The sequence below is a fragment of the Rhinichthys klamathensis genome, unplaced genomic scaffold (genome assembly GCF_029890125.1).
Source record: "Rhinichthys klamathensis goyatoka isolate OS25496 unplaced genomic scaffold, OSU_Roscu_1.1 h1tg000069l_1, whole genome shotgun sequence".
Classification (NCBI taxonomy): Eukaryota; Metazoa; Chordata; class Actinopteri; order Cypriniformes; family Leuciscidae; genus Rhinichthys; species Rhinichthys klamathensis.
Window position 1 is genome coordinate 357,693 of NW_026606612.1, and position 288,358 is coordinate 646,050.

The window sequence follows — 288,358 nt, forward strand, 5'->3', positions numbered from 1 at the left end:
TGACTCGAAAAGGTTAAATGGTCCTGAAAAAAATAGTCACAGACACTTTGAATTGTTCGTGGTCAAAAATGACCGCATTGGAAATTAATGGGAGATGAATTTCATCTATTGGAGAAGTTTGTTATTGCGCACAAACAAATTCTTATTGAAAGCTCTTCTTTTTTTTTTTTTGGACATATATATTTATGGCTTTGATTTTCTCAGTTTTTGAGTAAAACGTGCTTTAGAAAATATCTTAATATAAACATTTCATATAAAAAAAATTTTTATATGAAAAGAATACAAAAAAGTGGTATTTTTGTGCATTTTTCATAAAACATTTTAGGCCTATAACTTTTTTCAAGTTCACTTTTTTTTTTAAACTTTAGCAATAATATGCCAAGTGTCATCTTTAAAAAGAGACCAAACTGGATTCAAGACTTATGACAGTTTAAGAAATTTCATTTTTAGGGTCCATGCTCAAAAAGTGACTAAATGGATTATAACTAGTGCATTAATTTAATACCATTAGATAAAAACCATTATCAAACTAAAATATAGTACAACCATTTCATTGTACCAGAGGGTTAATACACACAATACAAAACATTCTATGTGCTGTAATGAAGTGACTAAAAATAATATTATTTACATATATATATAAATATAAAAGTATAAATTAAGAAGCCTACAACAAACACTATCATGATGTATACTTTAATTTTTATTTCACCTTTTCCACATTACAGCTGGTTATTGACATTTTGGGGAAAAAATTATGTCACAAATCTTTGTTGTCCTCAGAAAAAGGGCTCTTTTACCTTTAAGCAAAATATAATCTAATATATCCATTTAATTGTATGACATTTTGTAAGCTTCACCTGTGCATTCATCATCACCAAAAGCAAAACAAAAGGACAACAATGTCTATAAATAGGCCATCTCTTTATTGTTGTTGATTTTCACATATCAATCTCTGAAATGACATATTCAAACTGATTAAGGGAAGAGCCTTTCATCCAAGTTCACACACCCAAGAGAGGGAGAGGAGGAGAGAGTCAATCTCTGGCTGGAGGGGAATCGTTTTAAAAAGGTCTATTTAAGAACTGTACTCCAAAAAGGAATGGAAAAAGCAGGGCAAAATGAAAATACTGATAAGGTGACTGTTTTATATATATATATATATCTAAAATCCTGGTGTAATCTCCAGCAGTCATTCACGAAAGCCACACGGTCTTCAACTTATACCTTTCGATTTAAACCTCGGCCTAAATCTAAGGTCAGACCTCAGGCCCAAATCAGCGGCTCAAGTTTAATCCAGCCATACAGTGAACTTTGAGATGGTGAAAACCATGAAGTGGAAAAAAAATTGATGCTCAGAGAGAACAGGCACATTTGGAATAATTGTAAAGGTTGCCTAACATTTTCTAACATTTGTCACTGTTTAAAACAGTGGTAATAGTTTCAGTTTCTCACAGAAAAACATTTTTTTCCTTGCTTTATTTTTTCCTTTTTTTTTGGTCTCCAACACTCCCCACCACGCAAAAACAGCTGGAGGAAAAGGGTAGTGATGTGAGTTTTCTCCCATGCACACACGAGGAACAAGTCCTCGATACGGGACTGTGCAAGGCTGAGTGTCTAAGTACGAATGTCCTTAAATGTATGAGCAACACTGATGACTCCATAATCACGTGACCTTTAGGAGTGTACAACGTATAGTGTTTGTATGTGTGCACGGGGGCCGTTTTGAGATCTAGAATCAGTCGGTCACTTGTGTGTTCAGATGATTTCAAAGGTTTTCTTCAGTTCCATGATTAACTGCCAGTCTGATTTCTGCATCTCGTCTCTGAACCAGTTCTTCAGAGTGTCGATTGACTGACGGGTGATCTACAAGAGATACAGGAACAAATGTGCATTAGATAATCAATACCAATCACGTTTAAGGGGACGGCAGATTGAATACAGACACTATTTTAGTAATATTTGTATACTATTATAGTATTTATTCATATTTTGAATTAACTTTTATATATTCCGGTTTCATTTTCCTAATATACCATTTTAAAGGCTCCTTATTTTGTCTTGGAACAAATATACTGGAGGCCATGAAATTGTGAAAATGATCAAAAACACTGGCGGTGGCTGGCAACTTGTTTTTTTTTTTTTAATGCTGGCGGGAAAAGGGTCAACAAAAACAACACTATGTCTTGGCATCACATGAGCCCCAGTGGCTTTATTTCGGGATGTAGGAGAGAGCTTACCTTGCTAACAATGAGGTCTACAGCCTCAAAGTGTCGGCCGAACATCTTGGGTGATTCTCCAGGAATTGGTTCTATTTTCACACAGATCTCCTGTCCTTTCTTAGCGATGTCTACAGATTTGTGATTTATTTCAATACCGGTCACAATACCAATGTCTACAAACTGAGAAGGAGAGAAAAAATAATGCAAACAATATCACTACAAATTCGATTTTTACCGTAAAATAAACTGCTAAAACGGAAGAGAAAATGACAGTAGAGGAAAGCGGTTTCTCTGCTTCTTTATTTATTGAGCATATAATGTGTAAACGGTCTAAACGTCTCACCCCTTTGGTGGGCACACACACCGGAGTGCCTGTTCTCAGAACTCCAGCGTCCACAATGACGCCCATGACAATGGGATCTCTGGAGTTGAAGATGAACTGGGGCAATATACGCAGCTTACAGGGAAACACGGCTAGTTGTCTGAAAAAGAGAGAAACTTTCAAATATTCAGACTGCAAACATTCAGGAAAAATTATCTGTTTTTCAAAGTAACACCATTTGACCTTTGACACAGTCTTTAAGAATCTAGGCTTGTTTGTGAGTGGTTAAATGTAAAAACATACACTACTATAGGCTCAGTTAGATTTGTCATATTTCTGAAAAAGTCTATTTTGCTCACCAAGGCTGTGAAAACTTTAATAATTACTAACATTTTTAATAATGTATTTTAAAATGTAATTTCTGTGAATTTTCAGCATCATTTTTCCAGTCTTCAGTGTCGCATGATCCTTCAGAAATCATTCTAATATGCTGATTTGTTGCTTAAGAAACATTTTTTGTTAAAATCAATGTTACTGCATTATATTTTTGTGGAAACTGTCTATTTCTATTCAACAAGGAATTGTGAAAAAACAGCATTTATTTGAAACAGAAATCTTTTGTAACATTATAAATGCCACTATTTGCTGCCACGATTTATCAATTTAATGCACTATTGCTGAATACAAGTTTTAATTTTTAGTATGAACTAAAAAAGTATTAACTTTTGAACTGTAGTGTATATCGCTGTTAAAATTAGGTAAAACTGTGAGGATGAGGGCAGTAGATAACGCACTTGAACTCATCCTGTTTCTGTTTCTTGTAGTCTTCTCTGTATTTGGTGAAGGCGTCAAACAGATGGTAGATGATCTCAGCGCTGAAAATGCGCACGCCGAGACTGTCAGCCATCTCCTGAGAATCTCGCTCTATTTTCACATCGAACGCCAGGATCACTGCATACCTACAGAAAGAAAGAGAGAATGATTAGCATGATTTAATCTCATAATAGGAGATAAATGATATATTACTCAGAATACATACTGTTGATCATGCTCCAACATAGTAGAAGCTTTCATGACGTCTTTCTTGTGGACGGGACCAATGTTGATGCCAGCATACTGAAGGACAGAAAGAGAATCTAAGTGGAGATGCAAACAACTGAAACACTACAGCTCAATTACACTGCAACAAGCTCAATGGAGAAAACAAAAACAATTATTATTTTGGTAATCAAGTAATCGGTTGATATTTTGACGATTAATCGAGTAACCTGATCATTTTTTTTGTGGTAATACAAATAGACCTAAGCGAACAATAACGTGTAAAATGACTTAAAATACATATATAAAAACAATAAGGCAATAATTATTGGTTTAAACACTGTTAAAATACATAATGTAATATACATAATATAAACAATCAACTTATGAATATTCCACATTATATCAAATTTCTGTAGAGGGCGCCAACTGATTGTGATTGTTGTCATATTTAGAAATATTTTGATGTATTCTCCTGTAGGTTTACGTTACAAATCTGGTGAAACGGCGCACGGTGTGTTCCCAGATGAACGTTATAAGCAACCCGAGCTGCAAAGACGCGCTTCACGCATGCAAATGATAACAGTGCAACCCTTCGCTATGAAACCCAAATCGCGTCAGACTTTATATGCCTTCCCAAACGCACGTTATTGGAAACCCAAACAAACAGCACATGCAGAGACTGAGTTCGTGTGGAGCAGCATTTACTGTGAACGGAGCCGCTCTGAGATGCGTAACCTGCACATATGTAAATAATTAAAGCATCGCGCTTCACCAAAACCCGCAGTGCATATACTTATTTAAATTAATCGCAGACTTTGTGATTTCACAGTAGCACTATGCTATATTATGATTTTTAAATGGTTTAATTATATCGTACAGCCCAGGGGAGTAGGAGCAATTTTGAAACTGGGGGGGACAGTAAATGCTGGGGGGGGGGGATGTCCTGAATTTTTGTATATATTTTTTAAATATATAAGGCACTTAAATGCTAATTTCTAAAGACTTATGGTAACAGACTGTATCACTTAGTTTGTTTCTAAGCAGTGATTAAATTGGTATTTATTATGTGGGTTCTCCCTAGGGGGGTCCGGGGGTATGCTCCCCCGGGAATTTTTTTTTGAAAAATAAACCATTAAATGGCACTTTCTGGAGAGTTTTGTGCAAAGAAATTGAGAAAATGAGTCTTACATGATATGTGAAAAACTGCAAGGTTAAGAGCATATACTTTGCATTGTTGTAGTATCAACATGTATTAGGACATTTAGCATTTACATTACTGTTAATCAGTCATGTACTGATTAACTAAAAATTAAAAATTCAAATAAATGGTTGATTTAATTTCCATTAACCACCTAGCTTACCCCCCAAGGATAGATTGAAAAATAAAATCAATCTATCCTTGTGGAAAGGTTCCTTGGTAGCTAAAAGTAGGTCTAGCAAGTCTTATATTTCTGTAATTCACACAGATCAAACAAATATGCTGCCTGATTAGATTGCTAGTTTATTTTGAGTAGCCAGCTAGCAGTTCTCTTGGCAGTTTGCTGATAATCTGGTGTCTGAAGTAAAATGCTCAAAACATCTCCTGAGAAAAATCACATGGCCAACCTAGTCTTGGTTATTTAATTTAGATTTAGTCTTATTTTCCTTACCTTGGCATTCAAGGCCAGGGCACTTTATGTACATTTCTGGAACTTTTGCACGCTTCCACATCCCGCGCAACTAGGATCTCCCAGGAACACTCATTATATATTGCTGCGTACATTTATCCGTGTCACCTAGATGCGCGTGCGCGAGCGGTGCGCGATCATGGTCGACTGACAACGAGATTAGCAGCTGAAGAGTTCGGCCGTTTTTAAAAAATTAAATTATGTATTTAAAAGTTGCCGAATGGATTCATTTGGAGACTCCGAAATCGGCAGAGATAGGCAGGCAATGCAAAACAAAATCTTACATTGGGAAATAGTGGGGGGGACAAAACTTCGATTTTGAAATGTGGGGGGGACATGGACACAGCGACCCCATAGATTTCAACGGAGAAAAGTGAAGCCAATTAGAAGCACACACTTCCTGATGGCTGAGCGTACTGCGCAGGCTCAAACTGAGCTTGACGACGTAGATGTGACGTGAGCAACCTGTCTGACAGTTGTAAGTCTTCTAGTAGCGGTGCCAAGAGGAATCTGAATCATTCCCTTCAAATCTTGCAGAGCCGGAGATCGTGAGTATTAGCTGTCCATGAGCAGCAGCAGGAGCAACTTTATGACTCTCTATGGGCTTCTCCCTTGACTTTATGCCTCCACGTCCTCCCGATTGCGCGCAAGCTTCTCCTCCTGTCTATACGGTAATTTCTCTACTGTGCGACAGAGTCGCGTGTTTATGACGCAATCGTTAGCCTATTTTTACAAAAACTGCTTCTACGGAGCCATAACGTATAAGATACAAAGTAATGGAGCCTTTTATACATTGTCGTGTTTCTTTAGAAATAAATAATGGACAAATGGAGTCTTTGGACGCCTCAGATGTAAAGTTATTCGCTGTCAAAGTGATGCCAAAATGAATGGGAGTCAATGGAATGCTAACAGCAGGTGATGGTCTGCTACAATGCCGGCCCCCAAGGGAAGCTTCAATTTCCGGCTGATGGATTACGCCCTTGCTTATAACGCCGTTCATGGATTCTTGTCCTTGGAATCAGGTCCACTTAAATCAACACGTAATTATATTAAAGATGACTGTGAATACATGTAGGGTAAGTGCAAATGCGTGTATAATCTAAGCTATCAGGCTAATCGGGTATCTGTATGCTATGCTAGTACATAGGCTAATACAGACATTAATGGTCTTTATAACAGTTCAAACAGCATTTATCATAACATGATTTTGTAGGAATTGTAATCAGGCGCTAAAGAGAGTACCTATTAAAAGTAATTTGAGCCAATGAGATCGCTTGGAGTCCTAACAGAGACCCGATTTCAAGGGAGGACCTGATTTGTCACCACACAGGTTAATCGAAATGGATAAATGGCAATCGACATTTTTTTTTAAATAGAGTACTTGAATTTCATCATGTTGCTAGCCCTAAAAACAATACTTTAAGATGGCAGCCAAGATGAGAGAAATGCTGATTATAAATATATTTGCATTTAATACTTTGTACTGTTATATATGAAGCAATATTTGTGATATATATATGACCAATATTTGTGCACTATGTATTAGGGGTGGAACGGTACACAGAAGTCACGGTTCGGTTCATACATCACGGTTCGGTACGATTTCGGTACAATGGAGGTAAAAGCAAAACAAAAATGCAGAATGCATTGTATTTTTTAAATAAGTTTTATTAATAAAGGCATAGAACCAGTTTATTTGTAGTGCACTGACAATAGTTTTATATAGTTTATGAATTAAATTAATAAAAAGACCTTGCGATATGTTTGGTAATTGTACCTGAATTAATTTAAAATTATTTTGCTATATTTCAGATCAATATATTTGTTTTCCTTAATTTTAATTAACATTATTAATTAATGTAACATTACTCTCATCTGAATTATAAATAATTGATTTCTGTATAAAATAATACTACCATTTAAAAATACATTTGATTTTCTTTTTTAATCAATGTAGAATGTGTAAGATTAGTGCCCAGAGGACGAGAAATGAAAACCAATGCAATATGATGAATGTCCAAAAGATGGGACCCACAGACTGTTTTAAAATGGAGTTGGATAAATATGTTTTGCTTTTAAAACAGTGTGTGTGTGTGTGTGTGTGTGTGTGTGTGTGTGTGTGTGTGTGTGTGTGTGTGTGTGTGTGTGTGTGATTTTGGTTGGGTGACAGTTGTAGGTTACAGTTTGACAAGAGTTTACAGTGTGACAAAAGCACAATGTTGTGTTTTATTGCGAGTGTACACAAATATAAGTAAACACTTGGCAGGTTTAATGATCTGTATGAACAAAATGACGGAGTATGTTTTTTATGTTTCCACTGTTCGATCGCGCGCCTCTCTCTCTCTATATATATATATCTCTCTCTCTCTCACACACACAGAGTTCGATCGCGCCCACGCCTCTCTCTCTCTCTCGCGCGCACACACACACACTCACTCCAGCATTGCAATCTTGACATCGCAGCCTGTTCATTGTGCGGTCACACCAAACTCGAATAGAGCGTCAAATTCGCGTCTAGTTCGACGCTAGTCCAAAGCGAATAGGACGCGCGTATAAAGCCAACATTTGAAGTGAACGCGCGTTCAGAGCTATGGTACAGATTATGTGTCCCTAAAGAACCCCGTATCTAACAGTAGTTCCGCATTACATTAATTAATTTGCACGCGAGTTTTATTTATTTTTATACCTTGTATTCTCCGTGTAAATTCGTGCAACGAACCGTGACGCCCGTACCGTTTCGGTTCAATACAAATACATGTACCGTTCCACCCCTACTATGTATTGCTCATTAGAGTAAGATGTTACCATCAAACTGGATTAGAATCAATAGCAAATCTGGAATCTGGAATGTGCTTCACGTGAGAAGAGAGATTTGTGCGCTAATTTAGGGAGCACTAACTCACTCCCTCTGCCACAACAGACAGGATGTGGCCTTAGAAGGCAACTGCTTATGTAGGCAGCTTGCTTGGTTTTAAAAGAGCTTAGATACAACATGCATTGCAAAACCATAATAAATCCAAGCAAGTTCTTCAATAACCCATTTATAAAAAGGGTTTTACGAGAGTGTGTGAGGTGTTTGAAGACTTACAGGCACTTTGGATGTACGCAAGTACTCCAGAAGAGCCTCCAGAGAGCCGAGCGTGGAGGCCTGCACATACACACCCTTCTCCTCCAGCTTTATGGCATTCAGAGTCTGTTTCAGCTCTCGTATCAACTCGTCCTACAAAGAGCAAACATCAGGATGCAGGAAAGCTCGCCAATGTAGCAATTAGATTACCAGTTATTATTGACTTAATTATTGTATGTGCGAGAAAAGAGAGGAAAGAAAGAAAAGTACAGCGTGTTCGGGACACAACTGATTGGTTTGTAAAAGAACATGGTTACCCTCAGGACTGGAATTTCATCCTCTTTATGAGCGACGAGGAGAGGCAGACCTGCCAGCGTCTTCTCCAGATCTTTCCCCAGGATCTTCACTCCCTGAGCTGTGGACACTTCTTTATGCTTCTCATACGTATTCTGTACACAGAGAGAAGAAACATATAGCATGTGATCAAGTGAGACAAGCTCAGAGCTCTATCGCAACATAACGGATATGGTGAATTAAATATATAATTGGGCATGAGACCTTCACTCGGAGCTCTTTCAGGGGTGGAGGGAGGAGCAACCCTCTGATCTGAGTGACGATTGGTCCATCCACACCAGGGACGATAATGGTCTCGCCCTCCCGCAGACAACCATTAATCAGGATCACGTCTATCGTCGTACCCATGCCAGGCAGAGCTTTTACCTGAGAAATAGGAAATGGACCGCAGAGGTTATATTACAGCTTGGATCCATGAGTGAAGAAAAATAAATAAATAAATAAATTCCCAGACACAGAAATGACCTTTTCCAATAAGTGTCAAATATTTGCTTTTTTTCCTTTATAAGGGCAATGTTTAGTTTACTGGTTAAATTTACATATTTGACACAAGACAACACAATTACTTAACCCTTGTGTTCTGTTCGATTTCTGTGTACTCCCCTTTTGGACCGGGTCAAATTGACCCTAATTGGATTCAATACAATTCCTCAAAAATCACACTATGAAAAACAACAAAGATTTAGATACAAACTGTAAACTTTTAATATCAACATTTGTCAAACATTACAAAAACATTATATCTAAAAAAATATGATTTATGAAAATGTTTTTAAAACATTTTTTAAAACAGTTTTGTTTTGACAAAATTGGAAAAAAAACAGTATACGGATTTTTTTTTTTTTTTTTTTTTTTTTACATTTTATGCTTTGAACATCGTAACTGAACAAAAAAAAAATAGCAGTATAATGAAATTTTTTCATTTTCCTAAGTTAACTTTCCCTAGTTTCCTAAGACCTATTTTCCTAGTTTCATTATTCACTCACTGGGAAGTGAGAAACCAAACATAACAAAAACATACATCAAATAAATGTTTTTTATTTATTTTTGGCTCTGTGAAGCTGCCTTTGAAAATCCTACATAAAAGTTTTGGTTAAAAGCTAGGTATTTTAGATATTTTGAATATTGAAATTTTACTATCTGTGTCTGACAAAGATTTTCATCTGTAATTTGCAAATAATTCTGAACACTGTAATTTGAGCTTTCTCAAATGTGTTTGGTTAGGGTTAGAGCACTTTTAGATACACTTGCACGTTAGAACTGGAGTTGAAGTGCCCTGACATACAGAAAATAAATGTTTTTATTTTGTGTCTGTACAGTTGCTTTTGAATGGCTGTCTATGAGGGTCAAATTGACCTGTGAACATCACAAACGTAACCGTAATTTTGTTTGTATATGTCAAAACACATCAGCATGTTGAAACTTTGCATGCATGTTCATCATGATAAATGAGAAAAAGTCACAAAATATCAAGAAAAAAAACAAAGGTTAACCAGTATTTCCAACAACTTGAAAATCGAAACGGGTCAAATTGACCCGCAACATACCGTATTTTCCGCACTATACGGCGCACCGGATTATAAGGCGCACCTTCAATGAATGACCTATTTTAGAACATTTTTCATATATAGGGCGCACCGGATTATAAGGCGCATAAGATACTGCAGTCAAACGTTTGACTGGGTTTGCGTTATGCATCCACTAGATGTCAACAAATGTCAACAAAACAGTCAGATAAAGTCAAACTTTATTAAGCGTTCTGACAACTCCGTTCACTCCCATGGTAACGTTGTTCAAACGTTAAAGGAAAACTCCGGTCAATTTTAACATTGAGCTCATTTTTTTGTACATTTGGAGTGCTGTCAGTACAGATAACAACGACAAAAACCGGTGTTGCCTACACCGTGTTATCCTCTTTTTAAAATTTGCACCCTGTTGACTTAAACGGGACAAGTTTTAAACCTGCTTTTAGCCTCTTAACAACCTTAATGTGTCATTACAAGTGCACAGCCATGTGAGCGAACACGGTGAATCTGACTGCAGTAAATGACAATGTGAAAGATATGAATAAAAATGATGTTTATTCAGCCAGCTCACATACCCGTATTTTCTTCCTGTTTTCGGTCGAAGTCCACAGTAGGCGATTGTCGAGTGCGCGCGCGATCATTGGTAACTAAGCAACAGTGGAGACTCAGACTGTCAGCTGATGACGGTGCTGTGTGGTGTTCTGAGAATATCAGCTCAAATGGATAGTTCATCCGACTCAGATGTTGAACACACGGAGGAGGTTTGATCGCGCGCGCGCGAACTTGACAATCAACTGCTGTGGACTTCGGCCGAAAACAGGAAGTAAATACGGGTATGTGAGCCGGCTGAATAAAGAGATTATTCCTGCTTTCGTGAAAGCTCGGATCACAGTTGAGACTGATATATCAGCCCAGGCATCCACGATCCATTGGCAGATAGTGGCGTAAGTCGCCCGGCGCTGTCTCCCCGTCTTGGTGAACGTGTGTTCACCATCCATATATAAGGCGCTCCGGATTATAAGGCGCACTGTCGGTTTTTGAGAAAATTAAAGGCTTTTAAGTGCGCCTTATAGTGCGGAAAATACGGTAACACAAGGGTTAAATCAATCAGAATACTATAGTATAGACAGTTACCAATAAAAATGATCAACATCAACAAAAAACATCTTTACACTGCAAAGGTGGAACAGAAGCTGCATCTGACACGGCATTTAAGGCCCAGATATAATACAAGCGAAATCAAAGAACGAACTGTTGTGACATCATTTTAAACAAAATCAGGACACTGGACAGCGATTACAATATTATGACAAAAATCACTGTTGTCGATTACTCTTGATATTGTAATAAAGAAATGAATGTCGATTAATAAAATATATTTTAAAAAGTTTTGTGTTTGGGGAAAGGCTCATCATATTCTGGCTACACAGACAAAACAAGCTAAGAAATGTTTACACATAAGAAAATAAAGACTTCACATTGGTTATTTTAGTAGCATGAAAAACAAAATGTCTAGTCAAACCTGGAATAAATTATATTTAGAAAGCAAGCAAAGAACATTATCACTGAAGCGGTCCATGATTTCAGTTGCACACTCAAATATAACCGCTATAATAATGTAAACTGTCTACACCGCAGAATGAATGTAATTGCATCGTATCTGCTTAGTTGTTTATTCACAATTTAGGATGCAGTTATTAAGGGCGCGCACCGAACAAAGCTCTGGCATTTTCAGCATTGACAAATCTAAATGCCTCTGATTGGCCATTGCATTCATATACTCAACAGAAATGTGTGTGATTGGTTATAATGCTCAATGCTGCAAAAAAATTGTAAAAGGAAAGCCGTTAATGTAATGTCATAATCAACTCATTAAAGCTTTTCCTTTGACCACTTACCTCCATGACCTGTGCCCGAAGTTCGTCACAGTGAGCCAGTCGGCGGGCCAGCATGGTTTGAGTGAGCTCAACCAGCAGGGCGATGAGGTTCCCCATCCCATCACCCGAGTGGGCCGAGGTGGGAACCAGGGACACAAACGTACGAGGATCTTTGTTCTCGTAGAACAGGGCGGCATTAAGACCCTGAAAATTGAAAGACACACAAGACAACATTTAAGTTAAGCTCACTTCTCATACATGTTAAAGTCAACAAGAAACAGCATTTGCAAACAACATTAAGAAGAAAGGTAAATAGGGCTATACAAAAAGATAGAGACAACAGACCTGCTGCGCGAACTCTACGATGACAGCTTTAGCCCTCTCATCAAACTCATCCTTGGTGTTCTTCTTCTGTTTCTTCAGTGTGGCCACCACGTCTGTTTCTGGACTCTTTTTCCAGTCATACAGACGGTCGATCTGACAAAGAAACATTAGTATTCAAATAGTTGTGATGTAATGATCAGTATCAGCATTCAGTAGTCACTATGTGGTACCTTGTTAAGTGCTACTATGAAGGGGCATTTCTTCTCCTTCAGCAGGTTGATGGACTCGAGTGTCTGTGGCTCTAAACCGTGCATGATGTCCACCACCAGGATGGCGATGTCACACAGAGAACTACCCCTGTTCCTCAGATTACTGAAGGGTGGAGCAGAGTGCCATTAAACATACAAATACTATAGAGTTAATATTTACTTATAATTTTAATTAATAAAAAATGTATTTTTTAAATATACACACACCACCATTCAAAAGTTTGGGATTGGTAAAAATTTTGAGGTTTCAAAAATTCAAAGGTTGAATTTATTAATCGGAACAAAAATACTGTAAAAGTTTTTTGACTTGCCCTCCTTGTATTTTACGTATCAGGGATATTTATCTGACATTTCTTACATTATTTTGTTTCCACTTATTTCTGTACATTTAAATGTATACCATACTGTTGTTTCACTTTTTGGACCTCACGTTGGTTGAAGTTTATGCCTTATCAGAAAACGAAAAAATTTATACATAAAAAAATCCAGTGAAACAATTTATTACAATGTAAAATAACTGTTTTCAATTTGAATATATTTTAAAATGTCATTTTATTCCTGTGATGGCAAATTTTCAGCATCATTACTCTAGTCTTCAGTGTCACATGATCCTTTAGAAATCATTAAAATATGCTGATTTGCTGCTCAAGAAACATTTACAATTATGCTGCTTAATATTTTTGTGGACACCATTATTATTTTTAGTATTCTTTGAAGTACAGAACATTCAAAAGAAACAGTATTTATTTGAAATAGAAACATTTAAAATCTCTTTACTGTCAATTTTATACATTTAAGGGATCCTTGAGGAATAAAAGTATTCATTTCTTTCTTAAAAATTTGAAAACCTTTGAATGGTAGTGTATATATTCTGTCTTTCACTTTTACATGACACACACACACAAAAGTATAGTGTGTACCTGAAAGACTCGTGTCCAGGTGTGTCAATAATGAGCATGCCAGGAATCTTCACACTCTCCATCTCAAACTGAGAAAAACATACAAACACCAGGGTTTATACACATCTTTACCAATACATTTCCATGACTTTTGAGGCAACATTCATGACCTAATGTTCCATGAAAGTCTACGTACACGTCAAATAAGAATACAAATCAATGTTCAAATTTATCATAGTATATATGAAGTAAAATGAACGACTATTAATGCTATTTGTTTGCTTTCTATTTGTTTTAATAATAAGAACTTCAAATTTATCACAGTATATATGAAGTAAAATGAATGACTATTAATGCTATTTGTTTGCTTTCTATTTGTTTTAATAAGAACAAACTGCATGCAACTTTCCCAGATGTTACTCCACGCAGATAACATAACATCACGTGACTGAATGCCCGAATGCTAAGTATTGTAATTCCCATTTAATTCCCCCCCTTATTTAGGCTGCTGTCCCGCAGCCAGGGTTCCCCAAACTCGGTCCTGGAGGGCCACTGTCCCTGCAGAGTTTAGCTCCAACCCTGATCAAACACACCTGAGCAAGCTAATCAAGGTCTTTAGGATCAGTAGAAATTCACAGGTAGGTGTGTTTGATCAGGGTTGGAGCTAAACTCTGCAGGGACAGTGGCCCTCCAGGACCGAGTTTGGGAACCCTGCTTTAGGACCAAGCAAGCATCCAATATACTGTTACACATGCATATATTTCTCAACTTTTTACATTCACTTAAGACATAACTCATTTTGTTTAGGCCATGCATGTTTTTTTAAGACATGCTTTTTAACCTCTTAACCGTCTCCAGAGCGTCGGCGCACTGAAGCGTTTTTTTTTTTATTTAGTTCAAATATACTATCAGATTTAATGTTATACCTTGACAAACTATACATCATTAAAAAGATATAAGACTCAAGATTCAGTATTTGACCACTATTGTATTCTGAGAAACTTATAGTGACAGTTATGTCTTAATTTGTGTCAGGAGTTATGAAATACAAAAATGAGTCGTTACCTTTAATATGAATTATGAGCGTCAGCTGCTCTCATTCAGAAAAAAACTCCCGTGCGATCGTCATGACAGCGCTTGACAAAACAACGTCCCTCAGGGCTTTGAGCTCAAACATGTGCAGATTTGGAGAAATATTGATAGATTCTCATAGCTTTACATCAGACTTCTATAGACAGGAATAATATTTATTGAATTTATACCCAAATGCGTCGATGTAATCATTTTGAGCGCTGTATACTCTGTACTGTGTTATCAATTCATCCTGAAAGTGAGGGCGCTGTTTGCACAGAAGTCCATATATTGATCACATGAAGAAGAGCCATAATCATGTGACATTCAGGAAGTCCTGCCACAACAAAGCTATCCGAGATCGCTGTAAAGTGCATATAAAGATGTTTTGAAGACAATAAACATGATTGCAATGATATTTGATTTACCTGTGTTCTTCGAGTCATGTCAGGTATTTTCATAATAATTGATTATATGTATAATGTAATGCTAATCGAGATAGACTTTCAAATTGTGCAGAATACAATAAAATAATATATTTTCTATCTGATTTTTTTATCTGAAGCCAAATCAGATTACAGAAAGTTATTTAAAACACTCGACTTGCGCTATAAAGTAAGTTTGGAGAACAAACATAGTTTTATTCTCATAAATTGTCGTGTATTGATGGTGTGCTAAGCTAACATGCTAGCTAGTACTGAGCACCTGCTACCTAACTTCGGTGTAATTTTTATGATTTTTTTCTAAATAAGAATGCTTACTGAAATGTTTCGTTTCTCAAAAAGGGCATTTGATACAGTTTCACTGTGAAGTGCGAACTTTTATAAAATAAATGAGGGATTGAAACAGTGTGAATTGCTAGTCGTTAGTGATTATAATGCAGACAAAAGAAAAGCATATTTAGAGCAATAAACTGGCTGGAGAGGTGTGAATATGTGCAGGGGAGACTGAGACTGAATGGGGCTCGTTTTTGCATCACAAAACAATAGAGGCAATAGACTGAATAGATGCTTATAAGAAAACAATAAACACCAGTCTAATCAAAATAAAGTCATATGACATGATCTTGAAAAACATTGAACTAAATACAGAGTTTTAGACTTATCATCTTCAGATTTTAAATATAACATGGTTAGACATGTGGCTTTAGCTGCAGTGCATTTCTAGATTGCTACAATGCCAACTTCAATTTTATTTTCATGAAGATGTTTCATAAAAATAAATGTATAATAACTTTACAAAACTTTGAAGCTATTTATAACTATTTTTTTTCATTATGATAATAATTAATTCTACATTTACAATAAACTTCCAGGTGTCAGCTTTCAAATGAGATCTTACTTGTGCTTTTAGTACAAAGGGTTCATGAACTGTATCTGTTTCAGTTTGGGAATGCCATATCTGGGGATTTTTCAAAAATGGGCTTGAAGCTTAACAGGTTAAAAAACAAAAAATTGTGTATTAGGACGTTTAAGCACAATATGCCACAAAAAGAACTCAATTTGACACTGAGCTTTTTGTGAGGTGGCTTTTAGAGAGCAAACACGGTACAGTTGAATCACCCACACTGTTTTCAAATTACTGATTTGATCTGATATTCTGTGTGGATTCATTTACCCATCTAACCTACATGCTATGACTGTACAGACCCTGAAACACATCTTGATAAGCTTTAAAAAAATAAAAAAAAAATAAAAGGGGGGCGCATGGGAAAACAGAATGAGAGAATGAGCGTTACAGAAAGATACTCACATTTTTCACCATCTTGGTTTGTTCTATTATGGTTTCCAGGGGCACATTTGTGGCTCCGATCTGCTGTGTGATACCACCAGCCTCACCATCCTGAACATGTGTGTGTCTCAGCTGATGGACAGAGAAGAAAACAATAATAAACACAAAATCCACACAAGTCCACATCAGTCACTTTAAAAACGCACCTTATCCAGGATTTTGGTCTTCCCTGTGTCCACATGACCCAGTACACAAACCACAGGAGATCGGAGCTTGTCCAAATTAATGTTCTTCAGGTTTTCCTGCCTTCGTTTCTGCACACAAAGGAAAACATGATTGATCTCATCTCCACTGACTAAAATGTATCTGTACAAAACACTGAGTATCTGTACCTCTATGCGCCTCTTGGCCTTGTCGTAAAGTCTCTCCTCTTTGCTTCGGTCATCATCCGAATCGCTCTCGCTGCTCGACTCTGAGCTCGGCTCTTTTCTTGCTTTGTTTGTGGTCGTCTTGTTGCTGCTGTCTTTGTTGTCCTCCTCATCCTCACTCTCCTCCTCTCCTTCACCGTCCTCCTCTTCTTCTTCCTCATCATCCTCCTCCTCTTCATCATCCTCTTCTTCCTCACTGCCATCCTCCTTGTCTTCAGCAGGTTTTTGTGTAGCTGTAGTGGGTTCCTTCACCTCGATGTGAACCTTCTTCATCTCTGAGTGCACAAACGTCAAATGAATCAGGGTCCGTGGAAAACTACCACCAAATGACTTTGATTTGAAAAGATTTGCATCTGTGGGACAGGTTGCTTTAACCCCACCTTTCTCCTCATCGCTGGCCATGGCCTCCCAGTCGTCCAGATCAGCAGCCTCTGCCTTTGGCTCCTTAACTGTAACAATGAAAATTACATTTTTAAGAAGCCATAATACTTCCTTTACAGGCATAAATTTATGAACAGACAATTTTACTGTATAGCATGCAATGTGACGGAATTTGGCAACTTTTGGATTAATAACTCAAAAGTAGGGCTGTAAAATGAATCATATTCAAATCGCGATATGGAATAGTGTCAGTAGTTATAGAAACCACAAAAATTACTATCTGCATGTCAAAAACTCAGAAACTTAAAAGGTCTTCATGACAGAATGAAAAAATCAAAGTATGGTTAACATGAAATTGCGATAGAAATATATCACTCTTACTAAAATGTACTTCTCAAAATAGTAGAAGTAGTAGTAATAATAACAATATTGATTTTAGATGATTACTATTTTAAAAAAATGAGGAATAACAAAAACGAGATTTTTACATCCAAGTTTTAATTTATAGTTTCGTTTTGTTGTGCAGACCTGACAGAAATAAAAATGCTATGTATGATTTATTGTAAAGTATTTTTTATATTTTGATTACATTTAAGACGGATTCAAATGTTACATTTTCCAATTTCAATTGATCAAACATGACTAAAACACTAATGACTAAAACACAGTTAAACCATTAAAATAAAAAAATTAAAACAGAATTAAGGGGAAAAAATAAACAGATTTTATAGGGCCCTACATTTGAGAAAGCAAAGTCAAGCTTAATACTTTTCATTTTAAACCGGAGTAAATCTAGCAGAGCTGGCTGTGATTGGTCGTTACCTGGCTCCGTAACAGGCTTGTCTACTTCCATCTCTGTTGTGATTGGCTGAGGTGCCTCTGATGTAGGTGCTGTCACTTCTGACGTTTCTAATATAAGCCAACAAAAAAAATCTTAGGACATTTTAACCATCTTTGATTACAGCAGGGAGCAAGTCAGGATCTAACCTTCAGGAGTTTGTGCTGTTGGCTTCTTTTTTCTCTTGTCAGAGTAAACGGGCTTCTTCTTTGGCATTGCATCTTTGGATGGCACTTCAATACCTGAAAGGAAGCCAACGACACCACCAGGTCAAAAAATGACCATCATAACTTCATCATAAGCACTATCAGTCATGTTCTCACCCTGAGCCTGCAGTGCTCGCAGTGTGGCTTCTGCTCTGGCTCGAGCCTCTTTCTGGGCCTTGGTGAGGAGTTTTCCCTCCTTCTTTAGTCTCTCTTTTCTCTCCTTTTCCTTTTGCTTCTTCTTCTCCTTCCTCTCGGCCTCTAGACGCTCCTATGGATGACGGTTTCAGAGTTGAAGGAACCATAATCATAATTTGACACCATGATCTTGAGTGACTGTCTTTCCACTGACCTGCTCCAGTCTCTGAGCCTCCATCTCCTCCAGCAGCTTCTGTTTCTCCTCCTCTTCTCTTTTGATTCGTTCCTCCTCTTCCTTCATTTTGGCCAAGGCCTCCTGCATGGCTTTCACCGTCGCTTTGCTGGGACCCTTTTTCTTGTCTTTCTCCTCCTTTTCACCCTTCTTCTTCTTCTTGTCCTTTTTCTTTTTATCACCCTCAGCCTCCTCTGTAGAAAAGCAGGGGGAAATTAGTTGGAGAATAAAAAAACAGTGATCATGTAGGCTTGAAATAACCCAGACGAGCATCTTGGATATCAACCAGTGTGGCTTAGATGTTATCAACTAATTTATGGTCTTAAAAAGCTTATTGAATATTCACAAATAATCATGATGCCTTTCATCATCTTTTTATAAGTTTCCTATAGAGCATGTTTGACAATTTAGCACTCCTCATCTAATGACTTTAATAGTGATTGATTTAAACTTCAGTAGCAAAATTGCTACTTCCTACAGTTCAATATTTTGGATTCAGTACGATTTTTATTTTAAAGAAATTACATTTATTTCAAATAAATGTTGGTCTTTTGTTCTTTTCTATTTATAAAAGAATCCTGAAAAAATGCACAAAAATAAAATAAGCAGCAATAACGGTTTTCAACACTGATAATGATAAGAAATAGGGCTGTAACGATACACCAAACCCACGATTGGGTTCATATCACAATCTAGCACGGGGGCTTGGGGGGTGAAAAAAATAGAGATTTTGAGAGAAAAAAATATATCTTTATTAAATAACATTTGAAAAACCTGTATAAACTGAACACAAAAGAAAAAAAATAACTATGCAAATTATCAAACTAAACTAGGCAGTGTGGGCTGCTGCTTTTGGGTTGTTTTCTGCGCTCCAACTAAATTGATTTCGGGATGGTGCCGTAAGATATGCATCTGCATGTTGGACGTGTTGACCGGTCATTTGAGAAAGCTTCTTAAAACACTTCAGGCAAATTGTGTGGATCTAGTCGACTAGACCAGGGGTTCTCAAACATTTTGGAGCCAGGGACCCCTTACAGGGGAAAAACATTTCCAAGGACCCCCTCATATTTATAACAGTGACTGAGCCTAAAGTTAATGTGGGAGCGGTTAATGAAATATTTTGACACAAATAGTCTCGACCCAGGGTCATATGCAGGGTTTTCTAAATAGCATACTGAGGTCCCAAAATTGATCTTGCTAGGGGGGTTCGGGGGCATGCCCCCCGAGGAATTTTAGATTTTCTTGATCTACACGTGCATTTTAAGGTGTTTTTAAGGCCAAAATTTTTTACTTTTTTCTTGATATACCCAGAAAGAATGGAAGTGCAATGTGACAACATGTCCCATAGGTGGGGCACATTGTAACATGACCATATGACAGATTAAAATGTTATCTGATCTAATCAAACAAATATACAAGACAAACAAAAAAGCTATACAACATAGTTCAAAACATATTCATTGTAACGCAGTGTGACAACATGACCCACTTGCACAACTGGGATTTACGTTGTGCCCCGCTATCCCCAATATTTCCTTTCCCGGTTGATACTTTGCAAACTGATTGTTTCTGTCGTTCGTTTAAAACTTCTATAACAGCTGTTTAGTTTAGCGATTTACATATTATCTCGCACTTTATGACCGAATAACTGAAGCGTCATGCGGAAATTCGCGCTCGGCTTGCAGCTTCTGTGAACATAAACCCGCCTACTTTGATTTAATCTCCGACTCAAACATTTTGACATTGACGAGCGCTGTTAGTCTGCTGAAACCGCTCAGATGAGAAGGTCAGTTATCATCATCGCGATGTTTAATATCCTTGCAGCACCAAATTAGAGTTAATATTAGGCAATTATTTCACAACTTTCATTATACACATAGAAAAATTACAGAGGCCCGGACCTCAGGGACCTCAATTGTGGGTATACGACCCTGTCCCTATGCACAAATTTATAATTTACTATATTTTTTCAGAAAATAAGTTGCACCTGAGTGTGTAATACTTTGTTGCGTTCTTGAGGCGTAGGCCTACTTCCCCTCACTCCACAGCAAATCCTTAAATTAATGGTATTCAGAACAAAACGAGAATGAAAAATAATACTATTAATAGATAATAATACAAATAATAATAATAATAGTATACAGACAACATTTATTTAAAACATCAAGTCTAAACGAATTAAGTTGAATCGAAACTGAAACTGCAGACGTTGGGCTCGTGCATCTCTCATTCGGTCCAAAGTTTCCATATTTGCGATGTAGCCTAACATTTGGATGCTTAACTATTTATGTAAAGAAAGCTTCATGCTTCAGTCCCAATATAGGCCTCCACGTATCAGCATCTTCACATTTGGAGAAATGAGATTGGAACAACAGCAAGTCGACAGTATATGATTGACCGTCTCTGCCTTCATAGTGTACAACAGACAAATTAAATTAAGCAGAACTTTTTATAAGTTCGGTGAGTATTTTATTTTGATAATGAACAGGTTTTGATGTCAAATTAGCAGTGCTAGAACTGACATATTGTGCGCGCACACGAGACGCCGGCGCGAACACTTGGATTTTTCCTCAGCAGTGGAAACAAAGGAATACTCTTATTTATGGTCATAAAGATAAGAGTACATCATTCAAAACGGCAAAGTGTCTATTTTTTATTTGTGTATACATTAAAAATGACTACAAAATGTCATGCCTTTTAAAAATAAAGAACACAACAGGATGCGCGTTCTGCCGTCTCCGTCTCCTTAGCTGGCGCACGTGCCCAAAAATCGACCAAAATACAGCGAATACTTGACGCACAGACATAAGAAATATAGATAGATTATCTATCTATAGAAACCTTTAAGAGCCTACTTTTTTATTATTTGACATTAAATGCATTATATAAGTCACTTTGGAATAAATAGCAAGTTTTCAGATGCTAAAGAAAACATGACTTACAGTCGGGAAAAACGGTAGGCTGTTATAAATTATTTCGCGGACCCCTTGGCTATAGTTCACGGACCACCAGGGGTCCGCGGACCCCACTTTGAGAACCACTGCACTAGACGATTTAATTATAGAATATCAAATAGGTTGTGCGATTATCGACTAAAAAAATCTCCATGTTTTTGGTGCTGACGAGTTCATGTATTGTAGCATGTAGGGTGCTGCTAATAAAGCACATAAAACCTGTCACAAAGAACCGGCAAAAGTAATTAAGTCTGTTTTCTTTCGTTTTGAATTGTTCTGTTTAAAAGTAGACATTTCAATATAGATATATTTTTCAGTTCTGTGAGGCAAGTAGGCAACCTTATATGCTGAGTTTCGGTTCATTTATGAGACGAGCTCCAGCTCACGAGCCGGCGCCTCCGTTTCGTGATTATCTATCGTCCGCTGTATTTACTTCTTATTTATTAAATCCAGGTAATTGGTTGATGAAACATTGATTAAAATTAAGATACAATTAATATAAAATGAAATTCACTTTAAAGAAAGTCTTTGTGCTTTCTGTTTGAGGTCTCTGTGAAAGTTTTAGTGCCGCTTCCAGAGAACTATCACGTCCGTAACATAGAAAACAGTTATTTTAAATTGTGATAACAATTCACAATATTACTGTATATTTGTAATAAAATAATTAATAAAATTTTTACAATATTACAACCTTGGTGTGCAAAGAGACTTTTCAAAAACATAAACAATATATACTACTATATTTAATACTGACCCCAAACTATTGAACAGTAGTGTGTGTAATATATATATATATATATATTACTGTAATTTTAAATCCTGCATTGCACATTTAATCAGTGTTATCACTGAGAAAATAAGTAATACAAACAAATAATAAAAAATACACCTTTAAAATCATTCAAATCAATCTGAAAATACCTGAACACAAATATCTCATAAATATATATATATATATACAGTATGTATTATAATACACATGGAAACACTCCTGAGTGGACAATGTACTATGGAAAATCTGACCTTCTCCTTGGACATCAGCTTCATCCTGCTCCACTGAAGCCGCTGTCTCTAATGTCTTGCTCTCTGTTGAAGGTGTGGTAACCGGTTTCCCTTCATCCTTTTTTGAGGCCTCTTCCTCTTTTTCTCTCTTAGCCCTCAGCTTGGCCCTCTCCTCATCTTTCTTCTTCTTATCCCTCTCTTTTTTCTCTGCTTTCTTCTGCGCAGCTGTCTTCATCTTGAAGGACGGGTCTTCTCTTTCGTCTTCCTCACTCTCTGCTTTGGCTTTGCCTTTACCCTTCTTCTTCTTGCTTGAGGTTTGAGAATCATCATCCGATTCGTCATTGTCGCCCGCTCCTCCACCCTTCTTCGCACCACCATCTTCATCATCCTCCTCCGAGTCAGACGCGCCCTTTCGCCCGCCTTTCTTTTTAGCCTTGGGTTTCTGTCGTGACTGCGAGCCCTCGTCCTCAGAGTCTGAAGCAGGACCAGCAGGAGCGGGAGCCGCCACCGTCTTTGTATCTTTCGTCCTGTGCTCGTTTTCCATGTTGTTCTGACCCTGATCTTCATCACCTTCCTCATCCTCCAGATTCGCCTTCTTATTCTTCTTGGCCTTCTTCTTGTCTGCTTTCGTCAAGGTGGGCTCAGGTTCAGGCTCTTCACATGAATCGGATTTCTAAGAGGGAAACACATGCAGGAATTGCTTTCAATGGAAAATGACTCTACTTATAGTATCTGCAATATTAGAAGAGGGAGGAAAAAAGAAAACGTGTGTTGAACGTGTTTATCGGTTTGTGTTACTAAAGAATACCTTTGCGGTTTCTTTTTCTGGTTTTCCTGCTTTCTCTTCTACTGACAGCCTCTCTAGTTCTTTCTGGATTTCATCCTCACTGCAATAAAAAGAAGTAATCAATCATTTCCAAACATTTACACTAATGATATTTTCATGTAAATTAATACTTTTATTCAGCATTTTTTTCACATATTAAATTGATTAGTGACAGTAAAGACAATTATAATGTTCCAAAAGATTTCCATTTCAAATAAATGCTGTTCTTTTCTATTCATCATTAATACTGAAAATAAATGCAGCACAACCGTTTAAAGGGTCATGAAACCCTAAACCCAATTTTCAGATTTTAACAGAGGTATGTGTGTTGAACACCATTGAAGACAATGTTAGCATCTGTTAGATCTAATAATAGGGAAAATGGTTAAATTTTAGTTTTTTTCCGCTATTTCTGTCTTCCGGGTTTAAAATCTTCATTGTGTCCACGTCGTATCCTCGTATCCTATGAGAAGACACTGTCTCTTAATTATTCATGACACCACGTGGATCTTTCCAGTGACAGACATGTCAAACTGTGATATCGCGCAGTAGATGAGCAAAAGTTCCAGTGCGTTGCATATCTTTCCCCGCGATGCTGCCAGGGCTAGACTCTGGCCATCAACCACGGACACATCTAAACTGTGTGTGTGTAGCATGCATTTTTGTAGCGAGAGAGAGCTTCGAGAACTGGAGAATGGTGGACTTCGGCCTTGTTCACCAATCCAAGTTGCGTCTTGCGAGTGATCCGGTACCAAGTCCCGAGGACTTTTCTATCCCTTCAGAGGTAGGTGTGTGTGTGTGTGTGTGTGTGTGTGTGTGTGTGTGTGTGTGTGTGTGTGTGTGTGTGTCTAAAATGTAACCCTGACCGTTTTACTTGCCTTAGTTTTGTTAAACCTCTGAGGTTGACAAACGTGCCGGCGCGTTTTGCTGGATTTTTTTTACATAGCAGAAAAATAGACTTAAAGGAGAACTCCGGCGCAAAATGAACCTTTGGTCTAATAAAACATTGGTACCTAGTCAACCGTTCTCTGAGATTTGTTTTCATGATAATCAAATGTAAAGAGTTTTATCTCTAAAAACTGTTTAGCGTATAACGCTAGTAATTGGGGCATCTATTAAGTAAAAATAAATCGCTAGTTTATACCACTTACAAGACTCAAAATAGCCCCACACGAACACAGTAACATAATGAGGGTCCCTACATGCAAAACGAAGCATTGAGAACTTTGTAAGTGTACATTTTGCGCCGGAGTTCTCCTTTAAAATACTCCGTCATTTATGGTCATACAGACATAAGAAATATGAAAAAATAAACTGTTAAATGTCTACTTTTTTATGTGTCCACTTACAATCGAAACAAAACATTGTGCTTTTATAAAATAAAGAAAATAAAGAAAATAAACAGGGTGCGCTTTCTGCCTCTCCGTCTCCGTGAACTTATTTTCTGGAGCACGACTCTAAACTTAAACAAAACTCAGCGAATACTATTCACCCAGGCAAGAGCAGTATATCTTTATAATCATTTAAAATGAATTATTTTCAAATATGCATTTATACTATATATATTAGGGGTGTAACGGTTCACAAAATTCACAGTTCGGTTCGATACGATACACTTGTGTCACAGTTCGGTTCGGTACGTTTCCGATACAGCAAAAAGAAAGAAATGCCAGAGAAATTTCCTTGATTTAATTTTTTTAATTATATTTTTATTAAAACTAACATCAAAGTATGATATTTTTTAACTGAGCAATGATGGAGCTATACTTGACTTTTCTTAGGAGCTTATAAAACAAAACAGCTCCTTGGACAAAATGAAATGTAATATTCTAGTAGTTATAAAGGTTTATTTTAGTTCAGATTAACACTTGAGGGCAGCAATTGTATTCATAATGTCAAAATAAAACCGACGTAATGTTACTTGAAAGCATTGTAGCCTACTATTCCTGCCAAACTTCCATGGTTACAGTTAGTAGTGTTACTACAGTAAATCCATGGTGAATGTTGCTGATCTGTGGACACTGAATAGTTCATTCATGGCACAATGTTTCTTCCTGGTTTCCACGTCAGTGCTGTTTGATCCGTTAATAACGGAGAAATGCGAATGTTTCTCACTAGATCTCGCAGCGATGTTATTACTTCAGTGGCGATTTCAAATGCTTTCTTTACTGGATTTCGCTGTGTAGTAACAGTGCTTATGATTAAGATCGGCTCGCGCTGCATTGGTCCAAACTGATAAACGGCCCGTCAACCACACAATAACGAGTGGTTTCGTTCCGCTTACATGACATTTGATGTTGGGCAATGTTGTGGTCAAGCCAGCATCTCTTATGAGCGCGCTTGCCACGCGTGACGCGCCTACATTTGAAATAACGAAATTTTGGTCAGGAAAAATGGTCCAACGAACCGTTCGGTTCAAAAATGCGTACCGAAAACCGAACCGAAAGCCTCGTACCGAACGGTTCAATACGAATACTTGTATCGTTACACCCCTAATATATATATATATATATATATATATATATATATATAAGCAAATATATATTTAATAATGACATTATATTGTACATGTACATTAATATGTTTTAAATAGAATTACGATTACTGTAGGCAGAACGAAACCTCGTTTGAGCTGTGCAGCGCGGACAGTTTATCAGCTGAGATCAAGTGAGAAAGTGTTTGAATTCGCTGCAGTATCGCTGCGAGATGTAGTGAGAAGCATTCAAATTCTGCGCAGAATTCTTTGTTAAATATCAGATCAAACAGTGCTGACGTGGAAAGTTACAGAAGTCTTTACAGTCTATAAATCACCAACGTTCACCATGTATTTAATGTAGTACTGCTAACTGTAACCATGGTATTGTGGCAGAAATAGTCGAATGTTTTTACATTATTCATTTCAGGGTTCGTACAGTTGTGGTCAGAATTATTGGCACCCCTGGTAAATATGATCAAAGATGGCTGTAAAAATAAAGCTGCACTGTTACTTCTTTTGATTTTTCATTCAAAGAATACGCAAAAATCTAACATTTTATTGAAGTAAAAGAATTGAAAGTAGGGGGTAAATCACATTATGAAATAAATGGTTTTCTCCAAAACACACTGGCCACAATTATTGGCACCCTTTTATTAAATACTTTTTGCAATATCCTTTTGCCAAGATAACAGCTCCAAGTTTTCTCCTATAATGCCTGATGAGTTTGGAGAACACCTGACAGGAAATCAGAGACCAGTCCTCCATACAGAATCTCTCCAGATACTCAGCTCCACATTGGTGCTTCTTAAGTTCACCCTACTCATTTTCTATAGGGATCAGGTCAGGGGACTGGGACGGTCATGGCAGAAGCTTTCAACAATATTAAATAAATCTTGACCCTTAACTATTTGAGCAGTAGGTTAACTGTAAAGCAAGGGGAAATCTCTTTAGGCTTATCAACTGTGTCAGTGTTGGAGGAAAAAGACAAAGACTTACTCATAGTCTTCTTTCTTTACTTTCTTTTTCTTGCTCTTTGATTTGTTCTGCTCCTTGCCTGCTCCCGCTCCTTCAATCTCTGCCGCAAGTGCGTCGATGTCAACCCCGTCGTCTTTGGCACTATGAAATTCAGAAAAAGATGAAGAATACATTCAATTTGACTGAGGACGTTTTTCCATGCATTTTAACTTTAAGGTCTTCTTCATGGTGGTGTATTTCTTAAAGGTGACTAAAAAAATATCATCAGGCACAAACACACTTAACATTTACAGTTTACCTCTTCAAGGACATTTGACTATAACTTTCACGAATCACATGATTCCCCCTAATAGTAATCTTCCTGTTTGAACAGGAAATACATCTCTACAAAAATAGATTTTACATCAATAGATTTCACAGGGTATTTAAATGGTGTACATTTTAAATAAAATATTTTGCATTTAAATAAATACAGAAATGTTATGAAAGCGAATAGAAATGTACATAAAACTAAAAATATTTGATGAAATCAGGTTCACACACATATACGGTGCAATAAAACAATTAACCTCTGAGTAAATGCAGACCACCAGAAATGATTAACTAGCAAATGGCCAGGAAAACTGTGACTTCACATCATACTTTCACTAAAAAGACTATCATTATTGACCAGTGGTGTAAGTCAATATATTTCTGACAAACTCGTCAATCAACCAGCATTACAACAGCAGCACAGATGCATATTACACCCCAAAAACCACTCTAGATAACCAATGAAAGCGCATAGCAATATTTACAACAAGATTTACACAAACTGAGCATATTAAAACACGTGCACCTTACCCGTCAAGTCAAACACAGCAATAAGGAGGAAGTGAACTTGTGCTGCTGCTTATATAGTGGAGTCTAAAGCCCTCCTTGCATGCTTGTTGCATCAGAAAGGGAAATGCACTGTTTACTAGCCTCACATCACAGGGTAGATGTAGATCCCTGTCACGTATAAACTGCTGACCTCAACAAACACAGAGCAGATGATGAAAGGCCAGCTAATAGACAGTTGGACAAATTACTTGAATGAATGAAGGAGAGATGGGGGGACGTTTAATAAATTCAAAAACGTGTTTTAGCAGACCAGTTCTCTGATGCAATGCAAAGCCTTTTCAAAAGTCAGTAATAGTTACAGGTAATCTTGTTTTGATGCAACTGAAAGTGCAATAATTCATGGCTGGATCTCATGAGATCTTCTGAGACTGAACAGGGAATGACATAGCAACCGGCACTGAATTGGTTAGCATAGGTTAACACACTCATTAGGGCACTAATCTACTTAACCACCTCCAGCAAGGCCAGAAGAGCAAGAATCTGCTCAGCATCAGACCCGGCTAAATTTAGACAATTCAAGCGACTATACAACGCAAGGAGAAAACAGGTCAAACCAGGTGAAACTACTGTCCCACATTGCCCAGTAATACAGCACTAAATACAAATACTAATACAAAACTAAATAATGATTTCAAGTAACAAACTAAAAACAATCCACAGCAAACCAAACAGAAGAACATAAAAGATTAGAGTCTGACATAAAAAATACAATCATTTCTAAGCTTCAGATTTTGATCAATTAATTTCCAATAATATATAAGGATTTTAAGTATATATATATATATACATACACACACAATGTATTTGAATTATTTTATATTGATTATAGTATATTAATTTATGAATATATTTATAGTCATTTAATGCACTCTGAACCGGTTTAAAAACATTTTACTCTAACGAGACATATTTATTATTGAAGATTGCATGATATTTTAAATTATATATTAAATAAATTATACACAATTAAAATTATATAAATGTGAAAATTGATAGAACTGTCATGTTTATTTATGTATGTTTGCATGATTGTGAGAAACATTTAGTATATCACTCGTAACCAATTACTCAAACATCAATGAAGTGTTAATAATTTTTCTCATTCCAGAACTGTGGTGAAAATATAATTTAATATAATTACCGGTAATCACTAAAATGTTTACAAAGCATATGATCTTATAGGTATAGACAAGTAAAGATCAGATGTTGCAGCAACCCTGACAAAATGCACACACACCCACACACACAAAAGTTGATCTTAAAATTTTAAATACAGCCTGAATCACTTTTATTATTTATCATAAGCTTGTCACAATCACACCCCTTGATCTCAGTGGGAAAGCCAAAGCCCAATCCAGCTGGTGAAAGACTGTCACAGTCTTGCGAGCATTTTAACATTTCCACAGCTCAAGATTTCTAACTGTTACAGTCGTTGTGCCAAATTCGGACCCCCTCCTTCAGATTTTGACCCCCCTGAGTCCCAGGTAGGTTTAGGATTAGGTGTGTGGGTGGGGTTAGGATTAGGCAACCAGGTAGCGGCCTCAACGAGGGGGTAACAATTTAGCACGGAGTTCAAATAAGGCACAACACCGTTTCTACATGAACAAAGATCGATGGCATCCCATAGAAGAGCGTTTTACCGAAGACAATGCGAAACCGCCAGGCAGCACAATGGAAACGGATGATGTTGCACTGTCGGACGAGAAATCAGATACTGCGTGTAATACACAGAGGCCACTGCCCTTAAATACGAGTGTCTTCTCTGCTCGGACAGTGTCTGATATGATATGACAGCAGATGTGAAGTGCATCTAATCTAAGACTCACAGCTGGAGGACCTCGACTCAGGGGGGTTGCCTAAACCTACTCGTGTCTCATTTTAAAGCCACAAACGCGACAAATAAGAAATGCTTACAATAAATTACGCAATCAGCCTCGTGTGTAGACCTGTATTAGTGAATGTCAGTGATCTACTGACGATATTCCTCTTTGGTAAGAGCGTCAGTATGGTAATGATCAAGACAGGCCTAGTTACAGCGGCACATGAACTCATGCCCATCAGAAGCTAGCCAGGTGGCTAACAGTGTGTCTCCTTAAACATTACCCGTGTCAAGATTACAAACAGCACAGTAATTCGCTGTAGTCCGTGTTACGCATTCGCCCGTGTTCTGACTTACCCGTCATCTCCCTTATTTTTCTGTTTCTTTCCCATTATGTGTGAATAACTGTAACAACCTCGTTGCGATGCAGTGTAGTCGGTGTAGCCACGCAAGTTGGTCGTGCTCGCATTGCGCATGCGCACTTGACATTGAGTAATCGCGCACGGCGGCCTCAGCGCAGACCTTTAGCGCTTCTGGATAGTCCATTCATTCGGCTACATATTAAAAGGATGTATGCGATTTTAATGAGATTTAGGGGTCTTTGACTCCAAAATAATGCCGTTCTTTTACTTTTTCTCAAACAACCCGCACACAAGACAAAAAAGAAGACTATATTTAAAGAATAAAATTAAAGGCCATCTACATGACATACTAATCTGCGTGAAACTGCGCGTCAGGAACAGTTTGCCTGTTCGAGACAAGGGCGCCGTGCATGGAAAGTATGTTACCAACAGCCAAACCTTTCGACAAAAACATACTAATTTAGATATATGTAAAAAAAATCTTCATATATATATACGTGTGTGTTTTTTAAACGGGGGTGGGGTAATTAAAATATTATTAATGATACAAATAAATATATATTTATATATAAATATTCATAATTGTTAAAAAATATTTCAAAGTCTATTTATCTATCTAATATAAAATATTTATAAATGTACAAATATTCATTTTTATTAATATTATTATTTTGGGGGGATTTTAGTTTTTATTAATATTATTACTTCTAACAATACTATTTAACAATAGTATATTTATATTAATATTTCTTACTAAATATAATCTAATATTATTTCCCTATTAATATGTGCAAACACTAAATGGTTTAAATAATTAAAATATGCTAATTATATTCTACAGTACTAGAATCTCTGCCCAATTCTTTAAATTTATTTAAGTGGTTTCATCATAGATTTGTGTTTTTCCATATAAAATCTCTGCATTTGTGGATAAAGTGTAACTGTGCAGGAGACAACTTTAAAATTAATGTCCATGGTTTTTGAAACAGGCGACACAATGTTTATATCTGACTTTTTTTATTCACATTACTGAAAGCACACCTTCACACAATCTATGAATCTTCCCAGCAACATCAGCGCTCATTGAACGGGTTCTCATGAACGCCGCCACCAGCACTGCAGCTTCATTTGGACAGTATTTGCTGCCAGTGAGAGTTGATGTAAACTCATTCACCGTCTCTGGAGGAAGCCAGTTTTCAGGGATTTCCACAGCACATTGTTCTACAGTACCACTTTTGATGTCCATGTCAAGCTTAATATTCACATCATCTACCACTAAAGATGTGCAAACGCTGAATTTTGGAGTTTTGCCATAAATCCACTCCCACATTTGAATATCCTTTGTCATCTTATAAATGCCAGGCATAAGAGCTTCATGAGTGGGGTCAACTGTGATGACTGGGCTGTCAAAGCCAAATTCATTATTGTACTGGGAAGCAATAGCCTCCATGATAGTATTGGAGTCAAGAGTGGGATCCACATCCGAAAGGTTCTTGACAGGGGTAGGAACGCTTGGGGTGGCATTGCTCCTGATGACTTCAGAAGTGTTACTCTTCAGAACTGAGGACAATATTGAACGATCAACAGAACACAGCAATGTACAGTGGTGATAAGCAGAGGTTCTGCCTAATTTCGCAGCAGTGCCTGAAATCTTGTAATGCCCATTCAACAAAATGTCAAATCTGTCTGTTGCAGTGACATCTAGATCGGGTCGGAGTGCTTTCAATGCACTGGTAACGACTTTAAGATTTCTGTGACGGTCGTATTTCTTCTTGGAGGTGAAGAAAGTCATGTTGATGTTCCCAAAATCATGGAAAACCGTCCCACCTCCACTGCGACGTCTCGCTAGCGGGATCCCCAAGCGCCTCAACAGGGGAAGGTTACACTCCTGCCAGGGGTTTTGATGTCTGCCTATGACCACCACTGGGGAATTTCTCCATAATAACAATATGCTTCTGTTTTGCAGATCAACGTGATCGTGAATCCAGTCTTCTAAGGCTAGGTTCTCAAATATGCCAGCTGACGCAGATTTTAGGATGATACCAGCTTTTCCCATCTCATCGAAGTAGGTGGACAAAGTGCTTTTGAGGCGAGCTGGCCCAGAGAGGACACATGCCCTGTTTGACAGTTTTAAAATCATCGCTAATCGCTCGAAATGTTGATAAGGCTATAATACATCACAGCTTATTTGATCCTGAGGTGTATAGCGAATACTTTCGAGACAATGTCGCACATCAAAAACAAATCTGTACAGTTTTTGTACCGCTTATTCCCATGCCTGCAGTTAACATTTACAACCGGGTCAACAGGATCACATATCCTGGCAAGTCATAATAAAAGTCAAATTTGACAAAAGACAAAATTGAATTATACAAAATTAGAATATTAAATGTATGTAATTTTAAGTAAATAATAACAATATTTCACTAATAATATAAACGATTCCTCGGGTAATTGTATTGTTCAAGAGAAAACAAATATTAATAATTGAATCACAAAAAAAAAATGAATTCGTGACGGACTTTTATTTTGACATGTTGTTCTGGAGGCAGGCGTTTGATTTCGTGTTTCACAAAGTTGGCCAAATGTTTTAGGAGGTTGTATTTTTTTCGAGGTCTGTTTATAATTATTTCAATTTTAACAAACAAAGGATATACAATACAATAACTCACAAACAATCTTTCAGACAACAATTTATGTCTCAATATTCAACAAGTGAAAATATATAAAGAAGCCTATTGAAAAATATTTCTCAAGAAATGTAAAAAAGAAAAAAAGAAGAAAAGATAAAGAAAAAGGGGGACAAAAATTAATAAAAGCATATTCCGAAAGAATATTAAACATGACACAAATTCTAGATGTTTTTATAGCTTTCTTATTAACAGAGATTGAGATTGTATAAAATAGAAATTTAAAACTTGTTTGAAGATGTTAAAGCGTATATTTACATGCATGGATATAAACTTTCCAATTAATAATAGAAGGTTTATGCAAAAACTTGCTTTGATTCGATTAATCTCATTAATATAAACCCCCCAAAAATGTGTATATAAGATATGGAAAAATCACAAAAGTTGCTCTGTATTATATTTCCACCAAACTTTTTGCTACAAAATGAAACCACTGCCTCACTTTACCTAAAAAAAAAAATAATCTATAGTAGAATTGGAACTAACTAGCCTACTTTTTTTTTTTTACCATGAAAAGCTTTTTAACCATTACAATCTTATTAGCCGAATTGAAATTAATTAATTATCATCCTTTTTTTCTGTCTAAATGAATCTGTGTGCGTGCCTTTGTTCACAGTTGGTGTTTGTCGCACTGTGGAGAGTCTGTATATTTAAAGATCACCACTAGGTGGTATTAGATAATTCCGAATGCATAATTCAGTTTGACAGCTGTACAAGCAATTCGATCAGTACAAGATCTATGTTACTCTTCTCAAAGTAGTTGAGATTAAGATTCAGAATGAGATGAGTACATTACTAAATTCAATCAGAAAGAAAGCATTTTGATAAATGGTGTGCATTTTGATGCAGTTGATCAAGCTCACCAGTGTCCTAGTTAATATCTGACTTATTCAGAGAATTAGATGTTCCTTTGAAACAAACTGCACTTATCTAAATTCGGTTCCTGTCATAGATCAGAGATAGTGATTTGTACCTGAAATTTAGATTTAGCTTTAGATTTAGCTTTGGTATAAGTAATTGGTATAGCTATTTTGACCGGATCATTTCACTTCACAATAAGGTATATTCAAACATTACAACATTTAGTTATAATTGAATTTTAGTCAATCTATATATATATATATATATATATATATATATAAATTCAAAAGATGACGCGATAAGTCATGGGGAATGTTTTAATGTAGTTAATAATCAGTTAACCATTTTTTATATTTTCTTTTTAGGTGTTTCTGTTAAGGTTAAATCGTCAAAAGTATCAAGTAAATTTTATGTGAGAGTAAGCCGAAGACTAAAAACGTTTTGTAAAGAACAATGGGGGAGTGAATCGGTGAAAGTCAATTCTCTGAAATCTGATTGGTCAGCTTCTCATCTCTGATTGGCTGTTGCACTGACTGAGTGGAATCTACGCAGAGCTCTGAGCGGATGCTTCCGGTATGACCGTTGTTTGACAGATCGGGACGGACAGTCGCTTTCAGGTAGGGTTATCAACGACACACCATGTACAGTTTTACTGGTCATCCGGATTATGTGACAGCACGTTTTATATCTAGTGTAAGTTTATTGTGTGTGTAAGGTGAGAGTTTCCCGGTTGAGGTCGCAGACGGTGCTGTGTGTTGATCTGCTGAGGTCACCGCGCAGCATCACCGCAAACTGCAGCCCGCCGGACGGATCACTTTACAACACTGAATACAGAGAAAAAACATCAAGACACTACGGCTGAGTCATGGGTTCAAATCTGGAATCACTTTCTTAAATTTCATGCGTTTAGCTTCAGTGCACTGCCATCCAGGGCTTGTTTGCTGACATGTTTTAACCCGTTATCAGCTGATGAGACCATCCGTGTGATGATGCTGTTTCATTATCACAACAACTGATGACATGTTCTGCTTTCCATATGACATGGGAATGAGCATAAATGATGTATCGTGGACCCTGACTTCTCAGTTATAATGTGCTATAGTAGCATGTGGCCTATATGGCATGTGATAGACTTTGGGCAGTGGAAGACACAGACCTCTATGCTGGACCAGCCCGCTTCATCTGTGGCTGACACTTTTAATATGGTACACTTGAGTGTCCCATTACTTGAGCAAAGTTGCTACTTCCATTAGCTATCAGGTGTTTACTGTTAGGTAAGTTAAACAAACTATTAATACATTTAATGTAGTATGAAAAGTAGCTTGTTTTAAACATGTCAAATTGTGATTTGTGGTCCATCCTTCCTTAGAGGTCTTGACTGTCTGTACTGTATCTGATAATTAAAACCATACAAAACCAATATCATAATTTTAATATAATAATATGCCGAATTGATGTTTAATGAATGTAGTAAAACATTTCGAATGACAAAACATAATCTTTAGCAAAACACAACCTCTTTATGTCATGTTTGCCAAGTAGATCAATGTATATGTATATATATTATATATATATACAGTAGTCAAAAGTTAGGAAACATTACTATTTTTAATGTTTTTGAAAGAAATCTCTTATGCTCATCAAGCCTGCATTTATTTGATCAAAAATACAGACAGTAATATTGTCAAATATTATTACAATTTAAAATAATGATTTCCATTTTAATACACTTTAAAATACAATTTATTTCTGTGATGCAGATCTGAATTTTCATCAGCCACAGAAGTGTCCTTCAGAAATCATTCTAAAATGCAGATTTATTATCAATGTTGGAAACAGTTGTGCTGCTTAATACTTTTTAATAACCTATGATACCTTTTCCAGGATTCTTAGAAGTATAACAAGTTTTAAAAGAACAGCATTTATTTAATATCAAAATATTTTGTAACAATACCGTTCAAAAGTTTGGGGTCAGTAAATTTTTTCTTTCTATTTTTAAAAATTGCTGATGTATCAGTTATTTATGTATTTTATACATTTTATCTAGGCTATTATGTGTGTTTATTTAATGTAAACTGCTAGAAAAACACCATTGTAAACTGTATTCAGTTTAGTTTAGTTTTTTTGGTCAAGGTGAAGTGCATCCACAGGGCTGACATGTTTAGCTGTTGTAACTTGTCGTAGTGTGGACATAATATATGCAGACACGGTCAAAACGGTCTGTGAAGCGCAAAAAATTTCATTGTTTCGGTCGGTGAAATTTCTATTTTTGACAAAGTTAATGAAAATACTTTAAAAAAAAAGGGTATTAGTACTAAACAGTTAACCACTTCAAATCCACTTGATGGCAACATTGTCTGAAGGTTAAGCGCCTCCTTTCATTGACCATTTGTTGATTTTTTTTTTTTTTTTTTTTTTAAAGCGTTTCAGGCCCTATTTTGTACTGTATTCATGAAAAGTGCCAGCAGTTGTTTCCATCAAAGTCCTGCTTGAGTTTATGCATGAGTCGTCTTTGTCGCAGCAGCATCTGTATGCATAACATTTGAAATCAATGTTCACAAAAATGTTCACTGTGTGTTGTTTATGCTGTTGGTCACACTTGACCGTTGACCATAAGTGCAGCTTAGTTCATTTCTTATTGAATCGTTGAGTGTTGTATATGTCAGTTGGGGGCTTTGAAACAAAACTGTGTCTGTAAGTGTGTGTGTGTGTGTGTGTGTGTGCGCGCCATCTTTTGTTGTTCTCTCATGCTTAAGGGTGCATACTAAGGGCATTGTTAACTGAGGACAATGGCCATTAGGTACCCATTAGTGAGTAACGAATACAGGCATTTCAGCTTTTCTTTCTCTTCCCCCCTGTCATTATTGCCCTGTGGTTTCCATTTACTATTTTGTTATTCTATAGTGTGTTATTGAATGTCAGTTTTTCAAACCGATCCCTGTCTATAATCAATCTGAATATGATACAATCACCTCTTTTATCTGTATAAGCAGTAAATCTCTGATAGATGCACCGTAAAAAAAAATAAAAAAAATTGTTAAACACATTTGAACGACCTGTAAATTTTACAATTTAATTTAAATTGTAATTTACACAAAAAAACCCTGGTAAATCTAACAGCCCTTTTCTGCTGAATTAGCAACACCATGCTGCTATTAAAATCTGTTTTTGGCCTTTACCATAAACTGACTCATGGGATGTGATTTATCTGTATTTAGATCCTATTTTTACAGATTTTCATATTTTCTGACCTGAAAAATATGAGCCGATGTGAATTGCGTAAATCAGGGGGTAGAAAATGGTTGTGGGGGGAGGGGGTTTCTGATTACTGTATGATGAAATCGTGAAATGGCCAAATAAACTGCAAAGTGTTACTTTTTCTGATACGTTTATTTCATGCACGGATTGCTTCTGCCAGAGCTGCATGTTAACCAGTGTTCAAAGGGCCAAATGCAAGTAAAAATCTACGTTGAAATGGTGTTACCCGTCAGTTGTCTGGTAACGTTTTATGAATTTTGACAATGCACGGTTGTGAGAATGTCATATGGCTTAGTGCGATCATCAAATTGCTATAGTCTGACACGCTGCGTGTTTCATTGTAAAGCACAGCACTGTCGCACGTGTTAAGGCCCTTTCACACCAAGACCGATAACTACAAATATAACTTTATTGATAACTATATTAGCGTCCACACCATGGACGACATCTGTCTATTTATTACATGCTGCAGTTTTGACGTCTGCCGCTTTAAATGCTCGAGCTCTTTAAAAGCAGGATGGATTCTCATATACTGTCATTGTTTTTATCGTTCATCGGCTGGAAAAAATCCTGCTTTTTAGTCTCTTACAGTTAAAATGACAAACATTTTTACAGTCATCTCCTGTCATTAGTGCGTTTTATACACGCTCACAGTCAGATATGGATATGTGGATGAATCCCTTTATGTCTGCTGTGATCTCAGTAATGTAATCCTCTGTCCACCCCCATTGCTTTCAGTTGTTTGCCTCCAGACACTGTGATGACATCACTGAATGGCTTTAGATGGACTCATGCTCAGTATTTTGATGGGAGATGCAAGTAAACATGAAGGTTTGGTCGTTGCCTCAGTCTCACGCTATAAACGTGCTTGTGCGTGTAATGAGTGTGAAGGGCTTTTATTGTATGCTGCAAAGGTCAGCAAAATCAGCGAGCGTGTGGTTCAGTGTACATGCAGTCTGCTTGTGCAACCCTGGATGTGAAGGGAACTGGTGAAGATGGGGTTATGGTGGGTATAGAGGAAGATCATGCTGTAGTAAGGCCAGATGGATGTGTGTGTGTGTGTGTGTTTGGGTGTCTGTTAAGGATGATGACATCAGTTTGGGGAGTTTCCTCTGCTGATTGTGATCATTGGCAGACCTGTTTTTCAGCCCTGTTTACATTAACATTACTATTATTAAAATGATATTTAAATTTTTTTAAATACTGGTTTTATTTGTTTTTGTGGGATTGAATGTTATAATAATCATTATATTTATTATAATTAATTGTTATTTTCGTATTATTTGTATGCTATTATAGTTTTTATTAATATTTTGAATTTGATATTTTCAGTTTTTATTTAAAATGTTTTTTTTTTCTATTTAGCTTTCATTTATTTTTATTCCAGTTTTAGTTTTAGTATATATATTTTTTCTGTAACTTAAACATATTTTATTTCTGTTACAAATATTCAAATGATCTCAGAAGTACTGGGATAAAAGTTTATAGTTCGGATAGAAACACTACGGTAGCGATCAAAAGCAAATCCTCTTTTGAAAGTGACTTGATGCTTCACATAACCATTGTATCGATTGCATCATTACACCAGTAGGTGAAGACAAGTGCCTGTTAAAAATGTATTTGTCATTGAATCATTCATTCAAGAGTTTCGTTCAAAAACGCTGATTCATCCAGAAATTAAACAAGTGAAGTCTTTGAGTGAGTCATTGAATCTTTTTTTAAAATAATTCATTCAAATGAATTAAACATTTTTAAATAGTCTGCAAATAACATTTGATCAGAGCCTCTAGTAAATTACATGTCATTTTGTTTAGTTGTCTGTTCAGATTCAGAATCATGGGAAAATTGGGATTTGAAACAACAACAAAAAATCGTGATTCTCAATTTATTCAGAATTGTGCAGCTCTAGTTATTAGCCAAGGCAATAACTAGAACTAATTTTAGAGCTAATTAATTTTATTTAAGTTTAAGTTGTATCTAATACTTATGTTTAGTTTTGTTTCAGCTTTGTCAATTTGTAAAACCCTTTTTTATTTAGTTTTTTTACAATAACAACACTGTAAAATCAAATGGTTAATACATAATTAAAAATATTAATTGAACAACTTTTTAGAAAAAGATTTTCTATTAAGCAAATTGTGTGCCATGGCTGTTATAATATTGTGTATTTTAGCATGGCTGAGAAGCTGTATTGACCAATCATCATCCATGATCTGTTTTTTAAATCTGGTGCCATTTTCTTTATTTTAGTAATCCATCCAGATGAATATATGCATGGACTTGAGCTGAATATGTGCGTAGCCTGTAGTGGTCCTGTTTGAATGTGTGATGGTGATCTTTGCATGTTGCATTAAGCCTGTTGTCTTGCTGTGTGTTGCAGTGGCTGTTGTTGATGGCCCAGCTGAGCGTTGAGGTAGAATGGGACAGAGCACATCGAGCCCCGAGTCTGCAGAACCTCCAGAGGTGAGCACAACCACCATAATGCTTTTCCTTATCCACAAATACACAAAACTTGACCTTCTCAGTCTGAGCTTAGCAGAAGTTTCAATGTGAGTGCAATGGAGTACCTAAATTCTGAGTTTGATGGCAGTTATCTATCAACATCTAACCCAATCTGCTTCCTGTATAAAGGGTGACTATTGGGCGTTTCACATTTAAAATTGTTCATTGCCGTTTTTAGCCCTGTTCATACTTTACTCTGGTTAAGTAATTAATAGTGGACTTTTTTAAATTTCACACTTTTTGTAAACCATTGGTTAATGTTCTCATTTGCATATTCAAAAGGTTAATACTAGCATTGATTGGACATGTATAGCACACAACAAGCAAGCTGTCTGTTTTTATAACAGTTTGTTGGCCTATGGAAAAGTCAATATGTGTAATAAGTGCAGGAATATTTTAGGGGTATTTTATGAAAGGTTGTCTGTTGTTAAACAGCTTGCCGTTACGTTTTAGTTACACTGTACACTTTATATTTAGTGATGCACCGATCATGATTTTTCATGGCCGATTCCGATACTGGTTGCCGATTTTTTCGAACACAAAGATCGCAGGGTTCTCAAGTTTTATCAAAAGCTTGGAGTGAGATCACATGCGGTTAGGGGAGGGGCCTAAATGGAGCCCCGCCCCCGCCTAGCCCCGCCCCCAATTTTACCCATTGTTCATAATTAACCAGCAAAAATTGAAATTATAACAATTGGTAAATCTGATAAATGACAGAGCAATTCATCACATCAAATATAGGCCTACTCTTTAATGTTATATTTCAAAATTAGGCTACAAATATATAACAAATTGCTCCAAAATGTTTGGAAAAACAATTATTTTTGCATTTTTCCCTGACATCTTTGAAAAATACAAATGCAATGGCAATGATTAGGCTAATGTATGTTTTGACAGGATATACACTATTACCAAGAGCACTCTGCTTTAGCCTTAATGTAACTAGAAATACTATTAATACAGTATAATATAGAATTTAAAATAAACTGAAGAAATACATCTTCATTCCTTCCCATACCCAATAACATTTCCTTAGCCAAACTGAGCCAAAGCTTCTGGCCTGGTTGCAAAGCAGTTGTAGAGTTTTTGACTGCATCAATAATGTATACGATGGGCTATATATTAAATGTTCTAGTCTAAAAATGTTAGGCGAGCTTTCTTCCAACTTACTTTCTCCATCACGACGTGTGTTCGCGCGATGTCGCGGTAGCCGAACTTCCGTGTGTGTTCGCGGACTTCGCGCGTCTATAAGTTGCCTAGTAACGAACGCAATCTGGCCGAGATGCGGACGCGCTGGCGGCAGGAAACTTATCTTTGTGTGCATGCGCCTCGTATACAACGTTATATATAAAGCTTGCAGGACAACTTGGTTGGCATTGCCTTTTCAGCGTGAGATATACACGGTGTGGCGTGTGAGCGTGTGAACTGGTTGAATTGCGTGTGTCTCACAGCCAATGCCTGAGCCTTGAGAACCCTGAAGATCGGCTAAAATAAAACTAAAAAACAATTTATGGACGGTCGACCAGTGCATCTCTAATACCTTTGAATCCACAACTGCTCTGGTGCGAAATTACTAGTGTAAAGCGTTTCTCGGTCCTGAGTTAAAAAAGCAATTTACCATAGTTAAGCATAATGTGAATATCCCTCACGTTTTGGACTCTTTTTCTTTGCAGAATGTCTTCATTCACACATACTACAGATAAGCAGCTGCACTGCTTTCCCATCATGCACCTTGCACCTCATTCACGTTCCTTCACAAACCCAACCCCGCTTTCACCGATCTGTTCACGTGTCAATATCAGCAGCGGTTCACTTTTGTTTTACCACCTTCTTTTCCTTCTCTCACAAATCTTCTTTGTGCAGATCCTTGGCAGCTGTGTTTTGTAGCTGGACAGATTGTCTGCAGCTAATCTGATCATGTGCTTTTTTAGCTCTGTCATGATGGGCAAAGTGAGAGTTTAGAAGATGCAACTAGATTCCTGGTGTAGGAATACAGAATTGCACAAATCCATATCTCGGTCCAAAGATTACAAATCGCAAGGGTGTATTTGCTTACGAAACATCACTGAATGTGGCCTATCAAAGCATTTCATTTTCAAAGCAAGTATATAAACAGTTTATATTACGGTATATTACAGGTGCACTAAGTAATAATAATTTCAATTCTTAAGTTATAGTAATTTTGGAAAATATGATTAAAATGATGTGCATCCACTTAGGGTTAGTTCACCCAAAATGAAAATTATGTCATCAATTACTCACTCTCATGTTGTTCCAAACCTGTCAAACTTTCATTCATCTTCGAAACACAAATTTCAGGAATATTTCTGTCACTCCATTAAATTTCCCCTGCAGTCAATAATTTTATCCCCATCTTTGATCACCAAAATGACATATTTACCGGTAAACGTTTTTTCCTTGAAAAACAATTTCTTCATCCCTTAAAATAGAACTTTATTTTTTATTTTTATTTTAACTTTTGCTTCATTTAGTATACTCGGTTCTATGAATATGCAAATTAGCCCCGCCTCCACTCACTCACACCAGCTCAGAGATCCACTCGTTGACGATCACACGTTGACGTGATTGGTTACAAGGTAGTTTGTGACGTCAGAAACACCAGCGATTTCAAACCGTCTTTGGTTCACTGTAGTTTTAAGGACAAAAATACTCAGCAATGGTGTTGACTTATTCATTTGTACATGGTTTGTCTTAACAAATGAACAGCATAAAAAGCTTTATTTTCACCACAGGCGAACTTTAAAAGACTATTCAAACAAAAATCTGACGTTCCTAAAGAAATCGTAAAATAAATCCTTCCGAAGTCATGTTTTACATGATTTCATTTAGGCCTTTTTTTCACATATAAACATTGATCAGCGAACATACATAGAGCACTCAAATATGGTAAACGGACGCTTAACTGTACTTGCTTGACTTGCGAGTCTTATGGGTTTTGAACGACACGAGGGTGAGTAATTGATGACAGAATTTTCATTTTTGGGTGAACTATCCCTTTAAGATGAGAAGTGCATTAATATCTGTGGCCTAGAAAAGGCTATTTTTATTTTACATGGGGCATTGTACTGATGAGATCACACTACTCACTCACTATATTTCAATAACCCACAAAAAATTAAGTGCACCTTTAAGACAATGGGCAGATAGTCCTGTAACACAATTGGGAGTGACATTTGTGAGAGATTCTAAATTCTGCACACTCTGATGTCACAAATAAGTATGTCTTGATAAAGTCAGAGGATGTGTTAACATCCACATGGTTATGTGGTTCCCTGATCAAATCTACCACTTCTGTTTTAAAGTACTTCAACATTTTAGAAGTTAATTTTCATCATTCTCACTGCAAAAAACACTCTTCTTCTTTCCCATCCACAAATATGTAAACATCCTTAAACTAAACGTAGCACAACTGCATAAGATATTAGGAATAGTTTATTTTTCTTAGCCCATTGGAAAATAGTCCCCCCCCCCCTGTCAAACAAAAATCAGCAAAAATGCTTTACAAGAAAAATCTGCCTAATTAAAGATGAATTAGCTTCATAGTCTTTTTATCATAGACAAATTGTCTTCTCAACTGATCTTGTTTTTATGATGTTGAGAAATATAAAGAAATTGATATTGAGAAAAATACTTAAGAAAATGATTTTCGCAGTGTGCAAGATTCATTATTATTCAGAAGCTAGACACAGTTCTGCTGTTCACTTCAGATTCACTGTGGGCCTTAACAATGCTTTATTGAAAATAAATGAGCCGAGAAAGAGAGAGGGAAGGAATGAGTGTAGAAGTGTGGGAATGCTTGAAGAAAAGACGGCAGGAAGGAGAGAGAAGAAAGGTTTACATAATCAAGGGACAGGAAAATATGGGATTATCTTGTGCATATTTCTCTTCCTGTCCTTCACTCGTTCATTATCTCTCTGTTCATCATGAGCCAGATCTATAGCTAGTCTTTTTTTGTTTTTTTTTTTCATGTTCTCACTTTTAACCCCAGGGTGTTGTGTTCTCATCCAGATCTGGTTATATTAACATCATGTGTGTTTTACAGCAGGACGGATTTGGAAACATCAAGAGTTTAGTGGAGGATCAGCTGCAGACCAGCATGGTCAGTAAACACGCATTCAGCATGATTACACTGAATCATATTCTTATGCAGGAATATGAATTCATCTTTCACTATGAATTACCAATAAACATGTTATCATACACATGACATATGATGTATTTCCTGAAACCTTATATTATTTTTTGGTCAGGTTTTTTCTTTTTTAAATAAAGAATTCTCCATTATTTGATTAAAAATATCATAAAACAGTAATATTGTGAAATAAATATTATTACTATTTAAACTAATGGTTTTCTATTTTAATATATTTTAACATGCATTTATTCCCTTGATGGCAAAGCAGAATTTTGCTCAAGAAACATTTCTTCTTATCAATTTTGAAGATGAAAACAGTTGCTGCGTAATATTTTTTTTGGAAACCGTCATACATTTTTCAAGAGTCTTTGATGAGCACAAAGTTCAAAACAACAGCATTTATTTGATTTAGAAACCTTATGTAACATTATAAATGTCTTTACTGTCATTTCTGATCAATTTAATGCATCTGGCTGATTAAAAGTAGTAATTTTTTGTTTAAAAAATCTTACTGACCCCAAACTTTTGAACAGTATTGTGTATATATATATTAAACTAACTTTGATTTTTCAGATACAAATTTGAATTCATTATCAATTTTGAAAATGTAGCCATAATTAAAATTGGTTTTGAATTGTGCCTTTGAACTTTGATTTCATGACACATACAGTATCTCATACTGTTCCTCATACACATATCTCTCATACTAAACATCACTCTCTTTCTTTCCGTTTCCGTACAGGTGGTGGGAATCATAATCGGCGCTGGAGTCGCCATCCTTCTCATCGCTGTCCTCATATTTTTTGTCCTGCGCAGGATGCGGCTCCGAAGTTAGTTCTGAAAAGCTAATTAGTGAAATTGATATTTATTTTATAACTTTTTTCTAAGCTCTTTAAAAATGATCTATCTTATTTATCTTGTTTGTTTGTTTGGTGCGTTCTCTCAGAACTCGAGGCTCAGGAAGCCCCGAAGTATCGTTTTCGTAAAAGAGACAAAGTCTTGTTTTATGGGAGGAAGATTATGAGGAAAGTGTCTCAGTCCACCTCCTCGCTGGTTGGCTCCACCTCCTCCAGGCCCCGCCTCAAAAAGAAACAGAAGATGCTGAACATTGCCAAAAAGTGAGTTTCTGTAGTGTCTTTATGATGACCAAACCCAGATGACTAATTCGCCAGTGGTTCCCTCAAGATTTTCCTATGGGGTTTTTCAATTTATGAGTAAAATGAGGCAAATACACATAACTTGCCATACTTGTTTCGCTCTACAACGTAAATTACACACAAACATATTGAAAACGCAATTTTTTATGCTGTTAGGTTGTTGTTTTTATACCTATGTTTCTAATAAGTAACTAGATAAGAACGTTTAGTGTTTGAGTGTGTGCAGTTTCCGTTGTATTACAAAATGTGCAAGTATCGTCAACTTATATTTACCACAGACCTTATTTTACTCTTAAATTGAAAAACCCCATAGGAAAATCTCAAGCGGACCAGTGGCGAATTCGACATTTTTGTTTTTTACGTCATCCCTGCACTGCACTATTTGGTTATTTTTATTGTCTCAGAAGATTCCCAAGCATCATATCATGTCATCCCTCTATCCTTCAGATTCCTGCGCTTTAAGAAGGAAGTGCCCACTCTGCAGATGAAGGAACCTCCTCCGTCAGTGCTGGAGGCAGATCTCACAGAGTTTGACGTGGCCAACTCTCACCTGCCGTCTGAGGTGCTCTACATGCTCAAGAACGTGCGGTACGCTTCCATTGCTGTCGTTGTGTTACATATAAGTTTTCTCCACATCGAGAGTGAAATTAGACACTGGATTATAATGTGAAATATGACATATAATTTATGTATTTGGTCTTGTGTCTCTGTTTCTCTCTCCCACAGCGTGTTGGGTCACTTTGAGAAGCCGTTGTTTCTGGAGCTGTGTAAACACATGGTGTTTCTGCAGTTCCAGCAGGGTGAATATGTCTTCAGACCCGGTCAGCCTGATAGCAGCATATATGTAGTACAGGATGGCAAGCTGGAATTGTGTCTTACTGGACAGGTGTGTGTGTGTGTGTGTGTGAGTGAGTCAACACTGTTGTGGCAAAATTAATATAAGGCACTGCAATATGTATATGTGATTGTTTGCAGGTTTCGTACAAGGTGCTTAAAGTGCTTGAAGTAATTAGTTTTGATTTTTTGTGTGAAAAAAAAAACACAAATACAATCTTTTAATGCAAAATGAACACTGCAGCCCGTTTGAAATGGAAAACCAAAAACAGTAGTGCTTGAAAAGTCCTTGAATTTCATTTGACAGTATCTGTACGAAACCTGTTATTTTAGTATAATTTATATACTATTATATATTTTATTTATATTTTGAATTAGTTTTTATATTTATATTTTCTGTATTCGTTTACATTAATTTTTTTTTATTTAATTTTAGTAAATTGTTGTGTTTTTGTCATATTTATTATTTTTGTTGATATGTCTGTAGTATTAGTTTTAGTGCAAGTTTTAGTTATTTTAATACTTCAAGTTAAGCAAAACAAAATTTTCAGTTAACTTTTATTTTATTAAAAGTAAAAAAAATGTTGGTCCCACTTTATATAGGTGTCTTTAACTACTACGTACTAACCTTTAAATTAATCATTTGATACATTGCACTTATCCTACATGTTCTTACATTGTACTTGCATGTAGTTACATGTGTAATTACAGCTATAATTACAGTGTTGACTCTTCCCTTCCCTTTTAACCCACCCTTAAACCTACCTAAACCTGTCCTAACCTTACCCACATCCCACCTCAATAGCAGCACAAGTGTTTTGCAATACAACATGAACACAATAAGTACACTGTACTTATTTTTTGGATGTAAGTACATAGATGTTAAAGACACCTTTTATAGCGTGACCAACATTTTTTTATGATTTTAGTTTTAGTTAACAATAATAACTCTGGACTGACCCTCTCTCTCTCTCTCTCTCTCTCTCTCTCTCTCTCTCTCTCTCTCTCTCTCTCTCTCTCTCTCTCTCTCTCTCTCTCTCTCTCTCTCTCTCTCTCTCTCTCTCTCTCTCTCTCTCTCTCTCATTAGGATGGGAAAGATGGAGTGGTCAAAGAGGTTTACCCTGGAGACAGTGTTCACAGTCTACTTAGCATCCTTGATGTCATCACAGTGAGTCACACCCACAGTTCCTTTCTCTGTGTAACATGATTATTTTATAAAATGCATCAAATGACCATTCTCTCTCTTTTTCCGTATCCTTTCCTGTTCCTGTTTTTTCTTTCCTTTTAAATATTCCCTTAAGAAGGTCAAATAGCCATTTTTGTTGGGGGAAAAAAACACTTTACATGGGAAAATGCTCACATGAGATTACATATTCTGGATATTATGCATAATTCAAGGATGAAAGTGGTTTGAACGTTTGTGTGCATGTGTGTTTTAGGGTCACCAGAGACCGTATAAAACCGTCTCTGCGAGAGCGGCAGAAGTGTCCACTGTCCTCAGACTGCCTGTTGATGCCTTTCTGTCCATCTTTGAGAAATACCCAGAGAGTCTTGTGCGAGTGGTTCAGGTCTGGCTTTATGAGACAGCTCAGAAGATTCTGTTGTTATCTGTAAGGACACCGGATGTAATTGAGAATATGCTTCCTGTTGTGTCATCCCTGCAGATCATCATGGTCCGTCTTCAGAGAGTGACGGTTCTGGCCCTGCACAACTACCTGGGGCTCACCAACGAACTCTTCAGCCATGTGAGTCAACACACATATACACTCGATCAGTGATGGGAATAACGGCGTTATAAATAAACGGCGTTACTAACGGCGTTATCTTTTTCAGTAACGAGTAATCAAACGAATTACTGTTTCCCCCGTTACAACGCAGTTACCGTTACTGACAAAAAAAATGTGGCGTTACTATAATTGAACTCACTGAAGCGGTTTTCATCCGAGTAGGCTCTCTCTCCGCCATAGGACCTGCAAAGTTTTTTTCTCTGGTGTGTGTGTGTTTATGAGGCGCCGGAGTGGACAAAAGCGAAGCGAACGGCGCGAGCGCGCTCAATGCGCGAGAGAGACCGAGTGCGTCCGTGAGCGCGCTCAACAGTTGCGCAAGAGAGACCGAGGGTGTCCGAGCATTATATAGTTTGTTTTTTAAATAAATGACATATTTCAGCATTAGACAGCATTATCTATAGCCTATTGGAATCATCTGCAACGTTAATTAATTTACATGGTTATACAAATAAAATCTATAACACAGAAAACATCTTTGTTTGATCGGTTGTAAACACGTGCGGCAAACATGTCTAGAATTTGGCTTAAATAACCTCTGATGATGACGTTCGCTATAGGTTATAAAAATAAACCCCCAAAATATTATATTTTAGTATTATATATATTTTTTTTGGTAAATTGTTCAGTATTATATTGAGAGAGCACTTGTTAAACTGTTTACTTTTGTTAGGAAGAAAATACTTAGGCTACAGTATGTCTACTAGTTGTGAAGTTGTGTAACAGTTTTATCATTTTAAAATGCACAAAGAGTGTGTATATTTTTTATTATTATTTATTCATTTTTGGTACATTTCTTAAGAAGCATAATGTATATTTAAACTTTAAAAATACTGTGCGATATAAAGTATAAACCATGATGTTTTATTGTTCTACTATAGTAATGCTAATATTTAGAATAGTATTGAATTTAATAGGCGTCTCTCACATTGTCCCACAGCAACATTAAAATAGAATAAATTATTATTATAAAACATTAAACACTAATCTACACTAAGTGTCCATTTCATTAATTTAACATATTTAATACTGGGGGCATCCAAATTATTTGACATAGGCCTATTTGATTTTTTTTTTTTTTTAAGTAATGCAATAGTTACTTTCTCTGGTAATTAGTTACTTTTATAATGATGAAACTCAGTTACTAACTCAGTTACTATTTGTGAGAAGTAACTAGTAACTATAACTAATTACTTTTTTTAAGTAACATGCTCAACACTGCACTCGATGCACACACACTTTCTTTCTCATGAATGGCTGTATTGTAAGTGTTTTTCAGGTATTTTTTATTTTACTTTCCTTTCTGTCTGTCTTCCTTTAGGAAATGCAGCCTCGTCCCTCTCCTCTCTCTCCTCATCCGACACGCTCCAGTCCCGTGCGACACAGCAAACGCTTCGGCAGTCTCACCGTTCCTGATAAACACCGTGAGGCCGCTGTCCAGAATGCTACTGGTGAGGCATAATATCATAATTCTCACTTATTTACATGTAAACTTTGTTTTCTTTTACTTTAATGCAAGTAAATATTTATATATTACTTATATTCTCTACTGTGTATCAATTAATGAGAATCTAATGAATAATATCACAATGCAAAACATTTTACTAGTCTTAAAAATAGATTGATTAAAAAAGTATAATATTTTTAATAAAATTATAAATATAAATTTTTATTTTATTTTACTTTTTTTTACGGTACTGTAAACTATTATAATATAAAAAAATAATACGCTCTCAAAAACTTAAATGTTTGTATATATGTTTGTTGCACTTTATTAAGGATGCCTCACACTAATAGTTCTGTAGATTTCGCACTTCTGAAAATCAGACCATGTGATAGCGAATTTTGCATGTCATCAATCTTGATAAGCATTGGTTTGTTCATTTGTTTAAGAATCCTTCCCTAATTATGTAAAACACTTTGCAGTGTGAGTCAGGCATGATGTCGCTTATCTAGGTATTTGTGTTGAGTGATATGAAGCCTTTACGTCTGTTCTGTCTATTGCAGGTGGGGATCATGGGAAGGATGGCAGCACTATACCAACCCTCAGTAGGACCATATCCATGCCAGTCGACATCGCGGGTAAGTGCTTGTGTTTTACAAAAAAATTCTAGTTCAAATAAATTAACTTTCTGTTCATCAAAGAATCCTGAAAAACTAAAATATTAAGCAGCACAACTGTTTTCAACATTGATGATATGTTTTTTTTTTGAGCAGCAAATCATCATATTAGAATGAATGATTTCTGAAGGATCATGTGACTCTAAAGACTGGAGTAATGATGCTGAAAATTCGGCTTTGAAATCACAAGAATAAATTACATTTTAAAAAATATTAAATTGATATAATATAGAAACATGTATAGAAATTTAAAGTGTATTGGTGTCATACTTGCTGACCATTTCATAACCTCTTATGTGTGTGTGTGGTACAGGAATGCAGAAGAGTCTGCGTTCAGATTTCGACATGGCATATGAGCGAGGCCGTATCTCTGTATCTGCAGAAGATGGAGCTCCCACTCCGCCTGCTTTCACACGAGTGAGTTTTTTTACACATATTTTAACCTATTAACAACATATTTTTTGTATTACAGTATCAGGAGTCGAATGATAATCATCATTGAGAATAAGAAGTAGAAAAAAATTGCATCTTTTGATTTTAGGTTGAAACGTGCCAGACAAAAAGATTTGAAACATTAAAATGTAAAGACATCATGCTTGTTTTCGGTGTCTCAGGAGCAGCGTGAGAGGAAGGTGACGGTGGACGAGGTTCCTTCGGGTGTGTATTTGTATCCTGAGGAGGAGGCAGGGATGGAGAACATTTTTTGCCCGTTTCAAGGACGACCCAACGCTACAGTGTTCGAGGAGGCCCAGAAAGAGATTCTCAAACTCATGAGGATTGAGGTACATTATATCTGTGTTTGTTTGGTACAGGTCATTGTCCAGCAAAACGAAGCAGTCTCACGTGTACTTTAGTTTTCTTCTGATTTCTGACGGTCACACCTGTGTCTCTTTCCTCATATGCTCTCTTTCATCATCAGGACCCTACGCTGCTCAATGGGAGGGTGACGTTTCATCATGCTAAAGCTGGATCTGTGTTAGCCAGACAGGGAGACCAGGTGCTCATCCTCTCTAATCTCCTTTCCTTTCTTCCTCTGTTGCCTAATTTTGTTGGCGAACCTTATATCTCTTGTATTAAAGAAATGCTTGTATTTCCTTCTAGCCTAGGACTATGTTCACACTGTCAGTCCCAGTCCGATTATATTGATATATCGGATATGAATCTGATCTAAATTATTGACTGTCCACACTGTGTATCGCCGCTGTTCAGATCCGATTTGTGTGTTGTCCCGTGGCACTCTTTCGTTTTCCAGGATTTCTGCGTTCGTTTCTATGACAAATACTTCTTTCAAGGGTTTTATTTCTTTGTTTCCTCAACCTGCACAAGTGCACATCAAGAACAACACAACTTTGTTTCTGCAAAGACATCTGATATGTTTTATGTGACGTGAGAAAGAAACATAAGCAAAAAAAAACAAAAAAACAATGCAAAATCCAATCAGAGCGGTCAGACTGAAATGGATTTCCAGAAATTAGGTTTGATATAAATTTAGCTTGAACCGGATTTTTTTTGCCATTAACACTTGCTAAATATGATCTGATATACACAAAAATTGGATTTGAACTGACGGTATGAACAGTTGATTGGTCATCTTTATTTAGTTCCACATTATCACTCCATGTATACTCAAATTTCTTCTTTGTGATCCTGTTTTCTTTAGGATGTGAGTCTGCATTTTGTCCTCTCTGGCTGTCTTCACGTCTTTCAGAAGATGATCGACAAGCAGGAAGCAGTGTGTCTGTTCGTGACCAAGCCGGGTGAGATGGTAGGTCAGCTGGCTGTACTCACAGGAGAGCCGCTCATCTTCACCATCAAGGCTGAGCGGGACTGCACCTTCCTCAAGATCTCCAAATCCGACTTCTATGAGTGAGTGTTTCCATACAGTCCTGCAGCTGATTTGACTCTTTCAGTTTATCGAATGGCACTCTAGCCATTGCAAATCTGGTAGAACTTTATTTTACAGTCCTGTTCTGCATGCACATTTTATGTACTTATTGTAGTAATGACACTAACTGGGTAATAACTAGGTACTATATACTTAACCTTACCGTGATCCTGTGTAGCTACATTAAATTGCTCAGTACTTTTGTGCACTGCATTTGTAAAATAAAGTGCAACCATGAATCTTATAAGAACATATAAGAAATCTACATCCAGTGAGCAGTTTTGGTAATATCGTCTGTGTTTGTGCTGCCCCCTGTAGGATCATGCGTGAGCAGCCTAGTGTTGTTCTCAGTGCAGCTCACACCGTGGCTATCCGCATGTCCCCGTTTGTACGACAGATGGATTTTGCCATCGACTGGATGGCTGTTGAAGCTGGACGGGCCCTGTATCGGTACCATCATGCTCTCCTGTTTTTTTTTTTTTTTTACTGAACTGAACTTAACTGTTATTAATTAATTGCTAATTGTTATTAATTAATGGCTGACAACAATCACAGGTAATAGTGCAAATGTACAGTGTAATTTGTTTTAATAATAAGTTGTTGATTTGATAATTCAACATTTTAATCTTTAGAATATTTATTTTTTAATGCTATTTTAATCTGTACGGAAGCCCTGAACCGCAACGTAAAAAAAACAACAACTAGCATTTCGAGATTAAAGTCGAAATATTTCGAGATTAAAGTCGAAACCGCAACGTAAAAAAAAAAAAAAAAACAGAAAAAAAAAATTAGCATTTCGAGATTAAAGTCGAAACATTTGAGATTAAAGTCGAAACATTTCGAGATTAAAGTCGAAACATTTCGAGATTAAAGTCGAAACATTTCGAGATTAAAGTCGAAACATTTCGAGATTAAAGTCGAAACATTTCGAGATTAAAGTCGAAACATTTCGAGATTAAAGTCGAAACATTACGATAATACAGTCTTCCATAGAAGTGTGTGCATTCATAACAGTGCGCGTCCACTGGCTCAGAGCGCGCGTGTGTGTGTGTTATCTGGGCTTTCAACAAAATTCTACACAGGTGCTAATCTACCAACAAGAATTACCATGGCGTTGCCTATAGACGAGCGCACAGACTCCGCCGGAGTAGGTATCACAATGGTCCAAACTTTATGTGGCAGTGTTTTTTAAATGTTTTCGTGCTCGTCTAGGCAACACTATCTGGGTCGAGAACACAACAGTAACCGTTCTGTCTCCCTCTTCACCGTTCTGGATACATTTTATCATTCTGTATCCAATCATTTGGCCGGATCCCATTATTTCCTCAGATTTAATAACCACTAATGGCGGTTGAGGAGAGATTCTCTGATATGATTGTAAAGCGCTTTGAGTGTAGACATATGAAAGCGCTATATAAATGCCTCATTCATTCATTCATTCATTCATTCAATCATTCATTCATTCATTCATTCATTCATTCATTCATTCATTCATAAAGCTGGATATCTCCATCCAGTCTGAAAAGTGTTTTCCGGGTTGGTTTTCCTATAGGCTAGAGTCTATTCCGGCGCAGTATATTTTATAACGTCCTATAATGGTAGCCTAATGCTGGTAGATTGGCACCTGTTGAATTTCCTTTTGTTGAAACAAAACACACACACACACAGTGTGAAACACTCGCTATGCACCATTATGAATGCCTGTGTGTGCGGCAATGTGAAACAATGGCAAGCAAAACACGCAACTTCCACGGAAGACTGTATTCTCGTACTCTCGAAATGTTTCGACTTTAATCTCGAAATGTTTCGACTTTAATCTCGAAATGCTAGTTTTTTTTTTTTATATATATATTTATTTTTTAACAGATTTTTTTTTTTTTTTTTTTTTACGTTGCGGTTCAGGGCTTCCGTAAATCTGCAATCAGATTTTTTTATGCAAATGTGCAACAATTTGATTTTTTTTTTTCTATTTGAATATATTTTTGCAAAGCTGAATTTTCAGCATCATTACTCCAGTCTTCAGTGTCACATGATCCTTCAGAAATCATTATAATATGCTGATATGGTGCTCAAGAAACATTTCTTATTTCTTGTTGTGCTGCTTAATATTTTTGTGGAAACTGTGATGCATTTTGTAGGATTCTTTGATTAATAGAAAGTTCAAAAGAACAGCGTTTATTTGAAATAGAAATATTTTAAAACATTATAAATGTCTTTACTGTCACTTTTAATCGATTTAATGCATCCCTACTATTGAAAAAAAACCCAACAAATTGCTCATTACATTTGTTGTGTTCTGTAGGCAGGACGATCAGTCAGACTGCACCTATATTGTGCTGAATGGACGACTGCGTTCTGTCATTCGAAAAGCCAATGGGAAGAAAGAGCTAGTCGGAGAGTACGGACGAGGAGATCTCATCGGAGTTGTGAGTACCTAGAGCTCTGACATGAACCCTAGTTTTATGGTCTAAGGATTGCTAAACTATGGCTAACCCTAAGTTTTGTATATTTCCTCTCAGGTGGAAGCTTTGACAAGGCAGCCTCGTGCCACCACGGTCCATGCCGTCAGAGATACTGAGCTGGTGAAGCTTCCAGAAGGAACGCTCAACAATATTAAGAGAAGATACCCACAGGTGGTGACGCGCTTGATCCATCTGCTGGGGCAGAAGATTTTGGGAAACCTCCAACAGCCCCGTGGACCTTTCTCTAGTACGTTTAGCCCAAAAACCAAACGTTAGTCAGTCAACTCGCTTCAAAAGCGTCAGTAAAGTTGACCATAGAGAAGAAACATATTCTTGGGAGAGAAAAGGAGAGGAGTTATGGTCAGGTCATAGTTTTAGATAAAACTAGTAAGCCAATGAACATGAAGCAGAGCTTTTTTGTGTGTTTAAACAAACTTTGACAATGTCTTTCCTTTCTTCTAGGCACTGCGCTGGGTCTGCCAAGCATGGCGTCCAGTCCGGACGTCACTAACCCAGCCAGTAATCTCTCCACTGTGGCCGTGCTTCCTGTTTGTGATGATGTGCCAATCAATGCCTTCAATTTGGAGCTTAGCCACGCTCTCAGCGCCATAGGTACACTAAAGCACTTATTGACATTTAAAGCCCATGATCTAGACACATAATCTAAAGGCACTTATATACTGGACTCACGGCGAAGTTATTCGTTTTTCACTTAGAGATAAACTTCACTTCACGCCAGTGCATTCTTCGATTTCACTTGAAGTATATCTGGGCCTTAACAAATTCTCATTCTTCAATCAGGACCAACCCTGCTGCTAACCAGTGAAATCATCAGAGAGAGACTTGGCGCTTCTGCTTTGGACAGGTATATAAATATGAGATCAGAACGTCTCATTCTCACATCTCATTCGTTCTCATATCTCATTGTAATCTGAAATGCGTCTCTTCCTCTAGCATCCATGAGTACAGGTTGTCAGGTTGGTTGGCTCAGCAGGAGGACATTAATCGTATAGTGCTGTATCAGACGGACAGCGGTATGACCCCATGGACTCAACGCTGCATCCGACAAGCTGACTGCATCCTCATTGTGGGGCTTGGAGACCAAGAACCTGCACTTGGAGAGGTATTTGTCGAATCTTGTGTTGTTTCTGTCTACATTCATGTGAATGTGTGAGGTGGTGTAGTGGTTGAAGATCAGAGCTGGTAACGCAATGTCGTTGGTTCAAACCTCACAAGGAAAGATTCATTTTACATGTCACCTCGAGCAACCAACTTCAGGTTGTGCAACTTGTCACATTTGATATACCACCAACATGTAATTTTTGTCTCATCTATCTATAAAGCAGATTTTGTTTGAATGTACTGCTTTATATGCCACTTGGCAACGTTTTTACTCAGAAAGTTTACTAATGGATGTTTTCAGAAACATTTCACCAGGAATAATCTTACTTTTTTTTTATATAATTCTTATATAATGTTTGTTATGATGATGAGGTGGGTCAATTGTTGTTTTTAAATATTACTGTATGTTACTACTATTTGTTTCTTTTAAAATGCATTGATCTTGCCATGAAAATAGCTATATATGCTGGTATGGCAATAAAAACAAACAAACAGCATGGCTCTTTAATATAGAAGGTGTGGTCACTAGGTGTGTAACGGGGTGTAAAAACTAGGAATTGTGAATTTAATCGATTTGCTGTCTACCCAAAGATTCACACCCTTAGCGGTCTCAGATTTGTGTTCGAATAGCTTCAAACATGGATTATCCAATCAGAATTTAGATTCAAACTTAATGGTAAAAGGTTCTGTTTTGATTCTCCCGTGTTCTTACCTTCTCAGTTGGAGCAGATGTTGGAGAACACAGCGGTACGGGCACTGAAGCAGTTGGTTCTGTTGCATCGCGAGGATGGGCCGGGTCCTTCGAGAACCGTTGAATGGCTAAACATGCGAAGCTGGTGCTCTGGACACCTTCACCTGAAGTGCCCCCGTAGAGTCTTCTCACGAAGAAGCCCCTCTAAACTGGTAAAAAAAAAAAACATGTTTAGCTTTCTGTTGATTTACAGAACAAAGAATTTTAGTAACCCTTGTGTTTGTTATGGATGTGGTTGTTGTGTTAAACAGCGAGAGGTATACGAAAAGGTTTTTGAGAAGACTGCAGACAGACACAGTGATTTCTCCCGGTTGGCCAGAGTACTCACAGGAAACAGCATCGCCCTCGTGTTGGGCGGAGGAGGAGCCCGGTGAGCCACATCAAGCAATCGTTATGCTGTAATTTAAATGCAAACCTGAAAAATGGACTTAAGAGTTTTTTTTATTCACTTATTTTCAAATTTGTCCGTGTTACTTTAGTCATACTTGTAGTCTATTATAGTTTTTTTATACTTGGAATTCGCTTTTATCTTTATATTTTCATAAATTTGTTTTTATTTTAAATTTAGTTTTATGTTCTTTTGTCATCTGCATTTTTTATTATTATTACTATTTAGACTCAAATGTTTTATTTCAGTTTTTATTTCCATTTGATAATTTTAGTGCTTCAACTTAAACAACATTTCAACATTTTTCATTTCAGTTATATTTCAATTAACAAAAAGGTTTTTAGTTTTAGTTAATGATGATAACCCTGGTTTTTGGGTAACACTTTAGAATAAAATAAATACTGTAACAAATGTATTCCTCATTGTTAGTTCGAGTTAGTTAATACATGAACTAATGTTAACAAATGAGACCTTATTGTAAAGTGTCACCGTTTTAAAATGGTCAATGTTACGTTCAATCTTGCAGGGGCTGCTCTCATGTTGGTGTAATCAAAGCCATGGAGGACACGGGAATTCCCATTGACATAGTGGGAGGAACCTCCATTGGCTCTTTCATCGGTGCTCTGTATGCAGAGGAGAGAAATGCGGTTCGGGTCAAGCAGAGGGCAAGAGAGTGGTCCAAGGTAACGTCGGCTCTATCCGTCCCCTCACACCTTGCTTTGAGAAATTAGAGAAGATATAAGATCTTGAGTTATTAATCACTGAAATCTGATTTTAGTCTCTTTAACCTATTTCTCTTGCCCTCAGGCCATGAACTCTGTGTTTAAAACGGTTCTGGATCTTACTTATCCAATCACTTCCATGTTCTCTGGCTCTGCCTTCAACACCAGCATCTCCAAAGTCTTTGAGGACAAACAAATCGAGGTAAGAGGTCACCACAGCTCTTTTAGAGTGCATCGGTTTCAGAAATCTAACCCAATGTTTCTGAAACACATATTTTGCTTAACTTAATTGCTCTGTATTATTACTTAATTTTTCAATTTTCAAAATAGCTTAATTAATAAGGGTGATTCTCATATGCATATCTCATTGTGTTTTTTGTGCTTGTATTTGAAGGACTTGTGGCTGCCTTACTTCAACGTGACCACAGACATCACAGCTTCTGCTATGCGTGTTCATAAAGATGGTGAGTGACGACTGAACTGTGTCCTCTTTACTTTCAGCTTTAATGTGGGGTTCCACAGGGTTCCATGTTAGGGGCATTTGACTTCTTGAATATAAAAAATATTTTAAGAATTGTTAATCATATAATGATTTAATAATATATGAATTTAATTATCAAATAATCTTGGCTAATGACAATGTCAAATATTGATGTAAAAAGTTTTTTTTTTTTTTTAAACAACAACTTTACAGCAGTGATAAATTGAACACTATTAAAACTTAACTCTGGTAAAAGGCTTTTCAAATGTTTACTGTTAGTGTTAACATAACCTTGACAGAAATATGGGATGTTCTGGCTGTCTGGTTATGAATTTGTAATGATCGCATGCATTAAGAAAGAGGAGTTGTTGCATGAGGGTTGTGCAATTTGCTGAAAGGTCTGAAGTAACGGATTGTTTGAAACATCTAGAAAATGTCCATTTAATTTTGCCTGTTAAAGGGGTTGTTCAGAATTTTGGACATCGGGCCTCATTTCCAAGTTAGCCTTAGTGTTATTTATCACTTTTATTTCAAAAATTTTCATCCAGTCGTTCCAGTTGCATAGTTGGCCGGTGCTAGGCTAGTGCGTCGCGTCAACGGTAACTGCTAGCCTGCCATAAAAGCAGTTTTACCCACTCCACAGTACACCAAAAGCAAATAAATTATAACGCCAGACTATCGATGTAAATGTCTGTTAAGAGAATAATGTGAAAAATCAAACTACTCCTGCATCTCAATGATCGCAATACATTTACAGGAACTAGTTTCTCAGCAGCGGCGGAATTTTACTTTACTCCGGTTAGTAGTACTGCGCCGAAAAGTAAACACAGAACCGAAGCGCACTACAGTCGGGACTACCTCTCTCTCACTACCTCTCTCGGTTGCCCAGGTAACTTAATATCACTCCGCCGCTGCTGTAGACTGCCCTAATAAATACAAGGAACAATGTATAACTATTGCAATGCGATGAAAGGGTAGTTTGATTTTGAACATTATTCTCTCAACAGGCATTTACATCGATAGTCTGGCGTTATAATTTATTTGCTTTTGGTGTACTGTGGAGTGGGTAAAACTGTTTTTAATGGCAGGCTAGCAGTTACCATTGACTCGCGCTAGCCTAGCACCGGCGAACTATGCAACTGTAACGACTGGATGAAAATTTTTGAAAACTGTCTCCACAGATAAATAACACTAAAGCTAACTTGGAAATGAGGCCCGATGTCCAAAATTCTGAACCACCCCTTTAACTCACATTTACACAAGTGAGATGTTAATGCAGTGATTAATTTCTCTCACTGTTTGTCGAATACATAATCCCTAATATGCATTTTGGGATTGACCAATGGCATCCATTATCTCTGACTGAATTTGTGGACCAAACCCAGAATTTAAACATGTATTAATCAGGGTAAACCAGTATTAAACAGATATACTGTAATATAAGTTCATTCACTCTGGATAAATCAGTTAATGTTCATGTTAACAACACTGACTACAGTTTAGAGCTGTAAAATGCTGGATTTGGGGGCTTGATAATGGTCATGTGGTCACCCCTGTTTGCCCAAATGGATTATGGGATAGAATTTGCATGTTTTACTAACTGCAAGGACAAAGCTTGTCTCTGTTTTCTTTCCCACTCAATCCCTTCTGTCTTCCCTTCCGTCTTAACCTGCTTTTGTCATAGAAACGGCTAATCTCACATTCATTCCCGTCCTTTTCACACATCTTGATCTCACTGTTTTCTTTCTATTATATTCTAAATGCCCATCATGTCAAAGTAAACACCTTTAGCTGCTGTAGAAGGTTAAACCCCTGTTAGTGCTGTCTGTAGGATCCAGAACGCATTCCCATTTGCTTCCCCCCCTGCTCCGTTAATGTTGTTTCCTCTTCATTCTGCTGTTGTAGCATTGCTTAGGCTCTTCTAATTCTCACACTGCACAAAAAAGTCCAAACACTTTTCTGCATCAGTATGCCTTCACTCGGCTGTGGATGTTGGCCAGGGTGTTAAACAATAGAATGTCCTACAGTATATTCAAGCAGTTTCTGAATGTTAGAGTAAATAATTGAATTTTAGTCTTTCACCTTTGTGTCAGTGGTTATAAATCAAGTGACCCTCAAGAAACACAAATCACACTGTTGTAGTTTTGTAAGAGGTTCACAGAGAACAAGACAAGCTGCAGTCAACATGATCATATATTTAGTTTCATGTCCTGACTCCTGTGTGCCATAATACTTATAACAGCCTGCATATCTCTCACTCTCACCCCATTTCTCTTCCAACTCTTCTGCCTCCTTCTCTAATCAGTTTTATTTGTCCATGTTGGCATGGCTTAGATTGTCATCTCTAATAAATGCAATTTTAGCTTTCAGCTTTCTTTCCCTCTTTTGTTAGGAAACCACAGTTATGTTACAATTTACTTTTAAGTTTTTTTTTTCTTGTTTATAATGATTAGAATAAGATGTCCGATTGGCATAGCCAGATCTCAACATGATGTCCATGAAACTACGGAGAGTTATCTGAGAGTTTTGGGTCCCCCTCTCATTCTCACTCATCTGTTTCCTGTTGTTTACTGTCCCTCCCTCCTCTGTCTCTCTCCACGTCTTGTCCAGTTTTGATTTACTCTCCATCTTCATTTTTGCCAGGCTGTGTTTGGCGCTATGTTAGAGCCAGTGCCTCCTATACCCCTTATCTGCCTCCTCTCTGCGACCCCAAGGACGGCCACCTCCTCGTGGATGGTTGCTATGTTAACAATGTCCCAGGTCAGGATTCTGCCCCCTTTCCCCCCTCCACCAACTTCCAGAAGCCTAAAGGAGGATATAAAAAAAACCAATATCCCTGCGACAACCAACCACTCAGTTACCCTTTGCTTTTTATCGTCTCTTGTACTGTTTAAAAAAAAATTATTAACCCCCTGCTTACATTGGGAACCCATGGCTTGGAAGGAATATGGGATAGTATTCAATGAGAGAAAGAATAGAGGAGAGAGACTGTGCTTTCATAGACATTACATTTGGCTGAATCTTATGAAAAACATGTTCAGGTCTCATTGTGGCCCAATCAAAAGAAAAAAGAAAAGATACTTTATTTTGCATAAATAAAATAAGCCTATTTTAGGTTTTGTTTTTTTGCATTGTGGGATATTTTCTTTTTTTATGGCAATTAAGCTCAATTATCCCACATATTCTCATGACCATAGTGTTTCTGGATATTTTATGTAATTGTTATTAGATTTTCATTACTGCAATACAGCATTTTTTTCTGCATTAAAAAGTACTTTAATAAAACCACTATATACTGTTATATATATTTTTTTTTTTTCTTGTGCTTTATTGTCATGACAAAATGGGCTTAATGGTAGTGGAATAGGCTTCATTTTCTTATTAAATTTTCTTTTAGCAAAATATAATTTCTTTTCTTTTTTTAGGATGAAATATGACCCTCATAATTTCAGTGTCATAAGATTCAGCCATTCACTCTCAGGAACACTAGGTGCAAAATTTACATTTTTCTTTTCTGACCCTCCCTGGGGTTTCAAACTCTTCCCTGTTTAGCTCTTTTGTAAAGGACACTTTTTTGTTTTTATACACATAGACTCCTATCCTTGGATTTCAAGTGCACACTTTCATCTGATGCTCTGATTTCCTTTTTTTCCTTGATTTCCCTTTGCTTTTTCAGCCGATGTACGGTTACAAATGTGCATAATTGGTTATTTTTACAGCAGCATTTATTTTTTTATTTTTTGTAATTTGATGTTTCAATTTGCATTAATAGGTTAACAGTAAGCTTCTGGAGAATATGGCACTGTTGAATTTAGAATGATTTTTGCTGGGGTTGTCATTCACTGAGATATTAATAAGGTACTATATTAATAAGGTCTCTGTGTCAGGATAGTTGGTGAATATTGTTTAACAGTCTCTAGTGTCAGTTGCTCTAGCTAAACCACTGCATGATTATATTGATTTGCATTAAGCTACAACCAACATTAATGATGCGATGTGACTTTTGATGTTGACAAGGTTAATGATGGCTTTTTCTTTTTCCTTTTTGGTTTTTGTCTGCCTCCTGTAGATACTTGCGTCATAGTTTTCCTGTTCAGGCTGATGTATCTTCCCATGCACTTCTATCATGCACAAATCACATGCACTCGTCCCATCTACCTTGAGCTTGGCTGTCATCAGCACACCAAACACACTTTGTGCATGTTGTTGCATGTGTATCTATTGCAGGCCGCTATTCTACATGTATAAAGTATTTATGAGGTCAAGGGTCACTGGGAGGTCTTGTTCTGGATCCTACAGCACTGCTAGCTACATAGGCTAACCTATTAGGAATTATTAGGAGACCCCTTAACATCGCCCCCCACCCCACCGAATTTCAACCGAGGGGGCCCAGAAACGACCGGCTCTGGGAGTACCGGCACTTTTCCCCCCACTTCGCTGGGAATGTCACAATTTTAAAACGACAGATCTTTTTATGTTGTTTCACCTTTATCAATGGGCACTCTTTTTGCTTAAAAGTAGTTCACCCCAAAATTAAAAATCTGTCATTATGTACTTTATAAAACATGAAGGCGAGTAAATGGAGTACTGAAGTGATGACAAATTTTTTGTAGGCCAGCCAAGAAGTTAACCCTGGTTTTTCCTTTGGCTTTTGGATTATTGCAGAAAATATGTTTTGTAACTCAACAAAAGTTCATGATTATTACATTTGTTCATCTTGATTATCTTTACAAATGAACACAACTTTTATGAATTTTAAACGTAGGCTTCAATGTCACCACCATTAAGCTTCTTGCAATTCTTTCAGTCTTTATTAAAAAAAATAAAAAAAAATTCTCTGAAAGTTTTCCCTCAAAAGCATGATTATAAACACAATAAGGCTGTGAAAGCTAGTGAGAAGATGAGTTTTCCTGTTCGGCTTGATGCTGTTTAATGTGCCTGTCAACCTCTGTAGTCCCATTTAGACCCTTGTTAGCCTAAGTAAAAGATCACAAGGAGGTATTTGTGTCGAAGAATAAAACGTGAAAATATCTTGAGCATTTGTGTTAAAAATACCTGATTTCAGGCATTTAACCAAAAACACATAAAAACATTGGCTTCAGGAGGATGGAATTGAACTTACTAAAATGCAAACTCATTTCTGGGTTTTCGCCTACAAAAATGCATTGCTCTATAGTGACAGAATTGTCAATTTTGGGTGAACTATCCCACGTTGAATGCACTTGCCTCTCTCGATTTATCTCTCTCCTTCCAACCCATGTCACTGTCACGCCTCTCCTAACACCTGCTGGTCGAGTCTGGTACTGCAGGCGGGAACAGGCTGGCATTGCCCAATATGTTCACTGACTGTCTTTTAACTCTGTCTCCTCAAGGCTCTCTGCCCTAAAAATACATCATTATTGTCATGGAATCATTAAAGATGAAAATAAGTGAATTAATTGTTAGAATATTGGCATAGGTTTTGCGAAATTAGAAAAAGAATCCATGACACATTGAACATTTTTGTTCGAAACAAAGGCAGAGTTGAAAGATAAGTCAGCCTTACCTCATGAGTGTTTACTCTACGTCTGTCAAGGTCGGGTTCACTGTATGAGGTAGGCCAAACTAAACCACCGCACACCGTCCTTGGGGTGACCATCACTGTATCTCCCTGCTGGTCTGTGCGCTACTAACCAAAAATGTGACTTCAGGGTCACCTCCAAACGCTGCTGGGGCATTACGTATACGTTCTTTAGACGTTATTAAGAGGTTATTGTCCCCTCCCGGTGTGGTAGGCTCCCTGTGGCGCTATGTCAGGGCGAGCATGACCCTTTCCGGGTACCTGCCACCCCTCTGCGACCCTAAAGATGGGAACCTGCTCATGGATGGAGGATACATCAACAACCTGCCAGGCAAGTACGCCCCAGAGAGAGGGCCACTGGGGCCAGAAACACAATCTAGGTTGGACAATTACTTAATTTTTGGCTTTAAAGAGCTATGTGGCTCTAAGTAAGTATAATGTGATTTTCTTTGCAATTTTGAGGGTAGAACGAGTGGTTTTGCTTTATCCATTTGAACTGAGAATATCTATTTTAATCTGCTAATTGGTCAATTTGGCATCTGGGAGATTTCCAGTACATTTTAAATTGTTGTATTTTGGACGAACAGTTTATGAATTGTTCAGAGACAAATGGATAAAGTTTTGCAGGGATTGGATGGTGTGGACAAAGATGGTCAGTTGTTTGACCTCTAGTCTTCACCACCTATTAAAAACTTTCAATTTGATCAGATTGTAAATGTCAGTCGTTGTAAGTTGATGATGTTGTCTGGTGTATGATTGGTCTTTAAATGGGATTATAAATATTTGATGTCTCTTCTTTACAATATAAGTAAGTGCAATTTAATAAATTTAAATGAAAAAAGAAAAGAATAGAATAGAAAAATGGCCCTAAACATCACCAGACAGCAACAGTGTAAAGTCCTTGAGTTTGCAGTGCAACATAATAGGAAGAAAGACAAAGTTCACATAGTTCAGATGTTGCATTTCAACTTGGGGCATCTAAGGGGAAAAAGACAATATTTTGCATGTGACATTCCATGTTATAATTTGATCTGATATATTTCGCAGCAATCAAGCAGTTTGCACTGCCAAAGGCAACATGATTCCTTGCATGAAGATCACCTGTGTTTTATCCCTCTGAACATATAAAGCTAATTGGAAAGATCAATATTTTGTAATGCACAACTTACTTTTTAATTGGGTCATCATTGATTGTCTTTTTCCATCCTTTGTTTATCTTGAACACCTGCCAGGCTGTTTCACCACAACTCTCATGCAGCGAAAGCTTTTAGATATCATTTCGTTCTAAAATGTCTTACTTTTGAACATGTTTATTCGGTCATATTCCTGATGAAAATAGCAGCTTTCCAATTTTGGGTTTGGTGAAACAGTGTTGATTGGTGATCAGTTATTACTTGAAGGATTTTGTCTGAAATATTAACAGTACTTTGATTCTTCCCGCTACCTTGTGGATGTCTGTCTTTGTGTGTGTGCGTGTGCATTTGTTTGCATTCAACTGGCATTGTAACGCCCTGCAGCGGACATAGCTCGTAATATGGGCACAAAAACAGTCATCGCCATTGATGTGGGCAGCCAGGATGAGACTGATCTCTGTAACTACGGTGACAGTCTTTCTGGCTGGTGGCTGCTATGGAAACGAATTAACCCGTGGGCAGAGAAAGTGAAGGTGAGTCAATATTGTTGGATGTTAAATGTAAAAAATTTATCCGATACCAATAGACGATTACTCAGAATGATATCTACCGATTCTGATTTTGTTTTGGGGAAAAAAAATCTCTCCAAATGAATGCTGTAAACTATATACAGGAAAGCCTCTCATTTGGTACATCACTGTAATAATAGAGGTTCCTCTGTCTTTCAGGTGCCTGACATGGCTGAAATCCAGTCCCGTTTGGCCTACGTATCCTGTGTACGACAGCTGGAACTTGTCAAGAAGAGTGCATACTGCGAGTACATTCGCCCACCCATCGACCGCTTTAAGACTATGGACTTTGGGAAATTTGATGAAATCTATGTAAGAACACAAAAGCCCATATCTACAATAAACATGGGGGGGGGGGGAGAGGAGAGCGGCAGAGAGAGAGGAAGTGAGTGTGGCAGAGAGAGAGGAAGTGAGAGCAGCAGAGAGAGGAAGTGAGAGCGGCAGAGAGAGAGGAAGTGAGAGCGGCAGAGAGAAGAAGTTAGAGCGGCAGAGAGAGGAAGTGAGAGCGGCAGAGAGAGAGGAAGTGAGAGCGGCAGAGAGAGGAAGTGAGCGGCTGAGAGAGGAAGTGAGAGCGGCTGAGAGAGAGGAAGTGAGAGCGGCAGAGAGAAGAAGTGAGAGCGGCAGAGAGAGGAAGTGAGAGCGGCAGAGAGAGAGAAGAAGTTAGAGCGGCAGAGAGAGAAGAAGTGAGAGCGGCAGAGAGAGGAAGTGAGAGCGGCAGAGAGAGAGAGGAAGTGAGAGCGGCTGAGAGAGAGGAAGTGAGAGCGGCAGAGAGAAGAAGTGAGAGCGGCAGAGAGAGAAGAAGTGAGAGCGGCAGAGAGAGGAAGTGAGAGCGGCAGAGAGAGAGAGGAAGTGAGAGCGGCAGAGAGAGAGAGGAAGTGAGAGCGGCAGAGAGAGAAGAAGTGAGTGTGGCAGAGAGAGAGGAAGTGAGAGCAGCAGAGAGAGGAAGTGAGAGCGGCAGAGAGAGAGGAAGTGAGAGCGGCAGAGAGAAGAAGTGAGAGCGGCAGAGAGAGGAAGTGAGAGCGGCAGAGAGAGAGGAAGTGAGAGCGGCAGAGAGAGGAAGTGAGCGGCTGAGAGAGGAAGTGAGAGCGGCTGAGAGAGGAAGTGAGAGCGGCAGAGAGAGAGAGGAAGTGAGAGCGGCAGAGAGAGAGAGGAAGTGAGAGCGGCAGAGAGAGAAGAAGTGAGAGCGGCAGAGAGAGGAAGTGAGAGCGGCAGAGAGAGAGAGGAAGTGAGAGCGGCAGAGAGAGAGGAAGTGAGAGCGGCAGAGAGAGAGAGGAAGTGAGAGCGGCAGAGAGAGAGGAAGTGAGACCGGCTGAGAGAGAGGAAGTGAGAGCGGCAGAGAGAAGAAGTGAGAGCGGTAGAGAGAGGAAGTGAGAGCGGCAGAGAGAGAGGAAGTGAGAGCGGCAGAGAGAGAGGAAGTGAGAGCAGCAGAGAGAGGAAGTGAGAGCGGCAGAGAGAGGAAGTGAGAGCAGCAGAGAGAGGAAGTGAGAGCAGCAGAGAGAGGAAGTGAGAGCGGCAGAGAGAGAGGAAGTGAGAGCGGCAGAGAGAAGAAGTGAGAGCGGCAGAGAGAGGAAGTGAGAGCGGCAGAGAGAGAGAAGAAGTGAGAGCGGCAGAGAGAGAAGAAGTGAGTGTGGAAGTGAGAGCGGCAGAGAGAGAAGAAGTGAGAGCGGCAGAGAGAGAGGAAGTGAGAGCGGCAGAGAGAGAGGAAGTGAGAGCGACCGCTTTAAGACTATGGACTTTGGGAAATTTGATGAAATCTATGTAAGAACACAAAAGCCCATATCTACAATAAACATGGGGGGGGGGGGTAGTTATTCTTTGTCGTCTTGATAGTATATAGTTAATAATAGCAGTAGTGAGGAGATGAGAAGTGAGAGCGGCAGAGAGAGAAGAAGTGAGAGCGGCAGAGAGAGAGGAAGTGAGTGTGGCAGAGAGAGAGGAAGTGAGAGCAGCAGAGAGAGGAAGTGAGAGCGGCAGAGAGAGAGGAAGTGAGAGCGGCAGAGAGAGGAAGTGAGAGCGGCAGAGAGAGAGAGGAAGTGAGAGCGGCAGAGAGAGAGGAAGTGAGAGCGGCAGAGAGAGAGGAAGTGAGAGCGGCAGAGAGAGGAAGTGAGAGCGGCAGAGAGAGAGTAAGTGAGCGGCTGAGAGAGGAAGTGAGAGCGGCTGAGAGAGAGGAAGTGAGAGCGGCAGAGAGAAGAAGTGAGAGCGGCTGAGAGAGAGGAAGTGAGAGCGGCAGAGAGAAGAAGTGAGAGCGGCAGAGAGAGGAAGTGAGAGCGGCAGAGAGAGAGAAGAAGTGAGAGCGGCAGAGAGAGAAGAAGGGAGTGTGGAAGTGAGAGCGGCAGAGAGAGAGGAAGGGAGCGGCTGAGAGAGGAAGTGAGAGCGGCAGAGAGAGAGGAAGTGAGCGGCAGAGAGAAGAAGTGAGAGCGGCAGAGAGAGAGGAAGTGAGAGCGGCAGAGAGAAGAAGTGAGAGCGGCAGAGAGAGAGGAAGTGAGAGCGGCAGAGAGAGGAAGTGAGAAAGGCAGAGAGAGAGAGGAAGTGAGAGCGGCAGAGAGAGAGAGGAAGTGAGAACGGCAGAGAGAGAGGAAGTGAGAGCGGCTGAGAGAGGAAGTGAGAGCGGCAGAGAGAGAAGAAGTGAGAGCGGCAGAGAGAGAGGAAGTGAGAGCGGCAGAGAGAAGAAGTGAGAGCGGCAGAGAGAGAGGAAGTGAGAGCGGCTGAGAGAGAGGAAGTGAGAGCGGCAGAGAGAGGAAGTGAGAAAGGCAGAGAGAGAGAGAAAGTGAGAGCGGCAGAGAGAGAGAGGAAGTGAGAACGGCAGAGAGAGAGGAAGTGAGAGCGGCTGAGAGAGGAAGTGAGAGCGGCAGAGAGAGAGGAAGTGAGAGCGGCTGAGAGAGAGGAAGTGAGAGCGGCAGAGAGAGAGGAAGTGAGAGCGGCAGAGAGAGGAAGTGAGAGCGGCAGAGAGAGGAAGTGAGAGCGGCAGAGAGAGAGGAAGTGAGAGCGGCAGAGAGAGAGGAAGTGAGAGCGGCGCAGAGAGAGGAAGTGAGAGCGGCGCAGAGAGAGGAAGTGAGAGCGGCAGAGAGAGAGGAAGTGAGAGCGGCGCAGAGAGAGGAAGTGAGAGCGGCAGAGAGAGGAAGTGAGAGCGGCAGAGAGAGAGGAAGTGAGAGCGGCAGAGAGAGAGGAAGTGAGAGCGGCAGAGAGAGGAAGTGAGTTATTCTATGTCGTCTTGATACTATATAGTTAATAATAGCAGTAGAGTATTTACTATAGTGTGCATATAGCTGTTATTCCGAGTAGTAAATGACCTCCCACAACGGCATAATTAAAGTTTTCTGTCGTCTTTCAGGATGTGGGTTACCAGCATGGTAAACTGGTGTTTACTGAGTGGGCTCGTGGGGACATCATTGATAACATGCTGAAAGACCATCGCTCAGCGGACTATAATGACAGCAAGAAGACCGATGTGAGTTTTCTTAGTACTCATTTAAACAAGCCATCATTCAATCACCCTTTTTTGACTATTAACATCATTCTCTTGTGATTGGCTGTTTGTTTCAGTCGTGCCCGTGTCCTAGTGCAGACTTCACTGATCTAGCTGAAATTGTGTCCAGGATTGAGCCAGTACAAAGCTACTTAGGAGCTGATGGTCAGTTACCCAAAGAACATTTCTTCTGCAACTCTTGACAGAGTTAGTATTATATAATGTACTTGCTGTACATTGTACTTCTTGTTAACTGATGTTTCTTTGTCTAGCAGAGGAGTCTGACTATGCGACAGAGTACGAGGAGGATGGGATGGACACAGTGAGAGAGGAGGAGGGTGAGGGTGAGGGTGAGGAAGAAGAAGAAGAGGAGGCTGAAGACCCTGAGGACCAGTCTCCTGGAGAATGGGGACCAAATGGGATCTTCACAGCAGTGAGTATATATATACACACAACCTTTTATATGTGGTGTTAAAAGTTAACCCACAGTTAACACAGTAACTAACCTCATAACCAGTAAAATAAAAAATATTTTGCGTAGGATGAAGAGAAGACGGTGCGTCAGAGGAAGTACATCACAAGGGACCTCAACATGGACTTCTCTGGAGTGTCAGATTCCTGAAAAGGGAGTAATACAGGGTCCAGAGGTCAAAGGGCACTGGAAAGAGAAGCAGAGACTCGCCAGTGGCTGAGGAGTGTAAAGATAGATACAGAAGAAAAGACTTCTGAATTAATAAGATTGTGGGGAATTCACCAAAGATACTGTGACTTAGACCCATTAACACTACAATACCCACAACTTGTCACCAAAACTGTGACTCCTCTATTATCGTTATCGGTTTGCCTTTGATTTTTTTTTTTTCGGCTCAAGACTCTGCAACAACAGGGTCCAGGAACTGTGAGGGCCCACCTAGGCAGAGGAATCACTCCTTGAGAAACTGTGCCACTGAAATGAGGGGCTCTATATCTTTTGAGATGTTTTGGTATTTTACATCTTAAATGTCTAAAAGGGGGTTTCATGAGAGTGATGTCTACAGTGGCAGCCAGTGTACCACTATACTTCTGGTCTGTTTCCAGACTATGCCAGTTCATTTGAGTGTGTATTGTGCCTGGTTAGTGATTTTTATTTAATTTTATTTAATTGAATTTTTTTTTTTGTGAATGTGTGTGTGTGTGTGTGTTAGAGGTCTGCTACCCGACCCGAGCCCGACGGGTCCCGAAAAATGTGCGGGTTTCGGGTCGGGTTCGGGTTTAACTAAGAAAAACTAAATAGGCTAAATATAGTTTGCGTGCCGTGTGCTTTGCCTGCTTGCTGTGTTGTGGTGACGGGCACGCGAGAGAGAGAAAGTATACGTGCGCAGATGTGCAATATGTGCATACACACAGTCAGACACACAGGCTCTCTCTCTCAAATATAATGATATATATATATATATATATATATATATATATATATATATATATAATTTTTTTAATTATTTGTTTTATTTTATCATATCATTTATACTGTTTTGCGCATGTGCTACCGCTCTCGCGCGCTATTTCAGTCACAATACAGACAGACAGCCGACGACAACAAGCAAACCATGAGTCTGATAAAGCAAAAAATTACTTGGTAAGTTTTTTCTCTTACTGCTGTGCTGCCTGCTGATAGGGCCGCTGCGCCTACATGTATTTGTTTAATATGTCAAGCAATCATTAAATACAACATAGCATATTGCAAAAATGGTATTGCTGTGAGAAACAGAATGGACCTCGGGTTCGGGCTTAATATGTAAATGTAATTGTCGGGTCGGGTTAAATGATCGCGGGTACGGGCCGGGTTCGGGCTTCAGTTTAAAGCCTGTGCAGACCTCTAGTGTGTGTGTGTACGATCATAACCTGAACATTCATTGGCAACTTCTCCCATAAAATGCCTTCTAGACTGAAAACGGTTTTCCCAGGATGCATTGTTAAAGGTCTGAAGCTGAGAAAAGATGGCATATGTTCAGAAAGACTTCAGTGGGAGTGTGATACTGCTTCCTGGAGTCTTGTCTTATTTCCATTACAACGATCAGATTGTAATGATAGATTAGTTTTGATGGTATTTGATGCAAGGTTGCCATGCTCACATGTTAGTAGGAAGTGAGAGCGGCAGAGAGAGAAGAAGTGAGTGTGGCAGAGAGAGGAAGTGAGTGTGGAAGAGAGAGGAAGTGAGTGTGGAAGTGAGAGCGGCAGAGAGAGAGGAAGTGAGTGTGGCAGAGAGAGGAAGTGAGAGCGGCAGAGAGAGAGGAAGTGAGTGGAAGTGAGAGCGGCAGAGTGAGGAAGTGAGAGCGGCAGAGTGAGGAAGTGAGAGCGGCAGAGTGAGGAAGTGAGAGCGGCAGAGTGAGGAAGTGAGAGCGGCAGAGAGTGAGGAAGTGAGTGTGGAAGTGAGAGCGGCAGAGTGAGGAAGTGAGAGCGGCAGAGAGTGAGGAAGTGAGTGTGGCAGAGAGAGGAAGTGAGAGCGGCAGAGTGAGGAAGTGAGAGCGGCAGAGAGTGAGGAAGTGAGTGTGGCAGAGTGAGGAAGTGAGAGCGGCAGAGTGAGGAAGTGAGAGCGGCAGAGAGTGAGGAAGTGAGTGTGGAAGTGAGAGCGGCAGAGTGAGGAAGTGAGAGCGGCAGAGAGTGAGGAAGTGAGTGTGGCAGAGAGAGGAAGTGAGAGCGGCAGAGTGAGGAAGTGAGTGTGGCAGAGAGAGGAAGTGAGAGCGGCAGAGAGTGAGGAAGTGAGTGTGGCAGAGAGAGGAAGTGAGAGCGGCAGAGAGTGAGGAAGTGAGTGTGGCAGAGTGAGGAAGTGAGAGCGGCAGAGTGAGGAAGTGAGTGTGGAAGTGAGAGCGGCAGAGTGAGGAAGTGAGAGCGGCAGAGAGTGAGGAAGTGAGTGTGGCAGTGAGAGGAAGTGAGAGCGGCAGAGAGTGAGGAAGTGAGTGTGGCAGAGAGTGAGGAAGTGAGTGTGGCAGAGAGAGGAAGTGAGAGCGGCAGAGAGTGAGGAAGTGAGAGCGGCAGAGTGTGGAAGAGAGAGAGGAAGTGAGAGCGGCAGAGAGAGGAAGCGAGTGTGGAAGTGAGAGCGGCAGAGTGTGGAAGAGAGAGAGGAAGTGAGAGCGGCAGAGTGAGGAAGTGAGAGCGGCAGAGTGTGGAAGAGAGAGAGGAAGTGAGAGCGGCAGAGTGAGGAAGTGAGAGCGGCAGAGTGTGGAAGAGAGAGCGGCAGAGAGAGGAAGCGAGTGTGGAAGTGAGAGCGGCAGAGTGTGGAAGAGAGAGAGGAAGTGAGAGCGGCTGAGAGAGGAAGTGAGAGTGGCAGAGAGAGAGGAAGTGAGAGCGGCAGAGAGTGAGGAAGTAAGAGAGATGAGTGACAGTGAGGAAGCGTGTGAGAAAGTGAACGCAGAAGGCAGGGAGGTTTTATGAGGAGTTTCATATGCTGCGTTCACGCCCTGTCACAATTACTGTAGGCTCAAGATGACATGTGACGTTCTATTCGGAGCTGTTCACGTCCTCGGACTGGGAATTATACGTTTCTATGGTGACACTATCAAGACCTAAATTACTCTGCAGGGGTCAGGTGGTACAAGTTGGAGGTCAGAGAAAAGTCCAATCTTACAAGCTGTAATTACAAGCTCTACAAGGACGTGAACACTTTTTACAAGTTGAAACCTTGAAATTACGATAATTTCAACATGGTGTGAATGCACCTATAATGCCAAAAATATCTCATATGGATTTGAATGGGTGTTTGTCTTTTTACAGTGTTTTTTCAGCCTTTCAGAAATGCAGAGCTACTTGTGCTTCAGGTAGACGAGGTGGTTGCCTTATTTTGTTATTGCACATTCACAAAGCAAAAAAAAAAAAAAGAGAGAAAATGAACAAAATGGATACCTGTAATATTATACCAGACATGAAGATGTAAGGAGTTTAAATTGTCATATTGCTGAATGAGTGCTAGGAATGCAGTATCTAGTACTGGACCAGATTTTCCTTGCACTCCAAAGCCAAATGTCATCCTTACCATATTCACCAACCCAAATGTTGTCCATAATCAATGTATATTTCCCTGAAACCTCACTAAGATGTACAAATTCCTTAATCCTTGATGCTTTTGCTTTGTTTCAGTCTTTTATGCTGAGACATCTTTGTTTTATGTTTATGAGAACTGAAAGGATTGCCAACTACTATTTAATTTATTTGTTTTACCACTAGCTTTTTTAAAACAGCTTTTTAAAACACTTTAGAGTTTGTAGAGAATAACAGTAAACATTTTATTTAGCTTGATTAGCATTTTTGCACTGATGAAAATGAAGAAAAAATTATGAATGTTTAATATGAGAGGCTGTTGAGGGTCAGACAGGTCACATGTGCGACCGCTTCAAGCCTCAGAAATAAAGACTGAATAACGAAATAATGATTAATAAAATCTTATTTAATGCCATGCTGACTAATCCCTTTTTGAAATAAGATGTAATGTTCCTGAGTGATTATTCGTCTTTTTGAATTGTAAAGCAACTTTATGCGTGGAAAAGTCTATTTATATAAAACCTTTTCTATTACATTCTTGTCAAAGTAGAGATTTAGCTTCTTTCTTTCTTTTTTTAGCAGCACTGTTGATTGTCATCATAGAGGTTTATTCACACCAACAAGCCTGAGGAAAGGAATAAAAATCTTCTTCGACTCGTTTCATCTTTTTTATCAGAGAACATTCATATTACCTAAAGGCAGGTGTGTGTTTGTGGTCCTGGTAAACCACGATTAAAACAGCTTATAAATCATAGAATTATGTTTTTTGAAAATGCATAAAGTTTTTGTGAGAGTTGTTTAGGGGTAGGGATAGAGGATAAAATACACTACGGGGCAATTGAATGCTTGAATCTGATTGGTTGTCGAACGTTCTGAGATGTGCAATTATTTTCAGGGAAATGCACGGCTAAAGTAGTTCCTGGCAGGTCTTGACCGCATTACAGTTCCATATCACTTCGCCAAATGATTTCAGTTATTTCAGAGGTCCTTGCAGCTTACAACAGCAAAAGAACCAAAACCCACGACACTGACCAAGCAAATAAATATAGTCATTTTTAAAACGCACACACACACACAGACCGTGACCGTGAGACACACTCATTTGATTGGTCTCACACGCCACACCCACGATTTCTCACGCTGAAGTGTCAACCTGGACGTTCAAATGCCTGAAAGATGATTTTATCTATATATCTACCTATTGAGCCACTCGTGATCGACTAGTTATGCCGCAAATTAGTTATAATCTCGGAATCTAGAGCGAGCGCGCGCGAGACAGAGACATGTGCTCCAACCGCGTAGCGCGCGCACGGCAGAGGGAAAGCGAGCGAGAGATCTTGCGTGTGCAGAGAGCATCCTAATCTAAAAACAGTCCTTTAGTCCTACACACAAGAGCGTTTTAAGGACAAAAACCTGACACATTTTAAGTAAGCATTATATGATAGTATATTACATAGGACCTATCCAGAAAACTCAATTTAGTAAAATATTCTATTTTGATATTGCCAGGAGCTCAGGTTTGTGTGTAGACTATCAAACATCTACTGAGTTGACCTAACGTTACGCCACATAGCCAGAGAACTTGACTCATATGAACGTTCAACATTTCTTTGAGCATTTTCAATAATGATACTAGCAACGGATTATGGCAGGGTGAATGACATCTTGCAAATGGTGACCGCTCACATGAATTATTCTGCAAACAATTTCAGTGAAATTCATTGTGGATTGGTGGTTACATTCTGTTTTAAGGTATGGCCCAACAAAGACTGTACTGTACAAGGACACAAGCATGAAGATTTTGCCGCCTCCCGTTTCAGTGGCAGAAGAGAAAGCTCGGTCTGATTACAGTCCATAAAATAAACCACACAAACACTTTTTTTGTGTTTTATTTGTTTTAGGTTTTTGAAAGTTTTGTCATTTTTCCCAAAAGAAAAAAAATCCTGAGGTATTCACAATATAATGGCATTTCTTTCATTTGAAATGAAAAACAAAACAAAAAAAAGTGGGGAAGGGGGCATCAGAATGATGATAAAACTGTAAAAGCTGTATCTCAATACAACAGTTTGGGATATTTCCGCTCCATTCGAATATTAAAATGGTACCCAAAAAAAAGGAAACAATAAATAGTAAAAAAAATAGATATATTCACAAAAGACAAGCTGTTGTAGTTGAGTCTAATTTTTAAAATACCACATCAAATATCTTAGTTTAAATCAAACTAATCCCAAAAAGTAAAAATGTTGCATCATAATATCTATATTCTATAACTTTCATATATCCATAGATATACCAGAAAACATGAAAGGTTGTCTAAGTTTGTTGTTGGCACAAAACATTTCTAATTCTTACAATATATTTTCCAAGCTGTATCAAGATGCCAACAACAATAGAGTACATTATGGAAATCTGTTCTTTTTGACTTGAACAGCATGTCAACGGCCGCATCAAACAGAATTAGCAGGTTTAAACACTTCCAAACTCCATCTATGAGACTCAAACAGAATTTGGTGAACTACATGGTTCTAAACTCCATCATGACAATTTTTTATAATAATAATAATAATAACAACAATAATTTAAAAAAACCTCCAGTGCAACAGCAGCTAAAAATTGTGAGATTTCCACATAAAGACACATTGTAACCATACAGCAAAACAGAGCTGTGATAACAGCTCTAGAAAAAAAAAAAAGAGCAACACAAAAAAAAAAAGAGCAATAAATGATTGCTTAGCTTCAACAGAAAAAGACACACCTTTGACGCAACATTCCCAGGAACCATTGGTGAAACAAGAACTTGCAATCTGTTCCACTTTTCTCATCTTAATTTGGTGTGATCTTAACCCTGAAGATAATAGTATAACAACAATAAGAAGAACAAACAAAATGGCATGAAAATAAATGGCTACAAAGGACCAAAACAGATACAAAATAATAGACTTTTGGTTTTCTAACAGCTGAAGACAAAAAGTCTTGCTAAAACCTCTCTTAGCACGCACTCACTCACAGATCAACACAAACACAACATGGAAGAAAAACAAACGGAAGGTCAAGAATCAATACAAACGACAAAATATCATCACAGCTTGAAATCAGCCAACAATGATGAAAGTAAAAATGCATATTAAGATCAAAAAAGTCAGGAGACATAAAAAGGCAAAAGTGTGTCTTTTTCTAAAAACACAATGTATTGGGGAAAAAAAAAAATACAGAATATATATATATGTAAAAAATCATAAATAAAAGAAAATACTTGTCTCCCCTCCCCCAACCCACAACAAAATGTCAAATCAATGGCAGTTACTTAACATGCAATTGATATACTTACAGCACTTGACAAACTATTTCTCCGAACTACCAACCCCAAACACACCCCGTCCCAGTACAATCCTTAAATATGTCAGCTCATTGAAGAAAAACAAAGGAAAACACTCTCTCTATTGATCGCTCTAGCTGAGGAAGTCATATTCACTCGCTCGTCACAGAGATAAAGAGACTCCAGTAGTTGTGTATATACAGGAAGGGGGGGGAGGGATGCAAACGGACTTGATTTGAGTGACTGCATAGTGAGTATTTGGTTTAATTACAGATGGGGCATTTAAAAAAATAACAACAATTCTAAAAAAGTAACAAAGACTCATTCAACATGATGACGGCAAAGTACACGCCTGAGCACACACACCAAAAATAACAGTGATGCTGCCACACACACACACGCGCGCACACACATACAGATAAACAATAATGCAAATGAAACAGCAGCACACACTGGTTTAGTTAACATAATTTGGTGTTCAGGGATGTGTACTACTACCGCCCGCAGAAATGGGTTCGGTATGTCTGTCCTATTCACAGAAACGCCGATTTAAAAAAATAAAACACAAATAACTGATGCTTCGATTTCAGAATCAATTAAAAGCAAATAAAAAATAATAATGATAATTACAATGAAAAACAAATTCAAATAGTGCCAGAAAACAGTGAATGGAAGTACACTTTAAACCAAGCATAAACCATAAAGATTAGCATCTCAGAGATAATCTTTCCTTAGAGGTGTGTACGGAAGCTTGTTTCTGCCCCCAAAAAAAGAGGTAATTGCAACTTTTTATCTCGCAATTCTGACTTTTTTCACAAAATTGCGAGTTAATAACAGAAGTCACAATTGCAAGTTTATATATCACAATTTTCAAATTGACATTTGAACTCTCGATATTTCGTGAGATGTGTTTATTTCTTGCAATTGCAAAGTAATCTTACAATTTTTTTTTTTTTTATTAAATAAAGTCAGAATTGCAAATATAAGTTTTTCTCGCAATTGCGAGTTTATAGCAGAATTCTTACATTTCTCTTGCAATTGCAATTGTAAGAAAGTCATATCTCGCAATAAATATCTCGAAATTCGTTTTTTGCTTCTCAGATTTTCTCAGAATTTGGAATTGTGACAAAATAACATCAGAATTGCAAAATATAAACCTGAAATTTTTACTTTTTTCTTGCAATTGCGAGTTAAATCTAACAATTTCTTATTTTTTCCCACAGAATTTCGAGAGGTAAACCCGCAATTGTGAAAAAGTCAGAATTGCGAGTTTATTTCTCGAAATTCTGAGGAAAAAGGTCTGAATTGAGAGATATAAATTCTCAATTGCAATTTTAATGAAACAAGCTTCCATAGGTGTGTGTGCCAGCAAAATAAAAGCCCAACAGAGAAGGGCGACGGACTGAAAAATAACATATCACTAAGATGCCATTTCCAGTACCTCACCCGCCACAGTCTCGCAGGAAATTACATACATGAAGCTGTGTATCCCTCAGAACAATCCAGTATCATCTAGAATAACAATAATCATCCTAATGACAACAACGCCACTGGTTTGAATTTGTTTTATTGATGACACCTTTGGTGTGTAATGCTGCGGTTATAGGTCTAAGGTCTAATGAGAGAATGACGGACAGACAGACAGGCAGGTACCACAGTATCTGTGATGAATATCAACAACAACCAGGAAACCAGTGTTATGTTGACAGCAAGAGTCCTGTTAGAGATTCTATTTGGCATGTGAAAAGAGCCAAGAAACTATTGGGAGATAAATAGTTACAGCTCATTGTTAAGTATACTGTAAGAAATTAAACCCTGCGTTTTACACATTTCCTGTGTTTTATTGGCTCTTTTGATTAATTTGTCAATCCAATTCGAAGGAAAACTTCCAAATGGACTCATGATCAGATCCAAAGTGATGAATTTGGGACAAAATCTACAGAATTCTTTTACTAATTATGTGTTATTGCATAGACAAACAAATTAGCATAAATCAAAGCAGCCAAAATATTTAATGAGGTGAATAATAACTGACTTTTTGATGAATTCATCCACCGCAGGACGGACACAGGAGGACAATTACAAACATATCTGTCTGTGTGACTCGCAGCTAATGGTGTAAAAAGGGAAATCTAGCTCAAATATATATAGATATTACCAGCTGGTGTCTGTTATTTTGTACAAATAAATGGAAGTCGATCTTATTAGTAGCTCAGAGTGAGCCGTGACGTTTGTGAGTTGGCATAGTTTCAAAAACAAACTATTGAGATATAAATATAGATATAGGTAAATAGAGATTCTCAATTTACTTCCTTGCTTGCTTTCTCTTTGTCTCTTAATGAATCACATCATGCGTCTCACATGTAATCATTCTCGTATTTGGTAAATGTGTAGAAGACATTGCAGTGTTTTATGCATTTGGTTTAAAAAAAAAAAGAAAGAAAAAAAGAATCGTCCTTTGGGGAATATAATCAATGAGAGCAGCATCTAAAGTAAACAGTAGCAGCAGTAAGATAATAAATAAATATAATAATAATAATAATAGCAGACAATAAGAACAAAGTTTCAAGGATAATGAACAAAACCGTAAGATGCAAAACACAAACTAAAAATAAAAATTGGTACATTGGTTCCAAAACGATTGAAAGCTTTTATGCAACGTCCAGCTAGCTCAAAACACAGCGATCTATAACACCACCAACACCTGTTACCGTCAGCCCTGAAATCTCATCAAACCTCTCAAAAACGAGCCAATACTTTCTATAAGACTTTCTTTCATACTTTCAAATGCCTTTCTCCTGATTTTCTCTCCCGTCCCACTACATTAATTACTCTTTCTTCAGGCCCTTATATAACACCATACTTCCTCTCAACGTACCATCACCCTCTAAATCTTTCTTTGCTGATTTTAGTCATATTTCCCCCTCCTCACGCTCAGTCTAGCAGTGATTTGGTGAATCTCGAACTCTACAGCTTTGGTTGTGAAAGTCGCTGAACATCTTCAGCGTGACCCTTGAGCAGATGCTGAAATCCTCTGAGAACAACAGCTTGGCAGGAAAAAAAGCAGTGCCGTGTCAAAAAAAAATGCTTTGGTTTGCGGGAACTCAAATACTCATGGGAAAGAGAGAACGGTGAAGAGACTGAAATAATGAACGGCTGAGTCGGGTGATAAAAGCAGAAATGTTCCTACTCACAAAATGAGACGTTTTATATTCTTGTGGAGGGAACAACCTGCAAAAAGTCCCCCGCTTGTCTCTGAGTGACTGACAACATCTCTCATGTTTGCTTTTGGCGACTTTGATTGTGGTTTCACCCTCAGACACAGCTAAATCCTGTTAAAAATCCCCATTTCTAACACTCGTCTTCCTGAGGTGTGCATTGTTATGACTTTACAAACTCTGGGCTAATTTTTTTGTGTGTTATCTAGTGATAGACCGATACATAGTGCAAAATTTGGCAATTTTGAGATCATCGCCATTGGCTGATGAGATATCAGCATCGCCAGGAGAAGTGAAGTGTGTAATTTGTGCATGACTACCATTAACGGAATTGCACAAATAATGATGTTATTTATAAACGGTATAATAATGTTTTTCTGAACAATCCCCCCCATCTGCCATTTGCTGGGTAAGGCTGCTCAAACAAACACAAATTCCTCATTTATAGATGATTTGGCCTTTTAAATTGGGATAAGAAGTACTGTATCGTCGAGAAAATGATACACTGCACCTTTAAAAACACCCTTATCGGTCAACCACTAGTTTTTTTCTTAATATACAATCTTCTTTTTTAGCCAATATATCTATTTCCATACATGAAAGTCCAGGCCAAACTAGTTATAAAAATCTAAACATCAAGGATTAGAAGTTCTACCACTAAGTATCACTAACGCTTTAAGTACGTGTTACAATCACTGAAACGTCTGCCGATTTCTGCTAGCATAGAAAAGAACACTTCTATAAAACATAATTTATGATATATCACGCGGCTATTATCTCGCTAGTTTCTATTTCCTTGGATTCAATTAATGGCTGTGAACAGAAGGTGTACTTGAACCGTACACTAGGACTGATAAACGGATAACACACTCACACACACACACACACCATTGCACAGTGTTGTTCGACTACTCTGTTCAGTCCCTGAGTAAGGGGCTACGGAGGACCTCATGATCTGCGGATTAGGAAGTTAACTAAATAGACTGTACGCTTACTCTTGTGTGGCTAATCTTTATATGACGGTCAATGCGCGGAGGTTTAGTGAAACAGTGTTACTGCAAATGTGCGTGCGCGCGTGTGTCACAGTGAGCGTGTTAAGACTGCAACCTGTAATGGTCCATCCTGTTCAATGGGTGGATGAGAAGGACAAAAATATTTCAGATTTACATCAAACCTGCCCAGGATTGTCTGTCGATCAGTCAAACTCCAAAATGAACATTCTAGCTTTCGTTTCTGCCATATTCTCCCCTCTCAATCGGTCCATTTCCACTCCATCGTGTCTTTTTCGTTAACGTAATTTACATTTCAAACCTGTCCATCCGTGTCTCTAAATCAACTCCTCAACATCGCATCATTCTCTCTCTGCCGTTCTCCGCCTGGCTACCTGCTGAAGAGAGAGTGGAGCTGGTGATGGTTGAAGCACTGGCTGCTGCGAGGAGACTCTGTGCGCTCCATCACCGTCTGGAACCAGCCCGCCACGTCTACCTCGGACACCTCGTAACGACGGATAAAACTGTGTTCCTAAAGAAAAACAAGACCAAATGATCAGAACAGATCATGATACTGAACTGAGCACTACAACTAATGCTCGAGTTACAGGGGTGGTTGAGACTTACAAGCAGCTTGTGGTATTTTGGCCTTTTTCTGTGATCCTTTGTGAGACTGCAGAGATAAAGAAAATTAAGATCTGTGCAGAACTCACACACAAACACTATTGACCCATACGGGTGCTAAAACTTTGCCATGTTTATGTAGCTGTATGTGGGTGTACCAGTCTTTGACGAAGGACTGAAAGTCAGGGGAAAAGCCCATGCCGAGAGGAAGGACTGGTGGGTCCTCTTGCAGAACTTTGGTGAGAACCTCAAAGTCTGTTTTGCAGTTCTTGTAAGGAAACTGCCCCGTGGCTAGCTCCACCTACAGGCGGGGAGGAATATAAATAATCACTTTTAGTTATTCAAATAGATTGTGTTTTGAAATACAGCTCTTTAATTACATTTACAAAACCATCTAAAACTTTGGGGGTTGGTAAGATTTGTAAGGTTTTTTACAAGAAGTCTCAACAATGCTGCGTTTATTTGGTCAAAGTTACAGTAAAACATTAATTTTGTGAAATATTATTGTATTTTAAAATAACTGTTTTGCATGTTAATATATTTTAAAACGTAATTTATTCCTGAGATGACAAAGTTGAATTTTCAGCATCATTACTCCAGTCTTCAGTGTCACATTCTCTTATGAGAAATCATTCTATTATGCTGATTTAATGCACTATTATTATTGGTGCTCTATTATAAAAAGATTTTATTATTATCAATGTTGAAAACACTGTGTTTGCTGCTTAATCTTTTTTGTGTAAACTAATACATTCTTTGATGAATAGAACCTTCACAAAAACACGCATTTATTTGAAATACAAATCTTTTGCAACATTATAAAATGTCTTTACTATCATTCCTTCCTGACGAGGTAAACGAGGGTCGGCTCAACAAAATGTAGGCAGAAGAACTCACCAGAGAAATGCCAAGACTCCAGACGTCAGCTCTGATGTCATAGTCTGGCTTACTAGGGTCCGGAGGGTCTATTCTCTCAGGCTAAAAAAAAAAAAAAAAAACACAAGAGATGAAACATGCATGATGCATAATATGGACAAGGCTGCCACTGAGTAAAACATTAATTCCTCCATTTTGTCCAACTTATGCTTTAATAAATTAGCATTTTTTATTAGCGACCTACAAATACTGCAGAACTTTATATATACACATTTCAAATTTTACCCCATAATGTTACTTTGTTATATATTTTTCAAAATCCTTTAAGACTTTGAAATCCCAGTGTATGCTCACCGCCATGTATGCAGCACATCCGGCGCTGCGAGTCTTGGCCTTAGAATCCACAAGTCGGCCACTAATGCCAAAATCACACAGTTTGATCTGCCCTTTGTCATCCAACAGGATATTAGATGGCTTCACGTCTCGGTGAATGACACCGTGTTTCTCTTTCAGATAAAGCAGAGCCTTTACAATCTACATACAAAAAGAAAAAGTGTGAGATGAAATGGGATCTGAGAGTTTCAACTTGCAAACAGACCAATATCTAACCAATAATAGATGGTATTCTGTTAAAACGAAGTCTTACGGCCACGGTCATGTTTCCCAGAATGGCCTCTGGTATGGGCCCCTGGATCCTCTTCTTCAGCTTCTCTGCACACGTACCCATTAGTTCCATGGCGATGAACACATCCGTCTACCGAGAAAGAGACACCTTTAAATAATTCAATATATTTAAAGTGGCCCCATTATGCTATTTTAATGGTTCCTAATTTGGTAATTAGGTTGTAATAAAGGTTGTCTGATACTGGTTCGTTTGAAGATTCAGTCTCTCTAAACCCCTCCTTTCTACGAGCCTACCCTGCTCTGATTAGTCACACGGACCAGTCTGTTGTGATTGGTCGACCGCTTACAGTGTGTGTCATCATAACCAAAATGCCTATTACCATATCTGAATTTCTCCTCTGGAGGCTTCCTCAACGCTTGATACACAGTTATAGGAACGATGGTCATGGTTTGCTCCTTATCAATGCCACCACATCCTCATCGTTCTTTTTTAAGAGCATGGAAAGATGATTCACAGCGCAGACCAAACTCTTCCAGGCCTCAGCTACAAATACAGTGTTTGAAGGTGGTTCAAAGTAGACGTCGCTTGTGGCCAGCCAATGAAGACCATAGACAGGCATTATGCAAATTTGTGAAATCGTTACAAAGGTATGTAACAGGAAGTGAGACTGGAATTACTGACGACTTGTTTCAGCAGTTCAGAATCGATTCTTTCTTTTAGGAGACACTAACTATATTTGTCGTACACTTTGATGATTAAAACTTTGAAGCCTTTTACATTCACAAACAACTATATTACACACTGCATGAAATGTAATCTTTGAAAAAGAATTAGCATCCAAACTCTGGAACAGTCTTCCTAGCCTTGTTCGGGAAGCAGACTAAAAACACATCTCTTTAACCTGGCATACACATGACAACATTATCATATTTCTATCGTTCAAATCCATTTAAGGATTATTAGGCAGCATAAATTAGGTCAACCGGGAACACGTCCTATAACACCAGATGTTCTTGTTACATCGTAAGAAGAATGGCATCTACGCTAACATTAGCCTGTCTGTCTCATCCCGAGGTTACCGTAGTCAGCCGGATCCGGGTCGTATCCAGATCAGATGGTGGACCTGCACCTAGACACGACCTCATGGCAGCCCTGAATGTCAGCAGAGACCGTGTCTACTAGAACACTCCCCTGTGAAGACCTTGTCGACACGACAGCCATCGGCACAGATCCTCAGCAAAGACCTCAAGAACCAGACCCCAATGGGCAGCTTCGTCTCCATACCAGCGTGATGAATCCCATCTTCAAGCAGAAGGAACTGAATGAAATATTTTGAATGCTACCGATCCACAATCTGACTTCTGACGCAGCCTGAATCATAATCACACCGTGTTCGTTCGTTGGCCAGAGGAGAACTGACCCCTGGGTTCTCCCAAGGTTTTTTTCTTCATTTCTGTCACCTGATGGAGTTTGGGTTCCTTGCCACGGTCACCTCTGGCTTGCTTAGTTGGGGACACTTAATATTCAGCAATATTACTGATTTGACTGCACAGACACTATTGGATGAAAACTCAACTTAGCTGGATGATGACATCACTGTTTTCTGCAGAGCTGCTTTATAGCTCAATTGAACTTATTTCATAAATGATGGACTTGACTTTACACAGTTACTGAACCGAAATGAATCAGCACTGAACTGACTTCAATTGAATAATGACTGTTTACGGTTGTCTTATTAGAGCAGCGGAATTTAATTCTGTTTGCAGAATTTTCCTGTTTATCACTGTAAAGCTGCTTTGAAACAATTTGTATAGTATAAAGCAATATATAAATATAGGTGACTTGACACTCACATTGGTGACTATTGCTCCATAGCACTGAATGATGTACGGACAGTCATGACTCTTCAACACAACGTCCAGATCCATGAGGATTCTCTTATTCTCGTCTTTATTACCCGTCCTCCTCATTTGCTGCACAGAAAAATAGGGGAACACAATCAAACACTACTAGAACAACACCAGTGATGTAATTAGTAAACAGTAATTACTCCTGCCTTAACTGCTGTTTTAATGACTCAGTAATTACAAGGAAAGTTCAAGAAGACAAACACATGGATATACAAACTCCATCATTCAAAGATTTGAATAATAATATTTTCTGGAATTTCTTTTGACTTTAGCACAAAGACAACATAAATGGCAATTATTTGAATTTGTTATATCACACCTACTATTTTTATTTGTTTTATAATTAATAATGAGGTCCCCCGCAAAGGCATCATCATATTTAGGGGGTCCTTGCTCAAAAACTTTGAAAACTCCTGGTTTAATCCCATCCAGAAAAAGACTAACTTTGCATTATCAGTAGTGATGTGAGAAACAAAGCGCTTCGAAACTTTGAACCAATTGATTCACAAAATGATTCACTGTTTCGAAGCGTTCGAAACGCCACATGCTGGTGTTGCCTGTTGGTCAGAAAAGTGTAAATGCAGCGAAAACTCAGCTCAAACATGCATAAAAACACCTTTCAAAAAAGAAAGTCATTAGCGACCGTTTAATTTAAGGTGTAATCCATTAAATGTAATTACCAAATCATCTAATACCACTAAATATGAAGTGTCTCCATAATATGTGTTATTTTATTAAATCGTAATAAAGCTTATTTAGTTTGTTTTCCGGAGAGCTTGGTTAATCAGACCAGTAAGAGACTTTTATCTACAACTCTTACTTTTTGTTATACAAATGTGTCATTAAATGTATAAAATTGTATAAAACTGATCCGAGATCAGGTACAAATCACTGGTTCACAGAGATCATCGCCCCCTCTAGCGGTGAACCATTGAAATTTTGCAACGTTTCGAAATAGTTATGACGTAACGAACCCTCGTTTACCGAAGTCCCATGACTATGGCAGTTTTATACACGCTTCATATCAATGGTTCGAAGCAAATGATCCGCAAAGGTTTCGAAGCTTTTGCAAAGTGCCCATCACTAATCATCAGCCCCAATAGATTGAGCAGAGAATCCGAGCGCTGAACTGACCTTGACAGCGATGACATGGCCAGTCTTCTTAAAGCGAACTTTAAACACCTGTCCACAGGTTCCACTGCCGATCTCCCCCTCACTGATCAGATCCGTCACCTCTGCAGGGTAACGCTGGAGAACACACACACACACACACACAAGAGGTCGGGCACTTTTCCCACTTTCAATACCGTCAGGATCTATAAAGACAGACTCTGACTGGTGACTCACCTGTCCGTCAATCTTCAGATATCCGGTTTGTTTCATGATTTCCTGAAGCTTTTGATCGATTTCAGCACTGAAGATAAAACCATAAGGAACAGATTAACACACTAAGACCTTTACTTTCTTAAAATGAGAACTGAGCACACTACACTATGCTGTGCGTGTGACATACTTCTCTAGGCTCTTCTGTAGGCAGTAGGGCGGGGTGGGAAGCGTGAGCATTTGTCGGGGTCTGCTAGGGTACGAGGGGTGTTGAGGAGAGCTTTCTGAAGAGGATGAGCGACTTCCTCCATCGTTGGCCAATGGTAACTGTAAAGCTGTAAAGACAGAACAGAAGGTTGGAACGAGCGGGAGAATGGGCAGAAGACAGCAAGTCAGTGACCGTCAATTGATGGCCATTACAGGGGCAAATGTTCACGAAGTTCACCCTAAATTAAGAGCCTCAGGTCTGAGGGTCCAGAATCTGACAGCTGATCCAGATTCACTCTGAGGTCTATTACACCCCTCATCAGTGTTGGGGGTAACGAGTTACAAAGTAACGGATTACAGTAACGATATTACTTTTTTGGGTAACGAAGTAAAGTAACGCATTACACTAAAAATATCGGTAACTACACTACTTTACTATACTATAGGAACGCGCTTTCCTGCGTTGCCCAAGCCGTGTTTGCTTGTGTGTAAAGTTCTGTCTAGTGGTGCGTGCGCACCGTTGCCATAGAGATCAATTTGAGTGACATAGCTGCCGGTGCGAAGGAGAGAGGGAAATGGAGACGGAGACGGAGACAGGGGGTCTCTGCAGCGCGAGTCTCCGCTGACTGCACGCGCACCTCCCCAAACGGACGAGGCGTTTATACTCGACGCGCTCGCCATTGTACTATTCTGTGAAACGACGGGGCGACTCGAGTAATTGTCCTCTTAACCATCAGGAATCAACGGTGAGAAGAAGAAAGGTCCACACGTGACGATGTTTATTTTAGTAGGCTACATCACCACCAATAACACTACAAAAAGAATCGTGTACGTAAAATCCAGTAAACCCTGAGATTATTACTTGTGACATTAGAACAAAATGTGGATATAAAAACATGTATGTAGACTATAGAACTAAATCAACGATCTCTTAAATAGTTTCTAATTTCACTAAACATTTCATTAAGTTTCGTGGACATTTTATAAAACATGGATATTTCTATTAAAAATGCTTATTATGCTATTGTAGGCTCATTTTGTAAACATAAGCAACTGATTTAGACACGCAAACTGTGTGCCGGTGCGGTCACGGTGAGACGTAGGCTACATGCTCGGGCAGATTCGGCTTCTTGAAGTCGTTCATCCTCGGATTCGGCGCCGCGCGCGCTGTTACAAAAACTCTTCTCAAGTCTTGGAGCACAGCAGGTAACACAAAACAAAATGAACAGGCTTGTTGCAGGGTTCATTGTAGAGGAATGCTTCCCCTGCCGACTATTGAATCGCCAAGAAAAATGCATTTTAAATTAAGATTAAAAATGTAAAAGTGACCTTTATTTTATTATTTTTCATTGACCACTTCATTTTTTTTTTTTATTGCCATGAGTCGAATAAAAAGCTTGTTTTGTTCTCAGGAGAAGAGTTTATTCTCATGTTTCCCAAAGCCTGTGTTTTAAAACTTGTGTGTTGACCCCATTTTAAAATGACCGCACCATAGCCTCCTTTATCCTGTTGTTTGTGGATTTTACAGTGAGATATATTTCCTTGTGCAGACAGGGATATTGTTCTTTCATATGGTTTTACATGCCATTTTGTATATATTTATACAATAAACACTATGTAGACAGGCTAAGTGATGATAGGGCTATGATATTTGTCCATAAATTAAGAAACGGGAAAGTAAAGTAATAAGTAGTGAAGTTACTTTTCAAACGCAGTAACTAGTAAAGTAATCTCATTACAATTTACAGAAGTAACTAGTAACTAGTAACTAATTACCTTTTTTGAGTAACTACCCCAACACTGCCCCTCATAGTACAGTAGACTACTAAGAATGGGGGGTAACGTGTATGAAAAGCGTCAAACTGCAACACTTATTTTTAAATGCCATTCTTCATTTTCTTTATTAATATAATATATTAAAAGCTTTTATAATTGAAAATATAACATCAATAATAAATTAAATAATAAAAATTAAATAATGTATTTTCTAATATTTATTGTAATTATAAATCAAACATACTTGTTACAGTATCTAATAAAATAAAGATTTATTATTGTTGTATAATAATATAAAAACAAAATTTGTTTTCTAACAATTTATTCTTGTTGATGTTATTAAAGATAACAAACATAAGATTTCTGTCTCATAATAATAATAATAAATTGAATTTGATATATCTATTATCATATATAATAAAACATAACAATAACAGATTTGACAATAATAACAACCACCATTTTTTCTAGTAATAACAAAAATATGAATCATCTTTTCTTGACAGGTTTTGTGAGATTCACTACATCTTGATTGTGAGTTGTGGAGCACATTTTGGGTCAATGTTTAATTACCGTCCATGGAAAACCAGTCAAAGTCTCGTTTTACTGTCTTAAAAGACATTTGTGACCATGTAAAATCCTGAGGGAATATCAATCACACAAAGACAGTAATAACTGTCCATGTCATGCCAAGATCAGACACACTCACACACAGAAGTGACAAAGGCTGCCAAACAGTGAAAACCAGCCATTGGAGTTAGTGTTAGCATTCCCAGCATGCACCGGGGCAGAGCCTTATGAGAGACAAGCAGAAGTCACCACCGGGTGACATTTGGCATTCGCTCACCAAACCGTGCAAAACTAAGCAATTGATACATTTTCTATATGTTGTTTGAGCATAGAAACGACACTATTTACTTTATTTGTCAAACCCTGAAAAAGCAAAGTAAATGAAGAGGAAAAGGAGAAAGGGATAACCGTTGAACTTCTGATTCCTCCTCAGAAAAACCTGTTCATGGGAGAGAATCGGTTAGCTTGGGTTAGTCAGTGAGGTCAAGCAATTCAGTGCAGAAACACCTGCTGGACACACACACACAGGCGACTACGTGGCCGTAATTCACATCTGTGCAGAAAACAGAGCCGAAGACGTCTCTTCCGGAAAGAACGGACAAAGAGCTGAGAGACAGAAGAGGCCAGACAAGCTCAAACCCAACAGTTACTGAACACAGAACACCCTGTCGAGTGCCGCCATAGCTGTGTGGAGGTGTGTGTGGAGGTGTTCACACAGTCGGGCCGTGCAGTTATAGCCAACAACATGCACAATGTCTGATCGTCCAGCAAAACAAGTTAATCCTACACACAGGTCTCACACTCACACCACATACACACACACGCTCGCAGATCCCTTTTCATGTTCAGGTGGGAAAAGGGAATGAGAGGAGGAATTAAAGAAAGGAAGAGAGGAAGATAATATTTGAATATAGACATGGTGAACAAAAATAGAATGAGATTTCAGCACTGAAAGAAAAAAATTATGTTTTCTTTTAACCTATATCATGCATTTAACGAAATTATAGAAACTTTTTATGTAAATGAGATTAATGAAAGAAAGTCAACATGAGATTAAAAGCCAACATGAAATAAAAATGGACCCCATTTACTTTTATCCTATTTAAGTTTGGGGTGAGGAGGATGGTTGTTTTTAAAGAAATTAATAGTTTTATTCAGCAAGAATGTATTACATTTATCAAAAGTGACAGTAAACATTTATAATGTTAAAAAAAAGCTTTCAAAATGCTGTTCTTTTGAACTTTCTACTCAAAGAATATATGTTTCCAGGAATTCACAAAAATATTAGGCAGCACAACTGTATGTAACATTGATCATTATAAAAGATATGTTTCTTGAGCATCACATTTCTGAAGGATCATGTGACACTGAAGACTGGAGCAATGATGCTGAAAATTCAGCTTTAATCACAGGAATAAATGACCTTTATAAATATATTAAAATGCAAAACAGCTATTTTAAACTGTAATTTAAAAAATGTTCTGTGTTTTTGATCAAATAAAATACAGCGCTAGCGAGCATAGACTTCTTTCAAAAACATGTACCTGACTTTGTTTCTTAAACTTCAGAAGTGATTGTAATTTATTACGAAATGAATTAAAGGTACATTCAGTAATGTTTAAATGCATTTAATTTTACACATCAACCTTTTATGTAAATATTATACTGCTTGAACTCTAATCAAAAGCAGCACACAGAAAATTAGCTAAATTAAGATATTGTATTTTGCTTCCAATATAAAATTGCAAACTTATTCTGAATGGGACATAAAAACAAGATAACCCAGAGGACAAAATAAAAGTTTTTATAATCATTCATAAAGATGTAGCAACTAGAAAGCGTGAGAAAGACTTAGAAGAGAAAGAGAAAGAGAAAGAGGGAAAGAAAGAATGATAAAAGAGTAGTGAATGTAACCTGCAAGGTAAAGAGAGAGAAGGAGAGAGAGGGTGATGTAGCGTGATGTAGTGATGATGATGATCATGATGATGATGATGATGATGATGGTACCTGCGCGCTGGGAGGGAGCTGGAGCTGGACTGAGCTGGATCACGATGACTAGATATAGAGGAGAAAAAATACACACACACTCATTACTAAAAGCCCACACACACCTACAGGAATCACTGTGTCCTCTTCAAATGTTATGATTCACCGGCTTCAACACGAGCACACTTGACTTCACTAAGCCTATTTAATACTGACACCACCTAAAAAAAACACATCCAGCTAATGACAGAATCCGATATAGGGGGGAAATTGTTAATGACGCCGAATAGGTTTAAATATGGTCATTTTTCTTTCGTCTGAGAAAGCACTACACCATTTTTAGTATCTGAAACCATGATAAATTAAAGGGATATTCTACCAAAAAATGTAATTCTGTCACCCTAAATGTAGTGCTGGTATAAGCTATTCAAAAAAAAAATTGACAATATTTTGCCTTTTCTAGGAAAGAAAGTCAATGGCCTAGGGGGGGGCGGGGGGGTGTTATAACATTACAATTTTCATTTTTGGGTGATCTGTCCCTTTAAATTGATTAATCCAGTGGTTTCCAAACTTTTTCTGCCAGGCGTCCCTTTTGTAGAGAAAAATATTTTCTAGCCCCCCAATTAGGCTACATGCACCCATAAATACACACGACCTTGCTTGCAAAATCCTATAGGATTTATTAGAAATACTATAAATACAGTACTACAACTTCTCAACTTCAATGGGCTTCTCTTTGTGTTGTGATGTGAAGTCTATATGTGCCGTTTTAACTTCGGCTTCATACTGTCAGAGGCTAACATTTTGAGGCACACAACACACTGCGGTCGCTCTTCATTACCCACCGTTGTACTGGTGAATCCCAGGGCAAGATATTGCCTCTTGTCTTGAGGCTGTCTACATTTGACTGTATACACTTCTTCAATCATGCCATCTAGTTGTCTGTTATTCCACGACAACCAATAACAGGCCACTCAAACGGGTATTGTGAGTAATCTTGAGGTAATAAAATATATCAAATTTATATTTTGTTCTCATTTACTTATGTTGCAAGTAGACACATAAGCAGCGGGGTAATTTCGCAGTGGGGTCTTGACTCACCCTGAAGAGCATAACAATCTGCTGACTGTACACTATCCCTTAGTCTTAAGCTGCATCCGAAAAACGCATACTACCCTGCTATATACAAAAGTATGTGGCAAAAGCAGTATGTCAGAATTCACAGTACTAATAAAAGATACAGGCAAAAAGTCCTTCAGGCGAGATTCTGAAGTGCGCATACGATGGACAGGACACTTTACTATCCCAGCTTCAGCTTCCAAGGCTTTAAGCAATTGTAAGCACACTGTTAATACTGTTGTCGGTTTTACCATATGAGTTCGAGCCCGGATTCTCAGAAGCAGAAAAGCGGAAGATCAAGCAGATCGATAAGAACCAACTTGCAAGTACGCCTGCCTTGAGACAGTGGAAAGTAGTCTTTGTATATAGCCGGCGTTGTACTCTCCCAGGTTCAGGTCAGGAAGCCGTCCTCTGTAAAATGTGCTGTGCACAAGCAAACTTTTGGGTTGTACTGCTCAAGAAAAGCTTTAGAAATAAATATTAACCTCCGATACCTAATTTCATCCATTTTCAGAAGGCCAAACAAAGCGGTTTTGCTTTCGCTCCAAACACACAGCATCTCCTAGACATGCAACAACACTACAACTCACTGAAGCCTCGTCTTCTTTCTTTGCGTATGCCATTATGCTAATATTTTACATTGTGACATAGATGTTTGAGGAAGTAACATCTGGACTTGGATCAAGGCAGGGAGACTGAGCTTTGCAGATCATATACATGCACAAACAGATACATTACACAATAAAGGAAAAGTAAAACATTAAAAAGCATTTAAAAAAAACTCTTTAAAATGACTCTCAGATTATTTACTTTTCACTGATAAAAACAGCAAACATTAGTGAAACTATTTTTTTCCCCTGAACAACATTTACCATGCCAAATGTAAATATTGGATAAGGAATTAGTTTACACAGACATGCTGTCTACCCGCTTCAGTTACTGTCTATGACCATGTAACAGAATCAAGAGACTAAATTATTTCTGCATATTATAAATACACAAGCTGACAATCTGAAAGTGTTTATGATTAGGGTAAAAAAGAGCCAGCAAAAGGCAACAATTGACAGCAATAGTGAGTGTCCAGGAAAGTAATGTACTGGGACATCAGCACATCAAATTAAACACACTATCAGTGAATATTTCTGTGTGGAGGAGGTTTGAGAACAGATATATCACTTCACTTTCACAGGAACAACGCAAATCTTTCACATAAAACGAATGTTAAAATACTTTAAATTATCTGAAATACACTCCTAACATGATCCCTTCATGTCTATAAAAACCACTACAACGTGGCCATGGTTTCAAGACAATCCAGACAAAAGCTTAAGACATTAAATTATAAAGGAGAACGAAAACATGCATTTTCTCATTCTCTAAATACAGACCAGAGACAGACAAGAGAAACACCAAACCAGCAATTCACAACAACAAGTCTGCCATGACTGATGACTTTACAACACTAAACACCAATAGCATCTCTAAATGATGATATTCCAACGAATATTGTGTGAGAAGAACATACAAGGAGAATCTGACAGACATACAAACACACAGATAAAAAGATACAACAGTCTTTCGGACAGATAGGAGGGAATAAGACAGACATTCAGTGAGAATGATATGCGAGTATCAGGGCCTGCTAAACAACTAGCCGCCAGGCTAATGCTAGTGAGCTGACTGCCAGATATTTTATTTATTTATTTTAAATAACAAATCCGTAGTAAACAATTTGGAGTACAAACCCTGGTAAACAGAACCCCCCAGACCTTTACCAGCGAATCCTAAAAGTGAATGTGAGTGAAGTGTCAGGATTTTATCGGTTTGTTTATATCATGTAGAACGTATTTCATCTCTCCGTCGTTATGATCATTCACGCGTTCACTCTCTCAAACACTCACTTGGCCTCGGGCGCGTCCGCTGCGGGCTCATGTCGATGTTCAGGTCGATTCGTTTGCGGGCTTCTTTATTTTCCTGCTTGAGTTTCTCCTCGATTCGGGAGAGTCTCTGCTCCAGCGACGACATCTTGAAAACTTCAGCGGCCCCATCAAGCGCCGCGACTCACTGCTCTCTAGCGGCGCTGTTGAGGAAACACACCGCGCCTTCACAACTGCCCTCTGGCGACCAATGAGGGAAACCGAGCCGAAGCAAAATACCGGTAGGCTAGTTTATATTTCACAGCAAAATGTATAAAGTTAGCTCCCACGGGCACGGACACGGACACGGACACACAGACATAATACGAATAATACGAATTCATCACTTTCAAACAATCACTTTTCATCAATGTCTTTTTAAATGTACGCTTTATTTTATAATATTTTTTTACTGTTCCTGGTACTTTTTCCTGACATTATATGGAATTGATGTTTAGGCAATATTCTTTGCAACCTGGCTGCTTTAAGGCAGGGTAGGTGATTTGTTCCAGAAAATTATTTTTGTTATGTTAGTCTCTTCACATACTGATAGCAATCACTAAGTTAAGTGGTCTTAATGTATTTATATTGTCTTTGGAAGGCATATGATCATAAAATGTTCGTCCAATCATTGCATTCGGTCCGAATGCAATGGTACAATGTCCTACCTTCCTGTCAACATATGTATTTCCATACCTCCACGCACCAGCTCGTGTAATCATCAGAGCGGCTCATGCTATGCAGAGTTAGACAGACGTCAGTCACCGAGCACTGTCCGCAATCGAAACAGCAGACTCCATCAGTTCCTCCTGACCAAAACAACAAGCTTATGCTGCATTCATGCCATAACTACTGTAATTTGGAAGAGATGGAATCCTGCTACGTTATCCTCGGTGCGGTTCGTTCGTGCAATTCAATGGCAACACTATCAACGCCGAAATGGATCTGCAGCAGTCTGGTCTGGTGGTACAAGTTAGTGCTCTTCAAGTTACATTGATTATTATTGTATTGTCATGTGATTTGATACATGAGGTAGTTTAAAGGGGTCATATAATGGTACATGCACTTTTACAAGTTGATTGTACTGAAATGTGTGTTGGCAGTGTCTGTACACAACCATCATATAATGATAAAAATCCATCCAGTGGTTTTGTTTTAATCTCCTTATATGTTTTCCCCTGCCTCAAATCGAGCCGTTCGAGCCTGTGACGTCACACGCTCGCACGCCCCTCCCGCGATTGTTGAATGACAGCAGCGTTTCAACACAGACCCGGAGCTGTCAATCATAGTCTGCGCGGCGCGGACCGGCGCGGTCATTGTTGATATGCTGGAGCACTGTCTATGAGCAGAATGGCGTCTAAGCGATTGTGGTCTTCTGTTCTTGGGTGTAATAACGAACACAGTCATTTTAATGTTCCTAAATCCAAACCGCTGAAGACGCAGTGGCTGTGTTTGTTTTCGAAGGGAATATTCCCCACGAGCAACGTCAATGCTTTCATGTTTGCGCGAATCATTTCACACACCAGACTGCTTTATAAACGAGGATCAGTATAAAGCTAGATTTGCTAAGAAGCTGCTCATGAAAAAAGCATCGGTACCAGATATTCGTGTTCCTGCTGAATCTCCAGAAGAACGGAAGTGAGTGTAACGTTTTATTAAACTTTATTAATATATTAATCTTTGCAAATCGCTAGCTGCACGCTTCACAATGAATGCGTCTAAGGTTTACACTCAGGGTACATTACGGCATGTTTTCTATGTATGACGTTCTCAATATAATTCATAATCCCACGTTTATACTGAACAGCGCGTTATGGTTATTGTGTTATTGTGTTACAAATGGTGTATGCACAGAACAGAGAGGCGGGGTGAGCAAAGCTCATTATCATTTAAAGTCATATGCACTGAAACGGCGTGCTGAAAACAGAGCTGTTTAGTAGGGTAGGAAGGGGGGGGGGGGGTTCACCTGCACCCGAAAGATATATTTTTTTAACCTAGTTTTTTGTAATCCTTAAGGTGTCTAGAAAAGGAATTTTGATGTTCCCCACGCCAATTATTGTCCCATATGTGATTTTTTTGTATCATCTTTTGTGTCCGTGCTTGATTTTCGGCTGCGGAAAATGAAAACTTTAAATCTACATAGAATCTGAACAATACATCCTACAGACACAATCTACCCCATTTTCTCTTTGTCTTTGCATGAGGAATTGATAGATATAAGGATTGTCATGATTAGATGATGTATAGTGCATAAAAACTCAAATAAACACCAAAAAATGTAAAAAAAATGGTAACATTGGACCACTGGAACTCCTCCCCTATGGACCCCATTGATATATGTATTCTAACTTTTGTATTTTTACAGTCTTTAAGATGTCTAAGAAGCAAATGTTGATGATCCCCACCTGAAATATTGTCACATGTATGTATTTTCTGGCTATATTGGTTGCCACCCTGGATATCCAAAAAAGAACATTTACATAGGCAGTCTGTTTTTTCTCCTTTAGTTTTTGATTTGATAGATCTCTTCCATTTTCCATAACTGGCTATATAAATTGTTGTTGAGCACATTACTGCTAGTTTCCAACGTCAATTGTTGCACATTAAAAATATAACGTAGATATTTTAAATAAATAATACATTTTAAGATACAATGTGTTCAAAAATATACATTAATTAAAAATTACATCGTGTAATCAGGATTCACTGGTAGTGTGAGGTTTATTTAACATACATTTTTAAACTAACTACACATACATAGCCTACATGATGCACCAACACACAATTAGAAAGATCTTTCTTGAAGAGCATGTAGCATTATGGAAGCCCACATTAACTGGCAGATATTGGCCTCTCAAGGTTTCTGTTAAATTTAAGTTAAATTTTGCTATGGCTTTTTCAGCTATTAAACTCTCAGAAGTGTTGAGGTTAACCCATTTCTTTGCACACTGAACAAAAGATGCCCAACTCATTTGAGAAAATAAGGTTTTTGGGCTTTTTGCCTTAGAAGCAACATGTATACAGCAGTTCATATTGTCGCCAACCTGCTGTCAATCACATCCCGCTTTGTTGTTATGCGGTGTATGTAAATAAATTAGGTGATAAAAGAGGTCTTCTGACGGTAAGTGCACAATGTATAGTATAGTTCGTGTAGACAAAAAGCATATAAAGCCTATTTTAATAGCAGGATTTCGTTATCAAGAGAGCAACGTTACAATATCAACTATGCTGGTGGTCAGGGAGATGTGACAGGTTATCAAGGAGACGGGTGATTTGTTTACGTTTTCTGACTCTACGATTTAGTAGTCCTACAAATGTGCATGCTAATCATCCTCAAAAAAGAGAAGGGAGATATCGATGGTGAGTCTGAAAAATATACTCCTCTACCAAGTTTGAAGCTGCCTTGAAGACATTAGGGAAAAAGAAAGTCAACACTTTTATACTATAATAGCTAATTGGCTAGTTGGTGATCATTGCTAATCTTGCCCAAGTCAAAGTCTAAGTCAAGGAAACCCAAGGAAGAAAATGATAGTGAGTCTGAAGAGTTTAATCTTGCTACAAAGAAATCCAAGAGAGATGATGGTGTCAAATCAAAAGACCATGGTCCTGAAAATTGTATTTTACATATCTTTGAGCATGCAGATTTCACACCACTTAGTAAGATTAAAGGGTCTGCTACTGACAAGCTAGCTCTGCTACACAGCATTTGTGATAGACGTCTCCAAGAAGCTCTTGATTTGCAGTTTCACATGGATCATGTCTGTAATCTCATTCCAGAGTCTTGTAGGTGCCAATTTAGAAACAACTGGCTATCATCGAGCCTGCTACCAAAAGTTTACAAAGAACCAGGGACTCTTACAGGAAAGACCTACTGTGACTGTCACGAACACACACAGGACGAGGGAAAATCCAAGTGCAGTAATTTATTAAGAGGGCAATCCAATATCGTTGTAATCCATGCAGAGGTCAAATATCCAGAGAAGCAATCCAAAAACAAGAACGGGTATAAACAGACAAGAAGTGTGGGGACACCAAACAACGACTCCGTGACACATAAAGACACAGACAGGGAATATATACACAAGATCTAACAAGGACTAACAAGAAACAGCTGGTTACAATGAACGGGGAACAGGTGAGTGCAATAACAGTGATGGGTACAGACTAGGATTGTGGGGAATGTAGTTCAAGAAGGGATGACACCGTGGGGAAGAGGACCTCTAGAGGATACCCGGGGAAACACACCCAGACACTGTGACAGTGACATCTCAGCAAGCTTCAACATCACGCTCACCACGTAAATGTGGGTCCTCCACAGCTAAGCAGCTGTTCCCCCCAGAGTGTATCTTCTGTGGAAATCTGGAAGTAAAAGTATTGGGAAAGACCGAACGATGCATCAAGTTCCCAGTATATAAGGCTAAGGACGGAGCATTGAAGGAGCCTACATGGAAACAGATTACGCCTCAAGCCTATGAACTTGGACTTCACCGTCTACATCACATGGTGCAAGGTGAGGACCTTTTTGCGAGAGAAGCAAATTACCATCAGTCATGTCGCAAGTCATTCAACCTGAAATATGCAAACCATATCACATCTCGAGGTAAAGCCCTTGCTACCAACCCTGTCAGTGAAACAGAGCAGACTACCATGGCTGCTGCACATCAGATGTCATTTAATGCTGTACTTGATGTCATTCAAGATCAAGTGATAAGACAGAGCAAGATTGTGCGGCTTGCATCACTGCGTCTTATCTACACCCAAGAGTTGGAGAGAAATGGCTTCCCCAATCCCGAGTACAGAAGTGAGAAACTGAAGAGAAAACTTGAGAAGCATGAGGGGATTGGCATTTCTATGGTCACAGCAGATTTGAAGGGTTGTATCACCCATAGCTTGATATTCAGTGCTAGCTTATCCATCTCAGATGCAGTGAGAAATGCATATGAGATGGGGAGCACGGACAAGTATGAAGATGTGGCCCTTCTTCTTTGTGGTACAATCAAGAAGACGTACAGAGAGTCAAATTCTCTTCCTTGGCCTCCCAAAGCTGATGATCTGGTCATGTCCTTGGATGACCTCCTCCCATCTAATCTCACGAGGTTCTTCTTGACCCTCATGATTTCTGGTGATGCTGACTTGGAGAAGAGTGAGAAGACAAGACGCCTTGTGCTGTCTATAAGTCAGGTATGACAACTCTCCACTTTGGTATATTTTTCAATATTGCATATGTTTTATTTTGTGTACACTATAGTTGCTTGAACACTTCAATGCTAATTGGTTTCTTTAGTATTTCAGGACATCTGCCGTGCTGTGACAAAGGGAGAGTGGAAGTTGCCTAAGCATATCCTCCTCTGTACCACTATACGTCACCTTTATCGCAGTAAACTACTGACTACTATTCTTAGTAGGCTAGGTCACTGTGAAACTTACGACTTTGGCTTGGAACTTGAGACCGCTCTAACCAAGGCCCTCAATGAGGTTTCCATCTCTCTCGGTCCTCAAATTATTACTGGTGAGGGAAACTATGCGTTTCATCTCGAGTGGGACAATCTGAACAAAATAATGACAAACATTCATGGCTCAAATGTGGTGAACTGGACCGGTGGGATCATGATACAGGAGGTGAAACCTGGATTTAATGCCCCCAGCTCTCTGGAAATTCCACGAATGCTCCCACTCTACGAGCGGAACAAGACACGCTCTCTTAAGGTAGACATACCTGAGACCCTAAACACCGTCCATATCTGTAGCCGAGTCGGCCCCAAATTTCCTGAGGGAGCAGTTTTTACTCTGCCCACAGCAAACAACAAAGTCTACTCAAACTGCATCCAAGAGTATCGTGTCTGGCTAATTGTCCGAGTGGTGGGAAGCAGTGGATCAAAACAACTTGTTGCAGGGTTTGCTGGCTTTGTATCAGCCACTGGTTACAAGCCCCCTCGAAGATCTACTATCGATTACTTCAACCCAATCAACCAACCTTTTACAGAGTACTCAGTCATAAAGGTCTGGACTAGGTCAAAGAGGGCTTTGGGATTGGTGATCTCCACATTCTCCTCTTTAATGAATCTCTGAAGTAAACATCTAAAGTGATGTTGAAGCTTGCTGAGATGTCACAGTAGGTCTTTCCTGTAAGCGTCCCTGGTTCTTTGTAAACTTTTGGTAGCAGGCTCGATGATAGCCAGTTGTTTCTAAATTGGCACCTACAAGACTCTGGAATGAGATTACAGACATGATCCATGTGAAACTGCAAATCAAGAGCTTCTTGGAGACGTCTATCACAAATGCTGTGTAGCAGAGCCAGCTTGTCAGTAGCAGACCCTTTAATCTTACTAAGTGGTGTGAAATCTGCATGCTCAAAGATATGTAAAATACAATTTTCAGGACCATGGTCTTTTGATTTGACACCATCATCTCTCTTGGATTTCTTTGTAGCAAGATTAAACTCTTCAGACTCACTATCATTTTCTTCCTTGGGTTTCCTTGACTTAGACTTTGACTTGGGCAAGATTAGCAATGATCACCAACTAGCCAATTAGCTATTATAGTATAAAAGTGTTGACTTTCTTTTTCCCTAATGTCTTCAAGGCAGCTTCAAACTTGGTAGAGGAGTATATTTTTCAGACTCACCATCGATATCTCCCTTCTCTTTTTTGAGGATGATTAGCATGCACATTTGTAGGACTACTAAATCGTAGAGTCAGAAAACGTAAACAAATCACCCGTCTCCTTGATAACCTGTCACATCTCCCTGACCACCAGCATAGTTGATATTGTAACGTTGCTCTCTTGATAACGAAATCCTGCTATTAAAATAGGCTTTATATGCTTTTTGTCTACACGAACTATACTATACATTGTGCACTTACCGTCAGAAGACCTCTTTTATCACCTAATTTATTTACATACACCGCATAACAACAAAGCGGGATGTGATTGACAGCAGGTTGGCGACAATATGAACTGCTGTATACATGTTGCTTCTAAGGCAAAAAGCCCAATAACCTTATTTTCTCAAATGAGTTGGGCATCTTTTGTTCAGTGTGCCAAGAAATGGGTTAACCTCAACACTTCTGAGAGTTTAATAGCTGAAAAAGCCATAGCAACATTTAACTTAAATTTAACAGAAACCTTGAGAGGCCAATATCTGCCAGTTAATGTGGGCTTCCATAATGCTACATGCTCTTCAAGAAAGATCTTTCTAATTGTGTGTTGGTGCATCATGTAGGCTATGTATGTGTAGTTAGTTTAAAAATGTATGTTAAATAAACCTCACACTACCAGTGAATACTGATTACACGATGTGATTTTTAATTAATGTATATTTTTGAACACATTGTATCTTAAAATGTATTATTTATTTAAAATATCTACGTTATATTTTTAATGTGCAACAATTGACGTTGGAAACTAGCAGTAATGTGCTCAACAACAATTTATATAGCCAGTTATGGAAAATGGAAGAGATCTATCAAATCAAAAACTAAAGGAGAAAAAACAGACTTCCTATGTAAATGTTCTTTTTTGCTTTTTTGGATATCCAGGGTGGCAACCAATATAGCCAGAAAAGACATACATGTGACAATATTTCAGGTGGGGATCATCAACATTTGCTTCTTAGACATCTTAAAGACTGTAAAAATACAAAAGTTAGAAAACATATATCAATGGGGTCCATAGGGGAGGAGTTCCAGTGGTCCAATGTTACCATTTTTTTTTTTTACATTTTTTGGTGTTTATTTGAGTTTGTATGCACAATACATCATCTAATCATGACAATCCTCATATCTATCAATTCCTCATGCAAAGACGAAGAGAAAATGGGGTAGATTGTGTCTGTAGGATGTATTGTTCAGATTCTCTGTAGATTTAAAGTTTTCATTTTCCGCAGCCGAAAATCAAGCACGGACACAAAAGATGATACAAAAAATCACATATGGGACAATAATTGGCGTGGGGAACATCAAAATTCCTTTTCTAGACACCTTAAGGATTACAAAAAACTAGGTTAAAAAAATATATCTTTCGGGTGCAGGTGAACCCCCCCTTCCTACCAGACTAGTTTTTGACCAAGTAAAATAAGTGTTTTCTTACAATACTAATGAGAATTTTTGATTAAAGTATATTACAAACTTTTAATTTAGACCCTAAAGAATCATATTAGCTTGTACAAAAATGGCATTATATGACCCCTTTAACACCGTCTCTCTCGGCTTGTGATGTTTTGCAGACTCTGCTGTGTGCGTTCGTGTGTTTTGAAAGAGTGGCTTTGGAGACGCTCTGAAGGGAGGGTGGGATCTCACGCTTTCAAAAATTGCCTACCCTACCTTTAACATAACCTTGCCCCTAGCGGCCATGGTGGGTAACGGCAACACTCAATACAGTTATTGTAAGTTAGTAAAAAGTCATTGTATAATTCAGGGTACTCTGTAAAAAAATGATAGATAACACAATAACACAAACACATGATCATCTCAACAACAGCTTTATAAATACAACTTGTGTAATAGGTTTGATGGATTGTATAATTGTACAGAACATGTATTAGTCTGCAGTCAGACACACAGGAGGAAATATGTTGTTAGACACAAAGTAGGAAATATGTTAATAAATGATACAAAAAGGTTTCATTTGCAAACATTTTATGTATAAGTTTGACATGATAGGGCTGCGGTTTTGCTACACATTTTTTCACAGTGTGCATGTTTTATTTTTTGGCTTCATCCGTGTGTGTGTGTGTGTGTGTAATAAAATGCTTTCAAAAATCAAAAGCAATTTAATCATCAGCTCCTAGCAAGTAACAGATATGTCATGGTGTGTCATTCGCACAAACGGTCTAATAAAAACTGCACATAATGTTTCAAAGGCATCAAAATAGCTCTGAGGTAATAAAGGGGGTGTAAAACCAGAACTAACACATAACAGTCACTAGTTGCCAGTCATTCGCATCATAGCTAAAATAAACAACAGATAGCATTGTCTATTTAACAGATATCTATCTAAAAACATTAACGAAATAGAAACAAAGTATCTGTTAATGGAGTCCATAGTCTTTAAACAAAAGTGGTATACCCTTTTGCTCAGATTCATAATAGCATCGAACTAATGTTAAAAAAATGTTTACAGGTGTACTTTCAGTGATTGGAGCTTGTGAAAATATTCAACCAAACATTCTTTCTCCTTTACTCCAGTACAATAATCACATTCAAAAGATCAAATATTTGAGTCCACAAAGAACTTGTTCGGTCTGAATATAAATGATCTGTCATTTTATCACATGACACTGTCTTGATGAGCATACTCTAGTTTTACATATGCTATTGTAAAGTAAATGACATAAATTAATTTTTCAGATAAGACAATTCTCCCATGTGTGTAACATGATCCACTCCCAGCAAAAAAGAAACAGGCAACCAAGAAATGTAAAAGAGCAGGGGGGAGGGGGAGGGGGAGGGGGCAGGGCTAACAGGAACATCTTTAAGGCATTTTGTTCAAATCGACTTTACATGAGGTTTATTTGTTTTTGTACAAATTCATAAAGGTAGCCATACTAAAAGTGCACTTAATGAAGCTGTCTTCAAACCGTGCTGCTCTCCTAAATTTCAATATGCTTGACTTAAAGATGAATATTTTGGTGTGATATAGCCAGAATGGACAAATGTAAAGAGGCTTTAACTCATTAACCACTAAGAACTGCAAGAGCAAATACATATTCATTAATGTTCAAGCTTAAATTAGCCTTATTAGAAAATCCTGCTCTTAACGTAACGCTCTTGTTCCATCTAATGTCACAGTGTCTGCAGAGATGCGTCTCTTAAACAAATTCCTTTGGGTTCCTGGTCCACGTCATGTCAATGAACATTATCCAGTTCTTCCTGTTTGAATGGACATTGTTTGAGAAAGATTTTTGTAGATGTTACCAGTTGGTTCCTCAGAGGTCATGAAAGATGATTTTCTTCCCTAAATGTCAGAATGAACAGAGTGTTCGTATTTTCACAAAAGTTCACAGAGATGCCTCTGTGTGGCATTTATTGATTTGCTTCAAGTTTTTAAATAGATCATCAGATTGTCTTCAATAAGACAATATCCATTTTCCAAAAGCAGATATGACACTTGAAGACAAACCAACAATTTCAACAGGTTTAACGGTGCACTTTTTTTTTTTTTTTTTACATTTAATATTACTTTTGAATTAAAATGATGACCATTCACATAGGATGAGGACTCTAGTCTCATCAGTATCCCAATAAAAGCTGTTTTATTCTACATGAAGAGGGTCCCCTGATGGGGGCCGCCATTTTGAGATCACATGACCTCAACCCTCATTTCAGTAACCCACCTGTTATTGGACACTTTCACTAGTAGAATAAATTAATCATGGCTGACTGCGAATAATGCATTTCGACAACTGCACTGATAACTGAACACTTACTTTTACTAGTGTGACGCTTCATCCAAACCACTAGGTGTCAGTGTGAGTCGAAGCGCAACATTAAAAAAAAGATTGAGTGCACCTTTAAACCTGTTTCTAATGGTTTTCCAGAGCTTTCTCTCTTCCTTCACAGTGTTCACAGGTCCAGCTCATTCACAATTCACTCAAATTGGCCACTCTTGTCCTCATCGTCACGGAGCAGATATGTCTCTCTACGGCACTGTCACAGTGAAGACGCTCTCAGCAGAGATCAGAGACATAGTCAAAGTCTCGGAAGCTGTCCTGATCCTTCCTCGAGAGCACCCGCGGTTCACGAGGCGGAGTGAGATTCGGCGCTTCTGCTGTGAATTCCTCATCAAAGTTGCTGACATCTTCTTTTCCTCCGATGGACGGAAGGAAGGGAGGAGGGAGTTTACGGAGGAGAAGAGCCTCCCAGTCCATATTCTGAGGGGAAAAAAGAGGAGCACAACATGTTTTTGTTATTTTTCTTATTGTGGCACTTTGTGTGAGAAGTATATCTATTAACATATAATTAGAATATAAAAAATGCAAATGCAGCACCAAAAAAATCATGACTTTAATTTAAGGCAATAACTTTTTTCTTGTTACGGCTGAACAAATGGTTGATATTAAAATTCTATACTATAACTTAAAAATGAATCATTAAAACTAAAATAATTCAACAAAAGATGCTATTTAAATGTTACAAGTGAATTTAGGCTTAACAACATTATAGTGTACAGCAGGGGTTCCCAAACTTTTCTTCAAACTTATATTTTAAAATATTTACTTGAAGTGAAGAACCCCCTGAGATTTTAAGGTAATACTTCAATAATTTAATGACACATTTGAATTTTCACAGTTCTCTAATATTGATAATATTAATCATTATTATTAGTAGTAGTTTTAACTAGTTTCCACGTTATAAAATCGAAGACAGAAATATTACTGTTGTAAATTACAATTGTACTGTAAAACAAAAAAAATTATATTTGATAATTATAATAGTGAAATGTGCTCAGACTATACAGTTATTTCATTCAATTGCAGCTTTTGATTTGACAATCGCACTAAGCTATATCACGATTATCATGCAGTCTAATTTATTTACTTTCATTTTACATTCGATATAATTAATTATTAGATTATCATCAACTCACGAACCCTTGTTTGGGAAAGCCTGATGTACAGTATGAAGAGAGGGATTTTTATTTTGAGATTTGCTAAAGTTCACATTTCAAATAATCAAGATTTAAAATCTTTCCCACCCTGAAGAAAGGCTGTTTCTTAACATCCTCTGCATCTTTCTCACTGGAGCCCAGTCGTCTTTCTGGATTTCTCCTTAGTAACTGTATTAAACAATATGCAAAATCAAACTTTATTCTTACATCAAAATCAAATGAAGAAAATCATGAGATTCAGCGGGGCATCTCCGCAGCTCTAAATGAATGAAAGAAAGATCTATTTACCCTCCTTAAGATGCCAATGGCCTCAGAGGAAAGAAACCGTGGGTATCGAACTTCATCGTTCACTATGCTGTCAAAAACCTCCTCTTCATCATCACCTGGAAATGGAGACTAGAAAGACAGTTTTAGATCAGACAGATGCCAACACTGTATGAATGTTTCAAAACATTTCAAAAGCTCAAATCTCTCACCTCTCCCACCAACATCTCGTATATAAGCACTCCGAGTCCCCACCAGTCCACGGCCCGCGTGTACGACGTGTCTGTTAGAACCTCTGGAGCCAGAAACTCTGGAGTCCCACAGAACGTACTGGTCCGGTCCCCAAAACCCATACCTGAGAAAGAGACAAATGTCTGACAAATGTTCCTGGTTTCATACCAAGCCCAATCGACATGACCGGGCACATCAACAGAAACAAACAGTGAAAGAGAGAGAAGTCTTTACCTTCTTTACACAATCCAAAGTCGGCGATCTTTACGTAACCCTCTGTGTCAAGCAGCAAGTTGTCCAATTTAAGATCTCTGGAGAAGAAACACAAAAATATATGCAATATACAGTGCATTTAAAAAAAAGATTTAGACACAGCCAGAACATGTACTCACCGGTACACAATCTTGTTGTCATGTAAAAATTGAAGTCCTAAAACTACACAAGCAGAATAGAACCTGAAACACACACAAAGTCGAGACAAATTAAATTAGGCACTAAAAAGCTGGAAATCTTTTTTTTTTAATATTAATATTTTCTATCTTCTACCTTTAAATCTAAATATCATACAAAACAGTTTCTTTAAAGTTAATTAAAAAACAATTTCAAAGAAATTATTACTTTTATTCATCAAGGATACTTGATATAACTATAACAAATATAACATTATTAAAAAAAAAATCATAGTTTTCATAGCTGCTTAGTTTTCACTAAAATATTAAGCAGCACATTGACAACATTGATAATAATAAGAAATGTTTCTTGAGCAAGAAATCAGCATATCAGAATGGTTTCTGAAGGATCATGTGACACTGAAGACTGGAGTAATGATGCTGAAAATTCAGCTTTGCCATCACAGGAATAAATTATATTTTAAAACATTATTTAAATAGAAAACAGCCATTTTAAATTGTAATAATATTTCAGAGTTTTTACTGTATTGTTGATCAAATAAATGCAGCGTTGGTGAGCACAAGAGACTTCTTCCAAAAACACTTCAAAAATCTTTTGATTGACAGCTGATTTCAGGTTGTTTGATCCTTGTGGGGAACATTTGATCCAGACAGTGTAGCCAAAACCTGAGAAAACATACACAGCCCGTGGCTCGGTGAAGACGTCTGCGTGTATATGCATCATTAGGTCTCCGCCTGCCGTGTACTCCATGACAAAACACACATGTTCTGGGGTCTGGAAACATGCAAACAGGTTCACGAGGAAGGGGTGTTGTGTACTGTTCACCGTCTCAAAAATGCGCTTCTCACACATCAAACTGAGGGAAAGAGAAAGAAACAAGAATAAATGTCTGAAAAACTCAGATCCTAACGATTGCTAATGATGATCAATTAATTGCTGATAATGATTTAATCCATAAAACTTATCGATGGTCGATTAAGCAATGTCATATTTAGAGTGTGTAGTTTTCATGCGCGAAACGAAAAAAAATGAGGCGCGCAGTAGTTACGTATTCTAAATGTATTAATGTCTTCAAGTCATGTTTCAAATCAAGAGTTTGGTCTCTAAGTGAAACAAAAATGCTTGTATTCTGCTAATCAAGACATTTTTAACAATATATGACAGGTTTGTCTTATGTACGATGATTTTACAATCACATTTTAAAGCAGTTATTTTTTCATGCTATGAAAAGACTTCTAATTAGGGCTGTCAAATGATTAATCACGATTAATCACATCCAAAATAAACGTTTTTTTTTACATAATATATGTGGGTGCACTGTGTATAATTATTTTGTATATATATATAAATACACACACATGCATGTATATTTAAGAAAAAAATATTATTTATATATAAAATAAATTATATATAAATCTATATACAGTATATACATGAAAATATTTCTTAAATATATACAAGCATGTGTGTGTATTTATATATATAAAATAATTATACACAGTGCACCCACATATATTATGTAAAAAAAACTTTTATTTTGGATGTGATTAATCACGATTAATCATTTGACAGCCCTACTTCTAATATGTCAGCAAATTTAAAAGCAAGTGTTAAGTGATGGTCATATTCTCAATATTCACTGTAAAGCCGAGTTTTTAAGCTTTTAAAACAAACCTATTTTGTGTTGGTTAAGCAAGTGGTTGAGTAACGTCATAACTTAGTAGCGCCCCGCTTCGGGTTTTGGAGGTTAACGATTAATCGATTAAATGACCGTTAATTTAAACAACGATCGATTATGAGAATTTATGTAAATTGACATCCCTACTCAAAACAAAAGAAAAAGTTATTTTGTTTACCTTTCTACTTCATCTCTGGCCACGATGTCTCCTTTCTTTAGGGCTTTTATGGCGTACATGCTGCCTGACTTCTTGTATTCTGCCAACAGCACCTAACAGACACGCATATGATGACAATTTCAGATAGAAAGAGAGCTAGGGTGAAGTTGACGGTTAAAAGAAGTGGTTAAAGGCGAAGATGATCACCTTTCCAAAATGGCCTCTGCCAAGAACCGCAATTAGTCGGAAATCCTGCAGGCTCAAAGGGGTCTTTTTCTGTTTACTGCAACACACACACACAAACACACACATACTTAGGAACCACTTTAAAGACACAGATAGAGTTGCTATAGTGTAAAAGGGAAGGTTAGCCGAGAATCCTTATATCCTATGCATATGCACATATGTCTGAGTGTACCTGTTCTGTGATCTGATTTGTCGCTCAGGAGTGGTGAGGTCAGGAGTGGAGAGGGGCTCAGTGGCCGCTTGTTGTTCCTGTGCCAAAAAGCAGAGAGAGGGGAGAGGTTACAGAGAGACGGGAGGGGCTTAATAGAAAGAGGAGTTATGGAGAGTCTCTCACGGGAGTGCTTGTGTCCGTCACGTCTCGCCGGATGTCCACCTTCATCGGTGAGTCATAGTCTAAACTCAACTTCTCCACTGATATCTCCCTGTAACACACAAATATATAACTGCAACAAAACTCACATTCCAGCTTGTTTATCAGATCAAATCCACACTTAATTTTTACATGATAATACTTATACTAGTGTGCACTCCTTAGTAAATGTGTTGCTCTCTAGGATTTAGACTTGGGTATCAGGCAAGCATTTATATGTGCTGATTTAAAGGATAGCTTACCCGAAAATTTAAATAAACAAAATCCTGGCCATTCTTTCCCATATCATTCAAGTAAATTAATGTGATTTAAATTAAATAATAACAAATTAATTGACTTTCTTTAACTGAAATAAAGTTGTATGAACCAATTTTATGATCATTTTATGGAAATTTATGGAGATGAAAACTCATCAGGGGCGGAAATGGTCAAAAAAGTTTCACTAAAATGTATTAAATATCAGCTTTAAAATGTGGATTAATAGATGATTTTGGGAATGAGGATATAGGGAAAAACGCTCCCTAGACTCTACAAAGTTTAATAAAGAAAAGAAAAAAAGTTCACATTCGCACTTTTGTTTTTATGGATCCATTCAATGATTATACAATAATAATAATAATATTAATAATTTTATATATTTTAATAATAATAATTCTATTTTAAATATTTTGATTAAATTATAATTTAAAACCAATAACGAGAAACCACTATAGTAATAATACTACTGCAAGTACAGTACAATACTGTAAAAGTACTGTAAAAAAAAAAAAAAAATATTGAATCCAATTTACATTACAAAATTACAATACCAATATTCATGTTTTTTTTTTAAGTCTTAAAAACTTTTATTTTGACGGCCTTTTTCTCTTTTGTTAACGAAAGATTCATCCACAATTCTCAGATGGTACAGGCTCAGCGGATGTTCATTTGAATTATTTTTTTACATGTATTGTGTGTGCACTGAATGTGCGTGTGATTTACCCTGTCTGTACAGTGTGTGCGTGCGGGCTGTAAGTTCCTGTGTTGTTGACGGTTGGTATGGCATTCCTCAGTAACCTCACCCATGTGCCGATATCAACGTTCATCTGCCGAGCTCGCAAGAAGGCCTTCCCTGTATGTGACCGCAAACACACACAAAAGAAAACATTCTTGTTTAATCTCTGACCACTAGATGGAGCTCAACACCATTCGATTCACATGCCAATGATTAAAGTCAACATGAAATGCCATTCTGGTCAATTTTAAGAGCATTTGGATAAATGAATCAAAAGATTAATGCATTTATTTTCAATAGAGAGAAATTGTATCTATTACCCTGTTGTTTGGAGAAAACTTTCTTCTGCCGTTTTAGCCGTGGAGCCCTCTCGATCACGGGGTTAAAGAAGGTGACCTGTGGAAGACAGATGACATTTTAATGGTGCCCAGTAGTATCAAAGATTTTAGCACATTTATTTGGTTGGAGTGTGTTTATAAAGCAACCTATGCAATAAGCAGTGATTCCCTTTATGAACATAAGAGACATATTTTTGAGTGTCAGTTGCGAGCGTACCTCTGCCAACAGCAGTCCCTGTGGTTCTAGCTCTAGTTGTACTCTGTGTTTCTGGTTGTCCAGGAAGTCCTCCAGCTTTAGAAATTTCAATGCACACAGAGAGCGGTAGTCTTTCCAGTACACAGCCATCTCCATCTCTCTGGACTGCACACATAAAGACACACAATGAAATATTTTAGTATTATTTAAATACTATTACAGTATTTATTCATATTTTGAATGACCTTTAATCTCCAGTTTTTTTTTTTCAGATTTCATTTTAATTTGTTTTAGTCATTTTGATATGTGCTTTTGTCTTTTTTGTTGTTATTTTATATATATATATATATATATATATATATATATATATATTGTGTGTGTGTGTGTGTGTGTGTGTGTGTGTATATATATATATATACACACACACACACACACACACACATATACACACACACAGCTTAATTTTTTAGTACTTGTTTTTTTTTTGTTAGATGCCAAGATAACATTTCTATTTATTTTTTTAAGTTTTTCATCAAATATTTATATTTTATTTAGCTTTATTTAAATAACCGGAATGCACATAACAGAATGACTAAAACTTAAACTAATAAATATATATATATATAAAAGCATTATTTTTTATTTGTTTTAGTAATTTTAGTACTTAAACTTATTTTGAGTTAGATACCAATATTTGTAAGTTTTTTTATAAAATATGTATACAACATTTTGTTTTATTTTAACATTGTTTTATTTTAATAACCAAAAATTTTTTTTAATAGCTTCAGTTAACAATAATAACACTGACCAGAGAGATTTAACAGCATTTGTTCAGCACGTAGTTTCAATTAACAAATAATTGTACCGATATTATATATATCCTGGCCAAAAAAGTCTTAATTTGCTTGGCTGTTAATCATTCTGCATGTTCAGTAAGCTTTTTCCTCTCCTAAATAGAAAGAATAGCCTGTCATTGCTTGTGTAAGAGTTATTTGAGACGCCCCAGTTGGCGGTAAAGTCACTGATGTTACATATCCAAAGGATTTTGTTTTTGTAATTATAATTACAGCCTCTTGCCTGGAGCTTTAATTAATAAAACAGACACTGAAGCTCTAATCTGTGTAAATCTACTATTAACACAGAGTTGAACTCACTCTCTCCAGCTCTATGGTGAAAGTCTGATCCCAGCCCTGTTCTCCAACCATCTTCCATGCCGTTTGGCCCACGACTGAGTTATCCAGCTTCAGCACTGCACTCACCTCCGCTGTGCACACACAACAGACATCATTTCAAAAGTATGCCTATTAATTGAGATCAAATTAAGGTAAAGTGTTCTAAGCCATGAACCAAGCCAACCAGCTATGAGGTGAATCATAACATTACAAAACTTTATTAAAAGAAAAAAAATATTTGAAAATCAGAAAAAAAGACAAAGGTACAAGACTGTGTACTTAACGGCTTTTATGAAGGAAACAACTACAAGCCTAAGGCATTGTGATCAATATAACAGAATGAAAAACAATGGAGAAATAAAAAACTACTCATTTAAAGTTGTTGATTAGATCTATAGAATCAATATATTTGAAGTTTATTGCACGTTTATCGCGTTTAGCTTGGTGCGTGAACTCTTTGATTGGTGGAATTTTTGCACAGCATCATGGGTAATGTAGTTTGCCACCACAAATTCATCTGTTCAACACGATTATTTTTAAAAAATAAGCTGAAATCATGCAATCCAACGAAGCAAATACCATAAATGAGCAACCTCAGAGCTCACAGTAGGTCTTGTCTTCAATAGGCAATCACCCCAAGTGTTATAAGCTCTGATGCACTACATCCTGTTCTGTTCAATGCAAAACTGTCATCGCACATGACAGACACATCAGATTACAGAGTTATATCAAAAGTCACACATCACCACGGACTAATCACACTGTGAATGTTACATCCTCTACACTCACAGGAAAGTTCGTCTGTTTTGGGGGTGGTTTTTCCGCTCACACTGCCGCTGCGACCGTACAGGCCTTTTCCACTCCGCATAAAGGACCGCCCCTCTCCCGGACTGTAACACGGCAACAACACCTGACTGCCCCGGGAACGACCGGGAACCACCTCCAGCACACCCATACAGCCCAGCAATGTGACCTGAAGAGTGCCTGCACATAGACGTACAAAGATACAAAAAAAAAAAAATAGGAAAACAATCAGAACTTAGAAGCCAGTCGCTGACAACTCCTACTAAATTAAATGAATTATACAATGTATGAATACCAGTGAGCGGAGAGGGTTTGGAGAGGGTGCTGTACTGGTTGTGCAGGTAGGGGGCGCCGTGTCGGGAGCTGAATGCTGGTGAGGAGGCTAAAACCAGCTCCTCTTTAATGACAGATGCTTTGGGATGATCCTCAGGAAGTTCTGCCAACCGCCGATCTAATGAATCTCTCAGCAGATCCAACCGCTGAGACGACTCGCTCAGACGACACTGAGCCTGAAGAAGCAGAGAGAGGAAGAATCACTCAATGTATTAGACTTAATTATTCACTTAATTGGAAAAGACAGTGTTTACCTAAATAATAGGAGATAAAGATATAACTGAAAGCTACATGCCATTTTTATAATACAATACAATACAATGTAATGTAATAAACACTACTTTTCAAGTTAAATATTTAAAAATTATATATAGTGATATAGTAATTTATTCTGTGATCAAAGCTGAATTTTCAGCATCATTACTCCAGTCTTCAGAGTCACATGATCCTTCAGAAATCATTCTGATATGATGATTTGCAGCTCAAGAAACATTTCTTACTGTAATCAATGTTGAAAACAGTTGTCCTGCTTAATATTTTTTCGTGGAAACTGTGATACATATTTCCCAGGACTCTTTGATGAAGACAAGTAAAAAAACAGCATTTGAAACTTTTTTAACAATGTAAAAAATCTTTACTGTCACTTATGATCTAATGCATCCTTGCTCAATAATGGATCCTTGCTAAACAAAAGTATTAATTTCTGTTAAAAAAAATTTATTGACCCCAAACTATTGGAATGACAACACAACACAATATAGTTTCACCTCTGACATGGCCTTCTTGTCCTGTACTTTACTGGCTCCGAGAAGTCTGAGGACATTTTTGGCTCCCTCAGCGACAGCGTGCTCTACACGGTAATGGTGTCTGAGCTCCTCAATCCGTAGCTCCATACCACATGGGTCAGGCTTTCCTGAAGAGAAACACACACAGACATATTTAGGCTATCAAGATCGCTCACATTCTCACAGCAAATTACACAAGCTATCACATAAGCCTGAATGGGTTACAGCCATTGTAACCCCGTAATTAAAAAGCAAGGGAGAATTTATTTCGAAATCAAATTGTTTGTTGAACTGCACTGGTAAAATGATTTTATTTAGCATTTTTATTTATTTAATAATCCTTTCATGAACTTTAAAATATCTTTTTCCCCTAAGTATAATAATAAAATAATAAAAATGTATTTTTTATTTTTAAACAGTTAAAAAATATATAACTATATTTTAAAATGTAGTTGAAAAATTGTTTTAGATGAAGAATATCATGTCACACTGCAGGACGCTGGTGTCGTGGTTAGAATTGTTACACCCATTAACCAAAATGAAACTGAATGTGATCTCAAAACAGACATTAAGTCTAAGATATATTAAGGTACACAAGGTCATGTGCATCTATCAGACTTTGAAGAGGGCGAGGGATGATGTTGGATCAGGACAGCGAGTTTCCATATAGTAATTACTATACTTATGCAAACTGGGGGAGATGATTGTAGATCATCAGAGGTCTGCCATGCTGCCAGCTACAGACTTTTAGAAATAAGAGGATTATTAGAGATTATAAACTGAAAGATTAAGATGCTATGGTGTTATATTATTCTGTCATACCATCAAAAAACATTGACATGCTGTTCAGGGTTTTATATAAACATTTCTCTGTGTCTGTTTGGTTCTGACTGCAATGCAAGCAGTTCAAAGCATTCCTGAGTACAGGGAATATTGTCAATCTTCTAACATAAACCAGAGTACAGACTGTTTACTATTTCTGGTTAACATATATTTTTTAATATAGTTGAGACTAGATGAGCGTGCTTGTGTGTTAGAGAGTGCGTGTTTGGACCGCCTATTAAAATCATGTATTGATATTTATCAATTCTACAAAAGAAAACTTGGGGGCAAAAAAGATGAGTTTGAGGGAAAATGACACTTGAATTAGTGGATTTATAAAGAGGTACAATAAGACAGAGATGTAAAGAAGGATTGACTGCAGTGTTTTTTGTGCCCTAATAAGGCATAAAGCTGAACGAGGTGACAATTTCATAAACAGAGTCTCGACGAGTGCATGTGTGTGTACATGTACACACACATTAAAGGTGTATGTGGTGTTTATACGGGAGTATTAAAGAATGTGTGTTTGTGTTAACTAATGCCACCATGAGCCTAAAACATTTTGTTTTATATCATACAGTCCCCTAGTCTATGTCTGATGATGATTTCATAAGCTATAATTACTTTAAATGCATATAAAGTTTAAGTTTGTGTGTTATTGTCATAACGCAAGGGAATTTCAATTCAACCAAGATAACGTTTTTAAATGACAATAAAAAAATGTAAGAAATAAAATGTAAGAAAAATTATAAGTATTAGTCTTGTTTTTATTCCTGTGTTGGAAAGCTGAATTTTCAGCATCATTACTCCAGTCTTCAGTGTCACATGATCCTTCAGAAATCATTCTAATATGCTGATTTGCTGCTCATGAAACATTTATCAATGTTGAAAACAGTTGTGCTGCTTAATATTTTTGTGCAAACCGGGATTCTTTGACGATTAGAAAGTTCAAAAGAACAGCATTGTGAAAGTCTTTACGGTTACTTTTGATCAATTTACTGCATCCTTGCTGAATAAAACTATATAAAACAAAAACATTTCTTGTAAAAGAAAAATTATACTGACCCCCACATTTTTTATGGTAGTGTATGTGGACAATGGATAAAATACTGTGTACTAAATAAAATGTAATTTAACTTACAAGTTAAAGCTATTTATTACATGGCTTGGTTGAATTCGAATGTAGAATGCGGTCTGTTATTTCTTGATAACACACCGCTGCTAAGCATAACACACCGTTGCCATGGAAAACAGAGCGTTGCCATGGACTCAGTTCTCACAGGAACGGACTATTTTCTTTAGCGGAAGCAATACAATCGTTTTTAAATCAATACACTCCTTTTTAAATCAATATTTTGTGTCAAATTATTTATTTATTTGGTAGGTAGCCATGTAATAAGCGGGATAATGTAGAGCGAGGCGATTGTTATAGCGAATACAAACCCTTCAGGCTGATTCAAGACCCCTCCGCTTCGCGTCGTATTCGCTATAACAACCGCCTCGCTCTACACTATCCCTTACTTATTTAATGGTTACTGGGATAAATTTATTTCATATGAAAACGAACCAATTAAAAGTAGGTAAATTATTTTTTATTTATTAATTTATAAACTATTTGAATGTCACCCCTTATTTGTTTGTATTTGTTCAATGTTTTATAGATTACAGCTTTTTGGTGTAAAAACTGTTAAATCAAGAGGTGTGTGTGTTTCTCAGGAGTAAAGGAAATGGAGAGCGGGAACTGACTGTCATCAGTTACCTGATCCTGTGTGTGTGTGTGTGTGTGTGTATGTGTGTGTGTGTGTGTGTGTGTGTGTGTGTGTGTGTGTGTGTGTGTGTTTGACTCACTCTAAGCCAAATGGGGTCATAACATACATTTATTGATCCGTATGACCTGCACTCACTGCTTGTGCATAAACACTGTACACCTGACCAAACACACACACCACTCGTGAGATTCAGGTGGTTATTGATCGGTTTATTTCTCTGCTCATCTATGAAATCAGACTCTAAAAGCAACAAAGCAGTAGCACACATACACACACACTCAGCCGTACCTGGTGTATCATCAGTGTGTTCGTAGGCCTGCACTGTTTTTCGGATCTGCATGCGGATGATGTCAATCTTTGTCTTGCTGTCCTGTAGCATCTGCTGAGCTGTCTGCAACATCTTTTTATCCTGACAACCCACACACAGACACAAACACATCATTAAACAGTGAGTAAACATCTTTTGACAGACTGGCTCCGCTCCAAAATCTAGTGAGCTGCCTTGCCACCTACATAGAGAGCAACTTCCTGAGCCATGCAAATAGCATTCAGCGCTGGAGTTTGACATTAGCTGAAAATTCAGCTTTCCCATCACAGGAATAAATTACATTTTAAAACATTTGAAAATAGAAAACAGTTATTTTAAATTGTAATAATTTCACAATATTACAGTTTTTACTGTATTTTTACTGTACAAAAGCAGCCTTAGTGAGCTTAAGAGACTTTCAAAAATACTGTCTTACCACCAAACAGTACAGATCACTACGTTTTGGAACAGAGCGTTTGTGTGTGCATTTGTCTACCTTAGTGGAGCCATTGGCGTAGATGGGGATCATATTCTCAGCCCCCTGTTTGACTTTGAGTTCGATGTTTAACTGCCTTTCCAGTGCAGCGATTCTCTCCTTATGTGCCGACGATCTGCTCTCTGCTCCTGGTGACTGAGGAACATCATCTAAACCGCAAGAAGTGGAAAATTACAGTTAGCCGTGGGTTGAGGGATTTAAAAATGGGACTTGCAATGTGTAAAATCAGTTTTTTTATAAAAAAAACATGAATTATTAATATTGCAGTCATCTATAATTTATGTTTAAACATATGTGTTTTTGTTGGATTTAAATATTTACGAGTATTGGAATAATGGATGAGCATAATCTAAGTAAATCAAAACATGAAATCAAATTGTTAATTAAATCTTTTATGTATGCATGTATGTACAAATACACACGTCACACGCACATATATATATATATATATATATTTTTTTTTTAATTGATTAAAATGTAACTAAAAATGTAATAAAACAATGTATGTTAAAATCTTAAATCTCGTTTACGTTTTAAGTGATTTTTATGTAACATTATTTTGTTATTGTAAAACAAAAATTAGACTAGTATTTTTCTTTCATGAAGTCCCTACGTCATCATCCCTCATATACAGCAGTGTCCGTCAACTCACCACGTGAATCATCCGTCCCTTTGACGACGATATGAGCATCCAGCTCTTGTAGTTGATCGTGGAGCGTTTCCAGACGTCGATTGGAGCTCCGCAACTGACTCTCCACCTGCTGAGCATTTCGTTTATCTGTATTGGCTCTGCGGAGATTCTCTGCCCCCTCTTTAATCTTCAGCTCCTTACGAATTTCCCTACGGATTCGCTCTCGCTGTTCATCCAATCGCAGCTGAACACTCGTGTCAGAGAAATCGGAGCTGTGGTCCAAGCCAAGCTGCTCTAGTACCGACAACCCACCGGGATCACTCTGCAAAACAGAAAGATGAAGTTTAAAGATAAAGCAGATCAAATTTAGCTTGACATATCCTAAGAGATCTTAGTAATTCACTAAATGCATTCCATTGAGATCACTTTGAATGTTGGCATGAAGTCTTCTTCAAGATCCGCATTGTAGCTTATCTGGCTAAGAAGTGCCAACAGTAAAAGACCATCTGACCAATAAGTGCAATATTCTTGTTTTCACATGCTGTTGGGTAGAGCGGCACAATTGATCGTAAAGCCCGGGAAACACCAAGTCAACGTCAAAAAACTAGCGGTGACAAAAGCTGACTGTGTTGTTGCCTGTCGTCAGCCAAAAAGCTGCGCTTGAACACACCAAAAGGACTTAAGGAAACTGTCAACTATCACGTGCGTTCTGTGCCTGCATGTAAGTAAATATCAGCGGGTATCAATAGTCTTTGTCATTCAAAAGCTGAACAGCCAATCAGAGTTCTCGCTCTCACCAACGGCCCGACGCCAATTGAACATGCTGTATCGGCCCAAAAAAACCCCGACGGCGTACAGCTAGATCCAACGGTGCGGGACACTGAAAAAAATAAGCCGAACAACACTCAAAAATGTCTCTACACTGCCTGACAGCCGACCATTGGCTTGGTGCGTCCCAGCCTTTAAACGATCGTGATCTCGATTCAAACACCCGCACAATCTAGTTCCTAAATGACAGCAATTTGCTATGTCTATTAAACCTTTGACAAGTACGATCACGAAGAACATTGAATTCTGCCTTGGCTCTGCCCCAGAGAGAGCAGTTGTCATGTATGAAACTTAATAAACAGTTTTTTCAACCACACAGTATCATTATTTCTGTGCTATAATAATTCAAATTATCTTCCTTTGTGTTCAGCAGAAGAAAGAAACTCATTCAGGTTTGCAACAACTTGAGGGTGAGTAAATGATGACAGAATTTTAATTTTTGGGTGGAGTATCCCTTTAATTTAAAGATTTGTTAAGAAACAAAAGTCTTTATGAGTGAGTCATTGAATTATTGATTCAAACCTATTTCTTTAAACATTTAATTAAGAAAAAATAGATTAATTTTATCAGAACCTCTAGTAAATTACATGTTATTTTGTTTAGTTGTCTATGCAGAATCGTGGGAGAATCGTGATCTCTATTTAAAAAAAAAAACATTGTGATTCTCAATGTATCCAGAATCGTGCAGCTATAATGCTGTTAATCTGAAATCTACAAGATCTGAAAAAAGAAGAAGATAAAAACAATGTTTCCAAGTTGTAAAACAAATTTGGATTATAAAATTGTCAAAATCAAATCAATCTTTATAATATCTTAATGCCTTATAGTCACATTTAGCAGAATAGACTGGGCGATTATATAGTTATAATACAAGCAATCAAACAGTTTAGATGCGTAATAAGTTTCCTAAACTTTCCTATTCCACCGATTAGCTTCTATCTTGGTCCCTTTAAACACAACTTTGGTTCCCGGTGGACTGATATAAACGTGCACCTGGACTCCTGTAAACTGCGTGGAAGTCAGCCAATCATATTGGAGCGATTTTTGACCAACTTTTGTGTGCAATATACACCAGCCTTATTCTCAGTAGCATAACACAACAAAAATTGAGAATATACTTAAATATCTCTCAGGAATTTTGTGAACATTGTGAACCGCGTTCTCAAAATACAAGTGTCCAGAAACAAGCTAAAAAAAGTGAGCAGCGAAACAATGTCTCTAACATTCCACTTCAAGTTACTCATATTAGATTAACACATTTTGAACTACAGCTTGGAAACATCTAACATTAACAGTGGATTCCAGACATTTTGGGTCACTTGCCCTATTGTTTTCCATCCTGCTAGTCATGACTTCCACGTTGGGATACTATTCACTGCTTGCTAAGAGATACCCCTGCCTGCCAGAAACAAATTACTAAAAAACATTTGCATTTCAGGACATCAGCCTCTATTGGTTTAAAAATTTTTTTTTTTTTTTAAATAAATATGCTTCAACTTATCAAATCTAGAGGGGGAAAGAAATTCTTAGACAAAAGAGCTTTTTTTAAAAGCAACCACAATTGATTACAACAGTTGAATGCAAACTGTCTGGAAATGTTTACTTTTGTAAATTATGAAAAAAAGAATCAACACTGTTTTCAGAGATAATAAAAAAGCAAATATATCACATAAGGCAGGAACAGAATGGATCTTCTACTTAACACAATTGGAATCCAATGTAAAAATACACAAACAACCACACAAAAAAACCACTTCAAAAGGACATTGAAAACACTAAAACCACTTTATAACAAATGTTTTACAGGTTACACAAGTTTGCGCACTAGTCAAACCCACAATCACAGCCAACGCATTTTTCAACAACTACGCATTTTTTATCTATTTGACTATCTTAAATCCAGTCATAATTTGTGACACTGAATACAAAAGGTGGCAATAAACTCCTATAGATTTGCTATGTCAATGTTCTCCCTTACACAACCTATGGAAAACTTCGGCCAACGATCCTGTCAAATAGATTGTCACCTGTATGACCAGATATTCCCAGTGATCCCATTCACCAGACCAACACATTCTCCTCTCTCCGATAATGACACCAATATCCAGTAGCATAGAAACAGAGAGAGACAGAGGGAGAAAGAAAGAGACGAGGGAAGGGAAAGCTGTGGTCGAGGGTCGCCCTCCCTGTGCAGGATATCCGGTTAAACCTCTGCACGGTCTCTTCCTGTTTTCTGCGAGGCTTGGCTATACTAGATGACACCAGCGTGAGGAATAATATTGTGTGTGTGTGTGTTTGTACATGTGTCTTTATTTCACTTTCGAGTAATATTACCCATGTTTCAATCAAATTTAGCATTCAACATGCAGCCATTGTTCATTTATCAGTTTATAAAAATGTGGTTTCATTCAATGTGACAAAAGACTTCTAAGAAACCGAGGCAGGAAGGACCTTCATAAACAACATTTCATAGGAACATGGAGAAAAGCACGAGCACATGTGTGCGAGAGGGGGAGATATCGATATACCAAGATAAATAACCAGTGGAGGTTGGCGGAATGAACAAAAATACAAAAGTTTGGGGTCGGTATAATTTGTATTGTTTTTGAAAGAAGTCTTGTGTGTTCACTAAGGTTGTATTAACTTGATCAAAAATACAGTAAAAACAGTAATATTATTACGGTTTTCTATTTAAATGCATTTTAAAATGTAATTTATTCCTGGGATGGTAAAGATGAATTTCCAGATTCTTTCTAATCCCATCATTCTGATATACTGATTTGATGTTCAAAAAACATTTCTTATCATTATCAATGTTAAAAAAGCAGTGCTCCTTAATATTTTTGTGGAAAACAAGACTTCTTAACAGCATGTATTTAAAATAGAAATATTTTGTAACATTATAAATATCTTTACTGTCAGATTTGAGCAATTTAATGCATCCTTGCTGAATAAAAGTATTAAATAAAATTACACATTATATATTACAATATTACAAAAACGTTTTTATGAAACCAAGTAATTAAGATAAAAGTAGTCTGTAAAATGTCCAAAAAAATATTCCAATGATGAGCAAAGAAACGGTCTAAAACTGTAGTAGCGGTATTCCCCCGGTGTGGTTGGGTTTAATTTATTGTTTATGAGACGACGGCATCAGCTTTCTAATTCTCAGCTTCTTATTTCATTGTGTGATGCTGTATGACATCAACCTAATTAATTATTATCACTAGAAATTTACCCAAATAGCTGGCTTGAAACTTGAGGAGCTTGAAGCCGCTGCTTTTTGAAGTCTCTGATGTAATTTAAGATAGCAGCATGCTGATATTGTGCAACTGAAACTCGAAAACGGGTCACATAATCACAAATCTAACCAAATATATTTTTTTTAAGCAGACACCCTGAAGAAGAGACTGCTATCTGATCAAAGAGCAAATGAACACTAAGAGCCTGGGGCTCATGTGTGTAATTGCAAAAACACACTTTCAACACTGGCAGAGATTCTACCACAGATAAAGTAGATCACAGTGACGAGGCTGTTGCAGTAAAGTTTAGTTTGCACAAAAAACAGATGAGTCATTTACAGTAACAGAAGCAAAAAAAAATAGTGTGTGAAAGATTTGACTCAGTCGCATCAAAATAGCCCTTTATTACAGGACCAGCTCACACAAGGCTTTAGTTTACACAGGCAATCTTAACGAAATGGTAATATATGTAAATTAATCTGACTTTACGTTTGGGGTTGGTGAGATTTTTGTAATGTTTTTGAAAGAAGTCTCTTATGCTCACTAAGGGCCGTTCACACAGAACGCGTCTTTTTGTCTAAATTTTTTTTATGGTTTTTAAAAAAGCGCAATGCAGAAAGCAAAGGATCACAAGATGCGCTTCTGAGACGTGGTGAAATAGCCAAACAGAAGCATAGATAGCTACTATTTTTGACATGGAAAAAAAGAAAATAATCTCACTGGCTACAGCATTTGACCTTGATAAAGACTGGCACTGCTCAGAGAACAACAGTACAGAGATCTGTCTGCGTTCACACCCATCCTCCGATGCTATGGAGTTTCCTTTGTCTTTTTATTCAATCAAACATACTGTGTTTGAGAGTAAAAATAATTATTTTGTAATTAAAAAAATTAAAAGACTGCAAAAAAGTCTTCTTAAGGCTCAAAAATAAAGAGGTTGATAAAATTATTTGCAGTGCATGTAAATCTTTGAAGACCTTTATTTGTCTTTTGCATTTATTTGCATTTCGAACACTTTCGCACATATTGCTCTCTTTTCTGCTGTCTTTTTTGCAGATCTAAATCTTTTGCTTGCAAGTTGAAAAGTTTTCCTTGCGAATGAAGCCGTGTCTCAGTGGGCGGTCTCTAACAACCAGGATGGAAGGCCCTTTTCTATTGGTCATCCTGGATCGAAGTGACAGGTTGGCCACGCCCACTACGTTTTCCCACTGCTGCCGCGCAGAGTGTCTGAGACATAGACTGTAAAAAAAGATGGACGATGCCCCTTCGCTCTCTTCCATTGGTCAGAAGTGAAGCCACCAGTATCCCGATATGGCGCTGACATCTTGGAACTTGAGTCTGCGCAGAAGCGATTTCGGGACCAGTCATGCGCAGTAGTGAGCAGGAAGTAAAGCCGCGAAATCAAGGCCCCGCCCTCACTCTCGCAGAATCAATCGCTTTTTTAAATTAATTATAGAAATTTAGATATTAAATTTAAAGCTCCAATCTCCTCAGTCCTCCGAAGATCCCGAAAAAAAGTCTGTTGGTGCTTCAGTGACTAATTCGCTCAGACAACCTGTCAATCACAGCTGTCAATCATGACGTCACCACCACCGCATCAAATAACTAACTAAAAACAAACTTATTTTAAAAACAAACACTTGAAATTACATCAGCGTGATAAAAACTGCAGTAAATGACAGAAACCATATTTGGAAAAACGATATTTGAAGTGTAATTTAAAGGTGAACTAAGTAACTTTTTTACCTTAACCGAACAGCTTTGGAGTCATTGTAATGTTTATATTACTGATTTCGTGTTGAATGGTGGTTGTCTCACACCCCCCTGGTGCCTGTGAGCCGCAAAACCACCCTTGCAACTTTGCCGCCGGCCTCAGTGTTAGGAAGTATCGTGTGATATCAGGTCTCGCGAGGTAACGAATTGCTTTACGGCAAAAAACAGATCTGATAAAATTCTGATAAAATGAGCATCAAACAGAAATAACCCGGCGCCGTATACATGTGGTGTTGGGCGCGCGCAGCTCTTAAAGGGGCCATACCTTATTTCCACTCGTTACAGCGTCCATCCTACTGAACAGGTACCGGTGTACAGGGGGAGGGGATCCGGCCGTGAGTGCGAGCCATCTCTGCGTGAGTGCTATTCATGACAGTACAAGTACTCCACAGCGACTCTAGGGGTCACTGTTTGACAAAAACGGAATTCCTACTTAGTGCTGCTTTAATTGTTTAGTTGGTCTCACGTGCTGTTAAATATCATGGGGAGGCGGTGTTTATGACTTCTACTAGGACCGGCCACCGGGGGGGGGGCGATCGAGATGTTTTGGCTTCACTTTTCAGGGCTTGTGCAGCACGCTTGGTCAGAGAGAACAAGAGCGAGTGAACTTGTAACATGAGCCTTAAGAAGACTTTTTTGCAAGCTTTCAATTTTTTAATTACAAAATAATTAGTTTTACTCTCAAACTTAGTATGTTTGATTGGAAAAAAAAAGACAAAAAGGAAACTCCATATGATGCCACCATTAAAACAATTGCAAACTAGCTACTGGAAACAAAAGCTTGCAGCGCTTGCCCCACCTCCAGGGTCTTCTGATTGGTCCACTGTTTTGGAACTGACATTTATAAGCGGCGCTGCGTGTAAAAGTTTAAATTCTTTTTCCTTGACATGGTGTCTTAAAAACGCGGCGCTCATGTGTGAGACACTGCAAAAGACGCGAGCGAAAAGTCATACACGCCCATAGCACGTGTTTTCATAGAAAAACAATGGCCAAGTAGGACATTGAAATGGAAAAATGTGGTCTGTGTGAACGGCCCCTTATGCTGGATTTATTTGTTCAAAATAATATATTGTAAAATATCATATACAAATATTATTATACTAAATGTTATGTGGTTGAAAGAATGTTGCTTACGATGTTAAAGTTCTAAAATGTCAAATGTGATAATTGTAACCCCAAATAAAACATCTTTTTTATATTTAGATTACCGTGCTGGTCACTTAAAGGTTTTTTTGAAAGTTTTTTTTTCGTGGCGTTTTTGCCTTTTATTATGATAGGATAGTTTGTTGACACGAAGCGAAGTTGGAGAGAGAGAAGGGGACGGGATCGGGAAAGGTCCACGAGCCGGGACTCAAACTCGGGACTCCCGAAGAAGCGCAACTGCGCTACATGTCGGTACACTGCCCACGAGGCTATTGGCACCGTCATGGTCACTTAAAGTTAATTTATTTTTTTAAAAAAACTAATATTTTAATAACACTTAAATTTAATCTTTAACAAATCTCAGAATAAATATGCTGAGATGCTTAAATAGTGCATTTAGAATATTAGCATTTAAAAAGATTGATTTTAGTTTTTTTTTTTATTCAGACAATAGGTTAGACTTTTAATGGAATATGTTCCATTTATCATGAAATGTATATGTGGTTTATCTGGTACAAACATATTTAGAGGATTTAGTGAGACTTCTAAATGTGTCCTGGATATAGATAGAACATTCAGAAACATAGTGTATTTAAACATCGATCAATTCCTACCACATTTCCAACCTTAAAAGTGCTGGCACACAGAGGCTGACAGAAGTACCAGATCACTGCAAAAACAACCCTAAAAACTCTTCTGTGGGACTCTTTCTGTGACATGATGACACCAGCGTTAATTGATGTGGTTACAACGATACGGTTTCAGCAACAATGGTTTAAGCCTAAAACCACAGCATCATTTCGACCATTTCGACCAAACGCAAGTCATCAGATCTCAACTGAGACAACATCTGAAGCCAACTCAGTGGGTCAGCTCACATGCATCAACTCTCACAAAGGACTAAAGAAGACCTAAGAGAGAGTGAGACAGGATATAAAGAGTGTCAGACAGAGGAAAAGCATAAACAATGACAGAACAGCACAAGGGAGAGTCGTAGAGGAAGAGGGGGATGAGAGGAAATGACGTGATGCAACTCGCAAAGATATCAGATGTTGGGGGAGGGAGGGAGGACGCGGTCCACAAAGAAAACAAATGTCAGCCCACACAGGAAAAGTTTAACTCCAAGGGAACAAAAGAGAAACAAATAGAGAAATAGACAGGAACAACAGAAAATTTGAAATCCAAAGATGGTGTGTTTTAAGGAAGTGCAAATTGACAAAGTACTATATAATATAATCAAAACTAGATGTCCGTAATGTCCGTAAAACGTGACCGGCACCATTTTTTTCTAGCGGAAACTCTGGCGAGAACTGAGGGATTTTCAATTTTGAGCGATGCAAAGATGCCGTTTTTATTATTCGACAGGTGAGTAAGGTATTTTATTTAACAGATAAATTGACATTTGTAGCTCTCAGAGTTTATTGAAAAGTATTGTGAAGAGTCATATTCATCCGCACAGCCGAAGCACAACCAAAACAATGTTCTTCCCCAAAATGCATGCAATTTTTTTTACCACAGGAGGGCCAAATGTTACATAGTGTACCTTTAACATGAGTATGTTTCTATTATCTTAAAAGATAGGGGTAAATGGTGAAACCGGTTTGGCTTAAATGATCCATGACAAAACTGGTGGGGACATGTCTCTGCAGTCCCTATTGTAAATAATGGCAATGATACTGCCAATATTGATTCAGTTTTCTATTCAAATTGTTGGTAGGCTACATGAATTCCAAACAGGGTTGATAGCTTTTTATGTAGTGTTTTATGGCTAGTATTTATGATTGGTGTTTTTTTATTGATGTGCACCCCAGATAGTGCTCCAATATCTATTTATCTCAGTTACAGTTAAATGATTTTATTTATAATACATTGTAATTAGCATTAATATTTTAGAATACATTTTTTTTTTTTTAAATGACTTAAAGTGGCATATAAATGTATTTATATATTTAAAATACAAATAATACATTTATGTAATACAATATTAATTTATTAGATTAAAGTCACAAAACATTTCTTTAAACTGAAGAAAAACAAAATGGTTTATGCACAACGGATTTGCATTCTTGCACAACACATTTCACATCACTGGAGCTATGGTACACCGAATATGAACTCACTGAAAAAGACTTTATGACAGAGTATGCTTCAACAAAAACGGTTTAAGATCAGGATTTGGGGCGTCTTTAGCAAGCCTACCACTTGTGGTGTAACCGAAGTCTCTGGGTGTGTGATGTCGTCGACGTCGTGCTGCTCTGTGAGGGATGTATTTCTCCCCTCCTCGTAAGCCATGTCACATCCTCTATCTCCCTGCGCTGTGATAAAGTCTGCTAATAAAATCTCCCTCTAGAGCGGCGGTCAGTCCACCTCACCCCCCCTGCCGAGACCCTCTTTATCAATCCCACTTCACTTCATGAAACAACAGAGACAGCTTCCCCCTCGACTAAAGAAAGGCGAAAAAACGGAAACGATGTGGGGGTGAGATGCAGAAGGAGGACAAAAAAAGCAAAGCGACAGATTAAGTCAGTGAAAGAAAGTGTGACTAAGCCCCACCCCTCAACTTCCTTACCCTCTACATAAGTCCATCTAAACTCTCTCCAGTCATGTCTGTGAGTGTGTGTGTGTGCATGTAGCGTAGTCTACTTACAAACATGTTTACAAGGCATGATACAGAGACCATCATCTAAACAGAACGCATGAAGTATGTCAGAGTCATTGAGGCCACAGGAAGAAAAGAAATGTCAAGGTTTTGCGTCAGTTGCCACACTTTCATCTGAACTAATCCTTTTATAACCGTAAGACACGACTTTACCCAAAAAAACAGAATCTAATTAGCGATAAAGAGTTGCAATATGGGAGAAAAATTATGAGAATGGGGAAATCGAAAGATAAACAAAAAATGAGACCAAGCGTGAGGAAGCGAAAAAAGTGCAAGAAAGGGCATAATGGATGAATGGATGGTCACTTTTAAAGCCTATACAGTCCAGAAAAGGTCAAAACACATAGTTTGTGTGTTAAATCATAATTCTAAGGGTGCTATCGGCCGATAATAACTTAATATTTGATCTGTGGTCTCTATAAAGGCTGATCAGAATAGCCGATCAGATGATGCAAAACTCGAGACATTTTTTAAATGCGCAGCTAAACTATGGTTGTGATATTTTAGTGCATTTCTTTTCCTTCACAGCGGTGCACCTAAACTTAACGTCCAAATCAGCTAGACCATCGGTTCCCAACAGGGGGGTCGCGGCCCACAAGGGGGCCTCAGCGAGCTCTGTGGGGGGGTCACGTCATATTTTGAAAGGTTTGAGCAATGAGCATTAAATAAAAGTCCTTAACTTTTTTTCTGTTCAAAAATTACAAAATGTATTTAATGAGCGAGTTCATCATGAATCCATTTTCCAATCCGTGTTTTTGTCTTATCCTGAACCACTATGGTACACCTATAATAAGTGTTTACATTGGGACTATTTTACACTGGTTCGGAGTAGCCCAGTACCTGTCCTGCGTGACTCGTCATAGACGTACACAGAGAGAAGTAGTTCCGGCTACAATGCTCTTCCGAAAGACGCATTATTCTGTTAATAAATGCAAGTTTATTATCGCTCGCTATAGCGCCAAAAGTGTAAAAAATAAAGCCTCAACATTGATAAAGCCTCACAAATAACATGCAAGTATTGAGGCCCCAGACAACAGTCATTTAGTAATAGCCTATATTCTTTCTTTTCTTTACCTACACACCAGTGTGAATATTTTTTTGTTTTTTGCATTTCAAATAGGGCCAATTTATAGGCTTCTCCTAGGCTTACGTTTTTAAATTACAAAGGGCCTACTGATGTTTTTGTTATCATTTTCAATATTATAGGCTATTATTTGTGCATAAACATACCGTTTGTTTGAAAAAAACAAACATATTTTGTCATCCTTGCTGCAAGCTTACAAGAGCGATAATATAATTAAATGTGAAGGGGGGCCCTAAAATATTTTCTTGGGAAAAAGGGGGTCTCAGACAAAAAAAGGTTGGGAACCACTGAGCTAGACGAACAGTGATTGTCATAAAATACTGTCTACTGTTGCTACACTGCAGGATTGCTCGATAATAAAAAGTTATTAAAAGGGCTTTAAGCCGCGAAAGAGATACTGTTTCCCAAGCGACTTTGTGCACGCGCTCCGAGACGGAGTTGAACTCGGACATGCAAAGTGAAGTTTGATCTTCAGGTTTGCACCTAAATGGTTAAAAACACAGAGAAATATGTCAAAATGCCCAGCTTGGTGAGTATTCACTCAAACACTGTCGGTTATGTCTTATGTGAACATAAACAGTTGGGAAATAAGTCACATGTGTAACAGTATATTGGATCTGTGCAAAAAGTGACAGGAGCCTAATAAACCTGTGGCTGTCTATCATTAATTTTAATCAAACAACAAAACAAAAGAAGAAAATCACTCATTGCTGTTTAACAGATTTAGTTTGTCCCTATAGTGACTGGTTGAGAACAGTGCCAGCGATGTCAAGGTAATAGGTTAAATTCCCAGGGAACGCATATACCTTGACTGCATTGTAAACGCATAAATGTAAATCATAACATGCAGTGTGAATATTTTGAGTTTATTATTACCCACATCTGGTGTACGACAGTTCTACAAGGAGGACAGCAGGAAGACTCGCACTCGGACACTGATTTCTATCTCTGGTGTATCAAAGAACAGTGGAGATTTGTTAGGAACATAAGTCCCAGGTGTGGAAAACAGGTTGCTCTACCGTTCTTGAACACCAGGGGGTGTGAACCACAGAACTGTTCAGTGAAATAAGAGTCAAAGTGTCTGTTTGATATCAGTCTGCGGGAGGGACCTTCACTGATGTAACTTTGGAAGATTGTTGCTGTAATAATAACAGACTTTGTTTAAGACAGAATGCAGATACATAATGAGACATTAAAAGTCAGAAGAAATATTTTAAAAGGGAGATAAATATTGAGAGATATAATGGTCTATAAAGCTAATAGGTGTGTGTGTGTAGATGGGGGACATTGGAGACTAGACATTTCTAAAATGTCAAGGAATTTTTTTCTAACTGGAGAGTTCACTGTAAACAATCAAACTCCACTCTGCTTCTCTTCAGATCTGATTCCAGATGTCGTTCTGACACTTTTAAATGTTATAGTAACTGCGTCTTTAAAGCGTGTCTAAAAGCCCTGTGTTTAATGAAGATTTAACGGCATGATGTTGCCAACAAAAATAACTCCGTATTCTGTATTTGTGGGGTGGGGAGGTTGTTTAGGGTGTGTTACACACCATCTGAGTCACACTCGTTAAAAATCCTAAAACAAGCTCCCAAAACTAAACACACACTAGATCATTAAAAAAACATGTTTATCCTGTTTGCAAACTGTTGTGCAAATACTTGCACTTACCATATCCATTTATATTACATTTGCATTTGGCTTTGGATGTGCATGGAATATTGTTCATATTCATCAGTGTTTTCCACAGGAATTGAAACCATGAACTTGATGTGGCACATTGTTTTTAATTTATATATTTAAAAAGTACAAAATAAATAACTTTTAAGTTTTAAAAGTAAATAGAGAAAGCGGTTTATTTAATTCCTGTTTAAAATTTAGTAGCAACAAGAAAATAATACATTTGTAATAAATAATAATAATAATAATAGGTAACTAATATCACGCGGTAATAATATAAAATAATAATGTAATATAATAAATATTTAGGGCTGCACAGTTATGGCAAATCATAAGAGTTTATTATTTCCCTTAATATTGTAATAATTATTCATTTTGATGAACAGATTTTACACTCAAATATTTGTTTTAAATTTTATTTTTATGTTTGGTACATTATAATCAACAAAGCTATCCCTGCATTAAAGTTACTTTTTGAGTGTCAGATGATGATCACTTTTTCTCATAAGAATGCGTGTCATCATGAATAAACATTTATGATAATGGGAGGACACAGGACATATGAGCACCTCTGAACAGCACTTGTAGAAATTTGCCAAGACAACCCTAGTCTCAGCCTCAGACGTCACGCCCACAGACCGTTGGCAAAACGTCTGATGCACAAGGCATACAAAATAGGAAACACTTCGGGAGTTTTGAAGTGGTCATCTGATTGGTGGTTGAACTTGAAATCTACATGATTTCCTGGAGATGCGTGTTGCGTTCATTAATGGTCCGCCTGGAAACAAAGCCGTAGTAGCAGTCATGTTTTCAATTGTGACAATGAACCCTTATCAGGATCAACTAAATGCTGGATTTTCAAAAGTATGTGAAGTTCACGGCACCATTGTTGCAGTAAACTTGCACAATGTTCTTGAATGAATAATTTATTAGATGCACGCTGTTCTGTTATCATAGGGATATTTTCACGCCCCTAACCATAGCAAATGAAAGCTACGATGGGAGTTCAGACCTTCTGCCTGTCAGTCTGAAGGTCTGGCTACGCGAGACTAAAATGAGCTCTTGTGCTGTTCAATCCAAAATATAACTGAGCAGTGCTCATTCTCAGGTCACGCTTACTCGAACACACACACACACACACAGAGGGAGCTCTATTCAACTGCTGTGGCTCGTGAGAATGCCAGAAATTCTGAGCTCAGTAAAAGCCCTGAGGCCAAATGACTGTCCTTCCTTCTGTCTCTCTCCCTCTCTGTCTCTCGGTCCAGTCATGAGCTCTGGATTCATTTACCCTCGTTTCATCTCTAGCTGAACATTCGAAAAACGTTTACAAATTAAAAGATAACTTGAGAGGGAGAGCAATAAAGAATCCGTATGCAAGAGAGACAGAAACGGAGAAGGGTGTTACTGTGACAAAATACTGTGAGAATGAACAAGGAAAGAGAGAAAGGGGAAAGAAAACTAAAGATTCTTTCTAAAGAAGAAAACTAAATTCCAAAAGACAATATTCAAACTGGGATAAAAGTGTCCATGCAATCAAATTAGGGGAGGAGGGGGGGGGTACTTATTTTCAAAAATGTTACTAGTCTGTGTGTTGCCTTAAAAAGTACTCAACTAATCGGTCTTAAAGTCGGCATGAAATGAAAATCCAATCTATTTTCTTAATATGCACTGAGGAATTGTTGACAATATAATAATGTTTAATTTTTTCCCCCCTCATAATTTAGAATCAAAATGTCGTAACTCAGTCTTCCAGTGAAAACTACATGCTTGCTTCTCTGTGGAATAAACCATGACCCTTTCATACAATCAACAGCAAGATTGCATTCAGATCTGCCTCAATCCAGTCCAAGTTCCCCACCCAACATTTTTTCGGTTTTCGATAACCCGTTTTCACTCAGATGTTTGTCACAATAACGCCTTTTTCGCCTTTGTCTTCTTTTTTTCACCTTTGTTGCCATTGGCTTTTGGCTTGCTTAGTTGGGGACATTTAATTTAACATTCAACAATAATATTGATCTGCCTGCATTGACACCATTATATGAGAACTGAACTGAGCTGGACGATGACATCATGGTTTTCTCCAGAGCGGCTATATATATAAATGAACTAACTTAACTTTTTTACAACAAAAATTAAACATTTTGAATGGAAGTCAGGGTTTTTCCTGGCTCAAACCGAGGCGGAGCTGGTAAAATCCTGATCATGTATTTTAATAATAAGATAATTAACTTTGTATTTTTCGTAGACCATCATATAGCCTACTGTGTTTCCCACAGTATTTTTGTGGGTGGAGCTTGGTACCTCTAGGGGGGTCCGTGAGGAGAATTTTTTTTTGTACATTTTAAAGATAAATTCATTAATCTGGTGCACTTTGAGTCACCCGAATCCGCTGTTAAAAATAATCCACCCGCCAACCGCCCAAACCTATGATATTCTCTGATTTAGATATTATCTGCATCTGATCATCACATTACAATTATTCAAATTCTCAGTGTTAAGCATGATAATATGGAAACATATCACACTGAAGTGGGCTGATTTTAAAATAACATTTATTTAAAATAAAAGTTCTTCTTTTGGCAAAAAAATTTTTCTGCACCACCACCTATTAAAATAATAATAGTCATTTTAAAAATATATTTTTTTAATTAGAAATAAATAGAAAGAAAATGGTTTCCCAACATCTATACGAAAAATAGTATATGTACAGGTTAGGTTATTAAAGCAATAAGCCCCGCGAAGCCGTGTTTTACAGTGAATTTAGAACAATTAAAGGGATACTCCACCCAAAAATGAAAATTCTGTCATCATTTACTCACCCTCAAGTTGTTGCAAACCTGTATGAGTTTCTTTCTTCTGCTGAACACAAAGGAAGATATTTTGAAGAACGATTGGAACCAAACAGTTGTTTGGCACCATTGACTTCCAGTAGGAGGCGGCAAGCGACCGTCTTAATGAGCGTGTCATTGAGTCGTTCATTCAAACGATTCGTTCACACGGCTGATTTATTCAGAATGAGGCAGTTTATGAATGGGTCTTTGAATCTTTAACTCAACCAATTTGTTCAAAACGATGTGCCTGTGAGTTGCGCTGTGGTTCTGCTGTGATCTTTGTTTGGAACTATTTTCGCTGCTGAAACAGAACAAAAACAGTCATGCATCTAAAATGTAAGTGACTTAATTTTAACTATTTGTTTATTGAACTGTTATGAAATCAGTGTGTCGGTTTCAATCGTGATGGTATTCAGGAAAACAGCACTCAGGTCGTGTGATGTTTCTTAACTGTATAATATGTTATAAATAACTGCGCGAGCCTCAACAGCGCAACTTTGTAGTAGGCGGCCTATATTATTATCAACTATGTTTTTATTACTTGGCCCGCCCGACCCGAGGATTATGATCGGCGCAGCACTATCGGCAAACTATAGGGTTTGAGAATGGACACAAGCCGGGAACCCGCAACAGAACCGTCACGGTGGAAAAAGTGTATCTGAGAATGTGACTGTCTGTCCGAGTTTTGTCGAGAGTCGGAGGCGGCACGAAATTTGACAGAGGCGCCCGCCTCGTAATTCCCTATGCAGGAAAAACCCTGGAAGTGAAGCAACGTAACTGATGCTATAGGTCACATGACAGTGACAACATGGCGGATGTAGTACGTCTGGATTTCATTCATACGATACTGAATGTACTTTAATGGTCACGAAGCACGTTTCAAACCAAATGTAGTACCTACATAACAGTAGGCAATTTTGGACACAGCGAAAAGTAGAAATAAAAAAAGTAGAAATAAAAAGTCGGTAAACTGGTTGACCTTAGTGACAGTAAAAAATGGGATGGAAATAAAAGGAAGATATGTAAATAAATAAATACAGTAAACAGAAGAGATATTTCCAGTGAAAAGCTTCACGGCCTCTTTACTTCATATACACAAACGCACACCAACACATCTGGAGCATTCTTGACATTCTCGTGTGGTGAACGTTAGTGTTTAGTGTCAGATTGATGAATAGAGACTGACGCCCACATACACAGGTCTATATCTAGATATATCCAAATCTATGCAGATTTTGGGGCAAAATCATATTGTCAGTATAGAGACAGTATAAGTCTGATTGATTATTTCCCAAACTAATGGCTTTTTTATGTTAACAATATAATTTGATACACGTTTTGTGTATGTGTGTGCGCACACATGTGGAGGCAAAGAGTTCCTTAGGAGGTCACCGTGAATTTAGTAATGCAGTGTTCATTATGGGTTGAGATGAATAGTGTGTGTGTGTGAGTGCACACTGAGTTCAAATGAATAGTTTCATTGTGGCATCATGAGGAAAAGGCCTTCTTAAATCTCTATTGTACTCACTCAAACTGAGATATCATTGTGCCGTAGTGGATTACACTCTTTAATACTCTTACAACTGTATTTGAGCTATCACTTTAAATAACTAGATAAGAGCTTCCGAAACTGATTATCTCGCAGTCGATATATGAGCCCAAAGTTAACTGCCATTTCAGAGGCTTTTATTTTACAAAAATAATATAAAGGAAGTGTGTAGGAAGGAAGTGGGTGTGAGATCAAGGGTGTCCTGACTACATTGGGACTCCTCGAACTGCAAGGAGTGGGGGAAAGGTCAAAAGTGGAAGATCAGTCCAGGGTCAGTGGGAGAGAGGTGGCCCAGTTCCACTGTACTTCAGAGGGCATTTTTTTTCTGCACCACCACCTATTAAAATAATAATAGTCATTTTAAAAATATATTTTTTTAATTAGAAATAAATAGAAAGAAAATTGTTTCCCAACATCTATACGAAAAATAGTATATGTACAGGTTAGGTTATTAAAGCAATAAGCCCCGCGAAGCCGTGTTTTACAGTGAATTTAGAACAATTAAAGGGATACTCCACCCAAAAATGAAAATTCTGTCATCATTTACTCACCCTCAAGTTGTTGCAAACCTGTATGAGTTTCTTTCTTCTGCTGAACACAAAGGAAGATATTTTGAAGAACGATTGGAACCAAACAGTTGTTTGGCACCATTGACTTCCATAGTAGAAAAAAAAAATACTATGGAAGTCAATGGTGCCAAAGATCCAATCGTTCTTCAAAATATCTTCCTTTGTGTTCAGCAGAAGAAAGAAACTCATACAGGTTTGCAACAACTTGAGGGTGAGTAAATGATGACAGAATTTTCATTTTTGGGTGGAGTATCCCTTTATGGGTGTTGTTAAGCATGACACATAGCGGAAAAAATGTACTCACTGCTCTTGACTGAATAACTTTTGTAACTTTAAGGATTAATCCATATTTAATTTATACAATGAAGACTACATGCAGGGCTATTTTACAGTTGATTATTCATTTTCTCAACCTGAAAATGACTGACAGTAATAAAAATATTTTTTTATTACTGACAGTTTACTTGTCTTTAAGAATATTTGAAATGTATATAAGTTTGGCTAGTAGTTTTTGGTGTCACACAACCTTATGATTATGGGTCAAAAATAAAGAAAATAACTAGGCCTATTTTATTTATTTATAATTTTTTTGTGGTGGGAAAAGTAAAAATTTTAACCATTGGCCTGACTGGGCCAGGAGAAACAAACCTTATCATTGAGCCCTGGGGGTGATTTCGGACACAGCCCATGTTTACAGTGAAGTGGTGAAAACCCAGGTGTTTCTTATCATCTGTTCTGAGTGGTGTTTTTTACTATCATAAGCCAAAACGTGCATGGGCTGACTTGATGTGATGATGATGAAACTGAGGCAGTTTCTTTTTGAGAGTGTGAGTAAATCTATCACAGGGTGATACGCTTTTTGAGAGGGTGGTGGATTAAACATGGTCCTATTCCAGGGTTTTTCCTGCATTGGCAATATTTTGGCGGCCACCAAACTGAATCTTTGTCCCACCAAATATTTAATCGATCATTTAATGTGACTATACCTGCCATTCTTCAGTACCGGTACCCACTGATAGCCAGCTGCTTTAAAGGCACAATATGTAAATTTTGCCACTAGAGGTAGCTTATTTAAAACAAAAGGCGGTGGAGCTATTATTATGCCGCAGACGGTGCTTTTGCTTCTTCCGGTCATGTGTATTTGGGGTAAGCAGCACTGTTTTATCATATTCGACACATTTGAGTGTGTTGAAAGTTATGTTACAATGCTGCTTTGTGCGTTCGCTACTATGCGGCTACTATGAGACACTTGTTGCACATTGCAGTGAGCTAGATAGATATTAGGCATGGTAAATCATGGTACTCGTGGTAAATCAAGAAAACAAGATTTAAACATAATGGGCCCTATTTTAACGATCTAATAGCATGGTCTAAAGCACACGGCGCAAGTGCACTTAGGGCGTGTCCGAATCCACTTCTGCTAGTTTAACGACGGGAAAAAGGTTCGGTGCGCGGTGCATGGTCTAAAAGGGTTGTCCTTGTTCTCCTAATGAGTAATGGGTGTGTTTTGGGCGTAATGTGAAATAAACCAACCAGAGTCTCATTTCCCATTCCCTTTAAAAGCCAATTGCGCTTGTGCTATGGCGAATTCGCTATTTACATGACGGAATTTGCTGGCGGAAAGACTGAACGCGTCCCAAGAGCGCAAGTGGATCTGCTCGTGCTCGAGGTTAGAGGCGTGCAAGCAGACCATCTACGGACAAGCCGGATTCCACCATATCTTTATGTACACAATATTAATCTTTTACATTGTTATCCTTTTATTTTTAATATTTGGCTAGTTTGTGTGCTGCTGCACGTCCTTGTGTGTGTAATAAGCAGAGTGTAAGTGCGTTGTGGACACGCCTATAGGCGCAAGAAAATATTGCAGTCTATTTCAGTTCCTCAAAATAGCAACGCACCAACAATGCGCCTGAACACACCTCGTTTTCAGACCAGCACGCCCATGGGCACACAAATAGGTGCAAATGCATTTGCCATTTAAACAACGTGGCGCAGGAAGTGAAAATGATAACTGCGTCGGGCTGAAACTAGCAAAAGACACTTGAGTCGCGCTTGGCGCTGCATTGCGCCGGGTGTATGATAGGGCCCTATAAGACTCACTGAACTGTATAACAATGATTAGTTTTCTGTCGATGAATGTATCCAAACAGTTGCTCACCTGTCTAATAAAACACATAATATATTAACGTGTCTTTGGTGTTTCCATGGTTTCTACAAAACAAAACCGGAAATTGAGGGCAACGCGGGTATGATGTTATTGATAGGCGACGCACGGGCGTGGTCCGTGTCCTGGTTAAAATTGCTGATTTCTCTGGATTTAAACATTCTTGGAAACATTTGGGATAATGTGTTCACAAGTCAACAAAATATATAACATTGTTCTAGTGGTTTTTGGATATTTTAATTAAAAAATCGTACATATTGTGCCTTTAAAACACTCCCAAGTGCAAAGGCCAATCAGATGTGTTTAAGTTAGTCACAATCCCCTCAACACCGCTCAAAACAGCTGAGTTTTTGTTCAGCACACTCACGAATCCTTTCATTATAACCAACTAAGTATAAACATGATGTCAAAAAGACATCATTGACATCAGCTCCACAGTGGCTATAGCACTTGGTATCTGTTTTCATTCAGTTACTTACTACTCTCCCATTGTGTGCAATAACGTATGCAGTACTTTACTGCCTATTGTGCAATAACCTGTATGATCTGCTGTGAAAGATCTGTGCAATACTTGACAGCTCACTACTTGTGCCAATAGTATGCAAAACTTACGTCTCTTCTGTTATATGCCCCAGCTGTGCAATAAGTGTGCAATAGTCAATACTCCACACTGCTTTTGTACTTTAGACATTGTTATGGAATAACTTGCTTAATTTGCACTACTGCCTTGACTGAACTTGTTTTGTATTGTATTGGTTTAGGTCATTTGACTTAGACTATATACATGTATATTAATTTAAATTGGACGTTTAGTTTGCACTAGTTATATGTGATTGCACTGTAAGGATTGCACTGATTTTGCTGTACTTTGTATTGTAACAATAAAGAATCTTGAATCTTGAGATTCATTGCACAGATTCATTGATTATAACATTGAGTTTTCGCAAGAGTGTTTACCTCGCATTGTAATTGACAGCTTTAAATGATTATAATGCAAAATGTAATGAAATCTGTATTGTAATTTAAAAGTAAAAAAAACTATTTGGAAAATTTCTTCATATTTATACAGTGTAGTGCCCTATTTTACAGCCTTTTATTACAGTGTATTTTTCATGCTGCTAAATACACACTGCAAAGTTTCTGAATTGAAAACCGTATTTAAATGCGCAGTTGAATCCGATAGACGAGCTGAGCTGCTTTTCCACCAACAGGCCAAACGGTTTTAAGAACGGTATGGAGCGGTTCCGGTTATATTTCCACTTGAGATTGGTTGGGCACGGCATCATTACAAACACCCCTTAGCCTGGAATAATCAGAACGGTTGGCTAACCATGCCGATAAAATCCTACATTGCCACTCAGGATTGGTCACTTAATAGTTTCTCTGTAGCTGGCCAAGCGTGTTATTTGAGTGAAGTTAACGCAAGTTAATAATAAAGTTGAAAGAAATATCTGATCATCATCAGTGACAATCAACGGAGAGCTTACAGATCACTTATATAAAGCTGTATAAAGCTTATATAAAGAATGATCGGGATCGGCCGTTCATGATGACAAGAAATCGGTAGTCGGCATCGGCTGCAAAAATCCTGATCGGAGCATCCCTAGTGTTACTCACAACAATATATAGATAAGACGATCTCGGTCTGCACGAAACATTTTACGTGTACGTGTAGCCATACTGATTTAAGTATGAAGCAGAAATAAATAAATAGATGTTTTTCCAACATCTAATGGAAAATAGGAATAGTATAGATGTTCTTGAACCCAATCAAAAGGAATAGTTCACCTAAAAATCACCTTTTTTTAAAAAAATAAGACAATCCTAGATGATGATAATAATAATAAGCTTGCTAATGTTTTGAAGGCATGTAGTAGATGTGCAACTGCTTTTTGGAATTATTTTTACATAATTTTACAAGTAGAACATACACGTGTATAACTACTTCAAAGGTGGATTACTAAAAAAAAAAACTGACGCTTCAATGACTAATATATTTGAACTACTTTAAAAGTGTATTTCTATCTGTCTTAACTCAAAGTTTAAGTCTAAGATCTCTCTTGTTAATGAATTAGTACGACACCTAGATTCCCCAAATTAAAGGGGCGAGCTAATTAAAGCGCTTTGTGCCTGTTCTACCACCCTCCTGTGAGACAGTATCCTGTGACATCACTAATCATAGTTGCTATGGCAGCAGTTGTCCTGGAAACCTGGTTGCAAACACCTGTCTGTGACCACTCCCAATGTCTCCCATTTGCATTACAACACAAGCTGATCAAATCTATATAACAGTAGATGTGTGTGTTTGATAAATGTCTAAAAAATAACCAGGAAGCAGAATATATACGTCATGTTTCAAATCCACTGAATGTTTATAATGTATTTGCATAAAACACAAGGCTTCCTTGTGCAAACCAACTGATCGTATTAGTGATAAAAAAAAACATGATCAGCTAAACAAAGGATTGTATTTCACTGTTACTCTACTGCAATGTATACCTTTTAATATCTGTGTGTGTGTGTGTGTGTGTGTGTGTGTGTGTGTGTGTGTGTGTGTGTGTGTGTGAATGAGGAAATCAGTCCATCTCTTCCTGGAGTAGTTTATTGCTCCATTTTAAAGGTTATCTAAGATTGTATGAATAATGGGATTGTTGAAAGAACAGTAGCCGCTAGTGCATCTCACACAGATACAGTATTATATAGACTAAGTACCCTGTAAAATACTAGACCCACCCAGAGTCAGGGGACTGGGCTGAGACCCATTGACCTGGAGAAGTTCTCTCTTTCTTAAATACAGATGAACAGACATGCGCGCGCACATACACACACACACGTGGTCGTGTACACAAACACAGGAAAGAGTGTGCACATCCTCTTTTCTAAAGTGACAGACGAGAAAAAAAAACAAGCTTTTCTTTCACATATCATTATCACATTACTAACAAGTATTTTCAAAAACGTTGCTTCTCCATTCCCACTTTCTGTGCTATATTAATAGTAAAATTTTATAAAAAGACTGTAAAGTTTATGTGTAAATATTCAAGATTCGCATCTATTAGGAGTATGACCTCAAAGGCAAAAAAAATGGAGTAAAAATGTAATTTAGAAAAATACAATAAATCCTAAAGCTAAATCTAATCCATCAATCAACCATAGTTTATTTGCTCCTTTTTCCTGACCATATATAAAAATATTTTCGGCTTAACAGAATGATTCAGAAAGCTACAATGATAATCGTATCAGGGACATAACACAGGGAAAACCCCCCAAATTCAAGCTCAAATTCAGTGTATTCTCTCAGAGCAATCCGATCTCCAAAGAGAGTGCCTGAAACCCTGAATCCTATATTGAGCCTGGAAATCCAAGAGAGCTGTGGGAATGACGGAGAGCTGACCGGTCTGATAAAGGGAGAGACAGACAGAGAGAGGGGAATTTTGGAGTTAAGGAGGGGGAGCAGCAGAGCAGCTGGTGTTTCACAAAGAGGAAGGGGGAAGAGAGAAGAGAGCAAAGAGAAAGAGAGAGAGAGAGAGAGAGAGAGAGAGAGAGAGAGAGAGAGAGAGAGAGAGAGAGAGAGAGAGAGAGAGAGAGAGAGAGAGAGAGAGAGAGAGAGAGAGAGAGAGAGAGAGAGAGAGAGAGAGAGAGAGAGAGAGAGAGAGAGAGAGAGATTACAGGCGCTACTACACCCTGCGGATCAGTTTACAACACCCTAACTGTTGCATGCTCTCTCAGACAAAGAGCAACAGGGCCGTGTGGATGGGAGGGGAGGATGTGTCTCTCTGCAGAATATGCTGGCTTTCACAGCATTAAATATTCATCACTCTGGGATGTATTAACAGGATGGCTTCCAAATAAATGATTTCACGGGGTGAGCCGAATTGAAATTCCTGCATTGAACCAGGAAACAGTGGTTTTTAAGTGCTTTATAAAAATCGGAGATTAGCATAACAATAGAACATTAATTTAACACACAGAGAGAGAACAAAGTTTAATCGTGTACATTAGTGACATTTCTTTCTTCCTGAATAACAAATCAAGCAGTTAAACTGCAAATGAACAATTAGATCAAGGGAATGAGAGAAAGAGGGCTTTAGAGAGAAAGAGAGAAACAGTGATTGAGTACTTCGCATCAAGATCAATGTATGGAGGACTAGCCCAAGGCATTGAAATAATGAAAGTGTGGTTTTAGTAATGGAACAGTTATGCAAGCTGCACTAATGCTTCAGAACGTTGGATAATGAGTGGAACTCATCATGGACACAGAACTGATGACGTCATAATGGGGAGGAGCTGGAATAAAAAATAAATAAAAAAGCTTTGGAACACATGGCCAGAGTTTGCCTTTATGAGGTCATGAGAAGATGCAGCTGTTTTACACTTGGGGGGAAGAAAATGGGGAGGGAAGCGATCGAGTTTCTGAACCACCCATCAAAGTTATTAAACCAGCTGTTGATTAGCTTAAAAACAGGAATACGCCAGACCAGCTCCAACCTTCACTGGAGATCATGCACTGGTATTAAAATTCAAGTTGATACAGATAAGCCGATAAATTATTTTCATGGTATGGCCGATAACCAATAAATTAATAAATTGTAGATTAAATTCTTGTGCAATGAGGGCTAGACAATACTCACTCTCCTCCAACAACCTTTCAATCATTAGAACGCAGCAATTAGCAAACAATGACAATCAATCAACTTTAATCAATTGACAGCAAGGGTAATAAATGTAAAAATAGAGGAAGCAAACATGCACAGTAAAATATCCAATATTTTATGTTTGATTGTTCAAAAAACGCATTATTTTTTCACATATTTTACATTATTACAGGTCCTCACTCCCCAGTCTGGTTGAATGTGTCGTTTTCGATGAAGCCCCTCCTTCCGAAATACGAAATGTGCTGTAATTGGTTAGCTGGCCCAGTGTGTTGTGATTGGCAGTGCTTAGTGCGTGTTCGGGAAATGTCCTGCCCCTCCATAACTGGGAGTTCTTTTCTAGTGTAAATATTAACGATGGCATCCATTTCAAACTATTTCGGTGAACAGTCTTAAAAAAGCAAGAGCTTACAAAAGCTACAGTAAACACTACATCAATACTGTAATGTTAGTTAGCAGACTAGCAGAGGCAAAGCTTTGCCCTTTCGTTTACATCATAGCTATATGAGCTTATAATTGGACTACAAATAATAATACATATAAGTTGTGATCCATAAACAACAGATTGTCTCGACAAAATGGTAATGGCTACGTCTTTCAGGAGAAGCTTTTGTGCATATAGCCTGCATTGTACTCTCTTCTGGAAGCTGTTCTCCGTAAAATGTGCAGCGCACAGACAAACGTTGAGGTTATAATGTTCAGGAACGGTGTTAAAAATAAATTTCAACCTCTCTAAGTTTGTTAACTCTAGGACAAACTTTTTCCAGCGACAACAACTCTTCCTTTTCTATAAAGCAGCCCAAGATGGTCTCACCCCTTTGATGCGTGTTCCCAGGGGTGGGGTTTATGTAAATTTTAGGGTTTGTGATGTCACCAACCCAGGAAGAAGCTTGTTGTAGTCCCTACCAGCCGTTTGTTGTAGTCCTAAAAAAGGGATTTCTGTAAAAGAAAATATCTCCCTTTGCATTGAACTTCGAGCGTCGTAACTTTGCAAATGTGGTTTATGCTCAAACAGCAACATTACACACTAACTAAAGTTAAAAACGTGAAATCATAATCAAGGACCCCTTTAAATAATAAAAAAAAACATAAAAGGCACAAAAAAAAAGAAGCAAATGTTACACCTTAGCAACAGTATTGAGAGATGGATATTTACACAAACCACTAGCTAAATTCAAGTTAGTCCAATCCAGGTGGTCAACAAACATGACAGCAGCGAGTCACCAGTACACACACACACACTAGGGGTCAGTAAATAGGCTGAGGGTGTGGCGGTAGAGCACAACATGAAGTCAATGCTGAATACGATCTGGAGCTGTGGTAACACAATGGAGTCCATTATGCCTGAGCATCAGTCTCATGCCCTCATGATCCCCCCCAAAAACTGCACAATCAGCCAAACACACCACAGCCAATCAGATCTCAGCAATAACTTTTCTGGCAAACAGAGATGCAGATAGATACTGACAAGTGCACTCTTCTTAGCAAGCTCATCTTTGAGCATCCTCGCCAAATCAAATCCAAATGTTAACAGTAATAAAACAAAAACAACATAATCTTTCTTATCACACTCTTAAAAATAAAACACTGATTTTTAGCACTGATGGCTCTTTATATTATTGAAGTAAGAAAGTAAGAGTTTCTAAGTAAGTTCTAAGTAAGAAAATAATGACTCTTTTAAGAACTGTTCACTAAATGGTTCTTCTGTGGCATTGCTGCAAAAAAAAAAAAAAACTTTCTGAACCTTTACTTTCATACTTTCAAGAACACCAAAAATACAGTTCACTCATGAGGTGTTTTGAGTCTGGCTTTGGTTTGGTTTTGGTTTTTGGTTTGGTTTCAGAACAATTTGTTAGTGAATCAGACTCAACCAGAGTTTAAGTTCTTGAGTGACTTGAGTTAACAACTTACCAGGAGGGAAGATCTAAATGTATGGGGGGGTTGGGATAATACATGTATTGTATTTATTTGGATAATGCCAATTTCCATTTTGAGGTGAACTACTTTAACCAACTGTGTTCATTGCAATAAAACTCCTTACTAGATCAAATTAACTTCCAATTTCCATTGACACAAAATGAAACCAAACAGGTACACCTAATTCTATAGACCTACATACAGGCGCATCGATTTGCTGATGGTATGTACTTATTAGGGATGGGGCCGATCCGATCCAGTATCGGTATCGGGACCGATACCAGCGTAAATTCACGTATCGGATTTTCCCGATCCAACCTGCGGAGATATCCGATATCCATGAGCCATGTCTGCGCTTTAACGTTGTCTGCTGAAATGACTCCAAAATTGGTTCCCGCCGGCTAGTCTGCTAGCTGGCTGCAAACTGTGGAATGGATTTCCTGAACGGAGGCGCGGCTCAAATAGACACAGAGTCATGAGACACGCCTCCGCTCAGAAAATCCATTCCGCAGTTTGCAGCCAGCTAGCAGGAAAGCATTGAGCAGCATTATGTCCGCTGTGTGGAAAAACTTCACACTGGAAACACTGCAGAGCAAGACAGCAAAATGCAATGTTTGCAAAGCTGTAATTCAGAGAGGTGGAAGCTCCCTCGCGTCGGTCAACACAACGAACGCAATCAAACATTTAAAAAAGCACCACGTTAAAGAGCACGAGGATTTTTTAGCCAGTGGGCAGAAAGACAACGGGAGCCGTTTTATTGATAGTGTGTGTGTGTGCGTGTGTGTGTGTGCGTTAAGGCCCTTGCACAGAGATGGTCCTCACTGCAGAACATGAAATCCACGGGGAGGAGTCGGATCCAGATCCAACTCCTCCCACCTTACATATACCTAAACCTACCCATCTCCGCCCCCTGATCCCTAAACACACCCCTAATCCCTAAACCCACCCCTAATCCTACCCATCTCCACCCCTCGGATCTTGATCCGACTCCTCCCCGTGGATCTTATGTACTGCATTGAGGTGCTACTGCTTGCACACGGAGTCCGAAATTCACGTCTGAAATTTTCGCACGTTAAAAAATAAATACGACCTCACGTTATGTCAATCACGCTTGCATATATTGCCACTGAAACTTTCGTCCGTCATAAAAAAAAATCTGCGTTTTTCGCATCCGTAGCAAGAAGTTTTAATAGAGTTTGAATGGTGTTTTGACAATTCAGAGCAGCTGAATCACGAATAGCCTACGAAAATGTTGGACTATTGCACTTTTCTTATATTTCTAATATTTTACATTTTAAAACCTTGATTTGTTGATGCTACAAGAGCCAGTGTACTTGTTTTTTTGCTGTTGATGCAAACTGTTTTATTGATAGTGTGTGTGTGTAAGATGTTTACACTTGCACTTTTCTTATATTTCAAGACTCAAGTATTTGACATTTTGGGAATGTAATAAATATTGACATGACAATCAATTTAAAACCCTTACAGTTGCATATTTGCTTTCAGAATGGGATTTTTCCTGTTAACAGGATTTCCTGTTTTTCTGACCTTATATTTACCTAAAGTTGCCTTTTAGGACATAGATACGTACATATCATACTTGCCTGTTGAGAGGAGTTTATTTCAGCATCATATAAAATCAACAATAATGATGATAATAATATTAAAGCAAACACAGCTCTGGTATCGGAATAGAATCGGTATCGGCCGATATCCAAATTCAGGTATCGGGATCGGATCGGAAGTGAAAAAATGTGGATCGGTGCATCCCTAGTACTTATTGACAAAAACAATACGCAACTGTGTTAAAAGCCAGTGAAGTGAAGACAGGACAGCAAAAAGGGAATTAACCTACTCTTCAAACCCCATTAAGCTGGTCTAATGCGTAGAGGGCTGGGAACTTACTTAATAAAACACACAGATACACAACAAGAGTTCACAGCGATAAGGCTTTGTGGAACATGCTAGTCTAGCACATAACATTAAGTTCTGTCGTGCTCCATCTGTGAACTAGTAATCTAGTGAGCAAATAAACTGTTAGGGTGTTAGCTTGAGATGCATCTGTGTGCAGAATCGCCTGCTGTGAGGATAAGAAAGATAAGATCATTGCATCTGAATTTGAAACTTGAGGGAACTCTCAACAAAACAAAACAAAAATGATGCTCATTATGTGAATCAGCTGTTGTCATTCAGTCGCTGACATAATCACATTCACATTCCTGATGACTGTTCTTGCTAAGTCATCCTATGTGTGGACACAAGTGTGTGTGTGCATGAGGCTATGTCCACATTGTTGGTTGTAACCATATATGAGATGCCTCATGAAAAAGGGAAAATATGTGTAGGAGTCAGACTATGACTTTGTTGGTGTTTTCCATGTTGTCTGCAAGTATCTGGTCACTTATAACAACAATCAGTCACATTCAGCAACATTACACGAATACCTACAAAAAGGTTTAAATTGGGAAAACAGTGGTGGCCTTAAAGAAGCTTTAAAAGATTAAAGTGCTGCAGATACATTAACTGGACTAGTGATAGTCAATGAATCAGCCAGACTGATTAATCTGCCGATACTTCAGCATATTATCCAAATATGATTTATTAATGGAAGTGTTCTCCCTTTTTTCAGATTAAAAATCGTACCACAATTTTTTCTGCTTTCAACTTTTCAAAAACTTGTCATCATATTACCGTGATCTTGTTTCAAAACTGTATGACTTTATTTTTTCTGTGGGACATAAAAGATATTTTGAGAAATGTTTTTTTTTTTTATCATACCATAATCAACGGTGACAAAAAGAGGTTACCGACATTCTTCAAAATATCTTTGTGTTCCACAAAATAAAGAAAATGATATAGGTTTGAAACTACATGATGACAGAACTTTTATTTTGGGGTGAATTACTCTTTAAAGCATAAATGTAAAAGTAGCATACAGCTTTACCATATGAAATGTACTATACATAATATTATTCAATTCCAAAAAATTATATTGAAAACAAAAAATTAAAAAAAATATTGAAAAGGAAACAAAAAAGAACCCTTCGGTTAAATCGTCTAAATTGGTTATTCGGATAATCTGCTGAAAATTCCTAAATATCCTCAGTCTGTCTGATATATCGACTATCACTAGTCCAGTTAATGGTGCTCTTTTAAAGCTTCTTGATGGACATTTGTTTTAAACTGCTTTTGACATTTTTCCAAAAGAATCTGGTCAGCATATGTGCCCATGTTACACAACACAAGAGTGTTGGCTTACATTTAATTGACCATGAATAGAAATACACATAAAACATTTCTTTAAACACTTTCCAGAAACCATAAAAGGGGGAAGATTATCTATACAAGGCCTAAACTTAGCCTACATTTTACTTGTTTCGGTTCAATAAGATTTTATGTGAACAATTCTCTGGCACACCACAACGAGAAAACATAAATATTGGTGTTTAAAACAGAGCAGGTCTAAAACAACCCAAGCTATCAAGCTCAACAGGGTTTTCCAAATGAACTGCAGTATATTAGTGTACAACCCAAACATTTTGACTTGTGTTTAGCCACCACAAATGTCTCTTTACACCATAAAGGGGGAGAAATGGCCCCTCAGATGAAGGGTGGATGGGGGACTCCATCGCTTTAGAGATAAACTCAGTCATTCTTCAATTCCGATGAGCTTTCTAAGTAAAAGTGAATGCATCTCATGGGTCTTAAAAGCAACTCTATTGTCTGCCCCCCAAATCCATGGGATTATTTTGGTATAATAAAACACGTGAGGGGTTTTAGGATCTAACTAGAAGGGTGCAATAATCTAACTGTAAATTTTTGAGGGGGTTATTCTGTAATAAGCAGTCAACTTACTTGGATGGAGTCATTTGCCATGGTTGTATCTGGAGTGGCGTTTGTATCAGGACACCCAAATTGTCGTTCCTCCTCTTCCTAGATTCTCAATGATAGCCGACAATGTCAGCTCTCAATGCAACAGTTTAAGATCCAGCAGCGGTTGAACGACTTATTAAAACTCTGTGCATGTAATAAATGCTGTTTCATCACTGTCAGACCTGATGCAGGTTGTCATCTGGACAAAACCGAAGCTTCGAAAATTCCTTCAATTTAAAATAAAACAACTGCATGTAAAACATTATATAAAAGCATTAGCTATATAAATGGCAACGTTCAATCAAACTATAATCTGGCATATCGACAGCTTGCCGTTAAATCGTAGCCTATGTATTTTTCCATGATAGCGCCCTAAAATAGTTCTTCTGGTGGAGCTCGTTACAGATGAATACATGTACCGCATTGGTCAGGGTAACTGGTCAAAAGAGTTGAGCTTTTCTTCTTCATCTGAAAACACCAACGCGTATATTCAGTTCAACAGCTAGCTCATTATCAAACGAGGCCCGAGGAGTTCACATTCACAGCCGGTGAATAATACAACAATCCGTTCCTCTGGAAAAAAGATACTGTCGCCGCTCTCCAGTGTGTTCCTCGCGCGCCAGTGATGAGGCTCGTGTACTATCTCCGGGCGCGAGCATTGTGGACGCAGGCAGTGCGCCGGTTGCGCGCTCTTGCGGGTCACGTGATGTCGCATTGTGTTCACAAGCAAATGAATTTGGTTTCATCACTCCCTCATGGCAAACAACATTTACAGCTGTTGATTCACACCGCAATATATATATATGTTCAAATGTTACAGCGGTTAACAAATCTGTATTTTAAAATAAAAAGTCGTACGTTACTTTGTTAAACATTAAGCTTTTAAACTGAGCAACTTTCAACTAAGACTAAATTTACTTCAAAATAAAGGCTAAGATATTGTAGACATCCAAAATACGATACTTAATATATTGTGTGCGACTGTCATTACTTTTCTCTGAAATACCAATTAAATATATGAAAGCTTCTTTCCGCCACAGAATAAAAAATAAAAATTATCTCACTTTCTCATTTTATCTTTATTTTATCTCACAATTCTGACTTTTTTCCTCGCAGAGTTGACAAGATCACATCTTGCTAAAGGGACCAAAAATATTGATGACTCAAACTGCATCAATATAACTCAAACCAGAATGAGTTATAAAAACGTGAGATTTTTATATTTTTTATATATATATTTATATATATGTGTAAACTAATTAATTTTAAATTACTTAAAACGATTCCTTAAAATAATTTAAAACTATTCCTATCATGATGCATGCGATTACCACTTAAAACGTAGGCCTAATATTTGAGTTTGCACACAGATTAAATAAACTGTAAAATTATGACATTTATTTGTTACCTTGTTGTAGATAAGTACAACCTGGTACAACTCTGATACCCGTTGCTGGGAGTGTTTCGGAGTCCTAGCAGGTTCAAGAGTAGGAAATACAAGTATGGTCATAACGAATAGCTTTTCAACGGTCGAGGGAAATACAAATATGGTCATGGCGAGTAAAACGACAACGGGCGTGGAAATACAAATACGGTAACGGAAATCACTCAAACCTCTAAACTGCGCCACTTTGCCACAATAATTTGTATTTTTCTCATTTTTCTATTTATTAGTTTAGTCACAGGTGCAATACAATGTACAGACTAAAATTAATAAGCAAAGTCAACAATTAGCCGTCAAAGTTTGTGACATTGCAGGTATGACATATTTTACTAATTTTGTCACGTGTATGTTGACGTGTTTGCAGACGATGATCGATTGTGTTAGCAAGGATGCACATGCAGTCGTCAATTACTTTTAAAAGTATTTTACACACGTTTCTTGTCACAGAGCTCATTATTTAATGGTTTCAGGTTGTCTGATTAAGCCATGATGGCAAACTCAGAGCATGATGAGTCTTCACTATGTAAAGAGAATGAAGCAACCCAGTCTTTGAGAGAAGTAGGAACATTTACACAGACTGTTGAAGGTAGGCTACTGGAAATATTTTTTTTTTTTTGCTAATCATTTATCCATTCCCAGCCCAAACCCAGAGCCACATTGATGCGTAAAATACTGCTTTTGTTTACAGAAGACACTACAATGGCGCCCTCTTTTGGTGATGAGAGGTCATTTTTGGGTGAAGGTCCTGCCGCAGGAAACACTTCTCCGTCCTCTCAGGATAAGAGAATGATTGATGAAAAAATCTCTCCCATAGAAAACCAACTTCAGTACTTGCTGAACAAGGCAGATGAGTTTCAAACACAGCTTTTGTGGAGGTGCGGTTATATCTAGAAAAAGAAGATTTTGATTGTTTTCTGTCAATGTCTCATGATTAATTATGCTTTAATAAGCCAACATATGTTATTGGATCTTTATTATTGTTGTTTTGATATTAGAAGAGACGAGAAAACACAGTTTTATTATACAAAAGCAACTACGTCAACACAGAAAGAAAAAAAAAGCTGTACCTATGAAAACATTTCATTGGGTCTCTTTTTTAACAGCCAAATGTCTTCTGATGTTACCCATCTGATAAAAAAAAAATCTGCTCTTGTATTTATTGTTGTTATAGCCAAGACTGCCTCCAGAATTATGAGTTTGTCCATATTGTCCCAATGTTTCTGCAAACTTGTCAGTCGTACTTCACTTACTTGGAGTCCACAGCCAGAAACTCCAACCCCTTCCGCCCACCTCTGTCCACATATATTCGCACACAGGTGAGAGACTGATTTATTCTGCACATCTCAGGCTCTGCATTGTGGGAATAACTCAAATATTCACTGTGTTTGTATCCATCACAGCTTTTGCAGTTCTCTCAGCAACTGTGTTCTCGTCTGGAACAGCTGATGTTGCTGTACGCCTCCTTCAGTTTCGTCTCACTGGAGGAATCTGATCCACTGAGGTACAAACCAATTAAAAATCATAGATAAAGACAGGCAGCAGACTTGGCAATGACGGTGAAGAGTCAGTCAGAAGATATGGATCCTTTATTAGCACAAAAGAAAGGTTCTCAGTCAGAGGCCTGTTTTTTTGGATGTAGTCATAAAGTGTAGTCATAAAATACCCAGGGGTTGCATTATTTCTGTTAGTACTATTTATTTTGTTGCAGATTTTCACTAAGTATCTCTTTCTACAGTATCTCACACTTCTATATTGGCCAGTGTCAAATAGACAACATGAAGCTGTCAATCTTCCGATACTGTTGCCCCACCCCCTTTCTTGCCACAGCCAGTACTGGGCTATACAAGCGTATGCGCTGGAATGTGGATCGAGAGATACAGGGAGGAGAAGGAAAGACGTTTGACAGTGCAGAGTTGTAAGTGAGGTTTAGTCAGAGAGACAGTCATTTAAAGGTCCCATCCCATTTGTTTGTAAAAAGGAGTAAGGGGAATTTTATTGTATTTTTACTTATATTTCGATAGTAATTTTTATTATTACTACCGTATAATAATTTTATACAATACCTGTTATTAGTTAATAATAATGTCATTTAAACATCCATTTTCAGCCAAAGCAACTTTGTTAGATGCACAGGGAAACACTGATAACCGTGTAAGAGTAATATCTCAACAAATATCCAGTTTCTTGTTCACTTTGGCATGGGATTGAATTATATTGTATGTGTTAAGAGTCTTATTTTGTGTGTGTGTGTGTTTTAGCTTATTAACACCAAAAACATTCTAAATTCCATTACAAATCTCAGGTTAATTATCAAAAAGAGAACATAAGTCATATTTTGGCGCTGAATAATGCCACATCTTAATTTTTACAACAACCCCTTACTACCTCCACAGTTACTTTCTGTGCTGCGAGGATGTCATTGAGACTCAAGATGAGAAGGATGGAGAGGGAACATGCGAGGGAGAAAATACAGAGAGAGAGAAAAGAGTGGCAAGGATTTGGTCTATTGGTCGGTGGGTCCAGACATACCCTGACCCAGAGGACATCACTGATTGGTAATGTACTGCCCTCAGTTCAATAGGAAAAGATGGAGAAAAGATTATTAAATGCATTACTATCTACTCATACACTCACCTAAAGGATTAGTAGGAACACATACTAATACTGTGTTTGACCCCCTTTCGCCTTCAGAACTGCCTTAATTCTAAGTGGCATTGATTCAACAAGGTGCTGAAAGCATTCTTTAGAAATGTTGGCCCATATTGATAGGATAGCATCTTGCAGTTGATGGAGATTTGTGGGATGCACATCCAGGGCACGAAGCTCCCGTTCCACCCCATCCCAAAGATGCTCTATTGGGTTGAGATCTGGTGACTGTGGGGGCCATTTTAGTACAGTGAACTCATTGTCATGTTCAAGAAACCAATTTGAAATGATTCGAGCTTTGTGACATGGTGCATTATCCTGCTGGAAGTAGCCATCAGAGGATGGGTACATGGTGGCCATAAAGGGATGGACATGGTCAGAAACAATGCTCAGGTAGGCCGTGGCATTTAAACGATGCCCAATTGGCACTAAGGGGCCTAAAGTGTGCCAAGAAAACATCCCCACACCATTACACCACCACCACCAGCCTGCACAGTGGTAACAAGGCATGATGGTTCCATGTTCTCATTCTGTTTACGCCAAATTCTGACTCTACCATATGAATGTCTCAACAGAAATCGAGACTCATCAGACCAGGCAACATTTTTTCAGTCTTCAACTGTCTAATTTTGGTGAGCTCATGCAAATTGTAGCCTCTTTTTCCTATTTGTAGTGGAGATGAGTGGTACCCGGTGGGGTCTTCTGCTGTTGTAGCCCATCCGCCTCAAGGTTGTGCGTGTTGTGGCTTCACAAATGCTTTGCTGCATACCTCGGTTGTAACGAGTGGTTATTTCAGTCAAAGTTGCTCTTCTATCAGCTTGAATCAGTCGGCCCATTCTCCTCTGACCTCTTGCATCAACAAGGCATTTTCGCCCACAGGACTGCCGCATACTGGATGTTTTTCCCTTTTCACACCATTCTTTGTAAACCCTAGAAATGGTTGTGCGTGAAAATCCCAGTAACTGAGCAGATTGTGAAATACTCAGACCGGCCCGTCTGGCACCAACAACCATGCCACGCTCAAAATTGCTTAAATCACCTTTCTTTCCCATTCTGACATTCAGTTTGGAGTTCAGGAGATTGTCTTGACCAGGACCACACCCCTAAATGCATTGAAGCAACTGCCATGTGATTGGCTGATTAGATAATTGCATTAATGAGAAATTGAACAGGTGTTTCTAATAATCCTTCAGGTGAGTGTATATCCTTTTATAATACTGCAGTTACAGTTTCTGCTTTCCACAATACGCAAACAAAAACGGAAGCTAATCCTAGACAAGCGCTGAGCTGGTTTGAGATCATATGTGTTTTAGGACTACAGTTAAAGTTAGCTGCTAAATTCATTGTGTGTATATGTTTTGTAGGGTGTTGTGTTCAGTCCCCTGTGGTCAGTACAAGCAGCTGTTGTGTCTGGGAATTGAAGAGCCTTCATCCTGCACTGCCACAGACTGCCTGCTGGGGGTGCTGCTGTCTCCGGAAATAGATGGTACATTTGGCATTAAAATATGAGGTTGTGCTTGCTCAGGGCCTCACCCATTCTGGAAAGAGCGTTTGGTTTATTGAAATCAGATGGTTAACAGAGTACAGATAGAAGTTGTAAATCCTTTCAAAATAACTATTTTATAGTTCATGGCTATTGTTAATGTTGTTCTGCAATGTCAGTTTGTTATATGTTAAATGATGAAAAGCTCATTAAGCGGAGTCAAAGTTCAAGATTAAATGTCAAACCAACTTTATTTTTTCATGAAAGCATTAAAATACAGTGGCCGTCCAAGTTACAAAGTCCAGAAATAAAACCTGCTGGCAGTCCTGGCCCACTGCCTATTCTTCTCTATAAAACAAAGAAATAAAACAATCCTTCCTTTCAAAATAATAAATTACAAAAATATACACAATAAAAGTGGGGAAATGTACCACTGAGATGCAGTTATGTCTTTGCACAGTTATTGTAAAACATGGTAAAGAACAATGTAGAGGGCAGAGCATTATGAATAACGTTGTGTATTCCTTCATTTTTCTTATTGTAATTCAGCCCAGTCAGAGATAGAGTGTTGTTTTCAGTGCATTATTAGTACTGCTGGTTTTTGTCTCTATACAGTAGCTTTCCCTGTACATTTTTTGTAAAGTGATATGTCAAGTTATGTACAACAGTAGTTCAGCGAAAATACAGTGAAAGTCAATCTACCTGGAATCCCTGTGTGTGTTCCCTGATTAAAATGCAAAGTGGTTCCTTTGATATATTAAAAAAAGTAACAATTCTTCTACAATTACGGTGTCAAAAACAGTACTATATATATAATCTCTAAACTACTAGTTCACAGCACTGGACAAACAGGCAGTACATACACGGTATAGTACAAATGAAATTAAAACCTCTCTTCATAATCTCTCTTCATAATACAGTAAATCGACTTTAAACATGATCCTTTTTAAAATAATATACATGTACTTTCACAAACGACAAAACAGATAATATAGGCGAGATGAGCTCCAATAATCAAATTGTGCTTTAACATTCCTCTGGGCAATCAAAATTGCCAAGTTAAAATCAATTCATTCAATCAGATGTGACAAACAAAACTCCTCAAAAGATACACAAACGACAATAACATCTGACTTATCTAATTACAAGTTAAATTTAGGTGAACATATTAGGCCTGCTTATAATGTGACCCATTGGATTCCCTTTGCTTTGGAATTTTTTTTTTTTTTTTTGCAGTTGCAGAGAAACACAGAGACAGATCAGTGAAAGACAATTTTTCCCATTCATACTAGATGAGACAAAACAATTAGACCCCAAGGAGGGACTGTAAACACTTGGTAGACTATTGTGACAGTGTATGAGAGTGCTAATTTAGCTAAAAGTCCTTTCTAGCCCTCTAAATGTGGGAGTCAATCTGAGGGACAGCAAACCAGAAAAGTTTATTTAAATGAGTGTGGTTATGAGAGCTGCTACTTGTTCCTCAAATAGATACTAGTCATTCAAAATTCGGACAGGTAAGGGAGGCACAGTGTTCAGAAGGTTCACAGTAAAGATGATTATTTGATGTAGCTGCACAGTTGTCATCTTATATGGTTGCAAAATGTCTAACACATTCAAATCTAGAATGTCAAAGGTTCTGTTGTCAGCTATTTCTAAAATGTTACAGCAGTGCATATAGTTCCAAAAAAGAAAACAACAACAAATCATTACTTTGTAGGTCACACATTTTCCATGCGTCACTCTTTATAAGTATTAGACCAAAAATGATCTTTGACCCCCCAAGATGTTTAGAAATTTCAGGTAGCTGTGCATTGTTTGGAAAACCTGTAATACCGTCTTCTATTTTACAGTTTTCATTTCCAAATTACTCAATGAATTGCCCAGTGAAATTCCTGCAAATCTTGCAAACCAGTGGATTTAATTAATGCCAAATTAGTTTTTCGATGCTTTTTAATTGCACAAAAGCTGCATTAAACCATTTTGGTCTTTTGTAATAAGCAGAGCAAAAAAAAAAAGAAAAAACCCTGAATTTGAAACCTGCATGTTTCAATTTACCTCAACTTTTTCACAGATATTTTGCTCAGAGAAGCCAAAGAAAGGAACCCATTTTGTTTAAACTTGCTCAGTCATTGAGTTGGCATTTTGCCTCCATTGTGGGTAGAGGGCTCAATAATGACTAAGAGATAAATGTATGTAGCCCAAGCCAGCCAGACATCTCAATTAAACCTTAAGGAAATGGCTTTTAGGCATGGGGGCAGGTCAGATGTGGCTGTAGTGTTTCATTGCTTTTGAGTGGGTGGAGAGTTGAAATGAAAACTCACTGCTCTAGAATAACTCTCAGGTTGAAGACCAATCAAAGAAAGAGCAAGATGGTGATAGTCCTGTTCTGCAGCAGCAGTTTCTCGAAAATGGATGACTCTGTCCAATCTGTGACTACATCCTCCGTAAAACGGTTATCTAATGCTACAACATGCGCTTTCCTATTGGTGGACCTTCATCTTAAATTCTTTGAGTTCATATTTTTGGGAAGCTTTTTATTGAACTTTCCTCAGTGATGCGTCTCCAGCTCTACAACGGTCCACTCACCTTGAGCAGAGCTGCCTGGAACCTCAGGTGAGAAGCTGCTCACAGACGTCACAGTGGCTGAAGGGGGTGTCAAAGGTGGCAACAAGTTGGGCCACAGGCTGCTTTCGAGGGGGCTGAGTGTCCCACCTGCTCCTCCGGGGAGCAGAAAAAGGGGCGAGCAACCATCACCTGTAAGCAGTAATGTCTGATGGATGAGCTGATGAACAATGTCCACCTTCTTGCCCCAGTCAAACTCCAAAGGTGGAGGTTGCTCGGGAAATCCCAAGGGAGAAGGACTGTCTTGATGTGATGCAGGGTCCGTCTCCTGAAGTTCTCGCTGTGGATCCTGAGTAGTAGACTCTGGGGAAGGTGTTGAGTATTGTGAATAAAGATCATCAGAGTCATTTTTTTCAGTGCATCTCTGTACGTCTTCTCCATGACACGCATTAAAAGAGCTTTTATCTTCTACTTCCTCAAACACTCTTTGTCCCCCCTCCTCCCGTTCATCTTCTGTGTCACTTGCTTCCACAGTTTCATAGATGGTGGAGAGTCCTGATGAAGGAGAGAGGACGACTGGTGTATGCACCTTGTGTTTTTGCTGCTGCTGCTGCTCAAGTTCTTGTTGCCACTGCATGATCTGGTGTCGCTGCTTCAGTTCTTGTTCCTGCTGCTTAAGTTGCAACTCAAGTAAATTTCTCCTCTGTTCCTCCTCCTGCTGCTCCCTTTCATTCCTCACTTGTTCTTCCTCTCTCGCTTCTAGTCTCTCTTGCTCTCGATTACGTTTCTCCTGTCGTTGCTGGATCTCATGAAGGTGCTGTTGGTGTTGCTCTAGACATCGGAGTTGTGTGTTTGTCACTGCATTTGGTATTCTGGGTGGGAGGTCAGTGGGAAGCCGTGGTGGTTGGGTCACATGGGCAGCACGTGGCCGAAGACGAAGTTTGGACGACATCGTCATTTGGATGGAAAGCAAGTCATTTGGTTGTGGCGGAAAGCTTAAGTTCCTTTCTGTAAATGAAGCATAGAGTCCAGAGCATGTTTAAATAGGAGAGTTAAGCAGAATGCAATAAAACAATGTTAAAGATGGTTTTGGTGAAGGAGAAAAAAAGCATTGTGGAGAAACAAAATTGTGAGATTGCAGTATAAGATGAAACAATTGTAGCAGAAAATCAAACATAAGTGTGCACCTTGTGACATTTTGTGAAGAGATTTGTGCAATAAAAGTGGCTATACCCTGTATATGCAGTAACCACTAACTAGTGTGAAGAGCAAACAAAGAAAACAAAAGCTGATGAGGTAACCAATCTCCCTTAATGTGACAAGCTGAACACATGCAAAAGTGAGTGCTCACCATGCATATTACAATACAGCAGAAAGCAAACATGTTCTTTTTTTAAACAATGAGAAAACATGACCCACCAATAGATCCATGCATATAAAACAAAACATGCTTTACACAATAAGCCACCTCTCACTATACCAGCATATTTCTTTGGTGAGGTGAGCATGCTTAAAAACAGGAAAAATTACAGAAAAGTGCATTGTGCAAAGCAAGTCCAGTTTGGGGATTAGGAAGAACCCAGCATAGGGATTTACTGAAGTCCAATTAGTCCAGGTAAATATGTCAAGTCAGGTCCTTTCAAATAGCTTCAGCCGTTAATAATCAGAGTGATTAAAGCGGTTTCACCCAGTTAGTCCCAAAGTGGAAGGTGTGCAAAGTCTACTCCAGAAGCAGCGGTATCAAAATACAAAGATGGAGAATTAAAAACAAAAATGAGGTGGAGGACTTAAAGCACCTTGATAGAGGGTGAGATCCAGAAGGTTGATGGGGTCAGATCTTGTTTTTCCTCCTCTGGATGGTAGGGAGTTGAGAGGAAGGCGGGATCAAACAAGGAACGGAGGAGGAATACAAGCAAAAGGAACATACTGGCATAGAAGAAAAACTCTTCTGCTGCAAGCATCCTGTTTTCTTTATATAATTCACTTACACAAGGTTTAACGTATGTATGTGTGTGCAAATGTGAATGTTCAAGTTTACAATTTAGTATAAGTAACTGAATTATAATGCCACAACAAATACGGTAGCAACTAGTTTAAGTGAATAAATCAAATATTCCATTATGACCCAAATGTGCTCTGAAGCTTTAATAAAATAAAACAATACCAAGAATGTGTCTCATCCTTATGTACTAAATATTTGACATTGTTTCACAATATTAAATACCTAATAATAAATTCTAATGAATATAACAAAGTAATCTTTGTTGTCATTTGGCTACTTCCAAAGTTACCAGTTTGAAAGTCCAAAGTGATGGACGAACAGTGGGCATTAAAATAAACCAGTGCAAATTAGCTTGAAACGCAAACCTCAAGAAACATACAGAGTAAAAAGAAATCATGTTAAACATCTAAACTTTATTTAACGCTAAGACAATAAGTACTCCAAATAAGACATAAAAAAGTAAGGGGTTAGCAAACCCTAAAGTGCAGAAGAGAGAAACATGTGAGGACAGGATATGATAATGATGGGAAAGGGATGAAAGAGTGGCATTTATAGTTAACAGACAACAGAATACAAAAAGCAATGAATATACATTTGTTCAGTAAAAATTGGATAAATACACACAAAATATGTTGATTACATTGTTCATTTTTCTTCAATGCTTCTTTTGTCATTTTGAAGACTCCACAAACAAACAATTTCATGCCAGTTCAGACCAACACCCATTATTAGTTTTAAAAAGAATAGTTGAGAAAGTCACCTCAAGTGTAAATGGTAGTAGCTATTGCACATACAGGTTCTAAGCCATATACGTAATTTTAATATCTGTTTCATATTGTGTAAGTGGAACCATTGAATGAGCGTTTTCGTAAACTGAATAAAAAGACATCATCAACTGGGAAACCCCAAGCTAGACAAAATCCTAAGTGCACTCTATACGTTACCTGCCAGGGGACTATCAGTCTTTTCGCATATAGTGGAGTAGTAGGGATGCTGAGCGTTAATATCTTGCTCTTCTTGGTGCTGTGGGGATGAAGGGTCAGTCAAACCTGACTGTAAGGGTACAACTCTTGGTACTGAATCAGGCTCAGGCAACTCACTGGACTCTCCACAAAGCATGTAATGTTGCTCTGGGTAGGACCGGAACTCCCCATGTTGGCTTTTGATATGATCAATCTTTTCCCCGGATGCAGTAGTAGGTATCAGGATCAACTCTTTAAGAAGAGATGGATCCTTGGCCTCATCTGGGAGCTGCTCTTCGTTTTCAAGAGAAAAGATGCCAGGACTCTTGCTGCAACTCTCAGCAGATGATTGGGCATTGGAGTTAGAGGTCATGTAGTCAAAACCATAGGATGCAGCAGAAGTGGCAGACTGAGGGGTTTCACTACCACCACCAGCTTCATTCTCACCGCCCATTTCTTCACGCTCCTCCAGACTGGACACATTGTGGCCCACAGGTGCAGTTTCATAGGCATTCCCAGTGCCAGGTAGCTCAGCTTGAGGTTCACCGATCTGCATTTCACCTTCCGTGTCACTTGCCTCATCCTCTGTAGCTGATGAAGGAGATGATGGAGCAGTTGCTGGACCACCCAATACATCATCAGCTGGCAGAGTTTCTGGTTCTTCTTCCTCATCATCATGTTCAAGGTGGATGCCTAGGTCCTGCATGATGTCAGGCAGGACAGTGGGGACAGGGTCCAGCGGTTCTGGCTGCAGCTCCCCTTTAGAATGAGTTTCAGTATCGGAGAACTTGTTGCAATCTTCCACCTCTGCTGGTATACTTGTGTCTCTGTTACTATCAGATGCTAAGTCAGGGTGACTGGAGGTACCAGACTGGAATTTGCAGGTTTGAGAGGGTGTCAAGCCTGGTTGGGGGCTAACATCTCCATCTGAAGCAGTTAGTGGTGCTTGTTGAGGTGAGCAAGTTGGAGGATCATAAAGGTTTGGTGGTAGAGGGGAGGAAGAGCCTCTTTCAGAACTAACATCAAGTTTTGCTTGAGCAGGTGTTTGTGTTGGGGTCTCTGGGTCTGCTTGCCAACATTCAGAGGAAGGACTTGAGATAAGAGTAGAGGCAGGTTGTGGTGGCTGGGCCCAGGCATCAGCAAAGTAACTAGACTGATTCCACTGGGTTGCCAGGGGGGCAGAGGGAGCCATGGGAGGAGGCTGGATTCGGTTCAAGTTGTCTAATCTGTAGTCTTCGGTCAAGTCATCCTCATCTGCATTCCCATAACTTTCAAGCCCACTCTCAGTAATGCCCTCACTTGCCATTTCTACATCTTCATCCTCTTCATCGTCCTCATTGTCATGATGTTGCCTATGAGAGTCCTCTGCTCTTTCTGACCCTACCTCCATGTCACAAACTCGATCATCATAGTCATCATCGTCATCTTCGTTAGCAAGAATATCAGGAACCTTCTCAAAGTCAGGGGACCCAACAGATGCACCTTCACCATCAGCTCCTTTAAGGCTTGCATCACCTAGATCATCCAAGCTTTCCGTGCCCTCCAGGACACCTGGAGCGCTGAGCTCTGATGCTCCCTGCTGGCTGCAACTCACCTCCTCAGAGTCAAGCTCCGAAAGCAAGGCCCCTGCACGCCAAACAGACCCAGCAAGTCCAGCTGACCCAGGTCGAGACTCTTCGGTAGGCTGGGTGCCACTCATTTCTGACAAAGATACTTGCTGACTGCCTTCTCTCTCTTCTTCTTCCACTGCTTCATAACAGTCACTGTTAATCGCTTCAGCTTTTTCAGCCACCTCAACACCTGAGGACAGTATAGTAGCAACAGAGTTATTAACTGGTGAAGCAGTCATGGTTTCCTGCTCAGTTGCTTCCTGCGCAATTGGTTCCACAGCTATAATAAGCTTTTCATCAACTTTTTCAGACACATGCTCTTCAGATTCATGATCGACCGCAGATGATGTCGGACAAGCAACTTCAGCAGGACTAGTTTCTATTAAGGCCTCTAGAGCCTCGGGCTCTGTTTTAGAAACATCCAGCACACTTTGGGAGTTTACATTAGGGACCTGCACATCTACATTTTCCTGCACATCTAAAGAGGAGGTTGGTGCATCCAGAGAGCTCTCGACAGTTGGAGTAACTTCAGGCCCTGAAACAGACTCTTCCCTGGCTATGGCAGCAGCTGTTGCTACAGCAACAGTAGCTTCTGCAGCTGCTGAAAGTTGCACGGACTCTGCTGCAGCTTCTTTAACATCAGGCTTTGCTGCAGATTGTTTATCATCGGGCTTTCCTTTGACAAGTGGCAAAACAGACTGTGTTGGTTTAGATGGCTGAAGCTTCACACCAACCCCACTACCTGCAGGTCTACGATTAGGAGATGCTGCAGCATTCTTGCCTGATGCTGGCCGTGAGGGATTGTTTCGTGGACTAGGGGGCACCTTACGTGTTGGTACACTTTTTTTGTCATCTGGTTTGGGTTGAGGTGCTTTGATGCCAGGTGGAGGTCGTTTGGTAACTGCAGCTGGTTTTGGAGCTTCTGAATTTGAAGGCTTGTTGGAAGCAGGACGAGAAAATGAGGCAACTGTTCTTTTTGCAGGCACTGTAGTGCTCGTTTTGCCAACATCTATAAATGACAAATAGATTTTGATGACTTAACGAAATACGCAAAAAAAAATTAAGCAATGCTTTTCCATAAATAATATGAATTTAAATGCAAATAAATGTTGCATCACCTTTCCGAGCAGCTGATGCTGTAACCAAGGGTTTAACAGGCTGTTGTGTAGCAGTGCGGCTTGTTTTAGTTACTGTAGAAGTAGAAGTAGTTGTACTGGTTACCGTTCTTCCTGTAGCAGATATAGCAGCTGGTCGTGGGGCAGGACTTCCAGTTGCCCTAAGAAAGAACACACAAAAAAGTCATGAGCACTTTAGAAAAAGAGTGATGTCTGTTTGATGTTTGCCGTTTAAATTTTAGCATTTGGGATGCGTTTCACACATTCAGATAGTTTACTGTATGATTGAAAAAGTACAAAAAGCTTAGCAGATAGACGAGGTAAGTTTTAAGGTGCAATAATTGGTTTCATTACAGTTCCTTCCAAGATAATGTTTTGTGTCAGTACATGCACAAAATAGGTTCTTATCAAACCAGCTTTCTGTCTTGGGTGGTAAATCTGTATTCTGCATGTGTACGATAAAAGCAATTTCAAGCAGCAACAGAAAACCAATCCACTAGGGCCATTCATCAACTAATGCATCTACCTCTCATTTCTCTAACCTGAGAGAAAGTGATTTGAGTCGGGAGGAGGAAACTAGAAAAGGCAGTAGAAATGGTGTTAAGGAGGAAATAGGAGTGGGGATGGGTAAAGCGTTTGGTAAGAGACCACATTAGGGAGAAATGGAAGATGATAATCAATTTCCTTCGGTCTAGCCTATACTCCCTTAATGTAGTTGCTTCTTAATTAACCTTTTCATGTTCACATAGGGGAGAATTAGTGATGAGAAGATCACTTGCTTCATCTCATATGCCACAGTTACTTGCCATTTAAATGGATGCTTTTTTTAGTCAAAAAGACTTGCAGTTCACAAATTGCCCTTAGCTAGTTGATCGACAATCATATTAGCCTTAACCGGACCTAAGACTCAGCTTAACACTCTTATAGGATCTGATAAAGTTATTTACAGTCAGTTTTATTTGGACAAGCACAACAGGGTAACACGTCACAGAAACAAAGAACGCTACTAAAAATACAATGGTCACAGTTCAGTGCCACTGTACACTGTAAAATCTAACAGTTGTTCTTACTAAGACTTTAGTTAACTTTACTTAATGTCCAATAATTTGTTGAACTTACTTAAAACCATTTAGTAATCTGTACTGTTTGCATGCTATGCCTTCGTTACTCAAAAAAACCAAGTAAACATTACTTGAATGGGTTGAGTACCATTTTGCCAAAGCAAAAAAAAAAACAAAAAAAAAAAACAGGCGGGGCATGGTTTTTGAGGCAAGTGCTGAATTACTCACAGGTTTGTTTATTAGACGAATGAAGCTTCTGAGGTAACGCAGCGCTGCTTCACTTGGTCTACACTATCACACTAAACTGCATTTGAGTGTTGAAAGTTATAATGTTATTCTATGTTTTAGTTTGTTGGCTTTATAAGACTAGCAGTAAGCTAGATCAACATTAGAATAACATACAGATCATATTCTAACATTTCATCATGTTGAACTATATAACATTGATTAGTTATGTAAATTTGCTCACCTGTCTAATAAAGTACATGTAAGAGCTCTGTCAAGTCGAAGTTAGTCGCGGATGTGGAGCTCTCGCGTTTCTCGAAAACGCCACGCTGATATTGATCCTCGTTTTAGTTATTTTTTCCCCAAAGTCTGCTTGCCATGGTCCATAATGTTTGAACGAAACAACAACAGACGTTACGCACTACGCAGTTGTCCACGTCTGTCGCCATGGTTACTATGGCAGTACGAGCGGAAACCAGGGATAACGCGGATATTACGTCATTGACAGGCGACAAGTGAACAGGGATTCCGGGAAGGCCAATTTAAAATTGGAATTTCTCTGAAATTAAAAATCTTTGGGAACTTTTGGGATATTGCAAGTACACAACTACAGGAAATATATCACACTGTGCAAGTGATTTTTTGATATTTTATTACAAAATTCTAACATATTGTACCTTTAATGTCGATTTCCAAAAATGTCTCACCATATTGTGATTAGTGTTCTCTTTGGTTGGGCAGTTGGAACTTCATTTATATTATTGTAATTCTCTTCCAATTGATGCAGTGATGCAAAATGAAACCACAGTTATTTGATTACAAAAAAATATATATATAATATACACTCACCGGCCACTTTATTAGGTACACCTGTCCAACTGCTCGTTAACACTTAATTTCTAAGCAGCCAATCACATGGCGGCAACTCAGTGCATTTAGGCATGTAGACATGGTCAAGACAATCTCCTGCAGTTCAAACCAAGCATCAGTATGGGGAAGAAAGTTGATTTGAGTGACTTTGAACGTGGCATGATTGTTGGTGCCAGAAGGGCTGGTCTGAGTATTTCAGAAACTGCTAATCTACTGGGATTTTCACGCACAACCATCTCTAGGGTTTACAGAGAATGGTCCGAAAAAGAAAAAACATCCAGTGAGCGGCAGTTCTGTGGGCGGAAATGCCTTGTTGATGCCAGAGGTCAGAGGAGAATGGCCAGACTGGTTCGAGCTGATAGAAGGGCAACAGTGACTGAAATAACCACTCGTTACAACCGAGGTATGCAGCAAAGCATTTGTGAAGCCACAACACGCACAACCTTGAGGCGGATGGGCTACAACAGCAGAAGACTCCACCGGGTACCACTCATCTCCACTACAAATAGGAAAAAGAGGCTACAATTTGCAAGAGCTCACCAAAATTGAACAGTTGAAGACTGGAAAAATGTTGCCTGGTCTGATGAGTCTCGATTTCTGTTGAGACATTCAGATGTTAGAGTCAGAATTTGGCGTAAACAGAATGAGAACATGGAACCATCATGCCTTGTTACCACTGTGCAGGCTGGTGGTGGTGGTGTAATGGTGTGGGGGATGTTTTCCTGGCACACTTTAGGCCCCTTAGTGCCAATTGGGCATCGTTTAAATGCCACGGCCTACCTGAGCATTGTTTCTGACAATGTCCATCCCTTTATGGCCACCATGTACCCATCCTCTGATGGCTACTTCCACCATGTCACAAAGCTCTAATAATTTCAAATTGGTTTCTTGAACATGACAATGAGTTCACTGTACTAAAATGGCCTCCACAGTCACCAGATCTCAACCCAATAGAGCATCTTTGGGATGTGGTGGAACGGGAGATTCGCATCATGGATGTGCAGCCGACAAATCTGCGGCAACTGTGTGATGTCATCATGTCAATATGGACCAAACTCCCTGAGGAATGCTTCCAGCACCTTGTTGAATCTATGCCACGAAGAATTGAGGCAGTTCTGAAGGCAAAAGGGGGTCCAACCCGTTACTAGCATGGGGTACCTAATAAAGTGGCCGGTGAGTGTATGTATGTATATACTTAAATTATTTCCATGTTTTGAATGAATGTATTAATGATATATAACAATTATATTTCATGTATAATAATGATCTTTTAAAATTGTATTGCTAACACTTATGACAAACATTTAATTGGGTTGATATAAATAATCCCTCTATATTTGTTTAGCTTGAGTCACACACAGACTTCGACATTCAGCATGAAAACCACAATAATGGTAACAAGGTTGTTTTGTTTTTTTTAATTAGACCATTACAATTTTATTTGGTGTCTCTTGTCAGTAAAACCCCAATAACGGTTTCAAATAAAATTGTAATTTAAAATAAAGCCAAAAATAGTAAAACAAAGCAATTAATTTATTCATGCCCCAATGCACTCTTGGAGTACACTTCCTCAGATCACAGATAGATATAATTAAGTTGACAAAACTTAATTGCATCAAGTTCTTCTTACTTAATCCATTGAAGTTATGCTTACTTAAATTAAGGCAACGAGTTTGCACAATTGAATGAAGTAAACTGAACAAATTTGTTTTTACGGTGTATACACTGCATTAGTGAATCCCCGATAACGGTTACAAGCTACTAACCTAAATAACAGGCTGCAACTAATCAGAATTAAAAGTAGTAAGACAATAATAATCAGAGTAATATGCAGGGAAAACGTTGTTGAACATCTATATTTAGTTTTAGTGGTGTCAATTGATTAAAAAAAATAGCTAATCACATTTTTCTGTAAATAATTGCGATTAATCACACCTAACATCTTAATATATTAATAGAAGTTAATATATTTTTAGAATGTAACACTTTCACGTTGACCACATTTCACTAACCTGAAACCAGACTTCATTCGCCCCAATGGAAAGCATCTTTACACCACGTAGCAATAGTAAATGTGTTAAGAGTGACCGATTTTAGCAGCAACTTCAACATCTATTTATAATTTAGAGAGCATTTGATTGGACAGAAAATCTGATGAGAAGCTGAAGTGCAAAGTGATGTCATTAAAAAAAATAAAACCATATTGGCAGAAGAGAGAGACTAAGTTTTGAATGCTTACATCTTTTAAATGCGGATTTTGTCATTGTTTTGGAGCACACTAGGTGATAGATAACAGTAAAGCTAACATATTAAAAGCAAAAAATTCATTTGTGATTTCATGGGGACTTTAAGACCTGACACATTCTATTTTAATCATTAATTTAAATTTTTACTCGTTTAAGATTCTGCTTACGAGGATATTCGCCAATAGCGGCATTCCGACAATTTTGTCCAGTCAAATGCGGAAGTCGTCCATGCTGCGCTGTCTGAAGTGGCATTCTGTGTGCAGGTTTCAGGTGTTTGTTCACAGAGCCGCTTCACATTGCGGCAGTACAGATTTGAGTTATTTTTCGCTTCTTATTGTGTCCTAATGGTTTAATAGCACTAGAACGAATGATAGCGTGATCATATGTAACGCTAGCCAAAGGATGGCCGGAATAAAACGAATGCTGCGTAAATTGTAAATATTTTTAATGTGTTAAACTTAAATTAAAAATCGCATGCGTTAATTTTGACAGCCCTATTATGTAGATACAGTCAAACGCTGCGGAATGCCATCGGAACAGATTAACATCTGTTTAAATGTCATGACCTTTGCATTAGTCTTCATAATCAAAAACATCATAAAATACTTTTTGTAAGCAAGAATCAGATCTACCAGAACTTCAAAAGATAAGAACTATATGAAGCATGTTTCCACACCAATAACCATGACAGAAGACATACTCCAGCTCTTCACGCAGACAATACAGGCAATAAGCGCGTTCCTTATAGAAGTGCACAATAGAGAACATGGTCAAATGGCTTGGCCCCACATGCAACATCTCCCCCACAAATTATTCTGAAACAACGGCCATTTGTTAAAAGGATGAGAACAAAAGAACTGGAATTTCCAAATACATTTCCATGACCTACATTAAGTTTATTTGTACTTTCTAGGACACTGATTAAACCATCTTTGGTCAAATTAAAGCAGAATAAAGACAACAAGAGGGAAAAGAAAATAGGACTGCAATCACATTACATAAATAGAGGGCAACTAATATAACAGGAGAGCATTAAGGCATAAGATAAACGTAGCATAGCAACTAAAGTAAACAGCTTTGCATCTTTATCTTCATTTCTGTAGCATTATGGCTACAACTTGATTAAAATTATGCAGCTGGAGAGTACAAACCAAGCAGCTTCCACAGACATGCTGACCTCAAAAGCTCAGGCATCCAAAGGATTAGGTATTTACAAAAACCTTTGCCTGATTAGGGCTCATTATATTTCTGGCCAAACAGAACACAAATTGCCAAGGCTATAATTTTGATAAAGACAAGACTCGACAACAACATGTAGACCGGCATTATGTACTTATTTTCCAAAGTCCTAAACAAAATAATTGGTCGAGAAGTTTAAGATGACAATAAAATGTCAAAACTAAAGGCTCTGCGAATGTGAATGATAGCGAGTTTGTGCTTTTCTTCGGTTAAGAGGTCAAAGACGTTCCTATAGGAGCAATCTGCCTTTAACTCAATGGAAAAGAACACAACACCCAATGGCACAGACATCTACATATCAATAATTAAGCTTTTAATTAAGTAATGGCCATAAGGATGAAGGTATGGTTCTGGATTTATAAAAAAATAAAATAAGTGTTCAGCAGAGCATCGGGTAGTGGTTATCCTTTGCACATTTACACGCTGCTTTAAAACATCACTCACTTAGTTTTAACTGTTCCATTCATTCTGGACCTTTAAGGGTTTGCCATGCTTTTATTTTCAACCTCATTAGCACCATTTTAAAATGTATAAGCTCATTCATATTTAAACATTTGTCTTGTGGTGTAATGTGACAAAGGCCATCTGGTTTACTAGTAATTTTGCAGCAAAGGAAAACAAATAGAGATAGGCTACCCAGAAGCTCAGTTCAAGGGAAATTAAAATGCTCTGACTCCCGCAGGCTAAAAATTGAAGAGGCTCACCGACTTTGCAACCTAGACAGAAAAACTCCATATACAAAAGGAAATTTGATTTGGTGAGCACAGCACTTATCCAAATCCCATGAAACTACAAACTGAGTGAGCAAGATGATTGGTCTAGTAAGAGTGGCAGAACCATGGCCAAAAACCCTCTTTTACCTCACAATCACAATGTTATCTATAGAAAGGCAAAAAAATTATCTCCTCCTAGAAATGCCTGAAATATCTAGCTGGCACATATACCAGGAAGAAAAGTAAGAGTGAAAGCGAAGATGAGAGGAGGGGAAGAAGCTGTAGTTGGATCATGAAAAGACTTTGATGGAACTAGTTTATTATTTCTCACAGTGGGGGCGTGATTGTGTTTCTACAGTGCAAACATTTTATTTGAAGCTACAGTGAGGATAAGCATTGTGTGACATGCATCAAAGGAAAACGTACCCATCTAAACAGAAAGATCAAATGAGTGCTCATAAATCACACAATTCACAATTAATTTCTCTCTGAGCATTTCATTCAAGAGTGAATTCAGCGTCAATGCAGAAGCGCACACAAAACCACACCCTATTGTTTGCCTAAAACACACTATAAAAAGGGAGTCTAAACAGCCTTGTAAACTGGCATTACCGCATAAATACAGAGAATTAAGCACATAATTAATCTGTAATCAGCAGACAAGACCAGTCACATCCACATTAACTGGCTGACCACATTTACTCCATGTACAATTGAGGAGATCGGATATGGAAGTAATCAGCTGCAACAAACAGTTTAACTCTTCAAGACAAGGTTCCCAAAATTTTTCGCCAATGACTTCAATGTCATGCAGTCGTTTGTGATTACTTATATTTATCATAAAAAAACAGAATTATATTTATATAAACATTTATCAAAGATCACTCACAAAGTGAATTTTAGATCTGATCAACAGAGAAAAATTCCATGACTGATTTAAAATGATTTTGAATTTCACATGCAGTTTGCGTGTTTTCCATGTATTATAGACATTTCTAATCATAAAAGAAAGAATAAATAGTAATAAATTGGGGAAGGAAATATTTGTGAGACGGGGAAAGAAATAAAACTGATCAGTCCCAATCATTTGATTCTGATAATGAATAAGTAAAACTGCTAAATAAAATTTTATGTTGGGATGAAATGAATAAACAAGAGACTGAAAACAAAAAAGACGGACATAATTGGTAATGTAGCTAACTTGGATCATAAAAGCAGGTTAACTCGAAGCGAAGATACCAATTATCATTCCCAGAGTGTATCATCAACAAAAAGAGCACTGTTGAGCCTATACGCTGGTTAAGCCTGATCTAAGCAGTCTTTCAGGGAGAATGACTCACAAAGGGACAGAAACTTGAGCCAATAACTGCCAGACACACAATAGTGACCATTCCACTGCAAAAAGCATGCAGTCATTGATATTTGTATGGTTTCTCCACTAAATGGTGTCCTAAACACAAAGCAGTTCCCAAATGTGACTGCATCCAAATCTGCCTTATTGATACCTTAAAGCCACATAAAAGTCAAATATTTGTTCAGTTCCCAGCATTTCAATTTTCCATTCAAATACAATCAAATGTCCAAAAGCTGCTTTACCTGTTAGTTTTGGGAACTGCAGTGGTTTTGGCTGTGGCTGAAGTGCTGGGTTTGGCAGCAGGGGCAGCAGCTGGCCTTGGAGCTGGAGCTGAAGAAAATAAATAATGTTCCAAAGTGAAAATTCTCTGGGATATGATCAAATATGATGCAAAGCCATGATGAAAAGAACCACAATTAAATTACATTTATTTTACAAAAAAAACTAGCACATGATGACTCACTACACCATGAGAGGTGCGTGTTGTAACTACCACATGACAATAATGGATTATTTTCTAATTACGATTAGTAATTTGTAGATGCCCAAATCCAAACTTAGAAGTACCAGAACTAAACTCATGCCAGGCCATCTTACCTGTGGTTTTGGGTTTGGTTGCAGCACTAGTGGCAGGTCTTCTACTCAGGCTGGTGGCTGTGGCGACAGCTGTCCCGGTCTTTGTTCCGCTGGTTACAGTTGTTGTCATGGATCTGCTAGTTCCAACAGTAGTTACTTTAGGTTGGGCCCTTGAGGTAGCAACAGCAGTAGAAGAGCCAATAGGTTTCTTACTGGGACCAGATTGTCCAACATTAGTGGTGGTTTTTTTCTTGTCTGCTGCAGTAGTGGCCACTGGAATGGGTTTCTTGGTTAGAGTACTCGCTGCAGTCTTTGTGAGGCCATTAGCCGCACGGCTTTGGCTTGCTTTGGGTCGTGTGCCTGGTCCAGTGGTAGCCGGGCCTGGTGCTGTAGTCTTGTCTTTGACTGGGCCTTTGGATTTGCTTTTAGCATCTACTGCTTTCCCAGGAGCTTCCTTCACGGTTGGAGGAGCTGCTTGCTCAATTTGGGGTTCATCAGGTTGTGGAGGTGATGATGTAGTGCCATTTTGAGATCCCCCGTCACTGCTGGTTGGATGCGTTACGGGTTCTGTTCCTTCAGTTTCCATTGGTTCAGATGGTGATGTGGCCACCCCATCAGGTTTCATCTCCAATATTACCTGTCGATTGGCTGCTGCTAGATACACTCGCTGGATTCAGTGCTGCTCACACACTGAACCCAGGGATAACGGATGTGTTCAACTCAATAACTGCCCTGTAAAAACATGGGAAAGACAAATACAATCAGTTTAGCAGAGAAAAGTTTTTGCCATGTGTAATAGAATAAAAGATTTTTAAGTAATCAGAGTAAGAAATAAATAAACACTCCACAGAGAGAACTTGAAGTTAAATGGGAAGCAGTGTTTTCTAAAGGGAACCATCCTCATGAATGGTGACTTGGGAAAAACAGGAAATGGTGCATTATGAAAAAAACAAAATACAAAAAAGATCACGTCCAGGTCAAGCATCCTAGATGATCACTGTAGTTTTAAAATAGTTTAGAATATAGAATGAAATACTATAAAAGTATCCTGTTAAAATAAAATAAAAAAACACATCAACTGTGGTTGCCAGAAATACAGTGACAATTTGTCATGTATTACAGGATGGAATATTGATTACTGTAGATTTTACAACTTATAACATTGCCATTCACTTCTCACTCATTTCATTCACCAATACATTAGTCAGAAATGGCTCCATAATTTTTTTTTTTTTTTTATCAGGATATAAGATGATTTGTGTGGATTATTTACACAGAGCCATCACCACCACCTGCTATATGATGCCATTATCTGGACTGCAGGTTTCATCTACTGGTTCATTCAAACTAGTAATTTCCTGTCTGCCAAGTGTAAACAGAGATGATGTCATAAGTGAAGAAACAACTATGTCCCAGACAGTAGACATCTTTTTCACGCAACACAGATTCAAATCCATAACTTTTTATGTCTCATAAATAAACCCAAATTAAATTTTGGTAGAATTCTAAAAGAAAATTTCAATATAACTCTTACTGGAGCACTGCACTATGAAAGTAATTTTTGTTTCCTTCAGGGACTGATGCAAAAGCTCGTCAGCAAAAAAGATTGTGGAATTTGGGCTCTAAGAGAGGAGGATAAAGGGTCAATGTGGTGGAGAGGGGGGCTTTGCACCCATTCACCCCTCTCCATTCTCCAAACTCCTTTATTCAGAATCCTCTTGTCTTACTCCTTAACCACATAACCACAACCCCCCTCTTTCTTCCATTCTCCTTCCCCTCCTCCTCTGCATCAGATCTGTTCCTCGTCTGCAGTTATACAGATGGCCCAAGCAGCTGAGCTATTGTTCTGGCTCTTCAACAAGCCCAAGCCACCAATCCAGAGAGCAAATAAAGAAAGGGGAAAGGGGAAAATAGTGGGATGAAGTAACAATGATGAGGAAAGCAGAGAAATCCAATTTTAAAATCATCATCATGCAGGAAATGAGTGGGCTCAAGTGTGTGTGACAGAATCATGAGGAGGAAAACATACAGCAAAACTGAATCAAAATGTTGAAGGAAGTCACTCAAGAGACAGAAAACAAAGATGATGGGTGACAAGTTCTTGAAAAAACTTGTTATCCTACAGGCCAAGATGAATTGGGAAGTCATCGTTCTGCCCAGAAATTACCCAGCAGCCCTGCTGCTGTGTCTCCATGTGGATGTGAAGCTCAACCAGGGGACATTCAAAAAAAGAGATCCAATTTAGTCAGAGAAGAGTAAAAAAGTAAAAAATGTTGCACAGATCATTGGAAACCAAGAGAATATCTGCAGCAATGAATCCAGCTGTTTTACATCACAGTTCAGCTTCCCATGAATATCACTCCATCTTTCTCACCTCGTATTCATATTTTAAATTAGTTTTAAGTTTATAGCCATCTTTGTTTTGTTTTTTCATGTCTATAAAGTTATTAAATTTATTTTGTTTCAGTTCTAGTTTTAGTTATTTTGGTACATCAAGTTAAACTAAATGAAAATGAGAACTATCAGGAAAATCTAACAGCAAAAGCACTTGTGAGGCAACATGACATCGAAAAAAAGCCTACTTTATCATCCAAACCAAATCGGTTCACACTTAAAAATAACAGTTCCAAAAGTAGGTTCACAGCGATGCCATAATATAGAAGAACTGATTTTTCCATGGCCTTTTCAGCTATTCATCTATTTGATTCAAGACTGATCTGCTAATGAGTCTTTCAGACTGATGCATGAACCAAACCAACCAATTCATTTAAAAGAACTGACTCAAAGAAACAACTCACTCTCAGATTTAAAAAATGACCATGGTTTAAGAGCAAACCATAGCTGATATGATATTGTAGAGCACAGCATAGGAAAAAGTATGATTTTCCAGGCTTGGAGAACAAGATGAAAAAAAAAATTACTAATATTTGCAGTTTTTCAATGAAAGTAGGAACCTTGTCTGCCTCTCATTAAACCCCATGCCTGTCTTGTTCAATATCTTAATCTGTTATTTGTTTGGATTAGGGAATTTACATGTATAGATTGAGGATTATAAAGGTGCCATGAGGACATTTTAAAACATGCTTCCCTAATCCTAAACCTAGCCCTATATTAAACTTCTGGTGTTATCAGATCTGAAATAATCAAATAAATGAAGCTTATAAAGCAGCTTTCCACATTTCCCAAGTGTGTGTCTTTTTACTTAGTGTAGTGGTTTGATGGACTGTGCTGTGACAGCGTCCCACTAAGCGGTTCAGAAACATCTGCAGATGACAGCTAGAGACACACACACAGGCACAAAGCAAATGTCACATTCTAGAGAATCTGTGCAAGAGAAACTGATACAAAACCAAAAAGGAACAAATAGCGAGACCTTGCAAACCCAAATTCCTGCACAGGGCTTCCAGCTCCTCAGGGCCGAGCCATAACCAACTGTCATAGACAGACGTCCAGCTATTTCCATGCAGCTGTAGTTGGCCACATCCTGCATTCTTGTAATAAGAGCCAGCAGTAGGACCCAGGCCTCTGTTTAACAAATATCTATATCCTCATTCTAATTGTCAAGTTTAGTTTTAACTTGTAATTTCACAAGAAAGTTATAATCAGTAACTTGATGTTACCTGGCGAAAACTGAAAAATAATCGGAATGGGATGAGAGATCGAATAACGAAACGGATTTCACCAGAGAGGTAAAAAAGCGACACAAACACATACCCCTCATACAATCTGCCCATACAAGGCAGTGCTCTCACAACGCTACCACTGGCACATGCACTCCTAAGAGATCAACACATGAAAACACTGAAAGAGTGCAGCAACACACCCCTCCTATTCCATCTCTTTTACTCCCTACACATTACAGTCAATTAGTCATCGGACTCCCACACTGACTCCATGAGACTGCTCTTACCAAAGACTAAAATGATAATGTGCATAAAGATATTATTGTGCATCTTTCAATTGGCAGGTCCAAAACCGAGCTTGCATAGCAAATTCAAGTTTTTCTTAAAGGAATTCGACTAAAAATTATCCCATAATTTAGCTACTCACCCTCAAGACATTCTAGGTGTATATGACTTTCTTCTTTCAGCCAATCACAATCTGAGTTATATTAAATAATATCCTGGCTCTTCCAAGCTTTGTAACATCATTGAATAGTGCCGGGTTTTTGAAGCTCCAAAAAGCCCATCCATTTTGCAATACATTTAAGAATTTACTCCTGTGATGCAAAGCTGAATGTTCAGCATCATTACTCCAGTCTTCAGTGTCACATGATCCTTCAGAAACAGTTGTGCTGCTTAATGTTTTAAATAGTTTTCAGGACTTTTTCTGATTACTTAAATTTTTGAATTAAATTCGAAATCTTTAACATATTTAGTGCATCCTTTCTGAATAATAATAAAAAAAAAGAATTTTCTGACCTCAAACTTTTGAATGATATAAGAAAATCTGCAAATAATGAAATGGCAAATTACTACAAATAATATTTTAAATACACATCTGAAAACAAGTCTGAGCTTACATAAGTCTGACCTGCATCTCAAGTTGATAATTCACTTTTCAGCATTTGCACACTGACCTCTGAAATTTGCATGGGCACCCAGTCTGTGGGTGTTCACTTTTTACTTTCACTTCCCATATAGAAAACGACAGCCAGTAATAATTAAGTGCGACTTTTTCAGTGTTCATTTTAAAGGAAAATTTAAAAACAGAACTAAACTCTTATCAGTAGCTTAAACAATCAAAGTAGCAAAAACATTTAATAAACTCTGCTGATTTTGAAAAAGAAAATGCTGCTTTATGCAAAGGAAAATATGGGGGGGGGGGGGGGGGGGGGGATTCTCTTCTGATTCTGTCTTGGCCTGCATATCAGTTACATCCCAGAACAAAATGTAACATGCTGCGTAGTGCTAGAAAACCCAGATTCCCATCTTTCTCCCTGAGCTACATCTCAGCATGTTTATGAGCACACCACATTCCTTAATATGGACAAGAGACAGGAAGTCACAACATACATATACACCCACAACTGTGAGAGTGAAAACTGCCCATGTGAAATAGTCTCCTCGCAGGAAGGGGGAAATTCTTTAATATGCTCAAAGTAATAAAAGAGTCACCAGTGGTGGGTGCGATTTCTCGACTTTCTGATCCTCCACACAAACCTTTACAGATAAAATACACCCATATAGATACAAACCAGCACTTTCTGTAAATGTTCTCCACCATTCACTAGTTCCTTTAGCAGGTTTCAGTTCTTATTGTAGTCAATCTAAAGTAACCTTTCGTCATTAGTACTGTAATTTGCATTGGTAAATGGTTACTATATGGGTGAGGGATGGGTAATGGGTCAGTATTGTGTTTGTGTGTGGGGTCGAGCTGAAGTGTCAGACTTCAGGGAGTGTGAAACGGTAGTAACGATGCAGATAAACAGGAAGAAACGTGACGACCCTGCTCCCACTCATCCAACGGGATTAACTCCAGACAAGCGAGCCGTCTGTGTTGTCTCAGTATAGGGTGTGAATGGGGCTTAATGACCCGGCAGGGTTTGATTTTGCCATGCGTAATGTAAGGATTAAGAGAGGACATTCCCCATTGTGTGCGGCGCACCATGCTGACGGGGGCTGGGCACAGCCAGAACGGGGCTGCCAAAACAGAGATATTGGACAGAAAGAGGCTGCAAACCGACACGGGACAAAAGTAAAAGTGGTGTAAAAGGAATTTTGAAGACACTTAACTTTGAGCGTAAATTGAGTAAAGAGAAAGCTGGAACCACCTCACGTGTTCAAGACAGACAAAAAAGATTAGCGTCAGATGTTATGGAGAGGGCGGGAGTTTTGAGAGAGGGAAGGATAGAAAGAACAGATGGTGAATGGTGGCGTGATGGTTTGGGTGTAGTTTGCATACTGGACACGCAGCAGGACGCTGTGATGGATAGAAACTGAGCCCAGGAGGATTAAAACAGGACATCGGCTCCATCTAAAAAACACACAAATAAACTCTCTGCCAAGTTATCTAGCACTGGTTTGCTGACAGTTAAAAGCTCTTATGTCAGTGGCAGGGTTTCAGCAGATTTGGGGGTTATAAAACCACCAGAAAGGATTTAATATAATAAAGGGGTATTTCAAAATGTTCTTTCCAAATGCGAAACTGACGTCAAGCACCAAGTAGATTATCCCGATGGTAAAAACTCAGGAAGCCATTTCACAAGAAACGAAACAGTACCAGGACTTAATTATTGTCTGGAATTCACATTACGAGAAGTGGAGTCAATCGAGTTTATACTAAACTAAGTTAGAGTATCTGTAAGGCAGTGGACTGGTGGTGAATAAGCAAACCAATTTGATGATGTGGTTTATTTAATTCAATTCATCTGCTATAGAAAATTGGGCCTTCTTCCTAGCTGTGCATCTGCTTGTCCAACTCGACGACCCCACCATGAGGTCACGGCTAAGCTGAAGCCAACCAGACATCTCAAAAGCTGTTAAATGGTCCAATCTGTGACTGCTGCATTGGCCAGGACATCAATAGATATGCATACAAACACCCTTAAAGGGTTAATTAATCCAAAAATAAATTCTGTCATCGTTTACTTACCCTCATGTCGTTCCAAACCCAAGATATTTTTCAATCAGAGATTTCAGTCCCTCCTTTGACAGCTACGCAACTACCACTTTGACCCTTAAAAAAAGTTCATAAACAGATTGGACTAAAACGCTCAATTCATGTGGATTAGTTTTACAAATTCTCTGAAGAGACTCAATCGCTTTATGATGAACAGATTGAATTTAGGCTTTTATTCACATATAAACATTCATCAACACACTCATCAGTTGTGGTAAACGGAAGCGCAAGAACCAAAGAGGTTCATTCTCGTGTGTTACGCAGCACGTTTGAGCTTCAGTGCACGAAAAAAAAAAAACCCAAAAAAACTAATGTCATAGCAAAAATACCGACCACAGACTTGAGGAGCAGCACCAAAATGCAACACCACAATGACAAAACCTGTTTTGGTTCCAGCCCAAGATGACTCAAGTGATGAAATCATTAGCTCACAGGATGCAATAGAAAGCACAACCAATCGATACATGGTACTATCGGCTAAAAACAACCTAAGTCTAATGGAGCAGCAAGAGAGATTGGTAAAAATGTCCTGTTTAAACAAGGCTGTCAAAGTAGTATGGCTAAAACAACCATTGAAAGCAGCTGTCCCTGCTCAACACTATTCTGACTAACCTGAGCTCAGGCACACGTTGAAACAGAGAGGGGCTATCATAAATTTTAGGACAAGTAGACATTACAATGAAAGCCCATTTTCATATGTACTCTGTTCTACCATTCTAGCATCAAACTGGTTTTAGCTCTGGATTGTTTGGTCAGGTCAATCAGGGTTTTTTTTTTTTTTGGGAGGGGGGGGGGGGGTGTCACAACAACAGCTGGCATTACAGACAACTGGGAAAAACAATAGACCATTATGGGCTAAGCAAGACATCATAGTTGATTCACATTACATGGCATAGACAGGGGCGTTTAAAAACACCCTGTAAAGAATTTGATCTCTTGCAAATTACTTAAAGGTGCACTCAGCAAGTTTTTGTAAAGGCTACATTTAGCTGGCTTATATTCGATCCAGTAGTACCAGTTTTGGACTTCATAGTAACACCTATTGCCCTGGATGCATTTTTTCTCCCCACTAGAATCTATTCTGTTCGAACAGCCTGCCAGTCTATTCTATCAATCTGGACCATGCTGTTAACTTGTTTTACTAGCTTGCTTTGTTTAGAAGTACTGACAGTTAAGTTTGAGTAGGCTACTTACTTAAAGTCAATGTATTAATATTGTTAAAATTACTAACTGGTTAATTGCATAATTCCGCTGGTCACGTGATCTCAATATGGCTACGCCCATGATAGGCGACCCGCTCTGTGTAGAATGAACTCTTTTGGAATAAGACTGATATGTCTTAATCTAATGAGTGTACCTCATTCAAATGATATTTCCAAATAGTGCTTTACATATCTTTGTGTAAACCCTGTTAATTTGGGATAAATTACCGAATGCAGCTTAAAATCTGCTGTTTTCACACAAAACGACCGCTCATGAAAGAATCGCTGGTGAATGGGCAACAGTTCCCGGAGCGGCCGCGTAAATATCCGGGCCATTAGCGCTAAAAGCGGTCATGAACTTCTAGAACTGAAGCCTAGAATGTAAACAGACAGATACAGGGTGTGATGAGAGACACGCTGTTATCTACATGCATACCTACTGGCGTTACAAGGGCAAGGTGATAACACAGAATGACATCAACACGATTCAAACGATAATTTCAAGTCAAAACGTACGTGGCATTGTCCAGACAAGCTCAGGATAAGTAGCCTACCACAGGCGGTCCACATCACGACCATATCAAACAACGGCAATCCATGAGAGTCCACTTATACTATCGATTTTCTCTGAGCTTTAGAAGTTTAGTCGGATAAAGAGGCGAGGCGGGTAAGAATAAAACAGGACAGCTAGCTCATGTTGTGGACCAACAGGGATTTGAATTCCTCAACATTGTAATTCTCAAGAACATCACTAAACGTTTTATGCTGATCATATAGGCTAGCTTACTATAAAACCCCCCACAAAATACAGCGATTTCTTTGAATTTAAGACAGATGAATGTTGTATTCATAGGCTATTTTGTAGAAAACATGATCCTTTTATGCTCAAGAAAACATGTTCCTGCAAGGACATACATTTTTATCCGAGCACGAATCGCTACATGTAACCGTCCGCAGCAGCCACGCGAAAAATGTGATTAATTACGATGCCCTTCACGCGCAATGATTAAATACAAACGTAGCCTCATATTAAAAAAAAGAATCGGTGTAACAAACGTAGCGCAGGCCGCTGTTCAGTTCATACCATGTGTGTAAATCGATGCATCCTTTAAAAGCCCAGCCCAACCCAAACATGCAAAATCCGAACGAAACCGAACCTGATACGAGAAAATATTCAGAACGACAACCGAATGCAAACCAAGTTGATTTTGGTCCCGAATGAAGTGACAATATTAACCGAGAATTTGAACCAGGCAAACAGGTTGAAAGATAAGCAAAGTAAACATGTTCTAAAATGCCATTAATTTACCTTCAGATGATTTTAAAAGCGTCCTGTTTCGATTCCTCTGCTTCAATCTGGAAAAGCAGGCAATCCACGACTTCACACCGGTGATACGGGAGCCGTGAGGTTCCTTGTGCAAACTGCTTAAAATATACAAACGTGCAAAAACACCACCTTTATCTCAGCCCGCTGCTTTACTCTCGCGTTTCACCTTGAGCTGAAACCAGTGTGAAGGAAATTAACCAAACACTAACGTGGCAATTAAGAAACAAAAAAGGAACAAGCCACCAAAAAGCCCATCGGACTCCCGGTTTTCATCCAATGGGGTCAAGTACCGAAATTCACTTCAAAGGGCAGTGATGTCACTTTGCAAACTATGGCCCCGCCTATCTAGCATCCAGCATGACTGAGGACTACCAACTCAACACACACAAGTAGGCTACCTGAGAAAATGTATCTATTGATATTTTCCAATATATATTGTTTTTATTTTTAATTTCATAGTTTGTAAAAAAAAAACAAAAAAAACATACAAGATATGTACAAAAACATTTAAGGGTTAATTATCAGAAATCAGAACAAAATTAATATTGCCTGTTTTTGCTCTAATAGTAGTTTAAAAAAAGATTTGAAAATGTGTGCACAAGTGTCATTCAGGAAATTATGTGGAGTAATTTCACACTCTTGAAATTGTATTTTTCTTTAAAAACAAAAGGCGTATTCATGGCCTAAAAGCAGCTAGCATTCAGGCAGAGAGAAAAAAATCAGTATGACAGCAAACTTCATCCTGTTAGACAAAGAAAGGTTCATTGATGGACAAGCAACACTTGATTTTTGTGTACGTACATAAGAGGGAGAGAAAATAGACAAAACACATTTTAGTGTGAATAGTGTGCATCTCAAAAGGAAGTTTTGTAAAAGAGTGACTCTCACAGGCCTGCAGCTGTGCACTGTACATTGCTCTTCTTGTCTAGACCGGTTTTATTTAGGATCTGCTTTGTCTTTAATATGCTGATCTGAATCTATGGGTGAAGCCAATCATATAGCACCAATATCACTGAACCTCCCAACAGTGTTTAAGTCTGACAATTGCTATCCTCACCCCTACGGTTAACCGAGAACGTGGATGTTGTGAACATCTGAGTGCATTAAGCATCACGGAAATGATTTTGGATTAGACGAATTAAATTTAAGTCTCAGAAGATTATCTTTCTTGTTATACTGCTGCAAGACCTGTCTGTACATCATCACAATGGACTTACTGATGTGGTTAAATTAAATCTCTTCCTGTTAAGTCATTGTGCTTGAATAGCTGGGTGTGGCTCATATTCACAGAATAGTAAAGCAGGCCTTCATAGAACGGTTCTCTTGTTATCAATGGCCACAGGTCTGAGATCAGCATCTAATGGAGCTTTCTCTGTTTGAACAGTGTGTGTAATCTCTTTCTGTGGTTTCAGATAGCCATCTAAAACAATGTACACTGGCTAGAGCACCTGCTTAGTCCAGCTATTCAAACATGCCTACAATTTTTTTTTTTTTCAAAACTAATATTTTACTTGAGCAATTTAGGTGCCACATACTACCTTAAATTTTAAAGGGTTCAGATTTGTGGAGGGAAAATGCTCTCATTATACCATCTAGTGGTGGTCATATGGTATACCAATAAATTAAGTTTAGATGGTTAATGTAGAACAGCAAAAAGGAAAAAAAGTGACTATATTAAACAGACTTTAGAAAATCTCTGTATTGAACATATACATATGAACATTAAAATAACACATATAACCCTGTCAAGAACACAGTTCAGGAAAAAAAAAATGTGCAATGACACTTGAAAAAACAGGAAATTAAAATCCTCCAGTTTGAAGGTCAGTAGATTCTTCAACATCATTTGATCTAAAATGCATGGATGTTTTTGACAGCAAAATGGTGAAGTATTTGCACAAGTTGTCCATTCCAAACCATCACAAAAAAATCATAATAACAATCAAACAATAAGCAGGATAAAATGAAATATGAAATACTTCAGGGTACACATCTACAACATCACCACTTGGTGCAGCTTCACATGTAAATAAATTGTGCGCTTTAAATTCATTTAAAACAGAAAGGCAACAGAGCCAACACAATTGATTGAGTTACTAATTAAAATCATACAGGATGATTAAAATAAAAAAAAGGAAATCATGTAGTATGACCAAAAAGCTGTTGACTGACGTCAAAATCATATCACATAACTGGTCCCACTTATTGTGCACTTGAGTAAATGGCTTGCACAGGCCCCAGAATTTAAATATTTATACTTGCTTCTCTTATAAGTCAAGTATAATGGAGAAGGTAAAAAGGGCATTTTGGATGGGTTATATTGTTTTAATATGTCACCATGGTAACAGAACACAGTGTCCTCGACCGATATCTTCTCGAAGGCCTCTGATTTAAAACAAAGCTGTAAAAGTCAGTCTTTCTCTATAAAGTACTAGATCAGCAAGGGTAAGGCTGTCTAATATAATTTCACTTGCAAACAGAGGGATTTGATTCAGTCTGCATATGAAACAATGAATCAGTGTCAAAACAAATATAGAGGTGTCATTATTGTTGAATTTGTGAATCAAAAGCTCAAAAAACACAAAAAAAGCGAATGAATCGTCCTATTCAACATCTCATCCAACAATGAGGTATTATAGCCATCTATACACATCAAGAGAGTGTTAAGGCCAAGGTTTTGAGGCATTCTGAGCATGAATTCATACTAGCAGAGCATGTATTTTGGGAGTGCTGTTTCTGCTCTAAGTGCGGAATAAGAGCCAACTTTACCAAAGCTTGTTATGTTTAATCTCATGGTCTCCTCATCTTGTGAGGTTAACATCTGCTAAACGCTTGTGCCTGCCAGTTCAGTCTCCTTTAGAAACATCTTCTGATGCAGACATTACACGTGACTAGAGGTTATATGAATCACTCAATAGTTATGAATCATTGACCACCGTCACACACGCCACTATGACTCTCAGTATCGGCGACTGGTGACCCACTTGCACACCACAGCACGTGCACTGAACCAACATGTGGGATCAACATTCAGGGAGTGATTACTGTACATATCGCCTGCACGTCCACGTTTAACAGTCTTTCGATTCAAACCTTCTGGGCGTTTTAATCAGCATAGACAAAGAGAGGGTACTTGGCTCCATTTGGCAACCTCCAGAATTGAGTTAAAACTAAAAACAAGGGGAGGTAAAACTAGTTTATTCCCACTGAAGCGATTCTTCAGGAAAAATCATATATGCTCTTCTCCGCTTCAGGTCCAAACTGAAGCGACTGACTTCTTGAGTATTTAGTCTGGAGCTTTTTACTGGCTTCTGTCCTGTTGCTCTAGCGCAGTGTGACCAGCAGAGGGAGGTGCAGTCAGGCCTCAAGACCCATCACTTCACTAGTTCACAAGGAGGACGTCCTCATATGTGGTGGTTCTGCAGGGTTGCACCAACAGACACAATTACAGCATTCAGTTATATTAAAAAGTGAAGTATGTCATTTTTCGTGTTGAAATACTTCATGTTAAATGTATTTTATGTTATAATATTTTCTAATACCCCAATGTAAAGTCATGATAAAACTATACTATCTTCTATACTGTGACGTACATCCAAGTGCAACGGAATATTTAAAAAGTGAAAATGCATCGGCTGTTGCACTCAAAAGTGGAGGCAGAGGAATGAGAGTTTGTAGGGGCTGGGTTTAAATCAGAAGCTCTCATTTCCACTTGGATATACGTCAGAATAGGGAAGAAAAGACTTCCGTTTCTTGCCGACCTTAAGAGGCATTTTCTTTGTTTCTATAGTGACACACCTGTCACAGCAGCAGAAGAACGAGCAGGGCGAGGTTTCGATCCCGCGAAACTTTCCAGAGCAGGGTGTGTCGGTGCACTGAGCGATGAACGCGTGCAGGTCAGTGATGTGGCACGGCTCCTGAGTTTGATGCTGAATGGAAATGACAGGATATCACATTACCATACTCAAGCTATATATAACTGTCAGTGTCACCTTAATTAGGAAAAAACAACTTATAATTTACAAGAAAGATAAGCCAAAAATGACACTTTAATATGATTAAAAACAAACTAAAAAATAAACGTATTGAATTCTAAGTTTTAAAATGAGAGTTTCCCTATAAAGATATTCATGTTTGTGCATGTGCGTGTTGTGAGCATTATCAGGAAGAAAAACAAGTTTTTCATTTATATCTCTTTATCATCTCTCACTCTTACCTTGATGGTCTCGTAAGCTCCAGTGATGAGAGCGATAAAGAGAGAGAGCACCATGTAAATGAACAGAGAGATGAATGTGTAAAGGTAAACCTGCAAAAGAACAGTGTCTTTAGTGCTCTGAATCCTGTAGCATTTGTAATGTATGTACTTGTGTGAGGATGTGAGTGTTAAACTCACCTGACTGAATACCCAGACTAGCAAACTGCTCTCTTGCATGCCACTGAAGGTCACAAACATGTCATCTCCATTAATCAGAGAGAAAAGACACTCTGACACCAGCGAGAGAGAGCGGAACTGAGGATGCAAAACAAAAACTATAAACACCACATACAATAGATAATGAGAGAGAAGACACATGTACATTTCCTTATGTACATACATCATATACACTACCGTTCAAAAGTTTCTACACCTTAAGATGCATTTATTTGATAAAAAAATACAGTAAAAACAATAATATTGTGAAATATTCTTACAATTTCAAATGATTGTTTTCAATTTTAATGTTTTAACTGTAATTTCTTCCTGTGATGCAAAGCTGAATTGTGGCCGTCAAACGTCAAAGTGGCCGGAAGTCATTCATTTTCAATGTGAGCCGGCGGCGAGGAGGGTTGAGGTCAGGTCAACTTTATGGTAATGAGCTATGACGCGGTTCGGCGGCAACCAATCAGGATGTAAAAGTCCTCCGCTTGAGAGGATTCCAGAGTCCTGTAAACTTTGGTTCTGACCACATTAGTTCCCAAGCAATATAGAGGAGAGGTTGATCATGTGAATTTGATAAGAAGGCGTGCAACACTATTTATAGGCAACATTTTTGCGCTAGAACGCTTGTTTTTCAGCGGGAATGCAAATTAGTTTAGCACTTAACCATGAACACAAAAGCCACACCACACAAATGGCTTTTAATTGGTTTATTTCGTTAGCAAATATGTCACTATAATTGTTAAGTTCTTTCCATCGATCAATTTCTTACTTTCACATTTAAAAGATTCCATGAGGTTAACTTATACCCTACTTGGTCAAGTCTGCACAAATAACGGCCAACATGCTTGTTTGCTTCGCGGCGCCTTTAAATAAAGTTTTAAAAAAAGACCAAGCATTCGATCTACGTCAGAGTGTCCACGAATCTTTCTACGGCGTCATTGGCAGGGCGGCAGTGTGAACGCACAGTGACTCCAAACTTTTGAACAGTATGTGCATTATAAACCTTTTTACGGTTTCTTTTTTTACATTACAGCATAAATTAAACCAAAACAACTGTCATATTCCTAAACAAAATAATAATGTCAAAATTACTGATTGTTGCTAAATAAAAAAATAATACACACACACACACACACACATATATGCAAACATGTCTTCTTTCTGAACATATTCCATGTAATGCCACATTAAATTATTTTGAATTAATTATGCTTAATTAGCTTGTGTCAATCACAGACTGCCAGACTTAAGTTGTATACCTTAACATGATAGGGTCCCAGCACAATCCACCCACAGAAGCAATACCCGAGGTAGATCACCGCCACACAGCAACAGAAACGGATCACATTAGGGAATGCAGCTCGTAATGTGACAATGAGAATCTGAGAAAGGAAAACACTATATAGTAAACAAATTCCACATCCTAAGAAACATCTCAATTGTTTCACAAGCACATCTTCTCTAGAGATGTGGTCAATTTCAGGTGTATATACAAAAAATGTATATGTATGTTTTTTAAATAAATAAATAAAACGGTGCATTTATTCCAGAAATGTATAGAGTTCAACCAAAGATCTAGACATGTCAGCAACCTTGTTAAAATAATTTAATAAATAATATATACATATTTTTCATACTTTTTACAGTAAAGATCAAGGAAAATTTAAGTGTAAACTTTAAGTGTAAACTGCATGTACATTGGTGTGTGGGTGTGTTTGTCTCTCACATTGTACTTCTGAAAGAAGGTGAGGTAGCGAATAACTCCAACCCAAACCAATAACGTCGAGGTGCCCAAAAGGATCCCACACTCATCGTACGATGAGAGGTTCTGAGGGTTGAAACAAAGTATCATGAAGTATCCGTGCTGATTGACCTAATGCAATGGATCTTTGTTCACATCAATGTACATAAAGGTTTCAGAATATATTTCTGATGCACATCAGCTCGACTGACCTTTAGCTCAATGCCGATCTTAATCATGGAGCCTGTGATCGTGAGCATGTCGCTAATGATGAGCAGAATATACCATCCGTTAATAAACTCCATTCGGTCTCCCCAACAGACATCACGGTTCAGATAATTCCTAAAGTACTTTACAAACTCCTGAAGAGAGAACGTTAGAACAGGATTCACTAAGTGATCTTTGGCATATTAATGTGGATTTGTTTGATACAATATCTTACATTTTGAAGAATGATTCCTCTGATGATAGAGCGACCACAGAGGACCAGAGAGAGAATACACACCACTGCAACCGCCGCATCAAACCACACACGAGCATTACTATCAGCTGGAGACAGAGAGATAGCACGAGAACAAGCATATGGTGATTATCCACCATGTAAAAAATTAGGAAATCCCCAAAAATTGATCTGAAAAGTGAAGTGAATGAGGTAGTTGAATCTTACCATGTCCAGACACACTTGGGTCTTTACATTCCTTTATGGAGGCCTGATTATCAAGACTGATCTTAACTTTACCACTGTGGGCTTTGTTATCCAGCAGAATCTGAGCATAAAATAATAACATTATATACAGTAAATACAACTATATATAGGTACATAGCATTGTTATTAGTTAGTTTATATATACAGAATATATTAATAGCTCTTTTAAAATAATTGTCTTTTTTATTGGGTTAAAGTAACATTTCATGTGCAAACTCACTGTGATGAAGAAAGTGTAACAGTCAGGAATTTCATTGTGGATGATGGTCTGAAGATTTATAGCCTTTAGCTGGAACTGTATGGTGACATTAATGAGCCTGAGAGAGAGTGCGTGTTGATATTACAGTTTTAGATAATTCATTAATGGAAATAAGTAGAAAAAACGTTTAAAATCCTTATCTAACTTACTTATGGAACTTAAGGGTGAAGTTCCTGTAATCGCGGCCCAGACCTGCTGTGGGAGTGGCCAAAGGGTTTACGCCCATACAGTCTACAGAGAGGAAGAGAGAAATTGTTTAGCACCTAAACCAGCCTCAGTGGCCGACAGGGTCATCCGATGATTTATTTTAGAATACATGAGAAAGTGATTCCTGTGTCTCAGTAACAAGGAACTGCAAGTAACAACGTGCAAAAGAGGAAATGACATGGTCTTTTAGTTTTAGCAAGTTTTAATCAGTACTAATAAACAAACTAAACAATTAATTTATAAGTGTTGCTTGTTATACTAATAACTAATATTGCAAGTTCATTAAGTATCTGCCTTGATCCTATACACTGGACAGGTATATTTCTCAGATTAAACAATGATTGAACAATTGAGTAAAAAGAGGCCAAAAACGTGTCACCTGTGACCACATGCGGATCGATGTTGAAGGTGTCGTTAGCTGGGTCAATCTGGCCTTTTTTATAATACTGCTGACACAGAGAAAGAGCACTCCCGTTCACACCGACATCGTACACATATGCATAGCGGCCCACTGTCGTCTCCGGCAAAGCCAGGTACTGAAAGACAAGTGAAAAGAAAGGCCATTAAATAAGGCGTTTCAAATAAACATGACCATCAGCTATGGAATATATTTTGTCCTAAAAACAAATTCAGAAAACAAAATTGTGTTATGACTTGACTGGGCTCGCTGCCCAAATATATCCCCTCAAAATATATTCATTAGTTTCATAGTAATGATTACGAGATAATTACAGTGAAAAAGACACCATATGAATGAGAGTTAGTGTATGTGTCATTGTCAAAATTATACATTACCTGTTCTATTGTGTAATGCATATGATCATAAACATCTCTCTGTGTGTAAACAGCAAGCGCGTCATCTGAGTCAGCGTAGTCTTTGAGAAAGAGGTGTTTAAACGAGGCTGTGTTTTCCTCTTTAAACGTCACCGCCATCTCGTTGCTTAAGCCAAAAAGTACCAGCTGGAGATCATGACAAAGCAAAAGAGGAAGAATTTGTATAAAATAATAATTGCTAAATGCCAAATGTGAGTAAAAATAGTATACATATGTATATATATATGTGTGTGTGTGTGTGTGTGTGTGTATATACGTGTATGTGTATATATATATGTGTGGGCCAAATTTTCTCAACATATCATTTAATGCTCATTGAGAGGGCGAGATCTTGGTTTTAAAGTTTGGCTTAAATCTCTACGAAAGAAATTCATGCTTGCTAGCCGACTTAGCAAACTCTGTGACACTTCAGAGTGCAAATCCAAAGGTCAATTCTGGGATTCTAGGGAATGTCACAGTGGTTAAAAAATAATTTGGGGGTAGAACTGAGACTTTGAGCAGCAACACTGTCTTTAATAAGCTGTGGGTTGAGTATACAAACACTAGAAAGAAAATCTAAGAATAAATAAATACCTGTATAGTTACTATAAGAACCTTCAGCATTTGCAGAACCAGTTTAAAAGGTTTTCTGCCTTTGGCTTGGTATTTTTCACAAGGACTCATAAAGAAATATTTTAACTTCCTGCGCAACGCTTCCTCTTCTTCACCAGCACCTATCCAGCCATCTGTTAGCAGAGTCGACCTGGGGTTACTATACTGATCCATGCAGTCATTCGAACCATAGTGAGTCACCGGAAACATTAGCCTATCCTCTTCTGAAAAAGAAAGAGAGAGACAGATAGCATTAGTTGGACAAATCACAAAGCAAATGGTCTTTTTGCTTGAAACCACTGTTATTCTTTCTATTACATTTAACGTTACACACACTACCGACCCTCAAAAGTTTGGGGTCAATACGATTATAATTTTTTTTTTAATTATATTTTTATTCAGCAAGGATGCATTAAATTGATCAAAAGTGACAGTAAACACATTTACAATGATACAAAAGATTTCTATTTCAAATAAATCCTGAATGAAATTTATCTCGGTTTGCACAAAATTATAAAGCAGCACAACTATTTTCAACTGTGATGATAATACAAAATTAATGATTTCTGAAGGATCATGTGACACTGAAAACTGGAGTACTGATGCTGAAAACTCAGCTTTGCATTAAAGGAATAAAAAAAAAATGTAAACATTAAAATAGAAAACATTTATTTTAAATGGTAATTTTCACAATATTACCGTTTTTACTGTATTTTGATCAAATAAATGCAACCGTGGTGAACAAAAGTGTCTTGCGTAATACATACAGTGAATTAAACAAATTTGAATCAAAGTTCATACTTGGATCATCAGGACACAGTGGTGAACTTTATTCAAAGTAAGAGAAAAATAAAAGACAATTGAAAGAGAAGATGGCCTCAATAGTGCTTTAACGTGACCTTCAGTCTAACGCTACTTCAGTAAGTCAGAGACAGCCTATATGTTGCAGGTCCACTCAACAGATGAGAATTGTCTTTTAATATTAAATGAGAGTGAGAGAGACACGAGTTCTGTGTTTTACAAGTCGTCCTCTGTGTTGTCTTTATTTAAACATAGTATTCAAAACAATGAAGAAAATACAGTATTCTTAACTATGAATTTATTAATACACATTTGATCTCAGGTAACATTAGGTATCTCGGGTAGCTAAATGATACACCAACAGACTTCTCGATGACATAACTATACTAAAATCATTAATAAATTGAACATTCACTCGAAATAAAGCATTTATTTCAAGTTAAAGGCATTTGAGTAACAGTTTTTTCCTCTGAAACTCGACAATTTTTACTAACCTTTAGCATTAAATAAGAGAGAAACACTTGAGTTAGGTGTTATTATTCAAGCTGTGTTGTCTGAGGATGAGCCACAGTCGTCATGGTAACTCTCAAACTCTCAACTGCCACTCAGAATTTAGAAAATGCAGCTTAATTCCCTGCAATACTCACATTATAACACCTATCACTAGTACACACATGCAAACAACAAATAATATACATTCTTGAGACCCAAATTCAATGTGGGAGTCCACATATACATGCACAATCCGAAACTTGATATCTGACGCGCGTTCTCTTCTTCAAAGTGACGTGTGAACACTTGAGGAATGGGTGGTTGGGTGGTTTGTCAAAGACTTGTGTTGGCGTGAATTTGATCTATGATCTACTAGTGTTACTGTTAAGGCTTCATCGTAGCACTCAATGCAAGCGTCATGCACCACTTTGACATCTACATGAAGCGTTTCACATAATATCATGGATAGGATTTATGTGGTTGCCAGGTAGCAGGGAAGTAAAACGGGAACACCAAAACTTACTTTCTGTACGACTTGACTTTATCCTATGAATTCTGTGCACTGCCCTTGTATTGTAATGAAGTGAATTGTCGAATTTATCAGAACTTTGATCATCGCATTACAACGCTTGACTTGCAGGCAGCAAATCTCGATGTTTCACTCCATCGCGTGGTGGTGCAAGTCATGTGAAAGGGCCTTAAGGCTGGTTAGCTTAGTTAGCTTGTCAAGGACACGTCTTTCAAGTAGCCTGGCTGGTTTGTGAATGAATGTTGAATTTTGTCTCTGTGTGTGTGGCCTCTAATCTTTTTATCTTCATTTCTTACAATGAAAAAGTGTCAATGTTGCTTGCTGATGCACTTCCTGTTCTGTAAACATAGTCTTTGCTTTGCTCCTTCCTTCCTTTCTTTTTCCATATCACTTTTTAAAAATCACTGACTAAGCACTTCCCAAAAGCATTTTTATGTGTGAAACTACAGTAAATATGACTTTTTGAAATGGTGGCTTTATAAGCATGTTCTTTCTAAAGCAATTCTGTGAATTTCATTCAGTCACTAAGTGATTCATTCAGTCTTGTGTTATTTCCACAGTAGCTCTACTACAATGACCAGTTATCTCAATTTTGACTACAAGCTAGCTACCAAGAAAACGCCAGGTCAAATATCATTGAGAGAAGAATTATTACTATTATACTATAAATGTGTCTTTTCTGCTAAAAATTGTGTTTGTGATTTAAAATCTGCACACAAAAAAAAAGGTCTGCTGTGCTTGTTTGTAGGGCTGCACAATAAGTTTTATGCCGAACGTCACATGAACAAACAGGAAACCAGTGCTGCGTCCCAATTCCCCTACTTATACTACGCCCTTAAGTATGTACTCTTTTTGTGAAGAAAAAGTACATACTTTTGAGTGTGTAGCAAAAGAGTAGGCAAGCTTTGGGACATACTACTTCGTCTTCATTAACGGACAGATCTGTCGCGTGCTGCGTGCGTCCTGTCACCGTAAACTGCCCTGTCAATCATCTCGTCACAGTTTAAATCCTCCATTCAATCTAAGTTAATTTCTTATTACGGTTTCGGAGAGAAATGTTGTAGCACGTTCATCTGCCAGTCGTGGGTCTTTCATGCCGAGACTCTCCTCGTGTGTTTGGATTTTGAATATAATAATGCATTTAAAAGTTAATGGCTAAACATATCTTTGCAAAAGTTCACAATGATGCTGCAGATGCAATATAATGTGGACAACATTGAATAAATACATTTTCGTCAGGTTAGATACTGACAATTAATCACTCAAACCCCTTTATCTAAACCTCTCTGCATAACCGTCGGACTCACGCGTCCTCCATGTCTGTAGTTTTTGAACACTTTTCATTCGTGTTTGTAGTTCTAACCGAATCCTTGTCCAACGCGCGATGGGTTGTGGGCAATATCAGCCGTTAGAGTGTGCAACGATCTGCACTTCGGATTCTGACCGGAAATAGTAGACCATCCGGGTCTCTTTGGAACACTCATTTCAACATACTACGATTTGGGACGTACTAATTCTATTTTCGAATACTATTTAGGACGGATAGTATGCGAAGTGGGACGCAGCACAGGTCTTACCGCATCCGCTTGTCGGAGTTACAACGTTACGACGAAAGTTACGACGCCGACTTTTAAGCTTTTTCAAACTTTTTCAGCTAAACTAGCTAGTTAATTTGATCTAAATATTAGTGAGAAGAACAAAAATAAAACACTTTTAGATATGCACATGTGATGGACATCGATTATGCTCATCTTTGCTCGCTCCTTTGAAGGTATCTTGAGTAAAATGGCAAAAGACCTGAACCAGAAGCGATGCAACCTGTTCTACAGAATACGGAAGTTTGCTGCGCATAACCTCCATTTAGCAAAAAATATTGTGATTATATATATATATATATATGACAATATAATAATAATTTAATCATATTACTACTAAATAAAAATATCAAAAAAAAAAAAAAAGTTTACAGTGCACCAACAGTGTTAATTTTGACCGCAAATTTTGATTTATTTTTAGCACTAAGCCATATTGCGCGATTTCGATTTTATTTAGATTCGGATATATTCAGATGTACCACACACATTTATGCCAACACATGTAACGGAAATTTAGTGGAACAGCTTTTTTCATGCCTCATAAATACCACATAAATCACAATCCAGAGTGACAACACCTAATCTAGACTGAAAGGAAAGTAAAATACAAAAGTAAGAGGGTCAGCCACTCAAATGAGATTACTGATCGCAGCGCATCAGTGCTGACAAATGGGAAATTTCATACAGCTCCGTTTTATTACTTCATAGCAGAAAAGTACAGATAGGCGGACTAAATGCACTCATAATATTTCCTGTAAAGTTCCTGTAACGTCCACATTGAGCAACTGAGATTTCCCTATTTCTTTACTCTCTTGAACATCTGACCTGCAGATCACTGCATGATTAAGCAAAAAATGGAGAGAGACTAAGAGTATTTATGCAACTCTTCCTATAGGCTCCCATTGCTCTCTCTCTAATCAAAACCATCATTGTTCATCTAGCAGCAGATCTGTGTCACTGGAATCTTGCCTTATCACATTTTTGTTACTGTATAACAGGAAGATTTTTAATGCAGTCTATTGGAGTGATAAAATCTTGACAGCAAAATTGTGACACTCATGAGTGTCTGAAGTCTCTCACGAGCACTGGTGTTTGTCTACAAGCGATAGAGTCAATCAAATGCAAAGAATAAACAGAAAAATCTCATCCGTCCTGTTTTGCAGCGTGTTTTCATAGATCGTGTACAATGGCTCCTCACACGTTCTTGCTGTCATAAGTAAATATCAGCATGTTATAATAACCCTATCACACACGGCATCAACTTTTTTCGTTCGTGTACTACACGAGTGGCCAAGATCTATATGTCTAAGTGATCTATATCTATATGTCTAAGTTAAACAACAACATATTATGAAAAAACTAGTCATGCACAAAAATTTCAGCAACAGAAAATATTTGGCAAAAACAGAAAAAGAGATGAATGGTTTTGAAGGGCCGAAATCACTGATTGAAACAGTGACATTTAAGGCTGTGTACATTAATCTACCAGTCCACTGATTTTGCACGTTTTTGTCCCGAGAAAACTTTTTGAAGCATTTTGAAGATTCTCCGTAAAGTGGGTACATTTAAAAAGGTTGTTTTTACGTTGTAGTGTGGACTATGAAAACGGAGGTATTTGAAAAAGAAGATGCATGTTTAGCCATGTGACGCACACTGTACCTATGGTTAGACCGGCATGTGTGCTATTCACTTTCAAAGAACAATCTTCATATAACATTCCTGCAAATATGACAGAAAATTTACTTACAATTGCTGTCCTGCGGCAAAGCATGATGGCAATTGCGTTTTAGACCATACATGGAATAGCGATTGAGTGCGACCTAGATGCGCCATTAAGTAGTGGAATATTTTGTTTATAAAAATTGTTTTGTGTTTATTATGTCTGGTTTCTCTGTATCATCTCAGTGAGCTTTGATTATGTTTTACGCATGCGTAGTAAAATAATTTACGTTTCAGTGTGGACGAGCAACTTTAGGAAAAGCCATGTCAGCTGTGTGGAGCTGTGTGCACTTTACTGTGACCACAAACTATGCTAAAATAGCAATATTTAAATTTGTTTGGCAGAAAAATCGTGAGCTGACTCGTTGCATTTCGGTTTTGGTGTTTAAGTGCAAAATTCCTTTTAATGCATCACTAGAAAAAAAAACATGAATAAATTATATATAAATGAATAAATTATAAATTAGATATGTCGCTTGTGTGTAGAACTACTTTTCCACACAGACATTTACAAAGACTGCGCTTTTGCGTAAAAAAAAAAAAAAACTTCTCCGTCTAGCGCATGTTTTACAATGAACAAGCAGTAGGTTTGGATGCAAAAAGGTGATCTGTGTGAACAGACCCTTTTGCAACTGATTATAAATTTTGTAGTCAATGTGAATTGATGTTAGCATAGCAACCCATTTTGCTTTTGTATTTTATCTATTTTTGAGTAAAACCATAATTGGCAGGGGGGGGGGGGGGGGGGGGGGGGTGTTGAAAAGTGGGTGTTCATTGGATGTTGAAAAGTGGGTGTTACATTGTAGAACAGACTTAGACTAAATTTAAATTTCCTTTTGTATTCCCTTACAAAAATCCTTTGGAATAACATGCACAGATGACTCTTTCACAAAGACTAGGAACATGCATTAAGAAGATAAAATCATGAAAGCAAATACATGAAAATGTTTATTTTATGCTTACGTAAGAACATTCAAATTCACTGTTATTATTAGTATGGAAAGTGATATGGAGCAGTATTTTGGTCAACAAACCTTGAATTACTTTTTGGCCCTGAAATTTTGGTGGCCAACCAATACTGTGGCAGAATGTTTCATACCTAATGGATAACAAAAATGTGCAATAGGACCTTGGGAACGTCTGTCAGCCCATCAAAATGAAGAACTCAACAAAGCTGTGGTATAAAAACAGTTTCAAATCTAGTGTCCTCCAATCTACAACTCCCAAGACATATCACTGAGTCTTGAGCAGATCAGGTTTAGATGATTTTTATGGTCATTAAAAACTGAGTGAAATGAAAATGAAAACAGGTGTAGTGTTGTGATTTACGACCACATAAACACAACATCAGGGCTCTGTATTATGGTGTAACTACAGAAATAATGGAACACGAATGAGGAAGAAAAAACGAAAACAAGCAAGTGGAAAACACATCGCATACATTAATTATCCACTAACACAGCAGTCTATCCGACCTTGTGAATCATCCAAACCACAAGATATTCCACCAAACGTCAAATAGACTAAAACAGCACTAACAGTGTTATCCTGCGCTCGTGACCGTGATCAACAAACTTTGACATTTAAATTTTCTTGTGCATCTTAAGTTACTTCTGTGCAAAGCATATACATTACACAAGCACAACAACACAAAAAATAATAATAAAATCACTATTTTGTATTCCACCTCATAAAAATTCAGTGGTAGATCCGTTCTTCCTGTAATAACACCTCACTGACGCTTTAAAACATCACATGCATTATACAGCCGATCACTCACCGGAGGAAATGTTGACTTTATTCGCGTCCACTGCGGCCATGTCGGCGATTTAAAATCACGTGCAGAGACTGTCGGCATTAAAATCCCCGGTTAATTCACATCACAATAGGATCTGATTATGTTCAACAGGCTTTTTTGTTCCTCTGTAGTTATTTGACGGGTTCTTCTCCGGTTACCTCATGTTTACAAGCACTCGCGATTCGCGACTCGAGCAGCACAGAACTTCCGATGCTTGAGGTCATGTGACAACATCATGTGACAATCTGACGCTGCCGGACGCTGCTGAGATGCCATAAAACTTTCTGTGTGTGTGTGTGTGTGTGTGTGTGTGTGTACAGATGTCTTATGTTTTATAAGTTCTGAGCTTCTTATTATTTTAACTCTGTCACAAAAATGTGCAAATTTGTTTGGAATCCCTTTCTCAAATTTTCTTATTTTAAATAGGCTAGCAAGCAACTCCCCAAAAAATGTTTACTTTATTTCATATGATGCGGAAAACATGGTCATTCTGACGTTTTTTTTGAGGTGATTCAATAGATGAATGAAGTTGAAAATCAGTTTGAAACCATGCTGTCATAATTCATTTATTTTTCTGAGGTGAATGATATATGTAATGTAGGTTAGGCTATATACACAGATCTGTGGCCAAAAGAATTGGCAGTGACATACATTTTGTGTTTTGCTGCGGTGTTGATTCACGTTTCTAGACTATTGTGCAGAGTGATCATATGCATTTCAAATAATTGCAAAAAGTTTCATGGGCCAAAAAATGTAACTTTTTTCACAAAAAAACTAATTTTCACTGTTTTTTTGGCCCTGGCACAAAATGACCAGCTAACGAGATTCCAGTAATCATCTTTTGGCACTTAGGAAAGTGTGAAAAAAATACTTGTCAGGTAAAATCTCTCTATTATTCTGATTGGATTATAAGGGCATGCAAGCTATAAAAGGAGGGAAGTGTTTCCAGTCATTGTTTTCTTGTTTTAGCAATGGTTACCTCCAAAGAAATGCAGCCATCGTTGCTTCAAAATGGACTCACATGCAAGGGAATTGCTGCACGAATATTTTTTCTGCAAGGAGAGAGGTTCAGTTGGAGTGAAGAAGGCTTTAGGATGTAAACCGAGTGTGCAGCGAGCTCCAGGACAGTCACAGTCTCCTCCTGAAGAGTCAGATATGGAATCGTGTCACCACTAGTGCAGAGCTTGCTCAATATTGGCAGCAGGGGGGTGTGATGCACCTGCACGCACAGTGAAGCAAAGACATTTGGACAATGGCCTGGTGTCAAGAAGGCCAGAAAAGAAACCACTTCTTCTTTGTCTGAAGAAGAAAAGGTGAATGCTACCTTGAGTCCTGTGTCATGCCAACAGCGAAGCATTCTGAGAACATCCATGTGTGGGGTCTCTCACAATTCTGCCCAAAAACATTAAATAAAGAATGGTATCAAAACGTCCTGCAAGAGCAACTTCTCCCAACAGTCCAGGAGCAATTTGTCACCATGTCACAAGGCGAGAGTGATCATGAAATGACTCAGAGATCATTACATATAAATTTTGGATCTGTGGCCAGGCAAGTCTCCGAATCTTAATCCCATAGCAAACATGAGGTCAGTCCTCAAAAGGCAAGTGATCAAGCAATAATCTACAAATACAATGTATGTCACTGCCAAAACTTGGTCGTATAAACAGTATATATATATATATATATTTTTGTTTTTGAGAACTTTGAAGCAGGAGGCAGCACCCACACATAGCTTAAATATACCTCTAAAGATGTTTGAAAGATTTGTGTTATATTTCAGTGTTGTCCCAGTAATCAAGAATTAATGTGAGGCAAAACATATGACTAATTTGGGAATAGTTCACGTCACGATGATTTTTACAACATGACACCATTTACAAGAAATCAAGTCACAAGCACTACCAAAGGCCATGATTGATTACACACAACTGCTAAATCCAGGTCCTGATAAAAACTACCATTTACTAGTTATTGCTACTGTAATAAAACTGCTGTAACTAGTGTTAGCCACCAGTCCTCATCAAAAACAAACAGACAAAATGTTACCGTAATAGTATTAATAATAATCATTGTCATGTTGAGATATTAACTATTGCAACTACTGTAGTGTTTAAGTGTTTAGGCACAAACTGTGGTTAATATGGAACATTTATGCAAGGGACAGTATTTCCCGATCTCTTCTTGCAATTTACAAAGACTTTATTATATTGTAGGACAATGAAAGAACATGTGAACAAATGAAACATACACATACATAGATCAATCGTCTATAATACAAAAATGATCAAGAAGTCCAAATGTAATTAATGCTGTAAATAAAACTTCATATACATATTTAATTTTGCCATATGAACATTGTCTGCAAAATTTTGGAAAACTAAACGGTTAAAGGGTCATTTGACTTTTCTTTTCTTTTTTTCACGCAATATCTGTGCAGTAATGTGCTGTCCGGCACATCTTATACTCAACAACTCAATGAGATCCAAACCTAACAATCTATTAAATTCTGATTTAATTGATTAATTACAACAATTTATTCATGCTTTGTTTTAGTACATATGCAAAATAGACATCCAAAGATTAAGAACTTCATACAGAGAACTGTATAACCCTTTACTGCATTAGTGTATCAGTAAAGACATTATTTTTTACACGGGATTGGACTAGTGAGGTGACTGTGCTGATGTGGTTTGTCCTCATCTATATTCTGCAACATCATTAATAAAGCAAGAGAGCCAGATACAGGCTTGAAGTTATTTGAGATGGGTGCTAGATGCAGTGAATTTGTTAGCTATAAAAATGAATGAAAAAACAATCAATTCAACTTAAATCCTATTGAGACACCAGACTCAAGGGTAAACCTTGAGACTTGATTCTGATGTGCAAAGCAATCTGCTATCTCCCATCAAGAGCTTTATCTCGAGCAATGACTGCCTCATCAAACTTGATCATCAGTGTGGTTCCCTTATGCCAGTGGACCGTGACTTTAGCTGGGAAGCCACTGTGGGTTAAGATAGCCTCCACAATGCCACCAGTGAAGGCCGCACAGTTTAAAGTGCTATTCTCCTTAGGTACTGATATGTAGGCATTGATCAGAGGCTCCTTTTCGATGATGTAGTATGTTTTGTCATCGTCGTTGGCTTGTTCCAGTTTGTCTGCCTCCTTGCCAAACAAAGATTTCCACACATTTACCTAGGAGAAAAGTAAGAAAGAAAGAAAGTTAAAGGGTCCTTCATCAACTACTCACCCCTGTTGTCGTTCTAAAACCAGAACTTTCGTTCATCTTCGGAACAAAAATTAAGAAACCGTGAATTTACATATAAACACGGGTCAGCGAACGTGCATAGAGCAGAGCACTTAAATTTGGTAAACGGAAGCTCAATGATGCTTGCTGGTCATGCCAGTACCAATGAGGTTTGTTCTTGCGGGTCAGGCAAGTATACAATTGAGCTTACGCTTACCATATTTGAGTGCTCTATGCAGGGAGTGACATTAACGGATTTCAGCAGTGGCGTGTAACGCAGTCACTCCTACTAGCCACTTTGCCGGGTTGAATTTTATTTATTTATATATATACATTTTTCAATTGTAGTCTTTTAAAAAGGCATCTGAAATAATATACTAAGTGCAATGTAGTGTTGTCAAAAATATTGATTTTTCGATACATATCTGAAACATTTCAAATACAAATTTTCCACAGAATACAGGATACAAGCTGCGCTTTTTCGCCCTCTCATATCTTCGACAGTGAGTTGACACACATTTAAACCCGCCTCCCCTCACTCACTCGTTTCATTTGCTCTGAATGAATATTGCTGGTGTAAATGGGGTTGAATTTCGCCATGGGATTGCACATCATTTTACTCATTCCCACATATTTTGTGCTCACTCGCACACAAAGTGCGCGTGATACACCAATTTTGTGTATATCAAATATACACAAAATGATGCCGGTCTTGGCGTGTATTCACGTAAACAGTTATGTTTTAAGTAAACGTAAACAGATGAGAAAGATAACGCATGTGTAATAGTATAATGGAGCTGTGCGTCAGGTCTTAAAGTGACAGCACCCTAATATACCTGCTGCCAAATTATGAGATAATATTAAAAATGTGTATATGGCATTTTCCCCCCATGGTATCGATGTCAAAATTGTGGCCAGTGAAAATGCTGAGTGGCTAGTCACAGAGGATGGTGAGCAAAAAAGTTAATGTCAAGCCCTGCCTCTATGTATGTTTGCTGATCAATGTTTATATGTGAATAAAAGCTTAAATTAAATCTGTTCATCATATAAAGTGATCGTTTCTCTTCAGAAGACTTGGATCCATACGGATTTCTTTTACGATAATTTTAAAGTGACAGTTTTGGGTGAATAGACTTTCATTGGATGGACAGAAGTCTTGTTAGTTTGTGTTTCAAAGATGAACAAATGTGAGAGTGCGTAACTAATAATAACAGAATTTTCAATGCTTAAACCAAAATGATCTGCAATCTGTAAACAAAATAAAAGTAATACCTTAATAAAGAGAAGTATGTTTAATACTTTGGTTTCTCTTTTCCCATTTTTCTCCCTCATCACAAGAACATCGAGAAGACTGGCTCCCACACCTTGACCCATGTCAGCCAGCCGGGCCTGGAGCTCAGACACCGAGTACACCCGGCTCTGGCAGTACTGCACCATCTCGGAGAACAGCAGCGCAAACGCACTCACGCTCACCTCCGTTTTAGGACGCGTGATCGAGCGCTCGAGGATCGCAGATTTGCCTCGCGTGAAGCGGACCTCCATTCCGTCCACACCGAATTTGAATTGAATTTTGAATGAAAGAATGAAAGTGCCTGAGCCCTGGAATACAATGATAGTTTGTGTTATAAATCAGCGCATTGTAATTTGTAAATATGTACGAATGCATAGAAAGAGTTGAACTGTCAGAATGTCATTCATCGTTGCTCTGGTACAGAGAGTCAAACGTTAATCGTTTGCCTCTGGTTACATTATGGGTTTTCCTGAATATATAGGTGCTGAATGTACTACGCAGAGCATAGCATCTCCAGAAAATAAATTATACGAAATGATAAGCAGCTATAACAATTACAGCGTATTTCGTTGCTCAGTGGCGTTTACCTGATGTTTTGTTTCAGTTCCGGATGCGTGAAGCCACGATTAGTAAAAATGTCATTGTAACCGGATATTTTCAATATAAAAGTAGGACGGGAAATAGTAATGAATTTGCGAGATATAGCTGTGTTTTGTAGTGGTAAACTAGTTACAAGTTTTGAAAATGTATTGTTTGTTTTTTATTTTAATTTGTCATTTGGACTTTTTTTACGAAATGTTCGTTCAGTGGAAACGACTTTTATTTTGAAATCATCACTCTAAGGTCACTGGCCAGGATGCGCTTTGCTCACACTCACAGCCGATTTATATCCCTCGATGTAAGTTTGCAATTCATTTGGAAAACAGGACTTTACAATTAAAATGTGTTTTATATACATGCATTTTTATTATAATTTTATATAGTACATGTAAAAATGTTCGAGTTATTCAGACATGTAAAATTATTTTATTCTTCATCCGAAAACTTTTTTTTTCTTTATGCATGTCATGTTCAAATGAATAAGGTGGAAGATAGGTTACCTTTCAAACATTTTAAAAGTGTATTTTTCGAATAAACATCAGCTTCTCCCTCTCACGTAAGGGGGTTTAAACTGCACTGCAAGGTGTGAGAATGATTTCTGCGTTCACGAGTCTCAGACACTTTGGCACAACTACGATGAGGAGAGCGGGTAAGAAACAGCCTTTTTTTACGGCAACACTACTATGTACTTACTAGTAAATTGTGCATAATTATTTCAAGTAACTAGCCCTAACCGTAACTCTACAGTAAGTAGTTAATAAATATTACTCTGTAGTATTTATTTGAATAAGTACAATGTAACTACGTCGACGTGAAATATAGAGTTACACTTTATTTTAAAGTGTCATTGTTACAGTGTAATTATATATTTAAGTACTGGGTAATATAAAACAACTACATGTACTTACTTTAGGGTTAGGGTAGGAGTAGGATTTGATGGTTAGTTGCACGTAATTATGCATAATATACTGTTATTTACTATGATAAGTACATGTAACATATGTAACAAGGACACTGTAAAATAAAGTGTTACCAAATAAAGTGTAACATTTTTTATTACTATTGGTTAACATTCATCATAGCTGCTTCAAAATGAACTTTTCAATACATTTATGGAGCATGTGTTCACTAATGTGCATGCTTATGATTTAACTGATTATGACTCTTCTGTACTTTGACACACAGCGTCTGAGTTCCGAATGACAGTCCCATGGGGAGAGATGAGAGGTCAGGTTTGGGGTCCTTCTCATGGTCGTCCCGTGCTGTGTTTGCACGGTTGGGCTGACAACAGCGGATCGTTCAATACCCTGATTCCATTGCTTCCTAAAGGTATTAGTATTGGATTCCAGAGGATTCATGAACATTATAAAGATCCACATTAATAAATTCATTCTTGCATACTTCATTTACAAGCGTCAATGAAGTGACCGTGGTTCTCGTTCTCTCGTTTTTTCTTTTTCTCCACATCTCTCTCCCAGACTGGAGATTCGTAGCCATTGATCTTCCAGGTCATGGCTTCTCGTCTCATAGGCCTGATGGATGCTTTTACACGTTCCCTTTGTATGTGGCAGATGTTCGGCGAGTTGTAGAAGGTTTGAAGCTACTTGGGCCTTTGTTACAAACCGTTAATGAATCATCCTCAAAACAAAAAAGAATAACGTAAAATGAGTATTTTTGCCTTATTTTCCAGTTAAAATATTTTAAAAAATCTTTGTAAACAAAATAAATGCAAAACTTGTTTTCAGAGAAGGTGTCCTGAATTGTGAGAGCGTATTTATTCTTTCTGCACTGGCATATATATTTTTTTCTTGTTTTACCCATTAGCAAGTTTGGCAATATTTACTGCTATTACAGAAAGACAAAATACATTTGCATTCTAGATACAACCTATGAAAACAAGTCTTAATATCGTATGTATTGTTGCTTCTAAAGTAAATATATCTTGTTCTTAGAATTCTTAGTTATTTGTACTGGAAAACAAGGCAAAAAACGAATTAACTATATTTGTATTTTTTGTCACCATTTGTTCATAGCTCTTCAGTGGAAGCGATTCTCTATAATTGGACATAGTATGGGTGAGTCAACTCTTTTACTCATCTACTGACAGAGGTCAAAGTTCTCTTTAGTGTGTGAAAGGTCGGGAGATCTATGTAAACTGTAAATTAGCTGAAGATGAGCAATATTATTGTGTTGCTGTTATATCATCTTCTGTGATATAACTATATTGTCGTGGATCATGAGGGCATTAGAAGGACACTGTGGGATGAATGCCACAAGTCTGATTTCGTAATGCCATACTACTGTACTTATTTATAGCATCCCTGCTGGTGCTTTAAACGTCATCCTTATTCATGCCAGAGGATGATCCATGTTGTTGAGTTCCTGTAATATTAGTTCCCAGAAAGAAAAAAAAGAAAATCTTCTCCGGCTCAACACAACATGAGGGTTAATACAGAGTGAATACATTCACAAACCTGTAAATATATATATATATATAATAACCACATTAATAATCTTGAGTACTGGATAACACTGAAATATAAATGAAATTATAAAAAAAGCAGTAAAGCTCTATCATCATTCACAAATAACTTATAAGTAACACATATTTATGATATTCAAAATGTCAAATTAGTGTAAATATATATTTTTTTATCTGGATTAAGTATTTGTCCATTTACCATAATTTGATATTTTATTAAACTGATTTTGTTTCTTTAACAGGTGGTAATGTGGCAGGAATAGTGAGTATCCATCATAGTGCTTTTCTATTTATGTAAATGAGTTGTTTAGTAGAGTAGTTCTCAACTTGCTTCATGACCCAGATTTTACATTTCACATAAAGGGACAACCTATTACAGTACTAAAAGGATGCATTTTATTATGTCTTTACATGTGTTAATATTACTATGAGCTGTAATAATATTATTAACATTTTGAGGTCATTGATGAACGGGTACAATTTTGATTTTTGCAACCGCTGAGAACCGATGTATTAGGACTGTCACTGTGCTGTGTAAATGTAATGAGTTTCCTCTGGTTTTCCAGTTTAGCGCGTTGTACCCAGAGATGGTTGAAGACGTAGTTCTCTTGGATACTTATGGATTTCTCCCGACAGAAGTGGTAAGAATAAATGGAGCATGTTAGAGTTGCTGTCTGTAAACATAGAGAAGACTCCTTGTTCAACATGCATGCCACATAAATGTTTATTTGTCCTTCCCTAGACTGACATGTTTAAAAACATGAGAAAAGGGATAAATGATCAAATCCATTATGACAACAAGATGGGTGAAAGGAAAGAGAAGGTGTACACGTACGAGAAAGCCAAAGAAAGGTGAAGAATGCCTGATGTCATGTGATATATATGTTTGTCTGTAACTACTGTAAACATGAATGTTGTTGTTTACTGTTGAGTTTCAATACGCAAGCTTTGCCACATTTTAAGGTCTCATCTCATTCTCATTCCTCTTTAACAAAATTTTTGCCATTTTAAGTTTAGTTTTGTCATGTCCACCTCATATTGATATATATTAAAGTCTCTTACGCTCACCAAGGCTGCACTTATTTGATCAAAGTATAGTAAAAACAGTAATATTGTCTAATATTATAACAATTTAAAATAAGTGTTTTCTATTTGAATACATTTTAAAATGTCATTTTTCCTGTGATACTAAGCTGAATTTTGAGCATCATCACTCGAATCTTCAGTGTCACATGATCCTTCAGAAATCTTTTCAGTATTCTTTGATTAATTTAAATAGAATTTGAAATAGAAATTGAAATCTTTTGTAACATACCAACATTTGAAATGTTTTTACTGTCACTTTTGATCAATTTAATGCATCCTTGCCGAATAAAAGTATTTCCTTTTTTAAAAGTTGTACTGACCCTACGTGAATTGTAATGTATTATATATATATATATATATATATATATATATATATATATATATATAGACACGTTTTTATTATTGTCTTTCAGGTTGAAGGTTGCAAACCCCTCCCTGTGCGATCAGTCTGCAGATATTCTGTTGGAGCGAGCAGTCAGAGAGGTTGAGGGAGGTAAGACATGCAACACTCACTCCTAAACTTTCTCATAGATTTTGCTCAGACAAAACAGTTTATTATATCAAGCTCTCTAAATGACTTCCTTTCTCTTAAAGGATTTATATTTACCAGAGACTTCAGGATCAACCTGGTGAGGCATTTCAACATATTGTTGTTTGTGTATTCCAGATAACAAGATTTCAGCCTTTGTTCTACTATTTAACCCACATTAATCTGTGACAGAGCTGCCCAAACATCTCATTATCATATAGTTTATTACCTTTTCATCATGTTTTCTGCTTTACAGATGTCTTGTTTATGAAGGAATATGTGGAAATGTACGCTATACACATCATGATTAATGTGATCTAACTTTTTCTGGTGATATTTGTTTTTGTTTTTTTTAGAAAAACATTGTAAATAATAATATGCAACAGTGCCTCTACTTGCTGTCACTAGTTAAAGCCAGAGTGATGCTACTGCTGTGAGTCCAATTCACACACACACACACACACAAGTTTTCATAGTATTCATGAGAAATACTGTTATGCACAATGCTCAAAATTAGGGATGCACCATTACTATTACATTTCTGTCCAGTACTAATAGGATAATAATTAGTTTTATGTTATGGCCAGAAACCAATAATTTGCAGATGTTAAATGATTTACAAAATAAAAAGTCATTTTAAATCCTACAGGTTAAATTTAGGCCTCACAACATTATAAAGTAAAGTATGAATAATATTTTGCTATGTGAAATATAGTAGCCCCAAAAAGTATCTGGACAGTTAAGTTACACAAAATGCCTGAATGTCACTGTACTAAATAATGAGATATTTAAACCAAGTGGTAGAGCTGCACGATTAATCATTAAAAAATCGCTATCTCGATTCAAACACCCACACAATCTCATTCCTAAATAAAAACGAATCGCCCGTATCTATTAATCCTTTGACAAAATCACAAAGGAACATTCAAATCTATCTATCTAGGTAGGAAACGACCTTTTCAACCACAAATTATTGTTATTTGCGTGTTGCAAATATTCAAATAGTTTGGATATTAACACTCTATGGAAGCGAAATAGAGCAAATGACCTTTTTAAAAGTAACTTGGCACTTCAAATAACTATCGTATCTATTACATCGTTACACCAGTAGGTGGCGACAAGTGACTGTTAAATTGTTTTTATTTGTCATTGAATCAGTCATTCAAGAGATTCATTCAAAAACGCTGATTCATCCAGTATTGAAACAAGTGAAGTCTATGAGTGAGTCATTGAATCTTCCATTCAAATTGATTTTAAAATAGACTCCAGCAATTAACATTTGGTCAGAACCTCTAGTAAATGACACGTTATTTTGTTTGGTTGTCTGTTCAAAATCGTGGGAGAATCGTTTTTTATACAAAAAAAAATCGTGATTGTCAATTGATCCAGTATCGTGCAGCTCTACCAAGTGGCATCTGTGAACAGCTGATGGATAAATGTCCGTAAGTGAGGCTTTAGTGCCCAAAGCATTTGGGACTACCGGTACTGTTAAAAAATACTGTTTATCCACACACTATCAGAGATACATACACTATCAGACTGCATTTGTTTCTTTCTTCAGGGCAAATGAGGGTCTGTTCAAAACGTTTACTCTACCTAATGGATATAGTGATATGATTCGGAAGAGCTGGACTGATCAAAAAGTGAGATACATACACACAAAAATGAATGAAAATGCATGTCTGGAATAGCAGTATGTACAAATATATCTTTCTCGCTCCTCTACAGGCCACCATTCTTGACATAGAAGGAGACCATCACATTCACCTCAACAAACCTGAGTCTGTGGCCTCCATAATCACTGATTTTCTTCAGTCACACAGTCCTGACAAAACAGAAAGTGAATTTGACAACAACCAAACATCGAAATTATAACACAGATTCCAATAATGCAGTATACACATCATTCAAAGTTTCACATCATTAACCAATTCTCGTTATTTTGCGTTATACTATGATACTTTTTTAAAGCATAACAAACTTTAGATTTATTTTCTCATAAGCCTTCTGAACATTTGCAGTATTTTGCACTCCATTCATCCATTCGTCTTCCAGTTCTCACCTCACGGTGCTTTTTGAGGTGCGGATTCACAGTATTAATTTAGCAAAATACATTGCTTTGAATTTTGGCTAAATGTTTTGGCCTTCCCATAAAGGCCAGTGTTCTATGGAGTTGGTTAAGGGTGTGAATACCTTTGTTTATGACTTTCTGTATTTTGTGGAAATGAAAATTAAATTTAAGTTTAAAGCTGCTGAGCTGGTAACAAAATGTAAAAAAAATAGTTTGACTATGTGCCATTATTCTGACTTCATTATAAGTAATTATATGTCTAACACAATAAATTAGGCCGTTGGATGCGCGGGACATATCAAAGCTCTACTATAGAAATAGTGTAGAAGTCTGCGGTGAGTTAATGTGACGAACTACGCCTGTGTTAAAGGGATAGTTCACTCCAAAAAAAAAAATTCTGTCATCATTTACTCATGTTGTTATCATCTGACACTGTTATCATGTTGTTATGTTGTTGTTATAATTGTTATCCTATGTTTATTCCTTCAGAAATCATTCTAACATGCTATTATTATATGTTGAAAACAGTTGTTCTTGCTTAATATTTTTATGAAAACCATGATACATCTTTTTTTTTCAGGATTCTTTGATTTAATAGAAAGTTATAAATGTCTTTGCTAAATTTAATGCGTCCTTGCTAAATAAATTAAAAAAAAAAAATGTAATCTTAAGAAATATATTACACACACTTTCAGGCAAAGCATTTCACAAAAAGAAGATTGTTGGGTTTCAAAAATAATTTATTGTCAAACATTGTTGCGGTGAGTTAATATGACGAACTACGCCTGTGTTAAAGGGATAGTTCCCCCAAAAAATAAAAATTCTATCATCATTTACTCATGTTGTTCCAAACCCGAGTTTCCTTCTGCTGAACACAAAAGAAGATATTTTGAATAGTGTTTTTTTACAGACAGTTGATGGACCCCATTGACTTCCACAGTAGGGGAAAATACTATGGAAGTCAATGGGGTCCATCAACTGTCTGTAAAAAAACACTCTTTAAAATATCTTCTTTTGTGTTCACCAGAAGAAACTTGTACAGGTTTGGAACAACATGAGGGTGAGTAAATGATGACAACATTTTGAGTAAACTATCCCTTTAAGTTAAGGGCAACTCACTTTATATCCATCACTGTGCCACCAGTTGGTTAAAAATAATTGCAGAAATATTGAAATTGGGTCTGAAAAAAAGCCACTTGGTGTGACATTTTATCATCACTGAAATTCAGGCACTTCTAGATGTGACATTTTTTAAGTGTACATATACTTTCTTGGGCCACTGCTGTTGTGTTTGCATCAGTTGTAATTGTGAATGTGCAGATTTGTTGTAAATGTATGCGAGTTTGATTTCCTTCAGGCTTTGCTGAAAGCTGCACATCTTGCGTTTGCCTTGTGCTCATATATAGGTCAGCACTGCTCAGTTTTGCCTTACATTTGAGACTATCAATTGCATGATACTCTGAAAGCCAACAACTGTGTAATGGGCGTTATTGTGATGAGATTATAGTTGTGTGTGCTTGTGTTTAAGAATCTGCTTTATGTTTATTCAGCCAAGCATTGCTTACCTCAAGCTATTAAGACTTAAAGAGTAACGCATCAGCTCCCAAGTGTGTGTGTGTGTGTGTGTGTACGTGTGTGTGCATGCGTGGGTATGTGTGCGCACAAGAAATATTACATAATAGGAACATTAGTCTGGGAAGTGTCATTCATGTTTTACCCTCAAATCTGTATGATATTCATTCTTTCATAGACCAAAAAAAAAGGAGCTGTTCAAATGGATAGACCAACTAAAAATTAAAATTTATAATTTACTCACATCATTCCAAACCTGTATGACTTTCTTTGTTCTATTTAACATGAAAGAAGATATTTTGAAGAATGTTAATAATCAAACAATTTCTGTTTCCATGGTCTTCTATTGTAATTCTATTTCTTCTATTTTTTGGTCCATGCAGTTGAAGACATTGGGAACCATGCACTAAAAATGAACAGTTGTATTTTTACTGTATTAAAGATTTAAAAAAGTGATAACAGTTACGAACATTCTTCAAAATATCCTTTGTGTTTCCTTACAATGAATGTGAATGGTCTCATTACAGATCATGACATGTTGTAATCTCATAACTGAAATTTGAGAGCTTTAGTATATATATATAGCATAATATTCTGTAATAGTACATCACATGAACCGCTTTTATGATTTTTTTGTTATTTTTACAGCTTCGATTGTAATGTACCAGGGCCCGTATTCCTAAAGAATCTAAGAATCCTTTTAGAAAACTCTTAATTTAGCTTAAAAACTTTTACGTAGGAGTCTTAGCTTAAGAGTGATTCGGGACCGATCTGAGAGCAACTCTGAGTTAGGAAAAGACAAAAACTCTCATCTTAGTGAGGAGGCGGGGCTGACCCCGTTGCTATGTATGACACAATCTTTTGAAGACTGTGATTGGTTGGTTGTCCAAGAAGGAAAAAAAAGAGCCATTTTAAGTATAGAGTTTACTCACACACACACGCACATTATATTTATGTATATAAATCCTTTTTTTTACCTTGCTGTTAATTTGATTGGCTTAGAATGATAAAAATTGTTCCACTCTTTCCAATTACACTGATTGCTGTCTATTTAAGTGGTGGTTTGAATGTTTGTTTTGAAAACATGGATTAAAAAACAAGAAAGACGAGAAAGCCTGACTGGTCAGAAGAACCGTGTTTACTGTTAGCCGAGTTAGTGGATGAACACTAGGCCGTCCTTAAAGGAAAATTCGGGCAGGGTGTCACAGCATGGAGCGAGAAGCGGACGTGGGAGCTTATAGCGCACATTATTAACGGTTCATTCCCCTGCTTGTGCGCACCAGGGGAAGCCTGCTATATTCATAAATACAGTTTTTTGAGCCTGCAAGGTGGGAATGTCCAGTGGAAACTAAATGAACTGCGACACAATAAGAGGTTCTGAAAGTGCTGTAATGTTTGTGTGATCACTGCTTACAGAAGGTTGTCACAGACCCAAATCACTATTGCTTTATTGCATTTTCCCATTTGCCAAATATCTTAATGTAGTGATCATTTCTGGCGTTATGGCATTCCTGCGCTGTGTCGGAGATATTAGCGTGTCTCTAATAAGATCAGTCACAAACATGATCACTGCACAATCTCATCTATAGCGTCTTATTAACTCACTGTCGTCATCTATTGTCTGCATCACATTTCTTCTCCCTCTTCATCGTTCTGTCATTTTCTCCTCTGCTAAAGAAACTCTTAAGCCTCTTAAAAGTCCTCATCCATACTCCTAACAATTTTGACCTTAAGACCTCTTTTAAGGGTTAAGATGCTTTCTGAATTACTTTTTTCTTTACTAGGATTTTTTCTTTAATTTTAAGAGTAAACGCCCACATTTCTAAGAATTTTCTTAGAATTTTGTCACTAGGAGCTACTTTTTACATTAAGATTCTTTAGGAATACGGGCCCAGGTCATTATCATTGTATGTAAAAGAGCAGCATGAACATTTTGTTGAATTTCTCCTTTTGTGTTCTATGGAGGAAAAGCCATACGGGTTTAAAACAACATGCGAGTGAGTAATGCAGGACAAATGATGCTGTGGGTTATTTTGAACCCTTTCAGGAATTTGAAAACATCTATACAACACAACGTCCTCCCTAAAACCTCGGATTTCCTATAATATCTGCCATGTTCCAGTTTGACCTGAAATGACCAGTAAAACGGGAGATCGAAGATTGAAAAGAAAGGGTTAAAAAAAAAAATTTATGTAACTTCTGCTCTGACCCTTTCCTCGTCACAGACGTCTCCATGGTTACCCTCCCACCCCCCCTTTCCTAACTGGATGGCACAGCTTTGACAAGGAGAGCACGAAAGCAAGAGTGTGAGAAACCCTCATGCCACAGCGTCGAATAAAATAATAATATATTCGTCCATGTAGTGGCATCAGCCATCATTTGGCTTTATTATTCAGCATTTTCACTAAAACGGTTCTATCCGCTCAGCCTGGGTTTAACCATTTAAACCCCAAACTACAGTGCCAGTTCACAGACGATCAGAGAAAGACTGCAGGTATGTGGAGACACATGATGCAAATGTGCTGTAGAGCCTTATAGCATGCTGTACTTATTAGTGTAGGCTACTTCATCTTCATTGTACTTCATACACACGTACTGCAGAGTAAAGTGAAAATAATAAGACAGAATCTGCTGCACTGTTAAGAATGAGGGACTTTACCTATATATTTACACGTGGATCATGCAATGTTTCATATACTGCAGTGCACAGGTGTGTTCTCATTTTATCCATTTCTCTCGTTCTATACTTTTGAGACAACACGATGTCTTGGATGTTTCTGGACTGGTTCGTCCCCGTCTATCTGCTGGTCTCAGTCCTGGTCCTGGCTGGTTTTGGAGCGTGTCTGTATTTTCTGGAGCCGGGTCTTCAGGATGCCCACAAGTGGAGCAGCAAGTCACTGAGGCACCAGCCGCTGGCTCAAACAAGGCAAACACACAGCAGAGATGACGACAGCAATGCCTTGTTATGATGGGACATGTGTGGACGTTTGTGCCAAATCATGCATTGATGCCACTTTATCAGAATCCATTGTCTTTTCACAGGGTTTCTTTAGTTATATGCATTAGATTACAGAGCAAAACGATATAATACACTGCAGAAGTCAATTCATTATTTACAATGATTATTATTTGCATTAAACATTGTAATGTTAATTCAACTTGGGTCAGTGGGAAACTGAACTTGGTATGCGGTTCAGAGTGTCGTGTTTTCAGGTGATAAATTAAACCAGTTGAATAGTAAAGTTCAGCCCAAAGTAAAAATACACATTGCTATTCTAGCATCATTTTTGGTCAAGTTGCAGTGCATCGTACAGCTGACATGTTTACTTGTGTCAGCATATCCACATTGGGTGCACAAAATAGACACTGATGCAAAATGCTAAATCAGAGAAGCACAAAATGAAGATTTCAGCCCTGCAAAACAATTTGATTAAATCCAGTGATTGTTCCCACACAAACCTCCCACAAAAGTCAATGTTAGAATAAATTTTAGTGACATTTGGCCAAACTGGAGGAACAACCTTGACATTTGTGTGAAGGGTGGTATTGTGTGAAGATATTAAATGCAATAATCAAACAAAATGGAATGTTTCCGGGTCATGACTGTCATGTTCCGGGTCGCATTTTAGAACATGCCTGAAAAATCTGGAGAAAAAAAAGCCATGTCCCATACGTTTACTGTGAGAGTAAAACATAACTTGAACTACTCAATGTGCTAAAATTGTCATTGGGCACCAAATGATGGTAGAAATATGCATATGCATGCCAGGCCAGTAGTTGGCGATGTCAAGGAACGTGTAATGAAACACTACGCGCCGACTGAACACAAATTACTCATCGGCATGATGTCCCCGCTTTCACAAATTTTTTTTTTTTTTTTTTTCACAGAGACGATAACGGTATTGTTTTCAAATACTTGCTTTGAAACCCGTTTTCAAAAGCTTGAGTTTTCAGGCCTTCAAAACGCTGTTGTCGTGTGAATGAACAGCCAAAACACATAAAAGTTTTGTTAAGTTTTTATTTGAAACGGTGTCTTGTAAACGGCCCCTAAGATACGAAAAAGAAAAAGAAAACACTGTTGTTAAGTGCTTATTTGTGGGCTACTGTTTTTATCCGAGGCCTATTTTCACGTGCCAATAGTTTTGTGTCTCTTAAATTTATTTTTGGTCAGTAACATCTACATTTGCACTGGTTTTCATTAACAGAATGCAACGTTTCTTGGAATAAAACAGTGTTAAACTGTTGGTTAATAATTTTTTGGACAATCATATATAATAATGTCATTCATAAAGTGGATAATTGTAGAATGTTTTTTCCCCTCTTGGAAATAAACAAACTGGTGTTTGATTTTGGTGTTTGACACTTGATTTTGGAGTTTCACAAATTCTGCCATTTAGCGAGTATGATGTGAAGAGAGTGGGTGAATGAGACAGTGGAGCTTCAGATGAGAAGAATGGAGGGAATGTAAGTCTAGTACCCACCATTTCCTGACACACTCTTCCCCCTTCATTCTCTCGCTCTCTCGTCCAGTAAACAGACCTCAGGATCACAGGTCAGTAATATTACATATAACTTTTAGAATTAGATGTACTCATATGCATAGTAGTATGCAACACTTTTTCTGTATATTCAATGGAAAAATAGACTTTGGAATCTTTTTTTTTTTTTTTTTCATGGTTCTTTTGAACAACTTACTACATATTTTGTGTTACATACTCAAACTTTTTCATGAAAGGCTGTGTCTTACTGCAATGAACCCATGTGAGCAAGACCCGACGGGAAACACATTACCTACAGGATCTTCCTTCAACACATCCTCTCTGTCCTCAGCAAGACTCTCTCCAAGTCTTGGCCCTATTTCTCCTTCCCCTTCCAGTCTCTACCCATGTCCAGTTACCTCAACCTCCTCTCCCTCCCGTCTCTCACCTTTATCCACTCCTCCTTCTCGTCTCAGTCCATCGTCTCACTTTATTTCATCCTACTCTCCTGTTCGTCTGTCTCCTTGTCCCACATGTGATCCATCTACTTCACCCACTAGAGTGCCCCCCTGTCCTGTGCCTCTTTCCCCCTCTGTCGTCTTAAAAAAGCCCATCCACATTTCCTCCTTCAGTCAGACCGGCCAAAGCTTGGAACAAGAGAACCAGATTGACAGTTCTCCAACCAGGTATGTTTATCTCAATACAATGTTTTTGATGCTAAGGACCCCCAAATTTGCAGTTCCTCTCCTTATTAACCCCTTCCTAAAATGTTAAAGCCCCCCTGTGGTGAAAATCAAATTTTTAATGTTGTTTAAATGTCTATGTGGTGTTTTTAAAATGCTTTAAGACAAACCATGTTTAAATTCATGTCAACACCATTGCTGAGTATTTTCTCCTTAAAACTGCAGTGAACCAAAGACAGTCTCAAAAACGCGGTTTGAAATTGTTGTTGTTTCTGACATCAAAAACTATCGTCAAGACGTCAACGAGGGGATCAGAGCCGTTACATATGTTTTTCAACGGCTCTGGAGTGGATCTCTGAGCTTGTGAGTGAGTTGGGGCGGAGCTAATTTGCATATTCATGAGGCAAGGGTATAGAGTTACATTCAAGCTATTTTAAGGCATAAGAATTTTTTTTAAGGGATAAAATTATTGAGTACAGGGGGACTTTAAGACTCACTGTGAAAAACAATGTGATATTAAAGCCTTTCTCTTTGCCAAATTAAATATTTGTCTATTATATATTGTTATTGTATCGAAACAAATCAAATGTAAATTAGGATCTACATTTTTTTTAATTTGTATTAAGTGTATTTTCTCCCATTTTAGCATTTTATTGTTACTGTACCACAGCAAAGTATTAAAATATTATCTGGAAAATATTTACTTAGTATTAATTTGAGTGTTTATTTTTCTCCCCACTATGTTTGATATATATAAAAAGCTAATGAGAAATATTTTCAGTTAAATTAATATTTATTTGCATAGCATTACAATATCACTAAACACTAAATATCATTACAAATCAGTTTTAGAGTTAACTTTTACAAAAATACATTACCAATAAAATACATTATACTAATAAAAAATGATCTCACATTTTTGTACGGATCCCCTAGAACCCTCTTGCAACACCGTTGGGGGTCCCTGGACCCCAGTGTGAGAACCCCTGTCTCAACATAGGCTACTACATTATCATGTGTCAAGGACTCAAGGTCCTTGCACACCGAGTCCGAAATTCTCGTCCCAAATTTTCGCACGTTACAAAATAAATACGACCTCATGTTGTCAATCAAGTTTGCACACTGTTTCCGAAACTTTCGTCCTTCATAAGAAAATTTGGATCGAGTTTGAATTTCTGCTTTTTTCGCATCCGTAGCAAGCCTTTTGAGAGGTGTTTTGACAATTCAGAGCCACCAAATGACGAAAACGAAAAAACGCATACAAAAATTTCGGACTCAGTGTGCAAGGACCTTAATTTCCAAACATTAGATATTTGCTAATGTCTTTAATTTTACAATATTTTACCCTGTTGAAAAGTTTGGTATAAAGGTTACTTCATTTTGTTGATCAAACCTAATAATACTCATCCATCCTTCTATTGTTCTTTGTTCTAAAGCATCATCAATATAGTGGATACATCCCTGAATTCATCACAATTGAAGTCAGTCAAGACCATTTCTCAAATAGCGACTACAATTAAAGAGCTACCAACAGACAAAGACAAACCATTACATTCTGCTGATATACGTGGTAAAACATGGCCAGACAGCAAAATATCTCGATTTTCACCCATTTCATCCACTGAGAGAAGCGTCAGATCAATCCCCATAACCAACACGAGGGGTCAAAAAAAGCAAACTGGCCTACAACAAGATTCACTCAGACCTCAACGGCAAGATAAGCTAAAACAAACTTCGAACGTCTGCTTCAGGGAAGTTACCAAGCCTCCAACGTTTGTGAGCATAAGCCCTAAAAACCTCAGACATGTTGAAAAAAGGGTTGTTAAAGCCTTGTTAAAGAATGTTAAAGCCCCCCTGTGGTGAAAATCAAATTTTTAATGTTGTTTAAATGTCTATGTGGTGTTTTTAAAATGCTTTAAGACAAACCATGTTTAAATTCATGTCAACACCATTGCTGAGTATTTTCTCCTTAAAACTGCAGTGAACCAAAGACAGTCTCAAAAACGCGGTTTGAAATTGTTGTTGTTTCTGACATCAAAAACTATCGTCAAGACGTCAACGAGGGGATCAGAGCCGTTACATATGTTTTTCAACGGCTCTGGAGTGGATCTCTGAGCTTGTGAGTGAGTTGGGGCGGAGCTAATTTGCATATTCATGAGGCAAGGGTATAGAGTTACATTCAAGCTATTTTAAGGCATAAGAATTTTTTTTAAGGGATAAAATTATTGAGTACAGGGGGACTTTAAGACTCACTGTGAAAAACAATGTGATATTAAAGCCTTTCTCTTTGCCAAATTAAATATTTGTCTATTATATATTGTTATTGTATCGAAACAAATCAAATGTAAATTAGGATCTACATTTTTTTTAATTTGTATTAAGTGTATTTTCTCCCATTTTAGCATTTTATTGTTACTGTACCACAGCAAAGTATTAAAATATTATCTGGAAAATATTTACTTAGTATTAATTTGAGTGTTTATTTTTCTCCCCACTATGTTTGATATATATAAAAAGCTAATGAGAAATATTTTCAGTTAAATTAATATTTATTTGCATAGCATTACAATATCACTAAACACTAAATATCATTACAAATCAGTTTTAGAGTTAACTTTTACAAAAATACATTACCAATAAAATACATTATACTAATAAAAAATGATCTCACATTTTTGTACGGATCCCCTAGAACCCTCTTGCAACACCGTTGGGGGTCCCTGGACCCCAGTGTGAGAACCCCTGTCTCAACATAGGCTACTACATTATCATGTGTCAAGGACTCAAGGTCCTTGCACACCGAGTCCGAAATTCTCGTCCCAAATTTTCGCACGTTACAAAATAAATACGACCTCATGTTGTCAATCAAGTTTGCACACTGTTTCCGAAACTTTCGTCCTTCATAAGAAAATTTGGATCGAGTTTGAATTTCTGCTTTTTTCGCATCCGTAGCAAGCCTTTTGAGAGGTGTTTTGACAATTCAGAGCCACCAAATGACGAAAACGAAAAAACGCATACAAAAATTTCGGACTCAGTGTGCAAGGACCTTAATTTCCAAACATTAGATATTTGCTAATGTCTTTAATTTTACAATATTTTACCCTGTTGAAAAGTTTGGTATAAAGGTTACTTCATTTTGTTGATCAAACCTAATAATACTCATCCATCCTTCTATTGTTCTTTGTTCTAAAGCATCATCAATATAGTGGATACATCCCTGAATTCATCACAATTGAAGTCAGTCAAGACCATTTCTCAAATAGCGACTACAATTAAAGAGCTACCAACAGACAAAGACAAACCATTACATTCTGCTGATATACGTGGTAAAACATGGCCAGACAGCAAAATATCTCGATTTTCACCCATTTCATCCACTGAGAGAAGCGTCAGATCAATCCCCATAACCAACACGAGGGGTCAAAAAAAGCAAACTGGCCTACAACAAGATTCACTCAGACCTCAACGGCAAGATAAGCTAAAACAAACTTCGAACGTCTGCTTCAGGGAAGTTACCAAGCCTCCAACGTTTGTGAGCATAAGCCCTAAAAACCTCAGACATGTTGAAAAAAGGGTTGTTAAAGCCTTGTTAAAGAATGTTAAAGCCCCCCTGTGGTGAAAATCAAATTTTTAATGTTGTTTAAATGTCTATGTGGTGTTTTTAAAATGCTTTAAGACAAACCATGTTTAAATTCATGTCAACACCATTGCTGAGTATTTTCTCCTTAAAACTGCAGTGAACCAAAGACAGTCTCAAAAACGCGGTTTGAAATTGTTGTTGTTTCTGACATCAAAAACTATCGTCAAGACGTCAACGAGGGGATCAGAGCCGTTACATATGTTTTTCAACGGCTCTGGAGTGGATCTCTGAGCTTGTGAGTGAGTTGGGGCGGAGCTAATTTGCATATTCATGAGGCAAGGGTATAGAGTTACATTCAAGCTATTTTAAGGCATAAGAATTTTTTTTAAGGGATAAAATTATTGAGTACAGGGGGACTTTAAGACTCACTGTGAAAAACAATGTGATATTAAAGCCTTTCTCTTTGCCAAATTAAATATTTGTCTATTATATATTGTTATTGTATCGAAACAAATCAAATGTAAATTAGGATCTACATTTTTTTTAATTTGTATTAAGTGTATTTTCTCCCATTTTAGCATTTTATTGTTACTGTACCACAGCAAAGTATTAAAATATTATCTGGAAAATATTTACTTAGTATTAATTTGAGTGTTTATTTTTCTCCCCACTATGTTTGATATATATAAAAAGCTAATGAGAAATATTTTCAGTTAAATTAATATTTATTTGCATAGCATTACAATATCACTAAACACTAAATATCATTACAAATCAGTTTTAGAGTTAACTTTTACAAAAATACATTACCAATAAAATACATTATACTAATAAAAAATGATCTCACATTTTTGTACGGATCCCCTAGAACCCTCTTGCAACACCGTTGGGGGTCCCTGGACCCCAGTGTGAGAACCCCTGTCTCAACATAGGCTACTACATTATCATGTGTCAAGGACTCAAGGTCCTTGCACACCGAGTCCGAAATTCTCGTCCCAAATTTTCGCACGTTACAAAATAAATACGACCTCATGTTGTCAATCAAGTTTGCACACTGTTTCCGAAACTTTCGTCCGTCATAAGAAAATTTGGATCGAGTTTGAATTTCTGCTTTTTTCGCATCCGTAGCAAGCCTTTTGAGAGGTGTTTTGACAATTCAGAGCCACCAAATGACGAAAACGAAAAAACGCATACAAAAATTTCGGACTCAGTGTGCAAGGACCTTAATTTCCAAACATTAGATATTTGCTAATGTCTTTAATTTTACAATATTTTACCCTGTTGAAAAGTTTGGTATAAAGGTTACTTCATTTTGTTGATCAAACCTAATAATACTCATCCATCCTTCTATTGTTCTTTGTTCTAAAGCATCATCAATATAGTGGATACATCCCTGAATTCATCACAATTGAAGTCAGTCAAGACCATTTCTCAAATAGCGACTACAATTAAAGAGCTACCAACAGACAAAGACAAACCATTACATTCTGCTGATATACGTGGTAAAACATGGCCAGACAGCAAAATATCTCGATTTTCACCCATTTCATCCACTGAGAGAAGCGTCAGATCAATCCCCATAACCAACACGAGGGGTCAAAAAAAGCAAACTGGCCTACAACAAGATTCACTCAGACCTCAACGGCAAGATAAGCTAAAACAAACTTCGAACGTCTGCTTCAGGGAAGTTACCAAGCCTCCAACGTTTGTGAGCATAAGCCCTAAAAACCTCAGACATGTTGAAAAAAGGGAAAGCAGACCACAAAATTTAGCAGGCTATCAAAAGAAGAGGCAATCCCAGGACCCTACTTTAGTTCGAATCCGGCTTGGATTGATTAAAACAGGGAGGATTATAAACTCTACTGCCCACGTGTCTAATCTGGAGGAGATCAAGGGAAGCAGTGAAGAGAACAACCCAAAAATTCAGAGCGATGGACATCCTGCTGTTTCAGAAAAGTTACAACAGCCCGTTCATTCAAAGATAGTTTTAGGGGCAGCCGCGCAGATAAAAAGACCTACCATGATGTGTCAGAAACCTCAAAACCATCCACAACTCTACAAAAAATCAACACCTATAAAACCAGCCTCATCACCTAAAGCTACCACAAGCCAAAAGGATATTTTTCAAGAACTGAAAAATGGAAGTTCTCCAAAGGAATACAGTGAACTGGTTTCATCAAGCTCATCGACAAGGCAAAACCGAGCTTCAGAGGACTGCAACACCACCAATGATGGTTCTAATGAAAGTAATATGCTGATTAACTCCTCCCAACACAATCAAACCAATGCCAATGACAACCAAGAGTCTAAACCGAAGATCAGGCCTCAGTCCGCAGCTTCCGAGACAGACACTTCCGTCATCAAATCCCATAACAATAATACATCAGATCAGTGCGGCCGAATGAGCGGCTTCCAGTTCCCTTTGAAGAGTCCCAGATCATTCACCGAATGCGGTCAGCTGAGCAGAATCTGTAGACCTATGATCAAAAGAACACCTGACAGTAGACCGACATACTTCAAAACTCCTCAGGCATGGAGAAGACCTTCCTCAAACCAAACAGCGAACACAGGGAGGGATGTCAGAAATGCATCCCAAAATAGACGCAACCTTTCAGATTCAGAATCTTCTAAATCCTCTTCAAGCGAAGCGACCTTGCATGAAGATTACAGATTCGGAAGAAAATACAGGGGTATACGCTTATACAAAAAGTGTGATACTAGTTGTCCAACTAAATTTGATGACAAGAAACGTGATGCAGCTGGTTGCATGCCGCAGTGTCCATTCACTCTAGATCAACGACAAGAGCCCAAACACACACTTCATACTACAGATTGTGACAGATTTAGAGAAATAAACCACCCGTGGTTAAGAGAGCAAGAAGACCCCCCACCATTACAGCCATCTGTAGTCGCAGACATGAGGAGTGGAGCTGATGTACAGTCCTGTCCTGAAGAATGCGTGTCTACAGGTAAGTGCAAAGACAAATTGCTGGAATTACATTAGAAGGATTGAATGTAAGGACACAAATATATACATAGAAGCCTCACATAAATTTTGAATATAAACAATCTAAGCATGTATCATGTGTCAAATAGGAAGACTTAAACTAGTCATTAGTGGCACATGTTTGGGCGAGAATCACAGTTAGTACTTCTCATACCTACGGTTAGGGATTTGAAACTCCATACGCCTAAATATTTTACTTAGGTGCACAATATAATACTTCATATTGATACCCTAAAATTATGTGGCTAAGGAAAACAACCAACCATCCAGAACACTGTAGCAACTGCATCAAAAAATCACTTAGTAGAACACCTTAGAAATTGCATAGCAAGTGTTAAAACTCACACAGAACACTGAATAGCACTGACCTAACCAGCGTATGTGTGATAGGGCGGAAAATGTACACTCGCCAAGCGCCAAATGCGAGTAAAATCTGAGTTGCCGAGTATATGGAACGGTGTCAATCACCAGTTGGCTGGTAGCAGTTTTATGAAACAAATTGTGAGAACATGAACAAACGTTAACGATGCTCGGGACAGTTGACGGGGCAGTGTTGAATCGTCACGAAAGTTTAAGCCTTGTGATTTTAAAAATTCAAGCTTAAGAAGATGCGAAAGGGAACTCAAATCATTACTCGCATGCTATGTGGTAAGTTTTCTGTGCGAACATCCGAAGCGCGCGCACAGAAATCCGCATCTCACGTCAGAAGCGAACGCCCAGCGAATACTGAATTGAGCTCTCTTTCACGTCTTCTTTTGCATGAACAGACATATTCAAACAATATTATCTCACAATGCCTGTCTTGGCAAGTATCCTTGTAACCATTATGTCTTAACTGAATGTAAACAGTTCATTAAAAAAAGCGCACGTGTAGTATTCCTGCTGCTGTCTGTGTTTTAATGTTAATAAAACAACAAACGACACAGAACAATCACTCATTGCTCTTGACTAAATAACTTTTGTAACTTTAATAAGGATTAATCTATGTTTCATGCTTGTTAAAACATATTTATGGCCGGTAAATTTTCTTTTTTTTTGAAAGCCATTGAAAGGTGTGGAAAAACATTAGTTTAGGCCCTGTGTTTAACTGCTCTTTGGGATCATGTGATTAGACTGTGATGTCACTGTGCAAAGGGTAAATGCTCAAGACTCAGTATATATATATGAACCCTTTAAACCCAAATATTCATGAGTAGGCTATACAGAGTGTTTGTTGAATATAATCCACAATATAGATGGGAAAGGACAAACTGTAAATGGTAGTGTGCGAAATAGGGAGCCCGCCTTATCATCAAGCACAGGCCTGTCTAAACACATTGAGATAACCCTGTTTTGAGGTAAAAGCCACATTGACGCTCAACGGCACTTCAGTGGCCACTGTATACGCCACAAACACTCCACATGTGAACAGAGCTCATGAGACAGGCAGGCACCGGAATACAAAGGCGTAAAATGTGAGTAGGCCTATAGTTTTGATGACATTAAGTGCAAATCAAAATTAAAGTTTTGTTTTGAACCGTTATGTGGTATTGTGAGTTTAGGTTAAAATGAAAGATTTTATTTGCATGAAATTATGCAGGCTATTTCAGAATATTTAATGAGTATTTAATATAGAATGGAGAAGAGAGTTGGAAAATAAGAGGACTTGATGACGTCAGCAGAACGGGATAGTTGTTAGTTGATATTAGGCTATTGTTTGTTTATGAATTATTTTGCTCCATAAACTCCATAATCATATTTTTTTGGAACAGGGAAAAAAACACGTTTTCCTTAAAGAGTCCCGTTGTAATCTATATTCTGTCGCGTTGTTTTACACTAGTCACCGATCTTGTAATTAGGCTACTAATCATTATAATCACAGTAATAGCCTAATTTTCTTGCTTTGTAAAGTGGCCTATATAAATATCTGTACAAAACAAGCTTAAACAAACACAGACAAACGGCTAAGAGTTAAATATCAGAGTGCCGCACAAATATCATATCACCCAACAACGACCCGAATCCCTAATTTCAGGTCGACCCGCGCACTGAGCATGCGCGCTGCATCCCCCAGTCTCCCGTTAGTTTCCTTGGTAACGAAAAAAAAGGGTGGAGGAAGGAATGAGGTGCATCGAGCTGCGAATAGAAAGGCGAGAGACAGAGTGAAAGAAAGAGGAAGAGAGGTGAACCTGAACACATGATCATTCCCTAACGCCTGTTCAACTGCTGCCTTAGTCTACTTATAGCCTACTTTTATAGACTGTAAAACAGCGGAGAAAGGCAGAAAAAAGGACGAGAATAAAACACATCCAGCGATCGCTACAAAAACAGGGATTGGTAAGTGGGAAGAGTGTTTCCCTTTAATTACTCGTTATCACTCGAATCCTTTTGAGGTAAATACACGAACAATTCGGGAGATTATGTGTGCATGAACCCATGAACATGCTGATGTTTGGCTTCCCCGTAATTTATAAACAGCTAGTAACGTTTAAAATGCGAGTAATATTAATATCATTCTCCATGAAAGACGCACATCATGCAGAGTCGCTTGAAGGAAATGTCTCTTGTTGTGTTTAAAAAGCGTCTTAGTGCGTGGGAAAGGTCGAGCCGTGGGTGATTAATCCGATAAAGAGATTTGTTGAGTGCTTCTGTAATATTTCATTATTTGTTGCTTATTATTGTGGCATATGGTGTTAATATAGGCCGACAACTCAGTGGAGCATTTAAAGTGGACTAGGCTGGGAAATAGGAGCACTAAAAAAATAGCACACACAGGTGTTTGTCTTTCTGAGTCCAATTATTTACTGTTTACTGTCTAATCTTTGTTGTTATCACCAATTAATCCTGTTGTTTCTGAGTAACTACATATTGTCCATGCAAAACAGTGTAGGGAAGAGTGGGGTACGCTGTGCCACTTTTTACTTACTTGTCCGTTAGGCCAGGGAATAAGAAATAGGACTTAGATAAAACCTATATTACAAGATTTCTGCTGTACAGTGTAATTTGAAAATAGCATAACATTGGGCCATAGATATACAGCTTCTGAATATTATTATATGATATTAATGTGAACAACACTATAATACGTCTTATTTTTTAGAATATTTGAATGTAGTTATACCACTTACATTTAAAACAATATCATCATAACTAATATAACTAATATTCATATAAACAAAATTGTTTTAAGTTGTATTTTGCTGCATTTTTTACATTTAAAAATGTAGTATTCAGAATATTTTATACACCGCTTACATTTCAAAAACATTTATTTGAATTAATTTCAAATAAATAATTACAATTATAATACTAATATAAACAAAACTGTTTTAGGTCATATTTTGCTTAATTGCTTTTAAAAGTTTACTATTCAGGATTATTTGAAGGTAGTTATATATTTTGTGGTAGGATTTGTAATAGTACATTTGGACGCAAAGCTTAATCTCTCCTTTACATCTTAATAATTTGATTAATATTTAGCCAAATAATTTGCATTGTTGTATAAATTGGCAATTCACCAACATGTCTGATGTTTTTTTTGTGGATACATGATTTGACACTAAATTAATTATACTTGCTATGTATAAAAATGTACTTTCACATGCAAAAAAAAAAAAGAGAGTGTTTTTAGCATTAAAAATGCTTATCAATTTTCTTATGTGCAGCACCTGAAATATGATCACATGACAAAACTATGCACAGTTTTCTAGGGTTAAGGGTGGCACAGTGTAGGATTTATAGTGTAATAACACCTAGCCTGATTAAATGTATTGAATGTTGAATGTTCATTCTTTCACACAGACATGTCAGAAATTGTGCCCCCTGAAGTGAGACCTAAACCTGTCGTCCCAGCTAAGCCCTCTCATGTGGCACCACCTTCTGGCGCTCCCTTTTTGCCTTCACCCCAAGGAACAGGGGGTGAAGGTCAAGGGTCAGGTCGAGGATCTGCATTGCTTGGATACATCGGTATAGACACCATCATCGAGCAGATGCGGAAGAAGACCATGAAGACAGGCTTTGACTTCAACATTATGGTGGTTGGTGGGTGGGAGAGTGATTAAGTTTCCGTTTTTATAGTTTTTCCCGATTGACTGTTGTTTCTTACCATTCCTCCTCGCTTTCTCTCTCCAGGTCAGAGTGGTCTTGGGAAGTCCACTTTAGTGAATACTCTCTTTAAGTCACAGGTGAGCAGGAGGAGTGCAAGCTGGAGTCGTGATGACAAGATTCCAAAGACTGTTGAGATTAAATCTGTCTCGCATGGTAAGAGAATATTGATCATGACTTCTAAACACGCAACAGTGTCTCAGTCAGTCAACTTTTAGCAAGGACTTTAGATATACAAAGACAGTGCACTCATCTTACTATGAATGGGAAGTGCGTCATGTGATATGGAGGAATAAATCCCGCCTTCTAAATAAAAGAGCCAATCACGAATTGGTAAAATCATTGCGCCACTGCAGCCGCCTTTAGAAGCTCAGTTTGCTCTGTGTTCTGAGATGCGCGCTTATGACTGCACATGTGCAATGACTGGTCCAGCCTGAAAAATGCAGTTTTTTTTGAGCATTTAGAAACAAAATGTATGAGTCGGTTGTTGTCAGATTTCATTGGGGATTTCAAAGAGGAAATTTAATCATATGCTTGGTGAACAGCTTTGGAGAATTTGATGTTTCCCCATTCAAAGAGATAGGAGCTGTGTTTGCATGACTGAAATAGCTGCACGATAGGCGTTTTAAAGATGGCCGCCGAGTTAAATGACTTGCCTTGAGGGGCCTTTGGCTTTTAGCCACTGTTTGCTATAGGACAGACCTTTTACCCGACAGAAATAGACATCATGGGCTAATTAAGAAAGACTCAGTTAGTGTCTGCTCATGTAATCAATACACCAGGAACTGGAGCACAGTGGTGACCTATAGTGTGTATGGTGCTTGTGAGTAAGATGTGTGTAGACTGGCATGTGTTGTGCCCAGGGAGGCCAGCTGATGGTGAATCCCCTTAGGTAGGCGAACAGCTGGCAAACTAAATGATACCATATGCACCCAAATGGTGTTTAGAAAAAGGCACTAACAGGTTAGATATTTAATAAATTTCATGTTTTAACCTTGTGTAGACCCCTGTTTGATATTGTTCCGTAGGTTGTGTTATATGGAAGTCATTAGAAATCAGGTGCAAATATTTTAAATCACCATTACACTGTGTCTGGATAAACATGTCTGAATTAAAAGTATAGTTCACCCGAAAATGACACCTGTCATTATTTACTCACCTTCATGTTGTTCCACACCTGTATGACTTTCTTCTGTGGAACACAAAAGGTGATATTTTTAAAGGGATAGTTCACCCAAAAATTCTGTCAAAATGTACTCACCCTTAGGTCATTCAAAACCCATAAAACTTTGGGTAATCTTTGAAACACAAAGTAAGATTTAAACTGTCTCTCCATTGAAATTAAAGGTAACTAAAGCTTCTAAAAAGCTCATAAACGTATTGTAAAAACAAATCCATATAAATCAAGTGGTTTAATCCAAGTCTTGTGAAGAGATGCAACAGATTTAATTGAGGCTTTTATTTACATCTAAACAATGATAAACACATAGATAGTGCACAAATGCATGTCTGTCGTGTATTGCGTTTTTTTGGTGTATGGTTTTGCTTTTGGTAACTTACAGCGACAGAGATATGAGCTGTGTGTCCTCTGAAGGTCCTAGATCCAGTCACTGTTCTCCACCGGAGCCGCTCACCTCAGTTTTGTGTTGTACGTGCGACCCAAATGCTCTGCTCTCCACCCAGATGTAAAAGCTGCTATCAGTTAATGAAGATTTGATGTATGAACTCGTGGCTCGATTGGACTCTTGTCGTATCAAGTGATATGACCTTTCAGTTTTATGGACGTCGCCATCTTTGATATTACTTTGGTCACTGTCGCTTTGGTTACTGGTAAGAAAATACGGCCTTGACTAATGTTGCACGTTCAAAGACGCTACTGTAAGTTGCTGTGTGAACCGGACATTTCGAGACTCACCCCTGTAAGTAAATGCGGTTGTCAACCCCAAAAACTGACGGTGTAAATGTAGCCTAAGTTTTGGTTACCTGGACTTTCAATGGAGAGAGAGAAACCTCTCAAATATTTGTGTTTCGAAGATTTGTGTTTTTGTTTTGTTTTTTGTCCATATAATGCACAACATTGACTTTCATTGTATGGACAAAATAATTGAGGTTATCTTGTGACATTGAACCACTGTATCCTGTCTGATCCCATATTATACTCTGGTATTTAAACAGAAACAATCACTGTAATCTAACATGCTTCATTTGTAGCTCTGATAAATGTTGATTTTGCAGTGATTGAGGAAGGAGGGGTGAAGATGAAGTTAACAGTCGTTGATACACCAGGCTTTGGGGACCAAATCAACAATGATAATTGGTGAGTATTGTGTGATTTCTTTTAAATCCAGAGGACTCATAGCTATTTTCAATCAATTTAGTTTTTGCAAATGATCCAAAATGCCATCACTGCATCGGAGAAACTGAGGACATGCATTAGCCGCTACTAACTGGCATCAAAAACATGTTCAAAGTGTGAGGGTCAGTGTTTCGGCTTCCAGATTTGCACTTAATTTCCCGAGACAAGATGTAGATTGTTGGTAGAGATGCCAAATGTGAGTCTGGTTTGGCACCTCGCCCCCAGTAATCACATCCAAGGGTCTCAGTAAAGCAACACAGTATTTTTCTGCCATTCAAATGCCTCAGACCAAACGCTGCTGCGTTGGGGGTTGAATCTTCTGTTGCTGACTGTCATGACAATGAAAAACATTTCATTCATGATTAAACGAAGCATACCTAAAACTTTAACACTGTTGTTTTTTTACTGCCTTTCACAAAGAAAGTCCGTTTTTTTCCATGTGCTTCCATTTTGTTTCAAAGTTTCATGTACTTTACTCTCCACATGTCACACTGTTGATTTGTTCCTTTTTGTTCTTAGCTGGGAGCCCATATCCAAATACATCAATGAACAATATGAGAAGTTTTTAAAGGAAGAAGTCAACATTGCTCGCAAGAAACGCATCCCTGATACCCGAGTGCACTGCTGCTTGTACTTCATATCCCCAACTGGACACTCGTGAGTTTACATATTTTACTTTAGCTCACATAGCTACCATGTAAAACAGCTCACATAGTGTGTACACTTAAGCATACTTTTTAAAAAGATACCTTATTACATAAAGAATATACTTTAAAAGAATACTTAAGTTCAAACTCAATGTAATGTTTTTAGACACTTAATTGCATGTTATTTGCAATTAAATGAAAGTACATTATAATTTACATTCATATCAAATGCAATTAGTTGAACTTAAGAGTACATCTTTAATTTCATAATTAGTTCTATTGCTTTTTAAATATGGTTAAAGTGTATTGCCGAATGTACTGACAAGCATTAATGATAAACTAAAATATAATGTAATGTCATTTCTATTGAAACTTGTATGTCATATATATATTTTAATTACACATTTAAGTAGCTTTTATAAACATACCTTAGAAAAAACTGCACCTTGAGACAAAACAATATTACATATTTTAAGATATGTCATGTTTTAAGACATGTCAGTGCAAGTTGCTTTCAGTTGAAACAGTTCAAGCATGCATTTTAGTCTGGGACTAGGCTTAAGTTTTGTCTGAAACCGGGGGTTAAAATATTAACTTTAAATGCAATATCGAATAACATGCTACAATTCAAATTATAATCAAGTACATTGTGCTTTATAGTATGTCAGTCAACATATCAAAGTAAGTTTGCTTTAAAGCATGAAGAGCATTTGAAATGTCATTTAAATCTTTTATTTTGACATTATTTCACAGTGCAATTTTTAAAAAGTGTACATAAGTGTTAAGAAATATAGCCATGGAAGTGTACTCTCTTTAAGTACACTAAAATGGCCTTTATTTAATTCATATCATGTTATCTGCAAGTTCAGTTTTTTACAAATATGTTTTTAAGATTTTAAGTACATTACAAGTGCACTTTCAATACAATTAAGTGCACGTCTTTTTCATAAGGGCAGCTAATCACATACTGAATCAGCTCACGTATTGCTGACATAGTTCAAACTGTAATTGACTAAACTGGTCTCTAGAAGACGGCAATAAGACATCTGGATTTGTGTGCTTCTTCAGAGTATTCACATCTCTCAGAATTCTTTTTATTATTTGTCAATAATTGAAAAAATGCTTGCCGTTGCAGGTTTGGTAATTAAATTGATTTAAGACCACATGCATGAGTGCTCCTCATTCAGCCAGTAAGGTTCTGAATGCTTGACTGAGCAACAGTAGTCAAACCGTGAACCTTAGGCAGACCAGTGTCCCGGTTTTAAAATCAGATTATATCAGTCTATTAATCATATATCTTCCCCCTTATTTCCCCTTCTCAGGCTTCGCCAGTTGGATATTGAGTTCATGAAACATCTGAGTCGTGTGGTCAACATCATTCCTGTCATTGCCAAATCGGACACACTCACTCTTGAAGAGAAAATTGAATTTAAACAAAAGGTGAGAATGAAAGACGGATTCACAGGGTGATTCATTATCAAGTCGGTTACACCGATTAACTAGAGTTCACCATAATCCCTTGCAGGTGAGGAAGGAGCTGGAAATGTGTGGGATCGAGTGTTATCCGCAGAAAGAGTTTGATGAAGACACGGAGGATAAGAGTGATAATGATAAGATCAGGGTAAGATCTCACATGCTGTTCTTTTTCTTTACATCTTCTTTCATCTTTGGACGCTCTCATCTGTTGGTCAATTTGTTTTCACATTATGTTTGTCCCATTAAATCTGTGCATTACAGGAGACAATGCCCTTTGCCGTGGTAGGAAGTGATAAAGAGTACCAGGTCAATGGGAAACGAGTTTTAGGGAGGAAGACAGCCTGGGGAGTGGTGGAGGGTGAGTGGGCAGAAGTGTTTGCTGTGTTATTTTTCTTTTTAACGCATATTTCTAAGATCTGTTAGTTGGTCTGTTAGTGTCACTATGCCAATAATATTAATTTCTGTTCGATTAGATCAGGGATCGGCTACCTTTTTGTAGTGCCATTTTTAAGTTTCCTAGTTAATCACTGTGCCATACACCCCGCCCCCCTCATATAAATACACATAACCCTATTTTAAAAGTTTGTAATGGCTTAATTGACCGATTTACACGTTTTACAGTTGAAACATGATGATCAAACATTACTTGATCAATTAAAAACTTGCTTATTTGATTAGTAAAATAGAAATAGTGCAGAACCTTAAAGTCCCCCTCAATAATTTTATCCCTTAAAACTCATCTTTGATCATCAAAATTACATATTTAAACGTGTTTTCCTTGAAAAAGAAAATACTTCATGCCTTAAAATAGGTTGGATGTAACTCTACACACTCTTGCCTCATTTAGTATACGTGGTTCTATGAATATGCAAATTAGCCCCGCCTCCACTCACTCACACCAGCTGCAGAGATACGGTTACAAGGTAGTTTGTGACGTCAGAAACACCAGCAATTTCAAACCACGGTTTTGAGTTTGTCTTTGGTTCACTGCAGCTTTAAGGAGAAAATACTCAGCAATGGTGTTGACTTGTGAATTTTGCACATGGTTTGTCTTAAAGCAGATTAAAAACACCACACAGACATATAAACAACATTAAACGCTCCCACCACAGGGGGACTTTAAATATTTCTGAAGGAATTTTCCATACAATTTGTTTCAAATTTGCCAAAATCCTACAAGTTCGTTTGTTTTCGGGTTTAAATTAGACTTTGAATAACAGATTTCCAATGTGACCCTACTGAACCCAACTACGTGTGAACGGAGTTTGCACATCACCATCACCCACAATATTTGGGTAATTTTCTATATATTATAGTCCCAGCAGAAAATCAGATTATGTTTCACTCAAAACATGGACCGAAAATGCTTTCAAGAGGATTATGTTTTAGGGTTTATATACTTGCACAAAATAATACAAATATGTGAACACAAGGCATTTTAATCACTTTTTTCTACAGATGACACATTTTACCATGTCCCTATGTGCTATTTGTCACCTTTTGACATCTTATAATGAATTAAATCTCAAAAAGTTACAAAAACATACATGTGTTCTGTCTGTTCTTAGTACTGCTTTCCACTGTTAGTATTTACTTAGGGCATCTTATTTAGGGCAGGACAACATACATTTCCTAATAAACACATTTCAATAAAACTTTTTGAGGTACTGCATAAAAAGAATTACCTATTTTATAGTAAATCTTGTATTTGTACTTGTGTGTTCACTATATTGCTGTGTTTGTGCATGTTTCTGACAAAACAAGTTTTTTTTTCCCGTCCCTGTAGTTGAAAACCCAAACCACTGCGAATTCTCCTTACTTCGTGATTTCATGATTAGGTGATGTATGCAACTTTATTTGTTATAGTGATGATCTTAATAGTTTATTGTATTTACTACTGTTCAAAAGTTTGGGGTCAGTACGTGTTTTTTTTTTTTAAGATATTAATATTCAGCAAGGAAGGACACATTAAATTGATCAAAAGTGACAGTAAATACATTAAAAATGTTACAGGAGATTTTTATTTCTAATAAATGCTGTTATTCTGAACTTTCTACTCATTAAAAAATCCTTAAAAAATCTATCACAGTTTCCACAAAAACATTAACTGTATTCAACATTGATAAAAATAAGAAAGGTTTCTTGAGCATCATATTAGAATGATTTCTGAAGGATCATGTGACACTAAAGACTGGAGTACTGATGCTGAAAATTCAGCTTTGAATCCTTCACAGGAATACATTTTCAATATATTTTTTAAATTAATTTTGATCAAATAAATGCAGCCTTGGTGAGCATAAGAGATGACTTTCAAAAACTATTAAAAATCATAGTGTTCCCCTAATTTTGAACAGTAGCCTAGTGTATAAACTGTATATAATTCATTTATTCAGTCAGTCATTTATTGACATACATGCATATATATATATATCAATGTTTATTGCACTCTTAATATTAACAAAAAAAAAAAAAAAACATATGTTTTCATATCTTTATGAAATATTTCCAAAAACACTCGACACTAATTATGTTTTCATATACTCAGGTCTCACCTCCAGGACCTGAAGGAGGTCACTCATAACATCCAATACGAGACGTACCGTGCCAAGAGGCTCAACGATAACGGAGGTCTGCATCCCATCAACTCCTCTGGCCATGACACACAAGAAAGCAACCTGTGAAGAAGAACAAGGAAAAAAAACTAGCAGTATAGTAAGGATGTGAGAGGAGACATAGATTCATCTTGTAATAATTCAGCTGTGCATGCTCAGAAGATCTCATCGCTGTGGAGGTTTTGTCTTTATGCTCCTTTTAACCCTTTGTGGAACTTGAAAATTTTGAAAAAGTGTTCCCCAGTTGCTCACTGTGCTGATATTAGTGAGCGAGATTGCTCGTGATAATCGTGTCTTGTCCTCCGTCCTCTACTGCAACCTCTGTTAGACACATTTGAGCAGTTTAATATAGTTAGAAGGGGGATTGCACTGCCACTGCAATCTGCAGCTTACTCAACGGGCCTTATCTATTAAAACATTTAGCACACTTTTAGTACCTGTGTCAATTGAACATAAATTAGCCTACTAAATCTTAACATGCAAAGTGTTTTAATAAGTGTCATCTCTTTGGCCCTTTAAGTTGTACAGCAGTGTTTCTCTAAGTACTTTTTATCTTTGCTGTGTATCTCTGCCAAAGCAAGTCTCAGAGGACTCTGAAGTGACCATTGAAGTATATTCCTACAGATGACTCCAAACCAGTGCAACAATTTAAACCCATGCCCGGATTTCCAGTGGCTAGTGCGTTTACATTGCTTTCCAGTGGCCAATTAAACTTCAGGAAGAAACTGAAAGAACACTGATTAAAAATGATCAGTTCCTTTTACAAATCAAGAAGTTTTTCTTCAGCACATTTTGTATGCGTGTCTGTTGGTGTGAATGAGTAGAAAAGTTGCGTTTAACAAGGCTTTCTCACCATTTCGCCAATGGTAATAGTGATTTCTGTCTCTTATGTGATGTCATTTTCTTTTTAATATCCCATGTGTGCCAATATTTTCAATTGTGTGTAATTGCTTTTACATTCAATCTCACAGTAACACTCCCACGATCTCTGCACAGATTTATACATTATGTTGGAATCTTATCTTAGAGATTCATACTGATCTTAAATCAGTTCACCATTCATTCATCCTTTTCATATCACATGGTGTGGAATAATAAAACACATTTGAACAATAATTATGAAAAATTATTTATGTTTTATTTATGTTTTATTTATTACGATACTTGTGGTTTAATTTAATAAACATGTTTGCCATGATTGCCTTGACTTTTTTTTTGCATCCAAAAGCAGTACGTTTACCAGTTGTCTTATTTTTTTTTTTACACAGTTCACAGACAGTAAAAGAAAGACAGTTCAGCAGTTATTTGTTTCCAAACAGAAACGGAAAGAAGACTGTCATCTCGTCTTTTGTCTGTAGGGGGAACTGTATAACAAAAGACTACATTTGGGTCAGTATTCACAAAGCCCACTGGGTGGCGAAGTACTGAATCGTAACAACACATCAGTTCACTGTATTCAGTTCACACACAGCATTTTCTTAGTCCATCCGAATTCTTGTTTGTGAATGACTGGTGCCTGCCTGCCATCGTGTGTCAAACGCTGCAACTAGGTTTTGACTTAACATTTTATAAGTGTCATCACCGTGTGTAACTTCAGATGAATCTTGTAAACCTGCCCTCATATTATCATACTTGAGCGTGTTCTGCCCGCTCTGCCTCGATAACCTCTAGCACTGAGGTAATTGATTTGAAGTGATAGTCAATTTGACAGCGTTATTTATCGTGGCTTTTATATGATACGAAAATACCGTCGTCTTTCTCTCGCCGAGTGTCGTTTCAGGAGCTTTGTGTCCCTGGCTTAAAAAAAAGAGGCGGGGCCAAATTATCTTCCTGCTCTATGATCTGAGAGAAGTAGGCTACTTTTTTATCATGTGTTGGTTTGGGTAGTGTACACCATGTACTGGTGTAGTAGTGTACTGTCAGACCACATTTTACTTCCTCTAACTTAATGAATCTAAGTTCTCAATCAAGTGGAATCCAACTGAAACGGTTCAGCGCTTAAGGGGTTCTTAATTTATTAATGCTAAAATATTATTATCATAATCATTTTTTTGTAATGTTTAATTAAAATAAATGTGTATATGCAAATATAGACCTAATCCAGTGAATCTGATCTAAAATGGGTTACAAATAAACGTCTCTCGTATCTTTGTGAGCCCAACAGCTGGCAGGCGGTACTGCAGATAGTAGACATTTCAAACAGCTACACATGCTGCAAGTAATGACAAAATGGCTGACCTTCAGCTCACACAAATAAAGCCTATAAGTTACTTGCAGTCATCGCGAATCGTTGAACCGCTCTGCAATGTGTTTGGATGTGTGCTTTTAATGTGCTTTTTAAATAAAAAAATACATTTCTTGTTTATTCAGGTTTGTTAAAAAGAGGCGATCTTAAAAAAATAAAAAAATAATTGAGCCTGCATGCATGGACAGACGACTCCTCCCACGGGTCATCATAAGCTCCCATCCCCCTCACTACAAGTCACCCACCCCCCCTCTGGCATGCGATCCTTCACCGTTAATATTTGAGTGACTGTTCAAGAAAATAAATAGAAGCAAAAACACAAAGAGCATAATTCTCATATGATTTTCATGACATTCAGTTTTACTGAAGGTTCTTAAACATGCACTAACTTAGTCTAGTAGTGCAGGAAACAGCTAGTGCGATGCATGTTTGAGAACCGAACTGTATTCTGATTCTCTAGCGGTTTTATTGCGGCATGTAGCATTATTATTAAGCTATAGTGCCGCAAGTTAAGAATGCAGCGCGAAACAGCGTGACCAATTCCTGAACAAATGATTCTTTTGAATCGATTCATTCTAGTGAATCAACAAATACATCACAATATACAGCACATGGCTCAGGCTGCATGGGGGATCACATGCTGTTGGGAAACGCAGCCCAGATTCCCGAAGATATTACTCGTAACCGGTTATTTTTGGTGAATCAACGTGGATCCATCAGAGCGGTAACTCACTGAAATAACTCACACAAATGATTTTCATCCCCAATTCGAATTCAACCAAAAACTATGCCGCAGCACTTGTGGGTAAATCATACTGACAGCCAGTTCATGACTAATGTAACTCACATTATATTGCTATGATGCAGAAAATGATATTGCCAGGGTTTGTGTAAGACCAAAATTCGAGCTTGGTTGTTGACAGTCGTTGTAACGGTATGCAATGTAAAAAAATAAAAATAAAAATCCACTTGTTAAAAATTCTAATTTTTGTTGATCGTTTCGCAAATACATTAAAGGGTTAGTTCGCCCATTTAAGACATGAAGTTGTATGCAATCCTTACCAGCACTATAGTGCATACACACTGACCCACTCTGTACCTCCCTGGTCAGAGTTCTGGCCGCTGGAAGTTTTTCAAGAAACTACTCCCGGTTAGTTTCCGGGGCCTCAAAACTGTGCGTTTTTACGTGAAAAAATTATTTGCGTTTCAAAGCTTGATTAATTTACCACACAAAAAACACGCCAGACAAAATTCATAGCCTACCTCAGTTTTAATCGGCACTATTTTCTTTCCATTTCTATCAATCCGCGCTGCTGTCAACGTCAACAGTGCGCACGTTCCGATCAGCTGTTCCATAGTGTTTACACAATCGATTGACAACGACGTAAAAAGTAGAAAATGAACAATGGTGCGAACTTGTAAATTCCCAGGTTGTGACCACAAGAATGTGCCGGGATCACCGTTCAGATTCCATCGTTTTCCTGTTTCGGATATAGCTACGAGACAGCTTTGGCTGGTTGCCATCGGCTACTCTGCGGGAGCTAAAATTTCCAGAATCAAGGATTATCGTTTGTGTAGTGCTCACTTCAGCGAAGACGATTACATCCCCAACCAAGGAGGAAAAAGAAAAAAACTGATTTTAAAGAGTTTTGCTGTACCAGTACCACGGGTAAGCCCTATATTTACTAACTTTATGATCCCATATGTCTAAACTGTACGGTAAAGCTGATGTTTAGACTCCAGTGGAAATACTCCGGTTAGGTATCCCCTTTGGCGTTGTGCTATACTTTCATCATCATCTGTTCCGTCTGACATTGTGCTAAAATTGGTTTCATCATCAGAAGTTTCGCAGTCAGACATGTTGTCAGCGAGTCGCGCTATCAACAGCTGATCGGAACGTTTTCACGTAAAAACGCACAGTTTTGAGGCCCCGGAAACTAACCGGGAGTACTTTCTTGAAAAACTTCCAGCGGCCAGAACTCTGACCAGGGAGGTGACTACAGAGTGGGTCAGTGTGTATGCACTATAGTGCTGGTAAGGATTGCATACAACTTCATGTCTTAAATGGGCGAACTAACCCGAATACATCATTTGCTAATATCCTGTCCACTTTGACACCCATGTCGAACCCAAACAAAATTCATGTGTGGGATGAGAACACGGTTGAACCATTCCCAAAACAATCTGCTTATGGATTTTAAACTATGTAAAATGTACCAACGGACATTTAGATTTAACATTGTGACCACGCGTTTCTGAAAACGTTCGAGGGAAGGTAGGAGGAGCTTATTTCGATTCTCACGTTGTCCCGCGAAAAGCATGTCTCCTCCCCCTGTTGTTGTACCGTTGGAGAGGAGAAGAGAGCGCGAATCACCAAGCAAACTACACTGTTGAGTTGCTGTCAGCCTGCTCACACTGTAGCCTACAGTCAGTCACCTTGTGCTGCTGCCTGTGTGACTGTATGCGATTCCGTTGCGTGACGATAAAGACGTTACCAACCGAATCTGCGTTTGCTGATGTTTTGTTTTTAAACGTATACAATACGACATAATTATAGACCGTCGTGGTAACGAATTTTTGGAGGTACCGGTTGTATGCGCTCCGACTGATCAAAACACTGGGTGAGTTTTCACACTTGGTTCTGCTAAATGAATTGTTTGTCCTTCGTTTTTCTAAGAATATTTGTAACTTAATATGCATTTATTTTCATTATGTATTATTTATGTAATTTTTTTAATCTTGAATTTGGGCTGTGTTTATTTTTAAACTGTTACGTGATTTTACCTGTCACTAATTGCACATCAGGTGTAAACTCATTTAGAAACTCAGTTTAAATAAAATAAAAAACTCAACACAATTTAGACTATCTGCTGTTTATGTTATATTTATAAAGTTAAATTTAAGTGAGTATCTTTTTTTTCTTAAAGTGATTACTACAATTTGATTTCTTCTAAACCTGGAAAAATCACTTATATTTACAAATCCAAAAGATAAAAAAAAGCTGCACATGTATAACATTTAATGTTTTTATGTTGGCTGACTGATATTAGTGTGAATGTAGCATTGTTTGCATTAGTTTTGTTACTGATGTCATAGTAGAAACATTAATTTTTGTCAGCCATGATCATTTATTCTCTGAGAGAAAGTGTCCAATAAGTAGTATTTGGATGGTCATGTGATCTCAATATATCGGCCCCCCTGAGGTGACCCCCTAGCCTGGTCCCACCAGACTCTCGTACATTTCATTTGTACAGAGAGTCATATGAGACAAATGACGACTCAAACTAGCGCACACCATCAACGTCATCGTTCTCAGCCACTCCCTCTGTTCGCTGATTGGGGTAAAAAAATTGACCGGAGAAAACCAAAGAATACACCACAATCCCAGACGTAGTACTGAAGGAAAATGAAAATTGAGCGGTAGGAGGGCGGAGCCAGGCTAGTGACCCCCACCACGTAAAGTACAAAAAAGCTGCAATTAGGCCATGTGTCCACCAATGCATTTTTTCCCGAGGCTAGCAGATGTTTTCAATTGTTTTCAATCATGGGAGCTCCGCGTTTTTAAAACGCCAACAGCGTGATGAGGCTCTTAGCGTCTATTTCACACCGAGCAAGTTTTTTACTGGCCGCTGACAGAAAACACAGCACTCATCACCATCACTTTTTACCCAGCCGTCCAATCACAGTGGAGGAGGGACAGGACAAATACCACACCGACCAACCGCCACATCCTGCTTGTACAATGGCAACAGATGACAACAAGCATAATAATGGAACAAACTATCTGTGAAATAGATACTACTAACACTTCCATGGTTATTCCATTTCATTCATTGCAAGAAAAGCGTCTCGACTGAAAAGAAAACGGTGCGCTGCCGAAGTGCTCTGAAGCGCCAACAGCTAAGCGTTTGCAGCAGAGCGCCTGGCATCTTCAGCTGGTTAAAAATGCTTTGGTGGACACACGGCCTTAGGCTACGGAATTGAACTAAAGTCTTCATCTCATCTTTATGCTTTTAAAACTTAAGTACTATAAATTTGTTTATATTTAGGTTTTTGTACAACATTTAAGTTTTTTTTTTTTTGCCTCTAGTATTGTGACAAAAGGTGTTTAAAAATGTTTTTCAAACAGGTTTTCCTCCACACATGCCAGCCATTGGTCATCAAACAGATAGCCCCACCCCAAACTTATGCCATTGGTTGAGCCAGTGCTATGTGAGGCTGGTTGGTATTCTCAAAACAACAATACTTAATGCCACAGTGCTTCCCTATATCCACCTTATTTTGCAATGCGGAAGTAAGCTATTTGCTGTGAATGTGCAAGACTTCGATTCATTAGCCACTATAGGTAAATAACTAGAAGAATAACAAAGTGCAGTAAACCGTAAAAACTATTTGCAATACAATGTTTAATGTGCACTTTGATTCTCTTGTTCTTTAAAAAAAATCCTGATGTCAATTTAGTTTGGAGGTTGGAGCGGGATTACCTTTTTGACTCAACAGTGGAAGCCCTTTTGGAAATTAGCTATATTTTTCCAATACCATTAGGCCTGTGTGTTGTTTTAAACCTTTAAAGATTTAATCAATCATACCTCCTACAAGGACTCTGAATGGTTAAAGCTGCAGTCCGTAACTTTTCTGGGTTAAAAATTGTTCAAAACTATCTGCTTGCCTTAGCTCGATTCAAAGCGGTAAGCTTGTAATAATGTTTTTAATTCCAGTGGTATCATTACGTCACATCTGTACACATAAAGAAGGTGTCTCGGCTAGTAGGCTATGTTGCGTGTGAGAATGTTGGAGGTGGAGATTTATAGCCTTTTCTCACAGCACTTGATATAATTAAACTTATCAATTTGATGGCGGATCCAGAAAGGTTCAAACGACAATCACCAGTGACAACTGGAGATTTACCCGTTGTAAAATGCAAAAGACTTCGGAGTGGCTACAGAAAAAAAAGAGACTGCAACCGGGCCCATGCGAAAACAAGGATAAATATCGGAAGGGCATTAAATGTAGTCACGCAATGCTGATGTTGAACTTTGAGAACAAAGTAGCCTATAATTTGCACGGTTTGACATGATATGATAAGCGACCGTTAATCAGCGTGATTTACTGCAATGCTTTTTTCCCTTATTTGGTCAGAACAAAAGTGGATGTTACTTACTTGTTCAGATGACATTTTCCGGTGAAAATTCTTATGTTGGTCATACTTCCAAAAAGTAGAATCTGTGATTCCGAATGACAGTATCCACACCGGCGTGGTGAATGATAGGGCATTCTCCTCAAAACATTGGATTTATCCACGCTGTGCCGTGCCGAGGCACAACCCACGTAAAGTTGATAATTCCGCAAATAACTGCAATTGCAGATTTCGAACAGAGATGGCGACAAAGAGTAAAAACTACAGACTGCAGCTTTAAGGGTCCACTGGAATGTTATTTGGAGTAATAGATCTTGTAATTTACCAAGTACTGCACTTCCTAATTTTTTTTATTTCGCTTGCAGTCATTAAGTCTAATTATACCATGGTCTGTCTGAATACTCGATTCTGATTGGCTGGAAGGTATACAATAAAACTGTTTAATGCACAGGTAGTTCCAAGTCATTTTAATCAGTGTTCTATATTAATGCACTGTTTTCATTGAAGTACACACTCACGTCACTCATAGATCTTGTTGCGCGCACACAGAAACATTCAGGAGCACAGAAACTTATCAATAACAGATTTAAGTTGTCAATGTTGGCAAATGACCATGGTATAAACTGGATAATCCTTGGCTAGCTGTGCATTAAATTATTTAAATGCACTTCGTGGAGGCAACCATCGTTTAATGCAGTTAGCTGTGGATTTTCCCTTACATATAACATTGCTGGGTATAAAAGGTTGTATGTTTCATATCACTATAGAAAAGCTCAAACAGAAGGAAATGATGCCAGCAATGCCAAGATCATAGGTTCAAAGACCAGGGAAAGCATGAACTGATCAAAAGTGAATACCATGCATGCAGTGTATCTCACTAAAAGCATTTGCCAATTTAGGTCAGAGGCCTTTAGATTACATACAAAAATGGTAATTCCGGAATGTTTTATATTGAAACAATACTATTGACAAAAAGTTTCTGTACAAAACAGACTTATTAAATATGATCAACAAATGGTGTCCCTTCTTTATTTTAAAGACCCATAATTGTTTTATGAACATGACCTTTACAGATGCTTCTTTTGAAACCATAAGTAGGCTATTTAATGGGAGAATCTCAAACCTGTGCCTCAGATTTGTTTACTATAATGATTCAGATTGATCCCTGACTACTGCTTTGACCCAATTCAAACTTACTGCATATAACATCTGGATGGGAAGGGAACATATTGTCAGTAAATAAAAAGTCAATGTATCCTTCGTTTTTTTTGCACTAATTGGTTTGTCCACAAGTTGCCCATGGTTGTTGTTTTACAGTATGCTTATGTGCTTTTATGTTTTTTTTTAGTTTTTTTTTTAGAGGAGTGCAGGTCACTAATTGTTTTCTAACTTTCTGTTCAACTGCCTGTGTTCACGCATGCTATAAAATGGAGTAATCTTTGAAAGGCTTTGTGTTTTGTACATGTAAAAGAACCTAACTTATAAAGTGATTTGGATCACTTGAATCAGCCAGTTCAACTGATTCATTGCAGAGTTGATTTGTTTAGATATTTGTGCCTAGTACACAGACACCTTTTAGCTAGCTTTCATGAAATTAAATAAACAATAGTACTGCAATCATTCTGAGTCTGATACACTTTACAACCTCTGTTTAGTGTAGCATTCTATGAGATTATGGGCATAATCCATGATGTAAGTAAACTTGTTAGATCAGATCACTCCATATGATGGACACATTGGGGTCTTCTTTATATACTACTGTTTGAAGATTTGACTACTGTAAAGACAACTGACATGCTGTGGCCAGTTTTGGCATGTACGTCTTTTATGCATTGCTTAAGCACATGGTGCACCATTGTCTTAAATTTCATTGAGGTTGATCATTGAATTAGTAGACTGTGGGTTTTGGAAGCCAGTGACAAACTTTCTAACTAGTAACAGTACATTACTGGGCTGGAAACGTTGTGTGGACTAGAAGACAGTAGAATGGTCTGCTGAATCATGTTACCAGGGATTGGAGCTGACAGCAGTGAATTCATCTTGTCAGATTGGAACAGATCCATTAGCTATAGCTATAAGAGATTTTAGGCAAATCTTTGCTAATCATCAACAATTGTTGGTGTCAATCATTCTCTTTGAGCTGTCTTGCCCAATAACAAAGATGGTCCAGTCCTAGTTGAAGGTGCATTCACTTGAGTTCAGAACCCTGAACATGAGCCCTGGCTGCGGAGCAACATTGAGATATAGTTGTGCAATCAAGTCGAGCTATTGATCCACCACCAGAGAATAAGGGCGTTTTCACACCTGGCTCGTTTGGAGTGTTTGTTTCGTTGTGCGTTTTCTCCCTTAGTTCAGTTCGTTTAGGCATATGAACACGGCAATCGTGCTCAGATCCGCACCAAAGCAATTGCTCGCCAGGTCTTGGTCTGATTGAAAACGAACTCTGGGACTGTTCGTTTGAGATGAGAAAGCAATCTGACCCAACAGACCAATGAACCAACGAACCAAGTGGTATCATAATTCTTAACGGGAAATGTGTTCTATAAAAATCAGCTGTGTCTGATTCTGTGTTGTTAGTTATCGCAACTGAAAACAAAAGAGCACCTCTTCATCTCGAAGTGGTTGCGTGTCACGATAGCTACAGATAAAGCCAATAAGCTCTTGTCAATCTTGTCAAAAACTTGTCAATCTTTCTTGATGGATGAGAGGACAGTCCCCATTAAGAGGACAGTTTTTCTCACACGTGACTTGCATTAAACACTTTTGGTACGCTTTGAAATGTTGCCTTGTGAAAGCGAACCGAACCAAGAAGAAAATGCAACATTGTAACAAATTAAGTCCCTGTTTCGGAACAAAGCAAACGATCTACAGATCTGAAAACAATGGCTGTTGGGATGCAAGAATCAATCGTTTAATCTCGTACAGTGTTTCATCGTGAACGAAAACCGATGCTTTGTCTGCGACACTTTACGACAGAAAGACTAGCATGTTTAATTTTTTTCTGTCTTCCTGCTGGGTTCTGTCATTGACCAATAGGAGCACAGAAGCTATTCCTAACACAGCTTTCAAACATGGCGAAATGAAAGACAGACGATGGTATTGGTGCTGCAAGGTGGAATTATGCAATAGAGGAAAACAATACTCCTGCCTATATGATATTTCCTGGAGGGACTACCACGCCAGTGTGAAAAAAGATAAATGCTGTAGAATGATTGCATAGGCAATGATTGCTATTGTTTGTTTACGCTCTTGTGAAGTCAGTCACTAGTTCCGCCTTCTCGATGACATCCCTGCACGTTATTAAAATGGCTAGAGATGATTGGTTGGAAAGCAACATGTAGTCTGACATGTTGCTTGTCCATGTCAGGACAAGAATTTAAGGGGCAAAATCGCATAATCTGACAGCGACTCTCGTAACAGAAAAAAACGTGTAGTCTGAAAGTCGCATACACTACTCACATACTTTGCCACCATTAAAAAAAGTATGTTCTATAGCCTATAGTATGAATGTGTATTATGAATGTAATCATGACTTATATTATATTCACCTTGTTGTCATTGTCATGTGACCTACTAGCATCAGTTGTGTCACTTGACTGCCATTCACAAATCCTGTTCTGTGGCTTCATGGGATGGGCTCATTGGATGGGCACTTCAGATATCTTCGGGTATTTGTCGCCTACTATTTTAAGAATTCTGTGAATTCGGACATAATACCTGTTCACATACTGTTTACCCCCTACTATGTAGTAGGGAAGTATGCGATTTTCGATTCAAGTTATTGACAGCCATTAAAAATATTCAGAATACTTGATCTAATAACATCTGCATCTTGTGGACGTCATGTGCCACCAAGTAGTCATGGCTGAGCTGTCCTACTTCCCCTGTCTGTGTACTCATTCCACACAGTTTTAATAGTTGCTTTCATTTCATAACAGTAAAGCAATAGATTATTTTTCTACTCTGGAGTAATAGTCTGTTCTTTTAATACATTATTAAACTACGCACGTTTTTTTTGTTCCACCCCTAAAAATCTCTTAAATGGTACAGCCCTTTCTGTCAGTAATTTTCCACTCACCCATTGACATTCACTGTGGGGGAGGGGAACGGCTGTGCTTGCTTGAATCACAGAGTAGCTGTGCTGTTGTATTATGCGTTTCTCGGTGTGTTTTCCACTTCTTTGCCATGTGATAGTCGTAGACAAATAGTTTGTTCACTGACGTCAGGTCTAGTGTACTTTATTAAAATGCAATTACAGGTGCAAGCTTTGCAGTGGCAAGTAAAATATGTTTAACTTGCGTTTCCATGAGTACATGGTTCAGTTTTCTTTTCCCTTTTAAGCTCTGTTAATGGGTGCTGTTATATCACAGGTCGTGGTTGTACAATATATTGAAATGTGTTATTTCTTCCTTTTTTAAATGATCTTATCAAAACGAACTCAAAAAGGGAAAAGAGAGAGCTTCTCATTTTCTAAGTAAAGAAAATAGGACAGAAGTGTGTGAAACCGGGCTGATTTCATGTCGCTAGCAATTAATGCCACATAAATGTTGTGTTTTTTATTTGTACATCAGTCGAAATAAACTAGCCTATTTCATGCATAAAGCGATTAAACAAATTTAAGAGGTTTCATGATTATTAATACTGTTGTCGATTATTAATAGTCAATTCGAAAAAGGTTTTAAAGTTTGGTCTAAAATGAGTATGTTTTAAGACATAAATAAAATATGTCTATATAAATACTTGATAAAAAATAGGGTAAGGAATGGAAGGAGAAGGAGAGCTGCTCATATCTTGAGTGTAGAGAACAGGACAGAACTGGTTGAAACCGGTTGTGGTTGCACAGCTTTACTTCCTGACTGTACAGCGCCACTGTGAACAACAATGATTTCAGGTCACTAGCTATTTGTGCCGTAATGATAGCGTGATATTAATAGTACAAATTTTTAGCGCTAAAACTATTTTGTGTTTTAGGATATTTTACGATTTTTAATGATGTGTCGTTTAGTGACTGATTAGTTTAAGAAATGTTTTACATTTTTAAGGTAATAGAAGAACATATAATGAAATAACAACATACCAACAAAGAAAAGAGATAAATAAAATCAGCTGATCTAATTTTTCAGCCTCTCGAGGTAGCTGATGAAGATTAATTTTACATTGATTGTTTTGCAGTATACCATGAAACAATAGTTGTCTGTGCTGTTGGTCTCATATCAAGAAGGCATGATTTACTATTTTTATATTCAACATACACTAATCGTACATGATAATTCTGGTACATGATCATGTGTATGCATGTTATAGATCAGGGTGAATTTAGCTTTAGAGTGGCCACACATTAGTCTAGTCACATTTATGATTGTCATCATTTAGGCCTAATCATTCCTAAATTGTATCACAGGAGGGTGAGTACATGATGGCAAGTTTTCTTTTTTGGGTGAACTATGTTTCTTTAATGAAAGAACTATGTTTCTTTCAACCAGGCTATGTGCTAACAACCAATTTAAGAGCCCATTTACAATAATTTAAGGTAGCTAACAGACTTGTCAGCTTTTTAAATCTGCAGCGTACAATGAAAACGTTAATGTTTTGACACATTCAAACTGATGCTTCCAATTTTTTTTTATAGTGCTGTGAGGGAATTATGCTTGTTCATCTGTGCTGCTGCACATCTGTAAGTCTGTGTGCATTTGATTTGGTTTTTGTGAACCCACTACACACACATTATGGCACTGAACTGACAGCATGAATCCAATACTGGCCCATCGGGTTGGTGACAAACTCGTCAACTGCGCCAATGTATCATCTTTTGTTTAAATTCCATATAATAAGTGTAAAAATGTACTAGGGGTGTGACGGTTATTATATAACCGTGAGACCGACGGTTATAGTTGAACACCGTCATTAGAACTGGTCCGCCAAAACCGTGCTATTAAAATATTTTTTACAAACTTTTTTTATCATAATGTTTAAATACTAATATCAGCTTACGAGGGAAACGGAGGCGGAGTTGGTGCTTCGACGCCTCCGCACGAGCGCAAGGTGCGCACCTCAAAAATGACGCGTTGGGTGCGCAAGACCCCATTTCGCTTGGCTGTGTGCACGGCTTTTTTTGTAACAGCGCCGCGTCCGAGGATGACCAACTTCAAGCCGAATCTGCCCGAGCATGTACGTCTCACCGCGCCGGCACGCAGTTTGCGCAAAGTTTTTTTGTTAAGGTTTTGTTTACTGTGTGTGATTTATTTAAAACATTGCAACGTTTTTTTTTTGTTAAAGGACAAGTTCGGTATTTTACACTTAAAGCCCTGTTTCAAGATCGTTTCTGATAAAATAGAACGGTTAAGAATAAAATTTGGACACATGCTGCTGTCCCGAGAAATTTCGGTTTCTGTGGTCGCACCCCCCCCCACCTCTACAATGGTTGCAAAGGTGCACAGAAACAATCCTTCCTAAAACGCATTAAACTTTAGTTTACAAAGACGTGAAACTCACGGAGTGTTCAGGGGTGTTCACTGATATGCTCACACAAAAATCGCTGCAAAAGATGCTTTCCAACAGGTTTTATCGTAGTTTTTGTCTAACTCCATTTGACTTGACTTGGACAAAAAATACGATAAAAACTTTAACACATCATGTAACACATTGGCTATTATTAGATTAACAAAATTAAATTATTTGATTCAGTAATGATTCATAATTTAAAAAGTGAAAATTTAGGTGCAAAACTCTATTGCGCTTAAAAAAGTGGCATGATGAAACATTACCAGGTTATACAACACCTAAAATCCTCTGCAAAGCAAATGGTACAGCCTCGTTTCTGTCACCCCTCCCCCACACTTATCACGTGTTGGCTCATGATTGAGTTCTCCTGGCTTACTTAATTAAAATGGCGTATAAACATTGTTACAAGATTAGTGCGTTTGTATAAATATCAGGATTTTAAATGGTCAACAGGACTTTGACAAAACTGATTCAAAATGCTGCAGCTTTTTGTTCTACTTAACCATGACATGTGGTGTGGACACTCCCCTATGCACAACCACATTATGGTATAGTCCACCCTTGCCTCTTGTTTTTCCACTTCATCTCTTTTTTTTTATTAGGGGTGCCATTTACTATTCATACATTTAACAACCAACGAGCTTTTTGCAATTGTAAATTTAGCCATAACTAAAGGTTTTGTGTGGGAACAGGTTTATTTTCTCTACAAAAGTGTTATTTTATCTTTGTGTAATATGCTCTCACCATTTATTAAAGGTTGCTGACCTAATTAAGCCCTGGTTTGATATGAATATATTTAATCGTACTTAATGTTTCTCTACAGTGTTGATTGACAGAGTAATGACTTTGTACTTGAGTGCCTTGCCGTGAGTACTCGGCTGCTTTCCAATGCTCATCCGCATATTTGCATTCCTGTGACCTTTGCATTGTTAGCGCTATGCTATGCTAGTTAAGCTACAGGAATTACGAAGCAGTGGCATATAGCGCTACTGTCATTTATACTGGAAGCATTTGTGGACCAAATAGATTGGTTTTTGGCAATCTGTTTTTCCAACCAGGCTATGTGCTAATAACCAATTTAAAAGCCCATTTAAATCAGCAGCGTACAATGAAAACGTTAATGTTTTGACACATTCAAACTGATGCTTCCAAAAAGATTTTGAATAGTGCTGTGAGGGGAATTATGCTTGTTCATCTGTGCTACTGCACATCTGTAAGTCTGTGTGCATTTGATGAGGTTTTTGTGAACCCACTACACACACATTATGGCACTGAACTGACAGCATGAATCCAATACTGGCCTATAGGGTAGGTGACAAACTCGTCAACTTCGCCAATGTATCATCTTTTGTTTTTGCGCCAGCAGTGGCACCAAATGGAATTGCAAAATAATGACAAAATGGCTTTGCCAAAAACTTTTACCACCCTTCCTGCCCTACTCCCTGTCATTATTTGTGCAAACAGGTAATCTTGCCCCTAACATGTCATATATTTAGTTGAAAATATATATTTTTTCAAAATATAAAAATATATCAAATTTATATAACATCTAGGCCTTTGTCTCTTGAGTCCAATTTTCAATGCACATTAATTGCATGCAATTTTTCTGTGCTTCGATATTGGCAGTAAACCCATAACCATGCATGGGAACCAAAATCATGATTTATTATTGTACTTTTTTTTCTCATTCATTGTTATTGGTTTTGTTTTAATAATTAACATACCTGAATATCTAGGCAGTTTCTTTTAAAGTGGAGGTTTCTTTTCTCTCGCATTCTGTCCTCTGAGAAGATATCAGATTCCTGTGTCTTTGCCGACTTTCATTCTGTCTTCATGTTAGGTGTTAATGAGATCCTAGTATAAAAATAAGCTTAACTAATCTACGAAAATTAGGACTTAACTGTCAGCTCTTCATGTCTCATTCTCATTTTATCATTAATCCCAGGACTTGATTATTTATTTTGCGACAATGACCGTTTGATTGTACAGGATGCTTTCCAGCTTTCGTCAACAAAAGCATTTTTCACTTTCATGTGTAATCATACAACATCAAGTTACTCGTTACATAAGCACTAAACGGACACAAATGTTACACAATCTCTCTTCCCAGTCATATCATTACTTGGCTATTGTCTGTTCTGCTGGAACTACAGGAGAAGGTAAGGGTTTAGATACTGTTTTTACCATTCCCAATCAATGAAAACTCAGTGTCGTTTAATGCTGTTTCCTGCGCCTGGCTTTCTCTGCCGATACAAGATAGAGTGTCTCCCCCTCTCAGTTCTTATAATGGTATGGTCTGTACTCTCCAGTAATTTTCCATTGCCTGCTCTGCCTGCTACTTGGTAGCAAGAGGGTGGAGCTACACTGCAGTGTGACTGTGTCTCCAGAACTAGTTTCAGGTAGTTTGATATTTTGCGTACTTATTACGCTATTTTGAACAGTTCTCTGTTTAAACGTTTTTTCAGAGCATGTCCAGTTTAAACCCTCGTTTAAAGGGTTCATGTCTTGAGGAATCAAATTTACATTGATATTTTGGCATAAGGGGTCATTGTACACAATGAAGTTACAGAACTCAAAACTTGCTAGCGGTCCAAATAGAGCATCTAATTATTTCACTCTGCAGTAACGACTCTTTTTAAAGAGATCACATTGTGATGTCAGGATGTGGTGTTCATTTGAATGACCCCACCCCTGCAACAAGCGTAATAGTCTTGTTGAATTGATAAAGAGAGCAGTTAAAGCAGCACTAGGTTACTTTTCAACCTTCATAATATACTTCCACGTCTCTTGTGATGGTACATCGACTTACAATAGGTTGAATGACACGTCTGCCATAGCCTGACGGGGTCTGTAGCGTTTTTAATCGTACTTTTAAACTTCGGGTTTCGGGTAGTAACCGGCGAACAAAGAGAACTACAAAATTCGACTGCTTTACGGCATATACGTCACTTCCACCACCACCCCCACTTCCTTAAAATCGGACGTGCGAGCCAAATGTTATAGTCATGGCCGAAGCAGCACAGAAAAACAAGAAAGCAAAGGTTTTATCGGAGCAAAGCAAAAAGAGAAAAAGAGAAATTGATCGCGTTAAAGGCAGAACGAGGATCAACGTTGGGCCAGCATTTTCTCGCTGGCGTGAGCTGAAGGAGGAGGAGGGGTGCCCGACCGATGCGGACTTGAAAAAAAAAAAAAAAATCTAACGAAAGCCTGTGTCTAAACGGTGTGCACAAGTTTGGTAGGGGCTACATTCTTGCAAGTAAATATAAGTTGTACAAAATCATATTTTAGGATACCTAACATGTCTGTGATATTTGTTTATTTGTCTTGCCTCAAGCTATAATGCAAATCGATTTGTAAAATTTGCAGATTCATTTATGGTAGCTTGATATTATAATATTGACGATATATGGTTATTATCAACCACTCAAACATTGCATTGAAGTATCATATAGATTCAGTAAAACGGTAACCAATAGACTAGGCTACTATAATGACGCTGGCTTGTAAACGTGATCATCGCGATCATTTGTCGTTAGAAAAAAATAAAACCCATGAAATTATATTCATATGACATGCTGAAATATATGCCACTGTACCTGGGATGAAGACATTTCACACGCGACGCAAGCAGAACACCTGCATGTGACCTCCTCCTACAGTGTTCAGGGCTATCATGGTTGTCAACAAATGCACGTGCATGTAGGATGACAGAGTTTACGACAGTAGTAGAGGTCAAGAGGACAATACTGTTTCCCAACTGTAGGGGGACCCCACCCCGACAGCAAAAGTTCCCTGTTGTTACTTTAAGGTAATCCATCACTGATAGGGCAGAAATTGGTACTGTTTTTGCTTTTCCCCCAGACATTGCTGTGGTCCTGGTTGTAGAAAACTGCATCTTTGCCTGCATTTCCAAAGGATGTGCCTAACAATGTGCCTGATTGTGTAAATGTGGGATTATTTGTTTGTTTGGCACATTTTAACATTGATTTGTTTGTAAAACACTCACAATATGTGGCAGGATTTGCAAAGTTACTATTATTGAAAGATAGGACAGTACTATAATCAACCTGACTGATGACGGTAAGTAAACAATTTAATTCTAATGTAATGGTTTGCTAATATTTGTTTGAAAAGCAGGGTGTAATGTAATGCAAAGCATGTGTGTAATGTGTAATACTTGGCTGATTATCACCTAAGTGCATAAACGGATACCTGGAGACAGATTTATAAACTCTTCACGTTTGTAGCCAGTGTTAAGGCCCATTCACACCAAGAACGATAACTATAAAGACAACTATATTAGCGTCCACACCAGCGGACGATATAGTTTTGTTTATTCTAAGTGCGTGCTTGCCTGTCACTTTAAATGCTCGAGTTCGTTACAGCAGGATGGATTCTGATTGGCTGTCTATGTTTTTATCTTTCATCAGCTGGATAAAATCGTTCTGAAAGTGATTCCAACGATATCGTTTCTCTGTGCCATTTTCGTTAAAGCTGTGGTGTGAACTCTGCTATTCTTTAATATTGAGAACGATTTTTAGAACTATATCGTTATCTTTATAGTTATCGTCCTTGGTGTGAACGGGCCTTAAAGCGATACTTCAGGATTCAGCATTAAGCTTTGTATTAGTAGAAAACCTGTAGTATTTTCGAATTACCATGCTTTCCACCCTCATATCCCCCTGAGCCGAGAGATTTATGTATTTTTTGTCTGGAAAAAATCCTCCGATGACGCAAAAATCGTCATTTTGCGTCATCTGAGAATTTTTTGGCCAGAGGCTAAAGACTACAGTCAGTAGTAGGGGCTGTTCCGCATGTTTTCAACCCGCCCATAGAGGGTGGGATCTGACTCACAGAATGTAGTGTCAGCCATCTTTTTTTGGAAGCTAAGCTAGCAGGCTCTTGTTCTGTGGAGAAAGCTGAGTAGCAGGGGTTACCATCCTCTTTTTCCCGGACATGTCCAGCCGTCGATGTCCGGGATTCAGCTTTTGCTTTTTGCAGTCACCATTCATTGTTTACATGCACACCTTTTGTTTCAATCTAACTGAATTCATTCCGATTGGTGAATCTGAATGTAGTGTTTACATGAGCGCTAAACAAGTGATCGGTTGATGCGTTTTAACATTGCTAAGAAAATGAGAAAATCCTCCGTGAGAGATACGAGACCGGTGCGTCTTACAGGTGTCGCTCATCGGTAATCACGCCACCGGCCTCGCGCCGTTCTCCCGCTGCCCTAGCCTTGTCCTGCTCGCCACAGTAAACATAATGAATGGCGACTGTAGAACGCAAAACCCCAATCCCGGACATTTTGGGCGATCTCGAAACACATTTTCGGGCAGACTCATCACAGAGACTCACTAGTAGCCTAGACTTGTTGTTTAACTACTGCGCTCTGTTACCGGTAGGCGTGGCCTCCTAGGGCAGCGAAGCAAGTGCATTCTGGGAGTTGTTGTCTTTCATCCACATAAGCCAAAAATACATTTCAGCTCCAAATTCAAAAATAATTTCACATTTCTTCTACATAAATGACCCATTTTAAATACACATTCATCTTTCCAGAGGTGAAGTATCCCTTTAAGTCTGCATTATTTTCAGTGTTGGCAGCTTTTTAGATGGTATAGCCTATAATTTTGGTTTTCATCAAATTGTGTCTTTTGTAGACTTGGTGCCAATTTAGTACAGTTCTATCCGGAGTTTTGAAAACCGTTTTGTTCGTAATCGAGGAGACATTGATAATTTCCTTTGCAAAGATTTTAGCCAATCACAATAATGGATTTTTACATTTTAGTCTTAATGCACAAGTGGCCCAAAAATTAAACCATCAGTTGAAGGGTCAGAGAAGGAGTAGAAAGTTTAGACCATTTTTTTCAATAAACAAAGTGAACCCTTACTTGCTCAACAAGGTTCTCTTCAAACTAGCTACGATTACATGGACTCCTTTTGTTTCAGTCGGAATGAAATAATTCAAGAGTGATGAATTCGAACATAGTGTTATGAATGATAAATAAAGTCATCGGGATGATTTGCGTGTTTATGTCTCAAGCTTCAAATTGGAACTTATATTCTTTCTGAGTTGTAAAATGTGCACACTGCATGAATACAGACGCACAGAGGATGAGTGGAAAGAGAATTTTAGATTGCTTTGCTGTATTACTACACGGCTACTGTTGCTCTATCATAACAGTTTTAGCCTCATAAGGAAGAATGACCATAGTAGTCATTTAATAATGTCTGCTTTCGTGCCCTCAGTGGCAACACTGAGAATGCAATGCATACTTGTGTAACAGCATTTTTGGTACACAACTACTCTCTGAATGGAGTTTGAGGAGCTGTAAGTTGCACCTTAATTCAGTCTTTTATGATTGTGTATATTTGCACTGTACTTCTGTTCTTATTTCGGTGAGCTTCACATTGAATTGCTGTCAGAATGAAGCTTTGAAATGCATGACGGGAAATGAGAGGCAGCTGTTGAAACTGTCATACTGTTTTCATTCTTAATTAGTAAGCAAAATTTTAGCCACAATAGTCATTACATTTTTCAGAGGATGCTAAAAAACAACAATCAGATTAGGTTTTGGGTTAAACCAGCTTGAATGTTTTGACGTACTGTCTGTGACCTGTCTTGAATTCGTATAACCTTGATGATTGAAAGGTGTTAAAAGATAACAAGGCTGTTTTATAAGAAACACATGCTAGATTATTTCAATCTGTAGACTAAATTAGACAACATTTGAGATCATGATACTTTTTATGTTTATTTCTTCTCAATTTACTGAAACACTGCTATTTCAACTGTTTTCTTTGTCACCAGCCGAGCTGGTGGCCATTTTGTGTTATTGCAGTGCAGAGTATAAAATGGCTGAATGGGGGAGGGGCTCTTAAAGAGACCTTGCTCGAGTCTGGCTCTCAGTGGTAGATGTAGTGTGCATGCTTCACTGCTGTTGTGCCGTGTTAGTTTCTGGTCATTCTAGAAGGAGTTTAAGCTGTAGTGCAATATTTTTTTCCATTTCATGCACCTGTATGACAATTTTGTGAGTTTTGAAATGCAAAAGTGGCCCAAAATGTAATGTTCAGTCAGAGAAGTAGTGGAAAGGTAGGTTTAGACTAGGGATGCAAATTATCGATTAATTCATTAATCATTAGTTGATCAACATTATCGATCGATTAACGATTAACTGATAAGTGGCTATTTTCCTGAGAATGTAAATTTCTCACGGTATCAATTTAGCATAAAAAGCAAAATATTTCTTATATACTGAATAAAAATGCATGTTATATTGCTCAATTGATGTTTTATTGTAACAGTTGGGATACGTTAGAGATTATGGCATTTATGTAGTTTAACTAAATAAATGATGCACAGAAAATTAAAGTACATAAAAAATGATTGTGCACTGGCTCACCTGTTGCATGTGAAACATTAAGCAACATAAAATAAATTTTAAATAAAATCTATATGGGTAGGCTTAGCCTACCTACACTATATTAAGCCTACATATAATAATCTATCTGGTAAACATCTTATATAAAAAACTTGAAACATTAGCAGCAGCACTTATAATATAGGCTGAGCGGGGGAGTAAAATGTACAACTTGTAACGAGTGGAAATAAGGTGTGGCCCCTTTAAGAGCTGTGCGCTCTCTGTTGAACTATCGGCGGCAGTATTGTATTGTATGTGCCGTGCGCCTCGAACACCCCTTTTACTGTCTATGCGAACACCCCATGTATGCGGGTAATTTCTTTTTGATGCAAATTTTTTATCTTATTTTGTTTACTATAGCCCCTTTCACACAGAGATTCCGGAAAATACACGGATAAAGCGACCCGGGATTTGACCCGGGTTCGTTTGACTTTGGTTCATTCACACTGCCAGTGATTTTCCGGAATCAGAGAGTGCGTTCACACACAACCCGTAAAAATCCTGTAAAGACACGTGACATCGATGTGACATGTAATGTCTCAGCAGCGTGTATAGTTTGCTTATGAGCTGTGATTTCTCTCTGGAGAAACCACGCTTGTGCATTTTTTTTTCTCTGATTCGATCATAAACTAGCGCATTACGTACCGTTTCACTAGCCTGCTTTCACTTCACTTCAGCGTCATCATTACGACACGGCATTGGTTACGGCTTTTGTTCACACAGCGCGCGTTCCGGGACTGATCCCGGCAATGTTACTATAGGTCCCCAACCCGGCATCGATCCCTGCATCAATCCCTGGTCGTGTTTGCGTTCTGGCAATTTCCCGGGATCAACGCGCTGTGTGAAAGGGGCTTAAGTAACGATGTGGACGGTAGAACGTGTGATAGACAGTTAGACTAGTTTCCCGGAAAAAATAACAAACCGGGAGGGGTCCGGGAGATAGGGCTAAAAAACGGGAGAAACCCGGGAAAAACGGGAGTGTTGACAGGTATGAGCTAACTTATTGTTAGAATACAGCTGGATTTTCGAGGTTAGCATGCTGTATAGCTGGTAGTCAATATCGATGCACTCCCCTCCGTTTTGACCGCCTCATGTTTGGTTTCTTTTTTGCCGCCTCAAGTTTGTGTCAGCTCTCTCGCGTGAGAATCTCGTGTCACGTTCGCAATGTTCAATTAGCCGACAATTAATTTAATTGAGTAATACCCGCAGATTTTGTGCTCACACAGAAGGTGCGCGAACATAAAGCCGCCTCAGTACTAAATTGAGTAATTTTTCGCTGCTTAGAAAAACAGTCAAATATACAAAAAATAATGTCAAACAGGGTTCCAGACTGCGACCAAAATGTTCGCATATGTGCGAGAATGGCGCGAGTTAAAATTGTGGTCGCATTTGTGCGAGTGCATGGTCATGTACTCAGTTAAATTCACGCATGCGCAACAGAACGCTGTTGTGTCAGCAGCTGCTGCTGTCCGTATGTTCAAAATGAACAAGTACATCATGAATCCATTTTCCAAACTGTGTTTTTGACTTATACTGAATCACTACGGTACGCCTATAATAAGTGTTTATATTCTGACTATTTTATCCCGGGGTCGTCTCGGCTGCGGAGTTGCCCAGTGCCTGCGTGACTCGCCATAGACATTAACGAAGAGAAGTATCTCCGGCTACAATGTTCTTCTGCAAGACACTTGCATTTTATTTATTAACGAACGTACACGTGACGTCACGCGCATTGCACACTGATGAAACGTCATAATAAGTGTAAGTTAAATGTACAGTGTACGACATGTAAAAAAGACAAGAGGCTAACAATGTCAAGATCAATATTTGTGTAGCCTGACACGGTATTTTCACACTGCATCCGTTCCAGGAGCGCTGCGTAGCAGTGCAGAGATCGTTTACACACCGAGTCTATTTTTTCTGTGCTGCATGTGCTGAATTAAAGTGACAGCGCATAGTTCGTGGTCAAAATGAGCACAAATTGACATGACAATGAATTTCATCATAAATGCATTTAATTAAATAAAATGTAGTAGGGCCTATCTCACCATAAAGGCATTTAATTAAATACTACTATTTTTCACAGTCATCTTTTTACTTTTAACTTTTTAATAGTTTTTTTTGAGAATATTTTGATTTGATCGTTAAAAGATTAAAACATTTTGCTAACATGAGGTCTTGTGTCAGTCTTTTTACATCAGTGCAAAACTATGGTATGCAGATTAAGACCACTTTTCATCAGCATGCATTGATTAATCCCATGGCATGTAGCAAAAAATAAATAAATAGGTGCGACCAAATCATATGCTGGTGCGACCAACGAAGAAAGTTGGTAGCACCAGTGCAACCAGTGGAAAAGTTAGTCTGGGGCCCTGTCAAAATGCCAGTCTTGGCAAGTTTTCACGTAAACACAGTGTTATGTTTTAAGAGAAACAGTTGAGAAAGAAAACACATGTGTAACAGTAATGGATCCGTGCGTTAGGTCTTAAAGTGACAGCAGCCTAATATACCTGCTGCCAAATTTATGAGATAAAAATATACAAATGGAAGTTTTTTCCCATGTAATCGATTGTCAAAATTGTGGCCAGTGAAAATGCTGAGTGGTTAGTAACTTTGGAAAACCACTAGCCACAGTGGCTGGTGAGCAAAAAAGTAAATGTCAAGCCCTGTCAAACTAGCTACGTTTACATGGACACCTTTTGTTTCAATCGGAATGAAATCATCACAGATGATGAGTGGAATGAGAATTTTAGATTGACACGATAAACATTTATATTCAACAAAATCACCAGCTCGTTCCAAGCGTCTTTACGTCATTACGTCATTGCACATGCGCAGAACATTCCAGTTTCGGTTTTTAATCCGATCAAGTGTTTACATGTTCTATCGAATGGATTTGAAAAGTTTTAAACCATTAGGCCAATTCATTCCCATTGACGGGGTTACATGTGACTTTTTATTCAGACTATGCTACTAGTCTGATAACAATTTAATTATTAGGGTCCATGTAAACGCAGGACTGTTGCTCTAACATGACGTATTAGCCTCAGGGAAGAATGCTATAGTAGATGTTTACACTAATGTCTGCTTTAGTGCCCTCAGTGGCAACACTGAGAATGCAATGCATACTTGTGCAACAGCATTTTTGGTACGCTACAACAACTCTCGAAGTGCAGTTTGCGAAACTGTAAGTTGCACCTTAATTCAATCTTTTATGAGTGTGTATATTTGCGCTGTACTTCTGTTCTTATTTCGGTGAGCTTCACGTTGAATCTCGTTGTCAGAATGAAGCTTTGCAATGCATGACGGGAAATGTGGCAGCTGTTGGAACAGTCATGCTGTTTTCATTCTTAATTAGTGAGCAAGATTTCAGCAACAACAGTATACGTTCTGTAGAGGATGAAGAAGCAAAAACAACACAATCAGATTAGGTTGTAGGATGAACCTTGAATGTTGGGCATGCTGTGCCCTGTGTTGAGGTTGTATAACCTTGATGATGGAACGGTATTAAAAGATAACAATTTTGAAAAAGACAAATAAGACCATGGGTGACCTTGACCTGAGGATAAAAAAAAAAAAAACAGGCTTGATTATTATTCAGGCAACCTTTGAGATCAAGACACTTTTATGTTTGTTTCTTCTCACTTAGCCTAATTTACAGAAACACTGCGATTACAGCTGTTTTCTTTGTCATCAGCCGAGCTGGTGGCCATTTTGTGTTATTGCAGTGCAGAGTATGAAATGGCTGAATGGGGGAGGGGCTCTTAAAGAGACCTTGCTCGAGTCTGGCTCTCAGTGGTAGCTGTAGTGTGCATGCTTCACTGCTGTTGTGCCGTTTTTGAGAATTTTAAGCACTAGTGCATGAAAAATTTTCCATTTCCTGCACCTGTTTGACAATTTTGTGGGCTTTGAAAGTAATAACATTTTATGGCTCAAAATTCATTATTCTACAATTGTAAAAATTTTACTATTGAATTGTAATCTGGTAGATCAGATGGCTAGTTTTAGTATCTTTTAACAGAAACCTTCAACTTCTGACCGATTACATGAGAGTTCTATAACAACCAATAACTGAAGTAGTCTCAACTGGTTTCAGCCGGTTATATCTGTGAGATGGCTGAGCATACAATAGCATTGGAAAATGATATCTGTTTCAATGCAAACTTTTTTTAACTAACAATGCTCTCTGTTTTAATATATCTTGGATTTCATGTTTGTCATGGATTAGATCCTAATGCTTCTGCTCCTCTGATATTTAGAAAATGCTATATTCCATTTCCAGGGATCTCTGTTTCTACTTATTAATTTTTGTTCTCAGTCAGGACTGGGGTGGGGTTTTGGTTGTGTTAGCAGCAGTTTGTTTTTGCAGCTATTTCTCTAAGCCATTCTATGATATTATCCAGTTTAAGGAATCTATTGATTAGTTTTATTAAGCAGTAGCAAATATCAAAGGATTGACATTTATATAAATTCATTTAACTTTTATCGAAAGCAACTTAGAGTTCAGAGTAATGGCAATGCGATATTAGCAGCGATAATGGAGCAGCGTTTTTGATTTTATTTGGTGCTTTTTGTGCATTCACGCATTTGACGCGAATTCGGTGGTCAACCTAGTGCGCGCATGTGGGCAGCTCCTGTAGCAGCAGGGGTGGTAGCCATGGTAGCGAGGGAGAGTGACAGTCGCCCAGCCAATCATTTCATTCGTTCTGAATGGAAAGAGTAGCTGTGTTTATTGCAGCCCTGAGAGGACTACAGACACTCGATTTTTATACTCTCCTTTTCAGAGTACTTACAAAGACAGTTTAAACAAATTTGGGGAAAAGTGTTTTAGAAAAAAACGGCCTACCCTGCCTTTTTAAGTCAGTTGTAGTTGTGTATCAATTCTTTTAAGAAATAGCTGCTTTTAATTAACCTTAAATAATATAGAAATTACAGAATAACACTTTTTAACATTTATTTAATCAGCAATGTTTTGGTCATGCCGTTCTATGCACTTGCACTATGCAAAATGTAAAGTGTGTGAATGCATATTTTTTCTATTTCATCTCATTCAATTTAGACTGCAAGCTCACTGCTAGGCAAAAATAAAAAAAATCCTTTGCTATAGCGCTGTAGATTCAGCAGAGGTGCATTGGTGCTTCTAATTAGCGGTGCAGGAAACACTGTGGATACCTGTTTGAGCTGGGTAAAACATGCACGTGAGCATTCATCCAGAGAGGCAGCCACAAACATCAAACCGTTGGATGTAATGTCCGCTGAATGTTGCATGGTGCATTGCATTGATAATTTATAAGCATTTGGGAAGAGCTTGATTCAAAATGTCATATTAATCCTTCTTGGCCACGAATGGAAAACTTTGGTCCTGGAGGGTCACTGTCCTGCAGAGTTTAGCTCCAACCCCTAATCAAACACACCTGAACAAGCTAATCAAAGTTGCCCATCCCTGTTCTTGGCTTTTTTCTCTTTTTTTTTTTTTACACGTAGTCTGACCCTCTGTCAGTGTTTATATTCAGAGTTTGATATTCTAGGGTTCTAGTGGCCCGGATGGAAATGCGGAGATTATAAATAGCCTAGCTTGTCGCCCTCTTCCTTGCACTACTTCCTTTTAATGGATCTCTCCACACCCCTTTTAAAATAATAGTACGATCCATGCCTATCCTTTCTCCCGTTTTGACTGCACATTCTGCAGCAATGGGGGAGGGGTGAGTGTTCTCACTTCCATGAGTTTTACCCCAGCTAATGTTTAAGTACTTCTGTTTCTCATCGTGGTCTCTACTTGATTTGTTTGTGTTCTTGGAAATGCTAGTTTGTTCAATCGCTTGTTGATTTGTGACAAGGTCTTGCAGGCTGTTTTGGTCACTGAGGGCAGTATATTGTTTCAGTGTTTTTACAGGATTCAACAGTGATCCAGACAGAGGATGTTAATATTCTTTATTGGTTTGAAATAAACATGTTTTAAAAGAACCTCTGCAAACGTGGTTGAGTCCAAGCTATGCTTCCCTCCCCCTTCCATCTACTCTTTGTGTGCTCCTAAACGTGCATGAGTTCTCTCATGACTAATCTTGGGCTAAGCTTGAGAACCGCTGTATTACAGACTTGTATTTCCACAGTTAATTGTATTTTTGTGTTAACACATTTTTTTGCGTCTATATGTGCACGCTTTCGTTAAAGCTGAGGGGCACTGATTGGAGAGGATTGCGACAAACTCAATGGTCATTTGCGGATATGTTGGACCTCTGAGTAAGTGGACCTTAGAATGACAACTAGTTAATGTCTGTTTGGAACTCATGTAGTTAAGAGTGTCTCCCCCCTCTCAGTCCTTCTAATGGTATGCTCTGTACTCTCCAGTAATTTTCCACTGTCTGCTCTGGCGTTATACTTTGCAGCAAGAGGGTGGAGCTACACTGCAGTGTGACTGAGTTTGCTCTAGAACTAGTTTCAGCTAGTTTAATATGTTGAGACCTAATTTATGTTTTTACAGTTCTCGGTTTCAATTCTGTTTCACAGCACATCCATCCACCTCAAAGTTAATCTAGTAAGGAAAAAGGTCAAACCTGAATAATTAAAGTTAAGAGAAAATTAGTTTTTTCCCCTTGCAGTTAGACCTATATTAGCACTAATTTTTCAGTGAGAAGTAATTAGTGTAATTACTGATAGAAATGAGTAGCACCCCTGTAAAGTCCATGGTACAGCCCTAACCCTGCCCCTCCCCCACCTCTGCTCAGTTTTACTGCTAGGCTTTTGATCGCACGTCGGCTAGTCACGCTTGCAAGTTTCTCCTCCAAGCAGAAGGTGGCCTGCATTTGAGGGTAGTACTGTAAGGTCACAGCTCTCTGTCTTCCTGTACTTATTTAATTGTTTGTATTTTCATTAGTGTCTTTCCGTGCATGATTTATAGAACTATGTAAAATATATGAAATTAACAAAATACAATAACGCAGCAAGTGGGGTGCTTGCGATTCACTGCGCATTAGTATAAAAGTGTTTAGTATAAAAACCATTTTTCTTTAGCTGTGTCACATGTATGACTATATGCTAAACTAAAAGCAGTTGATTGGTTTTCAATCAGTTGATTTTGGCATGTCTTTCAGGTGTACTCAATCCTGCTCCTGGAGATTTTCCTTTCAGCAGCGGTTAAAGTCCCTACCTTAGCGCACCTGCTGGTAATTTACAAGATCCTGAGGATCTTGATTAGATTCCTTGTGTGCCTGTTTAGAGGCCGAACTAAGCTAGTTTATACAAAAGATTGAGCACCCTTGTGTTACAGCTTGAATACTGAAAGCTGTATAGTGGCATGTCACAACAAAGTGCTTGGTCCAATGAAATGTAAACTTGAAAGCTAAATTTTAATGAAGTAACGTGATAACTGCTTAGATGTACTCCTTACAAATAAAAACTCCTTACATGAGCTAAAATGAGCAATTTTTTTAATCGCACATTTTCTGTATTGTTTTAACTAAGATAAAGCGATACCAGACCAAACTACAGACCAGAAAAATCAATCCAGCTGGCCTTTGAGAAAAGGTTCAGAACTTAAATGATTTAAATATGAATAATGAATAGTTTTATATCAGTTGGATGGGTAAAAGTGGCTGGAGTAGCTGTGTTGCATGGCATACATAAAAACGGGGTGTTTGTAAACTAAAGGCATCAGGTGCTTCCAATGTAGACGGCTTTTATAAATTAGAATGGGGGTGATTACATTTTGATGTGACGTGCCACTTGAATGCGGTGTGGACAACGTGTTAGTACATGCTATTAGCCTTTTCACCTTACAATATTTCTGATACAGCATGACCTGCATTTATCTATAAAACAGAGCATGCAGTTAATGTCCAGAGACATTGCTACTATTCCATAACTGTCACTCGTTGAGTGCAAGGTGACAACGGTATGGGACGTCTCGTCTGCATGGATTGAAGAGAGAACCCTTTAAAAGCCCTCCATTAATACTCCAATGCACAAGTATGAAGCAATGGCACAAGACTGAAGTATGATCAGATATCTCAGAAGAATCACAGGAGTAAGCCTGCATCTGATGCATAGCGAAGACCATCATTGTGATCCTGAATACAGAAGACCAAGGCTTGAATAACTGAACAGACTATGCCCTCTGTAGTAGTTGTGCGATCTTGATGATGCAGCATGATTAAAAGCTGACCATTTTAAAAGCAAATAAATAAGCTCCTGTGTGGACGAACTGGATGCAAGGAACGTCAGATGTGAAGAAACATGCTTAATGCATGCTAGACACTCCATCAGACAGCCCTGAAACAAAGGCACTTTATTTTAATTTAGTCATTTCTTCCTGTTTAATTTACATGATTTGTGCAGCTGCAGTTGTTTGGCTTGCCAGCAGCCGAGCTGGTGGCCATTTTGTGTTATTGCAGTGCAGAGCAACTAGTATGAAATGGCAGAGCGGGGGAGGGGATCTTAAAGAGACTTCGCTGTAATTCTGGCTCTCCATGGTAGCTGCACCGTGTACACGGTTTAATGTTGTTGTGCCGTGTTTGGTTTCAGTCATTCTTGGAGGATTTAGGCTTCAATGCGTGAAATGTTTCATTTCATGCACTTGTATGATCATTTTGTTAGTTTTGGAAAGTAATCATTTATTACACAGAACAAGGAAATTTTAGATCAGGTCATTATAAAATTTAATTTTGTAGCTTGATCCGCTAGTTAGTTAGTGTATGTTATCAGGAACAAAGACTGACACATGACCGAGACCTATGACATACAACCCACAGCTAAGCCAGTCTCAACTGGATTCAGCCGGTTTCTGCCGGTTGTGTCTGTCATTAGCTGACTGTGCATACAGTAGCATTACAAGAGGAAAGCTGTTTTTTTGGGGGGCTTTAGGGAGTTATTGAATTATTAGTTTTTAAGATGTACATGCAGGTCATGTTTGTACCCATTGTACCCACACCAGAAAACCTCTTTAATAATACTTTATATTTTATTTTTTGGCATGGATGTTTGTGCTGCCCTACAAATTAGAAAAATGGTATATTCCATTTATGTTTTTAACTTGGGTGTGTTCTCTTCATCCCAGTGAAGATTGGGGGAGGATCTTGGCATATCTTATGTATTTCATGCTAGCAGCAAATAGTTTTTGATTGGTTAAACTGCATTGAAGAATTTCTTCAAAACGTTTTTTTTTTTTTTTGTCTTTTGACTAAACTTTTTGTTGTGCACTTGCAAATACTGCAACAATTGCATTTTGCATTTATTCATTTTAAAATGCTTTTGTTGAATGGGACATACCATTTTAAATTATATAAATGCAAATGTTGAATAAGGAGCCAAGAATTTTAGCAGTCCCACAATACTGAATTACAAAAATAGATGAGAATAAAGCTATAAATAAATATGAGTCTAAACCAATGCTAAATAATAAAGGCAAATAAATACCAATATTCTCCATAACTGTAAAAATGTGTAGTTCTGGGACTCTAGCAAAAGTCTCAGGTCTTCTAAAATGAGATCATCTCATTTTACACCCTGATTGTAGCCTATGCAATTTTGTGTTGTTCTTTTTGTATTGACTTAACACATTGAGTTAGCTGACATCTGCTCCAGTACCAGTTACTAGTACTGAGATGCCCACACAGAACCTGCTATAGTATGTCATGTGAAGTCTTAGTCAATACCACCATTCTCTGTTCATCTTGAGTTGCACATGATGACTAAAATGACAGTAACTGACAGTGAGTCAGATGCTAATTCATCGAGTGAGTCATTAGACTGATTCAACCTGATAACTCAACTTTTTTTATTCTTTAAAAAAGAATCAGCACATAGTTATTTGTTCACAAATAAGACTACAGAGGTCTTTTGTTGTGTGCATCCAGCGAGAACAATGCAGTAAAAATGTTTATTCGGTTTGTTCATATTATCAGTATTATTTCGCAGTTCTCCTTGGCTTCTTTCTCATCACGTTCACTTCACACAGTGTGAACTCACAAGTCACAACTCAGCTCAACTATAATTTCTCTTTCCGTGGTGCTGTAGATTCAGCAGCAGCGTGTCGTAGTCTCTGATTAGCGGTGCAGACGAATCTGTGGCTACTTATGCAGGGTAAAAGCAGCATGTGGGCCTGCATCCAGAGAAATAAAATAAATAAATAAATAAAAAGCCATTGGATACACTGTATCCTGAACAATGAAAAGCTTGCTGATATGAATTAGCATTTGGGCAGAACATTACTGAGATTTTAAATTAATGCCTCTTGCCATTTGTGAATTCGCACTACTGAAACGGCTATATAGACTCAGAACTTGCTGCTAAAGCTGGCTTTCTGATTATTGAAACTACTGAGGCAACCAACTGACTAGCAGATTGAGTGTGTTCTCTGCATTGAAAGCTAGTGCTACACACGAATCGGAAAATTCCAAGCTGTTGAGATGAAGCTTGGCAGAGCATAAGCCCCGTTAAATTTATAAGCTACTAGATCTGTTAATGCAGAAACACACTATAATTAAATTGTGATTGTGTGTTAATTTAGGCAGATTTAGTACATTCCCTGACCCTGTCTATTAATTTCTACAGTTTTTTTTTCTTACATGTTCTGCAAAAGTGGGGGAAGCGAGAGTGTTCTCACGATCATGATTTTTATCCCCCTAAAATTTGACTGCTTTTATTTATTTGATTTTGTTTTATTATATGCTTCACTTTTTCGCAATGCATAATTTAATCGAAAGCCTGCAGTTTTGTGGAGTTTGGCTTTGCTTGTTCAATCATGGCAAGGTCTTGCAAACTGTTCTGGTTGCTGAGGACAGTTGTGTTTCTTGCTGTCTTTCAAAGAAATAATAGTTGGGTCCTATTAAAGTCTTACTATTTTTCTAGTGTAGAAGTCCACGTTTTAAAGACGACTGCAAACATGGAAGAGTCCAACGTGTGTTCCCCTCCCCCTTCCATGAACTCCTTTGTGTGCTCCTTGAGGTAGTGTGACTAGACATGCTTGCATTCTCTCATGAGTAATCATGGGCTGCGTTTGAGAACCGCCGTATTACAGATTCATATCCCAAATTATTTAATGTTTCGATTAAAAAATATTTGCGTCTGCCTTCATATGCGCTTAAAGTTGGGTCTGATTGGAACACCTCAGTGCTGTTTGGCAGACATAGCAGACTCTCGATTAGTTGGACCTCAGATGGAAAAGACCTGTAATTAATGTCTGTTTGGAACTCGAACCGTTGTAACGTCCAAGTTAAGAGTGTCTCCCCCTCTCGGTCCTTCTAATGGTATGCTCTGTACTCTCCAGTAATTTTCCGTTGTCTGCTCTGCTGTGGTACTTTGCAGCAAGAGGGTGGAGCTACACTGCAGTGTGACTGAGTTTGCTCTAGAACTAGTTTCAGCTAGTTTGATATGTTGAGACCTAATGTTTGTTTAAAACCGTTTTCAGTTTCATGTTTAATTCTGTCAAAATGTTTTATTTAATTTGGTAAGAAAAATCCAAAAGTATAACCGTAATAAATGTAATGCTAAGAGAACAATCATTTTTCTCCCCTGTGCAGTTATGTGGATATATATAGTACAGCTGAGCTCATTTGTCAGTGTCAAATATTGTATATTAGTGTGTTTAATACTTATTGAAATGAATAATGGTTGCACCCCTGTAAAATCCATGGTACAGCCCTAGCCCTGCCCCTCCCCCAACTCTGCTCAGTTTTACTGCTAGGCTTTTGATCGCACGACGGCTAGTCACGCTTGCAAGTTTCTCCTCCAAGCAGAAGGTGGCCTGCATTTGAGGATAGCAGTGTAAGGTCACAGCTCTCTGTCTTCCTGTACTTTTGTAGTTTTGTTTCTTTTTATTAGAATCCTTATGGGAATGTGGTTTATTTGACTAGATTGCACAATATATTTACATGTGATTTATCGAAGTTAGACATGTTTTTGCGTCATTTTTTATTTTTTTACCGTTAGTTTAAAATGCGGGTATTTAAAAAAACAAAGACATTTTGCTACATAATGCGATTATTGATGAATGTCTAACATATGTGCTAAAAATTTATGTTGGTTCTTAACCAGTTTATTTAGGCAGATATAACGTGGTTCAGTTGTACTCAGTCCTGAAATTTTCCTTTCATCTGAATTTAGGTTCAACTCTCGTTTAACTCACCTGTGGTAATTTACAGGTGATTCTGAGGAGCATGATTAGCTGGTTCAGGTCCTTTTTTGGAACCAAACACAATCTTGAAAATCAAATCTGCACAGAGGTAAATCTCCAGTAGGATTGTGAGCACCCTTGTAGTAGAGCTAACATACTTAGGCCTTTTCTGTTAACAGTGCTTACCAAATGTATTTAACTAAAATAAATAGATTAACTTAGCCATGCATGTCTAGAGATATTGCTGCTATTCTATAACTCTGACTTGTCAAGTACAAGGTGTTGAAGATGAGGAACAAGGATTGAAGAGTACCTATAACAGCGTACAACTCCAGGATGAAGCAAAACCGGAAGACTGATGATAATACTCTCAATGGAGCAACACGCACCTGACGCATCAATTAAAACATCTTTACGCTGTCCAGAAGACAAAAGGCCACCTCTGTGCTATCATATAGCAGGTTATTTTGTGGGATCTAAAGACGTGAATGATTGAAGACACTTGAAGTTTCACAACCTTCAAGGGGATGAATTGAAGCGCCTTCTTGACGCAAAAGAAAATCAACTGCTGGAAGGAACGTTAGGAACCGGAGAGAGTCAGACACATGCTCTATGCAAGTTGGCTAAATTAAAATGGACAACTTGTAAAATCAAATCTAATCTGGTTTAAGTCACATGGATAGTGCAGTTGTTTGGCTTGCCAGCAGCCGATCTGGTGGCCATTTTGTGTTATTGCAGTGCAGAGCTACTTGTATGAAATGGCAGAGCGGGGGAGGGGCTCTTAAAGAGACTTCGCTGTAATTCTGGCTCTCAGTGGTAACTGCAGATGTGCACGGTTTACTGTTGTTGTGCCGCGTTTGATTCCTGTCATTCTAGAAGCTCTAGTTCCTGAAATATTTTCTATTTCACGCATATGTAAGACAGTTTAGTGGGGTTTTGACAGTGTTATTGATCAGACAGTCAGCAAATAAGAGGAAAATGAGTTAATTTATAAAATAAAATTGACAGAAATTAGTTAATCTGATTGCTTTACCAGAAACCTCCAAGTGTTTTTAGGCACATGAGAGATCTATGAGAGCGTCTCAACTGGTTTCAGCCTGTTATTAGCTGGCTGTGCATACAGCAGTTTTCAAAGGAAAGCTGTTTTTATACAAACAGTTGTTGTGTTGGAGGGTTTTAAGATGGGTTCAAGTTGTTGTAATGTTCTTATTTCACCAGTGGCCCTAAATGTTGTAAGTATTAGGCCTTATCCATTGCCGGTCATTTGCGCTTGTGCTTGTACATCTGCGCTACATTCTTTCGAGAATTCTCTACTTGCGAGTTAGGAATTCGCAATAACATCGGGATTTGGTTTCAAGTGATTTTGGTCTGAATAAAATCCGCTTTTTCCACTTACCAACAAAGAAGGGAGTTTATTTGGCACTAATGCTGTATAATAAAGAGCAAAGGATAAACTTTAGGTCTGAATCTGATGCTTTATCTTCTGCTGCCACAGAAAACTATGAATTGTAGTTTGGGAGCACGACTCATTGTAAAACAGCTGTGTCTCAAAGCCGTAATTATGATATTCAGTTGTCGGAATCCCCTTGGTGTAGTGAATTTTTAAAAATCTTTTTTTTTAATAAACAATTAAAAATATCATTATAAAAATCTTCTGCTAATAAATTTAATTAGAATAAAACAAGCCAGCAATCATGTACCCAACAATATTAGCAGTGCCGTAATAAGACATTTTAAAAATAGACCAGAATAGTTATAGCGTCGTAAAATAAAGCTAACGCTAGTGCGAAACCGTAGAGAGAAATTATTATAATAGATTGAATCTTTTACACCCTGATAGCATACTATGTTTTAATTGTTCTCATCATAGCTGCAGTATTATGCTCATTTTTTATTTTATTCCCATGTGACTGTACTGAGAAGGCGCCAGACTTCCTCTATATGGAAACAAAGCTTAAAATTTGTCAGATAAAAACCATGCTGTTCAGCCTCCTTCAAGGCCTTCATCAGACGTTAGGAACATCGGACACACAACTGCAAAATACTAGATGAAGTTTTATCACGGTCTTCCTTGTATCAAAATTTCTGCATCTCCACACCCCTGCTTTAAGTTATCGTACGATCCCTGTCTCTCTTTTTTACCGTTTTGACGGCACATTCTTCAGCAGTGGGGGAGGAGTGACTGTTCTCATTGCATGAGTTTCACCTCCACTCTAATGGAACTCCTTTTCATTCCCATTTTACACCTTTTTTTGGTGTAATTTCTCTCTGTGCAGTTTCATGGAATGTTTTTCCTAGTGGTCTTCTAAAGTTAAAAAAAAAAGAGGACTGGTGTTTTTCTGGTGTGGAAATCAATACGTTTCAAAAACAACTTCTTTGTGTGCATGGTAGAGATCCAGCAGAGAACTCTTTTCCTTCCGTTCACACTTGGTGTGAGATGGCTAGACGTACTTGCGTTCTCTGATGATCATGAGTTCTGCCTGAGAAGTATTAGGTTCATTGTGTGTGTGAATCATGCACGTTTATTGATTGTGGATGGCGCCGAATATGTTAGTACGAAAGGGGCATTGACAAGCTCAGTGCTGCTAGGCAGACATATATCCAGATGTGGTGCAACTAGATTTCTACAGCAAGTGATCTTTGTCCACTCTGAAAGTGAAAATGCTTTGCGACAAAATAACATCAGTATGTGGTTTTCTCAGTTTGCACATTCTCTTGCACTCGCAATATATTTGCACATTACTGCTGAAACTGCGTCAATCTAATGCCTCCTACAGACTGTGATTTTGGCAATCCTATAAGATCATTACAAATCACACTGTACGACATGGATCTAACAAACTTTTGTACGACATGTATGTAGACTGTACGATGATGACAACTATTGAATCGTAGGCTACGACGCAAGTTGGTATAGAAGAATAAAAAGTCAGCATTCGTGAGTGGTAAATAAATAGAGCAAGATGAATCGCATTTTGGCAATTGTGGTTTTTATGTTCGCTGAAAAAAAAAAGGGTACACGAAAGGAGAATATGGACTAGGGAAAAGAGGCCAACTTGGCATGCCAATTTTGTAAATGGAGCTCGAGTTAAGTAGTTTTAAGTTTTAGTGCCATGTCGCATTGATCAATACACCGTTTCATGTTGCATTTTAATTGGCTAGTCAGTAGACGTAGGTTGTACCAGCAAACACACTGTGAGATGATCATGCCAAATTTCTGACACTGTCAGAAAATGATCGCAGGCTATCTTTGGTTGCAAGACCGTGACAATGGCCATCTTTGAACCTCTCACTGTATGACATAGGACCAGAGAAATCGCCAGTCCAAAATCGTACAATGTGTACCAGGCATCATGACTTCTATGATGTGTTTCCAGGCGGCACTATTTTTTTTAAATGTCCTTTTGAATGTTAAGGGATTTGTCATATTTGATGTTTGTGAAAATTACAAGTAAAGCTACAAAAATGGAAACCGTGAGATGGGCAAAGTGCAGTGTCGCTTGTCATGGCAAGGACAGAAGCGCGGATTAATGTGGAAGAGCGCTTTGGTCATGTCGCGTCTGGTTTTGGATCGTGTCAGACTTCTGAGTATGTGAAAACTCATCAGTGTTTGCTAATACTGTCTGCTGGGAACTCCATGAGTTGCAATATAAATGTCATTAGGCTTTTAGGAGATCTGTTAAATCTGTTGTGCTAAAATTTCTCTTTTTTTGTGTGTGAAAATTGACAGCAGACATAGCAGCCATCTGAACTAGAATAGATTTGTTTAGATAAGGTCCTCTGTTTTGTTCTCAAGGACTGATTGTAGGGATTTTTTATGCCCTTTTTCAGTTTTATTTATAGAAGTTGAGAGATGACAGGAAAGGATTGGGAGAAGAGGAGAGAATAAAATCGGAAAATGTCATGAGCCGGATTAGTACTTGTATTGCCGGAATGAACACTTTAGTTAAATGTGTCAGAACACCTGAGTGATATTTAGTCAGGATAGGTTTCCTTTACTAGGAAAACAATGAATAGAACAATTAATTTCTTGTGAGTTATTCGATTTCGCATAGTCACGAAATATCATCACAATTTTTGCAAAACTGTTTGAAAAATGTTCATGAGCTGAGACTGTTTCCATGTGACTAAGAGGTAATAGTCAAAAGGCATGGAATATGAATATGCTTAATTGTCTGGCATCATTTGCTCAGTTGTTTACATAATTGTTTATGGCAGTATTTTGACCTTTTACCTTGTTATAAACCTGCTTTTGTGCAATAGCAAAGCTACTGCCAAAAGATTTTTGTGCTGTATTGGGATGTACGCTACCAAGTTATTTATTGAAAAATGTGGACTTTAGTAAAAATGCATTGGCAAATTGTCACTTGGTTTATGCAGAGCAGATTCAGTTTTGCTGCGCTCCCTCTTGTGTTGACACACAGCGGTGCACGTGAGACACCCCTCTTCTGTTGCAATGGTACGATCCACATCGCAGTAATTTTCCACCCTGTTTTCTCTGTGCCTGCAGCAGTGGGGGAGGGGTCTGTTTTTTTGCTTTACAGCATATGGCAGTTTTTCTTTCTTGCTGCTGATGTTTTTTTTCCTTTGTTCTTTATTTTCCTCTCTTTTTTAAAGGTTTTTGTATGAATGTCTTGTTTTTGAACACCTTTAATTGCAGGTTTTATAATACAGCTGGTCTGTCAGTGAGATTTTATGATGAGATGAATCATCTCAGGCTTATCATGAGTCAAAATGTGACCTTTTGTTTCATATAACACTGGCCTGTTGGTTGTAACGCTACAATTGTCTGTAGCTACACTGTTTTTCTATTCTAGTTACAGCCAACACCTTACAAAGAATGTGCTCCGCCTCTCCACATGAGATCCCTTCCCCCTCCCGTTCTCTCTGTCTCTCTCTGTTCCTCTTTTCTTGTTGTGTGCGCTTTGAGCTAGTTGGAAGCTAGGCATGCTCCCGTTTTTGCGCTCCCTACTAATCAAGGCCTACTCCTGAAGACTAAACCTCAAGGTTGTTTTTTGAGCTGTTTTGGTTATTGAGGACTTCAATTTTTTCGCATTCAAATTTAGTGTTGTGTACTTGTAAGATTAATGGACATTTTGGTGGATGTTTGTTTTATTTGTTTTAAGAAAAATTCTAGATGAATTTTCATGTCTTCGTATTATCGCAGAAACAACCCTTTTTACGATTTTTTTTTTGCTGTTGTTGGTTTTGGCTGTTAGTGAGAATTGTGCAGTTCTAACATGATTGAGATCATCTATTTTACATTTGACTGGGATATTTTTAAGTCATACTTTGGTCTTTGGCATCAGGAAGTGTTGATTGCGTGCAAACCGTAAACGAACGCAATTCCTTGCGATCTTTTGATATTTAATGCCTTCTAATGGAATATTAGTGGTTTGCTTATTTTGGATAGAGCAAACTTTTTTTTTTGTCAGCTTACCATAGAAATTATTGCAGGTATTTTACCTTGAAACGGTTTTCAATATGGGATACAATGTTCGGCTATTTTGCGAATAGTTTTTTTCACAAGAGGTTATATCGCTGAAATCAACTTGCATTGAACGGGACTTGGCTATTCAGGCCTGAGCCTCAGGAGGAGGAATAGGCCTACTGTAAAACTGAGCCTGGCTTTACACCGCAGCTCTGGCGACCATTTTGCTATGAGCGGGAACCTCAGTGTCTATGTTTACAGTTGGGGTGGGGGAGGGCCACTGTGAGGCTGTGCGCGGTGATCAACATTAGAACAACAAGCTTCCCAGAAGCTAGCAGCCATTTTTATAAAATGAATGTATTTTCTGTGGACATAAAACCGAGGACATGGAGGAATACAGAGATGCACTTTATTACTGTTTAGTTTGTCACTCATTAGTGTTTTTTTGGGGGGGTTTATGACATGAAATGTCAAATGTTTTTTTAGTGTTCGTTTTGGGTTACTAAATGGCTGTCTGTAGTCAGCTTGCTTGACACCTTCATTTGTGTCTTGTACAACCTTGTTACCTGTCTTGCACCTGACTCAGCAGTTTGTGGTGACACTTCAGTGTTTAGAATGGAAAATTAGTCAAAGCTAATAGAACTTACAAGTGAATTAAGTAAAAAACTTTTTCGTGGTTGTCATGGATACCAGAACGTTGGGGAATGACTGTTGACTGGAGGTTAAAGATTTTGCTAATGGTGTATATATATGTAAGCCGCGTCATTCACACCTGCCAGGATGACGATTGCTAATTTTGCAGCACAGCAGCAATGTGGTGTCCTGTGGATTTATGCTTGCAGATCTTGGCAAGATATTTTTATGGGATGTGTAGTAAACGAAGAAAAGATGAGAATAACTGGAGTAGAGAATAAATACTGAGGATAAGTTGATGTTAAGCATTAGAATGAAGTCAAGATGGATTAACTTTTTGGATCCAGTAAGGTGCTTTGATGCTAATAGCAAGTTCAATGCTAGCAATTTGCTCATCTCTTATCATTGGGAATATTGTAAAAGAAAGGAAATTGTTTAATATTTTGAGGTTTATGGTATTTTGATTTTGTTTATAAATGTTGGTGTTGGCTGAGAGGAGTTCATTTTTACAAGTATTGAGCAGTTAGTAACACTATTTCCAAACTTGACCATATTATTTCTTGTTTCAGATCACACGTTTTTTATTTTTTTAAATTCCAGGAGGCTATTCTTTTTGTATTAATTTAGAAACTTCTAGTCTCTTAAGCGCTGAAAGAGAACACCAGTATTGTAATTTATTTTTAAATGCATGTCCTCCAGTAAAATTCAGTCTTTTTAAATGGCAAATAGGTTTTAATATTACCTCGTCTTATCAGGACAACAATTTGCAGTGTACTACTTTAACACGCGTTGTGTGATGTACTTAATTTGTGATTAATTTGAATTTAATTAGTTTCTAAATTGTGTAGTATTGGAGAAACATCTACTTTAATTGCAGGATGTCACCAGCTTTGTTTCTTTAGCTGTTTGCTCAAGTTCTTTGTTTTTCTCTGTAGATGATGTTATTTTTGCACAGCTTGCGATGAGTTCACTGTATGTGGCCTTTGTCATAACATTTGGCTACAGATTCAGCATGGATTGTAATCCATATACGTAGAACTAAGGAAGTATGTCGACTAGATTGCTAGATAATCAAGTAGGGAATATGCCAGCGCTCATCGGTTATGTTAAACTACTGGGTTATGATTACGTAACATTTTTAGAGCAACTTATTAATTAAAACATGAGGGAGGGAGCTGAAGGATCTTTATATCTGGTTATGAGCTGAAGAACTAACTTTAGCATGAAATGAGTTAGAATGTGTGCGAAACTATTTTTAACTTAATTTCATACCTAATATTTCATTTCTTTCTTTTTTTAGGATCCTCAACCGACTGGCTGCCTAATCCATGAACAGGAAAGTACGAGACATTACAGAAGCCTGGTAAGACAAACTAATGTCTTTTTGTGATGATTAACACGGAGACAGAAGTACGAGTCTAGTTTAAGTAGCCTACGATAGTAACTTTGAAAATCTGCATTATATAATGAACTCCTCTTGTCGCTAGCAGATTCTGTAGTGTGCTGCTCTTATTGGCTAAGAATTGCACCAATCACGTTGAGGGGGAGGACACAAAGTCTGCTCTCCCTCTTATTATTCTGAAATCAGATGCACTGCTGGCTGTTACGGCCCTACCAACTCGCTAGTTATGTCAATTGAACTGAGGAAGGTTATTGGTTTTTGTTAGGTAACTCTTTTCAAAACAGATTTCTAGTGGTTTGTGGACTTGTTTATTAGAGAGATGCTTCAGCTCAGACTGATTGTGTGGATAAACAGATCTAAACAGTTTAGTACTTTTACTTTGGATGAATTACCATCTAAAAAAAACTTGCCAAAGCCTTAGTCCAAGGTTATTGTGACGGTTTTGTTACAGTTAAAAGAAGGTATTGTGATTGAGGTCAAGAGAAAATTCTAGAACAGCAGGAAATGGCTTTTAGATGAATGACAGTGACACCTTGTGGTCACTCTTCAGTAAAGACACTTGTACTTGGTTAGATTAATCAGATGTGTTGAGTACTGCATGGAGTTTTGCTAACTAGCCTGTTTAGGATTTAAACATTTGTTTGACCATATCCTCCTATTGTTCCGCAGGTGAAAATGGAAGTAGCTGTACCTGAGGAACCTCAGAAGAAAATCTTCCGTGCACGGAAAACTATGAAGATGAGCGATCGGCAACAACTTGAAGCTCTGCACAACACCCTGACAACCACCAATTCCAGCTCCGCCTCTGCCTCATCACAACCTCAGACACCGCTGGTGAATGGCACCCACACCGAGGAGGAGAAGGAGAAGGAGAAGGAGAAAGACTTGAATCATAAAGAGGCCGACTTGATGTCACCTGCCCCGCATTCAGCTCGCTGTTCTCCTTCTCCATCTGTCTCTCGATCCCCCTCTCCACCCAACGAACAGGCTACCTCACCTTCTATGGATATGGACGACCCCCTTGTGGCCACAGAAGAGAAAAAGGAGACAAGCAATAAAAGTTCCTCCTCTTCTCTCTCTGCTTCTCCATCTGGGTTAAACTGCGATCCAGAGGTTAAAGAAGGATTTCTGTGCTTGAGCGAAGAGGATGAAATCCAAGCAGAGAAAGATGAAAAGAAAGAAAGTAGCGAGGAGAAGATGAATGTAGATGACGAGACAGAGGACCAAAAAGATGAAAAAGGCACTTCTGAAAATGCAGGAGGTGAGAATGTCTAGAAACCCAACCTGCCTGCAAACTACTGGTCAATCTCTAATTTCGGGGTGGTGAGATCTTTGTCATTCTTGCATTCCCATACAATTTATTTGTGGAGACTGTAAAAAAGGCACTCCTTTGAATACTTTAGAGGAAAACATGAGCTTCCCTATTTTTTTATTTTTTTGTCGCTCAAATCCTGATAATAATTAATTACTTTGCAATCTGATTAATTAAAGGGATAGTTTATCAAAAAATGAAAATTGTCACTATATACTCAATCCACTTCTGTGGAACACAAATTTTGAGTTCTCGTTTTTTTTTGCCATTCAATAAAAGTAAAAAACAAACAAACATTTGACCCCATTGTATGGACAAAAAAAAGCTGCAACATTTTTCAATATATCTTTTGTGTTTTACAGTAGAAAAAGTAAAACCGATTTGAAAAAAGTAAAAGCGGTTCTGGATGAGTAAAAGATGAAAGAATTTATTTTTGTCTCAAATGATCGAACAATTTTGAGTTTCCTACGTAAGTGTCGACATGAAGTTTAGCGTTTGAGCTAACATTCGTTACGCTAATATCCCTGTTTTTATAGTTGCAGGCACTGCCTTTAAACCTAAACCTTTCCTCTGCCTCTACCTAACAGCAGACAACAGCTCCCCTGCTGGTACAAAGAGATCATTGTCTGAGGAGCAAGATGAAGATGACAAAGAAATCGAGGAGAGAGATGGAAAACGAGCAAGGCTTGACGGTGAGGAGCTGGAGGCTCAGCTGGAGCTGAAAATCACCGGCAATGCGGGGAGCCGCCATAAACTGGAGAAGGTTTGTTCTTGGTTTGAAATCCTAATATCTATGTACAGCATCTATAGCATGCAGTCACTGACCATGCACAACAGCATGCTTTAGGTGAATGTGTAAATTAGTCTAAAGGTGATGATACACGGGGCAACTCTTTGAGCAATGTTGCTTGGGCACTTTCCCATTGAGAACGGGCAACAAATTTCTATCTGGCTACTTTAGACCCTGGTTGCCCATTGAGCGCAATATTGACCAGCAACATTCCTCAAAAATGTGCCTCGTGTATCATCACTTTAGAGATGCACCGATTACAATTTTCTAGGCCGATTCCGATTTTTCATTGAGTTTGACCTGCCGATACCGATTTTAGCCGATTCCGATTAAATTTTTTCTAACCGCTTTACAGCACACTCAAATATGTCATTTATACTTTTTTATTATTATCAAACACCATATACTTTTACCCAAACTGAATAATAAAAACAAGTTTAAATGGGTAAATTTTCTTTAAATATTTGAGTCTTCATTTTCTTTTCTGACATAGCCTACTCCAGTTCTTGTTAAAACACACTAGACATGCAGATTCTGGGCATTTTGGCACTTTTTGTGTGAAATCATATTTATTTTGTCCATCAAAAGTGTGCTTTCACTTTAATTGAGCGTGAGCAGCGCAGCAAAAATAGACTCGGCGCCGAAACCCCCGCTTCACTGCTGCTCACGCGACACTCCTGCTTGATGCTCACGCGCTGCTCCTGGTGTGAATGCACTCTTTGATTAACATGCACGGCGAAAAAAATACGCGCTGCTCACGCGCCACTCACACTTGCGGTGTGAATTGACCGTAATTCACGAAGTTTCCTACATGTGTGTTCCGTGTGCACATGTGATGCTGATGTTGCACAATGTTAATCATGCGGCGCCCAAGTGCATTTGACCGGCATAAAATCGGCATGTCAGACTGACCGGCCAGTCGCCGGTCATGGCCAATCGGCCAATTCCGGTCACCAGCCGATCAATCGGTGCATCTCTACTTTACAGGGATAGTTCACCAAAACAAATGAACATTGTCATAATTTCACATTCCACACCTGGATGGCTTTCTTTCTTCTGTGGAACACAAAAGAAGATATTTGAACGTTTTTCATTCAGCTTTGGAAGCACAAATTAAGATTTAATAACCTCTCATTTCTCATTAGTTCACTCAACCAAAATGTTCAAGCTTAAAGAGTTGATAAAAAGTAGACAAAAGTCTAATCCAAGTCTTCTGAAAAGACAAGATTGCTTTGTTTAAAGAGGACCTATTATGCCCTTTTTAGTCTTAATTTTGTTTTTGGGTTCTGCTAATATAGGTTTTCATTGGGGGATTTTCCAAATTATCTGTAGAAAAGAATACTCCTATATAATGTTCATGATAAACATTGTTCTGATGATCTGTAAAGTCTAATTCTCTTCTCTTTTGGAAGACTTAAGACCTTAGATTTCTTGTCTTTCTTCCTATTAGATGGTACAGCAGTTAGTTGAGGAACGGTTACGGGTGCTGCAGTTGACCGTATTTGACCGAAGCATAAAAGAGCTGAAAGAGAGAGTGGAGAAGATCGACAATGCAACCAAACAACACAATGCTTTGCAGCATATTAACACACTACAGGTGAGTTTAAGTTTTCACCAGAATCGATGTTTGCCAGAATAATACAAGAAATATTGCTATTGTGCATCAAATAGAAACAGGTTCGTCTTTATTTGAATGCTTGAATAACATTAAACCACAGAGTGCAATATACATATGAATGTTTTGCTCAATCTCAGTATGTAATTTTAATAATTTTATTATGCTGGACACATAACATCAATACAATTGTGATTTAACTTTAGGCTAAGATTTCCCGGCTAGCTAAAAAGTTTGGTGCTGCTAATCAGGCCTCCGAGAACTCAAAGAGAACTCAAGAGGTAAGAGTGTGAATTTTTCTTAAGTTATTGTGGAATAAAGATGTGGTCCTTATCTATAAATATAATACACTTCTTAGTGTTTGATTGCAGGCAAAATGTGCTTTTGAATGTGAGGTTGAGTTCACTTCTAAGGTAAAATCCACTTTGCTTCCCATTAATCAGGTTCATGCTGCCTCTGCTGCTCAGGCCAACAATGCAACCAACATGACTACACCACAACGGTAAACATATCTGACACATCCTCTATTAATCTTCACAAGATCATGCTACTCTTTCTCCAGTACAAGATGTTGCAATCAATTTGCTTCTAACCTACACTTCTGTAAAAGTCTTCCACCCCTTTCACTCCTTCTAAGGGGCCATTCAAACAGAATGTGTTTTTGTGTTGGAAAAACAAAACAAAGTTGTGGTCAGTGCAATAGGAAAAAATGTAATGCCTTTAAGTTGGAACTTCTTTTAACATGAGTGCTGTGTTATGCGCGGAAAACACGTGAGCGCAATGGTCAAAGACGTCCCTTTGGAGCAACTTTAGTGCAACGCAGTGGAATGCAAAAAACACATTCTGTGTCAATGGCCCCTAAAGCTGTTGGGCTCCCGCTTGCCAAGATCTAGATATTTCACCATCCCTTTTCCACGTTGGTTGAACAAACTCTCAGTACAGTCTTAAATTGTTGTTCCAAAAGCAACGCCATAGAAGAACCTTTCAGTGAACAATTATTTTTCGTCAGTGTGATGAACTTTTAAAAAATCTAACATCCCATGGATGTTTAAGGTTCTTCATGGAATCTTAGATGCCAGTAAAGAACCTTTATTTTTAAAGGGGTGGTTGATTATGACTTCACTTTTTTAACTTTAGTTAGTGTGTAATGTTGCTGTTTGAGCATAAACAACATCTGCAAAGTTACAACGCTCAGTTCAAAGCAAAGGGAGATATTTGCTTATAAAGAAATATTTTTTTAAGGACTACAACAAACGGCTGGTAGGGACTACACGAGCTTCCTCCCTGGTTAGTGACATCACTAACCCTAATATTTCATAAACCCCGCCCCTGGAAAGACGCAGTCCATGTTGAGAAGAGGAAGAGTTGTTGTAGTAGAGCACATTTGTGAGTCTGCTCAAGCTGTCGCATCCGTCTTTTCACATGCAATACAGTACGCAACACAAATGCAATAGCATGTCACTCTGTAGGCATCTTACAACAGTTCTCACACAAGCGATTTTATAGATTATCATGACATAATATGCTAATCAATGACTGGAAGATAGTTAACTCCACATCAGCAACATAAATTCATCAACTAACCATTCAGAAACGTCCTGTTGCATTCTACATGTCACTTCTTCTTGAGTCTCTCCATCATTGTCTGACTCCGGTTTAAACATAAAAAGCATTAAGACATTTTCAGAGCGTGTCTGCGTGAGCTAATCGGAGCTGCTAACACACACACACACACACACACACACACACAAGCTATTGAAGCTCCGCCCTCTGTGCCGTGAGCAGCAGCTCATTTGCCTTTGAAGGGACAGACAAAACAACTCGTTTTTGCTCGCCCTCAAAAAGGGACAATTTTAACATGCTATAAAAAAAACATCTGTAAGGGTATTTTGAGCTAAAACTTCACATACACACACTGGGGACATCAGACTTATTTTACATCTTGTAAAAAGGGGCGTTTATACCACCCCCATTTTAGAGTGTTGCTGTCAGAAGAGCTCATTCTCCAGACACACTAGTTTGGGAAATATTAGCTCTGCTAATTCTAATTCAAAAAGCTAAAGTAAATAATATATTTGAAATGCTTGTCCACCACTTATTTGTTTTTGCCATTTTTAATGCTTCCATACCATTTCTGTTCTTTTACAGTACTGTTAAAACCACAATGGATCCCAAACTGTCCAGTCCACCCACTGGTTCCAATTCAACTGGTGAGCTTTGGTTCTAGTTCTTGCATATAGTTAGTTACTATTTCATTAAATAACTCTTGTTTTTCTTCCCTCTCCCCTCAGCAATCCCAGCGCTGCCCAAACCTCTGTCCACACCGACTGCCCCAGCCTCCTCCGCTCTGGCCGCCTCTACACCAATTCTACAGATCATCTCCACAACCACGAGCTCTACTCCCTCATCCACCTCTTTGCCTGGCCAGACTCAAACAGGCACCCTACTACTAAAGACTGGTCCCGGTACAGGGGTCATGACTAACACCCCGGTGACATCAGGGGGTCAGTCAGTGTCTATTCAGCCTCTTTTAATTCAGCTGCCTTTAGCGATGGCGAATGGGCAAAGCGGGGCATTGGTTAATGCTGCCGGTGGTGTTGGTTTGATACCAGTGTCGTCATTATCTACGGTTAGTAGCATCAATAAGGCAAAGACGACTACAGCTGCTACCACCTTCATCCTTCAAAAGCCAGCTGGCAGTGTTGTTTCGTCTTCCTCCACATCGTCAGCTCCGGCGGTGTCTTTGGCAAGAGCCGTGTATCCGGGTGGCACAGGGACTGTTAGTTCACCCAGCACAGGGATATCTGTGACGACAGCCCGAACACCCATTCAGTGTGCTGCTGTTGTGGGAGTGTCTACAGCCGCCTCTTCTCCAGGAACCACGGGACCAGCAGCGACAGGATCAGCGGCAGCCGCTCCACCATCAGCTTCCGCATTGGCCTCAAAGACCGGTATGAGACAACGTCTTTTTTCTGTTTAGTAATTTTGCTGTTTTTCCTATGGGGGGTTATAAGGGACATACTGCATTAGATTTATTATTCTCACATTGCCTTTATTTATTACTATGTAATGCATATGTAATCTATGACTTTGATTACATTATGAAAAATATGAATTGATAACATTTTACGTTCTCATTTTAACAGATAATCAGGCCTCAACACCAAAAACACCCACTCAGGTAAGCAAGGTTTAAAATATGTCTTTGCAAATACCACTTTTGTGTAGTAAAAGTGTGGTATACTTAATTTTACTCCCTCTTTCGACAGCCTGGGCGTCCCAAAGGTTCTGTGATTGATCTAACTGAAGATGATGACGATGTTCAAGGTAAAATACAGTTGCTTTTTATTCCTCAATATTAAGGTGCATTCATATTAGCAAATTTTTGTGTGCAAAAAAAGGTCCGTTGTCTATTGCCAATAGTGTAGCGATGTATGAAGCACAGCTCTCACTGAAGTCAGTTTCAAACCAAGCGGCTTCCTTGTTGGTCAGCTAGGCAAATTTGCATGGCCAACTTGAATATAACTGAAATCTGAGTGGGGGTTCTTCTTTTTCGCTTTCACACGATTGTGTGGATGAAATGCAAATGTGACCGAACCTTTACTAACTCACACTGCTAAATATTCTCATCATAGTTGAGGTTTTTTATCTCTCCTAATATTTTTATCTTTTTGTGGGTGTTCTGCAGTGACAGGAGTCCAGAAAGCCACTGTTTCCCCTATCACTACCCAGCGTACATCTGGGCCGCCTCCTTTAGTCAGCTCTACCCCTAATGCAGGTGAGTGATCATATTTCTCTTTTCCCTTTTCTTTGTCTTGCTGTTGCTGCTTAAAATATTATAGCGTTCTACATCACTTCAGAATATGACTATTTGTACGAATAAATTCAGTATACTATACTGATGGTTTAATTTTTTCCTCCCTCCCTCCCTCCCTCCCTCCCTATGTTCAGGAGTTCGATCTGCACAGCGTTCCTCTGTGGTGAGTGTGTGTGTATATAAAGATGATACAAAGGCCATGATTTCACTTCTTTCGCTCTTTATGCTTTAACATTTTATTTCTATTTTGTTAGCATATAATATAGTGCCTATAATAATCTTTCTTGCCTTCCCTCTTTGTTCTCTCTCAGGATTCTCCGTCTCTTTCCCGCCCAAGCTCTTCTTCCTCCACATCTCTTCCCCCTCTACCACTGGCACCATCACCACCGGCACGTCTCCCACCCGAGGCGGCCCACACTTCACCACCGCAGCAGCCCCAGCTCAAACTGGCCCGTGTCCAGAGCCAAAACGGGATCGTCCTCTCTTGGTGTGTTGCGGAAACGGACCGCAACTGCGCCGCTGTAGATACCTATCACCTGTACGCCTATCACCAGGACAACCAGGGGACAGTATCGGGCACTGGTGCTTCGGCTCAGTCACTGTGGAAGAAGATCGGGGAGGTGAAGGCACTGCCGCTGCCCATGGCGTGCACCTTGACCCAGTTTGTGTCGGGGTCGACATATTATTTTGCCGTGAGGGCGAAAGATGTGTACGGCCGCTTCGGTCCTTTCTGTGAACCGCAGTGCACTGACGTCATTAATCCGACATCCGCTGCATCATCCTAAATTAATTCCAAATGGATGGTACAAAAGGATGTGGCCTGGGCCGGAGGAAGTTTGACGGGAGATTTGTAATTGTTACAAAATTGTTAACTATGCGCAGACCACTGGTTTAGTCTTGCCCTTCGTGTTAGGAATTGTAGGGAGTTCAAATAGGTTGTCTAATGCAAATGGAAAAACAAATACTCATCATTGCATACAGACACATATACACTATTTGTTTCAACTTTATTTTACAATGAGGAAGGAACTATCAAACATGCATCGTGCTTGAATTTGTATTTTCCTTGTGCAAAATGTTCAGAGTTAAGTATTGTTTTCGGAATTCTTTCTCTCTCTTTTTTTTTTAAGGTGACTTTTTTTTAAATAAAACAATATTCAATACGTTGCACAGATTATTGTTCCAATATAGGTCCCGGTTATTAGCTACAGGACAGGAAAGCAGAGGTGTTAAAGGTTTTCTAATGTTTTTTGTCTGGTACCCAGACACTCCAAAATGACACTCAATAAAAGTATTGATATATTTAAAAAAGGTCTCATTTATTATTTGTCAAAACTACAGTGTATTATTTAATGACATAAAAGTCCTGTTACAAATATTAAAAATATAGCATTCCCGTTCATCTCAGTGGCAGTTCCTTGGTTTCCTGGAAGTATTGACTTTTTTTTATTTTCACAGATTGATGACATGCTTCAACATTTATTAACACTGTAAATCTAGCAAGGTTTTTAATATATATTTTGTGTACATAACACTATATTTGTGTTGTATTACCTTGCCAGTAAATTACAGGAAACTAGTTAGTTGCTACTGGAGCAAATGAGAATGCAAAAATTATACTTCGTGTAAACTTCTATAGTGGATAATGGAAACTACAAGATGACGACTTGGCGTACATTTACATGACAACAATGAACTTAAAACGGAAACGGTTTCCTTTTGTTTTTAGCGTACAAATGACAATCCGCAAAAACAACTAAGAATGCTGTATGCATGCCAGGCCAGTAGTTGGCGATGTCACTTTATAAAGAAACACTGCACACCTATAGACTGAACACGTAATACACATGCTCATGAAGTCAATGTTTTCAAAAATTAGCATTTTTGTAGTTTACTAAAGACAATAACTGTATCATATTCAAAAACGTGCACTTTGAAACCCATTTTCAGGCCCCCCAAATGCTGTTGTTTTAAAGGGACAATGTGTATGAATTTCTCCCATCTAGTGGTGAAATTGTATTTTGCATTCAAGCAAAATGTGCTCTCCAGCGCCTAGCTTTTTCAAATGTGTGTTGTATCTACGGTAGCCGTTATGTACCAAAAAGCTATGACAGGATGTCTTCTAATAGCACCTCGTCGAGTGTTCCTTCGGGTGAACAGGTTTGTTATTTCAAACAAACAGCAACTTGACACAACGAACAAACGAATGTTACAGTATGAATTACTGACTGTGAAACTTGCCGGGGCAGTGACAAGCGCCTCTCACTGCTCTGCTCCTCCGTTTCTGCTGCTTTCAGTTACGTCACACTGGCTCTGAACGAAAACGCGTTGTGGAAACGCGTTGGCCTAGTACTTTTTGTCCCTCTCTGCTATTATAGTTTTTCAAGATGGTGGAACTACATGGAAGCCTTCGTGGACCTACCCGTCCCATGTATATAAAGATAGTAAATTCTTCGTTTACGAGGATAAGTCAGATAATTGGCAGAGGTATTTGTACACCATTGAGGACATATTTATGAATAAAAATATTGATTTTAGATTATAAAATACCTAAAAAAAAAAGTACACATTGTCCCTTTAATGAACAGCAATAAGTTTTCTATTTTTATTTGAAAACGGTGTTGTGTAAACGGCCCCTTAAGGTTCTGAGAGCCCTGGAAATATCCATTGGTCCAAGGTCCATTGGGTCCAATGATACATGATTAATGAGTTTCAGGAAAATTCTAACAATGCTGAGGGCACCATAACAATGCCACAGTCCCAAGGCCTTTACTAGCGACTGTCCTTAGATGTGATGGAATTGCTTGTTTCCGCCACAGAATGAAAAATAAAAAAGGTAATTGCGACTTTTTATCTCACAATTCTGACTTTTTTTCTTACAATTGCGAGTTTACATCTCGCAATTCTGACTTTATTTTTCAGAATTGCGAGATATAAAGTCAGAATTTCGTGATATAAAGTCGCAAGTCAGAATTACGTGATATAAAGTCGCAATTACGTGTTATAAAGTCAGAATTTATTGATATAAAGTCGCAATTACAGGTTATAAAGTCAGAATTGCGTGATATGAAGTCGCAATTGCGTGTTATAAAGTCAGAATTGATTGATATAAAGTCAGAATTGATTGATATAAAGTCAGAATTGCGAGATATAAAGTCAGAATTGATTGATATAAAGTCGAAATTGCGTGTTGTAAAGTCAGAATTGATTGATATAAAGTCGAAATTGCGTGTTGTAAAGTCAGAATTGTGAGATATAAACTATTCTGAGGGGAAAAAAGTTACTTTTTTTCCCCCTTAGAATTGGCCTGATAACTCGCAATTGCGAGTTTATATCACACAATTCTGAGAAAAGATGTCAGAATTCCGAGATATAAACTCGCAATTATGTGTTATAAAGTCAGAATTGCGAGATGTAAACTCGCAATTGTAAGAAAAAGTCAGAATTGTGAGATAAAAAGTCGCAATTCTGTCTTTTTTTCTCGCAATTGCGACTTTATTTCTCAGAATTGCGACTTTATATCTCGCAATTGTGAGATAAAAAGTCAGAATTTTTTTTTATTATTTTTTTTTTATTCAGTAGCGGAAACAAGCTTCCATAGATGTGCAAGACAATACACAGGGAAAAATATAAGAACCTTCCAAAACGAACAGGAACTGGTAAAACTTTTATTTATAACAGAATAAAGTATAAGCAATACCTTGCTTGTCAATTTTTTACAGAAGAAAGAAACCAGCCAGACCTTTTAAAAAGTTTTTATTAGTTAATATTGCTTACAATTCACCATTCATGCGTCGCTTCACTGCCATTTACTACAACTCTCCCATGGCCTCATGGGATGGCAAAGTACCCACTGGATGGACTCTTTTGTCATGTACTATTTACGTAGTAGGGACTTTCAATTTCAACTTTTATTTATTTAAATAGCACATTTAAAAACAACGTTGTTGCCCAAAGTGCTTCACAATCATTTTAGAGGAAGAGTGTATAAAAAGTAAAAAATAAAAGATCAGAATCAGTATAAAAATAAATAAAGCAAAACATAATTCCTACACCCATAATTCCAAACATTCCTACACCCAAATACCATATAACATTATCGTGCCTACATACACAGAGACAATTACTCAAGATCCCCTTCAAAAGCTAGGTTAAAAAGGTAAGTTTTCAACTGAGACCTAAAAACCTCTATAGATGGAGACTGCCGAATTTAGAGTGGAAGACTGTCCCACAATTTAGGAGCAACTACTGTAAAAGCTCAGCTATCATTGACTTCTTCTTAGAAAGAGGGACTGCCGACAACATTTGATCTGTCGATCTCAACGTCCTTGCCGATGTATAAAATCCTAAAATGACTGCGCCGTTCTTTACAGGCTGCAAACGAGATAATTGTCGCTTACTGATCCCTGAAATAGTATGTGATTTGGGAAGCAGCCAGTGTTGCCAGTTACTGTCGAGCACTTGAAGCTCAGCATTGTAAGGGGATTTACAGTCAAAGACCCGGAGTCAGAATTATAATAAATTGAAGACAAGTTTTACTGAAGATAGTTCAGTTTCATCAGCAGAAATCAGCTTCAAGACTCACAAGGACTTTTTAGGCCACCCCGTTACAGTTACAAAGATCACAGCAGTTACACCCTTCACCAAGGTCTAAGCTATGTCCTTGCTTCAGGTTGAATTATTCTCATTGGCTAAGAAATAGATAAACATAGTAATTTTTCACACATATACAGATAGGCTGAAGCATATCTCCATCGATTATGCAGCTGACACTCGGACCCTGAAGTTAGGCACGTTGTGATCTTCCAGGTCACAGATTTGGGTTGCTGGGCGCCAGCCTGTCCAAAACAACAACTCAGTCAATCTCCAATAATGCCATTGGTTCCTCAACCTGTAACCAAACAGACTACACACACGCCGAAACACAGCTTTTCCAAGGTTGGATTTGGCCAGGCTCTAACTATAAACAGGAGAGTCGTCTCAAAACATCAAGATAATACGCTCTTTCTCTTAAGGAGAGGACACTTCAATCTAACACAGTAAAGTAAAGACTAGCTACGAAATGGTCACTCAAACAAACTATTGGTTTCAAAGACCCTTGTGACCTATAGTCGTCATGGTGAGCTAGAAGAACAGATATATGTTTTAACACATGGTGAAGACCTTTCTCAAACAAAACATCTTTCCACATTTCTGGAAGCCAGGGTAAATGAGCAAGCACTGTTACTGCATTCAGATATCAAATAGAGCTGGTAAGTCCCGCCCCTTCCGCTTACCCCGCTGGACCTCTAGGTTGAAAAATCGTCAATGCAAGTGAATGAGAGAAAATAATTATTTTCTAATCCCGTTTGAATTTTGCATTGAATGTGAACATATGTTGTCTGTGAATTCTTTATATGTTTCGTGTAAAGAATGCTACAATTTAGCGGGTAGAATTTTCATACGGTTAGACTTTGTGTGAGAGCACTTTGTGGACTACAACTCTTCGCTGCTTTGTTTCGACGCGTTTGATATACGTCACCACCACTAGCACACGGATCCCGCTAAACATGCCTTTGTTTGAATGGTGACATTTGGGTACAAAACACACAGGCATCTCGATCTAATTCCTTAGATTATCGCACCGTAATTTGTGGAGGGAAAATGTGTTATGCGGTGACGTCACATATGCGACGTGTAGTCTTTCTCGTTATGTCTATTCCACAACTGCTATCCAAAGAATCATACAATATACTGTCAAACTCGTTACATGAGAAATTATATAAAAAAATCACAGACAACATATGTTCACATTCATGGCACAATTCAAACGGGATCAGAAAATAATTATTTTCTCTCATTCACTTGCATTGACGCTTTTTCAACCTAGAGGTCCACTTGGAGTTTTACGGATGGGCGGGACTTACCAGCTCATACCAGAGGGAATGCATTAACGTCACTTTCCCGCCGGAACACGCCCCCCTCAGCCGGACTGAGTGGCAAAAGAGCTGCTGCGTGGCTGGAGTTAATAGGGGAAACTGCGAAAACGCGAGTAAAACAAACTATTATCAGTTTAAACTAAAAGTTGGACTCGATATAGTGCTCCTTACAACTTTTCAAAGATCCAGTGATCCATGGATATTGACATGCAGCCCGGAATCGTGTTTCCTGACATTTATATGTGCCTGATTTCGACGCCGGGGAAATTAATTAAGAAAATTTGCCTGTAAACGTTTTATATAAATACAATATAGATAGGTCTAAATCCGAGTGATCACTTACATTAATGTTATACTGTATATCATCTCGTCCAGCCCTAAAACTTATATAGTTTTTTGTCCGTGTTTATTTAAAAACATCCAATTATGCAGAATATAGTCTGTTCTGTAGCTTTTTGCAGTCTGTAAAAATATACAGTACCTCAGATTTCTGGTCAAATCTAGTTGTACAGTCAATCACAAAGCTCTTTCCCGTTTTAGATGTGTTTTGTGTGTTTTTCACGGCATTCACGCTGAAAACAAATGCTGCCGCTCAGTCTTTTTGCCACCGCATTCACTCCGGCCGACGGTGACGTCATACGCATACCCTCTATACATAGTTCCCACAGGCCAATTAATGTCACGTGACCTCCCCGGAGACGCCATCTTTGAGGGCATAAGCTGCTCTGTTTACAAAGTTTTACAAGCAAATTTAGAATATTTCTTTCGGTTTATAATGTTATGAAAATCATGAAGAGACAAAGTGGCAGAGATTATAAAGAGACTCTATTAACACAAGACAGAGAGAGGTACAATGCGAAAATTTCAGTCATAAATGGTGTGGAGGAAGCACCGAGCACTGATTATGCAGCTTTGCCTCATACAGTATTATCATGTGTAACGTTACCATTATCTGGTATTTTATACACATGTGAGCAATTCCGAGCCTGGAAATCACTGGAGGCTTACAATCAGTTTGTCGAGGGTTGGGTTGGTGACGTTTGCTCAAGTGCAATCAATGGAAAAGTAGTCATCATAGCGAATGTATGTAGCGTGATGCTAGACTATCTGTCTATTAAAAAGCATGTACTTATTTGTACACTGAAGAATAGGGTTAGAACGGTACATGTATTCGTATTGAACCGAAACTGTACGGGCGTCACGGTTCAGTGCATGAATATACACGGTATAAAAATAAATAAAACAATAGGTTACTATCGTAACCCCGGTTCTCTGAAACATCGAGTGGAGAGATCCACCTATGGGAAGGGCATCCGTACCTGACCTCTGCAGAAGCATCCAATTGCACCAAGTCTGGCTAGACAGACAGAAGCGCGCAGCCAATGCCAGGTGAGGCCACACCCCCTTACCTACTGGCATAAAACCGCTGGGCGCGCTGCTATTCCTCAGTAAGTATATTCGCTTCTCGTGCGGCAAGCGGGGCAAAGCTGGTGGATCTCTCCACTCGATGATTTAGAGAACCGGGGTTACAATAGTAACCTATTGTTCTCTTTCATCATCTCGTGTTCGAGATCCACCTATGGGAGAGACATGGACAGCTCCCCGATTGCCCAATACACTCACAGTGAGGTTCTGAAAGCCAGAGAAAAACGGTCACCTCGTGGAGGCGGTGCCTGACACGTCCATTAATCATGAACCTGCAAAGGTGACGCCACACCTAACTGCTGTGGACAAGCAGGACATGAAACATGCATGAGACACATACATGATAGTAACCCCAACCCACCAAGACACATAAACTATACCCATAAGGGAAGTAAATGTTTGTTGACAGGAATGAACATGGCCAGCCGGCCCATTCCTACTGTTTTTTTTTTTTTTTTCACAGGGTTACAGGGAAGAGCTAAGAAGACCCCACCCCTAAAACCGAATGTGCTACCGAGGTTCTGGTGACATCCAGCCGGTAGTAACGCACAAAGGTATGAGGAGAAGCACAACTGGCAACGGAGCAGATGTCCTGCAGTGACACTCCACCAAACAAGGCCCAAGAGGCGGCTAAGCCCCTTGTGGAATGAGCTCTGATGCCCCTTGGGGGCTGCACTCCCTTTGCTTCATAAGCCATAGTTATAGCGTCCACAACCCAATGTGAGAGGCGTTGCTTCGATATGGGACTCCCTCTGTACGGGGGGGGGGGGGGGGGGGGTGGGGCCCATGAAACAAAGAGCTGGTCGCTCTTCCGGAAAGCGTTGGTCCTGGTCATATATGCCTGTAAAGCACGGACTGGACACAAAGCATTCAGCCTCTGATCCTCTAGAGAGGTAAAAGGTGGAGGGTGAAAAGCGGACAGCTCCAACACCTCCGAAGTGAACGCAGGGAAGCACTTCGGCATGAAGGCGGGGTTAGGCTTAAGGGAAACCTTATCTCCACTGAGGGAGAACTTAGTGCACGAGGGGTGAACCGAGAGTGCATGTAGCTCACTGACACGTTTAGCAGATGCCAAGAGCAAAGCTGTCTTGAAGGACAGCAGCTTAAGGGAAATACTCCCCAGAGGCTCAAAAGGATGTTGAGACAGCGCTTCCAGCACCATGGAGAGGTCCCACTCCGGAACAGTTCTCCTGATGACTGGCAAAGAGCGGCGTGCACCCTTCATAAATCTGTGGATTAGAGGGTGCTGCCCGACAGTAGACCCCTCAAAACCCACATGACAGGCTGAAATCGCAGCCAAGTAGACCTTAATGGTGGAAAAGGACCTCCCTTTTCCCATGAGGTCTTGAAGGAAACACAAAATATCAGGAACTGAGCACTGATAAGATGTGAGAACGCGCCCATCGCACCACCCTCGAACACTTGCCACTTACAGTCATATAAGGACCGTGTAGAGACAGCCCTGGCATTCTGAATAGTGGCGACCACACGCGGCGAAAGCCCAAGTGCGTTCAGGTTCGTCCTCTCACGGGCCAGGCCCAGAGAGCCACCCTGTCCGGGTGGAGGTGGTAAATCTCCCCGTTGGCTTGGGACAATAGATCCGTGCGAACGGGAAGGCGCCACGGTTCGGCGTATAACAGAGGAATTATATCCGCCAGCCATGGTGCCTTGGGCCACCTGGGTGCTATCAGAATGAGAGACAGGCCCTGCTAGCTCACCCTGGCCAATGTGGGAATTATCAGGCACAGGGGAGGAAAAGCATACAGGAGCACTCTGGGCCATGGGTGGGCCAGTGCGTCTACCCCGAGGGGCGCGTCCATGTCCCTTAGAGAGAAGAACATAGGACAATGGTAGTTTTCGCGCGAGGCGAATAGATCTACGCTCGCCCGTCCGAATCTCATCCATAGCATTTCCACTATCTGCGGGTGAAGACGCCAATCTCCGTAGATTGGGTTTCCCCTTGATAGCAGATCCGCGCCTCTGTTCAGGATGCCCGGAATGTGAGTTGCGCGTAACGACAGGAAAACCCGTCTGCTCCACACCAAAAGCTTGTAAGCTAGAGTGTGGAGTTTCGACGAGCGCATGCCGCCCTGACGGTTGATATAAGCCACAGCCGTGGTATTGTCGCACCGTACTAGAATGTGATGTCCCTGCAGGCGAGGCAGAAAAAGATTCAGAGCTTTCCAAATGGTTAAAAGCTCTAAATAGTTTATGTGCGCTGAACGTAGTCTGTTTGGCCATAGACCGTTCACCGTTCTGCCCTCCTGGGTGGCACCCCAACCTGTTAAGGACGCATCTGTCGTCACAACTTTCCGCATCGTAACCGCCCCCAGAGGGGTTCCCCGTCCGTAAAAGTCTTCGCTCTCCCAGTGGCGCAAGGCTGCCGAGCAGGCGCGTGTCACTGTTACCGAGCGGCAAAGGTCGCGAATCGGGCTGAAATGTAGTGACAAAATCCATTTCATAAACGCCCTCATCCTCAGGAGTCCCAACGGCACAACTTGGGTGGATGAAGCCATGAGACCCTGCAGCCTGAGACATGTGCGATTTTGCACTTTCGCCCCTTCTCTGAACTGCGACAGACAGTTCATCAGAGAGCGAACGCGCTCTTGAGAGAGAAGCGCTCGCATGGAGACCGAGTTCAGCTCCAAGCCCAGGAAAATGACATTCTGACTGGGCGTGAAATTGCTCTTGCTCACATTCACTTGGAACCCGAGCGATGTGATGTGCGCGATCACACGGCCAGTGTCCTGCAACACCTTCTCCTTTGATTCGGCTATGATGAGCCAATCATCTATGTAAGTCAGGATTCTCAGACCTGATATTCTCAAAGGTGCTAAGCCCGCCTCCGCGCACAGACAGAAAGACCGGGGACTCAAACTGAGTCCAAACGGAAGAACTGTGAATTCGTAACTTATGCCCTGGTAGGCGAAACGAAGAATAGGATAGATGCTTATGTGAAAGAAAGCATCTTTCAGATCGACTGATGTGAACCAGTCGTTCTGTTTTATGGCACGGGCGAGTGTGCCTTGTGTCAGCATTCTGAAATTGTATTTCCTCAAATGTTTGTTCAACACTCGAAGGTCCAAGATAGGGCGGAGCGAGCCGCCTTTTTCGGGACCAGAAAATAACGGGAATAAAAACCCTGGTGCATCAGATTGGGGGGTACCACCTGAATCGCTCCCTTGTTTAGGAGAGATGAAACTTCCTCTTTCAGAATGTGAGAGGCGTTCTCTTCCGTGTGAGAAAAGAGAATGCCGTTGAAATGCGGGGGTTTTACTGCGAATTGCAATCTGTAGCCCTGCATTACTGTACGCATCACTCACTCGGGAGCTGAAACGGTTCGCCAAGCCGCTTCGTGAGTCGCGAGTGCTCCCGCTCGGGACAGAGCGGAGCTGTGTGAGACCAACATGTTTTGCAATGGTTGTGATGCAATGGCGCCATCTAGTAGGCACACTAGAGGCGACATGCAGGGGTTCGGAGGGATTTTCTCTCTCCGCAGTGAGATGAGTTCTCTCTGCGGAGAGAGGTTTTCTCTCCGAAACGAATTCATTTGATTAGTATTTTTTTGTGTTTTGTGTGTTTTGTGTTGGGCAAACACTGGGGCCGAAGCCTTTATTGAGAGAGTGAGGGGAACAGAGTGTGGGCAGTATGGTGTCACTGAACTTAAACTTTCCCTCACAAAGGGCCCCCTGAACGTGGGGGGAAAACACACATTTCTCGAACACACGAGCTGGGCAGTCTCGACAGGCGGTGAGCTGACCCATCCGCTTGACCCCCTGGGTCTTTTGGACGGGGGTCCTAGAAGAGGAGGGGAGTCCGAAGGGCTCGCGGCCCGTGAACATGGACTCGATGCCCCCATCGGCTGAACATCAGGCAGGCCGCTTGCGTTTCGAGTCGGTGGGGTTGGAATTCGCAGGTCTCCCGGCCACGGCCGCGGCCACGGCGGGAGCGGGCTTACCCCAGTGCTTGTTTGTAGGTGCTGGGTTATGTTGCCGAGGGGTGGTTTGTTGCGGGGCTTTT

The 288,358-nt window shown here is 38.3% G+C and overlaps 13 protein-coding genes and 1 long non-coding RNA gene across 28 annotated transcripts; 6 read left to right on the top strand and 8 right to left on the bottom strand.

Moving 5' to 3' along the window:
- Positions 1-1,346: 1,346 nt before the first annotated feature.
- eif5b (eukaryotic translation initiation factor 5B) lies at positions 1,347-30,039 on the bottom strand. Its single transcript, XM_056250456.1, has 24 exons — positions 29,882-30,039; positions 26,845-26,964; positions 23,355-23,433; positions 22,568-23,219; positions 18,573-18,784; positions 18,341-18,491; positions 18,167-18,259; positions 18,002-18,088; positions 17,179-17,247; positions 16,763-17,073; positions 16,577-16,684; positions 16,392-16,502; positions 13,590-13,657; positions 12,631-12,772; positions 12,422-12,553; positions 12,098-12,280; positions 8,878-9,039; positions 8,637-8,768; positions 8,341-8,472; positions 3,584-3,660; positions 3,339-3,503; positions 2,566-2,704; positions 2,241-2,402; positions 1,347-1,866 (listed from the first exon to the last, which is right to left on the bottom strand). Exons 1-24 carry the CDS (start codon positions 29,998-30,000, stop codon positions 1,759-1,761), a joined length of 3,714 nt encoding a protein of 1,237 aa, XP_056106431.1. The 5' UTR covers positions 30,001-30,039; the 3' UTR covers positions 1,347-1,758.
- Positions 30,040-30,860: 821 nt separating this feature from the next.
- lipt1 (lipoyltransferase 1) lies at positions 30,861-32,211 on the bottom strand. Its single transcript, XM_056250423.1, has one exon. The coding sequence runs from the start codon at positions 32,024-32,026 to the stop codon at positions 30,908-30,910; it is 1,119 nt and encodes a 372-aa protein (XP_056106398.1). The 5' UTR covers positions 32,027-32,211; the 3' UTR covers positions 30,861-30,907.
- Positions 32,212-33,928: 1,717 nt separating this feature from the next.
- On the top strand, positions 33,929-68,963 carry pnpla6 (patatin-like phospholipase domain containing 6). 4 transcript variants are annotated; one of them, XM_056250459.1, is made up of 34 exons: positions 33,929-34,054; positions 39,076-39,158; positions 43,261-43,317; positions 44,096-44,183; positions 44,300-44,471; positions 44,958-45,098; positions 45,237-45,396; positions 46,432-46,512; positions 46,784-46,912; positions 47,009-47,089; positions 48,450-48,579; positions 49,136-49,210; positions 49,563-49,666; positions 49,864-50,031; positions 50,169-50,246; positions 50,910-51,115; positions 51,453-51,584; positions 53,437-53,560; positions 53,654-53,843; positions 54,059-54,208; positions 54,398-54,461; positions 54,551-54,719; positions 55,439-55,621; positions 55,721-55,839; positions 56,384-56,540; positions 56,665-56,781; positions 56,974-57,043; positions 59,704-59,820; positions 64,138-64,286; positions 64,482-64,634; positions 67,654-67,770; positions 67,866-67,953; positions 68,061-68,221; positions 68,330-68,963. In XM_056250459.1, the coding sequence occupies exons 2-34, from the start codon at positions 39,114-39,116 to the stop codon at positions 68,408-68,410; spliced, it is 4,056 nt and encodes a 1,351-aa protein (XP_056106434.1). In that variant the 5' UTR covers positions 33,929-34,054; positions 39,076-39,113; the 3' UTR covers positions 68,411-68,963. The 4 variants fall into 4 exon arrangements, with proteins under 4 accessions (XP_056106434.1, XP_056106433.1, XP_056106437.1 ...); XM_056250458.1 differs by lacking the exon at positions 59,704-59,820 and adding an exon at positions 62,835-62,951; XM_056250461.1 differs by lacking the exon at positions 59,704-59,820 and adding an exon at positions 62,835-62,951 and having other exon boundaries at positions 33,930-34,054; positions 68,064-68,221.
- A 10,222-nt stretch (positions 68,964-79,185) lies between these two features.
- Positions 79,186-92,419, bottom strand: map2k7 (mitogen-activated protein kinase kinase 7). 2 transcript variants are annotated; one of them, XM_056250473.1, is made up of 12 exons: positions 92,243-92,419; positions 89,244-89,291; positions 84,874-85,018; positions 84,708-84,774; positions 84,495-84,608; positions 83,304-83,423; positions 81,472-81,579; positions 81,180-81,359; positions 80,847-80,927; positions 80,108-80,250; positions 79,953-79,998; positions 79,186-79,857 (listed from the first exon to the last, which is right to left on the bottom strand). In XM_056250473.1, the coding sequence occupies exons 1-12, from the start codon at positions 92,364-92,366 to the stop codon at positions 79,717-79,719; spliced, it is 1,317 nt and encodes a 438-aa protein (XP_056106448.1). In that variant the 5' UTR covers positions 92,367-92,419; the 3' UTR covers positions 79,186-79,716. The 2 variants fall into 2 exon arrangements, with proteins under 2 accessions (XP_056106448.1, XP_056106449.1); XM_056250474.1 differs by lacking the exon at positions 89,244-89,291.
- A 3,832-nt stretch (positions 92,420-96,251) lies between these two features.
- Positions 96,252-228,796, top strand: septin3 (septin 3). 5 transcript variants are annotated; one of them, XM_056250469.1, is made up of 10 exons: positions 96,252-96,260; positions 221,189-221,428; positions 221,519-221,647; positions 223,727-223,808; positions 224,367-224,504; positions 225,817-225,934; positions 226,020-226,115; positions 226,232-226,328; positions 227,757-227,808; positions 228,516-228,796. In XM_056250469.1, exons 2-10 carry the CDS (start codon positions 221,191-221,193, stop codon positions 228,649-228,651), a joined length of 1,086 nt encoding a protein of 361 aa, XP_056106444.1. In that variant the 5' UTR covers positions 96,252-96,260; positions 221,189-221,190; the 3' UTR covers positions 228,652-228,796. The 5 variants fall into 5 exon arrangements, with proteins under 5 accessions (XP_056106444.1, XP_056106441.1, XP_056106443.1 ...); XM_056250466.1 differs by lacking the exon at positions 96,252-96,260 and adding an exon at positions 217,264-217,370; XM_056250468.1 differs by lacking the exon at positions 96,252-96,260 and adding an exon at positions 218,782-218,862.
- pkn1a (protein kinase N1a) lies at positions 102,433-146,061 on the bottom strand. Of its 3 annotated transcripts, none has more exons than XM_056250465.1 (22): positions 145,818-146,061; positions 115,890-116,190; positions 115,238-115,386; positions 114,723-114,843; positions 111,826-111,971; positions 111,021-111,234; positions 110,711-110,905; positions 109,904-110,013; positions 108,771-108,914; positions 108,536-108,611; positions 108,203-108,332; positions 107,186-107,273; positions 107,024-107,100; positions 106,813-106,888; positions 106,627-106,718; positions 105,450-105,626; positions 104,752-104,814; positions 104,594-104,670; positions 104,341-104,483; positions 104,153-104,260; positions 103,952-104,032; positions 102,433-103,127 (listed from the first exon to the last, which is right to left on the bottom strand). In XM_056250465.1, the coding sequence occupies exons 1-22, from the start codon at positions 145,836-145,838 to the stop codon at positions 102,924-102,926; spliced, it is 2,793 nt and encodes a 930-aa protein (XP_056106440.1). In that variant the 5' UTR covers positions 145,839-146,061; the 3' UTR covers positions 102,433-102,923. The 3 variants fall into 3 exon arrangements, with proteins under 3 accessions (XP_056106440.1, XP_056106439.1, XP_056106438.1); XM_056250464.1 differs by lacking the exon at positions 145,818-146,061 and adding an exon at positions 125,054-125,255 and having other exon boundaries at positions 107,024-107,102; positions 107,191-107,273; XM_056250463.1 differs by lacking the exon at positions 145,818-146,061 and adding an exon at positions 125,054-125,255.
- Positions 147,769-151,523, top strand: cunh19orf67 (chromosome unknown C19orf67 homolog). The gene is made up of 7 exons (XM_056250475.1): positions 147,769-147,865; positions 147,968-148,154; positions 148,451-148,595; positions 148,680-148,780; positions 149,015-149,194; positions 149,673-149,834; positions 151,290-151,523. Exons 1-7 carry the CDS (start codon positions 147,769-147,771, stop codon positions 151,432-151,434), a joined length of 1,017 nt encoding a protein of 338 aa, XP_056106450.1. The 3' UTR covers positions 151,435-151,523.
- Positions 153,902-168,580, bottom strand: prr36a (proline rich 36a). Its single transcript, XM_056250457.1, has 5 exons — positions 167,965-168,580; positions 167,610-167,697; positions 159,663-159,820; positions 156,917-159,553; positions 153,902-154,978 (listed from the first exon to the last, which is right to left on the bottom strand). The coding sequence occupies exons 1-5, from the start codon at positions 168,566-168,568 to the stop codon at positions 153,957-153,959; spliced, it is 4,509 nt and encodes a 1,502-aa protein (XP_056106432.1). The 5' UTR covers positions 168,569-168,580; the 3' UTR covers positions 153,902-153,956.
- LOC130084934 (uncharacterized) lies at positions 178,773-179,452 on the bottom strand. The gene is made up of 2 exons (XR_008807076.1): positions 179,017-179,452; positions 178,773-178,944 (listed from the first exon to the last, which is right to left on the bottom strand). It is a non-coding gene; the product is annotated as an uncharacterized LOC130084934 (long non-coding RNA).
- mcoln1a (mucolipin TRP cation channel 1a) lies at positions 180,363-192,953 on the bottom strand. Its single transcript, XM_056250472.1, has 15 exons — positions 192,768-192,953; positions 185,834-186,075; positions 185,222-185,386; positions 184,806-184,962; positions 184,369-184,450; positions 184,181-184,277; positions 183,922-184,021; positions 183,697-183,803; positions 183,467-183,616; positions 183,240-183,341; positions 182,773-182,895; positions 181,487-181,603; positions 181,310-181,399; positions 180,892-181,022; positions 180,363-180,512 (listed from the first exon to the last, which is right to left on the bottom strand). Exons 1-15 carry the CDS (start codon positions 192,805-192,807, stop codon positions 180,476-180,478), a joined length of 1,740 nt encoding a protein of 579 aa, XP_056106447.1. The 5' UTR covers positions 192,808-192,953; the 3' UTR covers positions 180,363-180,475.
- trappc5 (trafficking protein particle complex subunit 5) lies at positions 194,962-197,977 on the bottom strand. The gene is made up of 3 exons (XM_056250477.1): positions 197,908-197,977; positions 197,302-197,628; positions 194,962-195,977 (listed from the first exon to the last, which is right to left on the bottom strand). The coding sequence occupies exons 2-3, from the start codon at positions 197,569-197,571 to the stop codon at positions 195,681-195,683; spliced, it is 567 nt and encodes a 188-aa protein (XP_056106452.1). The 5' UTR covers positions 197,572-197,628; positions 197,908-197,977; the 3' UTR covers positions 194,962-195,680.
- Positions 198,453-204,013, top strand: serhl (serine hydrolase like). Its single transcript, XM_056250476.1, has 12 exons — positions 198,453-198,569; positions 199,106-199,249; positions 199,399-199,512; positions 199,954-199,995; positions 200,645-200,664; positions 200,969-201,043; positions 201,145-201,254; positions 201,902-201,981; positions 202,083-202,117; positions 202,374-202,450; positions 203,579-203,660; positions 203,746-204,013. Exons 1-12 carry the CDS (start codon positions 198,512-198,514, stop codon positions 203,890-203,892), a joined length of 984 nt encoding a protein of 327 aa, XP_056106451.1. The 5' UTR covers positions 198,453-198,511; the 3' UTR covers positions 203,893-204,013.
- Positions 210,028-212,684, top strand: LOC130084902 (uncharacterized). The gene is made up of 3 exons (XM_056250429.1): positions 210,028-210,212; positions 210,396-210,824; positions 212,258-212,684. The coding sequence occupies exons 2-3, from the start codon at positions 210,412-210,414 to the stop codon at positions 212,682-212,684; spliced, it is 840 nt and encodes a 279-aa protein (XP_056106404.1). The 5' UTR covers positions 210,028-210,212; positions 210,396-210,411.
- A 4,386-nt stretch (positions 228,797-233,182) lies between the features above and the next one.
- atf7ip (activating transcription factor 7 interacting protein) lies at positions 233,183-278,306 on the top strand. Of its 5 annotated transcripts, none has more exons than XM_056250479.1 (14): positions 233,183-233,448; positions 269,360-269,422; positions 270,131-270,722; positions 271,361-271,536; positions 273,014-273,160; positions 273,385-273,459; positions 273,622-273,680; positions 275,327-275,388; positions 275,470-276,129; positions 276,325-276,359; positions 276,448-276,505; positions 276,867-276,956; positions 277,130-277,158; positions 277,307-278,306. In XM_056250479.1, the coding sequence occupies exons 3-14, from the start codon at positions 270,137-270,139 to the stop codon at positions 277,778-277,780; spliced, it is 2,451 nt and encodes an 816-aa protein (XP_056106454.1). In that variant the 5' UTR covers positions 233,183-233,448; positions 269,360-269,422; positions 270,131-270,136; the 3' UTR covers positions 277,781-278,306. The 5 variants fall into 5 exon arrangements, with proteins under 5 accessions (XP_056106454.1, XP_056106456.1, XP_056106453.1 ...); XM_056250481.1 differs by lacking the exon at positions 233,183-233,448 and adding an exon at positions 261,582-261,646; XM_056250478.1 differs by lacking the exon at positions 233,183-233,448 and adding an exon at positions 262,024-262,104.
- Positions 278,307-288,358: the final 10,052 nt, after the last annotated feature.

Bases quoted from the DNA above. Each gene is read 5' to 3' on its own strand.
- prr36a (XM_056250457.1), bottom strand. From the start codon at position 168,568: ATGAAACCTGATGGGGTGGCCACATCACCATCTGAACCAATGGAAACT. The intron at 159,821-167,609 runs GTAAAGCAGCTT...GTTCTTTCTTAG, and splicing joins GCAGTTCCCAAAACTAACAG to GGCAACTGGAAGTCCTGCCC. The intron at 159,554-159,662 runs GTGATGCAACAT...TGTCATTTATAG, and splicing joins AGCATCAGCTGCTCGGAAAG to ATGTTGGCAAAACGAGCACT.
- mcoln1a (XM_056250472.1), bottom strand. From the start codon at position 192,807: ATGGCCGCAGTGGACGCGAATAAAGTCAACATTTCCTCCG. The intron at 183,342-183,466 runs GTCAGTCGAGCT...TTCAACCCTCAG, and splicing joins AGATCGGCATTGAGCTAAAG to AACCTCTCATCGTACGATGA. The intron at 181,023-181,309 runs GTAAGAGTGAGA...ATTTCCATTCAG, and splicing joins GAGCTTACGAGACCATCAAG to CATCAAACTCAGGAGCCGTG.
- map2k7 (XM_056250473.1), bottom strand. From the start codon at position 92,366: ATGTCGTCGCTGGAGCAGAGACTCTCCCGAATCGAGGAGAAACTCAAG. The intron at 84,775-84,873 runs GTATGTCACACG...TTTTATCTTCAG, and splicing joins CTACAGAAGAGCCTAGAGAA to TGCTGAAATCGATCAAAAGC. The intron at 79,999-80,107 runs GTACACCCACAT...TTATCTCTGCAG, and splicing joins CAGTCCTTCGTCAAAGACTG to TCTCACAAAGGATCACAGAA.
- cunh19orf67 (XM_056250475.1), top strand. From the start codon at position 147,769: ATGGCAAACTCAGAGCATGATGAGTCTTCACTATGTAAAGAGAATGAA. The intron at 148,155-148,450 runs GTGCGGTTATAT...TTGTTGTTATAG, and splicing joins CAAACACAGCTTTTGTGGAG to CCAAGACTGCCTCCAGAATT. The intron at 149,195-149,672 runs GTAAGTGAGGTT...CTACCTCCACAG, and splicing joins ACGTTTGACAGTGCAGAGTT to TTACTTTCTGTGCTGCGAGG.
- trappc5 (XM_056250477.1), bottom strand. From the start codon at position 197,571: ATGGAGGTCCGCTTCACGCGAGGCAAATCTGCGATCCTCGAGCGCTCG. The intron at 195,978-197,301 runs GTATTACTTTTA...CTTTTCTCCTAG, and splicing joins ACATACTTCTCTTTATTAAG to GTAAATGTGTGGAAATCTTT.
- pnpla6 (XM_056250459.1), top strand. From the start codon at position 39,114: ATGGGACAGAGCACATCGAGCCCCGAGTCTGCAGAACCTCCAGAG. The intron at 53,561-53,653 runs GTGAGTACCTAG...ATTTCCTCTCAG, and splicing joins GAGGAGATCTCATCGGAGTT to GTGGAAGCTTTGACAAGGCA. The intron at 54,462-54,550 runs GTATATAAATAT...CTCTTCCTCTAG, and splicing joins GGCGCTTCTGCTTTGGACAG to CATCCATGAGTACAGGTTGT.
- pkn1a (XM_056250463.1), bottom strand. From the start codon at position 125,146: ATGGCTTACGAGGAGGGGAGAAATACATCCCTCACAGAGCAGCACGAC. The intron at 108,333-108,535 runs GTAATAGATACA...GGTCACATACAG, and splicing joins AGTTTTCTCCAAACAACAGG to GGAAGGCCTTCTTGCGAGCT. The intron at 106,889-107,023 runs GTACACTCAGAC...TGTGTGTTGCAG, and splicing joins CAAATCAGATCACAGAACAG to TAAACAGAAAAAGACCCCTT.
- atf7ip (XM_056250478.1), top strand. From the start codon at position 262,039: ATGATTAGCTGGTTCAGGTCCTTTTTTGGAACCAAACACAATCTTGAA. The intron at 270,723-271,360 runs GTGAGAATGTCT...TCTACCTAACAG, and splicing joins CACTTCTGAAAATGCAGGAG to CAGACAACAGCTCCCCTGCT. The intron at 273,460-273,621 runs GTAAGAGTGTGA...CCCATTAATCAG, and splicing joins ACTCAAAGAGAACTCAAGAG to GTTCATGCTGCCTCTGCTGC.
- serhl (XM_056250476.1), top strand. From the start codon at position 198,512: ATGATTTCTGCGTTCACGAGTCTCAGACACTTTGGCACAACTACGATG. The intron at 199,513-199,953 runs GTTTGAAGCTAC...ATTTGTTCATAG, and splicing joins TGTTCGGCGAGTTGTAGAAG to CTCTTCAGTGGAAGCGATTC. The intron at 201,255-201,901 runs GTGAAGAATGCC...ATTGTCTTTCAG, and splicing joins TACGAGAAAGCCAAAGAAAG to GTTGAAGGTTGCAAACCCCT.
- septin3 (XM_056250466.1), top strand. From the start codon at position 217,319: ATGAGGAGTGGAGCTGATGTACAGTCCTGTCCTGAAGAATGCGTGTCT. The intron at 223,809-224,366 runs GTGAGTATTGTG...TTTTGTTCTTAG, and splicing joins CAAATCAACAATGATAATTG to CTGGGAGCCCATATCCAAAT. The intron at 226,116-226,231 runs GTAAGATCTCAC...TGTGCATTACAG, and splicing joins GTGATAATGATAAGATCAGG to GAGACAATGCCCTTTGCCGT.
- eif5b (XM_056250456.1), bottom strand. From the start codon at position 30,000: ATGCGCAATGCGAGCACGACCAACTTGCGTGGCTACACCGACTACACT. The intron at 18,492-18,572 runs GTCAGTGGAAAG...CGTCATCCATAG, and splicing joins AGGCTCAGAGACTGGAGCAG to GAGCGTCTAGAGGCCGAGAG. The intron at 17,248-18,001 runs GTAACGACCAAT...TCATTGTTACAG, and splicing joins CAAGCCTGTTACGGAGCCAG to TTAAGGAGCCAAAGGCAGAG.
- lipt1 (XM_056250423.1), bottom strand. From the start codon at position 32,026: ATGATTTTAAAACTGTCAAACAGGGCATGTGTCCTCTCTGGGCCAGCT.
- LOC130084902 (XM_056250429.1), top strand. From the start codon at position 210,412: ATGAACCCATGTGAGCAAGACCCGACGGGAAACACATTACCTACAGGA. The intron at 210,825-212,257 runs GTATGTTTATCT...TTTGTTCTAAAG, and splicing joins ATTGACAGTTCTCCAACCAG to CATCATCAATATAGTGGATA.